The sequence below is a fragment of the Dunckerocampus dactyliophorus genome, chromosome 17 (genome assembly GCF_027744805.1).
Source record: "Dunckerocampus dactyliophorus isolate RoL2022-P2 chromosome 17, RoL_Ddac_1.1, whole genome shotgun sequence".
Taxonomy (NCBI): Eukaryota; Metazoa; Chordata; class Actinopteri; order Syngnathiformes; family Syngnathidae; genus Dunckerocampus; species Dunckerocampus dactyliophorus.
Window position 1 is genome coordinate 13682492 of NC_072835.1, and position 262092 is coordinate 13944583.

At 41.2% G+C, this 262092-nt stretch overlaps 23 protein-coding genes and 1 long non-coding RNA gene across 43 annotated transcripts; 9 read left to right on the forward strand and 15 right to left on the reverse strand.

Annotated features, from left to right (window-relative positions):
- The first annotated feature begins 5294 nt into the window (after positions 1-5294).
- ggt5b (gamma-glutamyltransferase 5b) lies at positions 5295-13125 on the forward strand. Of its 2 annotated transcripts, none has more exons than XM_054756949.1 (12): positions 5295-5556; positions 6891-7018; positions 7081-7176; positions 7242-7437; positions 8422-8582; positions 8665-8823; positions 8899-9029; positions 9631-9815; positions 9880-9971; positions 11116-11225; positions 11307-11417; positions 11493-13125. In XM_054756949.1, exons 1-12 carry the CDS (start codon positions 5384-5386, stop codon positions 11637-11639), a joined length of 1689 nt encoding a protein of 562 aa, XP_054612924.1. In that variant the 5' UTR covers positions 5295-5383; the 3' UTR covers positions 11640-13125. The 2 variants fall into 2 exon arrangements, with proteins under 2 accessions (XP_054612924.1, XP_054612925.1); XM_054756950.1 differs by having other exon boundaries at positions 8677-8823.
- A 1058-nt stretch (positions 13126-14183) lies between these two features.
- ggt1b (gamma-glutamyltransferase 1b) lies at positions 14184-29037 on the reverse strand. The gene is made up of 14 exons (XM_054758267.1): positions 28806-29037; positions 28373-28434; positions 25690-25884; positions 23343-23473; positions 23158-23247; positions 22146-22338; positions 21913-22073; positions 20299-20448; positions 18726-18862; positions 16304-16491; positions 16115-16242; positions 15932-16044; positions 15754-15867; positions 14184-14677 (listed from the first exon to the last, which is right to left on the reverse strand). Exons 3-14 carry the CDS (start codon positions 25854-25856, stop codon positions 14531-14533), a joined length of 1719 nt encoding a protein of 572 aa, XP_054614242.1. The 5' UTR covers positions 25857-25884; positions 28373-28434; positions 28806-29037; the 3' UTR covers positions 14184-14530.
- An 8299-nt stretch (positions 29038-37336) lies between these two features.
- lrrc75bb (leucine rich repeat containing 75Bb) lies at positions 37337-74159 on the forward strand. The gene is made up of 4 exons (XM_054757557.1): positions 37337-37872; positions 44673-44801; positions 48870-48982; positions 69474-74159. The coding sequence occupies exons 1-4, from the start codon at positions 37546-37548 to the stop codon at positions 70075-70077; spliced, it is 1173 nt and encodes a 390-aa protein (XP_054613532.1). The 5' UTR covers positions 37337-37545; the 3' UTR covers positions 70078-74159.
- Positions 74160-78378: 4219 nt separating this feature from the next.
- On the forward strand, positions 78379-95848 carry rnf34b (ring finger protein 34b). 2 transcript variants are annotated; one of them, XM_054757106.1, is made up of 8 exons: positions 78379-78501; positions 82753-82971; positions 84442-84909; positions 91694-91756; positions 91846-92047; positions 92135-92158; positions 93494-93535; positions 93749-95848. In XM_054757106.1, the coding sequence occupies exons 1-8, from the start codon at positions 78496-78498 to the stop codon at positions 93931-93933; spliced, it is 1209 nt and encodes a 402-aa protein (XP_054613081.1). In that variant the 5' UTR covers positions 78379-78495; the 3' UTR covers positions 93934-95848. The 2 variants fall into 2 exon arrangements, with proteins under 2 accessions (XP_054613081.1, XP_054613082.1); XM_054757107.1 differs by lacking the exon at positions 93494-93535.
- A 2-nt stretch (positions 95849-95850) lies between these two features.
- On the reverse strand, positions 95851-118538 carry LOC129170000 (lysine-specific demethylase 2B). 2 transcript variants are annotated; one of them, XM_054757105.1, is made up of 21 exons: positions 118374-118538; positions 117116-117260; positions 116940-117018; positions 116818-116864; positions 115747-115925; positions 115564-115670; positions 113259-113352; positions 112941-113094; positions 112746-112861; positions 111561-111687; positions 111171-111496; positions 111017-111103; positions 104826-105056; positions 103455-103598; positions 103306-103392; positions 102869-103189; positions 101132-102021; positions 100903-101066; positions 100018-100179; positions 99667-99885; positions 95851-98413 (listed from the first exon to the last, which is right to left on the reverse strand). In XM_054757105.1, exons 1-21 carry the CDS (start codon positions 118479-118481, stop codon positions 98217-98219), a joined length of 3984 nt encoding a protein of 1327 aa, XP_054613080.1. In that variant the 5' UTR covers positions 118482-118538; the 3' UTR covers positions 95851-98216. The 2 variants fall into 2 exon arrangements, with proteins under 2 accessions (XP_054613080.1, XP_054613079.1); XM_054757104.1 differs by having other exon boundaries at positions 102869-103197; positions 103305-103392.
- Positions 118539-118990: 452 nt separating this feature from the next.
- Positions 118991-121524, forward strand: orai1b (ORAI calcium release-activated calcium modulator 1b). Its single transcript, XM_054757110.1, has 2 exons — positions 118991-119316; positions 120364-121524. Exons 1-2 carry the CDS (start codon positions 119203-119205, stop codon positions 120916-120918), a joined length of 669 nt encoding a protein of 222 aa, XP_054613085.1. The 5' UTR covers positions 118991-119202; the 3' UTR covers positions 120919-121524.
- On the reverse strand, positions 120109-123812 carry morn3 (MORN repeat containing 3). Its single transcript, XM_054757108.1, has 7 exons — positions 123667-123812; positions 123302-123481; positions 123060-123217; positions 122817-122976; positions 121781-121965; positions 121588-121700; positions 120109-120864 (listed from the first exon to the last, which is right to left on the reverse strand). The coding sequence occupies exons 2-6, from the start codon at positions 123444-123446 to the stop codon at positions 121632-121634; spliced, it is 717 nt and encodes a 238-aa protein (XP_054613083.1). The 5' UTR covers positions 123447-123481; positions 123667-123812; the 3' UTR covers positions 120109-120864; positions 121588-121631.
- A 1458-nt stretch (positions 123813-125270) lies between these two features.
- tmem120b (transmembrane protein 120B) lies at positions 125271-131868 on the forward strand. Its single transcript, XM_054758076.1, has 12 exons — positions 125271-125425; positions 126222-126340; positions 126434-126550; positions 127542-127601; positions 127687-127782; positions 127853-127942; positions 128010-128075; positions 128440-128501; positions 129335-129427; positions 129519-129583; positions 129657-129725; positions 130173-131868. Exons 1-12 carry the CDS (start codon positions 125363-125365, stop codon positions 130287-130289), a joined length of 1017 nt encoding a protein of 338 aa, XP_054614051.1. The 5' UTR covers positions 125271-125362; the 3' UTR covers positions 130290-131868.
- On the reverse strand, positions 127344-140483 carry rhof (ras homolog family member F). 7 transcript variants are annotated; one of them, XM_054758083.1, is made up of 7 exons: positions 139927-140483; positions 139113-139681; positions 135573-135702; positions 135380-135467; positions 133699-133808; positions 132322-132456; positions 127344-132182 (listed from the first exon to the last, which is right to left on the reverse strand). In XM_054758083.1, the coding sequence occupies exons 3-7, from the start codon at positions 135699-135701 to the stop codon at positions 132018-132020; spliced, it is 627 nt and encodes a 208-aa protein (XP_054614058.1). In that variant the 5' UTR covers position 135702; positions 139113-139681; positions 139927-140483; the 3' UTR covers positions 127344-132017. The 7 variants fall into 7 exon arrangements, 6 of the variants coding, with proteins under 6 accessions (XP_054614058.1, XP_054614059.1, XP_054614056.1 ...); XM_054758084.1 differs by lacking the exons at positions 139113-139681; positions 139927-140483 and adding exons at positions 137775-137815; positions 138083-139102; XM_054758081.1 differs by having other exon boundaries at positions 139113-140483.
- Positions 138620-156636, forward strand: setd1ba (SET domain containing 1B, histone lysine methyltransferase a). 7 transcript variants are annotated; one of them, XM_054758067.1, is made up of 22 exons: positions 138620-138968; positions 139202-139272; positions 139350-139462; positions 140059-140138; positions 141133-141220; positions 141433-141584; positions 141723-141821; positions 142601-142871; positions 143373-143494; positions 144612-145700; positions 148431-149174; positions 149508-149681; positions 149763-149856; positions 149939-150150; positions 150234-150300; positions 150585-150905; positions 150983-152259; positions 153147-153314; positions 153388-153513; positions 153608-153727; positions 154885-155022; positions 155101-156636. In XM_054758067.1, exons 2-22 carry the CDS (start codon positions 139250-139252, stop codon positions 155272-155274), a joined length of 5652 nt encoding a protein of 1883 aa, XP_054614042.1. In that variant the 5' UTR covers positions 138620-138968; positions 139202-139249; the 3' UTR covers positions 155275-156636. The 7 variants fall into 7 exon arrangements, with proteins under 7 accessions (XP_054614042.1, XP_054614045.1, XP_054614046.1 ...); XM_054758070.1 differs by lacking the exon at positions 138620-138968 and having other exon boundaries at positions 139231-139272; positions 139350-139470; XM_054758071.1 differs by lacking the exons at positions 138620-138968; positions 141133-141220 and having other exon boundaries at positions 139231-139272; positions 139350-139470.
- A 1704-nt stretch (positions 156637-158340) lies between these two features.
- car15 (carbonic anhydrase 15) lies at positions 158341-164224 on the reverse strand. The gene is made up of 8 exons (XM_054758077.1): positions 162439-164224; positions 162330-162359; positions 161290-161466; positions 161092-161237; positions 160929-161021; positions 160784-160850; positions 159791-159951; positions 158341-159713 (listed from the first exon to the last, which is right to left on the reverse strand). Exons 1-8 carry the CDS (start codon positions 162500-162502, stop codon positions 159498-159500), a joined length of 954 nt encoding a protein of 317 aa, XP_054614052.1. The 5' UTR covers positions 162503-164224; the 3' UTR covers positions 158341-159497.
- A 163-nt stretch (positions 164225-164387) lies between these two features.
- On the reverse strand, positions 164388-175812 carry dgcr2 (DiGeorge syndrome critical region gene 2). The gene is made up of 10 exons (XM_054758074.1): positions 175473-175812; positions 170582-170704; positions 169568-169654; positions 169260-169470; positions 168985-169061; positions 168721-168903; positions 167278-167481; positions 166556-166708; positions 165776-166012; positions 164388-165531 (listed from the first exon to the last, which is right to left on the reverse strand). Exons 1-10 carry the CDS (start codon positions 175552-175554, stop codon positions 165302-165304), a joined length of 1587 nt encoding a protein of 528 aa, XP_054614049.1. The 5' UTR covers positions 175555-175812; the 3' UTR covers positions 164388-165301.
- Positions 175813-176065: 253 nt separating this feature from the next.
- On the reverse strand, positions 176066-180123 carry ess2 (ess-2 splicing factor homolog). The gene is made up of 10 exons (XM_054758075.1): positions 179764-180123; positions 179405-179573; positions 179245-179328; positions 178971-179143; positions 178758-178875; positions 177711-177844; positions 177539-177641; positions 177343-177452; positions 177146-177261; positions 176066-177045 (listed from the first exon to the last, which is right to left on the reverse strand). Exons 1-10 carry the CDS (start codon positions 179908-179910, stop codon positions 176766-176768), a joined length of 1434 nt encoding a protein of 477 aa, XP_054614050.1. The 5' UTR covers positions 179911-180123; the 3' UTR covers positions 176066-176765.
- Positions 180124-180293: 170 nt separating this feature from the next.
- Positions 180294-185539, reverse strand: LOC129170466 (homeobox protein goosecoid-2). 2 transcript variants are annotated; one of them, XM_054758089.1, is made up of 5 exons: positions 185361-185539; positions 185144-185267; positions 181408-181656; positions 180932-181176; positions 180294-180657 (listed from the first exon to the last, which is right to left on the reverse strand). In XM_054758089.1, exons 3-5 carry the CDS (start codon positions 181610-181612, stop codon positions 180580-180582), a joined length of 528 nt encoding a protein of 175 aa, XP_054614064.1. In that variant the 5' UTR covers positions 181613-181656; positions 185144-185267; positions 185361-185539; the 3' UTR covers positions 180294-180579. The 2 variants fall into 2 exon arrangements, with proteins under 2 accessions (XP_054614064.1, XP_054614063.1); XM_054758088.1 differs by lacking the exons at positions 185144-185267; positions 185361-185539 and having other exon boundaries at positions 181408-181828.
- On the forward strand, positions 185223-188282 carry LOC129170463 (transcription factor Adf-1-like). The gene is made up of 2 exons (XM_054758079.1): positions 185223-185454; positions 186588-188282. Exons 1-2 carry the CDS (start codon positions 185325-185327, stop codon positions 187232-187234), a joined length of 777 nt encoding a protein of 258 aa, XP_054614054.1. The 5' UTR covers positions 185223-185324; the 3' UTR covers positions 187235-188282.
- Positions 187769-190795, reverse strand: rnf185 (ring finger protein 185). The gene is made up of 6 exons (XM_054758086.1): positions 190207-190795; positions 189749-189767; positions 189571-189683; positions 189359-189413; positions 188594-188711; positions 187769-188530 (listed from the first exon to the last, which is right to left on the reverse strand). Exons 1-6 carry the CDS (start codon positions 190386-190388, stop codon positions 188433-188435), a joined length of 585 nt encoding a protein of 194 aa, XP_054614061.1. The 5' UTR covers positions 190389-190795; the 3' UTR covers positions 187769-188432.
- Positions 190796-191314: 519 nt separating this feature from the next.
- Positions 191315-192923, reverse strand: LOC129170116 (chemerin-like receptor 1). The gene is made up of 2 exons (XM_054757327.1): positions 192865-192923; positions 191315-192795 (listed from the first exon to the last, which is right to left on the reverse strand). Exon 2 carries the CDS (start codon positions 192780-192782, stop codon positions 191772-191774), a length of 1011 nt encoding a protein of 336 aa, XP_054613302.1. The 5' UTR covers positions 192783-192795; positions 192865-192923; the 3' UTR covers positions 191315-191771.
- A 3540-nt stretch (positions 192924-196463) lies between these two features.
- On the forward strand, positions 196464-198565 carry LOC129169982 (iron-sulfur cluster assembly scaffold protein IscU-like). Its single transcript, XM_054757040.1, has 5 exons — positions 196464-196795; positions 197588-197701; positions 197859-197969; positions 198052-198130; positions 198204-198565. The coding sequence occupies exons 1-5, from the start codon at positions 196691-196693 to the stop codon at positions 198293-198295; spliced, it is 501 nt and encodes a 166-aa protein (XP_054613015.1). The 5' UTR covers positions 196464-196690; the 3' UTR covers positions 198296-198565.
- Positions 198492-202028, reverse strand: tmem119b (transmembrane protein 119b). Its single transcript, XM_054757039.1, has 2 exons — positions 201492-202028; positions 198492-199720 (listed from the first exon to the last, which is right to left on the reverse strand). Exon 2 carries the CDS (start codon positions 199704-199706, stop codon positions 198939-198941), a length of 768 nt encoding a protein of 255 aa, XP_054613014.1. The 5' UTR covers positions 199707-199720; positions 201492-202028; the 3' UTR covers positions 198492-198938.
- A 588-nt stretch (positions 202029-202616) lies between these two features.
- On the reverse strand, positions 202617-205831 carry LOC129170077 (mucin-2-like). The gene is made up of 2 exons (XM_054757261.1): positions 205724-205831; positions 202617-205500 (listed from the first exon to the last, which is right to left on the reverse strand). Exon 2 carries the CDS (start codon positions 205492-205494, stop codon positions 204193-204195), a length of 1302 nt encoding a protein of 433 aa, XP_054613236.1. The 5' UTR covers positions 205495-205500; positions 205724-205831; the 3' UTR covers positions 202617-204192.
- Positions 205832-206301: 470 nt separating this feature from the next.
- LOC129170094 (coronin-1C-A-like) lies at positions 206302-220437 on the reverse strand. Of its 2 annotated transcripts, XM_054757298.1 has the most exons (11): positions 220127-220437; positions 218912-219111; positions 218331-218453; positions 215151-215280; positions 214818-214999; positions 214587-214706; positions 212437-212541; positions 211417-211562; positions 211202-211259; positions 210389-210640; positions 206305-208509 (listed from the first exon to the last, which is right to left on the reverse strand). In XM_054757298.1, the coding sequence occupies exons 2-11, from the start codon at positions 219107-219109 to the stop codon at positions 208387-208389; spliced, it is 1437 nt and encodes a 478-aa protein (XP_054613273.1). In that variant the 5' UTR covers positions 219110-219111; positions 220127-220437; the 3' UTR covers positions 206305-208386. The 2 variants fall into 2 exon arrangements, with proteins under 2 accessions (XP_054613274.1, XP_054613273.1); XM_054757299.1 differs by lacking the exon at positions 214587-214706 and having other exon boundaries at positions 206302-208509.
- A 292-nt stretch (positions 220438-220729) lies between these two features.
- Positions 220730-226388, reverse strand: LOC129170329 (uncharacterized). The gene is made up of 3 exons (XM_054757757.1): positions 226131-226388; positions 221285-223005; positions 220730-220743 (listed from the first exon to the last, which is right to left on the reverse strand). Exons 2-3 carry the CDS (start codon positions 222999-223001, stop codon positions 220730-220732), a joined length of 1731 nt encoding a protein of 576 aa, XP_054613732.1. The 5' UTR covers positions 223002-223005; positions 226131-226388.
- Positions 226389-232928: 6540 nt separating this feature from the next.
- Positions 232929-255208, reverse strand: ssh1b (slingshot protein phosphatase 1b). 3 transcript variants are annotated; one of them, XM_054757551.1, is made up of 15 exons: positions 254856-255208; positions 252351-252388; positions 246602-246702; positions 245519-245583; positions 244972-245093; positions 244568-244636; positions 243479-243544; positions 242389-242583; positions 240931-241024; positions 240239-240367; positions 240112-240158; positions 239883-240029; positions 239273-239473; positions 238598-239201; positions 232929-237907 (listed from the first exon to the last, which is right to left on the reverse strand). In XM_054757551.1, exons 1-15 carry the CDS (start codon positions 254934-254936, stop codon positions 237536-237538), a joined length of 2331 nt encoding a protein of 776 aa, XP_054613526.1. In that variant the 5' UTR covers positions 254937-255208; the 3' UTR covers positions 232929-237535. The 3 variants fall into 3 exon arrangements, with proteins under 3 accessions (XP_054613526.1, XP_054613527.1, XP_054613528.1); XM_054757552.1 differs by lacking the exons at positions 252351-252388; positions 254856-255208 and adding an exon at positions 249047-249307; XM_054757553.1 differs by lacking the exons at positions 252351-252388; positions 254856-255208 and adding an exon at positions 249121-249303.
- LOC129170230 (uncharacterized) lies at positions 242866-254756 on the forward strand. Its single transcript, XR_008566548.1, has 5 exons — positions 242866-242970; positions 243501-243585; positions 244904-245133; positions 253371-253680; positions 254526-254756. It is a non-coding gene; the product is annotated as an uncharacterized LOC129170230 (long non-coding RNA).
- Positions 255209-262092: the final 6884 nt, after the last annotated feature.

The following is a 262092-nucleotide window of genomic DNA, read 5'->3' on the forward strand; positions in this document are numbered from 1 at the left end:
TCTATGCAACTGTTTTATTGTAGATCTCCATTGTGTGTGGACGCAGCAGAGGGACACAGAAGCCTCAGGGAGCAATGTGGCCCATTTACTGTAACACCAGCGCACACACACACACTAACATACACACACACTGTAAGCAACTGCTGTTAATGTACAGCCCATTTACAACAGTAATGTACTGTATTAATGCAATGCAATACGGTTGTGTACTGTTTGCAATGCCTTGTGGGCTGTTCATCGTGAAGCAGAGGTCTTCAATGCTGTGTTAACGTGATAAATTACAGAAAAATACAGCATTTAAAAATACATCATTTAAAACGCGTTGGCAATTTTCTTCCTTAAAAAAAGCTTTCGGGGCCGCACGGTGGCCTAGTGGTCAGCATGTTGACCACACAGTCAGGAGATCGGGCTACCTGGGTTCAAATCTCCGTTGTGCATCTCTGTGTGGAGTTTGCAGTGTTCTCCCCGTGCGTGCGTGAGTTTTCTCTGGGTACTCCGGTTTCCTCCGGCGACTCTAAATGGTATTTGAATTGCCCTGCGATTGACTAGCGACCAGTCCGAGGTGTACCGCGCCCCGCCTCTCGCCCCAAGTCAGCTGGGATAAGCTCCAGCATACCCGTGACGTTTGTGAGGATCAGCAGCATAGAAAATGGATGGATGGAGAAAAGCCTTGGAGAAATCAACTAGTCAGCAGACACATGCAAAGTACAACATCCTGTCTGTACTTGTAAAAATAAACACCATTCCGTGTATTCTCAGCTGCGAGAAAGCAATACGTCATTTATTTGGTAACACTTGCATTTGCAGCTTAGCAACCTTATGTCCTTTTATCACTGCTTTGGTTCATTACTTCTATTCAGGTTTGCACTCGGGCCATCATGTGTGCTATGAAAAAAGTGACAGAAAATGCTGAAAAAATCCACAAAATTACAAAAAAACCCTAAAACAATCTACCTTACATTTGTCATAATTAGCTGAATATGACTGATTTCTTTACGCCGGTTTTTATTGCACGCACATGAAGGCCATGTTGCCAAACGCTGCATCCAGATTAGCAACTGAACAGTTTGCTATGACTGAAAGATTAATTAACATCGTAAATATTTAACCACGTCGCGGCTGGAAGAACGGTGCGTCTCATATGACCCCACCCCTCAAACATGTCGGACTGCCATCAATAATAGACTCATAATGAACTCAGTGCTCCAGTGATCCACATCCAATTATCAAGTATGGATTGATAATGACTTTCATTGTCAGCGCAGTTTAAAAAGGCCTGAAACCTGAAGACGCCGTCTGTGACTACAATAAATTATACATCATACTATACCTTGCAGGGAGGTATTGAACAATATGGTTATTATAGAGACTGGCATGGGTAGGTGATCATGATACAAAAGCTAGAATATTAATAACTACTTATTTACACACAGCATGCAAGAGTACAGTTTCAACTCAAAGTATAAGCACCTGTCACATCTCAGTCATTAAATCAGTCAATTATGCAAACATGCATTTATTACTTGTAGTATTTTAATTAAATATGTGATTAATTGTAACTGAATTATAAAAAAAATGGGATCATGTGTGCCCATGCATTAATTAATTAACATATTTTTTCTGTTGGGGGTGCTATTTACATCTAATAACCTTTATCATACCAGTACTGTAATTTCTTAAAACATAATTGTATATTCATTTATTTTCTACCATTTTATGTTAACATATTGGATGATTGTATTGGAATATGAGGATTCAATTGGAAAATGGACTCAATGTCGCCCTCTTGTGGCAAAGTTTCAGTACAGTATCCATCCATCCATCCTTTTTCTATACCGCTTCATCCTCATTAGGGTCGCGGGGGCATGCTGGAGCCTATCCCAGCTGACTTCGGGCGTTCAGTACAGTATCCGTCCAAAAATCCGTCCATCCATTTTCTAAACTGCTTGTCACCATAAAATCACGGGGGCATCTTGGAGCCTATCCCAGGGGACTTTGGGCGAGAGGCAGGGTACACCCTGGTTTGATCGCCAGCCAATCGCAGCCCAGTAAAATGTTAATGATAATAAATAAATAAATACATATTTAAAATAAAAATATATATATATGAAAATATAAAATAATTAAATTAAAAGTAAGGAAACTTCGCGCTCAATGTCGCCCTCTTGTGGTGAAGTGTCAGAAAGCCCATGTCAACTTGACATCGGAAAAAGTCAAATACAAATGTTAATGATGAATAAATAATTGAAAGTGAAAATAAAGACATAGTACAAATAGAAAAACATAACATCAAAAATAAGAATATATGTTAAAAAGTAAATATTAAAAAATAATATTTGCCACACAGTACAGTCACGCTCGGTTTTCAAACTCAACACCAACTCTCAATTTCCGATTCCGATATCAACTGAAACCGATACCAATATGTGTAACGTCACATATCTCCTGTCATGGAATGAACACATGTGGTGACCCACACGTGATTCCAAGCGGGGTCAGCAATAGAAAATGAATGAATAAATAATTATTTAAATTAAATTTGTAATGACTGCTAATCCTGACCTTCGGATACATTTCACTACATTGCACTACTCTAGTTTTTTATGACAGAAAATGTCACTTTTTATTTCAAGGCTGTCATTTTCCAATTATCATTATACCTCATTACATTTTTTCCATTTTTTTTGGAAGTCTCAACTAGTCAGCGTGGAACCACATGAAGTTGTTGTTGCACGCGGGCACTGTGTTGGCGACCCCCTGCTGTACATACTCTTCTGCAGATAGTACCAGGTACTGCATCTGTTTAAAATGAGATGTTTACAGAAATTAATGGTTGCGTTTGCAGTTTATGGTCCATTTTCTCCTCATAGGCTTGGTCCCGGTCATTACTTTAATGTAAATTTGCACTTTCCTCACGGCCGTGAGACCATACTGAATGTGAATTTCGAAGGACACGGACATGATACCGCCTCTGACCCGACCCTGGGTAGATGAGCCCGCCCCGTGTCAACAAAAAAAACCCCATTAGGCTTCACTACAGATCTTAAAATAAAGCCATGTCAGTTTTCAGTGAATAGGCTAACCGAGCATGATGTTGCTGTTAAAATGTAACATTAGCAATGTCCCACGTTTACACTTGAGACCATGCTAATGCTAATGCTGATGCGTATTTTGTTTGTTGCATATGTTATTAATTACTAATTAGTTATTCCTTTTTAACCCCAGTTCTCGTGGACATTTTTTTCCATTCCACTATCCCCCACAACACTTTCCCAGCTGTGAGTAATGTCCCAGTGGCTGGGGGTGGTGTTGGGTGGGGAAACAAAATTCTACGTCCAAAGAATGTTGATTAGATTAAATCTTCCCATTTAAGGACTGAGCACTTAAGGGAGGGCAGTGGGTGCGCGTTTATTCATCGTGACTAAACTTGTGACTGAAGTTGGGAGGTTTACACAGCCCCATCTGGAAACACAGAAGGATAGAAGGGGGTTCACTTAGGGAGCGTCACGCAAGAGGTGAACTGAAAAATACTTTACAAGGGAGTTCATGTGATTTTATTATTATTATTATTATTATTATTATTATTATTACTATTATTATTATATATGTGGTAGTGTGCTGCCCTGCATTATTTTGTTATTTCTTTCTGATGTTTTGCTCCTCTCATGTAAGGTACAACACTTCCCATTATAATAATCCAAGTTGTTGCTGTAGATCCCCTATTGTCCAAAATGTACGTTTAATGATGTTCCAACAATAACATGTGTCCCTAGAACCTGTTGAGGACCACCAAACATGAGAAAAGTCTTATCATTGCCCTCACTTGTTTGCTCCAATTTTGAGAGAGAGGAGGTCGGCTTTTAAGCTCTGGGTTTTCACCCATCATGATGGATAAAGCTAGCTAGCTGAATGAGACCTCCCCGTGTATACACCCACCACTTCACAGAGAAAAGCTTTGTAAAACAAACAAACAAACAAAAAAAATCACTTTGTTTTCAATTCAGTGAATAGGCTAAACTAGCATGATGCTGCTGTTCAAATGTGAGTGCAATGTTAGCACTGTAGCTCACATAGCTATGCTAGCTAGTGCTACTAACTTAATGTTAGGTTGTTGTATTGATATATATGGCATCTATTACGTTGGACAAGTGAAGAGTTACAATGTATATAAAAAGTGGGTGCTTTGTGAACCCACACGTGTCGGAGAAAGGTGTGCATTTGGTACCATGGGTCTTCAGTGGGGACTTGATCCGCCGGAATCATTCTCATATTCAAACCACAATTCCCTGTGCCAAGTGTCACTCACTATGCCAATCAGCCGCTTAAAAAAACCCTTACATTATACATAAGTGCCAGGTAGAATATGTAAATTCTCTGTTGTCTGAAGAGGAGCATTAGTAATTCCAGCTTGTAGTTGAACAGTGCAGCTCACTGCTATTGTCTGTCTGTCTATTTACATGTTACATGATTTACCTTACATCTATTTTACATTGCTAGTTGCTCTTGCTAATAGTGTGCATGTGACATGGGCCAGCACCCCTGATTCTGAAGGCCCTGGGCAGATTACTTTGACATGGCAATACACAGAAGCTGAAATGTGATTGAATTAAAAAAAAAATCTCTCTGGCGCTGATGCGCTGTGAACGAATGTGTAGTGAAGTTAGCCGCTAGCCGGCTAGTAGCAGGCCGGTGTGGTGTGGCGAGGTGTCACTACGCCAGTAACATAGTTCTTTGGCGTAACAATGTTAATAATGATAACAATGTCGCTGTAGCTTTGCTAATATGCAGGTCACATTATGTAAATGGGGCGTTTTTGGCATTTTTTTTAAATAGTTTTTTCCAGAAGGCTTTACAGGCAGAATAGGTGTGTCCCTTTACATGCCTTCATAGCTGTCTTTTTTAGTCTCTTTTTAGATCTTTAGAACACGCAGAAAAGATAAAGACGTGTGTTGGTGTCTCACACAAGGATTGTGGATGATGGGCAAAAATCCCCAAAAAGTTTTCCTTTAAGTTCCAAATGTTTTTCAGTGCTTGTGGCAGTAATTAGGCTAGCTGAGAAGGCCTACTCACGCTGACTGCACACCACTCTTAAAAGCATCAAGGCTCGATTTTGGACAACACACTTCCAATATACTATGGTGAACCCTATGAGACTTATTTAAAATTGATGAAATATACGATAATATGGGACCTTTAAATTAAATCCATCAAAATTGACGTGTACTTTATTGACGGTCCCTAAGTTGCTGAGCCAGTGCGTGTAGGAGTGGGTGTAACTCCAGAGTGAAGTCTTATGGGGCAGTAGGATCTGTGCGAGGTTTAACCCACATGTGGTTGTGTCAGCATCCCTAGTTGTAGATTTGAGTGTCTTGGCATTGAATTGATGGCCACAAACAATCCGTGGGTGGCGCGATGCTGCATCCTCAGCGCGTTAGTGTGCACTGTAGGTCTATTGTGTGTATGCGTGACCTTTCTCGTGTCTGTCACGTGTATGAACGGCACTTTCAAGCATGCTGCTGTGTCTGCAGACTCACCGCTTTGCTCCCAGGTTGGCAGGTAAGACTTAAACGAATCGTTTTTATTTGCAGTTGTAATAGAAATTCCCTGACATTTCTTTTGATGAGACGGCAGATTGTGGTGAAATGTGCAAGGAGATAAGGAGTTTAAGATAAGCTCGTGTCAGGAGTAAAGAGATAATAGCCTCAGGTTACTTTTATCACGGCCTGTCCACGTACAGTATGAAAACATATTGATATTTAAAGATTAACATCCTATCTGGAAATGTTGTGCCCTTCATTTTTATAACATTTGTAATTATTTTGGCTGTTTTGAACGACTCTAGGGGGAATTCATTTTTCAAACATGTTAGAACTGGAAAAACAATGGATGACAGTTGAGTTTGTGTACAGTATGTGCATTTTAGGATGAAGCCGTTTTAAGGATTGACTCGTTTTTAGGAGGGAATCAGTTCAGTTCAGTTCTTAAATCAGTTTTTGGGAGGGAAACATTATTTAGGCATTACAGGAACATACGTGGTGCATTCAGCATTAAAGATACTAAAGCCGATCCAATGTAGGTCAATATACTGTACGGTATGCCAAGCTTTCCGAACATTAGCATCTTAGCTTTGTGTTATAAGTGACAAAGCAAATTAGCGTAATCTCTAATCATATATTTAATTAATAATGAATCCATTTTATTCTTAGAATATGCAAAGGGCCATTAAAAACAAGGTGCAGACCAAAAATGCCCCCCCAACTTTATACCATTTTTTTTTAAATAAATGAGATATCAGTTAAATCTTGCCTGTATATTACATCATTTATTTATTTACATTTTTAATTCAAAGTCAGTTTAAATTCAATTCCCTGGACAGACCTTGTTTGACATCAGAAGTATTGTCATACAGTAATTCTATTTTGTTTGAATTGTTTTTGTTTTTATTGAATTGCTGTTGACTTTTACATATTTTCAGCACCTTAAACAAGCTTTGCAGTGTCAGCAGCATTCTACAGGGGGGGCCATAAGCTTCCATACTTAGGAAAAAGAACCATTCATGCTTTTATTCATATTACGGGCTCTATATGATTTCCATTGTTTCGACTCCACTGCTGATGAATTTGCATTAGCACAGTTGAAGTTACGCTTGTAATGGTGTTGGTGAGGGTTCCTTGGGATGATTGATGTGTTGCATCTTCACCTGATACACCATGGCCTTCAAATGCTCCCAAAGACAGAAATCAAGAGGGGAGAGATCTGATCTAAAACATAAAAATGTATATTATACATTTCCTACATATGGAAACGTATGGCCCATCCTGTATCACCTCGTTTTGGGGCAGTGTGCATGTAATTTCCCCGTACTTGGTAACTCTCGTTCTTTTCTCCAGGAATGTTCTCCAGCAGGGTGGCTCGGCAGTAGATGGCGCCATTGCAGCTCTTCTGTGCACCTCTGTGGTCTATCCCCAAAGCATGGGCCTGGGCGGAGGCGCTGTGGTCACAGTTAGAAACAGAACAGGTTAGTCCTCTGTTGCTCATTAGGACGTCTTCAAGCTGAGTCTTAATAATGTGTCGTCCCAGGCAAGGTCACGGTCTTCAACTTCAGAGAGACCGTCCCTCGGAAATTTAAACACAACCTCTTAGACGACTGTCCTGCCACAAGCAACCATGTGACAGGTAATTTGTCAGTTAATCCACTGTATTGATATATAGAGCCTGTTTCCAATCTTCTTACCTCCCAGGTAGTCAGTGGATCGGCGTTCCAGGAGAGCTGCGAGGCTACGAAGTCCTTCACAAGCAGTTTGGCCGGCTGCCATGGTCCAAACTGTTTGAGGAGCCCATCAGACTTGCCAAGGAGGGCATCCCCGTGTCTCCTTTTCTTGGGAAGCTGCTTCAGTTCCCTTCCATCAAAGGCAAAGTGGAAAGTTCAGCACTGTGGTATAAAAAAAACCCAGAACATTTGAGTACAGTACAAATGGAATAGAGCTGCAACATTAACTACACTTCTAGCAAAAATAACATAATATGCACCAAAATAACGTGTAAAGGCATCACTTTGTGAACACATTATGAACTGCAAATGTCAGACTACATGTGAAACACAATTTCTTAGTTTGACACATTATTAAATAAAAGGAATGCAAAATATAGAGTATAATACATAAAAAAATACATTAGAAATGATTAAAAGTACATTAGGCTGCCTGCAGGGGCGCTGCTTACCACCAGGCAAGGCAGGCAAATGCTTGGGGCCCCGACGGCTGATAAACTTCGAACCTCTACAGCAGTGGCGCTATGCAAACAGGCCCACTGTGAATTTTTTGCCTTATGCCTCAGCAGACTCCAGAATGGCTTTGGCTACCTGTAAAACACTATTTCTCATTCTGACATATTATCCACAAACAATAATCACAATAAATACAGAAAATGTCCTTTCTGTTAATCGAGTGTAACATGTTAATACAGTTTAAATGAAATTAAACTGCAATGTAAAACAAAAATACAGAAAGTATCAAAGAAATACATTTAAAATATTACGAAACAAACTACAAATGTTACCGGCTAGCTGTTAAACACACTCCTTCACCCCTGCATGTTTCTTTAAATATGTTTAAAAACATAAAAATACAGAAATTGCCAGTAGTTAAAGTATAATAAATGTAAATCTTTTTAATATTTAGTGATGTTTTAAATAGAGAATTTCCTCTGTGGGAGGTCATTATAATACATTAAAAACACAGCTGCAAAACATCATTTCATATTCTGATATATCATTATTCACATAAAATAAAATGGCTAGAACGATAGAGAATGTCCTCTGCAAATTAATCAAGTACAGAAAATTTCCTCTTTGGAAATTATCCAAGTAAAATACTTCCCATAAAAATTAATTTCAAATATTTTGCTCCCCCACCCACCCAGTGAAGTTTTCTGCAACGAGAACAGCAGCACTCTGACGACAGGAGACGTGATTAAGTTTCCTCAACTGGCTGAAAGCATGGAAGTGATTGCCAAGCAAGGAGCGGACGCCTTCTACGGTGGCGAGATTGGACGGCATTTAATTCAAGACGTTAAAGCCGCAGGTGGGTAGAGAAAATACTGTGTACTGTACATACCTGACGCAAAATAAATAGGTAGTAGGAAAGTATATTAAAAAAAAAAAAGTCACATTTTCAGGTGGGACGTTAGAAATGGAGGATCTGAGGTCCTATCGGGTGAGGGTGGTTGATGCCTGGACTGTTCCGTTGGGGGACACGATGATGCACGTCCCTCCGCCGCCTGCCGGGGGCGCCCTGCTTGCATTCATCCTCAAGATCATGCAAGGTTGCACCCTACAGTCACACAGCTTATACAGAAACTGAATACATTTAATGATTTAGATTTACTTTCCTTCCACAGGGTTCTCCTTGACATCACATTCCCTGGTTGGTGACCACAAAGTCCTGTTTTACCATCGTTACCTGGAGGCAGCCAAATTCGCTAATGGCCAGCGAGGGAACATTCGTGACCCTTTCTTCAACAGCAGGACGGTCAGGATCTGAAATACATTTATGCTAATATGGCGAAAAATGTATAGTTCAAGAAAAACAAGAAGAAGCTACTGTTACTGTGCTGGTACGGGTGACAGAAGAATGCTCAGCAAACCTTATAGAATAGCAGTTGACAGCAAGGGCAAAAGGTAACTGATCATCACGAGCAGATATGACACGAAGGAACGGCGCATGCACGATGCTGGTGAAGGTTTGGCAACAATCTGGCAATGGTATGACGAGGCAGCACTGCTTAAGAAGGGGCTGATTGCTAATGGCCTGCAGCTGCGCTAGCCAAGGAGCTGGTGAGAGAGTTCCTCTGCAGAGCCGAAATGAGACAGCAGAGGGCAGCATACCAAGCAGTGAGTAAGTCCTGACAGCTACAACAGCAGCTCAACAGCACCTCCCCAGGAGCCAAGTGGTATTGCAAGATAGGCGCTGTAGCTTAATTACGCAAAAGTTGTGTTTTCTGTGGCACGATAACCTCAAAAACCAATGATGGTGATTGTAGCTAATCAGAGGTCCGAAAAAAAGTCCTTTCCGGAAAAGGAACAACGGTGTTGAATCTCGGATAGGAGGATTTTTGAATGTGTTCTTCCAGAGTGCAGACCACTTGATCGACGACGCCTTCGTCCAGCACATCAGGGCGATGATTTCCTCCAACGGCACCCATCACGACTCCTACTACGACGTCAAGCCGTTTCCGGACCACACGGGAACGTCGCACGTGTCCATCCTGGACGAAGACGGACTGGCTGTGTCTGCTACCAGCACCATAAACCACCTGTGAGCAAGAAAACGTTGCCAAATAGTAGAAGAGGTTCTGATCGGTTTCTGTCTTGTGGCTTAGATTCGGAGGAACGGTTTACTCTCCGCAGACAGGCATCATCCTTAATAACGAGCTGTCTGACTTCTGTGGGAGAGCAGACACATTAAAGCCAGGTAAGGCGTTAAGATCTCCACCCATGTTGTGCCAGCAGAGACACGCTAATTTCCCAATACAGGCGTCCCTCATTTATCCTAATTGGTTCGAGACTCCACGGCGATGTGTGAATTTCCGCGAAATAGGATTCAATATTAATAACTGGAATATTTTCATAGTTATGGCGTAGAAAACCTGTTTACTATCTTCTAAATACCTTTTTTGACATTATTGCAGCCCTCAAGACATGAAATACCACCCATGTCCATTTGTATTACCCGATATAGTCAACAAAATAAGAGAAAATAAGACATATTAGACATAAATAAGATAACAGACTCACTAATTAGCAGTTGCTTGTTTTTTTTCTGGACAACGTACTTGTCAATGAATTGTAATGGTGGCTTTAAATGACTTTATGCTTGTATTACCCAATATATTAAACATAATAAGAGTAAATAAGCCATTAAATAGTAAATTAAATTCCTGTGTGTGTGTGTGTGTCACAGTAAATGTGTTCCTAGCGTCACGTCTGGCCCTTGTCTCACCGAACACCGACACCTAGTGGCCAATGTAGAATACAGCATGCTTCTTCTCCCTTGTATTTGTATTTTCGTTAGATTTTTCATGCTTGAAATGCTTAATTTAGGCCCTACAATTTGCTTAAAGATGCATATTTTTTCTACTAATAATAGGCAGTATTCAACCACTAAATCATTTATTAATACATTTCTGAGCGATGTTCGAGCGAGGGACGACTGGATGGAAAAAAGAGGCAGACGCACGACATGACAAACAAACGTGTTGTGGTGGTTCTGGTCGAAACAAAATATCACTCATCAGCGGTATTAATGCTGGCTGCGCTTTACTGCTACTACACCATTGGTTCTGTTACAGCTGTGGTGTGCAATATAACCGTTAATAAATTACCATGTGGTGAAAAAGAGCATATTTTCTTTTCCGCTTTCTCATGCACTACCTATTATCACAAGCCCCTGAGGTTGTAGAATTTGGAATTTTGTGCAAAAACAGGGAAAATAGGGAAGCAAATAATGCGACCCAACCAAGTCACACGTTTAGTCTCTGTTCAGGCTGTTCAGTACAACATGACTACGTCTATAATAAGCCAACAATAGTCTCTATATGCTTTGCATGTGGTTTCAGGTGAGCAGCCTCCCTCCTCCATGACACCAGCTATACTCGAGTCCAAGTCTGGAGGACTTCTTGTGATTGGAGGAGCAGGAGGAAGCATGATCACCCCTGCGGTGGCCTTGGTAGGACTTATAAAAAAAAAAGTCTCCACTATTTGTTTGCTTATTTACGGTTTCTTTGTTTCCTGGTTATGGCCCGCGCAGTCTCTCATAAATCACCTGTGGCTGGGCATGAGCCTCAAGGAGGCCATTGCTGCTCCAATACTGTTTGTCGATTCCAAAAACAAGGTGAATTTTGAGCAAGATTTCGACAAGGTGAGGTATTGCAGTCCACGATGAGATAATATTGTTAAATGATATTAAAGTGGTGTTTCCTCTGTGGTGCTTCAGTCTGTCATAGATGGCCTCAGAGCACTCGGACACCAGGTTGGAGAAATGGAATATTTTTTCAACGTCGTGAATGCTGTGGAAAAGGAGAATGGGTGCATTGTCGGAGAATCAGACAAGAGGAAGATGGGAATGTCGGATGGATACTGACGCTATGGACACGTTCCATGTGTGCCTTCAGAGCCTCGTTGATAAACTGAGCATCATCGGGATGCTTCTTAATGGAAGCGAAGGGCTTGAATACATGGACCCTTTATAGCGCACTGTCAATTTTAACCCTTGACATAAAGTCAAGTACAAGACTTTACTATAAGAAAGGACATTTTGAACCTGAATTCTTATTATTATTTTTCATTATACATTTTTTATTATCACCATTTGTCTTTATTGATCCATTATTATTAATTGAGATCATTTTGCTACAAATATGATTATTTGATATCATATTCTACAATGCTCAGACATCATTGACAAATTAGAAGTCTGTTCTGAAAGTTTGGCCTTCATTTCCTAAAACGTTCTACGCAAACAAGAAAAAGTTTTAAAACAATTACAAAAATGTTCTAGTATTTTTGGGGATTTTTTTTTATTACCTCTAAGCACAGAAAAACACAAATAAGATTAAAAAAATAACAGAATTGATTTGAAGTGCCTTTTTTTAGTGATGGTGTTTAAAAATAAACTTTGATGTTTTTTAAAAGAGTAAAATTAATCTGTTTTCTGTGCTGAAGTAACGTACCAAATTTGAGAGGCTGTTTGTGGATTTTTCTTAATTTGATCATTTTTTTCCCCACAATTTGAAATTTTACAATCACCTTGCCTTATTTCCACTTCCCAAAATTAAGGACAGCATTTGGAATTTCACATTTTAACCGCCCCAAAAAATGCATACTAAATATGTTACAGTATTTTTTTACTTAATTCAAAATATTAGCATATTAAAATGCTATTATACTGGAATATATTTCCCCTTCATTATATTCAACTATTTTTAGCATAACCTACAGTATATTAAGGTGAAAAATGACATGGTTTATAGTGGATTATAAATGACCAATGGTTCCTTGTCCTATAAAAGGTGTTCACCTGTAAAACGGTCTCATTTGTAATAAACTGGAACACACCTTACACGTATATATCACCTGCAGCCAGTCAGCAAACCCAAACCATTTTTACGACTGCATTGTATTTGTTGTTACTTTCAAAACAAAACACAAAGTGTATCAAAGGTATTGATCCCATTTCTCTTCTTCTACTGTACATACTGTGTGATCTGCACTAATCTCCTCCATGCCCTGTCTTGCTTCGGGCGCTCAAAAGACTGAAGGAAGCACAGCAATACATTCCAGTGGAGACTCATTATAAATAAGTAATGCTTTAAGTGGATTCTGCTGCCTTTCTCCTGTGACACGCTGGCTGTGACTTATAAGATATACATTTTATCCTGTGTATGGCATAGGAAGATAACTTGTCAGTGTCAATAGCAGCCATTGGAATAAATGTAAGTGGTGGGACCGAGGCAATGAACAAATACTAATTGCTGTCTGAATTTGGAGACTAATTTGTCAAATTAAAACCATCGCAAATGTTTCATATTTCAGGTTGTACTTTATGTCTGTGTTGCATAAGTAAAAACTAAGGCATAACTCCAATTGTCTGCTTGCACACCTTTTTGTCTTCTTAATAGCTAATTGCTGAGATACTCGACAAGTGAAGATTTGATTCAGTCTGGGGGCTTTGTGGCGGCCTCCAGGGGGCTTTGGAAAATGTAGCCTGGAAATATTCACATGGCCAATTTGGTTCCTTTCATCAAGTGCAAACAAGTATCGTTTTGATTGCTGGCAACTACACAACCCATTTATACCAAACGCAGACTTGAGGGGCACATTTGATGAGAAAGAAGGAATACAATTTTGGTGAGGATCTGGATAAGGGTGAAGATTAGGATGGGCCTTTGACAACTACTATTTATTTGATGGGGAAAATCTAAACAAGTATAACATAGAAAATCATTCTAAAAGTTTTTTGGAATTACTTTTTTCACAATTCGGTAATTAAAAAAAAAAAGAATTGATGCACACTTTGATGTGGTTAGCTAAGCATCCACACTGCTATTTTTGTCATGAGAGCGAAGGCTGCGCAGTAAAGAACATGTACATAAAATGAGGTCCTGATTGGGTTCCTTTTTGGTGACGTTTTACATGACGTAACTCAAATAGTCCAAACCCAAATTCCATCTGCTCGGGTGAATATGTGGGTTATTTTTAAATTCTGCTAAATTTAACAGCTTAGATTTCAGAAAGCAAACAAATATACTTTTCCAGAGGCATACATACAGGTAGACAAACAGCACACTCACATTCACACCCATGTACAATTTAGAGTCCCAATTTACCTAGCATGTATATTTTTGGAATGCGGGTGGAAACCGGAGTGTAACCAAAGAAAACCCACAGCACACAGGGAGAACATGCACTCCACTCCACACTCAGATGCCCAACGGAGGTTTGAACTCCTGACCGTGTGGCCAACATGCTAACCACTCGGCCACCGTGCGGCCCCCTGCCTTGGACGTCATGGTTGTTAAATATTTTTAAATGTGCAAGTGTTGGGGATTTCCCTTTCTCTGTCCAAACTTGGAGTGCTTTTTAAATGTATCCGATCCAAGCCATGGTCCGAGCAAACGTCCTTCCAGCAAAGAGCAGCTGTGTTCACTGGACATGACAAGGTCACGTTTTAATGGACAGCAATGACGTTTGACAGTGGTAATGATTTACAAAAAGGGCTTCATAAATAGCGAGTGTACACTTTTATGATTGGACAAAAGCTTACAGGGCGGCTGTGCTTTGAACATTCATAGTCTGATTATAATCAAGATACAGCAGGTAAGAGTAGCAACTTTTTGTTTTGGTCCTGAGGGTTCGTTTGTTCGACGTTTGTTAGAAACATAATTCTGCAAATGAAATTATTGACAGAACAAATGAGTGTTGAGTCTCTAGTGTGAATCTCCGATCTACTGCTCGAGAGTAGCGGTGGTGACCTCAGTAGCCCGCGGCGTACGACCACTTGCGAGGGTCCGACTCAGCCTGGAGACCGTCGTCGTAACGAACCACCGCCTGCACCACGGCTCCGGTCGACTTGAGGTATGACGTCTCGTGGTTCTTCTTCGTCAAGCCGGCCATGATGTTCTGCAAAGAAAGAAAACAGAATCACTGGCCAGAATACCACATAAACCTTTTGTCTTTCAATATTTTTTGAACGATAATACGTCATAGCAGTCTGGAGATCGGGAAGACGTGGGTTCGATTCGCCCTTGGGCATTTCTGTGTGGAGTTTGCATGTTCTCCCCAGGCGTGCGTGGGTTTTCTCCGGTTTCTTCCCACATCCAAAAGCATGCATGGTAGGTTAATTGGCGATTCTAAATTGTCCATAGGTATGAATGTGAGTGTGAATGGTTGTTTGTCTATATGTGCCCTGCGATTGGCTGGCGACCAGTCCAGGGTGTACCCCACCTCACGCCCGAAGTCAGCTGGGATAGACTCCAGCATCCCCCCGCGACCCTAGTGAGGAGAAGCGGTATAGAAAATGGATGGATGGATAATACGCCATAGTCAACCACGAAACAGCAATCATTTATTCATTAATTAATTTTGGAAAACCCACAATAGAGCGAGGGTTCCATAATCAGAGCTCAATATTGCGAGGGACGGCTGCTGATGTAAAAAGTGGATGAACACAACAACGCTTGCTGAAGATGCATACATGGACAAACACAGCTCATTAGCATTAAAGCAACAGACACACAAAACCCCTTGGTCCCAGTAGGCCTTACTAAAAACACTTTTAAACCGTCTAAGGATTTTGGACAACACACTATTGTGGTGGGCCGCACGGTGGTGTAGTGTTCTCCCCCATGCATGCGTGGGTTTTCTCCGGGTACTCTGGTTTCCTTCCACATTCCAAAAACATGCATGTTAGGTTAATTGGCAAATCTAAATTGTCCATAGGTATGAATGTGAGTGTGAATGGTTGTTTGTCTATATGTGCCCTGCGATTGGCTGGCGACCAGTCCAGGGTGTACCCCGCCTGTTGCCCGAAGTCAGCTGAGATAGGCTCCAGCATGCCCCGCGACCCTAATTAGGAGAAGCGGCATAGAAGATGGATGGATGGATGGACACTATTGTGGTACATCTGAGACATTTAAAATGGGTGAAAATACTACAATATGGGACCATTAACATGACTTCCTGTTTGTTCCGCTCACTTTGTCGAAGTCGTGCTCTGCGACAGTGTAGTTGGGACTCAGCTGGTTGTGCAGCCTCGGGTCGGACACGGCTTTCTTCAAATCGTAGTCAAAGAAGAGCGCCTTCAGAATCACCTATGATACACGGTGGGTAATGTGAATAGCATCAGTGTGGCTTAACAGGTTAATGAAGGCTTACCTGAGCGATGGAGGTGGTGATCTTTGTGCCACCGGATCCTCCCACCACCATCTTAACTTGGTGATTTTTGTCAAAGAGGATGGTTGGACACATGGAGGACATGGGCCTTTTCCCTTTGAACAGCATTTAAGTATACCGTTACCTTTAAATATCACCTACTGGATTGTTTTCTTTTACACTTACCTGGCCTGATGAAGTTGCTGGGTGAAGGAGGCACTCCAAAGCCATTCGTGATGTGCGGAGAGCTGAAGTCGTCCATTTCGTTGTTGAGGAGTATCCCCGTTGATCTCGACATGACTTTGGAGCCCAAACTGCAGCGGAAACAACAACTGATAAGAGCTTAAAATTCAATCATGCTGAAAGAGGACGTACAATTGGTTGATGGTGCTGGTGGCCGCCACGGCGCTGCCGTCCTCAGCTACCACGGACAGGTGCGAGGTCCCATGGTTGTCAGGAAGGTAGAATTCTGGCTCGTAGTAATTCATGTGGTGAGTTGTTTCATCTGTGATTTTTGCTCGGATGTCATCGGCGTAGGCCTGCGAGGTGATGTTCTCGATGAGCTTTGAAGAGAGAGAGCGGGGTTATGCTTACCTCCACCATGCAATACAGTATATCAACTGGTATTTAAAGGTGATCGCTGAAGAACATCTAGGGAACTTCGAGGGAAGCCTGACCCTCACCCTAATCTTAAACCCAAGAGAAGCCCAACACTAAATTGCAAAGCTAATTCAGCTATGTAACTCTGACTGAACTCCGACTGTATCATTTTTAGCTGCATTGCTCACGTATGTTCTCAACTCCTGTTTCCATGTGTGTCTTATTCAGTGGAGTGATGCTGCCCGGGAGGATGTATTTTATCAGCAAAACGACTTCACTGACTTCCAAACCGTGGTATTCAAGTACTAGCAATAGTGGTTTAAAATAACATAACACAATAAGATAACATAATAAGATAACATAATAAGATAACATAATAAGATAACATAATAAGCATTGCTGCTACCTTGAGTTGAAAAATCCCGGCAATCTTCTTAATTTTGGAAACTGTCCTTGGGGTTTAACAGGAATTTACGGGACTACAAGTATGATGATAATTTTTAAAAATGTAATTAATTTCGATGTCAGACTTACCAAAACATATAGAAAGTTTGGGGAAATTTACTGGAAATTCTTTGGCAGTTATTCACCATTCATGCTTTTTTAAATCAAATTCTCATTAATCCTCAAGACACATGTCCAGCTTTAGATATCTGCAAATTTTCCAGGCTAAACATCTTACAGAAAATTTCTGGAAATTGACCTGAAACTGTCTGACAGCTTGTACCTGCACTGCCCCCTATAAGATTGGAGTGGAACATCCACAAATGCAACATAATCATCACAACCAGGCATCATGAAAACAAGATGACACCTAACAGCTGATCAACAGCACCTCACCATTGCAAGGCTTCAAACAGGATGTTCTCAGAGGGAAGTGGCCACTGAGCTTAGTGCAGCGCAGCGGGCCAGGGGCCATTTGCGGCCTGCGGCTGTTTTTTCATTGGCCCACAGCACATTCTAAAAATGTTGCGCGAAAACTATAAAAAAAAAATCAGCAGTAATTTTACAAGAAAAAAGTCAATAGTGTTAAAGAAAAAAAAGTTGTAATCTAATGAGAAAGAGTAATATTTTTACAGGAATAACGTAATATTATGAGGAAAAATATCATTTTAGTAGCATAAAGTTGAAATACTACAGAAAAAATACCTTTAAAAAAAAAGAAAAGTCATAACTGTATTATAAAAAAACAAAATAAGTTGTAATTGCTGGAAAATTAGGTTGTGAAAAAATGTATAATGTTATGGGAATAAAGTAAAAAATATTATGGGAATAAAGTCATAATTACCAGAAAAAAAATTACAAGAAGAAAGTTGGAACAGTTGAAAAATTGAAAATAAACTCATAAAATTATGAAACAAGTGAACAATAATACAGGAAAAATTATGTCATTTTTTTTTAGCATAGAGTAGAAATTTTAAAGAAAAAATTATGAAACTATGAAAAACAAACAAAATAAAACTAAAGTTGTCATTTTTGGAAAATTAGGTTGGGTAAAAAGTCAAAATATTGCAAGAAGAACATTCGCAAAAGATTATTGAAGCAGGAAGTTGTAATACAGTATTTGGAAAATAAACAAAAACAGCAAAAATGGGAAAAAAGAGCAAAGACTGAAGTTGATACTAATAATAGGCGTTTTCACCGATATCACAAAGCTGAAATACAGTTTTTTTCTTGAAATATACATACACTTGTTAGAATAGCTTTACAATATATCAAAGTGGCTCTCGCTTCCTTTCAGTTTTGACTCTGTGGTCCTCCCTGGAAAAGGTTTGGCCACCCACGGCTTAGTGTGTCACAGTATTCCATTGGCAGGTTGCAACAGAGATAAAAAAAACGTCATGGAAGAGTCACAGTATGTCTCTTTGTGAAAATGTCCCAGTAGATTCATGGTTCACACACCTATTTTCATATTTGCCGTTTGCCTTCCTGTTAGAGAACAAGAACTTCGGGAGTACTGAAACACTGAGCAGATGGACATATGCATTCAAACATTTGGGGAAGGTCAAATTAAGTTGGCCTATAACGATTAAACTACATTTTAGGTGCATTCTGAAATTTCACCTGAAATGTGAATCTTTTTTGTGAGTAATGTACACCTCTGCTACTCCTTCATATACCGTTTAGCACCTCCTGGTAAAGCTTGTGAAGGACGTACAGCAAAAGAGGACCTTAAAATGATTGACAGGGACCTTACATCGGTGATGTTGAGGAACGCAGGGTCTCCCAGCAAGGTCCTCTTTGCGTAGGCGAAGCGAAAAGCCTCCATGACGCGGTGGTATGTTAGGATCTTTTTCTCAGTGCTGGCCACGCTGTCCGACGTCAAGTGATACCCTGTTGAGAGGAAAACTATTCAAATCCAAGCTTTACTCTCATCATCAAACTCAGGTGAGGGGAAGCGCCGGGTTGAACGGGCTTGACTCGAACTTGCCCTTGTGTGTTTATTTCGGCTGGAAGCTGACAGCCGCGGAGGGAGCAGAGCGGAGGTTGACCGGACTTCATTTTGACGGTTTTCGGCTGTCAAAACCAAGCCGGGGGAAGTTGGAGCTCATCAGTGGGAATAAAGTTTTTGGTGGGCCAACTACTGTGTCAAGCCACCGCAGCTGTGACCGTGTCCAATTAGAGCTAAATTGGCCAGATTAGAGCTGGTGTGTGTGTGAGCACATGAGCAAGTGGGCCACAGTGAGTGGGTGGCCGGTCAGAGCGGAGGAAGCTTCAAAGAAATTAATTACACTGGAAAGTCATCTAGTCCTCAGATACAGTCACTGTACTGGAAAGGAGCTGAGGCTGAGATAGTCACTGTTGAATGTGGTCTCTCTCTGTGGCATTGCAAAAAAAAACATATGGCTTTTATTGTGCTTGTACCTACTGTATTTATCTATTCAATGTTTCTGTCACTTTCTACTCCTATACTGGATGTATTCTATATTATTTAAGCAAAGTGCGGCACAGGGGCACCATTTGCAGCCCGCGCTTTGTTTTTTATCGGCCTGTGGCACACAGTAGAAATAAAATTGAACCAAAAAAAAGCAGCAAAAATGGGAAAAATAGAGCAAAAAGGCTAAATGTAAGGAGAAGAAGCTGAAATGTTAATGCTGACAACTAATAATAAAGCACAGCTTTGTCTTTAAATATATACATAAAGATTTTTTTAGCCTTTTTACAAAATAAAATAATACAAAAATATATCAAAGTTATTAGTTCATACCCTGCATTTATTTATACATTATTTATTTATTCATTCATTTATGGCTCATGTCTTTATGTTCATTTATTTATCTATTACTTGCAATTGCTGAGACACAGAAAAAGAATAGGATTAAATACTGTGAGCTCTGCTTCTTCCTACTCTTTTTTGAACATGTTGAATTGTGCAAGCGTAAACACGTGCTGTACTTCAAGGTAACTTGTTAAATATGTTGATAATAAACTAAACATTACCATTACACTGAGAGCATCTACAACCACAATAATACATGTTAAATGAATTAAGCATTTTTGCACTTGTTTTGATGGCTAACCCTAAAAGAGTAAAAAGCATTATATTATTGAGAGAGTGACACAGATCTAGTTCAAACTGCTCTTAGGTAACTTCAGTGCAACAAAGCTTGTTATTTTCAGAGTCCATTTTGCACCGTGAGTCTGTGGACTCTTTACTTTGAGCGAGTGACTGACAAAGGGAAGGCAGCAGCTCAACATGAAAGCACATCCTCTCCCACTCAAGGTGTTTTTTTTCTCAGATTTTTTTGGACAGTGCATCAAGGCTTTACCATTCAAGATGTTTAATATCAGCGAGAGCACAGGGCCGCTAGCGGGGGCATTGGGAACAGCCATGGTGTACTCCCCCACATTCACGCTCAAAGGCTTCTCATCCAAGACGGGCACATAATCCCTCAGATCCTCCATTGTGATGATGCCGCCTATGCACGGAGAGAGACAAACGCTGTCAATGCGCTTGGACTGGAATTGCAAATACAAATCCGTCACGCTGTTAAAATTAGACGTCACAGAGAGACTGGGAGCCATTTTGTTTTCTATCTGCACGTCTTCCAGTCGACAAAAAAAATACATTTTTTAAAGACACAGATTTGACTTAAACAGTGAAGACTAAACATACTAATGTAAACAGATGTAGAGTGGAAATAGGAAGTCAACACACCGTTGTTTTGAATGCAACCACTAACTAAAAAGAAATATCTGTATGGGGAAATGATAGCAAATAGAAATGCACATACAATGCACAATGTTTTTGCAATGGCCAAGTCAGATCCCAAACCTAAAACATAGAAAAATGTAATTTTATGTAAAGGGATATCAATTTTGGAAATATGGGCCATTATTTTATTTCAAAAATAAAATCCCACAGTTTTTGCACGTTTAACACAAGCGGCGACTTGTCCCGCTTTGTTCAACGGTTCTTGAACGCACCGTCTAACTTTCTCCCACGCTGCACAGATAGACTACTACTGTATTTTTTCTTTTTTCTGTTAATGCATAAAGGTAAGATTTGATGACCTTATTGAGTGCTAATGTGCACATTTGTGCCGTGCACCTCTCTAAAAAACAAACTCTCGGCTCGTACTGGCGGATGGTGGGTCTGTATTCATTTAGGCTTTTAATTTGATGTTGTTCCTGTCATACTAGTTTCACACAATACATAATAAATAAGATAAATAACATTGCTATAATGTACGTATGTTTTGTTGAGCTTTCCCAGTGACTGGCTAATGTGCTACTAATGCTAGCGCTGCTAATGCTATTTACAGCCATTCTCGTCTTCAGTTATGGTCACATTGACACAAGCCCCCAAATAGCTGTCCTCGGCTATGCCTGCCGGTAACCAGTTGTCCACTCGGACAACACCTTTGTGTTTTGCTGAGTTTGAGATATTTCTTAAATTCAATGGTGGTTCTCACCTTCTTTATCAAAATGCTGGCGCTTGCAACTTTCTTTGGGTCCATTGTGGGTTATTTTGCAGCCGCGATCACAAGAAAAGCAGAGACTTGTGGCTTAACTGTGTTCGTTAGCAAAGAACTACAGAATCACCCTCTGATGACATCATAGGTAGGCGACAAAACTGACTTGTAGTTTCTGTTTCCATGTAGTAGCAAGCTAAGGGGCTGCTAACAAGGACGTTGGACTCACGCAGTGTATTAATAACACGACAAGACGCATGCCAAATTGTATGTTACATTTTTTACGTTAACCGAAAAACACGCTAAGCGGGGCGTACGCTAACCAAGGTTCCACGGTATCATTATTATATGGTCAAATTTATTCACATAAAAAACAAATGTACTTTATTTTACTCTATAAGCACTGCACATAGGAGCTGTGGTTTACATGTACAAACAAATGGGTGTCGTAAGCTCTAGAAATACAACCTGCAGCTTGAATATCCGCCACCAGGTTCTCCGCTAGTTCTCCGTGGTAGAACGCCTCAGGCCCCTCCTGCGCTATCTTCCTGTAGGTGTTTGCAAGCTTTGGGAACCTAATGGTGTCATTTTCTTTCAGGATGTCGCTGCCATTCCTGCAGAAGACCTCACTGCAAGACAGGGAATTTTAAATGAACAACAAATGCTGCTTCAAAATGACAAAGCTTGTCGGCGACCCTCACCACAAGGCTGAGTCTTTGATGATGGTGTTGTTATGTTTCGACAAAGCAGAGGCAAGAGCCCTGCCTAAAGGAAAGCCATTTTCTGCCAGATCTATGCTGGGCTGGAACAAATCCTTCCAAGGCAGTTTGCCGTGTCGCTTGTGGGCCAGCTCGTAACCCCGGATCTCCCCCGGTACGGCCACAGACAAACCACCTAGTATCAAGCAACAAAAGCATCCAAATGTATCATTGTATTGTCTAAACATGTGTGAGCATTCACACTAAAGCTTTTAACACTAAAAGCGCTTGTAATAGCATCCACATTTCTTAACAGTGACAAAATATGTGTCTTATTCTGGACATTACTTCTCAGAAATAAACATGACATTTTTTTCATTTTTTCAATTCCTGGCTGCACCCCTGCTACTGGCTATATGATATGAAAAAAGGAGCCATAAAATCACCTTAATTTAGACAAAAACATACTTTGCTTACTTTGTCAAGCGAACATACTGTAAATCACTGGTGAAATTCCCAGAGGATGACACGCATTTTTTAAGGAGACTTTGGATGTGAGTGTACATGTGTGGAACTTCCAGGTAAGTGATCAAGCTCGGTGTCTTCCACCACTGAGAAAGTCTGGTCATTCCGTCCAATTTTTAGGGTTATTAGCTTAGCCTTCTGACTATCACACACATCTCTAAAACTCACCACACGCCGTCAAATGTTTGTTCTTTAAATGCCGTATTAAAGCTTTTAACGTGCTAACTTTCCGTGGCATGTGTTGGTAGTTCTTATGTACACAACTATTGAGGAATTATGTGTAATCATCTTTATCGCCCTATTGAATTGAGTTGTGACTTATTGGTGACTGATATAAACTTCTTTCATTACTTTATTGAACGCAAAATATTAATCAATACTATTTCGTACCGTGGTTTAAAAGTTTACCGGTTAAATTTTATATATATGTTATATGTTTTTTAGTGAGAGATAGATCATGTCGACTTATAACTTGCACATAAATACGTACCTCTCTGAGACAAATCAGTGCTGTTGCCAAACATGTTCTTTGTCGCATTACGAGGCGCCGTCTCCCTGGCGTCGATGGTCTCCACTCTCCCTGCGTTGCAAGTCAAATGTCACAAAGTTGGCGAGTGAAGGTTTTTGTTCACGAGTTAGTCATAAAGTAACAGCAAAGTTCATTGACAGCGTTACCAGTTGACGCATTGTAGATGGTGATGAAAAGCCCTCCCCCGATGCCCATACTGTGAGCGTTCATCAGTCCCACACACAGCAAGGCGGCTATAGCAGCATCGACGGCGGAGCCTCCTTTCTTCAGCGTGTCACTGTCAAAAAAAAAAGCACAAATGGATTATTATTAGTTCTGCGAGCTATATGAGATTGAATGACGCGGCTTTGAAAGAATACATGTAAATATATGCGTGTGTGTGCGGCTACAGATGACTGCACTGTTCATGCATCTGTGCTTATTTTGCAGCTTTGCATGCAAGTCAATTGCATCTTCCCCGAGCTTGGGCAGCCTTGGACAGTATGTTTCCATACTAGTCATAGAACCGTGACAAAAGGGTCCATCCTCCTAGGGGAAGTGTTGATGGATATATTTAGATCTTCTACTACAACCGTCAGAAGTCTGCCTTTACAATGATAATGTTTAGTTTTGATTGGTCATTATTGTGGTTGCAGTTCTCAGTGGTATCTCTTTGTGCTTCTTTGCCGTACCTGTCAACGTTTGCTTTTGAAAATAAGATACATTTTCCAGAAAATATGGGGAATTCTGGTCTTCCACCAGATTTTCCACCAGCACCACGCCCCACCCCGGAAGTTGTGCTGCTCTGGCAGAAGTGGAAGGGAAAGTACAGTTAAAATACAGGAAAAATATGGGAAACAATTAAAAGGCAAGGGCGCCGGGGAAGAAGTGTAAAATATGGTACTTTCCCAGTAAAAACTGAAGGGTTGACAGGTACCCGTATGTTCTTTGCCCTTTTTGAGGGACCGATGAACGGGGCCATGTACAGTACAATCTTGGATGAGAAAGCAACAGCCTCGAATCTGGACAGAGGAGTGGACCAAAGTTCCTCCTGAGATATGTGCAACCTTGGCAACCAGCAAGAAAAGTCTGACCTCTGTGCTTGCCAACAACCCGCAATAAGTGAAATCTGTGAAGTAGCCAACTTCATTTTTGTACAATTATTATATCCTGTATGTTTTAAGGCTGTAAAACCCACTAAACACACAAAAAAAAAAAGTTCAAACCTTCATTTGACGCACCTTCATTTCAACGCAAGAAATTATTCCGCTGTACTCTAGTGTTTTTGTATCCTCGTTAAAACATATTGCTGCAGACGAACCGAAGATTCATTTACAAGCTAGCGATGACACAGGGAACATGGCAGGACGGCAGGAAGGAGATTGGTTGACATTGGTCTACAGCCAATCAGGACGCAGAAAACAATGGGCGGTGCAGACAGACGAGAGAGGGAAGAGATAGACACTCAACTTCCCACAATACAATTCTTCTTAAAGGGCCAGGCTAGGCCTGTAACTAAAAAGAACATGATAGAGCGAGGGAACTCTGTACTGTACAAATTAATATATCAGTTTCTCTGTTACAATAAACCTACCATAAAATACAAGCATCCTGGACTGTTCATATCTTTGTAAGGGTGTAAACTTACCAAATATTTATTTTCAACACTTTTGATCTTCTCCTAAAACCGTCAGAATTATGTCCTTACAAAGATAATAATGCTGGGTTTTAACGGGTCATTTTTGAGGTTGTAGTTCGCAGTAGTGTCTCTTTTTAGCTCTTCACCTCTTTTTGAGGGGTCAATGAAAAGGACGTTCGGTTCTTCGATGAGAACCTCCTGGCCTCAGCCAGAGCACAAAAGATGGTCGTTGTCCAGCCTGACAATGACCCAAAACATACTCCCACGGCAAAAAAGGAGTAGCTCAAAAAGAAGCACATTACAACCGCTAGAAATACCAAAATTGTGGAGTTGAAGCTTCCGAGTTGCAAAGCAACAGCCTCACAACCTTAAGGATTTTGGAGAGAGTCTGTAAAGACGATGGGACCAAAATTCTTGTACCACACTGATGACTAACAAAAAATGTCTGACCTCTGTGCTTGCCAACCACGGTTTCTAAGCCATGTTTTGCTGGGGGATTCATTATTTAATTCTCCCAATCAAATACAAATTCATTCATGATGTTGCTTCACAGTTTTAATTATTTATTCTGTCTCTTTCTGTTACAATAAACAGACCATTTAAATTCTGGACTTTTAATATCTCTGTAACGGAGTAAACTCACAAATACTTATTTCCCCCCATGCACAGTTAAGCTTGAAATAGCTCACATTAGTTAAAGTGTGTGAACACAATAGACAGGAACATTGAAGCCTGGTGACATGGATGTGCCCTCCCCATGCACGCATGTGTCCCTTGACAGTATCTTCACATGTGTGTCTGTCACAAAGAATTTAGTTTAGCATGTGTGTGTGTGTGTGTGTGTGTGTGTTTGTGTGGCGTGTGTGCGCTCTCGCCTGCCGATCACAGAACATGGCCCAGCGTCCGCCGCCACAGCTGCTCTCAAGTACACTTGCTCACTTGGGCGCTTCCTTGCCCCCACGCCGAAGAAGACGCCCACAAACGTGGCCGCCGCTGCCACTAGCAGCAGCGCCAGGGCCACCACGATCGTCTTCTTCACCATCGTGAGGGCTCGGCTGCAATGTTGCTGTCTGTAGCGAGAAAGGGCTGCATGAGTACTCCTTGACTGAACTTTGTGTTGCATTAAAATGATTAAGAAGTTGCACAAGAACTCTTGATTGCTATTTAGGAGAGTGGCAATTCTGTATCGGGGCAGATTGTGCAGTGCGATTCGCAGTAGCGATTCAATTAAAAAATTGATGTGTTCCTTACAGGGCTGTTTGTTTTTTTAAAGAATTTCCTCAGTGTGCGCGTGTGTGTGTGTGTGTGTGTGTGTGTTTGACGTTCAGTTGTCTGTTCCTGACACTAGTTTGTGGTTCATATATTGTTGAACTCTATGAACTCTGCCAAGCAACAAGCAGGCAAGCATAATGATAGATTGATATGCACTGGTGTGCACCAAACAAGTGCACTTGCATGATAAACGGGCAAAGGATACGCACTAGCGTTAAAATGACAGCAAAAAGCATGTGGAAATGCGAAAATGTACTGTGTTTTCTCTACTCTCTCCCTCTGTGTGTGTGACAACGGCACTATTTAAAAGTGTATTTAAAAATAAGAAGAACTACCGTGTTGAACGCAGCAGATGACATTTTGGTTTAGAATATTGAAGTTACATCATGTACTATGTCGCAAAACTGTCCAATCAAACCCTTATGTTCTTAAATGTGCAGTCTTTGGTCCCATGACAAAAATATCAGCGTGAACGCCAAGCAAACTGCACCAAAGTGGACACCAAGTATGCTTTTTGTTAAACTTTTGTTCCAGACCAGTGCACTGAATCACAAGTGTGAACACAGCCTAAAACATGATGTAATTTTCCATTGTCAGGTTAGCTTACTCGGAAGGGTAGCTGTAAACTCGTACAAATACTGTATAGTAGTGCATGGTGTACTATATTGCCCAAAAAGATTTCTGCAAATACTTTATTACACTTTTTCAAGGGCAACACACTAAAGAAACAACACTTGAATACAATGTCAAGTAGTCCGTGCACAGCTTGGATAACAGTATTCATTTATTGTCACCTCAAAATAATTCAACACACCAACATTATTGTCTAAACCCATGGCAACAAAAGTGAGTACACTCTTATGTTAAACTGTATCAAGTGGGCCCAATTAGGCGTTGTCATGTGACTCATTAGTGTTCCAGGTGTGTGTCAGGTGTGAATGGGGAGCAGGCGTGTTAAATTTGGTGTTATCGCTCTTACATTCTGTCACACTGATCAGTGGAAGTTCAGCATGGCACCTCATGGCAAAGAACTCTCTGAGGATGTTAAAAAAAAAGAATTGTTGCTCTAGATAAAGATGTTCCGGGCAATGAGAAGATTGCAAACACCCTGAATGTGAGCTGCAGCACAGCGGCAAAGACCATACAGCGCTTTAATACAACAGTTTCCGCTCAGAACAGGCCGCGTCGTGGTCCACATGATCAGCGTCATAACCAGAGGTTGTGTTTGTAAAATAGACGTACGAGTGCTGCCAGCATTGCTGCAGAGATTGAAAGGGTGGGCGGGTCAGCCAGTAACCACATACTGCATCAAATTGGTCTGCATGGCTGTCATCTCAGAAGGACGCCTCCTCTAAAGATGATGCACAAGAAAGCCTGCAAACAGTTTGCTCAAGACAATCAGACTAAGCACATGGATTACTGGAGCCATGTCATGTGGTCTGATGAGACCAAAATAAACATCTTTGGTTCAGATAGTGTCAAGCATGCGTGGCGGTGGCAACCAAATGAGGAGCACAATAACAAGTGTGCCTTGCCTACAGTCAAGCATGGTGGTGGGAGTGTGAGGACTATGTTCACTGAGGGAAACATGAATGCCAACATGTATTGCGACATACTGGGACACCTGAGCCGCAGGGCAGTATTACAGCATGATAACAACCCCAAACACACCTCCATGATGACCACCGCCTTGCTGAAGAAGCTGAGGGTAAAAATGATGAACCTATACTTTATACTCTATTGACTATATCCTGAAACGGAAGGTGTGGGAGAGCAAGATGTATAACTTGGTAGGATATCCATTTTTTTTCCATTAAGGATGTACTCACTTTTATTGCCAGCAGTTTGGATGTAAATTGCTGTGTGTTGGATTATTTTGAAGGACAGCAAAGTTACACTGTTATACAAGCTGCACAGTGACTACTTCACATTGTATCAAAGTGTTGCGTTAGTGTTGTCCAATGAAAACAAATAATAAAACACTTGCAGAAATGTGAGGGGTGTACTCACTTTTGTGAGATACTGTAAGTTGATAAGGACTTTCTAGCGGAGCTTATCAGCTGGCATTGCATCAGGTTGTTCTGTTCCAGTACATGCTAATGCATCAAGAATACTGTGCACTTTGAAAGTGCGGCAAAACACGGCGCTTGAGTTCAAATGAAAAGAAAATGCAAGATCAGCCTGCAATATTAACAGAAAAACACACGTACACCTGCAAAAAGTATTGCTGGACCACAATGTGGTGTTGAATCGTAAACTGAAAAAGATGCACCGTATTTGTCTTACCTTTTTTAACTTGAGTCAGGGGCCTCGGCAAGTAGCTCTCTAGTAGTTATGTTGGCCACAATCTGCAAACAGGTGATAGGTTACACACTCACTGTGCATCTTCAATATGTAACTACCTAGCATTGCACTTTAACCCATCACACCATAAAACACTTCTACAACTTCTACAACCATGGAAACATGCAGCTCAACAAAATAATACACAACATTATATTATCAAATGATGACTAAAATAAATCCCGGTTTAAAATGACAACTAAATAAATAACGCTCCGTTGGGTGAATTGGGCTTTATCTGCAAGAGATAGCTTATCTGCCACGAAGAATAACCTGCAGGAGTCTCTAACTACTAATCTATGAGGCATGACAGAGTGGGCCCCTTGTACTACATCTGTTTTCCTTTCATGCACAAAGATATTTAAGTGTTTCTCACCAGGAAAGAAGATCACCATGAGGGGAGGAGAAAGAAGACTGAGCTGCAAGGGGGGAGCGCGGCGTGGTGGAGCAGGTCAAAGCGAGCCAGGCAAAACAAAGGTGGAAGTCAGCGGGGATGGCCCAGTGGATTCTTCTCAACTGGGAGGCGAGGGCAAGCAAGCTACGGGCCAGGTGTTGGAACGCCCTTGTGTGGCTCCACCAATCAGGCTTGGCAGAGAAGTGCTCAAGGATGGCTTCAGGAGGCTGTCGGCGAGGGGCGCCTCACGACTGGCCTTGAACTCCATTCCTGTCAACTGGTGGTGTTAATTTATGACAGTGCAACATTTCTTCAAGGTGGACCTTGCATGGATGCAACAGAATTAACACTTCAGCTATCATAGTGCGTGAAAAGAAGCCTGGTAACACTTTACTAGTATTACAGTATATTCTCCGTGGTGCATTTAGTATTAGCTGCTCCCTGCTTCCTTCCAGCTGTGGTTATGTTGACTCTTTGTGTTTTGCCAGCTGTGGCCTGTTAGCTGTAATAAATGTGCCCAATTTGTTTCATCGCCCCTAATATAAACAGCAACATTACACTGCGCCAGGCTAGCGGATTCACTTTTACAACAAAACATAGTTCATCATAATGGAGTATTATGTCATTAAATATTGATTAGGCTCAGTATTAACCATCACATTGTGCTACCTACCTGTATATTTGTTGTATGACTGTAAAGAACAGTGATTGGAAATGCCCGTATTAAAGTTATCAGTTATTAGTTATTAGTGCTCATGCTGTACTATTGTGTACGAAACTGTACTACGACACAGAGCAGTTTGTCCGGTTGCGGTATAACATTTGTAACTCTGGCCACACTCCATCATGGTGGGTGCGGTAATGCGCCTCAAAGCTGGTTGCCACTCGACTCCCGCCTCCCGCAAGAAGAAAAAAACGCAACACCACCATGCAGATATTCGGCTCCATAGCTACAGCGGTAGGCCCCCCTCACTGTGCTTGTACTGCTGTGTCATTGTGCGGGGAGCTCACACGGGAAGTGCCGCTGTAACCGCTGACTGTTTATACTAGGGACCCTCAAGAAGTAGAAAGTTTGTTAAAAAAATGTCATACTGTATATTCTAAATCACACCACAAATTGATCCATAACATGTCAAATGATGAGTTTTACCCTAAAAGTAGGTTGCACTCCCATTGCACTCCAGTTTTATCTTTTATTGGAAATACAGTCAAACCTGTCTTAGCGGCCACCTTTATAGAAGGGCCACCTGCCTATAGCAACCACTGAAAAATCCCCCCCAGCAAATTTACATGTTATAGACCCTGTGTATAGCAGTCACCTGTCCAACGCAGCCAGCAGCCACCCATTTTGTCTCCCTTGGTCAATATCTGACCTGCATATAGCAGCCAAATTACCAACTCAAGTAGAAGCTTCATGCACGAAAAAGTTTTGTTTTTAAATCAATGAAGGCGTTGTGTGTAGACTTTAATTACTGAGTCCTAGCTCAGTCACAATCATTCACAAGATCCACACAAACTGTCAGTTGTTCCACATAAAAAAGCCGTCTTTTTTTGAGCTTTCTATTTCCTGGTCAAACATGTAACTTTAAGAGCATTTGCACCAAAACATTACCGCAAAGTAGGCTGGGAACAGGACGTGCTCCCAGTGATGCTACAATAAAAAAAACAAACATATGCTAGCATGCATGCGGCAGCGGGAGCAAAACTGAGTTCGGTTGTACTTAACTGAAGTATTTTATCAGTTATCAGTTATTATTAAGCCTCTAGCTTCCTTTTAGTAAGTAAAAACCTTGACTATGATTGCACTACATTGTCATGTAGACCTACAAAGTACACTTGGAAGAACAAGAGGTGAATAAATGTATTGCAACTGATGTGAAACTGATGAGGGGTAGGATTAAATAAGCTTTGCTTCTTCCTACTCCTTTTTGGACATGCAAAATTGCGAATTGTACTATGTGATGTGCTACTGTTTGACTCATGCATGTTCAGGATTAAAACCATGAACCATGATAATAACAAGCCTGGTAGTGCCGTACAACTTTTATCAGCAGTCCGCAGTGCCCTCTACTGGTCAACATTATTATTATTATTATTTTTTTCCCTTTTTTTCCTTTTTTTCCTCTACTGGTCAACATTCAAACTGGACGCCAACCTGTCTATAGAGGCCACCTGTCTATAGCAGCCACTTTTGCAGACTCCCTCTAGTGGCCGCTATAGACAAGTTTGACTGTATTTTTATTGGATCTTTTATTGGATTAGGGACCTAACTCACAGAGGTTTGTTACAAAAGCCAAACAATATTGTTGGTCAAAGTAAAAGTAAAACTAAATTCAGAAATACTTCGGTTGAATTATTTTTAATGCTTTGAAGAGCTATTTTCATAATCAAATTCATGTTTGTAACAAAAGCTTATTATTTAAAAAAAAAAAAGGATCAGTTCCCAGATCGGAAGCCAAAAAATGTGGATGGGGACATCCCTTCTAACCACCTGGGATTGCAGGCAGCACGGCAGCACAGTAATTCCATCACATTCATAGCTTTGACATTTATAGCTGCACAACACAGCATAACACAGCAACTAATTCAGTAAAGGAGGAGGGAGGGGCAACAGTAAACAAACAACAGTGGCAGATTAACGATGAATCACATTGTGAAGCAATTCAAATCATACAAGAGTTGTATCAAAAATTATGCACATAAAAACAAAAGTGGGGAGTTTTGAGTGACACTGTCAAAAAGATATAGATTTAATAATATATTTATTATCGTGGTTGTGGACTGAATACGGGTTGCCTTATTTAGTTACATGAGCATCTCTGATTCAAGGAGCAGTGCTCAGCATGATGCAGTGGGCAAACTACAACCACAATAATACACATGTAACAATACCTTCGTAAAATGTATTTAGAGAGCTGTTATATTGTTATATTCAGTGGTGCAGGTCATGACCATGCTCACGGTATCAAAGATAAGAAAGTAAGATTAAGGAACATCGCACGATTACACTAGTGCAATTTTAGATGTCCAAAAGGGAGTGGGAAGAAGCAGATCTTATTTAATCCTACCAATTATCCGTGTCTTCGCAATTTGTTCACTTCCTGTGTTAAAATGTCACCATTTTCAAATAATAATAAATAAGAATGTGTAACAATAGCTAGATAGCTTATTCAAATGAACTTTACATTTTTGTTTCTTAAACATACAAAAATCCATCCAAAGCAGTTCAAGACATGCTAAAAGATTAAATAGCATAAATAATACACATGTCTGCTTTGCATTATTTTTATTAGTATGATTACATATGATTGATATTGAAATTTTTTTGCGTGGCCCTAATGTGTAATCCTTTGTAATGTTCTGACGCAGTCCTTGTTTCATTTTATTTATATATTGGAATAAACTGCAGGTCAATAAAAACAAGCAGCGCAGCACATTGCCGGACTTTGGACATCGCTGGTTTACACAGTTATGAAAGGCAAGGAAAAAAAGCAGACAAAGAAAGTAGAAGTGTTCAAAATAAATAAACAAGTGAAACGTCTACATAATACAGGTATATACATATACACACACACACACAATGAATAGAAACTAAAATATACTAAAAGAAAGCTAAATTAATAAATACACTCACAAATGTAAACAGAAACCTGGTTTTTGCTCCTATCTGTCATGAGCTCAAAGATCTAAAACTGTTCCTATGTACACAAAAAGCCCATTTCTCTAAAATGTTGTTCACAAATCTTTCTAAATCTGTGTAAGTAAGCACAACCACTGGCGTAGCATATCAAGCATGATTAGGATTGTTTAGGCACAGCTACCCACGATAAAAAGCCACTTCAAAACATGCAGTTTTACCACACAACACAATCCCACAGATGTTACAAGCGTTGAGGGAGTACGTATGTGATAGGCACGCGGACAGCAGGGATGTTCACCGCAGCTGTTGCCCGTGAATCGATTTCTCATTTCTCTACCATAAGTCGTCTCCAAAGGTGTTTCAGAGAATTTGGCAGTACATCCAACCAGCGTCACAACCACAGACCATGTAATCACACCAGTCCAGGACCTCCATATTCAGCCTCTTCGCCACCGAGATCATCTGAGATCAGCTGCTACAACAATCGCATGATCGAATGATCAAAAAACGTCTGCACAAACTGTCAAAAGCCGCATCAGTGAAGCTCATCTGCATATTGGGCTCTCGACCTGACTGCAATTCATCATCATAACCGACTTGAGCGGGCTCACATTCAATGACGCCTGGCAATATTTGATTGATTACTGTCCAAAACAGTGCTCATCTGTCATGGTCTGGTTTGAAACGTTTGGAAATTAAAAAAAATACATATAAAATTATATAAACTGTAAATAAAGAAATAATGAACCTAATTGTGAAAATAAGCCTTGTGAACATAAAATAACTATCAACTTAAATTGCCCTCTTTCGGGAGGGGAGATGTCTTCTTAAATACAAATGCAATAAACTTTATTTAATGTTTTTTCTGGATTTTTTATTACATGCTGTGTCTCTCATTTACAATAAACATACCCTAAAAATTCTGTACTGTTCACATCTCTTCACAAGAGGGTAAACTTACAAAATCAGCAGGGGATCAAACAATAAATCTGAATCTTAAAAGTGGATTAATTTCATTCAATTCAATTCAAAAAGTTCAACTCTTATCCTGTGTATTTACTACACACGGAGTGAAATATTTCAAGAATGTATTTCTTAATCATGTTGATGACAGCTAATACAAGCCACAAATTCACCTCTGCTCAACTGCACTTCATGCAGTTTACAGCAATGTGTTCATACAGATTTACAAGCCCCGACTTCATTGCAACACATTGTTATATTGCTTTATCATTTGCTCATGTTATTTCAGAACTGGCAAATGCAACATGTTGAATAGGAAATGAACAAATGTATTAGCAATTGATGTGAAATGAAGCGGAAGGATTGAATCAGCTCTGCTTCTTCCTACTCCTTTCGGACATGTGGAATTGTGATTTGTGGTATGTGATGTATACCAAAGCAAAACGTATGAATGTTCAAATAACATGAAACCATTACCATTACTATTACCATTACCTCATGAACCTCATAAAATTAGAAAAAATGTTAAAAAGTTCAATATTGTGAACTACTGGTTTGCGCTCCGGCCAGCAAATGAACTGCAAAAACTTCCTGAACCTTTTATTGGTCTTTTTGTCTGAATTGAACAAAAAGACCAATGCTCTCCAGAGGTTACCCTCTGGAGTGCATTGAAGTACCTCGAGGGTACAAGTACCCACATTTGAGAACCAATGGTGTAATGTAAAGGTGAGCGGATGCAGTGGATGCATCCGTGTGTGTTTTTGTTCAATTACGAATAAGTCCTTGGACACAGGAGGGTATTGGGTGCAAAACAACAAAAGGTTCTGACTGAGTGCCAAAGTTATTTTTTGCTTTTCGTTACTTGGTCTATCTTGCTCAAAAAATTGTATATAATATAAGTAGGACTGTCAAATGATTACAAATTTTAATCAGATTAATCACAGTTTTTAATTAATTATTCATGATTAATCACCATGAGCAACTATGTCTAAAATATAACAATTTTTACTGTATTTAATGAACAGAAATATAAATGACAGGACAGGATTATACTGTATATATTTGTATGTATTGACAGCTCCAAATGAACTGAATACGTCAATCAAGCTAAAAGAGAAGTCTAAAAATCAATTTGTCTACCACTAGTCTCTTTAATAGAATCAGAACATATGAATCACACTTTAAACCGTGTTATTATGAGTAATGAGGGGTTGCGTTCAAAGACACCATGTAATTTAAGGTAAATTTGCTTGTTTCCAGTGTATTTTCCAGCATACTTAAATTGTACATCCGAATTAAGAGTTCCAAAGTGAGTGATAAGAATATCCACTTCATGTTTTTCTTTATCTTCCTGTTTATTTACACACACACACACGCACACAATGAATCATATCTTCACACAAACTGCACAGGTGTTTGTAAACCCATCTCTTTCCCGTACTTTTGTGCCTACTCGCCCCTCACCCAGGTGAACCATACCTTCCAGACCAATCATATCTTCACACAGACCACCAAGATATGGCTTGATGTTTGCCTCGCACTCCTTTTACTCTGAGCACAATGAGTAGGCGACTGGCCATGGGGATAGCTGTCAGAGAGGCTCTGGACCAGTTTTTTAGAAGAAGATGAAGAGGGCACTGAATCAGAGATGGATAACGATGTCTCGGACGTGGAAGATAACACCGCTTTTGAGCCAGACTGACCGGTCAACAGATGGAGAGGAAGCAGCACCTGAAAAACAGGCACCTGAAGAGACATTTTGGTAAAAGAGTGGCGACTTGCTCTGGTCTTTATCCCCCTAGGACAGAGGAGGTAGAGCGAGAGTGCAAAACATCATAAAGATGACGCCAAAATGGTATGCAACATCTCGTGTGGATCTTCCAACTATTTTTACTAGAGTCCATTGAGGGAATTATACTGGAGATGAAAAACGTGTAAGGGAGGTGTGTGTTTGGGGACACCTGGAGGGAATTAGACCTGGTCGACCTCCAAGCCTACATGGGTCTGTTGATTCTTTCAGGAGTATATCGCTCAAACAATGGGGCCACATACGTGCAGGTCTACGGGATGCAGAGTCTGGCAGGTCTATATTTCGGGCAACTATGTCCTTAGAAGAGTTTCATATTATTTCAATAATTATTTGATTCGATAACAGACACAGGCAGACCCACACACATGTTCATGTTGAGGAGTTTGGTGTCTGGTTTTCCATGTCATATTTACATTACATGTTCACTTTGGAATACATTTTGACTGCCTGTATGTATTTCACTGTGGTAATTCATGTTAACCTCTACTCTGAGACATTGTTCACAGCTAAAAAGAGTGGAAAATAATACATTGGTGGTGATTCATGGTTTGTGTGTTCATTTAAGAGCAGTTCAATTTGACCGGGAACACTAAAGTAAGGGTAGGAAGATGAACACAACACAACAGGAGGGTTAAATATTGTTAAAGGACTGTATGCAGTGGGTTCCTCCGGCTGCCTAGGGGGCACCAACTTTCAAACGTACTACTAGCATTTCAAACGTAACAAATGCACACGCACGAATTATGTTTGTTGTTAGCCAATGATAGCGATTTGGCGAAGTTTAACCACTAAAATTAGCTATTCTTGAATGCAGAACCTATCATAACAACATGAATGTAAATTGTTGTTCGCCCTCTCTGAGACTGCATGTAATAAATACCAACAGCCATGAGCGACAGAAATTAAGGGCAGTTATTTTATTTGGGCCTGACAAAACTTTCAGACAATTTTTAAGGATTTGGTTTTTGAAGGAATTCATAATTATGAAAAATCTAGACCTTTTTTTGGTACAGCCTCTTCCTTTAAAGCACTATTAGTAACATATGCTAGCAGGTGGTGCTGTTCTAATATCATCCAATATATGTTTTAGTTTCATAAAAATTTTATCTGGAGAGAGTTGCATTTCAATTTAGTCCCTTTTTAAATTGTTAAATTGTTAAAATATTTGCTTAAAGTCTTTGTCATGTGTGTTTTATTCTGCTTATAATAAAGATCAAGAAATTTAAAGCAAAAAAATCTTAAAATCATTCAATGATCTTGAAAAACATCCAAGTAAAAAGTTGCGGAATCAGTATTGGTATCGGTAAATGGTGGTAATCGGTGTTATACCTACACGGCCCTGTATTTACTTGGTGTTGGGCTCAATACCTAAATTTCTAGTATAGCCCACCTCGAGTATAATGCATATATATATAAAGGCACAGGCATGTAAAAAAGTATTGGACCGCCTTGTTCCTTCAATTTCTTGTTCATTTTAATGCCTGGTACAACTAAAGGTACATTTGTTTGGACAAATATCATCATGACAATAAAAATAGCTCGTAAGAGTTTAATTTAAGAGCTGATATCTAGCCATTTCAATGGTTTTCTTGATAATAACCAAAATCACAAATGTTTTTACATCAAGATCTATGGCATTGTACTGCCAAAAAATAAAATCCCATGACTTATTTTTGTTGTCATCATCATATTTCAAACGGATGGCGCTAGGATTAAATAAGTTTTGCTTTCCTCCTACTACTTTTTGGACAAGTGGAATTGTGAATCGAAATATGTGATGCATTCCACTGTATTGTGCATTCATGTTCAAAATAAATCAAACCATCACCATAACCATATTTCTCCAAACAATAAACCTTTAATTATACCAGACATTAAAATTAACAAGAAACTGAAGAAACAAGGGTGGTCTAATCATTTTTTCCATGACTGTAGATTAAGCAATAACTTATTTACCGAATGTTGTGATGCTCGGCTTCCACACTCTGAGAGATCATGCCAGCATCTGTTTAAGAAAGCTCTCCTCTGATTGGCTGATAGTATCCAGTCTAAAGAGGTGTACTCCGGCGTTGCTCGGATGCGAGCGAATGGTGGGGTGCTCTTTTGGTTGGAGGGGGGGCTATAGAAAGGCTAGTGGTCGCACATCTTTTCTAGTGGCGTGCAGCATGTTAAACTTTAGCCAGCATGGATGGATCTGTGCGCACTTCGCTGCAAGTTAACTGTGATGTTTCGTCTCATACTCCCACCGTATTTACTACTACTTGTACTACTGCTGCTGTTATAAACAGCGACGAGTCCTCTCGGGAGTGATGGGCTCCAAGTTGAGCAGGCAGCGAAGTCTCGATTTGGAAAGTAAATGGTCCAAAAGACGGCGACAGAGGAATGACACCCCCCCGGTGAAAAGCGATAGAGGCGGTAAAGGAGGAATTGGTGGCGGTGGTAGTGTGGGTGTTGGTGGTGGAGGAGACCTGCTGTTTACCTCGTTGATGCTCAAGTCCGACAAGCTGCCAGGGATGCTGCGGAAAAGCAACCACAGCCCATACGTTAGACGGGTGGCTTGGATCCGTGAGATCCAGAAGCATCTCCGGGAGCAGAGGACGGAACAGGCGGCAGAAGTGCTCAAACTGCTGAGGAAGGTAAGACATGCATTGATGTTTACTTTTCGTCAGACTTTCCTCTGCAACTTTGCTCCACAACACTAGGCACCTCTTCACGATGTCTTAAGGCTTTTATTTGTTTTAGTAGTTTGCACTTCAACGCATCATATTGAGGTGTTCCTACAAGCAACTGTCAGTATGACTAAGTGCAAACCTCAATAATACCAATACTACCAATAATAAACATATTGTTACACTAATACCTCTCTGACAATGACAACGCAAATATTATTGTGTTGCCATATTTCGTCATCATAACTTCCTTTCAAGACAAAACTCCATTGGACTGCTTGGGTCTAAATAATATATTATGCCGGATTCGCTCCATGTTTATTCATTTCCAAAGCACAGAAAGAACACATGACAAAAGCCCTTTTAGAATAGAACATCAGATTGTAAAAAGACAAAAAGACTTAAAAAAAAAATCCATCTTTTTTTAAAATCATTTTTAAATGTCAAAGTCAGCAAATGTAAAAACATATGTCATGCTATTGTAGAGCCTATACCCTGTACTTTATTACTATACAATGTTTCTGTCAATTTGCACTAGTTTATGTATTCATTCATTTTATGACTGAAAAAGCCATCTATGAATCTCATGTACTAATGTTACTATTACACATTCCTTATTCTTTCTTCCCCATTATAAAATGGCAATATCTATCTAAATGACATTGAATACACGCTAAATTCCGATTTTTTTTCATAAATATCCATATCCTATACAGTATATACAATATATGTGTGTGTGTGTGTGTATAGGCTATACAGTACAGTGTATATACAGCGTTATTCAAAAAGAATGAACCGATTTCATTCCGCAATATTTTATGAAGGAAAAGCAATAGAAAACTCGAGGCAAGTCACAAATATTCAACTCACAATCCAGTTTTATTTCCTGTCTTACAAGTGTTCAATGTGGCCACTACCTGCAGCATAGGCAATACCAATGTAATAAGAGAATTCCTCCCAGACGTGTATCATCATAGTGCGATCAACTGAACGTTGCCAGAGTAATGACGCGACTACAACTCCGCTTTGGCAGCCATTCAAAATTCGGAAAATTCCTCTTTCAAATGGTCACTGATTCATTCCACGATGCTTTGGAAGTGAAGCAATGCGTCATGAAATGGGTTTGTCCTTTTTCAGCCCTGTATATTAGTGGTGGAATGGTAAGTATTCATGATGGAGTTTTGGTACAGAACATTTGGTATGATACAAAGGTGTACCGAGTTCCCAAATGGTACACATTGAATGAGGGACAGGAAGAGGGAATTCTGCAAAAATGTCTCAACCAACCCATGCTTTGTGCTCAAGATGCAAATCAACAAAACCTAAATTGTCCAAACAAAGCTAAATGGTATTGCAATGGTGGTTCTCAACTAACTTCTGAAAATCTATATTCTTTAAAGATGGATATCATCATCAGGGAATGCTGGTGGCAAGACCTTTTTTTTCAATGTTTTTTTCTTCATGTCCCCTCGGGAGCTCCGTGGGTTCACAATTAATGATGAAGCCATCGCTGTATGTGTTAAACAGTGAAACAGTGGCACTTTCACAGCCGATTTTAAGATGGAAGCCTGGACATAACACTGTCCCAACCAAGTTATCAGTTTAGCCTAAGTTAGCATGGTGATGTAGCTGATTTAAGAGAGAGCTACCTTCGCTGAACACGCAAGTCCAGATGTGCTAACCCACTAAACTCGCTTTGCAGAATACCCCCGAAGTGTAACTGCCACGTGCTTCACATATGTAATACGTAAACTAATACAGTACAGCCCAGCGTTTGGCAAGCGCAGTACTTCTCAAACAGTGGGGGGTGGCCCCCAGAGGAGGGGGGGGGGGGCACGGTGAACTGTCAGGGGGGGCGTGAGAGGCAGGAATGACTTTCAGCATTAGTGCAGACCTGCCAACGTGTACTGTATGAATTTGTTGCACTCAGCATGCAGTTTGACTCTTTAATACTCTTGTATGCTTCACTGCTCTCCATTTTGTTGCATTTTACTTGTTTCAGTTATGAATTCAGTCTATACAGTACAGATAAATAAACAGATATTATCAGTTTCTCAGTAGTATTTCAAATCGGGGGGGGCGAAAACATTTTTTGACAAAATAATTGAGAACCACTGGGCTAGCGGGGGGTCATGGAGAGCAATAGTGCCAAAGAGAAGCCAGAGCTTGAAAACCCCCCTCCATTCTTAAAGTTTCCAGTTTCGGAACACTTGACCCTCTCTACGGATGAGTGGGTAAGATGAAAGCAGTGTGCCACCATTAAGGAACTTTGGTTTCCTAAAAATAAAATAATAATTTAGACTGCTCAAATTGTCATTGTTGAACTTGTCTGAATTGTTGCATTATTTGCAGCTTATGTTTTATTTTAAAAATCATGTTTACACAAAAGCTAAGCAGCTTTATGTTTTGCATTTTGTTCCTTTTCTTTACCAAAAACTAAATGACCTACCTTAAACCGAAACATATTACCGAGAAAGAACAATCCGTGAGGAGGAAAACAACAGCGAGTGAGTGGTTGCTTTAGGATACGAAGGGGTTAAATTAAAACTGCATGTTATTATCCCTCCTTTTGTTCACAGTATTTCCGGTGTGGATTTAAAATATTTGAATAAAAAAGCTTCATCTTACTGCTCCATGTCTTTGTTACACATGCAGCTCTTATCTGCCTAAACTAACTGGAGGTACTACAGGTTTTCCGGCTCTTATCTGATATCCACGATTGTGTAACACTTTTTCACAGTTTAATCCGCACTTTCTGGATGGGGGATTTACCCTGACTAGAGAGAGGCAAGAGTGAGCGCCGTTTTTAGAGCTCAGCTTGAGCTTTCCACTTCCTCTTGGTAGCTTAGCACTGATCAAAGCTGGGGGGGGCAGACAGTCAGCATGCTCTGACGGGAGCACTTCTGATCAAGACAACTCCCTGGCATAGAAAAAAACACTAACTTCCGTCCCATCTGTAGGTGCTGCAGAATGCATTCTGCAGACGTGTGTTGTAACAGGAAACAATGAGTGTTAAGTGTGGGATGAATCTTAGTGGGGCTTTGTGTTGATTATTTGCATGAAGCTGAAAGAATGTGAATCATGGAAAAACTTCCTCCAAGACTTGCTGACCGGTGCCCTTATGTATTGCATTACTTCATGCAGTGACTCACATGAGAGAGGAATATATTCTTTTTTTTTTATGCTGGGACAATTTTTGTAAATTCCCTCAAGATAAAACAAGAAAAAAGCTTTGGAATCTGAACAAAATTGACCAGCATCCCGGAAGCCTCCCTTCACAGCCACAGTTCATCATCCATTACGTGACATTACAGCAGGGAGTCAAGTATCTAATTATCTTTTAAGACTGAAAAGAAGCAATGGGTGCCGTGTTGCTGTTCATCTTCAGCAGTGTTTTCCTCTCTGGAGAGGTGGAAGGATTTGGAGATAATCACCTTGAGATGATGGAACATATTTTTTTCACATTATGCAACCAATAAAGTCTCTCAAATGCAGCATGCGCCCTCAATGTTATTAACGTAACTTAGTGTGGAATCTTCAAGATGTTCATTAGCAAGATAACAATCGGTATAGGTCTCAGTTTAGTTGGAACGTGCACACTGAGTAACCAAGGCGCAGTGATGCAGAACAGTATGAGAGGTTGGCTGCCATAACGCACACAGCGGACATTGTTCTACATCGGATTGATAGAACTCCAAATTTGACTATTAATGAGTCATTCTTGACAATCATCCTTGGAGTTGGGTGGGGGTTAAATAACACATGTAACAATTTATAGGTCCCGTATTGTAGTATTTTTCAACAATTTTAAACATCAGAACCTTTATTGTCATCCTGCAGAAGGACAACAAAATTGTATGCAAATGAGCTTTATTTTAAGATGTGCAGCGAAGCCTCTATTTTTTCCTCTATGAAGTGGTGTCACGAGAAGCCGCAACTTCAAAGACGACCACTTCCCTCAAAAGCAGAGCACAAAAGTGAGGGAGACTATACATTTTTCCTCACACGTTACTGTTTGGACGTCATTAATCGTGCAACATAGGGGACCTTTAATGGTCGTTTCTCCAAGCCTGAATTAGCGAATGATTCATTGCAAAGTCACCTGATATGAACTTAGTAGGAAATCATACAAAAAAGGACTGTAATTGTAGCAATTAAAAGTATCAAAAGGTAAATAAATGATACCGACATGCATGCATGCCAGAACAAACATGTCTGCCGTGCTGTGCTGAAAAAAAATCCACACTTTAAAAGCAGTCTGGATTAGTAGATATTGTTATTATTCACATCCTAAATACAGCCTTTCTGGCCTAGATACTGTGCACTGATTGCGTTCTTGCTAAATTAATGTGAGGCTGCAAGTTTTAATCTTTGCAGTATAAAACATGGCGTAACAACAAAATGTTCCATTTTATTACATCTCAGATGCAATTAAAACCCAGCGAACAACGTTTACTGCTGCAACAACTTCAACAGTGGTCTGGATTGGTCACACTCGGCAATGTTACTAATTGGATTCAAGTGAAGCGCATGTGTGGGGAGAGGTTGTGTGATTCAGAGCCAGACACTTTTGATATCAAATTACATTCACAGGGACTTTTCCCAATCAGATCTGAGCCCATGACGGAAACAGAGATGTGGACAAACGGGAAATGTTTGATGCATTTATGTTTAGAAATCAGTCTAATTAATCCTTACAATTTGATTTGTTTGTGTGCTGTAGCCGCATAGATCATATCATCATAACACAACAGTCTTAACTCTGTGCAGTCTGCCTCCACATGAGGATTACTGGAGGGGGAGCTGGCCTGAAAGGATAGCCCAGCATCAGGGACTCCCACTGAGGTCCAGTGTAATAAATCAAGTCAGAAGCCGGAGGAGGAGAAAACGCTGATGGGAGTTTTCCCCTCGACGTGCCTCTAGGCGTTCAGTCTGTCAGAGCACACGAAGCATAAATTACATAACCTCGACCTCCAGCCTGTATGATAGTCTGCATTATTAGACTCTATTTGCGCAGACGCTGTTAAATCTTCAGCTCCACAACTTAGAGTTGTATAGTTTTAGCATAAATTAGCCGGCGTTACAGATAAAGTGCTGATGCAAATGCCTTCAGCACCCTGGAGATGTGTCCTGCTTCTGGGTTTGAATTACATGTTCTTGCTTGACATTACTGATATTATTATTAATTGTTTAAGAGTATCAATGACAAAGAATCTTTTAACATCTTACCACGTTGATTGTACAGTACATCACCACTTTAAGGGTTACATTCAGGGACCACAGGTCTATTTATAACACACAGCTCGCTCCTTCATCCCCTCCAAACACCACTGCTAACTTGACATTGACGTTCTCCTCCGATTTAGGATCAAAATTTGCAATAAGAGTAACTGTTATAATATATTAGATTAAACTCCAGTACCCTCCCTCGTCTCTCTTCAATATGCCTCACACACTTACTAAACACATTTTCAATTATAAAATGTATAGGTACTCGACACTAATAGATGATAATATAAGCTGATTGATGAACAGATGCAATTGGAGTTACGGTGTAGAACATACTGTATATTTAAGTTTCACATTTGAGTCTCACAGTAACTATGGTGCATTCAAACAAAATGCAGAATCTCAACAAAAAGAAAAAACATTATAAGTGAACATAAAGACAAACAGTTTTAACAGTGGTATGTGTATGCTGTACATTTTACCTGTGTTATCACTCGGGGTGTCCCAAGACACCCAACTCAAGAGACGAGACGATGCATGAGTTTGGTCCACAAGAACAAGACGAGACAAGATTTTAACACTAATTTTAAAAAACTACAATGAAAAAATATGACCGGACAAAAAACTTTTTTCCGAGTCACAAAACAGTGCAGGTGCGTTTTGAAATGTTTATTGTCCCACAAACTGACGCTAAACAATATTGTCAACGTTTTCTGAGAACAAATAAACCACTAATGCTATGATAATATTGTAATCATAATAATAATGTAGGGCGGCACGTTGTTGTTAGCACGTTGGCCAACACAGTAACAGCCTGGAGATCGGGAAGATCTGGGTTCGATTCTCCCCTGGGCATTTCTGTGTGGAGTTTGCATGTTCTCCCCGTGTGTGCGTGGGTTTTCTCCGGGTACTCCACTGCCACCGCGACCCTAGTGAGGATAAGCGGTATAGAAAATGGATGGATGGATGGAATAATAATGTATAATAATATAAAAATGCATTATTTACTTTAATATGGATAGATAGACACTTTATCTATCTCCTACAGAAATTCACGATAAAATGTCATCTTTCACTCTGTAAAGTTGTGGAATTTCCGTTTTGTGGCATGTATTTTCTCACAGGCAGGTCATACTGTCTGTCAAATGTTTGCAGCGTTTCTGGAAATGCTGTATTGTCAACTGTATTAAAGAGCAACAAGAGAAAACTAATTATCCAGTTTTATAAATTATTACCGTCTTAGGGTGAATACGATTTTCTGTAGAAAAAAAACTGCCTATTTTCGGAGGAAAAAATAAGAATAAAAAAATTTGAGGGGGACCAAAAAGCAGCAAATTTGCAGGTCCGTGAATGTTGAGTCACTGTAAATGATCAAACAGGGAAAAGGCCGACTAGTCCAACCAGTTACATATACAGCAGGCCTGCAATCCTCTCATCAATACATCATGTCAGCTTTTAAAAGGAGTTGCCTCTCATGTCACTTAAATGTAAGATAAACCTTTTCAATTTTTTTTTTTTTATCCCCTCTCTCTTCCCAGGACTTGGGGCTCCAGGGGACGTCGCTCAATGACATTTTGTACAAGAACGCAGCTTTTCTCAACCTGGTGGACCCAATTTCACACGAGCTGCTGCTGGGTCTGGCCCGAGACCTGCAGTGTCCAAAAAGGGTGAGAATCCTTAAAATACACGCCTAAAATATGCCTAAATGCTTAAAATGTCTAAAATAGGGGAAAGGTTGGTAACCTATCAGCTTTGACTGCAAACATGTAATGGATGTTTTTCAAATTAATTGAAGATAAAGCTGATAAGAAGGGCTTTAATTAGGCTGTTGTTGTATAAACACAGCCCCTGTGTATTTTTTCTTCTTTCAAAGAGGAATTGCCGCATTCTGATAAAACGGCAGCAATGGCAACAATGTCGATAATCTCTTCTGGGTTTACCGCAAATGACAAGCTTGTAAAATGTTATTTATTAGTTAAGTCATACATTCGAACATTGTTAAAAGGTCCCCTATTATACTAAATTGACTTTTTAATGATGCTGTAACACTAATATGTGTCTCTAGAGCCTGTTTATGAGCACCAAACGTGAGAAAAACCAATCATCTCCCTCACATGTTTGCTCCAGTTTTGACAGAAGAGGCACTCAAATGGTCCCTTTTGAAGTGTTGGGTTTTCATGACATCATGAAGGGAAGACCCTCCTTCTTCATGGACATGATACCGCCTCTGACCCACCTCTTGATAGATGAGCACACTCGTCACAGGCTTCACTACACATCTTAAAATAAAGCTCTGCCAGCTACCCATCAGTCAGCTACAGAAGTAGAAGAAGACATGCAGTCCAAATGTGAAGAATTATCCCAATGGGAAAGTGACTGGTCAAAGAGACAAGCTAGTTCACAGTTTACTTGCTTTCTTTCAGTTCAATGGTAACAAGGTCACAGGGCACCGGGGGGGCTGGCAGGAGTATGCAAATGCCTTCCAACTGGTCAGTGTGGGCGGGCAGTGCACAATTTTAAGAAGATAACATTGAACACTGTAATGTCACACAAAGGAAACAAGCCAGAACCATTTGGAAGGACTTCCTCTATTAAGACAAATAATAAATACAAGAGTTCACTTGTCATCATTAAAAGGCTCCATGCTGCATGAATCCATGTCCACAGTATGTAAATTATGCCTGGCATACAAAAACAAAGCATTCATATTCAAAATACATACTCCGACAAAGGGGAAGACACCAAATAAACCAAGTGACTGTAAATCACACATTCGGAAGCCATCGCTGTTATCTACAATTATCTGTTTTAGGAAAAGATGGGCTGGCTTAAGATAAACTAGCCACAGGTCTAAGATAATCACCTGTGAGCAATTCTAATCTTATTGCTGTTTACTTTGACAAGGGAAAAGTCCAATGAGGAAAAGGGGTGGAGTGTGCTGGTAGTGGCACTCTCCTGACTGGCTGGTGGCTCGTGGCACGACAGTGGAGCAGACGTGACTGGCTTTAAGACACACTGTGTGTTGGTTTCAGACGTGCTGCTGCTGCCATGGAAGGCATTTTTGTAGATCAGAATTGGTGTAGTGCTTTATTTTTGTTTTATTGTAGACACTTTGCATTTACAGTCATGTGAAAAAATTAAGACGCACCACATGCTTGCCAATTTGTGGCGCTCCCAAAGGGTTGTGCTCAAAACTATTTGGAAGACAAGCTAGTAGAGCCGTCCCTCGTTTCTCGTGGTTAATTGGTTCCAGACCCGAGCGCAAAGTAGGATTCAATATTGATAAATGGAATATTTTTGTAGTTAAAAGATTGGATTTTTACGTTTATTAGAGCCCTGTAGACATGAAACACCCCTGTAGTCACCTTCACATTCCTATTATTCTTTGTCTACAACACATTGCTCAACAGTAATGCACAGGTGCAAAAGAGACCGTCGCCGCTAGCATAGCAAGCTACCGAGCTAACTAGTTAGTTAGTCCCAAATTTACTTCTTCTAAACTTAAGAAATTGTTTCAAACGGAGTGGGGAAGACAGACAAAGTAAAAAGCCAAAACCTTACCACTTCCACATGGAATGGGAGGAGAACTGGGAAGAGAAGTATGTCATGTCCGACATGCTATGGCTGACTTGTGTGAAGTGTGAAGGCAATCTAATTTAATGTCATGTCTCATCAGTGTAACATTACTGACACCTAGTGGCCAGAATATTACATATCACTTGTCTTTTAATACATTTTGACTAATAATAGTCCATAGTCAACCGTGTAACAGCTGTCATTTATTAATTAATTTTCAAAAAACCATGATAGCGTATACACTGTATACAGTATTTGTAATACAGATATTTTCAAAGTTGTATAATCATCAGATCAGTGATCAATGACTCATGGCTTAGTTACTACGGCTATGTTCACACTGCAGGTTGTTTGTACTTATATATGATCTGTATCCATGAGCGCTGTATAGGGGGAAAGGTTAGGACAAATCCAAGGGCTACTGACTGACAGGGGCCCCAAAAAATGGGTACCGTAATTTAAGGAGTGTTTTGCCGTGCAAGACTTGGGGAAAGGTACTCACGGATCTAGGAAAAACTTATTTTGTCATCTGAAAATTATTTTTTAAATCTGTGTCGGTGATGGTCAATGTCTCACCACTCCTGGCACAGACTACTCACCCACACGCTACTCAGAACAGACGTCGCAGCAAGTTCCCCACAAACTGCCATAGCCAAAAGTCTTGCCCTTTTCCTTCTTAATCTCCTGCATGAAATAATTTGGTTGAGAAAAATGTTGACTCCGGTTCACCAAATCCTTGAAATTACCACAAATGCCACAAGACTGAGACCACAAATTAGGGGCATGTTTACTTTCCTGTATATACACAGTATCGTGTGTGACCTTTTGCTTTTCGCACATACACGTCACTTCCCGGATGCCTTGCGTTCAAATTTACAAGTCGCATTTTTGGGTAACATGAGCCACGACATAAAAGATTAAAAAAAAAGGAACTGGGCATTATACCCTGCAGTGTGAAAGTAGTGTAAGTTGCAAAGACATTTTGCTTGATGGCGGCCATGTTTCTGAATCAATCTTGCTCAAATTTGACAGACATTACCATGTCTGTCCCCTAAAGGTGTGTACTAAATTTCATGATGAGACGCGCATTCAGTCATCCAAGTGGCTGAAAATGCCACCTCTGACTGCTTTGAAGCATGTTTGTTTGTCACCCAAGAAAGGAAGTGGCAGTTGGAACGGTTAATCGCCTTAAGGTAAATTGCCTTGTCTTGCCTCTCTCTTGTTGTCTCTGTTTGCCACATTGCCTCTTTCTTGTTGTTGTGTTGTAGCATTAATTAGATCTGCCCAGCTCAGCGTAACCCGTTCCATTTATAGTGACAGAGCAAGGGAAAGAAGATGAAGAAAAGAGACATTGAGGACGAAGAAGGGGGTGGCAGAAGGACCATAAGGTTGCCATGAGGGAAATGTTGCTTTTAAAGGAACAGAGTGATGCTTTGTGTGTTTTTTTTCATTTTCCATCAGAGCGGCACAAATCAATCTCCATTCAATGCTGATGTCGATCCGATATCAGCGCGAATCCTACATACTTTTTGTACTTATTTTGTAATTAATCATTTTAGAAAAGGCTTGATCAAGTGATATTACTCTAACAGCGAACAATAGCAGGTATGACAAAAAACGACCGATTTACTTCTTTATGCACATGGGAAATAGTTTTATCCACAATGTAGTGGCAGCTAGGCATAATATGGCCAGGTTCGAGGTGCTCAATTATGGGCGGCGCACACGGGAGGCGACATCGCCTCAACTCCATTCATTTTCAATGACCTGATATCCGATATCAATATCTGATTGAGATACCCCTACCAAAGGTGGCACCAACGCTACTACAGTGTAATATTACGACATTACTGATTAACTGTGATGTACTACGTGAACACAACACAAATATGCATTTGTTTTTTACATTATATTTAACGTTTACATGGGAAACTTAGGTTGTCCTTTCAAACATTTCGGTCGTACAAAATACCATTGTCTTGCAAAAAAAGATCAAACCGACAGTGTTGATCCTGTACAAATGTTTCTCAGGTAGTTGTAAATGTATCAGAAAAGAGCATCGACAATCCCTCCTTCAAGCAGGTTTAGTCATTCACCACCACACCGTTTTATTGAGATGTCTTACTTGCTATTCAACCCCTGTCCCTCTTTTGCTGCAGGAGACGGACTCCCTCAAGTCGACCAACAAGATCTGCCGCCAGCTAATTTACCACCTGACGCCTCACTCCAAGTGGACAAGACAGAGTGTTCCCAGGAGGAAGACTCAAGCCTGGTGAGTGTGCGTCCTCACTGTGCCATCACTCTTCAGATGGATGCTTCCCCGCCACGCCGGGCACATCCTCGTCATAAACATCAGCGCAACTCATAAATCCTGCTTAAAGTCTTTCTGCAATACTAATCTGTCTTCTGTACTCTACGTACAGGGAAGTATGCAGGACAGCTCCTTACTATCCTGTTTCATAAGTGAATTGCTTTTTAAAGGAAAACACACGTCTTTCCCTTTTGTGTCCGTTCTACAGAGTGAAAAACGGTAATGGGACTCAACTATTTCGACTATAAAGCCCTGAAAAAAACTTGTACTGCATGTTTTTATATGCATGCTGTGACCATGCAGTAAAAGGGTACATTCATGACAACATGTAATACTAAAGTATTTTGCCGTATTTTGGTCTTTTAAGCATTACCGAAACTTCTTTCCTGGGCGCATTGATTTCATAGAGCCCATAGCAACTAACGCTACTTCCGTCAACAACAGCAGCATAGAAAGCGCATGTCTGTGTTTGCTACTACTAATCATGACAGACTTTGTAAGAGCCACCCCCGCCGACAACTACTTTTGGACAAATGAGGAACCTTTTTTTGAGCCTGAATATGCAGAGGATGAGCTACAGGTTATAGAAGCTGAGCGGGCAAGAAGAGAGGGTGAAATGTCGGAGCAGACGGGGGCAGAGAAAGTCGGGAATGGTGTAAATGTGGAGCTTACCAAGCCATGGCGACAGAAATTGAGTGTTTCTGCTGCACCGAGTGGCATGCGGTGTAACCATCAATGGAAAGGGTTTGTGTATATGGCGAGGAGGACATCGCTCCAAGAGATTGCGTCACAATCACAAGCGTGCCTCAATACTGCAATGGTGCTGTTGTAGGCTGCCAGTAATGACTAACTCCTTAGAGCGTTGAAGACATTTTTCCCTTTTTTTTGTAAACTTCTGCTAATTATTCGTGGAAGAAAATGGAGGCGAGAGCATTTGAAAGCCCCACGTTGAAAGTGTTTGAAGGCAGCATAAACAGCGGTTCTGTCATTCGTTGGCCTTCAGGTTGCAATGTTTGCAAACAACAATGAGCTCATTAGCGAGGTCTGCTCCTCTCACATCACAGCTGCAACGGCCCATAGAGGAAGACTCATTAAAACAGGCAAAAAATGAACCTGTTTACATGATTTAAACATGCTTAATTAACATTACAACTTTTTTCTGAAGCACAATTTTTAGCGATGAAGCACATTCACTGCCCATTGTATTTCACTTCTACCGTTTCCTGGTTCCATTCTTCCCATATTGTATTGATCGTCTTCCTCTCTTTACTAGGGGGCTTTCTCATCCACTACTGTAAGAGTCCATTTTGTTGGGTTGTTGCCACACAGAGCAGCTCTGCAGTTGGAGCCAAGGCTCTGGGGAAACACGCTGTCAAAGTTGGAGATAGAGGAGGGGGCGGAATCACTGCAAGGTTGCTGATTAGAGTTCTTGTGTTCTCTCCCCCACCAACCCATTTTTTCTTGACGCCGTTGAATCACGAGAGAATTGCCTCCATGTTTGGAAAAACAAAAATGCACTGGGTAAAATAAACTTGTATTTCGGCATGATGTCAAACTGAAATTACTACAGTATTTAAGAATGCAAAAACAGTGTTGCAAACTGCTATCCAATTGCAGTCATGAAAAAAATTGGGTACCTTATTGTAGGAGTGTCCTGATCTGAATTGATATCGGGTATTGGTCCGTTATCAGCAAAAAATGAGCATCGGATCTTATCGGTCTGCATCTAAAATCTTCTATATTCGCACTCCGATGTAAGCAGTCCATTCCAGACTCCTCTCCAGCACTTCTTTCCATTAGCGGGTGCCAACGCATTGACAAAGTAGCAAGAAGCAAGAGCGACGTCCAAGTCCAAAAAAGACGTCACAGCAAAACCCACCATTCGCAAGTCCCTCTGGGTTAGCCTTTTCTAACATTCCACACTACAACATAAGTAATAAAAGTATGATTTGTGCTGATATGGATCGGATTGATATCAGTATTGGCCGATACGCAAGCCTGAAATAGCGGTATCATTGCGAAAGTGAAAAAGTTGTATCGGGATCACCCCTACCTTATTTGTTTGTGAAAGCTAACTTCTACTCCTGCACACAAAGGGGTAAAAATTGGTCAAAACATGCACTTCTACTGTGTTGCCTGTGCTATTATTCTTCTGACAAAAACATCACATGGTGGCGCTATTATTAAATCCCAAGTCGGATTGACTTGAAATTTCTTACACAGCTTAATACAAAACACCCACTGTAACTTTAAGGTGTTTAGCCGAATCACCACTAAATTTAGTACACACCTTTAGGGGACTTGCAAGCACATGTCTGTAAAATTTGAGCAAGATTGGTTGAAAAACATGGCCGCCATCAAGCAAAACTTCTTTGCGGGACTGAGCAACAAATTGTCCGTAAGTCATTGACAATTTGTCTTAAGGTTAAAAAACATTGAGGAGGCAGTGATTCTCAAGTGGTGGGTCAACCCCAAAAGGAGGTTGCGGAGCCGTTTTCAGTGGGTCACGGGTCTTTGCCTGGGCAAAAAAATAGTAATAATGTAATGACCCAATGTCCGTGAATGTACCACACATTCTGTGCAGTCTGCGCTATTTGCTTGCTACACCGTCACAAGGTGCGTGCCATGTTTATGGGAGTCTTTTGTCAAGCTTGAGCTTGACTTAACATGCCTTCCATGCAACACACAGCTGCAGATATCTGCTGAAGAAGAGTGCGCCATAAAGAGAGAGACAGCGTCTCACCATTGCACTCGCATTGTGCTTCAAACAGTCCCTTTAAATAGAAGATATTTGAGAAGTTTGAGTTGAAATATTTCCACAATTTGGGTCAGCGCTTGTCATTGAGGGGTGATGGTGGGTCCTGCAGCCAAACCAGTTGAGAACCATTGTCCTAAAGCATTTTGACCACAACCTATAAGGGGCGACTAGCAGACTCACAAATCACAATTCTGGCTCTATTACTCAAGCTGCTTTTGCTTTCAGAACGGTCTTAATTGCATAGCAGATGTGACATGCTTAATGTATTATCAAGGCAGTTTCATTTTTGTCTGCCACTGCATGTTTTTTTTTGTACTGCTGCACCCTAGAGGTGCTTTTAATGTCATTGTAATATGTATCAAATCCCCCATTAATCACGCTCATATTCCTATAATTCTAAATGATTATTGCACTTACAGCACATTTTGATATTAGACTGGGATTGCAGCAGCTACTTCATGACTTGTTCTTTACTAGGGGTCTGTAACTGATGTAGCGGCCATGCGGCAGCTATTACCAGCATCTCTGATTTCAGTGCCGACGTAACCCTGTGTGTCTTTAATCAGCAGAACGATGAAGGAAAAGTGTGGTTTATTTATGTCGCCTTTGTTACAGAGCAGAAGGCATCACTCAGCTGGTGGGCTTGGGCACAGTTTAGTGCTCCCAGCTTGTGCTGTCTGATAAGCGCGAGATGAGTCGCGGATGTGACAGCTGTTTGGGCGGGTGTCAGCAGCTGTGGGTGACCGTTGACTGGTCGGAATTTTGACACAGTTGCATCATCTCGAGGCCCACTCTTCAAAGATCATGTCATTACCTTCAACAAGCTTATATTTTGCGTTCCGTTATACTGATTAGTTTGTTTGGATCGTTAGCAATCAGGATTAGGGCAATGCTACTTAATTAGCGGCACACGGATGCGAGAATAAGTTCAACTTTGGTACAGGTTGTGATGAAGGTGGAAATTGAGAGTTTTGTATTCACCTTTAGCTGTTGCAGTCCACTTGCAATGGGGACAAGCTTAAATAAGGTTGGGAAGGGGTGGGAAATAGACAAGGGAAGACCCTGTTTATTAGAGCTGTAACAGTACACCATGCCGGTCCTTTAAATCCTTTCCTAAAAAGTGGCGAGCTGTACCTATGCAACATCGCTTTAGGAAAAAAAAATTCAGTTCAGCAATTGGTATCATCGTATTTGGAATCATGTAGTTCGAGGTTGTGATTCTCCATTGTCTACTTTCAGCTTTGCTCGTAAGGCTTACAAAACGGATACTTCAAGCCCTCTGCTTGGTGGGTCAACCCCGAAAGGAGGTTGCGGAGCCGTTTTCAGTGGGTTGCAGGTCTTTGCCTGGGCAAAAAAATAGTAATAATGTAATGACCCAATGTCATCTCTGCTTGGCGCTGAAGGAGGACATCATGAGACAAGAACATAGCGTCACAGCTTTAACCACATCGGGTGAACGAGTTCTGGAAAAGCTTCTCCAGGATCTTGTTGCCTTCAAAAGCCACATCAATATGATCAATCCCTCCGACATCCTGCTCTCTACTGTTGACATATAAACTTATACACTAGAAATCTTGTTTACACTGCAAAAACAACCATTCTTGAAACAAGACCAAATGATTTTAAAATGAGACTTTTACTTCAAGCAAAAAATTCTGCCAACGAGGTAATCGAAATTTGCTGGGCTAGAATTCTTATAACGAGAATATTTTCTTGTGACTTTTAAGAATATGAGCACTACAATAAGAAATCAGGTCAAAGCTGAAGCAAGTTGTTCTAAATCACATAGCTAGATTTAAGTAAAATGTTGTTATTACAAGGTAAGAATTAAGCCAAATGCTCTTATAAGATTGATAACATGTTCTTACATATTCTAGATATAGAAATATTATTTTCCAGAGGTTTTCCCATAGACACACAACCATTCACACACATGCACAATTTTTACAGTCTTCAATTAAACTAAATTGCATATTTTTGGAATGTGGGAGGAAGCCAGCGTACAAAGAGAACATCCACAGGGAGAACATGCTAACTCCACACAGAGATGTTCCAACAGAGATTTGAGTCCAACATGCTAACCAATAGGTCACCGTACATCCAACTTTTTTTGTTGTCGGCATGTTAGCATATTTGGTTACTTGAACACGTGCACACGTATCACCAGACTTATTGTTTCTTGACATCTGAGCTTTTAACCAAGCATGAAACAAATTCAAATTACATGGATGGAACTTTCTTAGTTAAAAAAAAAATTAAGAAAAAACTTATCTGAAATCTTTTTTGGGTTGATTTTCTCCCTGACTGTATCTGGGTGCACACACCCTCTATCTTTTTAAAAGTCATTCAAAACCCATCTTTTTGCTAAAGCACATAGTTATCCAAACCTCTGATACAACTAAGACTTTCCTGTTTTCTGGCTTGATCTCCCATCAATGCCTCCACTCTAGTCGAGACAGACTGGTTGGGTTGGTTGGTTGGAACCCACAGAGCCTGGGTTCTGTTCAAGGTCTGTTCCCCAGAGGGAGTTTTTCCTGGATTCCGTCACCAAGTGCTTGCTCATGTGGGCTTTCGGTTTGTAAAGTGCCAAGATAACTGTTGTTGTGATTTGGCGCTATATAAATACATTGAAATTCACAAATTTTATGATTTATTAACGAGATAAAAAGAAAGTAATATTTTATTGAATCAAGTTTAATAATGTTAAAGTTAGCTTGTATTTATCTAAAAATCTTAAACACTTAATAATAATAATATTTTCTGACTAGATTTCATGTAAATCTTGGTATGCTCGAGGAAATTTGCGGTGCAGCCTTCACTTTGGTCTGAAATCTGCAAACCTATGAGTATTTTCTAAATATGCAATATTCTCATCTGTTGCAAAATTATTTTTTAAATTTTTACCTTCGTTATTATTTTAGTTGTTAGACAATAACACATTTCTGGCAAAAGTATCTTCACAAGAAAAGGCTAGATATAATTGCTTAATATAAGATTATTTTCTCCCCTGTGAAAATTTGATCTTTTTCCTTTTTAGGAAAAAATGTGGAAACCATGACTTAATATGGGACTTGCTTACTTTCTTGAAATGTAGTTTTTGCAGTGTGTTCTTGGAAAAGAAATGCAATGTTTCCTCTGGCCTTCTGGCACACTGTATGCCTGTGACATCTACCATGTGAGTGACCTATTTGTGGAGCCAAGTCACACACCGCCTCCTGACTCAACACTCTGACCTCTTATGAGTAAATCAAGGTCGAGCCCTAAGGTGGTTTAAACTCTTGTCAAAGTGGCAAACAGGATATGTTCAAAGTCACATGTTTACCTTTCTCCGGGCGTATTTACTGTAGTACTCTGGAGTATATGCTTTGACCTTCCCTCATAGGAAAACTGCACGCTTCTTGGAATTTTGCCCATCATCCACAATCCTTATGTGACACATGAACACACGTCTTTCTCTTTTCTGTGCATTCTAAAGATAGAAAAAGAGATAAAAAGAGCAGCTCATAACTGCACATAATGGGACATACCTATGCTGCCTACAAAGACCGCTCTTAAGACACCTCCAAAAACCTCCAACAAGGTTTTATGGTTTTATATACATGCTGTGACCATGTAGTAACACGTACATCCATGATAACATGTAACGCTTACTTTAGTTAGCATATTTTGGCCATTTTTAAGCATTACCGGAACTTCTTCCTCGGCGCATTGATTTCACATAGCAGTATAGGAACGAACACCTACACCTAGCATTAACTTTTCCAAATTCAGAAATAAAAACGGAACAGCACTGGCGGCATCTCAAATATGTAGCCTTATCCTTTTTTGTAGCGGTCTGAGGCATTGTGATCGCGACACTGGCGAATCTGTGGTGATGCTAGTCGCTAGCCGGCTACTTGTAGTAGCTAGCCGGTGTGTTCTGGTTAAGTGTCAATAATAATAGTAATAATAATAATAATAGCAATGTTGCTGTAACTTGCTTCTATGCACTTCACATTATATGTAAATGGAGCATTGTTGCCGCTTTTTAGAGGCTTTTTTCAGAAGGCTTTATAGGCAGAATAAGTGGTTCCCTTACATGCAGTAATGAGCTGTTTGCTTTTATCTTTTTTAATATCTTTACAACACACAGAAAAGACAAAGACATATGTGTTCATGTCTCACATAAGGATTGTGGATGATGGGCAAAATTCCAAAAAAAAGTGCAGTTTTCCTTTAGAGATCTCGTCAGCAGCCATGGACATAAATAGCTGTGGGAGACGAGTCACGTAATCAGTACAGTAATCACGGTTTGGTACATTACTCAGTTTTATTGTCACGGTTATTAGGAAATGAAAGTTCCTTATTGCTTAAATTGCAACATTGAGAGTTAGCTTGCAACTCCATTCCCCATGGCGGCACACTGCTTTCGTCTTATGCACTTATTTTTGTCCGTTTCCGTATTTCACCGGTAAGATAAAGTCTTCCCAAACAGGAGCCTTTCATGATGGGTTTCAAGAAGAGCAGTTTCAGTGGCAGATTACTATCACTGCCCTGCTCAACAGAAAGACTTAGCAGATCATTCCTCCCCCACGCCATGTGGCTTTTCAACACAACAGAGGGGGAGCAATAAAAACACACCAGGGACTGGCCTTAGTACCATATGACCAATAATTATTATTACTGTATGTATTATGATCATTTATTATTATGTGTATTATTACACTAAAAATTGGTAGTCAACCATTCCGTATGATTTATTTATGTTTTTATTCTTAATCTATGTTCTTATTTTTTATTATTATTTATTATTATTGATTATTTATCTTACCTGTCTTCCATTGATTGTTTATTATGATTTTTGCTCGAAATGTGAATTTCTCTTGGAGATTAATCAAAATAATTTTAAAAAATGATCTATCTATCTATCTATCTACAGTATCTCAGTAAGCCTCTGTACTGTACCAAATGCTCTGTACCGAAAACTGTGATGTACTGTTACACCCCTAGTAGTCAGGCCCGTTAAATGTTAAATTAAAAAACATAAAACATTTTGAGCTGTTTTCCACGAAAGGGATATTCTAAAACAAAAAACATGTTGCATGAAAGAACAGCAGTTCCAGACCTGATGGCTTTTATCCTGGGTTTGAACTGCTCTTAACCTCCGATTGATTGGGATATCAATCCTGCGTCTGAAACAAAGAGTGGCCCCTAATGATGATGACGGCATCCCCGCAGGGCTGATAGAGATCACTCCAGCGTATTTGTACTGTATTTGGAGGCGCGCCTTTTAATGCTGGTTTCATAACTGTTCCTTGACATAGTAAGGCAAGACTAGGGCGCTCCCCTCCATGATATACCGTTATGTAAGGCAAACTGTTTTCTGTGTGTTCTGTCGCAGTCTTCCTTTTGCTCACAAGCATCCAGTTTGCCACTGAGCATCAAATCATTGGTGGAGCACATACAAATACATTGTAGCACCCTGAGGTTTAATAACCACTGTAAACTGTCCAACATACTACTGGACCACGTCTTACAAGTCACATCAATCTTTTTTTTGTCTTTTTGTTGCATAGAATTACGTGCTCTTTATGTAACGTGTGTTTTGCATGAAGAGCAAATGTCTCCAATTTGTGCTGCTTTGTTGCGTTCACGCCCCAGCACCCCATGAGAGCTGTGTGATGGAGTAGCTCATCGCTAGCAAAGGTTTGCTGCACAAGTGTTCCCAACACATTCATTTGGTGGCCCGCCACAATTAAATTTGGACTGGGACAGATACATTTGGCGCTACTTGTTTTGTTGCTCCCTGTTCGCCCTCGCTTATAAACACATGGAAATGTCTGTGTAGCGGGTGTTACAACTCCGTACAGTAGATGGCAGTATCATTGGCGCCTGGTCTGCCAGAGAATAATCGACTTCACACACCAAAGGCGACAAACGACCACAATTGGTGAAATTCGTCACCAAAGCGTAGCAAAGCCTGCACACGGGAGAAGATGAGCGGCTGTAGTCAGTGACATCAGTCAGCGACACGCTCACATCCAGAGCAAATTAGGGGCCTTCGCGGCTGTCAGATTTTTAGGTAATTTTGGGAGATCGAAGTAATTCAGAGGAGAAAAAGCAGCCCGTGTTAATAGAGTACACTTGCTAGTACCGGATCTTGCTAGTATCAAAGATAAACTTGCATAAATGTCCGTGTAAATTAATGTAAACTTAACTGATATGTTTACGCCCATGCCGCTGCTTTGTTGTTCTAGATTCTTTTTTAGAAATGTCAAATACCTCCAGGAAATCTGACATGGCAGGTATTCCTGAATAGCATCTTGTCCGCTCATTTGGTTGGTTAATGAAACCCCAGCTGATTGGTCCTCGTCTGGGCGATGAAAGCTTGAAAAAATGAAAAATGCCATTTGCAAATTTGTGTCGATTTGTTTATGTGTATATACATACAGTGGTGTGAAAGTGTTTGCTCCCCTACCTGACTTATTATTTTTTGCTTATTTTTTGTTTGTCACACTTAAATATTTCAGATCATCAAACAAATTTAAATATTAGTCGTTGACAACACAACTGAACAACTGAACACAAAATACAGTTTTTAAATGAAACTTTTTCTTATTAAAGTCCTGACCTGAATCCTACTGAGATGCTGTGGCTCCAATGTGGCTGAATTACAACAATTCTGCAAAGATGAGTGGGCCGAAATTCCTCCACAGCGCTGTAAGAGACTCACTGCAAGTTATCGCAAACGCTTGATTGCAGTTGTTGCTGCTGAGGGCGGCCCAACCAGGTATTGGGTTTAGGGGGCACATTTTCACACAGGGCCATGTAGGTTTGGATTTTTTTTTCTCCCTTAATAATAAAAAGTTTCATTTAAAAACTGCATTTTGTGTTCAGTTGTGTTGTCACTGGCTAATATTTAAATGTGCCTTTTTCACACGTATATATATATATACTGTATGTCCAAACATTTGACTGGTACTGTAAATGTAATATAGAAATTATGGTCGTTACTGTAGTAGGTTTACAAACAACATAACAACATTAGTTCACTATTGTGGTTAAATTTACTTATTAAGTACTAGTACTTATTCACTAAATGAGGTGTGCCCAAACTTTTGACTGGTAGTGTGTGTGTGTATTTATATATACACACACACTATATAAGGGGATTCATTTCCATCTTGCTGTCCATGTCGTTGCCAGCAGTTCCCTCCGGTGCGACATTAACATTGCTAATTTTATTTATTCCTTTTCCACGAACCGAGTGACTCATCGGAGATGTCAAACACCACACACAGCCCCGGAGCTGCTCGACTGAAGACGTACAATTACGGAACCTTTATTAATCAACTCATCTGCTGAAAGCTTTGTTTCCTATCCCAGAAAATGTGGCGTTATTCTAACAAAAAAACGTAGGAAGCCAGAAAGAATATGCAATCACTGCTTTCAGGCACCCTGAAGAAATACAGTATCAAGCTTAGTTACATAAAGTTTATACAAGTATTTTTAGAAGCAGAATTTACTGTTTTTCTATGTTTTAGGTCACTAAAAACAAACTTTCGGAAGAATGATAAGACTTTCCATGATCACCATCATTAATATTTTACGCAATTCCAAAAACATACCAGTGCAATAAATGTGTCAAAATGCGTACTATACTGCTGACTGCCTTACTACTACTGTTTTTTGAAAAGTAGCGCAAAATTAGTCAAATATTACAATGACACCTTTCAATGGAAAAAAAATGTGTACCATAAAGAACCTATTATGGACTATCCTAATTGATCTTTTCTGCAGTATCTTTAGCAAGTGGAGTGTACTTATTTCCCCATAACCTCCACAATAAGTTAGATATGGTAATACCAGGGAGCAATACAGAGTGATTTTTGACCGAGGACGAATTTTGCTTTATTCAATATTGATGTATTTCTCGCCATTATATGTTGTATATTTTGGATGTGAGGTTTCCAGCTCATCTTTTCATCTATAATGACCCCCAGAAATTTGTTTTTGTTCACCCTTTCAACGTCCGCTCCATCAATTTGTATTTGTGTATAAGTATCCTTTCTGCTATTACCAAATAGCATCTTAGTTTTACTTAGGTTCAGGGATAATCTGTTTTTATCAAACCATCTTTTTAGTACTGTATAGTCATTTCATGAGTGACTTTTTATTAGCTCTTTTGTACTTTCTCCAGTACAGACGGCAGTAGTATCGTCTGTAAATAATACTAGCTTTAGGTGTTTTGTGGCTTTATAGATGTCATTTATATATAGGTTGAACAATTTTGGTCCCAGTATTGACCCCTGGGGTACGCCGCACGATATATTTAAGCATGCTGAAGTATATTCTCCTAGCTTCCTGTTGGCTAGATAGCTTTGAATCCAATTCAGCACTAACACTCTTATTCCATACCTTTCTAATTTTGTAATTAGGATGTTGTGATTAATTGGTCTATGGTCTCAGTAGGATTCTGTGGTGATTTCTTCGGTAATTTCAATCAGTGCTGATGAATCCCTTCACAAACACTTTTCAAGGATTAAATTCTTCCGGGTTCTTTATGTATTAAACAGGTGCCGTCTGCGCCAATCGATCCAAAAAAAATAATCAAGTCAAGACCAAACCGTTGATGAAAGACATTGATCCAAACAGTCCCAAACGGTCTGTAGAGTAGCATCCATATCCCGTGATTCTCCTGCACTCAGTGATCCACTTGTGCAAGAAATTTATGTATGTTGTAGATAATACTTTCAACAGACAGAACTGACTTAATACTAAAGGGTTTTAGTACAGTTGTTTACGTGCAATCTTTGAAATAAATACGCACTGCTACCAGCTGACATGTTAATGTTTTGGGGTGTCACCCCATTTATAGCAGTGAGTAAGTACAGCCAAATATTTGACTGGTACTGTAAATGTAATCACAATTTTTAATACAGAACATCCTTTGCTGTCAGTGTTGTTTGTAAATTTAGCGACTGACACTCTTGCTGAACTTTATTGCTGACCGTAACGCAGCAAAATCTTTACATTTTTTCGCACATTCTCTGTGTTTCTATATTGCTCCTGATTTTGTTGTGATAATTATGATGATTTGTTGTGGATTTTATTTCAAATTGGTGAATATATTACTTAGTTATCATTTTATTTATATTACTGAGGCATTTAATTACAAGTCTGTTCAACCTGACTAACCTAACCTGTTCAACCAAAGATAAAAAGCCATTGCTTTTGAAAAAAATGTGTGTGGCCTTCTTTTATAAGTACTGGTTTGAGCACCGTTTAAGCACATTTCAAAAGTACCGATTAGGCACCGGTATCGGATAATATGTATAACGAAAGCCAATCCTACTGGTAATGTACATGGCGCTAGAGTGAAATCACCCATAACCTCCTCAGTCAGTGAGGCAAAAAAGAACCTCAAAGATTCACTCTTGTTGCTCATTATATTACTGATTCATGAGAGTAAATGAAGGGGAAGGTACTGTATGGCCTGCGTGGGAGGACAGATTACAAGTTCCTTCCGCTGCATGCTTTTAACCGTCACCCTGGAGGCACAATATTGAGGGATTTCCTTCAATCTCTCTAGTAATAAACTAAGTGTTCCAAATCGGGAAAAATGTGCTCAAAGGCTCGAACAACCCATTCTTGCATTGTCATAATGTTCTTGTGTGTTTGGTGGTGATAAGAACCAAACTATGTGGACCGACATTTGTGGCGCCTCCTATGGGTTATCGTCAAAAATTAAAAAAAATACAAAAATACAGATATCCTAAAAGTTTTATAATCAAACGGTCAATGACTTATGGACAATTAGTTTCTAAGTTGCTAAGACATTTTTGTCACAAGGCAGCTCTGTGGTATATTAGAACGCAAAGCAGACGGACACAAAAGGTACAAAAATAAAAAAGCTTAATAACAAAAAGTGCACTTAAAGTAGGTATAAGTAGGGAAAAACTAGCAACAACAAAAAACACTAGGGTACCTTTCACATATGAACCGTACCCTTGAATTGGGACTAGTACTCAACGATACCAATTTTCTCTATTTTTCTGTGTGTTTATGTGGCGATAAATGTTAATTTACTATTTTTATTAAATTGTTTTCAATTTAAGATATTTACAGTAGCTCTCATTATATTAGCTTTAATATATCAAAGCAACAGCAAACTATATTTTAATGTTGCAGTTGTTTGACAAATTTCTTCAACATGAAAACTTTAAGTACAATTAAGTACAATTAAAGCCCTGCTCTACTAACGTGTTGTTGTTGTTTTACTTATCACTGCCTAATTAAATAAACATGTATGATTTTCAGTCTATTTTCATTTATTTGTGAATACAAAAATTGCATTTTGGTGTTAAAATACAGCTGTTTGATACATTTATACACACTAGGATGCATTCAGGCATCATGTCTTCTTCCAGAACATTCCGACGCTTATTAAACAGGTTTTATTGTACCCATATACTTAAAAAATATGACTTATTTCAGCTTCTTGAGCTTTAATTTGTCTCCTTCTTGGTGTAAACATTGACTCTCTCCCTCTGGCTGATTTTGTGAATTGAATGTTGTTAGGAGCGCCGCCATGACACTCCACAGAGACTGCCGTTTAGGTACCGGAACATGGTATCATTTGATGTCTTGTGAATCGGTGCTCAGTAGTACTGACAAAATTCGGTCTGTGCCTATAAAAGTACCAAATTAGTACCAAAACAGAAAACGGATTCAGGACTTCGCCAAGTCGTGTGACGCAAACCACCTGCACCTCAACACCACCAAGAGCAGGGAAATGGTGGTGGACTTCATGAGAAACAGGACACACCCAGTTCATGTTCTCATTAAAGGTGACCGTGTGGAAGTGGTTCACACCTACAAATACCTGGGAGTGCATCTGGATGATAAACTGGACGGGACTGCCAACATGGATGCTCTGTGCAGGAAAGGGCAAAGCCGTCTTTACCTTCTACTGTACGCCGAGTGTGCTGGGGGAGCAGCCTCAAGAAGAAGGACGCCACACGCCTGGACAAACTAGTGCGGAAGGCAGGCTCTGTCATCGGCACTGAGCTGGACAGCCTGACATCTGTGGCAGAGCAAAGGACACTACATCATCCAATGCACAGCATCATCTCCCGACAGAAGAGCAGTTTCAGTGTCAGATTACTATCACTGCCCTGCTCAACAGAAAGACTGAGCAGATCATTCCTCCCTCACGCCATGCGTCTTTTCAACACAACAGAGGGGGAGCAATAAAAACACACACAGGACTGGACTTATTACCTTAAGGGCCGCACAGTGGTCTAGTGGTTAGCATGTTGGCCACGCAGTCACAGTGGAGTTTGCATGTTCTCTCCGTGCGGGCGTGGGTTTTCTCCGGGTACTCTGGTTTCCTCCCACATTCCAAAAACATGCATGTTAGGTTAATTGGTGACTCTAAATTGTCCATAGGTATGAATGTGAGTGTGAATGGTTGTTTGTCTACATGTGCCCTGCGATTTGCTGGCGACCAGTCCAGGGTGTACCTCGCCTGTCGCCTGAAGTCAGCTGGGATAGGCTCCAGCATACCCCCGCGACCCTAATGAGGAGAAGCAGCATAGAAAATGGATGGAGGGATGTATTATTATTATTATTATTTATTATTGCACTACAAATTTGACATGACCTGTTTGGTATTTATTTTATTTATTCTATTTTGTTATTTTTCTTATCTCTCCAGTCTTGCCTTGGTTGTTTTATTTTGTGATTAAGTTCATTATGATATTTTTGCAGAGCTGCTGGAAATGTGAATTTCTCTTGGAGGTTAATAAAGTATCTATCTATCTATCTGTCTATCTATCTATCTATCTAGCTAAATTCAGGATCTAACTGTGGCATAAGGCCGCAGAGAAAAGCAAAAACAAAGTACAAACAAAACACTGAACATAGCCAAAAAACAAACTAAAGCACACAGTAGCAAGGCACAATCTTAGTCAGAAAACACTGACAAGGAGCATGGAAGACAGTCTGATGACTGAGTGCAGTCAGGAGTGTGTTTAAGTAGGACTAATTGGAAATGGCGGACAGGTGTGCAGCAGGCTGCAGCAGTGGCTCCGCCCAGGAACTCCAAAAAAGGCCCTGTGCAGAGCAGAGTAAAGAGAGCAGCTGCACAGGAAGCAAAACAGAATCAATGTTTTTTTTTCACCCAACCTTGCTCGCATTTTACATACATGTGCTTGTGAGTTTCCGTAAAGGTGTACAGTGTTCCCTCCCTACATCGCGGTTCACCTTTCGCGGATTCGCTCTTTTGCTGATTTTTTTGAAGTGCAATTTTGCACATTTTTTTTTAACAACGTAAGAATGCGCATTGTGTTCTGTGTCCTTGTGCTGTATTAGATGCTAACGGTGCTCTGTTGCATGTGTCTGTTATTGTATTTACTACTGCTACCAGTAGAGGGTGTTGTATGCTCATGTGAGAGTTGAAGACGTGTCCGGATGTGTCCAGTTAGTCTTAGTAAATATAGAGCCACAACAGTCCTGATCGGCTAAGGGAGAACCGGCCCATTGTGTTCTGCGTTCTGATTGGCTGTAGACCATTGTCAATCAATCTCCTTCGTGCAGGACTGCCTGTTTCCTGCTGTATGATCGCAAGCTGCTAGCGAACGAAGTCAGAAGTTACACGGCTGTAGGGAATCTTCGGTTCATGGAGGACAAGGAGGAGGATATATGTGTAGGATACAAAAACGCTACAGCCTAACGGCGCCAGGACAAGCCACCGTGAGTCACTTAATTTCTTGTGTTCAATCTCGTGAGTCGATCATTAAAATTCTAACGAAATTTCAACTTTGAGAGTGTTTAACAGGAGAGAAATGTAATAAAATGTTAATGCCTGTCTGAGAAAAGTGTATAAAGTGTATGGTGAGGTGTTTTACAGCCTTAAAACATATATAATAATTGTACAAAAACATAGTTGGCTATTTCACGGATTTCATTTATTGCGGGCTACTTTGGGAAACTATCCCCCGCGATACGAGAGAACACTGTATACAAATTTTGTGGTGATTCGGCTTAACACCCTGAAGTTCCAGTCGGTGTTTTTGTAAAGTGCATTGAGATGTTTGAGAAATTTCAAGTCAACCCAGACTTATGGGGGTCAAACTATGGAGTTTAATAACAGCAACGTGTGAAAAAAATAATAGCACAGGCGACACAGTGGGAGTGCATGTTTTGACAAATGTTCAGGAGTAGAAATTGGCATCATTGGCTCAGCACAACCGAAGTGTGCTGCTGACGAGCACATAACCTTTAGCATCGGGAGAATCGTGAGCTATGGATGTAAACAAGAGGGAAAGGTATTGTGCCGACAAAATAATCAATTGCTGTGTCGTGACCTTCTAAAAAGAGAAGCTTTTACCTTGTTATGAGATGCAGCAGGCTCCAAATCTATCAAGGCAAATGCACAAGGGAAAGGATGGCGGTTTACGTCGCAGTTTTTCGCTTGGTATGACTTTAAAAAGTTCTACAGTGTTGTCCTACTAGCTGTTGTCTACCAACTAGTCTAGTTTTGTCCACTATAATGACCATACGATTTCGTCAGATTCTCCAGAGCGCAGCTTCATTAAAGAACACATTCTCTGGCTTGCACTGACCTTTGCAGCACACAGGTTCCCTCTCTGCCTGCATTCTATTTCAATATCACAGACCCCCAGATGCTTACTTTGCCCACTTCTGGGCTTTACATAACTACGGAACAGCGAGCACCCTTGTTTCCCTGTGTGTGAAAGTTAACAACATCCCCGAGGAGAATCGAGCTATGAAAAGCAATTAGACCGTCTGCCCTGCCTCAATATGTAAGCAGCCAATAGTGTGACACATGAGAGTCGGGCTCTTATTAGATTCCTGCACTGTTGTGTCAGTGAGCTTCCCGCGATGTCAATAAACTGATTTCCCTCTCTGGTTTTGAATCATGTTGACTCGTTTGATGTCGTTTGTGCTGTGGTGGAAGAAAGCTACAATGCAGCCATTGTTACGTAGCGTACAAAGTGGCTTTAGAAATGCAAACGGACCCCAACTAGCTGCTTGTGGGCGGAAAAAGTTGGCCGTGAGGCCCAGAGGCAGCGTGTTCGAAAGTCTGAAGTCGTCTTTTCTCCGTCTCATTATAACAACGCAGAAAATCTCCCCCACCACCACCCTGCATCTCCCACTCAGCCAGTGCACAAACCGTTGCACAAGATATTGTTTTCACAGACGAACAGGTGGGAGGGGAAAGTTATCACTGGGGAGACGCCTGCTATAATGCATTGCCAATACTTGACTGTACCCACCAATATAAACCTGTACTAAAGTGAAATCAATCCATACGTGGATGAAATAAGAAATCCATAAAATTTAAATCAACATTTTTTTAACTCATGCAAAAATATAATTAATAATAAATCAATACATAAATGACTTTTTTTTTTAAGTAAAAACACAAATAATAAAAATACACATAACTAATAATATAATGAAAACCAAATAATAACAATTCCAATAATAATACATTAAAAAATACATGATAGAAATTTTACTTCCTAAATCAGGACAGTAACTCCATTAACCCGACTATCACACTTCTCACGCTATTCTTTTCTTTCCCTTTGAGAAAATTGTCGTTTGTGAACAAATTAAATACACGACGTGAAAAGAAATCAGAAATTGCTGAGACCCCCAGAAGGTATAGGATTAAGTAAGCAATGCTTCCTGCTGCTTTTCGGAACATGCTGGCAGTTATTTTTGCTCATTCGAATTTGGCTTTTTGAGAATGTTGTTAAAAATAAGCATTGCATGATTGTACAAGTACATGACTGTATGTGTATTCATCAGAGGGTATGAAAATTCTTATGACAGTTATGACTTGACTTGACTGATACCTATGTGAGTAAATCATTGGTCAATTTTGGACAACAAAGAGACACCACTACTTAATCGAATGCAACGAGAACCGGAGGACGACTGGAGAGGCTTCTGGTGTAACAACTATTTTCCTAAGTTACAACTGTGTCTTGTTTGGAGTAGTAATTTGATGCTATTTCCTCATTGATTCAAGGTTATCAACCTAACCTGACAAGCTCCTGTAAATAGCTGAAATAAAACTCAAGAAAATCTACTGGAGTTGAGTTGATAAAGCGTCCTTGACAATCTTCTCAACTTTTTCAAGTGCAGGCTGGCTTAAGTCCAAAACAACTTGACAATTTTAGTTGTGTATACTTGAATAGTTTTATATATTACATGGTTAGAATCCCAAAAATAAATGTAGATTTTAACTACATGATTTTAAAAAATGCAAGGTTCCTAGACACTGCATATCTACTTGCTACAAATATACCAAATAATACAATTTACTGCACTACTACACCAAACCAGACTCATTTAGCACACACGCGCCATTAATCGTACCGCGACAATGTTTGATGAATAGCTAAATGAAACAGGCAGGGTAATAATGACATTATCATAATATTCTGTTAGAAAATACTTGGCAAATGGAAAATGGGATTTTTTTCAGATGATGATAAACAGCAAATGTATAAAGTACGAGATGAACTATGCTAATTTTTGTCAATATGGAAATAAGCCCAAAACCTGGACAGTAACCTTCGGCCAGGTTAGGTAATGTTATTCCCCATGATTCATGTGTTGAGGTTGTTTTTTTGCCATATTCTTCCAGTAAAAACTACAACTGCAACTCAACACTTGACTTCATCCCAAGCATCTCATATCACATCTTTTTAACTATTTTTACACCAGATGAAAAGAGACAATCTCACCAGAATGTCATCTTCAAAAGGCCACCTAACACTTTGTCTCCTTGAGTGCTAGTTTTATAAAAAGCGACACTGGTCCTGGGGGTAAAACTAAAGTATCAACAAACCAAGATGACATATTTGTTACTAACATGCCCTGAAAGCAGCAAAGGAGGACAATTTCTTCCCTTGTTTATTCTCTGTCTTTCATTTGCCATGTTTTGAGCGACAAGAGGTGTTTTCACAGAAATGAAGAGACCCCGCAAAGCGACAAGTCATCAGATGACGTCCCTACCCTGGGGACAGAGATCATTACTGAAGATTGAGGAACATTCAAATGCTAATTCTCTCACTACATTATTGATCACAGTGCTCGCTATACTCTAATGGAGCTTGCGGTTTGTTTTTGTTTTTGCATACTTTGCAAAACTGTGGCAAAGCAAAGATGGTTAGGTACTTTTAGATGTAACAAAATATTGATTCTCACAAATAAATCTGTATAATAATATTAGTGTGGCCCTCTATGGGTGGTGCTCAAAATGCTTTGGAAGATAGATGCAATACAGAAATCGTTTTTTTAATCATGTTTACGTAAACATATGGTCAATGTCTTATGGACTTTTAGATAATAAGCTGTTAAGACGTTTTGCTTGCTTGCAAATTTTACAGACATGTGCTTGTCAGACTCCTAAAGATAGATACCACATTTGGTGGTGATTTGAGCTGTGTGAACCAATCGGATGGACAGTCGTCCCTTGTTTATCGCGGTTAATTGGTTCCAGACCTGACCACTATAAGTGAATTTCCACAAAGTAGGATTCAATATTAATAATTGGAATATTTTTGTAGTTAGAGCATAGAAAACATGTTTACGACTTTCTAAATAATCACGTTTTTACCATTATTAGAGCCCTGTAGTCATGAAATAACACTATAGTCACCTTTACACTCATATTATTTTTTGTTTACAGGACATTGCTCATCTGTAACGCGGAGGCTACAAAATCACTGCAGGGACACAAGAGGCAGCCGCCGCTTTAAACATAGTATGCTACCAAGCTAACTAGTTAGCCTCCAATTTGTTTATTCTAAACTCAAGAAAGGGGTTTCAGTCGACGTGGGGGAGAAGGACAAAGAATCCAAAAACGTACCACTTCCACACGGAATGGGAGGAGAACATTTTTGTCCCTATGTCATGTCGGACATGTCATGGCTGACTCCCTGCAGTGTGAAAGTAATCTGTGTTATATTTCATCAATGTAACATTCCTGACGCCTTGTGACCGGAATACTACATATAATTTGTCTTCCAATATGTTTTACTAATAATAGAACATAGTCAACCAGAAAAAAGCGATCATTTATTAATTCATTCATTTTAGAAAAAAAATGCGATGGAGTGAGGGACGATTTGTGTGGGGATTCGTAACATCGCCACCATGTGGTGTATTTGTCAGATAAGTAATAGTAGAGGCAACACAGCGCAGGAGCAAGTTTTGACAAAATGTCACTTTTGTATGTGTCAGGAGTAGATGAGTTAGCTCACAGAAATACATTTATTTCAAGAATAGAAAAACAATCATGTAAAATATGAATATAGTACATCACTACATAAAGTTAAACACGAAACACCTTGTTTAAACAGACAAAAAATAGAAAAGCAGTAGAACAAACCTTATAGACTGCATGTAACTAACATGAGGCCTAGGTTTGTGCTGATGCTAAGCCTCTTAAAACGCACAAGCCAAACAAAAAGAAATACCTGAAGCTTCTGTGTCCTTGTTGAGGAATATGAGCAATCCGGTCCAGCTGGCTGAAAAATTGGCTGTTACTATTGGGCTTAGTTTTGATCTTCTTTCTTTGTTAGCCAGCAAACTACAGTATGTGAGACTTGAATCAACAGCACACATAAATTCTGCACTGACATTCATTGGCTTTGATTTTCCAAACAGTTTGAAGACCACCCTGAAAAAGAAGCTGTCCGGCGACGTGGTCAACCTCTCCGGCATCCCGCTCTCGGGCAGAGACGTCCACCGCGTGGCCTTCTACCTGCAGGGAGGCAGTGACGCGGTGTCGGCTGTGGACCTGAGTTTCACTGAGCTGCAGGACGAGAGCCTTCGCCTGCTCCTGCCGCCCCTAAGCGGCCTCCCTAAGCTGACCACACTCGCCGTCAACGGCAATCGCCTCACCACAGCCATCCTCAAAGACCTGACAGAGGTGGTAAAAGACCCCAATAAGTTCCCGAAGCTGGCATGGATTGACATGGGCAACAACGCCGACATCTTCACCGTTCCGCAGCCGCTGCTCGTGGCCCTGCGGCGACGCTTCGGTTTACGCAGCAGCCTGCCCACCATCTACGAATATAGCGAGGCAAAGACCTTCGGCAGGTACAACCCAAACATGGAGACCTCTGTGGAGGAGCCCAGTGTGTATGATGAGGGTGACGAAGGTGAGGAGGAACGAGACGAAGACGATGACAGGCTGGAGCTTCAAGCTTGGGGCTTTAGAGAAGACACAACACCCAGAAGTGTTCAGGTGTCATTCTGTGGGAGGTGATCTCACAGGTTTCCATCCTCTCTTCTCAATGCTACTCTGACACGTCTTTCTGAAAATAAAGATACTGTCTTGTCTGACCTCAGCCTCAGCGATGTAGCTCCATGCTAGTTCAGACACTTTATTTATGGATTTATCTTCTTCTGTCTAGACAGATTTGGACCGCTTTTTTTGCCCCCAGGTGTCTCGTATCGGTTACAGAAGGCTGGGCAGTTAAGTGCCTTGCACAAGGGCACCTTTGCAGTCACCCATTAGGGATTATGTTTACAATTTACAGGAATATCCCAATTTATTATATTTCCAAGTTGAAAGTGGACTTTTTCTCTGTGTTCTCCATGACAGCGTTTTGTGTGAAGCGGGCCAGCCAACTTTAGTCATGTCAAAAAACGATTTGCAGTTACTACACAGAGTAAACTGAATCTAAGGTGAGCAGAAAACACAAAGTACGCTCCACAAAATATATATTTTGCCGTGTAGTGGAAACACATCAACTATATTGTCAGAGGGGAGGCTCACTGTACTACACTTTGAAACCCCCCTCGGTATACAAAATAAGATTCTGAGGTCATGAGATCACTAAACGTTTTAGAGTGTCTCCTCATCAGGAATTATTGCATTGGCGGTTTTGAAAGTGTGAGATGGGCCTCGGGGGCCTCAGGGAGGCGCAACAGCTTGAGAAAAGCAAAGGAAACAAACTGCTAAGCCACCTGGAGTTATGTCAAAGGCAAAATTTATATATTTTTTTAGTTCCTACAATGAGACTAAACTGTGGTGAGCAGAAAACACCACGAAAGATGGTCCAGGAAATCCTTTGGGGGGGATGTAGAGGAAGTCCCAGCTGCGGTGTATTCTCTTAGGGGAGACGCACGCTGCCATACTTTGAAAACCACTGAATTACATATTTTAAACGTGTTTGGCTCACTTTAAATCAAGCTTTACATAGCCAATTGCGCTCTGATGTGTATAGATTGCTCTAAGGCCACCTCAGGTACAGTTACAGCACAGGATACACTGGAATTATTTTTAAATATAAAGAAAATAAAACAGTATATTTGTCACAGCAGCAATTACTGAATATAATTCATGGAACTCACCAGAGGCCCAAATCTAGCTAATAAAATTTCTGCGTCTCACCAAAGCTCATCTCAAAGAAGACAACCTCTTCCATGGTGGTGAAATCTTCCTCACTTTCCTGTTCCATTAATCCAGAAAATAAATGAACTTGCGAGCATTTAGCTCACTGAAGCTTAATTCTCGTTTGCTAAACTGGCTAAGTGTCCATCCATGTCAATGGCTAACGCTAACTTGGTACAGTAGGTGGGCTATTCAAGGATGAGCTGTTAGCAGTGTTGCCAACTCGCTGACTACTGGTAATGGTATTGCTAATGGGAATGGTTTCATTTTATTTGAACATGCACACTAGCTACAATGGAATACATCACATCATTCCATTCACAGTTCCACGTGTCCAAAAGGAGTACGAAGAAGCAAAACTTGCTTAATCCTAACCCCTGTCCGTTCCACATTTATTCATTTCCTGTATTCCATGTGTGATTTTTTTTTAATACTTAGAAGAGTAAGAAAGTAATGTAACAATATGGTGATGTAATTAAGATTTTTTTCATAATAAATAGAAATCATATATAATAATCAGTGTAATAATAAATGAATAATGAATAGAGACAAACATAACAAGTTCAAGACTCTTCTTCCTTATATGTTGCATTGTATTGTTTCTTGAATTTGCTCATCTCGGTGCTTTGTTTGACTTCCTTACTCAATCTGTTCCATAATTTGATTCCACATACTGAGATGCTGGAGGTTTTTAGTGTTGTTCTCGCGTAAAAGTGTTTTAAGTTTAGTTTTTCTCTAAGGTCATATTTCTCCCCTCTTGTAGAGAAGTATTGTATGACATTTTGGGTAATAGGTTATTGTTAGCTTTATGCATTATTTTAACTGTTTGAAAATGTACTAAATCGGTGAATTTTAATATTTGTGATTTTAGCGATAAGGGATTTGTATGTTCTCTATACGCGGCATTGTGGATTATCCTCACTGATCTTTTTTGCAGTACATTTAGCGAGTGAAGATTGCTTTTATAGTTATTACCCCGTATCTCCACACAATAAGTTAGACATGGTAGTACCAGACAGCAGTAAAGAGTATGTAGTGATGTTTGATCAAGAACAAATTTAGCTTTTTTCAATATTGAAGTATTTCTCGCCACCTTATGTTTTATATTTTTGATATCAGATTTCCAGATTTGTCACTAAATCTGGCGACATTACAAACCCTCTTGGTGACATTTTCTCAAAAGCGACTAGCGACAAATCTAGTGACTTTCTGACGTCGTTGGAGAGTTTTCTGGTATTTGGGGACTCAAAAGTGAAAGCACATATTGTCCTGCAGTTTCTGTTCTCACTGAGCCGCAGGGGGTGCTGCTGAGAGGTCCGCCCCGCCCCAAAGCGGTCACAAGCCGTCAGTGCACAATCATCTTCCGCGGCACGCTGAGAGCATTGTGAAGCTCTACGCAAACATGAATCTTGCAGTGCCGCTGGGGTGGATCGCTCCCTGTTTCACAGAGCAAGATCTAAAATGTAAATATTACTACTCATTACACTCAAGCCTCATTCGAACTCAGTCACTTACCTGTCAGTGTGTCAGAACGTGTGATGGAAGAACGTTGCGTGATAAATGAAACAAGTAGTCCTAATGCAAGATCAAATGTGGTAGGCGCTGGCTGAGATAAAATATTAAAATTATATTTTGATGAGTTGATGGCCAATGAAGAAACCAAGAGTCAAGTTTATTTGTAGTTCTAAACGTACCGTAATTAAGGTGTTTTTACTCACTTTTTTGTCTCTCCTACAAGGTCGTGCTTTTTTCCTACAGCATCTGTTACAACGTAATACGCAAAGTAGCCGATGTCGCCACCTAGCGACTTCTAGCACAGCCATTTTTGTACTGAGGAGTTGGCAACAGTAGTTGTTTAAACCTTAGTTAAACTGTTGTACATTTCAACGTCAAAGCTTCAAAACGAAGCTGTCAAAACGAGTTAGGACTCCATGTATCCAGGAGTCCTTCATTATTACGTTTCTGTTCTTGAACTCGACTCAATTTGGTCACGGGTTTAAAAAACAGCACTTCCGCTTTGAATTATGACCTTTTAAAATAAAGTCCACATTATTAAGGTGCAGTATTTCAACACATTTTCACATTACTGTAAACTGTTTTTGTAAAGGGACATTTTGTCAAATTCATAATGGGGTAAAATATTAGTAACATTTCCAAGCTATACGGTGGCTTCACATTTGACTTCAAATGGCACAAAAACAGTGTTTCTGACTGCATACACTATATAGCTGTACAGAACACACACTCGCTGCAGATGAACTGATTACTGCCTGGTTTGTCCCCTCAGTAGCAGGTCTATTTTTTTCCCAGTAAATAGGACTAGCCCCAGACCATTTTAATGATGGGGTTTTATTTATTCTGATCAGTGAGCAATGGGAACAAGAAGGATGCCAGCTCTTTTTAAAGGCAACACGGAGCACATTCAGTACAGTACGTCGTTGTAGTGACACGAATGCTGCAACTCTTCTTCCGTTTTAGTTAGTGTTCATTTAATATTGATGTATTTGAACTAACTGTAGCACATCCATAGAGACAGAAGCATGTTTTTTTTAAGGATAATTGATCAAATGACACTCCTGTTGTTGATGTGTTGTTTTCTCCTACAACGGTATTGTTTGTTTTTTTGTGCTTACTGGATTATTAATGATCAGGATGCCTTGCTATGCGAGTGCATAATTACAATGTGTGCACGTAAAGGACATGCAGAGTAAATGACAACCTTTGATCGCACAAATGAAATGTTTTTCATTTGCACTTTAAGGACAACTCAGCCACTCCTGAATAAGCAAACATTGTTTTAATGAGTCTGTGTTATAAATAGGTTCTTTCTGAATTAACTTTTAGCATTTTCTACACAAATGTTGATGGTGAATTCATTAGGTCATTTCAAAATCATGACTTGCTCTTAAGACTGAAAGTGATGTTTGCCTGCTGCTGTTGCTTCCAGAAATAAACACAGTTTGAATATTTGATTTTATGGACTGTCTGTTGGCTTAATATGACATCACTGTATTTCTATTAAGGTGTGAAAGTGCTATTAATGACATGGATGATGAGTTAAAAACAGTATGCGGGTGTCCTCATTTTTTACACGTGTTTGTTTGTCTAAGCCGGGGGGGGGGGGGGGGGGGGGGGGGGGGGGGGCCTGACAGGCAGCAGGGAGGACTTTCAATATTAGTGCAGACCTGCCAACATGTATGAATTTGTCGTACTCGGCATGCAATTTGACACTTGAATACGCTTGCATGCTTCACTGCTCAATTTTCTTGCATTTCGCTGGTTTCAGTTTTGAGTTCAGACAGATAAATAAATAGATATCAGTTTCACAATAGTATTTCAAACCCGGAGTGGGGTGCAAAAATATTTCTGTCCCCTAGTGGGGGCATGACAGAAAATAATTGGCAACCACTGGCTAAGCTAACTCTTCTACTCTTGAACCGCTTCACACAAAAGAGTGAAAATTTGTCAAAACATGCATTCCCGCTGTGTTGCCTGTGCTTTTTCTGACAGATACACCACTTGGCAGCGCTGGTATTACACCCCATAAGTTGGATTGACTTTAAATTTCTCACAGCTCAATAAAAACACCCGGTGTAACTTATAACTTATGTAATCGCCCTGCATTTTCAGGGAACTGACTCGAACTTTGGACTTAGCAACTAATGTCCATAAATCACTGATAATTTGTCTTTTAGGATATATGTATTACTGTACAGTACATGTATGCTAGCATGTCTTGCAAAAAAAAACTGACCACAGCCTATAGGGTGCGCCACAAATGTCATTTACCATCATCAGTGTATGAGGCTAAATCCTAGGAAAAAGCCATTGTGTTGCTCTGAATTTGATATTCTACTGGCATATTGTTTTACCATTGGTGTGTGCCGCCATCACAGAGCGCTGGCAAAATGCTGACAAAATGCTTTTTATATTTATTTCTTTTCAGTGGCGCGTTTCCGTGTCAGCGCTTCGTCTTATGTGTGAAGGAGTGTTGCCCTGAGGCGACCTGTCACAGGAAGAATAATACCAACATCCTGCTGACTTGTAGCCTCTCTGCCAGCGAGGCATTTTCACTTTCACTGGAGGGGCAGGAGGTGAGTCTGCGGCCATCCATCTTCATTTCGAATCACACTTGCCGCTCTAAATGAAGAAGAGGAGCGTCAGATGGAAAACATTTAGAGGTTGGAGGCCTTGGGGGCTTCTTGTGTGTCACACAGACACACAGTAGTAAACACATAAGCAAATACATTATGTACAGTGTGTAATGTGAATTAAAAGTGCGTTTTTTAATTCATATTACACATTGTGATTCACAATTAAGACTGCAAAGGAATCACATAGAATGGATCATTTTTTTACCTCTGCTGTGTTGAACGGCATTGTTCTGCATGTTCTGACATAGAACAAAAATTTGTGTGCAATGTTTTCATTAATTTGATCTCAATACAAAGTGAATGGACAGCAAAATACATTAATTAAGAATCATGTAAGCGCTAGTGTGTCAAACTTCCCCTTACATCTTGTAAAGCCTATTTTGTCCAGATGTTAACTGATGAGCAGTGTTGTCTGTTTTCTTAAAGTGTAGCTACGCCATCTACTGACAGAAATTGGCTTTACAGTGCAGCCCCAATGGAACCTTTCAGGGGAGCCTGTTCATTTCCATCATTCGTCTTTTTCGATCTAAACATGTAAAAAAAAAAAAAAAAGTGTTCCACCATTGGAAAATTTTATAACAATAAAGCCCAAACGTGTGGTTCTCGTGCAGAGTTATTATATGAACAATAGCCGAGAGAAATGAAGGGAAAGAAAAATCAGTAATTGCTGAAAAGGGTGTAAACTGAAGTCAGCTTGATGTTTGGTGTGATTTAATATGCATGTAGAAAATGGATTAGATTAATGTTGTGAAGGGCATGTTATGTGAAGAAAGGGAATATCTGTGCTCATTCATGATGACAATGACTTATGATTCATGGATATTTACTAAAATGAAATCCTTATCTAGGGTGTTAACAATAGTGCTCCATCCAGCTAATATCCTTTTTGAGGTCAGGTAACATAAGATGGTAATCAGCACCTATAGGGTCAGAGCATAATATAACGCGGGAAAATGTATTTATTATAGCCTAATATGCATGTATTATTATTATTTTGTAATAACCAGACTTATGTTTTTGTGGCATAAGAAATTACAAAGCTTTATTGCGAATAAGCATTGTCATGTTGGCTTGCTAGAACATTTAGGTGAAAAGTATATCAAGTTTTGACATCAACCTTACATCCAAAAACTTTATTGTTATCAAAACCAGTGTAGCTCCGTGTTGTGTTTGTTTTTTTATCCTGTCGTTTATTAGAGAGCAAGGTACTTCCGTGTTCACTGCAATGACGGACGACGTTACGCATGGACGGTGCCATTTTCAACCTAGGGGTAGACTTTTCCATTCATGTTAGAGCGAAACCGAAAACGAAAACATTGCAAAGTGGGAATACATTTCGAAACTAACAGAGAGCGGCGGAAATACAACAAAGTTATCTAAAGTTTAAAAAGAAGTCACAAAACGTCGTAATTGTGGTCGTGTGTTCTACAGTTTGTTACTTACCGAGCAAGCTACTTCCGGTTTCCGGTGACGAAATTCTTCCCTTCGCTAAGTATAGTGACTCAACTCACAATGCCACACATCAGTGATGGAAATTTCGGCTCTTTTGAGAGAGTCGGTTCTTTTGGCTCACTAAAAAGAGGCGTATCTTTCGGCTCCCAAGTGGCTCCTCAGATTTTGTTGTGTTAAATTCATTTCTAACTAAATTATTACTAACTTATGTGTATTGTGTAAAGTGAAATACTAATGTGACAAATACATGATATCAAATGTTTTTATTTAAATTGATTTAACACCTCGATTAACAGCTGTAAAAGTATATTGTAATATAATGTTATATTATGAAATACAAAAACAAAGACTCATCTCAGTAAAGGTCAAAATAGGTCAGATTTCTTCATGCAAATTTCTCACGAACAAGTCGTCTCTAAGAGCACAGTGTGGACACAGAGACGCCGCCACACATCTTGACCGATAACAATTCCTTTAACAGAAAAAAATACAAGGAAAAAACTAACCGGCTCGCACCGACGTGAACCGGCTCCAGTCGTTCATTTCAAAGAGCCAGTTCTTAAAGCCGTTTCGTTCGCGATCGATACATCACTACCACACTTTTCATTGTCATAGCACAGTTTTAATTGGTTCATCGTTGCCCACTTTTCCTTGAAGTTTCACTGGAGACTTGTAAATATTTTTTATCTAATCCTGCTAATTTAACTCACCAACAACAAAACCTATGGTTTTCATGCTTTGTTTGGAGGTAATAACACAATAATAATAATAATACGTGCAATCTGTTCATCCCCGAAGTGCTGAAGACTAAAGTATTATAAATGTTACGATGTCAATAGCCGGGAAACAGAATCAACACTTCAAAGACTCCAGTCAAGTAAGTGAATTCATCTGCATTTCTTCCATCTTTGATGTTTTATCTGTGTGGAGGACGATTCAAGCTAAAAGTGTGGCACTGCAAGCCTTAGGGCCTCACTTGGAACATCTTTCAACGCCAAATTGCGTGAAATAAAACCAACAGTGGGTCACTGAGATCGTATAAAAGAGGCATTTGCATCGCTTGTGTGCTTGCCTGTAGTAATGCTGCTGCTGCAAAAGATGGCCCCAAAAATGTGAACAGTATTAAACTCATCATCATCATGAGCTGCAAGAATAATCTTTTCTCTCCTGGGGCACAGTTTGGCCCTGGATGATGATGATAATAATAATACATATGGAGAAGCTATCTGCTGCCCCCAAGGGTTCACAGCGGGTATGCACTGGAAGAAAAGCCCTCTAATCGCATGTAGACACAACTTGCTATGAAAACATGTATATATTACAACAGATGACAATCCGCGTTGCTATTTAAGTCGTGAGAGATATAATTAAAACATCACCTGAGTGGAATAAGGCGAGAATAGCATGCAGAGGCTCACACATGGTTCTTTACGCACGGGACGCCCACTGTGCTGATACGTCCAAGCTGATTGGCTGATAAACACGGTGCTTCCTGTGCGCACACTTTGATTGGCTTCCCGCTCCTGTCGTTGGTTATGACGTTATGCCTAGTCCACACACATACACACAGACAAGCAGAGGCGGCTGTAACAGAGGGAAGACGTAATGGTTTGACTCTCTGTGCACTTGCGATGATTGTGACTCCTGCATTACTCTGCACATTCCTCAAACGGGAGGCGCAATGAAGGTAGGTGACCCTCCCCTATTGTCTAAAGACATGTGCAAGTTTTTTTTAGCTTTACACACCGTGCTGCAGCTTAACACCGGTATTAATACCTCAGTAATAATGGTTGATTATTGTGTTTACACGGGGTTATATAAGGAGACTTGCTGTTGGCTATTTTTGCTACTTGTCATCTCATCTACGATGGTTTATTTCGGGTCAATTAGTGTTTTTTAAGCCCATGGTGCATGCATGGCTCGTTGCAAGAGCAAACAAGAGGGTACAGTGTATTGTGCAGCCTTGCAACGACCCCCCCACCACCACCCCGCACCCCCCACTTGCAGAGTTCAGTGGACTAATAAAGCCGCTGCGGCCACCTTCCATTCATTGCCATGCTGTAATCCGCTCTAAAGAGATAGCTGAGGCGCGCACCGAATGGGGGGAGGGAGTGTGCATGATATTTGGGGAGACGCGAGGATCACCCTTCAGGTACAGACAGAGTGTGTTTGTGTAGTGTAGTGTAGTGTAGTGGAGAAGATGCAGGCTCCAGCTCACGATGAGGCAATGACGTCATAGTCTCACCATCAGCAATACATGCAAGGACATATTTATTACTTTGCGCCTATCTTACATGCATATGGAAATACAGTATATATCTCGATTCAGGTATCGAAATGTGCATTAAATTCCAAATTTATGGGAATTAAATCACATTAGATGCACCCGCAACATCAACACAAGAGCGAGCTGCAAAAGTATGCCTTTTCCAAGATAATAAAGCTCAGATTGGATGAGGAAAATGGTTATCTTTAATGAAATTATTACATTTTAATTCCTGCCGTATGAGTTTTGTGGTCAATTTAAACATCTAATAAGCAAATAATCCACAATTTTTATACATTATTGCAAATTAATTGTTTTATATTGTATCTAAACAATTATATGTGAAACTATCTTCAATCATCAAAAAGTCTGCTTTTACAAAGAATATAATTGTCAATTTAGGTTGATACTGTCAGAAAAGGATTGATTTAACCACACTGCCTGTTGATTTTTGTTAGTGGTTTTGTGGTTTGCAGTGGCGTAGCACCGCACTGCATCATACTCAGAGGCATTTCTAACATTTTGAAAGACATGAGTAGGATAACCCGGAAGTAAATTGGCAGAATTTAAGAATTATGAAGAAGAATTATGTCTTTGTCAAACACCTGGACGTAAAAATTGGTTGCTGTATAACACTGTAAAGTATTAAATCTTGAGTCTTTAAAGACAGATATCCCTCCGGTCTGGCGCCCCTGGTAGGCTGGCTAACTTCCGTTGTCTACCCTGAACTTGCAGCATTTTCTCTCACGTAGTTGTTTTTGGCATTTGCAGCATTTTCATTTGTTTTTGATCCTGCAGCGTTAGTGTGATGTCAGTCTTTTTAATTTGTAGTAATTTTCTGTTGCAAGTGTATTACAGTGTTTGTGTGTTTTTGGTTTTGGAACATTTCTATGTTCGGAGTTTTTGCTCTGTCACTGTAAATAACAGCTCTCAGTAATGTCAGACATGAAACACATAATAAACACAGCATGGTAACAGTGATAAGGATGTTTGCATGCACTTGCGACATGGCTGTCAGACCATGCAAATGTGCGTCGTCTGTTGTCTGTTTTATTAAGTAGGGGATTTGTTTGCTTCAATTGAATCCATGTGTGTAGACAAGGATTTGTGCGACAGCGTGCTGCTATAAGTCAAATGTGCAGTGCACAAGTTAGTAATGTGTGTCAAATCTCAAGTGTGAAGTCTGGAATAAATGCAGATAAGAAAGATTTGTTCCCGCATAATAAAGAGATTTAGGCGACCTGGGGCGGATTGAGCCTGGAGATTTTTTTGTGTGCGGAGAATAAAATAGACTGCTGCGAGGATTGCCCCATGCTACACACCAAAAACTATATGACAAGCATCAGCAGGATTCTCCCCTTATGGCTTGTCTTTGTCCTTTTCATAAGCGATCCAATATTCAGCTTTAATTTGACATTTGATTGAAGCGCAGCAGAAAAGCTGCTTTTCATTTTTTGCAGCCAGATTAATCACGTCCATTGTTGTGCTGACAGACATAATGTGCTCCTTTTGGGAAATGAAAGTTATAAGCGTCAAACCCTCACACCTGACAGTGGTAATCAACACAGTGTCACTGAATGCACCATGTATACACCTGTATGTACTATATACAACATTCATGTTATGAGGGAAGGACATTATCCATTGTATCCATTGACACTAGTGCAGCATTGAATTTGACCATTGTGTTTTTAACGTTAGAATTACGTTGTCATTTTAAAGCGTATAGCACACTTTTTGTATTATTAGAAATAGCTTTATACAAAATTAAGTGAACTTGAAACTGTTTAATAATTGTAATTTACAAAATAATTTAGTTATTTTCTTATTTTGTCTTGTAAATTTTTTTGTATTTGCTACAAAACTCAACCAAAGTCACATATAGCAGTACTTTAAATTGGATAATCTGATGAAAGAAAAAAAATCCATCCATCCATTTTCTATGCTGCTTCTCCTCACTAGGGTCCTAGCTGACTTTGGGCAACAGGCTTGGTACACCCTGGACTGGTCGCTAGCCAATGAAAGATTAAAAAAATAAGTCAAATCAAATAATAAAACCTGTTTAAAACAAGTATACAGTATGCCAAATAAACCGCTATAATAAAAAATCAACATTATTTTATATATTTAACAACATTTTAAAATCTTTTATCTTTTTTGTCTCAGTTATTCATATTTTTAATGCAAAATTAGGGTTGTTTGATTTTAGTTGGATACTAAATTATGTGAATTGAAATACTACTTAGTATGAAATTATGTGTGTGTACAACTGTGTGTCCAAAGTGTGGCCCAGGGGCCGTTTGCGGCACGCAGACAGTTTTTTATTCGCCCCTGTTACTAGAGGAAAAAAAGAACAAAAAGGTGTAGTGTAACACAAAAAAGTGGAAACACTAATAATGCGCTTTGGCACCTACAGTATAAGATGACCAGGCTTTTTGAAAAAAATAATTCATTAAAGACATAAAAGTGTCCCCTGCATCCTTTGATTTTTTTGGCCCTTGAGTAAGATTATGTACATAATGAAGTGATTATTTATGGGCCTTCAACTCCAATATGTAATAATGCAAAGGCTTTTAAACTTAAAATTGGCTTAGAAACATCCTTATGGCTGTCATTTCTATCACAGGGTGACACAGTGTTCCAAGAGCTGGAGTCAGGACTCAGTGTCTACCATATATTCATTTATTTGTGGCGGCCCGCCACAAATAAATAAAGGGTAGAGAGGGCGTCATGGTCAATTTAGCAAATTTGATGATGACATCTTCCGTCATCTACACAGTTAGAATGCAGCACTGTGAGAAACACTGGGCCTGCAGGGTGAGACCTTCCCGTGGGCCTGTTGCCACATATACAACCTTGTTCCTAAGATTACATAAGACGTCCCTAAGCAGGCAACTGAGGTCACGTCACATCACAGGGTGTTTGTGACCAGTCGGAGCTGCCCGGGAAGATGAGACGTTTGCAGGAGCGTGTGAATTCCATTGTCTAGTACAAAGAGAACTCATTGCATTGTTACCCGTGTACTTCTTCTATATGTCTGCTATTGAGTCACACCGGTAGACATTTTCTCTCTCCCCTGCGCCCGTCCCCCACCATCCTCCCCTCATCTATATGCTCCGTATCCTGCCATCTTTGCTTCAAACTTAACTACCCAATACACCGCAGGAATGCTTACATAAATCAAATCAAGCCGTAAAAATACGTACAAGATATATATGGTTCAGTGATGTACCCGTTTAAATGACAACCACAATAATAAAGACTATTAAATAATGCCGTAATAATCCATCCATCCATCTTCTATGCCGCTGATCCTAATTAGGGTCGCGGGTATGCTGGAGCCTATCCCAGCTGACTTCGGGCAAGAGGCGGGGTACACCCTGGACTGGTCGGCAGCCAATCACATATAGACAAACAACCATTAACACTCACATTCATACCTATGGACAACCCAAGCATGCACGGGCGGGACATGCAAACTCCACACAGAGATGCCCAACGGAGATTCAAACCCAGATCTTCCCGATCTCCTGACTGTGTGGCCAACATGCTAACCACAAGGCCACCGTGCGCCCCGCAAAAACAATCAATTATATTTAAAATTATTGTTTCATTTTTCTATAATTTTTTTCCCAGCCATTATCGTAATAAAGTTATGTTTGCGTTCCACAGGCGGGGGCCTCGTCCATGTGGGCATCATGCTGCGGGCTGTTGAACGAGGTGATGGGCACGGGCACGGTGCGGGCACAGCAGCCCGGCTTCGGGGCAGGGGCGGGGCCTTTCCGCTTCGCCCCCAGCGCGGGGTACTCCACGTACCCCCCCACCAGCTCAGGGAGCGCCGGACAGCTGTGCAAGGCCTGCGGGCTGGCCTTCTCCGTCTTCAGACGCAAGGTAAACCACGACATTCATTCTAGTAAGTTCCCATGCAAATGCGGAGTACACAGGAGTGATGTCAGGGATGACTAATATCAACACACTCACCCGCTAATCCATCTCGGTCAACATTTTGTCAGCTTTTATCAGAATTATGTAATCATTGCGTGCACCGAGCGGGTCGGGGGGGACTCTTTCACATGCTGCATTTAAGAAAACACTTACTGGGCCCCTAAATGCCCAAACAACAACATTAACCTGAATTATTATGCATTCAAATCTTTAAGTCTCCATTTTTAGGGTCACATTTTGGCCTTTACAAGGATAATCATGCTCACTTATGACTGATGTTTCATTGAACCAGTAGGAAGCAGATGTGGTATTTAGTACAGAGCAATTGTGGCATTAATGTGCATAAATGAGCCTTGTTAAGAGGTGTGCCTAATATTTGGACCATCCCATGTAGTTAAATACTGTAAGGCAAGAACTGCATCAATCAGTATGTTTGCTACTTATATGAACATGTATACTGCTGATAATGTTAAGTTCCCTCAATTCACACAACTTGCCTCCTGAATACTGTTTCATTATGTGTGTGTGTGTGTGTGTGTGTGTGTGTGTGTGTGTGTGTGTGTGTGTGTCAATTGCACAATGCAAGTACTATATTGAGTTTGAAAGTGGTGCTGTTGTTTTCTTTGTCTTACACCCTTTATACTTAATACAGAGCAGCAAAATTCATGTTGAAATGAAGATTTATTAAGGCCAGTTTCGCCCTGTTTTTGAACTTGTTCTTGCTGATCTATAGCACCGACTTTACCCTTTTTATCATCTCCTGTGCCGTCTGTCTTCCGTTGTAACTATGCCCACCTCCTTTAAAATGTCTCTACTGAGTTGAGTTCTTGACAGGCCGATGCATGCTTACCACATAGTTACATTTTTATGTTTAGATTTATACTAACTTATGTTTGAATGTATTGTTGTTCTATAAGAGAATACTGTATGTAGCGTACATATTGTAAGAGGTTGGTGCCCCATATTTTCCATATACCGCTGCCAGCAAACGTTTGACAGTTTTGCGCTTTTTTTAACCAATAAACCAGGCTGCAGGAGGAAATATGAATATTACTGTTAAAATATACTAGATTTCATGTTTTGCGATAAAAATGCTTGCAGTATCAGACAAGACGCGGTTCTTCTGCAGGTGGACTCCATGGTGATTGATAGTTCTGGGTCAAGTCACATTAGCATTTCTGTTTATCAGTACAAACAGCAGCTGCAATGAGCCCAGCACCACCATGGGGGCCGTTTTTAGGGATCAAAGTTTTCATGGATTCTATGTTATTCATGTGGAGACAGTTAAATATGCCAACACAAGTCAGACATGCAGACATCTAGTATTTAAAGACACTTGATTAATTATGATACTGGAACGCTTCGAGTGGTATTAAAAGGAATGAGTGATGACACGTCTCCGTCCTTCCTCGACAGCACATCTGCTGCGACTGCAAGAAGAGTTTCTGCGCCCTGTGCTCCGTCCTGCAGGAGGACCTGCGCTGCTGCGCCACCTGCCACCTCCTGCGCGGCACCGCCTTCCAGAGGCCGCGCCTCATGCAGCTGAGGGTCAAAGACCTGCGGCAGTACCTGCTGCTACGCAACATCCCTACGGACACGTGCAGGGAGAAGGAGGACCTGGTGGACCTGGTGCTCTGCCATCAGGGGACGAGGGAAACTCCCAGACCTGTAGTGGAAGAGGAAGAAGAGGAGGAGGATGAGGAGGAAGACGAAGAGGGGGATGGAGACACGCACGAGGGGGAGGAGGAAGATGACACAGACAGTCTCCACTCACATGGCGCCTCGCCCCCCTCCCCCACTCGCTCCGCCTCGGAACAGTCGGTCGTCTCCGCCTCTCAGGGAGTCGTGCTCAGCCCAAGTGACAGCTCAGGGACCCCCAGCCAGGTTGGTGCACACACACACCCTTACACCTTACAGGACTGTGCAAAAGTCTCGCACAATCATTAGATGTGTTGTTTTTGCTATGACATAAGTCAGTCTATAGCGCGTGCTCTAGGTCTATAATTACTGCAGTGCCAAAAAAAACCTCCTGATGTAGTTTTTTTAAGATGGCAGTAGGTGTGTTTGAAGTATCACGACTGCTCAGGAGCACTCCAGCAGTTTTATCTACGTCTACCTCTGCATGCGCTTTAAAATGGATGTTACCACTCAGCTGTAACTCCTGCGTGTTGTTGTTTACAAAGCACTCAGCAGCGGTACTCGTGCTGGCTGAACAGTTTACTCCTTACCACTGTTACAACACTGGTTCTGTTGCTGCTGTGTTGTGCAACACGCTTGTTAATACATGATTGTGTAGCGAAAGAGAGATACATTTTTCTTTGCACGTTCTCATGCACTCCAACTGATTGTTAAAGGAAAACTGCACTTTTTAGGGGGCATGTTACCCATCATCCACAATCCTTACGTGAAACATAACCACGCGTGTCTTTCTCTTTTCTGTGCGTTCTAAAGAGAGAAAAACAGATAGCATGAAGTCATGGGACACACCTACTTCAACTATAAAGCTCTCTAAAAAACCTCAACATTTTATGGTTTTATATACATGCTGCGACCATACAGTCACAGGTACATTCATTCTTACAGTATTTTGATCATTTTAAACATTACCGGAACTTCTTTCTTGGGCGCATTGATTTCACATAGCCCATAGATAGGAACTAGTGCTACTACTCAACAACAGCAGCGTGTCGTGTCGTGAGAGCCGCCGCCGACAACTACTTTTGGACAAATGAGGAGGAGAAATGGAGTGATTCTGCTGCACTGAGTGGCATACGTTGTGTCCATCGATGGAAAGGCTTCGTGTGTATGGCGAGGAGGACATTGCTCCAACAGATGGCATCACAACAAACAAAGAACTGTTTTTTTTTCCACCTACCCAAAATCAACTGGAAAAGACACCCCGGACCAGCTGGACCAGATGGACAACTGTCCATCGAATAAGTCAGCACGATATTGATTGTGACACATGGAGCCCATAGCACATGATATCACAGCACAGTCCATCTCGCCGTGTATAAACAAAACATGGAATGCTTTCCTAGTCAGTACAGATTGGTGTCCTGTCGCATCGCCAGATAAAATAGCTCTTCGTGTTAGCTGCTACAACAACAATGTTGCTGTAGTTTGGTTTATAAACAGGTGAGCTATGTGAATAGAATATTGTTTGCATTTTTTGGAGGGTTTTTAGGGTTTTATAGACCAAATAGGTGTGTCCCGTTATGCTAGCTGTTTTTAGCTGTGTTCCGCTCTTTAGAACGCGGAGAAAAGAGAGACACGTGGTGGTCATTTTTCACATAAGGATTGTGGATGATGGGCCAAATTCCCCCAAAAATGTGCAGTTTTCCTTTAAAGTTAAAAAAAGAAACTACTATATAGAATGAGCTCAAACAACATCTCTCCAATTACGCCCCAGGTATGATAAGAGAATTTACACTAGTTAGAATTGAATAAGTTACAAAATAAAATACATACTATTAAGAATGGGCATTTCTCTACATTTTCTTGATCGTCTGAGGGAAAATGAACAATTCGATTCATCGACTCCATGTTCCATTTTTGTAGTATTTGAAATTGGGTGTGAGAATCTCTCTCTGAATGTCCTTAACCCCTATTTTAAAGCCAGAAACATGAATTTTAGGAAATAGGCTGATTGTTAAGGATTGTTAAGCCCGCCCCTGTGCAAGATTTGGCCAAAAACAATGTAAAGTAGCAGAAATCTGCCTTTTCAAACTAATTATTTGCATTGCTGAAGCCTGGATATTGTCCTTCAGTTTGCTATTTTTGGCTTTTGCACAATCAGTATCATTACAATTTGGGAGATTTACCACATGGCGGTCCTCTTTTGGTCTCTTTGCTTATACAAACAATGATGTGAATGTTTCCCTCTTATTCTCTATTGACTATGACAAGGCTGAGCTCAACAACACTGCTGCGGTAGTCATGTGACAGCTGCAAGCAGCACCATTTACTCTCTGACTCTGTGTGTGTCTGTGTGTGTGTGTGTGTGTGTATGCGCCTGTGTGTGTGCGTGCAGACCAGCCAGCCATGCAGCTTAAGCCCTTTGCCTTTTTTAGGTCGCTTACATAGGCTGAGTCAGTTACGTAAGGCAGGTTGAGAACTCCCCACAGCAATGCAGCTGACAGCAAAGGCTACTTCCTGTGTGCTTGCTATCATGCTTCTTCTTCTCTTGTTTAGAGACTGTAGAGTGTAGCATTGCCCAAATGTAGGTCGTCGTAGAGGCCAGAATATGCAGCATTATAGGAAAATAATACCATGCTAAATCCAATTAGTTGGATGAATTAATTCAATTATCCAAGTGTATGCATTAGAATGTACTCCCCGGACACATTATTGGATACGTTTGCACGGCCCAATACAACAGCAGAAATTCTGCCCGTGGTGCTGACACAAATAGTAATGCAATGTTTATCAGTAATACTGTAAATAATAATATTATTGTGTGATAACGTGACCCCCTCATGTAGCTAAATAATAGATAAAGTAATATTACTAATGATAATTTAATCATCCAAAAAATAAATGGTAACGCTTTGGTTTATGTTGCACACGCAAAACAATTTACATGGCAGTACATCACTTGCACAATACAAAATGTCGGAAAAGGAGTAGGATTTAACCCTACCCCTTCTCTGTTTATTACTGGTAGTTGGTCACCTCCTGTGTTTAACACGTACCTGTTTACCAATGTCTTTTAATGGTAAATGAATACAGAATACATTCAATATAAAAAAATATATATTTAAAAAATAAAAACTTATTTCTATAAAAAAAAAATTGTGGAAAAAATAACAATACAGCAATACTTTTTACTGGTCAACGTAATACATGTGGTGTAGAACCACACTCCTACATCCTACACTTGTTGCTAGGCAGACTTTGTGGAGCACAATCATTCCAGTGATAAAGTTCATGGCTTTACTTTTTTTTTTTTTTTTTTTTTACATTCAATTCTTGTGTTCTAATTGTGTTTTTAATTCTTATTCACGTACCCCCTACGGCAACCTGCGTACCCCACGTTGGGAAACTAGGTCTTAGCATATCTACATGTGTTGCTTTACAAAATATCTAAATGGCCTGAGAGCCATTTGTGCTCTTACATTTATTCCTGTATGAATTCCATGGGCATATCCTTCTTCAGGAAAAGTCTTCTTGCTTTCTTTTTAGTTTTAAAAGTCACTTAGCTGTGACTCTCACTCTCTGTAGAAGGACAGCAGCAACAATGCATGACGCCACCCAACCAGGTCTATGAAGGATTGTGCACTTAAAGCAGTGGTCCCCAACTATTTTGACTCACGGACGGGCTTGTGTTACCACAAGGTTCGTACATTGTAGCGATCTAATTTATCTTACGTCTGGAGTTTTTCCAGAGAGATTATTACATCGCTGTTTGACGTGTGTGGCAGTGTGCTAGCATGAATTCACTTGAGACAAATGTGCACATTAGCACTCAATAAGTCATCAAAACTTACCTTTATGCTGTTTGACATGTGTGGCAGTGTGCTAGCATGAATTCACTTGAGACAAATGTGCACTTTAGCACTCAATAAGTCATCAAAACTTACCTTTATGCATTCCCACATAGTATCAGCATTTGAGACCGAATATGAGGTGAAAGAAAAATGGTAAAAATACAGTAGTAGTCTATCTGTGTGGCGAGAGAAAGTTAGCACACTCACAATGGACATGCGTCAAGTGAGACAGATGTAACAGAAAGAATCCGGCCACTTTTCAAAATAAAACACCATGGAAATTATTTTTTCTTTCTGTGCGGCCCGGGGGTTGGGGATCACTGACTTGGAGGGTACATCCGGCTCACGCAGCCTCATCTCAGGTTTCTGCCATGTATTTGATCAGGAAATGTGTGTGATTTGTACTGAAGAAAATGCTTAAAATGATTGCAATCATCCAGAGAATACATTCATAACAGTTCAAAGGACAAATGTAAACATTTATTGCATGTTATCATTATTCATTTCTTATTTTCCATGAGAGCCTCGCTTACCTCCCGTGACCTGAATCATCCGCTGAATCATACATGTGCATTCTGCCACTTGTTGCTAAGCAGAATTTGTGGAGCACAGTCATACGTGCCCTGTGGTGCAAATGGAAAACATGTAAAGACTGAAGAAAAGTGGATGTCATTTGGTTGTGCAGATACTGTATACCAGGGGTCTCAAACTCGCGGCCCGCGGGCCATTTGTGGCCCGCCAAGTCACATTTTGCAGCCCGCGATTTGACAGGAAAGACTACTGTAAATGCGGCCCGCAAGGTCTAAGTTAAGCCAATGATGCTCACAGGGTGAAAGCACAACCTACCACGGAACTAAGAGTGTGTCACATGGAGACATGGGGGTCACTAAACAGAACACTGCCTACAAGAAATGTAACGTTCACTGCCGATAACAATAACGATAAAATCTATAATATAGATATTATCGTTATCGTTATCATGAGCCTTACGCCGCATACTTGATGAGGCCCAGCTTCACTCAGACTCTTCCTCCGGTGGCCCCCGGGTAAACTGAGTTTGAGACCCCTGCTGTATACCTAATGTGTCAGTCAGGAAATCTAGAAGATGCGGGTTCGAATCTCCGTTGGGCGTCTCTGTGTGGAGTTTGCGTGTTAATTAGCGACTCTAAATTGTCCATAGGTATGAATGTGAGTGTGAATGGTTGTTTGTCTACATGTGCCCTGCGATTGGCAAGCGGCGTAAAAAATAGATGGATGGATAACCGCGTGATGTCTGGGCGAGGACCCATGTCTGGCACCACGACGCCAATGAATGCATTATTAACACACTGGAGGAAGATGGAGGAGGAATGTGCTGAGAGACCAAGATAGACTGCACACACACACACACACACATACACACACTCACACTTAAACATCATTTTTAATCAAGCATTTCAACAATAAACTTCCACTTTACTATTCACTCATTTAGTCTCCTTTCATCCGGCGAATTCCTGACCTCCACCTTGAAAGAGACTCATTATCAAGCACGAGTGAAGTGTTTCAATCTTTTTTTTTTGTACGACATATCTGAGCCAATGTGAAATCAGTTTTGCGACACTGAATGTCATGTTGAGCTGGAAGGAAATGGTAATAATTGTTTGATAGAGTCAAGGAAATACACTGAAAGGGTTTTGTAGTCAAGCCATGCTGTTGACGGGTTCTTTGTCTTGGTTTTACTTCCTTCAGAGTGCTTTTGTTGATCAGCAGTTGGTCTTTTCAGCCGTCGCTCTTTCCCCACTTTGTGTTCCTCGGGCATGAGGTTGTTCTTTCGTTTTTTTCGTTCGTCCTTGAGGATGGGGTTGAATTTGGCAACCCTGTCAGGCCCAGCAGTCGTCCAGTTTCTTGGCCTGTTTATGGCTTTAGCTGTTTCTTCTGGTGTAGCATCTCGCCATTCTTCTTCCATTACCTCTGCATTGGTGTTTTCTTGTTCTTGTATCCAGTCTGGCATCATCATGGTGGGACTTGTTCTTCTTTCATTTTTTTTTTACTCCAGAAAGTTTCTGTCTTCTTAATCGGGGGAGGTTCTAGGACAGTGGTATTGTCTTTCCTGGCCCCCTGTACAGTTTTTTTTTGCATTTTGTTTAGCTTAAAGAAGTTGGCTCATTTATTGTACCTCCTTAGATCGCTGAGATTTGGCCTGGATTTGCTGTTTCAGAGATTCTTTAGCTTTGGGCATGTCTGATTTTTCTTGGATTTCATTGTCATTTGCTTCCATTGATGTTCCTTGTTATGAGGGAGATGGCTTGATTGGCCTGTTTGATTGTCATGTTGGCTTTAGCAGTTGTTCTTGACCCTGGGGGCTGCATGCCTATCTTTTAGCGACCACGTCCCACTTTTGATTAATGGCCTCCTTCATTTGCATCACTATATTCTATTACGGATGTGTCCAAAGTGCGGCCCGGGGGCTGTTTGCGGCCGGCGGCTGATTTTTTATTGGCCCACGGCGCATTCTAAAAATAACATTTAACATGAAAATTTTTTTAAAAATCCCAATAATAAAAAATGTGCAGTAATTTTACAATAAAATATAAAGAGAAAATATTTTTTACAGGAATAACGGTGTAAAAAAAAAGAATCTTAGTGGCATGAAGGTGAAATATTAAAGAAAACAGGTTTTATTTTAAGGTCGTAATGTTATGAGAAACAAAACAAATTAAAGTTGTCATTAGGTTGGGGAAAAAATGTCCCATTATGGGAATAAAGTGAAAGTATTATCGGAATGAACTATTACGAGAAGTAAATATGCAAAGATTATTTGAAAAGAAGTTGACATATTTGTAAAATTTAAAAAAAAACAGCAGAAATTTAAAAAAAAAGTTCATACTAATAATACGCGTTTTCACTTATAGCACAAAGCTGAGATGCATTTTTTTCTTGAAATATGTATAACTTCATAGCATATCTACAGTAGATGTGTTGCTTTGCAAAATAGCAAATCGTCCCTTGCATCCTTTCGTTTTTAAGCATTTGGCCCTCGGTGCAAAAAGTTTGGACACCCCTGTTCTATTATATCCAAGTATTCAAAACAGATAAAACATTTTGTCAGTTCTTAGCTTTTATGATCCTTGCAGTTATTGCATCAGTAAATAGCGGCCAATTGTTCCTTAATGCAGCTTTAATGTTGTCTGTTGCAGGAGCACGAAGACACGCCCACAGCCTCCCTCCTCAATCTTGACCACACTGAAAATATCATCGAGGTATCAAGTTTTTTTTTTTCATTTATATCATTTCCACATATTTACACCCCAAGCAGACCATAATTCCATTTCCTGTACCACCCTGGCAGGTCAGCCCGGCGACGCAGAGGAGAATCCGGGCCTCGCTGTCCGACCTGGACAACGAGGACGCCATTGAGAACCTGTCGGTGCGTCAGCTCAAGGAGATTCTCGCCAGGAACTTTGTCAACTACTCTGGCTGCTGCGAGAAGTGGGAGCTGCTCGAGCGAGTCCATCGACTCTACAGAGAGAACGAGCAGAACAGGAAGTCCAGTAGGCAGCCATTTTCGATTTTAATATTATAATATTATGTTGACATTTAATATGATGTGACAAATTTTGTTTTTCCCCTTTCCCTAGTGGAAAATGTGAGCATTACTGCAGGTAAATACTTTTTTATCACAATTCCCAAACATCACTATACTGTAGTACAGTACAGTACAGTACTATGCACCCTGTATATCGAATACAAAGCACTGATTCAAGTAAACATGAATATTACTAATAATGGCACACACGTTATTGTGCCTCATATTCTGCCTAGCAACAAGCGGCCACGCTGATTTGTACTTTTGTTTTAGTTGTGAAATTTTACAATGAATCATAAATTATTTTATTTCTGTGCTATTTACATGTTTTCCATAAGAGGTGTGAATTTAGTGTACACCATTGAATATGCAGCACAGTGCATCCCCCGCATATCAGCAATTCAGCATTTGTGATAAAAAAAAATGTTTTTTAAATTATTATTGAAATGTTTTCCTTCAAAAATCCGTTTATCCGTAGAAAAAAAACGCTGCCGCCTTGTTGACCCACCCTGTTCTGCCTCGGATTGGCTCTAACCTGAAGACAGTCGGCGTTTACAGTGACCAATCAGAAAGGAAGGGTTGGTGCGAGGCTGTCTACCCAAGAGTGCCAATCCCCAGAGTGCCAAAGCTCAGCAACTCCGCACGCGTAGAAAGCACAGGGAGTGAGCGCTCACGTGGGGAGTGACCACACGCGAGAAGGGAGTGGCAACAAGAGGTTATTTAAATACTGCGAGCGTGAGGAGAGTGGTCTTTATGCGCGCTGATTATGTTTTTTATGAATTTTGGCATTAGTTTGACACCGTAGAAATACCAAAGCATCTGACGCGGCGAATGGCATCTTTTGGAAATGTGAACAAGCTTACTCCGTCTCCTTGAGTGTTCGAGCAAAAGCCTTCCATACAATGAATGGGCATGATGTAAAAATATAGAACAGAAATTCAACCAAAACTGGACTACAGCAATAAAGGAAGCATTGTAGTGTTTGGGGACTTCCATGTGAGAGGGTTCTCAAAGTGAGGGTTCTCACTTCCTCCTTCTTCTCCAGGCCTCTTCTGCTACTTCCACTGCAAAAACGGTAAAAATTCAACAGTTCAACAATTACAGCGGTCACTTTTATCGCAAATGTTGATCCGATATTGGAGGAGAACGTCAATATCAATCTAGCAGGAGGGTTTGGAGGGGGAGGAGCGAGCCGGCATAGCGTAGGGTGCGGCCGGTTTATTGATATGGGTTTACAGCAGGTCATAACTCGCTAAAAGGTATTAAATCAATCACATTTTGACAGACGTGGAAGCGTTCATCTCTCTAATATGAAGTCAAAATGCTCCTGCTTGTTCAGACTTACAAATGTGATCTTGTTTGCTGCTTCCCTCGATTTTTAAACCCCGCCCTTTCTCGTTTATCTACCAAGTGGTCGCATATCCTCCACCTGTGTGCAACAGTGGAGATGGAGGTAAGATGTTGTTTGGTTCTTTTATCATTTCCACCTCCATCTCATACTGTCTTATTCAGCATATCTGGTGTCTCTCATCATGTCGCTTCACTGGAGAATGCCTCTTAGCCTCTTACGTGTCCATTACGAGCGTTTGTGTCCTGATAGCGGCATCGTGTGTCCATCGTTGCTCCTGTTAAAGGGCCGGTTTGCTTATCATGTGCGTCTTTGCAGACGGCGTGAAAGCTCAGCTGTCCTCCGACGACAACCTGTGTCGCATCTGCATGGACGCCATCATCGACTGCGTGCTGCTGGAGTGCGGTCACATGGTGACGTGCACCAAATGCGGCAAGAGGATGAACGAGTGCCCCATCTGCAGGCAGTATGTGGTGCGGGCCGTGCACGTCTTCAAGTCCTAAAACTGTGAGTCAGGTGACGCCCACGTGGGACTGTAGCGGGACGCTCTTTCTCTCTGGTCTCCACACCTTCTACTCTGTCGTGTTCCAGCTTTTCGAGATTTTACGCCCACTTGAAGTGGATCAAGTGGACAAGCAGTGTGATGGCAGGGTTTAGAGTCAACACGGTTTACACACTCATGACTCCTACTGTCAGTCGACTATAATATGTGCAATATCATCAAAAAGAAGACTTATATTGTTTTTTTAAGTATAGAAAATGTCCATTCATTCTCATTTTAGCAGAAGGGTGTAAAGATGCCAAATAACACGCCTACACACAGCCCATTTTTTTGCTTTAGCATCTCATAACCAGCAAGCTTTGGTGCGTTTATGTTGTCATTGAGGACCATAGGAAACAGTTTATAATAAGGGTGCAAAAATGGCTCATTTCTAAAGGAAGTCTGGCACACATCATCACTGGAATGAAATCTACGGAAGCCCGTTTCCGCCACTGAAAGAAAAAAAATCTCCCAATTTAAGTCATAATTATGAGATAAAAAGCCAAAATTATGAGATAATGGATTTATAATTATGAGACTAAAAAGTCGAAAATTACAAGATAAAGTCAGAATTATGAGATAGGCAAGTCGACATAATGAGCTACAAACTGCACCTGTGCCGAGTGCCATGTGACGAAAGCTTCAGTGAAGAAGGTGGCACATGCGCAGTTTGTGTCTCATAATTACGACTTTTTATCTCATCATTTAGAGAGAAGAGAATAAAGCTGGATTTTTTTCCACAAAAAATAAATATATATAATATATATAATATCATATTACAATTAAATCATACACATTTTTCATTTTAACGCAAATAGGCTTGTAATATTATGCATATATTCTCCCAAAAAATTATATATTTCTTTCTTGTAATATGTTTTCTTTTTGCCAAAAAAAACACTACTTTGTCTTGTTGTTTTGGTAAAGTCCAACATTATTCTCTTGGTCGTGTTATTTTATTTTCAGTGTGTTCCTAGTAACAATAAGAAGACACCACAGAAAACCATCTACTTTTTCTGCAAATTCGTTTTTTTAATCCACAAAAAAAAAAACAACCTAAAAAGCTCAGGTTAAAAATGCTAAAACATTGCCTGTTTCGTTAATAAAGGTGAACACTTTGACCCTGGAACGGACTAATCCTATTCCTATGATTTTCCAATGGTAAAATATTGGATTGCATTTTGTAGCATCAGATTGTGTTTGACCTGAAAAGGTTCCACTGAAGTAATGTACTAAAAAAGGTTAGTGACAATAGACAAGCTTTATGGTTGTTGGTAAAAATCACTTCTTTTTTTTTTTTATACAAACTGTGGTCATAAATACCTTTTGTATGAGTGGTACCCTTATTTGAGAAGGTCATAGCAATCAATGGATGTTTCCTCTTTCATTTAGGATGAATAAAATACCAACCAAGCACCAAGCAATAGCGTCAATTTACGTGAGACAGTGAGAGTTATGCAAAGGAAGCAACCTCATCCACTGTAATCATTCGTGTGGATCACATGTAAGTGTAATGCATAGATAGCTTCTATTGTTGATGAAATATATGTCTATTTTTCCATGCACTACAGCAGGGAGGCTGAAAGGTTTACGAACAGAATGTATCGCTGCTGGGTTTTTTCCTCATTTAAACATTAAATATCTTCATGGTCTCGGTTGGTTTATGTCTGTTTTTTTGTTTTTTTATTTGAATGCTGCAGTCATTTCCTAATGAAAGATGTCATTCATGGGCAGCTACAGTCTTAGCAGAACAACAGAGGAGGTTCATCGTGAGCACTCATTATCCTGGATCTTTATATTTTGGAATGTTGGACCTTTTTATTTTGGTAAACAAACAAAAAGATTTATTAGAGTCAATAAAATTCAGTACAACAAAAGCTGTGGAATCCTCTTTTTTTGTATTTCAAACGTCTCAAAAGGTGGACAGAACTCTTGCTAAATGTCTTTGAATGTGTACATTATGCACAACATGTACAGTAAACACACCAACGTGGGAGGTTTAACAATACAAAATAAGGGTAACGTTAGTTTTCAGTCTGATTCAGTTTTGTAAAAAATACAAACAAAAAACTAAATATATATACAGTACATTTTTTGTCATTATGGAATTATATAAATAATATTTTTAGATGATATATATGTTTTGATATATAGATAACTTGATAAATCAAATTATTTAGAATGTGTACAACTTCCAACAGCCAATGCTGTATTTTCTCACATAGTGGCTTTGATTTACTCAACTACAGAGAGGACCAGGCATCTATTAGGGGTAACGTGTTAACACTGAACAATTAACACTCAAATTGGAATTTTTCAAAATCAAATAAATATTTTAAAAAAATGCAAAAGTGGAAAAAAAAGACATTTATAAAAAAAAAAGTACAAAAAAATAAACATACATAAAAAAAACATGGCAAAAAAAAGTGCATCAAACTATTTTTAGTTTGTAGTTTTCCAGTAAATAATAATTTTTCGCTCATTGTTTTTAGGGGTTATTTCCAATTTTTTGCTCGTTCTTCCAACAGCCCAAGCACAAAAATATCAGCCACTTTTCTAAAGAAGACATTTACATTTTCTCCAATCAGTTGCATTTTAGTCAGGCTAGCTTCCCTTTTATGCAAAAACTTGATGTTCTTTCTTTCTTTTCCATTCATGAGAATGACAGCTCGGAGTGTTCAAGTGCTGCATGCTGAGCTAATACACTTCACATACTTTAACAAAGAACAAGCATGACGGACGAATGACGGACACTTTTCATTGCGGGAAGAAAAGAAAAACATCTACTTATACACTTGACAGCAGGGCTATTCAACTGGCGGCCCATGGGCCAAATATGGCCCATGAATGACATCAAACCGGCCCGTGAGTTCATTTCAAAATCAGAGAGCGACTAACATTTTTGCAGCAGATTCCTAAAAACGCCGGTCTCCTATGGAAGCTCTTTGACTAGTGCTTTTGCAGTAGGTCCTTAAAAACAGCGCTCCGGTCATATAGAGGATTTTGACCAGCCTTTGTGGAGTAGGACCTTAAAAACAGTACAACACTCACATCATATAAAGGATCTTTGACTCGCGTGTTTGTTTTTGTCCTTAAAAAGAACAGCGCAATCCTGTCATCTATTGTCAAATATCTCTAATTAGCACTTTTGCAGAAGGTTCTTAAAAATAGCAAAGCACTCCTGTCATATAGAGAGGATCTTTGACTAGCGTTTATGGAGTAGGACCTGAAAGACAGCACAACACTCACGTCATATAAAGGATCTTTGACTAGCGTTTTTGCAGTAGCTCCTTAAAAAGAGCAGAACACTCCTGTCATCTACTGTTGGAGATCTTCGATTAGTGATTTTGCAGTAGGTTCTTAAAAACAGCAAAGCACTCCTGTCATATGGAGAGGATCTTTGACTTGCGTTTTTGCAGTAGCTTCAGTAGCTAACGGCAGGGCACTCCTCTCATATAAAGAATCTCTGATCAGTGTTGGGGGTTTTTTTGTAGTAGGTCTTAAAAACCGCAGAGTGCTCATGGCATATAGAGGATCTTTGACTGGTCTTTCTTTTTCGCATTAGGTTCTTAAAAACAGTAGAGCACTCTTGTCTTTGACTAGCATTTTTTCCCCAGTATGTCCAAATTGCAGCGCGCTCATTATATAGAGGATCTTTGACAAGCATTTCTGCAGTAGGTTCATCGAGCATATCTTTTTTTTTTTTTTTTTTGGAGCATTTCTGTCACACCAAGGTCCTTTAACTAAGCACTTTTGCTGTAGATTCCTATCTTTGACGTGCGTTTTTAAAGTTTCTGTTGAATAGCCCTCGTCTCCAGTGTATGCATGAATACACTATTCGTCATTAAAGGTGCAAATAAAATACACAACGTCACATATCTCAAATGAAATAAGCTACAAAAAAATAACAAAATGACCTCTCAAAAATGAAGAGCATACTGATTGATTACCAATATCAATATTAGAATATTATAGAAAGGCTTTCTGATACAAAAATAGCACTCTTGCAATGCAATACGTTTTGCATTAGAACAGAACAGACTAACACAGTCATGGTAGAAAATAGTCAATAAATAACTTTGAACACTTAGGTGCAAAAAGAACAAACAATAAAGGCTTCACAGGAACATAAATGGGTTTTTTTTTATACATTCTGGCTCAGTAGTTATCAGGAGGAAACAACACACAGTGCGGTCCTCCATCATACAGTGTACAGTCGTGTGCTGCCCCCGTGTGGACAGCCGTCTAATCGCCTGTTAAAAGCTTGATCTTCTGCAGCAGTTTGTCCTCGATGAGCTCAAACTGCACGCTGACCGACATCTCGGCCACAAAGCGCTCGCATCCCTCCTTGCTCACCTGTTTGCAGTAGCGCAGGTCGATGTGGCGAATGCTCCCGCAGCGCTTGAAGTAAGTCAGCGCCTGGTCCGTCACCCTGTTGCACACTGAAAACACACAGTCGAGCTTTTAACAAATGGTACAGTCCGCTGTCCCCTTATGATACAAGCTGTACATTCAGAATCAACCCCTTCCGGTTCATAAAATCCAAAATCCTCATTAGGATGAGCATTTTTTTTAAACTTTACCCTTCAGCTGTTCATGTAACATTACCTTTAATTATTAAAGGCGCTCCAGATATAGAAGATGATTATTTTTAGAACCTGGACTCTTTCATGTTTTAAGCAAATACTCTGTCTCATATAGTGACCCGCCTGTGTTTATTTACTCAACTGCAGAAAGGACCAGGCATCCATTAGGGGTAAGACATTTACAATCGCTAATTCTGTACATTTTGTGCAACTTATTGTTGATTCGTGGTGTCTTGAAGTAACTGAGGCAAAATGGTTCATGCACTACTTTGATGCCACCAGCAGAGGCGCTGTTGTGTCAGTCTCAGTCTAGGTCAGTCCTGCTGGAAAAGAGAAAGGGTGGTATCCACTATTTGTTATATCGTACGACGGAGTGTTAGGGCCACATTGAAGAAAAAATAAACAAATCTGAGATTTTGAGAATAAAGTCATGCATTTATGGGAAAATATTTGTACAATTACGAGAATAACGTCGTAAATTTACGAGGAAAAACGTCTTAATATTATGACAAAGTCGTAATATTACGCGTCATCGTGTCAGAGGGAAAATAGAGCATAGCTCTTCAGGAAAGAAGTAAAATTTCCGCTTGCTTCAGGCAAGCTTTTATTTACAGGACATAACGTGCCAGCAAAACAGAGTACTTGAGCACAAACAGATTAGCGTGGCTAGCTAGCTAGCCCTGTCACTTTCGCCTTCCTTACCCCGCCCCCTCCACATGCCCAAGGCATAAGTCACCCCTTTTCAAAGCTGTCTCAGGTAGTGCCTGTTACAACGGAGTATTAAAATCATCTGAGATTTCCAGAATAAATCGTAAATTTCCTAGAAGAAAGTCGTAAATGTACCAGAAAATTAAATATATTTTATTCTATGAATACTTTTATGGACCTTGCTTTGTGCTTTGCTTTGGGCCACAAAATATCAAACTACAATGCTTCCCCAAAGTGTCTGTACAAAGTTGCAAGTATTCAATACTCCAAGAGGTCTCGTGAAGATAAATGATTATGGTTGCTGGGGAACTAAGAGGTCTCCAACTCCTGATTGATGTGTGTCCCAATACTTTTGGCCATGCAATTCAAGCCCAATGCACTAAGACTAAGCACCAACATACCTGATAGGTTGATGTCCGTCAAAGAGTCCCGGGTGGTGGTCCCGGCAGCGGTCAGGATGTTGACCGACTGGTCGGTGACGTGGTTGCAGTAGCTGAGGTCCAGCTTGGACAGCGAGGGCATGTGGCGGATGATGAGGCGCAACGTGGCGTCCGTGATGTCCAAACCGGCCAGCCGGATGTCTTCCACATTGCGCAGCTTGCTCCTGTTGTCTAACTGGCCTTTTGGAGGATGACACAGATTAGACGACCACAATGTATTCCAGTGGACAGCCTTTAAATGGATATGTGATCAAAATATGAACAGCTCTTTGTGATGATGCCTTAATAAATCCGTTGGAAGCTGGCTGCTACCTGGCCTGTTATCAGTAGGAGGTGAAAGTAGGTCCCGCATCTGGGCATCTTTCAGCCCTTCCACCCACTGGACATCCAGAATTCTCAGGAGAGGACAACTGGACGTGCAAAGAGCAGAGACGGCCACCCACGAGCACCCAGACAACTGGAGCACCCGCAAACCTGCAGCAGAGACATCATCAGAATACTGTACATCTCAATTATTCATTCATTCACGAGGACGGGACGTTATTAACAAGTGTAATGTTGTAATAGTGAGTAGCAACATTTCAAAGCGCATGCAGAGGTAGCCAAAGTTGCTGGATGCTGACCACTCATGATGCGGAAAATGCAGCGACTGCCATCTTGTGACGTTAATTTAAAAAATACATCAGGAGGTTGCCTACAGCTGTTAACATTTGTTTCACCCTGACTTTTGTAGACCATGCACCTGGTGACTATAGGATGAGTTCCACTATATGTAAATGATTGCGGACGTTTTAGACTCTCGCTTTAAGCGCTCTCAGCAACTTTGCCATTAAATGAACAGTTCTGCAATGTTCTGCTGGTTGTTGAAATAAGTAAATAAATAAGTAATTAAAAAATTGTTATTTGTCATAATAATAAAAAAAGAAATTGCAGCTGCAGCAGCGGCAGTCCGTCCGCCCATGCAGCCCACCACCACAGTTTCAAAAGAATCTTAGGGGAAACCCTGTTTACAGTACATTAGTTTATCTTATGTTGGACAAGATATGTCAACTTTCTGGGACCTACGAACGTCATTAGCTCATCAGCTCCAATCAGTGGCAGGTCTGCTTGTCAATCATTATCCATGGCACCAATGACTGGCCCTGATGTCCTGTGCACTGCTCTACATTGCTGATGAAGACAGAGAAGAGTGTGTACCAGGCAGTCTGTTGATGAGCCAGCTGAGTTGCTTCTTGGAGATGTTGGTCCAGCTCAGGTCCAGCGCCACCGGCTGCCTTCGAATGATCCCGCTCAGCATGAGGGGTGTGATGGACTTGCAGCGGTTCAGATTGATGCGCTTCCACAGCCTCTTGTCGCAGCACCTGGACAGAAAACCAAAAACATGTTCAGAAGGCGGACCGGTGTGTTGTCCCATAATGCAACTCACCATCTGTTCCACGTCCTGCACACGCGCATGCACACGCAGAGATCTCTGTGCATAAGGTGGCCAAACACAAACATCCAGGTCTCCCGCCGCATCACATGCTCCTCGCCGTCGCCCAGGGGCAGCCTGTCAGGAGGGGGGCTGATTGGAGGCGGGCGGATGACGTGGCGCTCCATTTGGACGCATTTGGGTGGGGAGCGGCAAGGAAGCGGACGTGGGGCTATCGGCGTGTTCCGGTTGGAGCTGAGAGGCGAGTGCCGGCGTGGCGTCCTGTTCTGCTCCTGCCCGCTGTGTCTCAGCCAGCCCCCGAGATCGCTGCTACCGTTACTGAGCGGCCATTTTGGATTGGACACCACTATGTCGTTCTCAGGCTCCACCTTAACCGGCCTGTGGTTCTGATTGGACAGGAACTCCTCCGTCTTCTGTTTGGGCCTTCTGTTTTGAATGGGTCCGCCTTCCTCCGCTTTGTGCGCCCTCCTGTTGGTCGACTCGTGATCGTCTGTCCTCTGATTGTTGACCGCCTCTTCTGTTTTGTCTTTGTTCGTCTCTCTGTTGGCAGGACGTCTGCAGTGATGGCGAGCTTTTAACTGAGCACCGACGTCCCCTGGCTCGCCACTGGGACCAGCTCTGTGGTCGCCCTCTCTGCCTGCTAACGTTCTCCTTAGCGGACTTAGCAGGCCTTTGGGTTTGTCCTCTGTCCTGTCCAAATCATAGTCTTCCTCCTCACCTTCCTCTTGGTCCTCGTATTCCCTTTTCCCCTTGAAATGGATCCTGTGCAAAGAGAACCTGTCTTCCTGGCGCGACTCCTGGATGTCTTCATACTCGCCGAGGTCGTTCTCCGTCTTGATGTGTCTCAGCAGCTTTGCAGTCAAAGGATCGTCCAATTTTGAGAGCTTTTTCAAAGACAAAACAACAGTCGTTAGCCCCTTTTACACCGCCTGTTACTTTGGGGTTTCTGTATCATTTTTCTGTCTAAAAGGCACAGGTGCACGTCAACATTACACTTTAATAGCCAATATCAGAGCCGTAGAAGACACAGGCATCAAATTGCCTTATGACGGGATGCCAGTTATGGTAACATTCCGCCTTTGCTGTGTTAAAGGCCAACAGGGATATATTTCAGGGTTTCAGTGTAAAAGAGGCTCCTAGTGAAAGTGATAAAGGTCTTAATGTACTTACCTTTATGTAACAAAAAAATTCCAAAATTTGAGAAAATAAACTTGAGTTGAATTGAAAACGTGACTCTTGACGTGACTGAAAACAGGAAGGTGGTGATCTCGCTGCCACATCATGTCTTTGGGAACAGTACGTCTTCAATGAAGGTAATAGTAACCTTAAATGTTCTTTTATCCCATAAAATTCCTCATTTAGATGCATTTAGAAATGTTTTGTGTAAACATTTTTGAGAGTCAACTGCTGATTACGTTATAAACGGTTGACACAACTTGCGGTTGCCATTTTGTTTAGCTAGCTAATAGGATACTAACAAGGCCGGACGTTTTGTGATTTAAAAAAATACATTAACAACACAGTTGGACTCATGCAGTGTATTAACAATACGATAAGACACTCACCATATTGTACGTTAACTGGAGAATGCACGCAAACAGAGACAAAATTGTGGCGTAAATTTTCAACATCTTCAACAATCCATCTTTGCTAATTTTTATATACAGCTCATTTGATGCGCAGGTGTATCTAATGTTGTGGCTCATGAGTTTGCCCAGTTGCTGCCCTTACCTTTCTTTTGACGTTGCCTGGTTCATCACTCGTGTCAAACAGTTTCTTCTTCTTCCTCAGCGGGTTGTCCTCCTGTCTCGGAGGCCGGGGAGAACCATCCAGGGACAGCAGAGGGTGCCGCTTCTTCGTATTCTCATCCTCTCTCCTTCTTGGAATTTCGTCTCTTTCGGCTTTCCTCTTGGCGGTGGTCAGAGCGTTAACAGTCGCAGATGACAGCAAGAGAGAATCGGCCTCCTCTTTGGCATCCCGGCTTTGACGTGGTTCTTTCAGGAGCGAGCCCGGGAGGTTTGATGCGTACTTAAACCCCGGGCCCCTTTTTTGCTTCGAGGCCAGAAGATGAGAAAAAAACAGAAGGGTACTTTATTTCTCTTGTATTTAGATGACCGGACACATATTTAACCATATCATGATGCATGCAAGTCCATACAGATGCTTACTTTTCCAGTTTTGCCAGCATGGTTACACTTTGGACATTCCCAGCAGTTCGGCAACTCATCATTGATAACCCCGCTTGAATCTTTCACCTGCATAAAAGAAACATGTCAGGGACCAATCAAACAGGATGTGTCCATTTAAAGAACTGTACCTGTAAACAGTGAGGGTGGACTATCTCATTGCAGATGGAGCACTCCATTAGCATGAGGTTGAACTTCTCCTCTTCCTCCTCAACAGTGTCCTCCTTACCCGCTTCTCCACAGACAACACACACTGCTGTGTGTGGCAGGACGGGCTGGAGATTGACATTTCCCATTAGCAGCGAGATACAGTATTTAGACCAGGGATGGGCATTTGACTGCATTTCTTTAATCACTTGTCATTTTATGTATGGATCTGAATTGAGCTGACATCATGTTGTCCTTCTCTACACAGCAAACTGGTTGAGACTGAATGAACAGCGCCTCTGCTGGTTGTAGGCAACAATGCCCTCCATCTTTGCCTCAATTGCATGAAGATGCCATTGATCAGCAATCAATTTCACCCAACTGATTAACCAAGTATGTGCATCCCTAATTTATGGGTGTATCCTGTACCAAAATATCGCAAATGCTCCTATTATCACCCGGGTGTGTGGTCTCTAAACGCAAATAACTCTCTCATTACGGGGTCTCTAATTAAAACCAGATCAAAAACATTGGCATTAACAGCGGTGGCTGTAGGCAACCTCCTGATGCAGTTCTTTATTAACTAACAAGATGGAAGCAGCTGCATCTGAAGTATCATGAGCTGTCTGCATCCAGCAGCTTTATCTACTGTACCTCTGCATGTGCTCTATCATGTTGGCAACTTGCACTACTCATGCATGCTACACTTGTTGTAGTGTTGTTTACAATGAATTCCATCCATCCATTTTCTATACCGCTTGTCCTCACTAGGGTCACGGGTAAGCTGGAGCCTATCCCACCTGACTGCGGACGAGACGCAGAGTACATTCTGGACTGGTCGTCAGCCAATCGCATCCTGTGGTATTAATGCTGCATGGGTACTTTGCTCTTTACTGCTATTACAACATTGGTTCTGTTGCTGCTATGTTAATAACAAATGACGCTTTCCTTTACACTTTCTCATGAACTCTTAATCGTTATTAAAGATTTTAAAAAATTAACTGGTCAGATTACAGAAATAACAGCCTTTCCCTAATTATCGCCTGCTTCTAATTAACACTCCGTCCTCTTAGTGGTTTAGATAAACGCCCCGGGATTTAATTAGAGCATTCACTATAGTCATGAAATGTTCTTAATTGCAGACATCCATATTTAGTTACTGTATGGCACGCAGTGTAGATTTGTGAACTGTATTGCCATCATTTCAATAGCAAGAAACCAAGCAGTACTTCTTGGAATCACCATAGCAACCATCCGGATCAGTCTTTAATGAACGACTCCCACATGGCCAAACTAAAAATAGCCACTAAAGAGGCAGGAACAATAACAGCAAAACAGGAGCAGAGACAACTTACGGCGATGCACTGCCTCATGATGCACGACTGCTTCATTCTTCCCGGCCCGCCAAACTTCTTCATGTCTTTGCAGAAGTGGCAGTCGCCGCACTCCGTTCGCAGGCACGCTTCACACTTGCGGCAACGCGTCCGTCTCCTCCTAGCGCCGGAGGTTCCCCGACTCGCCGACAGCTTGATCGCAGACGCCGGGGACGCCGACATTTTGGGTTTGGGTCGATTTGGAGGGCGGGCCTGAAAGGGAAAAGATGGTAGCATCAAACAATATCAACATAAGACTGCTTCACTGATCATCATTATCTTAATAGAGGTGCAATTTAGCGCCACCTGTTGGTTTCCATGTATAATTCTCTAGAATCCCGAATATAAAATTATGCAATTTTTTTTAATGCATTTAAAAAATGGCGTCCTATACTCGAGTCTATACAGTAGCTATTTGACACTAGACAAAACATCCATTTAAAAAATGGCGTCCTATACTCGAGTCTATACAGTAGCTATTTGACACTAGACAAAACATCTCCAGATAATGTGGCAGATTCCTAACAGTTTAACTCATTCAACAGCAAAGACGTATTTATACATTTTTATAAACCCCAACGCCTGAACCCCCCAACAATGTATTTATACATCTTTTATGTTTTTTTTGCACAAGAGGCGAAAAGTGCTGATGACGCAACTCTCCAGTAATGCATTTCACTTTCAGAGCAATTTCAAGCCAAAAAAAAAAAAAAAAAAATCACACATGACAGGAGGAAGTGAGAGAGCGTGGAGGAGCATAGCGTGCAAAAGGTTATGCATTGTAGGGAAATTTTAACGCACGCACACGCACGTGTGCACACATGTATGCACGCACATGCACAGACACACAGTTCAGTTCCAAATGTGAAAATTGTAGATAGTCCATGGTGTTATATTTGTGAATAAACTGTTACTTCGATGTAAAACAACCCCTTTTTTGTGTTGTTTGTTATAGTTATAGTTGTTAAGATATTTGAGCTGTCACAAAAGCAAAAAATATTTGTGTCAAAGTGAAAGTTATGCTTGAAATGTATCTTTTCACAAAAAGTTGGTTTTCTCCCTGTTCTACTCGGGAAGTGATATTTTCCCGAAACTTACCTATGTTTTACTGCTGATTACTAAAGAATGGAAAGAGGTAGAAACAAACTTTTTTCTGATGAAAGATGGGAGTCTAATCTTTCCTTTGGTGGGTTTCATGTTTATACAGCCATAGAACACAATATTCTGTGTGCCTTGAAAGTCCAGTCAAAATCGTCTAAAATGGTCGGTACTGACGGGGTTGTCTTTTGAAAAATGTCTGGAGTTAATGATGACTACCACCGTGAACAATATAAATTAATGCAAGGGAGCCGGGCCTGCTCAGGAGAAGTTAAAACAATGCCAAAAACAATTCAGACGTTTTTCTAGGGAAAAAATATCGTCTTATAGAAATGAAACAAAACATCCCCACATAAACCACAAAGACAAAGCACACAGGTGTGTAAAGTGCATGTGTAATATAATTGATCAACGTCAACGGCTGTTATTGATAACCGCAACCTTCAATAATATCCAGCAAATGAACAAAATCTGAAATAATCCAGGAGGAAGCATATTTGTCTTCCTTCCTGTTTTATATTAACGCGGTTCAACGCGGTAATGCAATAACCACAACTTCACAAGTAAGTGTTTGCTGGACTCATCTTCTTCTCATACAAATTCAAAGCAATGCTTACAAGGACTGATCAATTAATTGATCGTTAGTTGAGGATTTGGTCGATGGTGTGCACTTGACTGTTGCTAAAACAATGCATTACTTGGCTGCAGCCAGCAGAGGCAGTGTTGATTCAGTGTTAAGTGGAACAGTTTAGATTATTTTGAACATGCTGTACAAATTTACATCAAAGTACACGTAATAAAAATATCAACATAACATTTTTGTTTGGTGTGGCATATCAGGATGCTGATTAGACAGCGTGCTCATTGCACAGGTGGGCCTTAGGCTGGCCACAATAAAAGGACACAAAGTGTTGCGTTTATATTTTTGTTTGTTTGTTGAGTGAACATCCCATGTTTGCACAATACAACATGTCCGAGCTTATTTGATCCTATTCGATCTCCGTGTCTCAGGAATTACTGAGTTTGTTTCCTGTGTTTCACATGCAGCAGCTTCCTGTCTGAAGAAGCACAATATGACATTAGTTATGGAAATACAGTACCTCCTGGCTGCAATATGCTTCTCAATACAACAGCTGCATAGAAACAGGAGTTCAGAACATCTAGAAATTCCATCAAATTAGAAGTAACCTGTTTTTAATTAAGGGATTAACTGTTCATTTCCAATGAAATGTGGTCAAATGACACTACTGCTGAGGTAGAGGATGAAGAGGAGAACGCATCCGTCAAGAAGGTCCCCGGAGGCGTCTTCCACATTTAGCTCCATGTTTCTACTTCAAAGAGAAACGTCGCTCATTGCTACGTTTCACACACTCGCACTTGCAGTCATTATTGTGCGTTAAAGGAGGGATGGAGTGGAATGGGGGCTCGCTTACAGTACATTTCCAACAGCGTGCACTTACAATGTGCTCTATTTTGTACAACTGGCTAATGGAGGTGCCTTTGATCTCAGTCATCATTGCTGCTAATGTATTCTACTCTCTTTCTCTCTCACACAGACACACACACATTTTAACACACAGTGTGTGGACATACAAAAATGGGGAAAACAGATGAAGCGTTCGCAACAAAAACAAATGCTGCAGATCTTGGAAATCAAGATCAGATGTCTCTCAGTGCAGAATTTTCAGCATAGCAACAGCCCAATTCCTTTCCTCAAACAACAGAGCCTGTGACACTCACACACTTGTAACCAATAAGATGTGTATTGACAGAGAGGGGGCATACATAGCACAGTGTATTCTTCTAAAAATGGCAGGAAATGGAGTGACACAGGCAGTCAGATGTGAGGTTACCAGACGGGATTAAGAGGGAGGTACTATTGGGGGGGTGGGAGTGTAATCTGCCCTGGTCTATTTGTTCTGGGGGGTTTCAAAAGGGGATTACAGGCAGGAAGTCTGTTCCACAAGGGAGTAAAGTAATGGGAATATTGTATGCAAGTGGCACATCAATCAGAACAAGTTAACAGGTTGCAATTTTTTTTATGAAATATAGGAGGAAAAGCATGAATATCTACAGATGTATCCTAATCTCAATTTGATGCTCAGATTAAAATTGATCTTTTGTGTCTGTATGCAATAAAAATGCATGTCCAAACAATTATACGTTATAGTTACAAACAAAAAAAAAATCAGGAAATACATTTTTTTTAAACCAATCAACATATGTTTGCATAAAAATGTAATTATAATATATATATAAAATAAATATAATATAAATAAAAAATAACATAAAACAAAATGTAATATAATATAATGAGGAGAAGTGGCATAGAAAATGGATGGATGGATAATAATTATTATTACATACATTGTATTCTTTTATTTATTTTTAGAGTACAGAAAAATAGGTACTTATAGTAATTAGATAAACTTTTAGTAAAATCAAATGGGATCCACTTCAAAAAATGCATTCTAAAAATTCTACTTTTATGGTACTGTCTCAAAATATGTACCTACTAATTTAATTGTATATCATTGTGATTATAGTTTGCAGTGGGGTACAATTACTTTGCATCATACTGAGAGCTGTTTGTGGTATTTTGCTATTATTATTATTATATTTAATATTATTATTGCTATTACAATATTATTGTTTCGCTACAAGAGAATGGATCAAGTGGTTAATACCTGTGTAGTTATTTTAGCAACTGTGAAACTAAACAAAAATCAATAAACAAGCAAGGGAGATACAACTCACGGAAATGCTAAACGAGCCTAAATATACTATGATTTATCTACCTGAGGGTGCCAGAGGACAGTATCTTGCAGTACTGTAAATAACTAAAAAGTAGAGTTGGGGGTTTTATCAACATGCAAACATAATACGCTATTATATCAATGATGCACAGCTGTTTCATTCCTAAAGGTGTTTGCATAGTTTGCGTCATGCTTCCGAGTATTTTGCAAGCCAATTTAACATTCAAATAGTTGCCTAATCGATAAAAAGTTAAGGACAAACATGTAAGAACAAGGAGGCAGAATTAATGTCAAATGTCCACAGTCAAGTGGAACAAGCACCATTTTCATGCTAATCCTTCAGCAATTCCTCAGAGATAGAACAGTGTCCCCTATGTGTTATGTCACACGTAATCGGAAGAAATGCAATAAATACATTAGAAAATGAAAAAGGTCCACAAAATTGAATTCACTGTTTGTATGGGAATTTTCTTCCATCGGCTTCTCACCCACAAAATCAGCCCTGCCTGAGACTCATTAGTGAATAAACACCCTTCTCCAAGGATTTACCACGCTAAAACGCACATGCACACACAGTAAATGTGTCAGAAGGGCACAAAAAGCAGCAGCTATTGTATGTTTTTATGGAGCTCAGCTTGCCTTGCAGGGCTGCTGCATGCATTCCTCTAGTGGACTCACTATGTATGACAAGGGAGGGGGTGTTGGGGTGCTAACCTGCTCAGCATCTGAGTCGTAGTCCTCATCATCAGCGCTCAGCGACATGGCCATGGCTTGTTTTTAATCACACACTAGTGTCCAGCACGCAGCGATCTGACATGGCTGCAGTCTCCTCCTCCTCTTAGTCCTGATAGCCTGCAGCCCTCCCTCCTTCTTTCCCTCCTTCCCTGCCTGCCGTTAGCTCCCCAGTTCCACAATACCACAAGCAGATGTAGGCAACACATGACAAGCCTGCCTCATTAATACAAATGCACAAAAGAGAGGCGGTGCTTTAAGGGGGCACAGCCAATGGAAGGCCGGCGTGCATCCACATTTGCAGCAGGGGGGTGTCTGCCTTCCTCCAATGAGGAAGATGAAGTGAGGATATATTCACTGTCTCAATGCAGAGCCAATAGAGACAGATGGCACCTCATTGCAAAAGGCAAACACAAGGCAGCAGCAGGTGGAGATGAATTAGGACAGGATTGTTCAACTGGCGGCCCGTGGGCCAAATCTGGCACATAGATGACAGACTAGCCAGCAAGTGACGTTAAAAGCATCTTTTGCAGCAGAATCTGAATCTGTATCGACCCGTTCAAAACACATGCGCAGTTTCATATTTATTTTATCAACTTCTGACACCACTCTGTGCTGAAAGATCAGTGTATCTGTGATCAACTACTCTGGCTTAGGTTGCATTGTCAAGCACAAAGCCACTGAGCTCCGCCTCTCACATTCATACCATGCTGAAAACATTGAAAAATTTGAAAAATGTTGGCAATTTCAATAAAATTGAAATTGAAAATGGAAAGGTAATTTATTTTTTGTATCGAAAAAATATTGAACTGTAACACGAACTATGAATCGTTGCACCCCTACTCCTAACAGTAGTGTACTCATGTCAAATAAAAAATTTTGACAAGCGTTTTTGCAGCAGGTCCTTAAAAACAACAGTGTGAATGTCATATATAGGAACTATGACTAGTCTGCTTTTTTTGTTGTTGTTTTTTGCAGTAGCTCCTTACAAATAGTTTTATTGTTATTGTATTATTTTATTCTATTGTTATTGATAACATTAACAGCGTTTAACTTATTTTTAGACTTGTAAGACGACAAAAAAATGTCAAAATGCTATTTAATTAGTTTTTTGTTTTTTTTTACCCAATTACTGCTTTAAAAATACCTGCACAGTTTTTGTAATGGTGACGGGGGTGGGGATAATAATCAATTAACACAATTTTCAGAATGAACCGATTGTGTGGAATTGATTCCAGATTTTTGCACCTTGAAGCAATTCACGCAAAATGGATTGCAGTACCCAAGAGCCACCAGCAGAGGCAATGTTGCTACGTCATACAGTCATTCCTCACCAATTAGCACTTTGAATTGTGTTAAAACCCTTATTTAGAAGGCTGCAAACATGTTGTCTATGCTCTAACTATGAAAATATTCCATTTATAAATAATGAATTCTACTTCACGGATATTCACTTATCACAGTCGGGTCTGGAACCAAATCACCGTGATAAACAAGGGATTGCTGTATATCATTACTTTATAAGAGACAAATATGTTATTCATCAGCAATGCAGGACACCTAATTCAATATATATTTAAAACATACCTTCATGATTTTCTTTGGCCAGAACACAACAGGAAGTCCAGTGATGGCTAATTTTGGGTCATCATCAGCGTGTTCTTTTAAGACAACCTACAGATGAGCACAAAAATGTGATTATATTGAATTATACTTTGTGTTCCTTCGGGCTCTGTCTAACCTTCATGTCCTCCAGCAGGCTTTGCGGATTCTCCAGACCTTCTGGAACACATTTCTTATGTTCAGGGAGCGACTCCAGCTTCTCAACCAGCCTCCTAAGTCCGTTTAGTTCAAATTCCGTCAGATGAGTCCATTTATTGTGCCACTCTGAGGCCGGGGACGCCGAGGGGGTTTTGGAGAAGACAGGATTGCAGCTGTCCTCAGAGTCAGCAGATAAGACGTATTTCAGGTGCTGGGTCTCCAAGCAGGGATCCTCCTCATCCCTGAGCTGCATCTCGCAGGAGTAGTCATTCGTATCCTGGCTTCTTGAGTCAGAGGAGGGGCTTCCTACATACAGAAACCATAATCAAAGCCTGCTCAGCTTCTTAGGTTAAGTGATAATTCCACTCACCCATTAAGAAAGGCTCTTTGCAGATCTCCTGAGAAAGGTAGGAGCGTTTGGTCAGGCAGTGCATGTATCTCTCTAGGACGTACCAACACATCTCATAGTAAAAGGGGAAGCGGAACTTGGAATGAACCTAAAACAAAAACATCAAATCAGCCTTGACCTCCATGTTCTTAACCTGTTTTTGTTCTGTTTTTCTTTAACCAGTGTATATTTTAGCACAAAATGAACATACGAATGAGTGTGACTTGGACTGCAGGAAAATAATGGCCTCCACCCAAATAGACACCATGCTTCAGTACAAATAAATACCTCACCTCAACTATCACAATTAACCAGTTTCCTAATTTAGTGATGATACCGTAATATAGTCACTATTTTATCTGTAAAAACTATTTAGTATTATTCTAACAACCCATTTATACAAATATATGCCTTTAACAAACCTTACCTCTATTAAACACACATATACATATATACACACACATATACATATATACACACATATATATATATATACACACACACACACATATATATACATACATATATATATATACACACACACACACATATATATATATATATATATACATATATATATACACACACACACACACACACACATATATATATATATACACACACACACACACACACACACACATATATATACACATACATATATATATATATATATACATTACATACATACACATACAGTACATATATACATATATATATACACATACATATACACATATACATACATACATATATATATATATATATATATATACATTGTGTATGGTTTTTTGGCAGTACTTTGTGCTCTATAGCTGATGTAATGTGAATTATCATACTGTGTTGGATCAATAAAGTTTTTTAATTACTGTCACTTTTTTGTGTTTGTTGGTAATATTTTTAATGTATTATTTTTTAATGTATTGTTTTTAATACATTTTAATAATTAATACAAATTAATAATGGATACATTTTCTCATGTGTTTAACATGTTTCTGCGTTGTTTAATGGTATGATTTTTGTTTGGAACTTGGTTGGTAAACGCTCTTTGTCATCTTGTCACTTCCAACTACGTAACTCTTTCCATCCCATTCTCTACCTCAGACGGACTGAGTGATTGATTGATTAACCCCAGGTGGCATCTTCTCAAAGATCAGCAGCCCTTACCTTGGTTCGGTTCTCTATCTCATGAATGGTAAGCTGCATTGGAATGTTAAAGCTGTGCAGAATGTTGCCTCCGAAGACCAGCGAGTCCTCGGGAGTGTAGACGGCATGGATCCACCCTTAATTCACAAGAATGTGAATTGACAAACGTAATAAAACACATCAGGGGCTGCTAATCTCTACAAGCATACAACACACCAGATGGGATGAAGAAGGTGTATCCCTGCTTGAGCTCCACTCTCTGGCACCCGTCCGCTCTGTCTCCCAGGAATACATCGCTCTGCTTGCCCGACAGCACCCAGTCCTCATACAGCGCCAGGTTGTTAAGTGTGGGAGGCACTAGCCAGAACACCTAAGGGGGACACAATTGACATATTTATACGCTATAGCGCACTGGTGTCCAATGTACAGCCCGCAGCTCTTTTTTATTGGCCCTTGGCATATTCTGAAAATGTAATTAAGTCATTATTAAGACATATTAATAGAAATAATACTAATAAATATTTGCTTACATACTTTTTGTCCCTTGAAGACGTGATACCAAACAGATGTCCCCCCAAAATCAATGTGGAAGTCTGTATAGCAGCCCTTCACGCTCATCAAGCAATACCTAGGAGAAAAAAAAGAACATAATCACTGTAGGATATTCACAAACACTCACAGAGAGGTAAAATGAAGAGTGATGAATTCTCCAAGGGTAATAAATTATTCAATCATCTATCCAAATGGGAGTTAGGCAAGAGGAACTTTTATTTTATCTGAGAGACTCTCATGAGGACAGTGAAAAGAACATAACCGAGGGGACTGTTTGAACAGTGTTTAGTGGAGCATCCCTCTTGAGAGAAGACCGCCGTGTGCACAGTTATTAAGCAAATGCGTATTTTGAGCATATTGTCATTTTTATGCACTTTTTAGATTCCTAAAGAATCAACACTCTATTTAAAAAAAGGTGCGCACAATTCGGCAGCTTCTTTTCCTTGGGCAACATGGCTTGGAAAAAAAAGCAGTTAAAGGTCCCCTATTGTACAAAATGGACATTTTAATGAGTAATTTGTGCTCCAAGAGCCTCCATCCATCCATCCATCCATCCACCTATCCATTTTCTATCCTCACTTGGGTCATGGTGGTATGCTGGAGTCTATCCCATCTGACTTTGGGCGAGAGGCGGGGTACACCCTCGACTGGTCGCCAGCCAATCACAGGACACATATAGACACTCAATTTCATACCGATGGACAATTTAGAGTCGCCAATTAACTTAACATGCATGTTTTCGGAATGTGAAACCGGAGTAATCGGAGAAAACCCACACACGCACGGGGGAGAACATGCAAACTCCACACAGAGATGCCCAAACAGAGATTCAAACCCAGATCTTCCTGATCTCCTAACTGTGTGTCCAACATGCTAACCACTAGGCCACTGTACAAAAAAAATAATAATTTGCTTCGCTACACATCTTAAAATAAAGCTTTGACAACTATCCATCAGTCAGCTACAAATGTGGGCGCTGTCAGTTTTCATCATTTTGTTTGTTTTTTTTCCAGAAAGTAGTCTAACCTAGCGTGATGTTTAGGGATGAGGTATCGAAACACTGTACCATAATGACAACGGTGCCGACGTAAACGGTACAACCAGAATGAAAAAGTAGATATCGGTGCCTCATTTGGGTGCTAAATTAATAGTTACAATTAATTAAAGCAATTAAATGAGGCACTGAAATGAGGCAAAACTGAGATATTGTTACCGTCGCCTAATCCCGGAGTCAACTGTCATGATGTTACGGTTGACGTTGTTCACCTGCACAGACGACGGTGGGCATCTAGCCAAAACGCTCAGACCGAAAAACACTCAAAGGTTTGGTTGTACCTCACCTCAAAAGATGAAGACCCATCCACCATCATCAACTGTTTGAAGGTGATATGGTGCAAGTAACTTTGAGGTAGTAACTTTATTTTGCTCAATTAATGCACAACTCTTGCCAGCCAGTCAGCCTTTTTTTATGCCGCTTATCCTCACAAGGGTCGCGGGTATGCTGGAGCCTATCTCAGCTGACTTTGGGCAGGGTACACCCTGGACTGGTACACGACTCTTGCATGTAGGATTAACTAGCAAACACCGGTCTAATATCGTGTATCAAACAATTATTTATCAATTATCATTTTCTGCCGGAATTGTGCAAAATGTCTGCACTTTAAGTCCTGTAAGATCTTGCGATATTTTTGCACATTCTCTTTGTTTTTTATTGCTGAGTTTGCCGTGATATCTATGACAATTTGATGTGGATTTTATTTCATATTGGTGAATTTATTACTTACTTGTCATCGTATTTATATTACTGATGTATTTACATTACTATTCTGTTCAACTTGCATGTCACAAAATTCCTTAAAAATAAAAATGCATTGCCACTGGACAAAATTTGTATATTTTCCTTTTTTCATATTACCCACCATTTAAGCACCGGGTGTGTTTCAAAGTACTGATTTGACACCGGTATTCGATGAAATGCAAACAATACCCAACGTAATATTAGAAATTTTGGCAACACATTTTCTATACTATCTGAGACGTATTTAAAATGGTTGAAAAATACTATAATATGGGATCTCAGAAGTCAGAAATTGTAAAAAGTCTTCCACATTCTCTGTGTACCAGTAGGACAAATGAACTGTACAACTAATGGAGGTAAAAGAGTCCAGCAGCAAGTGGTACTATAATGAAAAAAAGATCCCCCATGGGTGAGAGTCGTTGCCTAGCAACAATCAGCTCTTACAGATGGTGGAGGGTACCACAAGTGTGCAGCTCTCCACAGTCCTACCTTTGCACTTTAGGGTATTTCATCTCTGAGATCACATTGGTGGCTTCTGTTTGGCTCTTTTTCAGATAGGAAGGCCACATGTTGTCCACCCAGTCGACCTGATCCACCTGGAAGTGTTTAAAATGTCACATTTGTGCTTTTTTTCTTGTTATAACCTAAAGACAGAGTGTTTTGTTATATTACCACAGTGGGCCTCTTGATGAGGTTCTCCAGCTTGGTGTGGCTGAACTCTAAGCTGATCACATTGAACAGTTTGTCCCGCTCCTCTTCCGGTGTCTCATAGTAACGCACAAACTGGGACATGGTCATTTCGGAGCCTTTTTGAGTGCTCACGTCCATAACATCCACAGAGCGACGGCTGCCTGCAATACGGGTCAGAAGTCATCATTTCTATATTACAAGACCCAACACCACCTATCCTGCTTCTATGATATTCATACTATACTGAGATACTGCAGAGGGGAAACTATAATTTACCATTTTGTCCTCTAGATGGCGCAAGTACACCCTATCCATGCCTTTATCCACTTGTGTATAGAAATGCATGAAGAATATGATTACAGAGCTGAATTAAGTTGGTCGGGGCCCCAACAGTGTACTTTGTAACGTACTTTTCAATCAAAGTATTGTTTATTTTTCTTCCGATGAGCATTTGAGGGCCCTGAAGCATACATGGGCCCCTTGGGGTTTCAGTGTGTGCAAAGTCTGTACATTCAGCCCTCACTGTATCCTTTTTTTAATATAATAATAATAATAATAATAATAATAATAATAATAATCATCATCATTATTATTATTATTATTATTATTATTATTATTATTATTATTATTATTATTATTATTATTATTATTATTATTATTATTAGGTAAGCACATTGTCTGCTGACAGAACAATGAAAGTGAATGGATACAAATAGTAATTGCGGCCCACTTTCCCTAAGAAGGAAGGTCACACTCTCCTTTACAACTTTGTCACATTACATGTTGGGGTTCATGTCTCCCGTCTACGAACCACAACTCCGCCAGTGCCAGCAGCACTCGTGCAGTCCCAAATGCTGCTACTGATTTGTGATGCCAGCTATTTACACAATAACGGCTGTGTGTTGAGTCATTTTCAGTGGATAGTAAAGCTATACTGCGATACAAGCTGTACACTGGCTACTCTAAAGTGTAACCAAGATTCATTTCTATAGTATTGTCTCTTGAGAAGATTTGGGAGATACTGTATTTGAGTATGTATGACACACTACTTACCAACTAAGCCTTTAATTTCAGAGACTGTGAATTCCGGATCAGGCATTCTAAAACAATTAAAAAAGAGCTTCAATCCGGAGTCAAAATACTCCAACAACCATCACAGGTATTGGATGTCTTACCTGATCCCGAGTCCTTGCTTCTCTTTGAAAATAAGAGGCACCCTTAAGGCCTCCCTTTGCACATATTCATATGTGAAGTCTGCAAAAAAACAAAAACACATGAAGACGAGAGAGAATACTTTATTAGGAATGTCTTGAGAGTGTTTATAGACCAAGCAGATACTGTATATGTTTACCTTTACCCTCCATTACGCAGACAAAGTCCGCACCATAGCGGTCGCTGGCCAGCTTCTCCTCCACGCTGAAACCCCTGATGTTTACTATTTCCTCCACATCAGACAAGTCCTCGTTCTCGTCATACATTCGCCGGCAGATGGAGCGCTTTTAAAAGGAGAAGAGGAGCTTTTTCAAGTTCCAGGTTCTCATAAGGTCATGAAGTAAAAAAACATCTTCCTTATGGACATGATTAGGGCTGTAACTGACAATTATTTTCTTAGCCGATTAATCTGAAGCTTGTTGTTTCGAGTAATCAAGTAATCGGTTAGACCGCAGACAGACCAAGTGAACATGAACCAAACATTAAAGGGATAGTTCAGGTTTTTTGACATGAAGTTGTATGACATCCCCATCAGCAGTGTACTACATCATTTTTTTTATATTATGTAAAAAGGGTTAAAGAAATATTTTGTACCACCGCACGGTGGCCGAGTGGTTAGCATGTTGGTCACACAGTCAGGAAATCGGCCTGGGTTTGAATCTCCGCTTGGGCATCTCTGTATGGAGTTTGCATGTTCACCCCGTGTGTGGGTTTTCTCCGGGTACTCCGGTTTCCTCCCACATTGCAAAAACATGCATGTTAGGTTAAATTGTCCATAGGTATGAATGTCCATAGGTATGAATGTGAGTGTGAATGATTGTTTGTCTATATTTGCGATTGGCTGGCAACCAGTCCAGGGTGTACCCCGCCTCTTGATCAAAGTCAGCTGGGATAGAAAATGGATGGATGGATATATACTGTATAGTATATATTTAAAGACAAAGCTGTGTTATTTGTTAAAAGTATCTCTGTATTGTGCCATTAGTTGTATTTTCCCCATTTTGCTGTTTTTTAAAATTTTATTTTATTTCTACTATGTGTCCAATAAAAACGAGCCACAAGGAAGCAATGGCCCCCAGACTGCACTTTAGTCACCCCTGGTCTAAATGAAGAATGAAGAAACGTGTTCTACTAAAAAGTGTTTGTGCATTGGTTTGTAACTGTTGAGCATCCATGCATTGACTTCTTATTAAAGTATGCGTTATTGAATGATTTGGATTTTGCATTAAAAAATTGTACATGTGTTGCTTTATTTCCTCAAAGGATGCAACTTGTCAGTGTTATGCGCTTCCAGTATCGCTGCTGCTCCTACTACTACTATGGTGCAAAGCGTTAGCTCAGCTAATTAGCTCCAAGCCAAGCCCCTCTGTTCGGGCGAACCATGTTGAGGTACCTACCAGCCTGCGCCCGGACTCGGCACACCTTCCCCCGGCTTGAGCCATCGCCTGGTGGAAGGGGAGTAATGTCGTCCACTGATTCAGCCTCAAAGGAGCATCTCCACTCATAGCACGTAGCACGCTGCACAAGTCCAAAACAAGGGAACCATGTTGTTGTGTGTTACGTCACCGCCAGGAACCAAAACATTGTAGAACAGCGTTCCTCTCCCCGCCCCCATTAAAAAAACGTAGCTATGTGTTTGTTGTAATATTAATTAAGACGCTCTTTTCTCCAAATAACGTATTATTAATGAAATACGGGTTCAAATAAACAATATTACACCATTTCAGATTTGATGAATCAATTTGAAAGTAAACGACAATTTTAAAAGAGCAGTTTTAGCTTATGAGCATAGTGATAGCGAGTTGAGTTAATTTATGGCTAACTACAAAAAAAAAAAATCCTGCCAAATTATATATTCTGTACACACCTGCAACCGGGTTTTTTGTTACTTACTCACATTTATTCTGTAATAGTTCAGTTTATTCGTTGTCTTTGTTATTGTTGTTTGTTTCAATAAAGTTTTTTACAAAATTAAACCGGATGTTGTGCTGTACCCTGTTACGGGCGCAAATGCTTCTGGGTAATGAAAGGCGCAGGCACTAGAGTTTGATAGCGTGTAGTTTGTAACGCTAGCATTAGCATTAACGTGGACATGTAACAAGTTTATGTTGTATTACATACTGTATATACTTAGTTGTTAGCATGCTTACCGTTTGGTACTCTCGTGTTTTGGAATAGCAACGACGAGGGCTAACGTGAGCGACTTGTGCTGTGTAAATTAGCAACATGAGCCTCAATGAGCATTCATTGCAAGCACTGTCCTGGAGGAAGCTCTATTTGAGCCGGGCTAAACTCAAGGCTTCCAGCCGAACCTCTGCTCTGCTCTCGGGGTTCGCTATGGTGATGTATTTAAATATGTTTTTCCCCACTAAGGTGTTGTCAAGTTCAGTCAGTGGCGTTTTTATATGAAAAATGTATTATTCTGCAGTACAGTACTCTCTTTTCATGATGTGCTTCTTTAATAACGTTATCAATCAAAAAATGTTATGAATCACAAACACACGAATAAGTCAGTAATTCAAGTGTAAAACAGCTCACTAGCTATCGACCATACACTGCAACCCAGATAAACAGAATTGCTAGGATTCTTTTTCCTGCTCATGTTACTGTACATGCTTCCATGGCCACTTGTTGCTAGGCAGACTTCATAGGGCTCGCTCATTTATGCTCCTCAAAACAGCCAGTTATGCCCATTAAACTGCTTGAATTGCAGATGCAAGCGGTGATGTGCCCATAACCAGATGCTGCATTTCCGACAATTAGAAAGTCAGAAATGTCCAACCTCTGTCTCAGAAAAGTGCATCGGAATGCCGAAAATTCACAGAGAGGTAGTAATCTGACAGCATACTACAATGACCGCACCCGTAGCAACAGTCGACCACCGATTTGTATGTATTCCCGATTGGAAATAATGTGTTATGTCCTGAACTTGTATTAAAATGACATTATTCAAGTGTAAAAAGAAGCAAACCACTGATAATAGTACAGTAAAAATAACACATCTAGCCATATCTTTAACGACACGGACATAATGAGAGGCGAGTCTTGTCCCCACTATCTCACTTCAACATGATTAATTGTGGCGCAAGTGTAAAAGCAAGCTAAAACTGTTAAATACTATAAAAGTCACAAACAAGTGTCAACTTTCGAGGCACATTTATTGTAAGGTTTTAGTTCTGGTCAGGCTTGACTTCTGATTTGTTCAGAGTTCCCGAGTCAGACTATTTCTGTCATAGATTTAGTAAATGTAATAAGTAGCTAACCACCAAATTATATTACGAATTTAGAGGAAAAAACAGCACCCTCTGCTGGATGTAGTGGGGCAGCGCTTTCCTGCCACTATTGCTAGATCACTAATGGTCATGTTGTCATCTGCTGTCTTTGAAGGTAGCAATGGTGGAGGTGCAGCTAGACAACAGCTACCCATACCCGCCCGCACTTCTCATCGCCTTCAGCGCCTGCACCACCGTGCTGGTGGCCGTGCATCTGTTCGCCCTCATGGTCAGCACCTGCATTCTGCCCAACATCGAGGCCGTCAGCAACGTCCACAACCTCAACTCGGTCAACGAGTCCCCTCACGAGCGTATGCACCGGCACATAGAGCTGGCGTGGGGCTTCTCCACGGTCATCGGCACGTTGCTGTTCCTGGCCGAGGTGGTTCTTCTCTGCTGGGTCAAGTTCTTGCCCATCAAGCCCAGCAAGTCCAGCAACAACAGCATGTCCGCCGGCGTGGCTGCCGCCATCACCTCCACGTCCATCATGGTGCCTTTCGGCTTGGTGTTCATCATGTTCGCCGTTCATTTCTACCGCTCCTTGGTCAGCCACAAGACAGACAGACAGTTCCAGGAGCTGGAGGAGCTGTCCAACCTCACCAGGCTGCAGAATGAGCTGGACAATAGAGGAGACTCCATTTTGCATTCTCCAAGCTCACATTTCCCATAGACCACAGCTATTTTTAGATTTTTGGTTTTCCAGGGCCTCACCTCTGTATTGTAATATTTATATACACATTTTATTTTAGAGATGTTTGCTCCATCTCAATAATGGCATAAATGCATGAAACTTGAAATCACAAAGTCTTAAATGTGAATGCTCTTTATCCATGCACTTGAACTTTGACCCCTGTCTCTTGCCTGCTGCATTTATTTACCTGTTTTTTTGTTTCCCTGTAACGTGATCCACGAGTAATTCAACTTTTATTTATGCCGCACACAAGTAATTCAGCATGTAAAGTACATTTAATGACATTTGTACCCGGGTTAATTCATGTTTTGCTGCTTTACACGTGAAGTTTGCTTAGTTTTATCGTTGATCTGACTTTTTTACTGTATGTTTTTGCAGAATGCATTGACTGGAGAAGAAAACTGCATTGTTTTTGTAAATTAACGCTGTCACGAGGCATGCAGTGAGACTAGAGTATGTATAAAGCCGGAAGCAAGTGGTCTGCATATTTTAATATAATATGCAAAAGTATATGTTATACAAAAGTATAACTTGTACTGTTGTGTGACCAATGAAATGTCTTTAACACCTGGAAAAATAAAAGTTCCTGCCTCTATTGTGAGTGTATACTTTCTCAAGGACCAACACTAGAAATAACATTGGATATACCTTGGAGTAGTCAGTGTACAGCTTGTATGGTGAGCTTATTCTGTCTAACATGGAGGATCAAGGTGTGCGGACTGTGCTTCTTGTAAAACCATCTTCATATCTTTCAGTTTTACCTAAGGACATCAAAATATGATTAATTCATCATATCACATTGGAAAATCTCCTTATTTATGACATTGTGATATTGTTGTACCTCCGGGATGGGACACTTAGTGGGTCTTGGTGCATCGTCTCTCCCAAAATCTGACAATGTTCCACATTTAGCTTCGCCTTTGACCCAAAGGCCTTCATAAAGCTGACCTTTGTCGGAATAGTAGAACTTCCCATGTCCACTTTTCCTGCCTTCTTTCCAGGACCCATCATACCAGTTTCCATTTGCTAGTTTGAGTAGGCGAGGGGGAAAATAAACATTTTATCCATTCAGTCATACCTTAAAGGTCCCGTATCATACAATTTTATACATACAGTAATAGTGTATTGCCTAAAATGTAGCCTTGATGTTGGAATTCAGACAGCTTAAGAGTAATTTTAGTAAGCCCAACTGTGTATGTCTGTAGCTTTAATGCTAATGAGCTATATTTGTCCACGCCTATCTCCAACAGCATGCATGTCCACGTTCCTTTCGGATCTGATACTGAGTGAAATTCAGGCTCGTATCAGTGATTTACCTATGTTCTGTAACTGCACATGCCCAACATAAGAGATGCCATATATCACATACAACAACGTAACATTTAGGACAGGAGGACACAAATACACTAGCATAGCTATGTGAGCTACAGTGCTAACATGACAGGTGCACTTACAGGTGCACTTTAACGGCAATATCATGCTAGTTTAGCCTATTTAATGAAGACGAGAAAAATAACAACAGTTTCCACATCTGTAGATGACTCACAGTTAATTGGCAGAGGTTTATTTTAAGATGTGTAGAGAAGCCTGCTTAAAAAAAAATGTCCAAAGCTGTCCTTTGTGACATGGTGGGCATATACACGGTGTGGGCGGATCAGAGGCAGTATGAGAGGTTTTGCCTTCATGACGTTATGAAAACACGCAACTTAAAAATGGACTTTTCTCTCAAAAGTGGAGCAAACAGGAGAGAGGTGATATATTTTTGTCACGTTTGATGCTTATAAACAGGCTTGAAGGACACATAGTACTACTAGAACATAATTAAAATGTCACTTTTGGATAATAGGAGACCTTGAGGTGAAGAAAAACAACATTACCATATCGAATGACACCCAGGCCGTGCTCTTTATCCTTCATCCACTCTCCTTCGTAGACGTCTCCATGGTTGAAGAGCATTCTTCCCCATCCACAACGCTGGTCCCTGCTCCACTCGCCTTCATACACTGCAGAGTTATCATAAAAGTATGTACCATGCCCCTATAACATAATAGCATATACTATATTGAAGGTTACTTGATACACTCAACAGCTAATGCGTTTTTTTGTTGTCTTTTACATACGTGCTTCATCCCACTTCTCCATTCACCACAGTACTTTTTTGCATACATCTTTGTGTCGGCTACAAGTACACTACAGATGCCATATCCGTCACGCTTTCCACACTTCCACTCTCCGTTATAAATGGCGCCGGACGTCTTCCACACCTGAGTGCCCCTTCCTTGGACATATGCAACAGCAAATAGCATCCAATTCACGTTAATTGACATTTTAAGTGGTTTTAAGTGACGGAGGCAACACCCACCATGCTTGTTGTTGTTCAGCCACTCCCCAGTGTATTCATCTCCATTGACGGAGTATACGGTAACACGCAGGCCGCATTTTTTGGACTTATTCTCCAGCAGGGTTGAACGTGGGGGAGCATTTGGAGGTGTTTTGATGAACGGCATAGTGGGGAGATCATGAAGCAAAAAAGCTTCATGAGCTATGAATTAGTATAAAAAAAATCACTTATATTGCATGAAGATAATCCTGACAAAAAAAACAGCAAACAGCTGCATGGCAAATCCTATATTTACAATATTTGTTTAGTTTACATGTTTAAATTAGCTAAATGTGACCATCTATGACATCACCATAGAAGTTACTTGTAAATAAAACAATTCTTACCTTCAAGCTGTATCTTTTCTGGGTAAAATCTCTGCAAGCGTAGGACTCAGGAGAACCCAGCATTTTTTGTATCCTAGCAACAGGCTAGCAGTACCAGGAAGTGTGTTTAACCCTTGAGAGGTTCTTTAAAAAAACTCACATGTTTGACCTGAATGACAAGAAAATGTTAATCTTTTAAAAGTACTACAACCTGAAATGTGCATATCATTATTAATTCATGTTAACTATATTTTTCAGGTTTTAAACCCTGTAAAAAAACAGTAATGGTATGGTGCAGTTTTAACACGATACACTTTTTAAAAAATGACACACACACCTTTCCAAACATCAATGGAGACCTATCATTTCAGTAACAAAATAAAAAAGAAGTAGTAAAAATGTTGATGCATGCTTTGAATCGGGAAAAAACAGTACCATACGGTGGAAAAAATATTACAAAAATAAAATTTAACGCCATTCACCTTCTACTTATCTGAGGTTGGGTCTCCCTGGCGACTTCGTCCAGCTCCTCCCAGCAGATCCTGAGGCATTCCCAGGCCAGTTGAGAGACATAGTCTCACCAAAGTGTCCTGGGTCTTCCCCGAAGCCTCCTGCCGGTCAGACGTACCCTGAACACCTCCACATGAAGGCGTCTGGGACGAATCCTGACCAGATGCCCGAGCCACCTCATCTGGCTCCTCTCAATGTGGAGGAGCAGCGGTTCTTCTCCAAGTTTCTCCCGGATGACGGTGCTTCTCACCTTATTTCTAAGGTGAGATAAGTCATCTCGGCCAGCAATCTTATCTTTTCGGTCACTACCCAAAGCTCTTGATCATACGTGATGGTAGGAATGTAGATCGGCTCAGCTCCCTCTTTACCACAACGGACAAATGCAGAATACGCATCACGGCAGATACTGGACCAATCAGCCAGTCGATCTCGCGTTCCATCCATCCCTACCTGGAGAACAAGACCCCGAGGTACTTAAACTCCTCCACTTGGGGCAGGATCTCATCCCCGACCCGAAGATGACACTCGACCCTTTTCCAGACGACAACCATGGACTAGGTCTTGGGGGTGCTGATTCAACCCAGTGAGAGTTGAAGATCACGGCCCGATGAAGCGAGCAGGACCACACCATCCGCAAAAAGCAGAGACCCAATCCTGCAGCCACCAAACGGTTCCCCTCAACGAAAATTGAAAGCTAACAGTCCAAATTGAAATGCTAACATATAGGATTGCATTAGATTACGTTAAAATGTAGGATTACATTTTTTTTTCATTTTTAATGGTTTTCAATGGGGCATTTTTGGTCGGGAAGAACAAATGTACCGCTTTTGGTGTAGTGTTGCCATCTTTGGCTAAATTAAGGAATGAACGAGTTGTGAAAATGTTAAAATGTTTTTAAAAATGAATACCTTCTTGTAAATTGCACCTGTTCATTCAGCACAAAGTGGCTTGAAAATAAACAGAATTTGTCCCAATGATCTTTTAAGGGTTGATATGATGTTGATGGGGGTGTCAGCGCATAAATGTTATTTCCAGGTGGTTTTGAAGTTATTACTGCGACACTTGCGTGGCTGTAGCTTTATTAGTTGATGTTGTGCGCATGCGCAGTGCAGCCCAATTAAAGCGCGCCTGAGTGGACCGTCATCCTGTGCGAGCTTTTGCAGGACCCTCCGTCCTTCCTCGCTTGCACCATCTGAACTGCACTATAATGTCCATAGCCAAGTTCCAGGCGGAGTGGGAAGAACTCGATGAGGAATATCAGCAATTGCAAGTAAGAGCAATAACGTGAAATGATTCTTCGGTCGGGTTTTAAAGTCGCTTCGTCGTCGCGGTTAATGACACTGACAGTGGAATCACCGTAGCCTCCTGCTTACCCGGCATTCTCATTCTTATCATCACAATCAACCTAAGCGCAATGATTAGCAACTTTTAGGGAAGTTTGAACCAAAATCATATCAGAAATTGGCTTCATGTATCACCGGATGTTTATCCACTTCACGATGTATTTGCCTGGCTGACGTTAGCGGCAGGTTCCCCGTACAGCTAGTGTGTTTTGCGGTTGCACCGGCTAACCACGCCGTGCAGTATTTCTTGCATTCTGTTACAGTATTTATTCTTATTTGGATGTCACATTTTATACGAATTTTGTCGCCACTGTTGAACACAGAAGGAAATTATTCCATGGTCTTTGTATGCATCATAGCAGCTCACGTTAGCTAGCGAGTTGAAAACACTTTCTAAGCTAACCACACAAAAACAATGCTCATCGTTCTTAAAGGCGCTTTTGTTGCACTGTGGCACCGTTGTTCCTCTTGCTCGTATTAGATGTGACAATACGGTCAACATCTTAAATCTAGAGCTGACCCGTGGGGAAATGTGATGGCTTAACTGTCCAGGGATAGCTCATTTATAGGGAGCCACAGTAGGTACGCCTACAAGAACTATATCCAGTGTAAACGATAACGCTCCCTCTCCATGGACACTATCACATTTGTATCAAATTAAGACAAAGAACGTGGATTCATCTTTTTTTATGGTTGTCATGTCTTCTGTGTTCACATCTATAGGAAACTCACAAACTATACAGGCAGAAACTGGAAGAGCTGACCAACCTTCAGACGACATGCAGCAACGCCATCAGCAAACAGAGGAAATGTCTCAAAGACCTTCGCGGCAGCTTGACCAAGTATGAATACTTTTGTTTACACCCCATGTTGTGTTCTAGTCAGCATTCACATTTGGATAGCTGGAAGCTCATTAGTTTATTCTTGTGTCAAAGATGTGCACGAGTCTGCGATGAGAACCTGATGCACGTCATAACAGACATCCAAACTCAAATCAAAGAGAAAGAGAATGTGTTCTTCGACATGGAAGCCTATTTACCAAAGAAAAATGGGTCAGTACCTTTTAACTCGGACCTCTTAAACTGCTGTCACATGCAAAATCAATCATGCTACTGGCCAGCTTCTGCATCTAAATGGGACATAATGTATTAAAATCCCAAAACAACAAATTCTAACCTGATGTCATGAGAGTGTGACCCAGATTCAGTTCACACAGGGTATTGAAACTGGATCAGATCCGCAAGAAACTTGGTTTGATGTTACATAGTGGCATCTTTTGTCTGAGTAAACACATTGTAAATTTAGTTGTAATTTTATGTGATTTGACAATATGACTTTAGTGTGTTTTGCCCATAGTATATAAAAAAATACAGAATTGTTTGGATTATTTTGTATTATGGTTTTGATTATTTTTAGTATTCAAATTGGAAAAAGTTTGGACCAAAGAGATGTACAATATAGTCCATGCAAATCTAAATGATGAAATCCTTTGCAGAATCCCTTTAATGAATATACATATTTTTTCAAATAAAAAATGGGTGTTTTTTATTATTTTTTTATGAATTAAAATCATATGCATTCATGTAAAAATTCGCACATTAAATAAAAAAAAATCTTTATGCTATATAATTCTTTATACTTCACCATTGTAAGAATAAATTATAAGAACAATTTTTAATAGAATTACCTTTTTTTTGGACTTTTTAAAATTTTTTTGGAGATGGTGTATTTTTTTAATTTAATAGATTTAATACATTATTATTACGGATTATTTTTCAGATTTTTTTTTGTTTTTCTTTTCATATAACAAATTATGTTCATATTGAATTATATTTAAAAAAATATTTTATATATTTGACATTTCTTGTGCCTGGAATAATTTTATATTTTTTTAAATGAATCAAAAGTGTGTATTCTTACTAAAAATAATGAGATCATCCTCTGAAGACAGCCTAACCATTGTTTAAAAATTAAGGGTGGTATATCACAACAGCAGTAAACAGGAAATTGCACTTGCAAAAAAAGTTTTATTCTATCTTCCAGGCTGTACCTGAACCTAGTACTGGGCAACGTGAACGTGACCCTTCTCAGCAACCAGGCCAAGTATGAACTTCCTTCATCTCCTTGACTTTCTGTCCTCATCATCATCCTCCTCTTCTTCTTGTCGTGTTTATTATGATCCACACAGGTTCGCCTACAAGGACGAGTATGAGAAGTTCAAGCTGTACATGACCATCATCCTCATGTTTGGCGCCATCACCTGCCTCTTCTTCCTCAACTGTCGGTGAGGCAACATCACCACCACCTCCGCTGTCTCAGATGTGTACAACATTCTTATTCATGTTGTTATTTAGCGTGACGGATGAAATCTTCAACTTCTTGCTGGTGTGGTATTATTGCACATTAACCATAAGGGAAAGCATCCTCATGACCAATGGCTCCAGGTGAGTAGAACGTTATACACTGGATCCACATGTAACCCACTTGTAACTTGTCCTGTGTTTGTTTCAGGATTAAAGGGTGGTGGGTCTCTCACCATTATGTGTCCACCTTCCTGTCCGGTGTGATGCTCACCTGGTGAGTGTGTTATCAATACAGTGGAATCGCCAGAGCTAAAAAAAGTCACAAATTCTGAATTCAAGATAAATTTTTGCCACACCTATCTCTAAATAAAATATATATTTCAAATATAATATAATATAATAAATTTTTTTTTAATTGAAAAAATGCGATATAATGAGGGAGCGATATTCAAACCGCGATATAGCGAGGAACGACTGTAATTCTGTTTGCATTATTTCCTGTAGGGAAAATAAATCCAAATGTCTGTCCTGGATGTTTTCCATCGTAAGAGATTCCACTGCAGTATTATTAGAACCGACTGCAAATTTTAAGATCTTCTATGCTCCTTGCATGATTTTTAATTGAATCATTCTTGCAGGCCAGAGGGACCCATGTATCAGATGTTCCGAAGTCAGTTTCTTGCCTTCTCCATCTATCAGAGTAAGTCACAAGTTGATTTTTTTTGTTATATCCTCTCACGGGACAATACTATTAAAAGTAAACTTGATATACGTTAGAGTAGCAGTAGAAATCACAACACAACCATTATTGTCTAAACAGCTGACAACACAAGTGAGTACACCTCACTTTACACCTGTATTTAGTGTGACCGCCATTGCCTGTTGCCATGTTGGAATTCATGTTCTGCAGCACTCATGCAGTCCCTGACTATGATGTTACCACCACGCTTACCTGTAGTCAAGACACAATTATGTTGGTATTCACTTGTGTTGGAATTCCCGTTTCCCCTCAATGACCTGCAGCTCTCCCAGTGCCGGCAGCAGACAGTGACGCTACCACCGGCGTGCCTGACTGTAGGCAATACACAATGATCTTGCTACTCGCTTGTGTTGCCAGGTATTTAGGCAAAAATGGTCATGTGTTGAGTCATTTTCCGTAGAAAGTACATTTATACTTTTATACAAGCTGTACACTGACTATTCTAAAGTATATCCGCGTTTCAGTTCAAAAGTATTGTCCCTTGAGAAGATATCCTGTAGTACAAATGGTTGCTGAAGTGTGAGCGTTGTACTTTCGTGTGATACTGTACTTCAGTCAGCTCTTAGTGTGACAAGTTAACACACCAAGCAGGGGTTAGAGCAGGTCATGTCCTCCATCACTCGAGGCAAGAACTTGCTTTACATAACAGCAAAACTTTGTGTTGAAAATCAAGCATGCCAGCACACAAAGTGCCTTGCTCATATTTGATGCATGGAGGCGTACGGAGTCGTTAAGTGGGGTTTGTTCAGATGTGGACTTTCTAATGTCTCCAGGTTTTGTCCAGTTCCTCCAGTATTACTATCAAAGTGGCTGCCTGTACAGGCTGCGAGCTTTAGGGGAGAGAAATCAGCTGGACCTCACAGTGGGTGAGTGGTCAAAGTTGGGAAGGAAAACAACAACAAAAAAAGTAGTGTAAAAGGTTCCAGACACTACATCAACACTAATGATTCCTTGCAGAGGGATTCCAGTCCTGGATGTGGAGAGGCCTTACGTTTCTTTTGCCATTCCTCTTTTTTGGCCATGTAAGTCAACACTGTATCTACTTACGGAAAATAAACCACCAACCTAATTCAAAGTGACACCTTTTTCTTTCAGTTTTGGCAGCTGTATAATTCGGTAACCCTGTTTCGCTTGGCGGGACATGAGGACTGCAAGGAGTGGCAGGTAAGTATCGATTTACATACAATGCTTGTCAGATCCTTTATACAGTGAAGCCCTCTGCTGTTTTGAAGGACCTATTGCAAAAATACCAGTTAAAGAGCTTTTATGATGAGTGTGATGCTATTTTTAGGAACCTGCTGTAAAAACATTAAGCAATGTTCCTCAATATACTGTAACAGGAGCAATCTGCCTATTTTAAGGATCTACTGCAAAAATGTTAAAGATCCTCCATACAACAGTAGCAGCACTCTGCTGTTTTTACGAACCTGCTGCAAAAGGAGCTTGGAAAAAAATTGCAAAAAAGGAACCAACTGCAAAAATGCTAATCAGTGATCCTCTGGCAGATGTGATACTCAATATGACTGGATTTATATTTTAGTAATCTGATACAAAAATGTTAGTCCAAGACCCTCTATATCACAGGAACGCTCTGCTGTTCTTGTCTTGCAGGTATTTATGCTGGCACTGACCTTTCTCGTCCTGTTCCTGGGAAACTTCCTCACAACGTTAAAGGTGGTCCACCAAAAAGTACAGAAGAACCAGGAAAATGTGACAAAAAGTGACTGAAAGACTTGATCAGATTTGGGGTTTTTTTGGAGGACAAGGACCAATCTTGCACATCCATCGATGACTCTGGAGAAAGTGCAGTTCTCTTCTCTCAGGTGTTGGTAGCAGCATCCGGCCGACTGTGCAATGGTTTTTGTCCATGCTGTTGCTGTCGTCCCTCAGATGTCCACTTTGCTGCTGGATCCTGTATGAAAACAAAATGGAAGGACTTTTAGTGCGTCAATGTGCTATTACAATTATATGCAACGCAAAGAGGGTGTCAAGTCAACTGTACATCAGCAGGTCTTTGCCTTTGACCACCTGAAAGTCTTGTCATGCAGCTTCATACTTCTGTGAAGTAGTTCCCATGTCATGTGTCTGTTTCACAAGTGTCTAGGTCTGACTCTATTAGAAGTACTCCTCCGTAGAATGCACAGGGCTCAGGCAGGGACCGTCCTCAAATGTTCACCATTAGTCACATGCACATGTAGTTTTATCATGGTAAGAGATGAGCATCATGTCTAGTTGTATTTTATACAGTAGTCCTAAAAGGCAGAAACACTTGAATTTGTTGAAAGGGACATGTCCTATCATGTAATGTCATGTTGCACAAATGTTTTAGGATCGAAATGCTACTTGTTGGCGTCAGTACTGTACTTCAACACTGTCATGTAGAACGAACGGAGGGGAAAAATGGGATGATTCCAAGCCACAAATTAAATATTTGTATTAACTTAAAAGGCAAACGTTTAATTTCTGAAATTTAACTGTCTTGCTGATGAGGGAATTCATCCATCCATCCATTTTCTATATCGCTTCTCCTCATTAGGGTCGTGGGGGTATGCTGGAGCCTATCCCAGCTGACTTTGGGCAACAGGCAGGGTACACCCTGGACTGGTCGTGAGGGAATTCAGATATTTATAATTAAAAATAAAAATTAATCATGTAAATATTAAAAAAAAAAACGTAAATATACATACATAAAAAATGTAAAGTATACTACTAAATGCAACAGAATTCCCAATGGCTGTAAATAGAATTTAAATGCCTCTGCACACCATAGCGCTAAATCAGGTTTATAACACTAGTGGGCGCTGCTGCCCAAGATTACTACTGTACTGCACTCCTCTTCGCTGGAAAACTATAGGAAGTAGCACAAATAGTTTCACCCAAAATCGATTCATACACTGGCCAAATTTTGAATCAGTGAATTTTTATTTGTTAAATTATCTTTTATCTTAAAGGGTCACAATCTATTTTAATTATTTTTGAAAAACTGAAAAAAATTGCCATACCGTTTCTTAATACAAGCATATTTAATGTACAAATTTTATAATTCAATAGAATGCTCTTTGCTGCAAAATAGTTTTTCCCCTCAAAATTGTGTGATAAATTAAGGGATCTTAATCAGGTCTTAAAATGAAGTAGCAAATATTCATTACAACTTTTTTTCTCTCAAACTTCTATTTGGCCACTTTTTTGTAATTTTTAGGAGTTAAAAAAAATAGACATCCACCAAATAAAAATTAACTCAATATTTGGCCTTGTTTGTATAATATAAATCTGCTCATAGCAAAAAAAAAAATCCACTTTGTTTTTTTTTTTAAAAAAAATAGAAAAGGCAATGAATGAAAAATGACTAAATATTTACGTTTTTTCGCAAAGTGCATATGAAAACCCTTCATGTATCTTGAGTCAACAGGAGGTGTGCTGCCACTTTGACTGACAGGCAGCGAGGCCCTCTTAACGTCATAAAATGGCACATTTCCTCTTCCTCTTAAAGTTCATGTGTTTGCGCTGGAACGCCAAAGCCTTTTTGGCGGCCTCCCTGAAGACGTCTTCCACGTTCTCCTGATATTTGGCCGAGCACTCGAGGTAGAGTTCGGCTTTCATCCCCTGCTGGGTGGCCAGGCCCTGCAATCCCAAAGACACTGATGAGATTAATCAAGGGGAGGTGGAGATAAGCTTGTTGGAGTGAAAGCGGCTTGAATGTCCTAGTGGGTCAGCCTACTTCTTCCTCCTCTTCCTGCTTATCAAAATAACGATGTCTTACCTGTGTGTAAGTGATTGGAGATTGATTTATGGCCTTCAGCCTCCTGATGGACTCTTTGTCCTTCCTGAGGTCAGTCTTGCAGCCTATTAGGATGACTGGAATGTTGGGACAGAAGTGCTTCACCTCTGGGTTCCACTGGATAAAAAAAAAAAAAGAAAAGACAATGCATCATAACACACAGAATCCTGAGGAATTGAGCAGTGGAATAAAGTCAGTGAATATTAAAGTCATATAATCTGCTATAAGGGAATTTGTAAAGGAACAGGTATATACTGTATTAGTATACCACATTATTGACTTAGTTAAACCCAATGATAGGGCTAAATTCCTTTAAAATAAATTTTTCGGCTTCTAAAATGTGAGGTCACCATTTTTATAATGCCTTTTTTGTCATTTCTTGAAATGTTTCTTTGTGCTAATTGAACTTCGGACATTTTGTGAAGATAAATCACAGGCAAACATCCAAGGTTGTGGTGTTCGGATTTAAAATCTCCCCACAGAAAATAGTGGAAAAAGAACTCATCTTTTCCTGGGTCAAGCAATCACCATGATAAAAACCTTTATTTAGCTGTACAGGCAATGTTTTCAATATTTCAGCAATCACACAAGTGTAAAAATAGGTTAATATCGAGACAAAAACCAGTTATGCACCCGGTCTTACCTTTAACGAGGCATGACAAAGGCAAGGTGCGCTGCAAATGCACCTTACACATGCTCATTTTTCATTCTTACTTGTCACACAAGTGTAAAAAAGTAGTCACCTGTAAATTGTAAAAACTGTTTTGTGGGACTTTTTGTGACTAGAGTTGTTGCAGTGTGTCCTTAAACAAAACACGCCTGTCACATAGAAGAGCTTTGAGTGCTTCTGTTTTAATGTATGACTATATTACCGATTTGGTCAGATAAAGGCGTGTTTGAAGGTGTGACAGGAGTGAAGGGAGCAATGCCCCTGTGTGACCCCCCCCCAAAGAACATTTTAGTAGAATAGCCCTGGTATAGAATGTACAGTATAGATATAAGTCAATCAAGTGGTCTTGATAAACATAATACGGACATAAATAGTAGCAGTACTGTATTTCTGACAGGAATAAATACAGTAGAACAAAATCTCTCACAACAAAAACGGACATTTCTCACACTAAGCAGGTCTGAAAGGAGGAAGTGGCTGACCAATACTGTTCTCCTGTTCTCTCTGCACGAGGTCAGAGTCCGCACAAAAAGCAAAGAACCATGAGTTAATCATAACTGAAAGAACGCAAGGCGCTCTCCATTTGAAGACCTGAAATTCCAATGTTTTGAGAAAAAAAAAAAAAAGTACACTTCTTTGTTGAGGCATTCCTAAGAGGGCACGTTTTGCGATTGCCATCTATTTTGTACCTTTATGGTGACATTATCAAAACTGGTGGGGTTGGTCACGTCGAAGCAGACCAAAATCAGGTGGGCTTCCTGGTAGGAGAGTGGCCGCAGCCTGTCGTAATCCTCCTGTCCTGAAAGACAAAACAGGAGATCTGATTAAAAAGTATGCGTGGATTGTAAACAGCAGTAGATAGCTTTGAAAGCAGCAAATGGAGATAGAATGTGTTGTGTTGTATGTGTGTAAAGTTAGGGCATATTCACATAAAACCACATCCTGGCTTCCTAACTTCCTTTTTTAGGCTGATGTAAGGCACAAAGCTGCAATTTATACCGACTGACAACTTTTAGGTAAAGGATTAGGAGGCGTATTGGCGATTCACATAGTTATGCATCAAAAATGTCTGTGCGTGATGACAATAACACTAATTCATATTAATAATAATGTCTACTTTTACAAAAGTGCAAAAAAAATCACCATGAAATGACTATAAAGTACACTGTACTCCTATTTATTGTACTGTACAAAATGGATGCAGCCTGTGTTTTTTGTACAAAAAACTGTATTTTCTATTGGTCTCTTTAAGAGTTTCACATAGAACAGCAAGTACTTATGGAAACAGAATGCCCTGTGTGTGTGTGTGTGTGTGTGTGTGTGTGTGTGGGAGGGGGGGGGGGGTGTAAAAATACAGCATAATTAGTTAAAGGTGAGTTTAATGTTTAAAATGAGGACATGACTGTTGAAAAGTTGGATTAACAATGGCAACTTTTCCAATATATGTTGTATTAATGTAGTGCGATGGAATTTCTGTACCAATTTCTGACAACTGCAAAAGTCTTACTTCCAAGGTTGGGTTCCATAGGAAATAATGGACGTTGAAATAATCTGTTCCAGGGTCATAGTGTGGCCATGATAAATCATTTGACTGGAATTTTTAAGTAACATTTTGGCATTGTTAACTGTCATACAAGTGTAAAAAGAAGCTGACCACCTGTAAAAGGTAAAAACAACAAAATACACAACGTAAAAAGCAAATGGCATTAACAAAAGCTGGGGCACTGCATTGCTTTTATTTTATTTTTTTTAAGTGAGTCAGTTCCCTTCCGGTGTATATTCTTCTCGTACCTTTATTCGCATAATAGCCCTTGCTGTGTTGGTAAAATAAGGTAAGAAAAAGCAAGAAAAAGCCCGTTAACAGAGCTTTTCTTATGTCATTTCTACGTCTTTCTCACGTCACAGTGGTTGTCTTAGGTTTTGTGCATCTTCAGTTGGGCTTTTCCTGAAGACTTTGGTCAGAGTGCATTTAGAGATTCAAATATAAACCATCCTCTTTATGTCTGTATGCGCAACTGACGATCTTGCGTTACACAGCCATGGATTTCATACACATTTCTGACAACTGCAACACTCTTATTGTAAAAGATGTGTAAAGAACCGAATATAAACTGATATTTGCACAAATACAGCTTAAAGTGGCAGTACTCTGCACATATACTGGACAAGCTATTTTTGTTAAATATAAGGATACATGGATTCTCCACAAGTATTGGGATAATTCAGCTTAGCAATAAATGCAATTATCATATTTTGCAAGTGTTTCCCATGACGCCAACACTGACGTTTCATTTCCTGTAAGACACACACAGCAGCTTGACTGCTTCTATTTTGTAGGAATACACTAAAATGTCCAACATGAGGGCTTACCTGCTGTGTCGTACAGGTTGAGCTTTACTTCTTTCCCTCTAAGAACCACAGAGGTGGAGTATTTTTCAAACACTGTCGGGGCATATTTCTGTTTCAAACACAGGAGAGATATGTTATCACTCAGTTTTGTCCTGAATAATGACACTTGGGCCTAATGATTAAGTGATGATGTTATTAATGATCTTGACCTTACCTCTGGAAAATAATCTTTAGCATACACCATCAGGAGAGACGTTTTCCCGCAGCCTCCATCGCCCACAATGACAATTTTTAGTTCCTCTCCTTGCTTGGAGGTATGACTACCTGATTCTTTCTGTGTCATCCTGCTTCCAAACAAGCAAAACTTTACTCCCTCCACAGTTCAATGAGGTGCATGGTATAGGAAGCCTGATCAGTTTGGGAGGTCCATGATTATTTACATACTACCCACATCTTTTTACCTCTCTCTGTGTTCACCACTTCCTGTTCCTGTCACACTGAAAGCCTGACACCCTTCACATTTCTTCTTGCCCCGTATGCTCGCGTTTAGCATCTCTGGTTATGAATAGCACCAACGGCTGCACCCACTTCCTTTATTTTGTGTGTCATTTAATGGGTGGGACCTTAAATGTGCAGTACTGCCTCCGTTTGTCCTGGTAATCACACTTTAAGGCTGAATGCCAGCTCCCGAATGTGGACAATATAGCAGGGTATCCAAAACTTGCTGTTATCAATGTTAAAATTTTTAGAAACTTGTTTTATAAACACACACATATATATATATATATATATATATATACACACACACATATACACATACATATACAGTCATGGAAAAAAACATTAAAGACCACCCTTGTTTCTTCGGTTTATTGATCCATTTTAATGCCTGGTACAACTAAAGGCACATTTAAACAAATATGGCTCCTAAGAGTTAAATTTAAGGGCTGATATCTAGCAACTTCCATGGTTTTCTTGATAATAACCAAAATCACTTCAGTTCTTACATGAATGGTTATAGCATTGTACTGCCAAAAAAATTGCACTCTTATGACCTATTTTTGTTGTCATTGTTATTTGTCCATTAAAATTAACAAGAAACTGAAGAAACATGGGTGGTCTCATCATTTTTTCCATGACTGTGTGTGTGTGTGTGTATCATTAGACTTCAAAGGACATTAATTTGATTTGACTGTTTAGTATAAATACAACCAACTTTGTAGATCATAAATTGGCTCATTAGTATTTGTGATTACATTGAAGTCTAGCATTGTATGCAAACCTGCGATGATTAGTGGTGTATTATATATATATATATATATATATATATATATATATACATACACACATATACACATGTAGATAAACATGCTTACCCCCATCACTGATCTCTACTTGACAGAGAAGATAATGAGGCTTAAATAACGTGTCTGCATCTGGACATTGTGATTTTACAAATGGAGTCCTTTTAGGCTTACACAAGCACAGGGGTGTCCAAAATGTACCCTGGGGGCCATTTGCGGCCTGGCCTCAGCTCATATAAAAAAATACAATCAAACAAAAAAATTAACAAAACCAAGAAAAATGGAAAAAGACCAGCAATTTTACAAGAATAAAGTAAAAATATTAGAATAAAGTCGTAATATAAAAAAGGTTTAACATTACGACAAAAATAATTATGAGCATAATGTCATAATAGTATTAGGGGGAAAATGCAATTTTCATAATTTTTTCAATATTAGTAACAAAAAGAATTAAGTTGCAATTTTGGGGGGAAAAAGCTGTGACATTACAGGAATAAATTCAAAATAGTATGGGAATAAAATGCAAAACGGCAAAAATGGCCAGTGGAGAAAAAGTAATAATACACTGTCACCTAGAAGACAAAGCTGAGATGCAGGCTGTTTTTTATAGCATCGCTACATGGGTTGGTTTACAAAATGTAAAATATCAAAGTGGCCCAGGATACGTTGGTTTTACTGTATGTGGCCCTGGCTGGGAAAAGTTTGGAAACCCCTGCACTCGTAATGATTTTAAAGTAAATAAAGGATTTTTGAGAGGTTTTTTTTGGTAGTTGTGCTCAGTTATTTTGGCAAGCTGTCGCTTTAAGGGAACACAAAAGACCAGCAATGTTTTTATCATATTTTTTTGGGGGGGGGGAGACAGGATTCAGAGTCAAGTAATGGCGTTTATGCTGAGGCACTAATTAAATTCATGTGCAGATAAGTGGCAACATAAATGAATTCTCATCAAAGTCTATTTACAGTAAGTAGGCTGTTAGGTAAAAGTGACATTTGATATTCAGCAACAGTTTCCACACATGAAGCCGCATGAAGCCGTTACAACTAGTATGTTTAATAAAAAATATATACATGCACAAAGAGAACGAAATAGATGAAAAAAATGAATACAGTACCATCAGTCTGTACAGGGTTCTTCAATAGCGGCGACTGTAGGCTATAATAAAGATTAATTATAACCTTTAAGGCAAACAGCATATGTAAAATTCCTTATCGATTGGTATTTTGACAGTAGTAGTCGATATACAAAGAATAGAAAACATTTTTGTCAAATCGTCTACAAAGCAGCTTTTGTTCACCATGCAGTACAATCCACTATGGAACATTCCAGAATGGCAGCAACACTAACGGGCGGGTTTTTAAGGCCTGTGCATACACTAACTACTCAATTTACACCACTTTTTGTGTGTAATAAAATGTTCACCTTGGTTACACACGCTTCTTCGTAGTTGTGTGTCCATGACAGATGAAGCTGTGGGGGAAGGGTGTTCCAAGCTAAGTGGAATGACAGCATCGTGACTTTCTAATCGAGGAATGCTCGCCCCGGGCGGCCGAAAATAAACACGACTAGCAAGAAAAACAGGCCTTGACACTCGCTTATAAAAGTGAGCTCAGTGTGCCACACAACAAGACACACCTAAACAGCAAAACATTTGTCTTTTACTAAAAAAAAAAAAAAAAAAAGACTGTTACTATGGCCTCTAGCAACATTTGGCACGCAGTGTAATTTTCCAGTCAACAGCCAGGTTATTGTGCGTGCACTTCCCATGACCTTATATGGCAATGTGAAGGGGGTGCTGCCATGGCAACCCCCGCCAGATCTCGGATTACCGCCTTTGCCTTTGGGAGAGTGAACCCCAGCCGCCGCCATCTTTGTTTCTTTCATCCACACGTTGAGGCGTCAGTTCTTCGTCAATTCAACTCTTAAATGTACATCCATTCCGGATATAGTTACACCTCTCTCGACAGGGTGTAAAAACGCCTCGCATTGACTGTGGAAACGTCGAGAATATCCCCCTCCCCCTCGTTGTCGCCGAAGTGGTCTCGAATGAGCGAAAGAGAGAGAGAGAGAGAGAGAGACCTCACCCAGTTTGTTATGGCGCAGCAACACTTATTTGAAGCTCTGTCCTTTGTGTGTGTGACGAGAAGCCATTTTGAGAGCCTGCTGAACTCTTTTAAAAACCTACACGCCACCCCATGGCTTTTGGACCAAAAAGGGGTGGAAAACAGAATAGTCCCAAGATTTCTCCCCCTCACCCCCATAAGACTCAGGTTTAAAGGCTTGGATTACATATTTTTGAATACCAGCTGTAAGTTATCAATACAATATTGATTAAAATGTTTTTAACATAAATGTAAACACAATTGACAAGTGTCCTCTATTAGAATGCCTACATGTACAATAGATAAAGACAAGTGAGTGGTAAAGTGTAAAAAAAAAAAAAAAGATTTACCTTTGCAAATAACATTTCCTTGTAGTTGTAACTGTGGTGAATCTTAGTGAGATTGGTCGATGTTAGTTGACTGTTATCCTGTCTTCAAGGGAGAGAGATGCTTTGCATATTGCCCCAAAAACAGATGATGGTTGAAGATGCATTACTCGCTGACTGGGAGGTAATGGAACGCACTCATTATTGTTTATGCAGGAGCTTCATCTTTTGTGCTATTAATGGATTCCTTTCTTTTTGCAGGATGACCTTTCCCCATCCCTCATTAATGACATTATTAGAGGATCCCAAAGATGGAAGCTGGAATCCTGTCGCCTCTGCATTTCAAGGCCTGTTTTTACTGCATTTCACCAAAGGTGCTGAGGTAAATATTTAGTTGTTGTCCCTTCTTGTGTCCTCTTTGGCTTTGGACGGTTTCTACTTCTGCAGGTAGCTGCCCCCCACACCGAGTTAGACCTGTTTGGGAAATTAAAGATGACCTTGATCCAAGGTCACGTCGACTGCAATTTGGTTCTTTAAATGGCAAACCAAATTCTCCACCCACAGCTGTTCTCTCTCAAAAATCCATCACCTTTCTGTTATGGGAGAAAATGTTTAAAGCCATTAATCAAAGCATCAAATGCAAGGAATATAAGGAGGGTATTTTTAAATTTAAAAATAGGCCACCAATGTATATTGTATTCATAAGAACATGGAATAAAGTTGGATGCTACAATAAAAAAAGACATTTGGGATAGCTCAGTTGATACATTGACAAAAAAATAGTTTAATAATCAACAACTGCATGCTGCAAAGATTATTATAGAAGAGTTGGACTTACTCATTGCTACTCATACAAGGCCCATTGGTGCAAAACTGACTTAAACATTTACAAACTGTGTTTTTACCCCTCTCTTCCCAAAAGAGCTGTTTATTCACAATATTTTCACTTCTTTTTTCTCTTTTCAAATAGTATTATATGGGTGTGCCCGTGACCAAGTTAAGACAAAGATGGATTCCAGGCAGAGGAAAAAAGGCTCAAAATGTCACAGGGTAATTACATCCAGCACATTCCCTCTCTCTCTCTCTCTTCCTTCTTCTCAAATCCTTTCAAAGGAGCAATCATAAGGTTTATCATAGTCCGTGAGAGGTTGAGGAAATCAAGTGTAAGATCCCTTTTTTTGAGACAAAGGAAACCCAGCTAGGCCCATTAAGTCCCCCTGTTTTTAAGCAGGAAAATGGCTGCCGAGAGCTTTCAAGGCCCCCCTCTCTCTCTGCTCTGTTGAAGGACTCCTGAGCCGTGCCTCTAATAGCAAACCGCTCATCTGGTGCTGCACTCTGATTGGCTACGCCAGGCTGCCGCTGTTAACCAGCCAATTGCCCGAGCACTGCAAAAAACAGCAAGCAATGTCAAAGAAAGGGGGAAAAAACATCGTCTGTTCAAAAACCAACAACAAAAAACAGCATTTAAAGAAAACAGTATCAACACGGCGTCAGATGACGATTTAATCCCCTTTGAAGCTACGATCTGTGGAAAAAATGCACAGTTATGTTTGTTTATCTGCTTTAAGTTGATTTTAATGGTGCCGGCTCAAAAATATTAAAAGACATACCCGCGTTGCCATTGTTTGGAAATAGTTTAGTAGCACAAGTAGTGTTGCCAAATGCGGCATTAATGCATTGGTTCGTCAGTTACCTAAACGCCAGTGGCAGATTCGACACGCTACATCGTCGAGCAGTTAAACGAGAAGTATAATTTCCTTAAGTCAGTTACATGTATTTAACCGGGTCATTGTAGGGGTGAGAATAGTTTAACACGGGATGGTGTTGTATTAAATAAGAAGGCGACAAGGAAGTTTGTGGCGAAAGTGCGGCTGAGCGTTCGACATGGGCAAAGCCTAGCGGTGTATTGTGGGAGAGACAGAAGCTACACACATACACACACAATATGTGCTGGCTCTCGCCGAAAAAGCAAGCATTATTCCTCAAGATAAATCATGTAATCTAAGCGGCGGAAAGGTGAAGGTGATTTCTTTATCAATTCAAGACAAAAATCCCCTCGATCGGACCAGCCATGTCCAAGCCGGGGGAGCGAAACAAATTGCACGAAGACCATGGCAGAAAGCAGAGTTCAAGTAAGCTTTTTCCCCCTCTTCCCTCTCTCGTCAATTGTCCGTCGTGATGGTGTTACATTGTCGCTTAAAGTCTTGCACGTTTGTGTGGAAGTGTCGAGGAAGGGGGTCACTGGTGTCGGTGGTGGTAACGGGACCGTGTTGAGTTAGCGCTGCCTCACGTTAGCTTGCTTCCCCCCCACCGTTTTGCTTGATCGCTCGCCTGTCCTTTCCAGCGCTGGCCAACGGCACCGACAGTCACCCGGTGTGCGGCTCGGCGGAGAAGCGGAGTCACCACTGGAGAAGTTACAAGTTGATAATCGACCCGGCGCTCAAGAAGGGCTCGCACAAGGTCTACCGCTACGATGGACACACGTTCAGCATGCCCGTAAGTGCAACCCGAGTCGGCGACCTCCATGATGGGGCCACGGTGTGTCTGTATAGTGTTGTGGGTTCACGCAATGTTCTTCCTGCTTTGTTTACGTGTGTAACAGCAAAGTGTGTGCATGCCTTGCCTCCTCCACAGAACCCGGGGATACCACCGGTGGACGTCGTACGAGACCCAAGAATCGGACGTCTTTGGACCAAGTATAAAGAAACTGACTTGCCTGTGCCCAAATTTAAGGTATATTGACAGTGTGTGACAAGTGTGTGTGTGAGCTGGGGTGTCATAAGTTTCAAAGTTCTGGACACATTCTGCTTTGCTCATCTTCAGGATTTCTTGGAAAGCTTTTTCTCAAAATGCATGCTGTAAACCAAGTTTTAAGTGTGGCTTCCCCACAGAGAATATAACGCCCAGTAAATCTGATATTTTGTGGAGTCTTCTGCTCACCCCAGTAATGATAGCTACAGATCCTCTAAATGACAGGAGTGTTATGCTGTTTTTCAGGACCTCTGCAAAAAAACAACAACCCAAAAACACTTGTCAAAGAACCTCTATATGACATGAGCACCCTGCTGCTTAAAAGGACCTACTGCAGAAAAATTAGTCAAAGATCTTAATGACAAGAGCACTGTGCTGTTTTTAAGGAACTGCTGAAGAGATGCTACTCAAAAGATTCTCACAAAGCCAGTAATGTTCTGTTGTTACTGATGACCTACATTAAAAGACATCTTTATGACAGGAGTGTCCTGCTTTTTTAAGTGACCTACTGTAAAAACACTAGTCAAAGATCCTCTATGTGAAAAACAGATTTTCTGTTTTGTTGATTTTTTAGCTCGCCCCCTGTTTACTCTATTTCGGTAGGAACTATGAATCAATTCTTTTTGCTTTTGACATAACTGATGTGAGCTGAGGAGGTTTGAAAATTAATTTTTCCGAAGTCCCGCACTTTAGCCTACTGGTTTTGCCACGACTCCCACACCCTTAAGCACTCTTCTTTCTTTTTAAACTCTTCCCCCAAGATCGACGAGTGCTACATCGGCCCCGTGCCTCCAAAGGAGGTGACGTTTGCCCGTCTGAACGACAACATCAGGGAGGGCTTCCTCACCGACATGTGCAAGAAGTTCGGGGACATCGAGGAGGTGGAGATCCTCTACAACCCCAAGAACAAGAAGCACCTGGGCATTGCTAAAGTGGTCTTTGAGAGCGTCAAAGCCGCTAAGGTGGCCGTGCAGTCGCTGCACAACACGTCCGTGATGGGGAATATCATTCATGTGGAGCTTGACCCCAAAGGTAAACACCTGAGTGATGCCCTCCATACTTTTATTTTGCAGCGTATGAAAAGCTGTTTTATTTCAGGCAACATCTGTCAGGTCGTTATCTCCATTGCTTGGGAACCTAATTGAATTTCATTGAATTGTAATCCCTGCTCCCATAAGCCCACTGCTGAGGGTGCCCTCTACTCCCAGTGTGCCTAATTTCAGCCATATAAACAAACACTTAAAACGACCTGTCAGAATCCTCCCCCCTGTAGATCCACTCACTTTAACGTAGGTGCTACAATTGTTGTCAGTTAATATTTGCAAAACAAACATTGGTAAGCAACACCATTGTACTACAAAAATCAATGTGAGCACTGTCCCATTACTAAAAGTTCTTTCTTCCATAGATTTTTGGGTTTGTGTTGAGCTACAAATGAGCATTCCCTGTTGTTTGAACAATGCCAGATTATCTCCCAACAATGGCCTCTTTATAAATTTGCAGTCAAATCCCTTTCTGTTTGCTATTCCTCAGGTGAGAATCGCCTTAGGTACTTCCAGCTCCTGATGAATGGCAGCTACACTCCGCGGACTCTGCCTGTCGGCACGGAGGAAGCACGGGAAGTCTCTCCTCGTAGCCTGGCTGAAGCCTTACTGGTAAATGGGGTAAAAAAAAATGTCCAATAGGATGAATTGCTGAGCTCAGCAGACTTACTTATCCCGAGATGTCTTTCTTTTTTATCAGTGAACACAGGTGGTGGAGGGAGAAGGGTTCTCATTTGCCTCTCCCTTAAGGAATTGCATCTCAAAAGGGCTTTGAAATATGCACTTTGGCCTTGTAGGGTGACCCCCCCCCCTCCCCCATTCGCACCCCCCGTGCCCAGATACTTCCATCCACTAGTTAATTTTTTACCACTGCCAAGGCATGTTTGCTTTTTGTGCAACTTTTTGTTGCATCAAAATAGGTATTTTAAAAATATTCCTCTTACATCTAATTGACAGTCTACACATTGATGATCTTTCTTCTAATGGTCCTCATAGAACACCTGATGCACAGATGCCTTGTCAAATCTGGTAATTTGTTATGTATGTATCCACAAAAAATCTGTTCTTCATTGATTCTGCATTTTTATTGATGTTTGAATATTAACTGAGAAGGCATGAGGTTAAAATCGATTGTGTATTACTGCCAGCAATAACTGTACGCCATAATCGCGGTTGGGTTTATTTTCAGTACAGTAAGGGAACAAAGCGCAAAACATAGGACTGGACTGGACTGCTATTTATTCAATGCCCCGAGAATGCCATGACCTGTGACCTGGATGAATACGAATATTCACAGGCAACATACAACTGCTTAGATTTTGTGTACACAGCTTTAATGGTTTTAAAAAGAAAAACATAAAAAAACTGCAACCTTTCTAGCAGCTGCTTTCATCTTATCCACTTGTCTTTGTCCGATTTACATATTTAACCGGTGCACCCAAACAGGAGACTTTTAACGGCAGAAGAGGGTTTTCGAGGTCTGGTTTCTCCTTGGCAAGGCCTGGCTGCATTGTATTTGTTTACGGTGTAGACACGGGACTATATTGTAAGGCAGTAACACTTCCTATTCCTTACTTAATGTAGCCATGGGAACTCGGAACACAATGCTCCGTCATGAAAAATCTGATGACAAATACATGTACTCTTACGCCCATATTTGACCCGTTCCTGCTTTTTTATTGGTCCAAATATCTCCTCTAATCCTGGCTTTTTTTTGTCCACCCTTGAGGCATACGAGCCAATCCGCAGGTTATCTGAAAGCGGCTTGTCTGCAGTGTCAGGACCGGTGCCGCCCAGCAGTAGCAGTTCCACCACACCGCTGTCCCTGGAGACAGGCTACTCTAGCCTAAGGCAGGACACGCCCCAGTCCCAGGGGACCCCACGCCAGGCAGGCACGCCCTTCTCTCAAGACTCCAGCTACTCCAGTCGTCAGTCCACGCCCGCGTACCAGTCCAGCCGGGCAGAGAGTTCCGGAGGCTACAAGTCCCGGAGACACGAGAGCAAGTTCCAGGATGCGTACAACCGCAGACCCGAGAGGCCTCAGTATCGTAGCAACATGTATCGGAGTACGTCATCTGAACAAGCGCCCTTTAAACAGCAGCATCTCACTCCTCCGGAACCACCGCCAACGACCCCCTCTTTCACCTACACAGCACCTCCCCCTGCTACCCCAAACTTTAAGTCAGCTTTCTCGCCCTACCAGGCTCCCTTGCCACCAGCTTTCCCAGCATCGGAACCTACGTTTCATCACCCAGCCCAAAGGGAGGGTGAGTACCACCGACCCCCACAGCCGCCCCTGGTAGCTCCTACTGACTTTCTGCCCGTTAAGGATAGACCGGAAACGCCTCCCATCCCAGAGCCCCCGCCCGAACCTGGACCCCAACCAACCACGCCACCTCCTCAAACACCCGAGCACTGCCCCTCTCCCGGTTCCCCGGCCCCGGATCCAGAGCGCAATAGCCTGGACTCCCGTATTGAGATGCTCCTCAAGGAGAAAAGGACTAAACTGCTGCCCTTCCTGGCGGAGCAAGTCTCGGACACTGAGGTGCGAATGGAGGGAAGTCCCATTTCTTCCTCGTCCTCACAGCTCTCCCCCATTCCCCCATACACCGGTGGGACGCAAAACTCCCGTCCCTGTAGCACAGGCTTGGAGGATATCAGTCCGACCCCGCTGCCGGATTCGGACGAGGACGAGCCGATCCTTGGGACTGCCTCGCTGGTCAAGAGAATCGTCTCTCCTGTCCGCGAGAAGATTAGCAACAGTGAGGTGAAAGACGAAAATCCTCGGAGCCACTCGGAAACTGACAAAATGGACACGGTAAGACATCTTTACACAACATTCACCAAACACTTCACAGACATGGTAATGCTCTGTTTTGACTGATGCAGACAGAGAGACATTGATGAACACTATGTTTGGTACTGTGGTTTGCAGTGCAGTGGATGCAGAGGGTCTCTTTCATCTATTTTGTCCATTGAAGATGCTAAAAGCAATCAATATGAATGCTAAGCTGTCTGAACAAAATATATTAGCCTTGAGTTGCAGGTGACAAAGCAACTTAGAGTAATAGCTAATAATATACCTAATTAATAATGAATTAATTGCCCTGGGCCACACTTTAGACACCCCTGATGTAGTACAAGCCTAACCACACTAATGCACCTCATGTGGCAAATGAGTATATTCCCATGAAATATTGTTAACATCGGAAGATACCTGGCAGTTTAAAGCCCGTAAAGTCCAAAAAAACACCTCTTCAGGAGATATTAACAGGTTTGCAATGTTTCACTACCAGGACATAGGAAGTAAGGTGTGGTTTCAAGTGCTTGTAGTAAACTTTCCCTTTTCATTTCACTCCTTTCTTCAATCTTGTAAAGGAATCTTGGGTATCACAGGAAGAAAAAAAACAAGATGTTTAGCGTCTTAAATGTGGCGTGTCAGTTTAAATGTGTTTGAGTAAATGTCACAAAGGAGTTTTGTCCTCCTGGGTTTCTGCACGCTTCACTTATGTGCAACTGAGGAATGAAATACTATTTTTGTTTCCTGTTTCGCTTGCAGAGGAAAGCACAAATTTGGCTGTTGGCCCCATTCAGTGCCATACTTCCTGTCCCTGCCTGAGCCTGACAGTCAGGATTGGCCGCCGCGTGTGTTCTCACATTTCAGTTATTACAAGGCAAACATAATTTGTGTAACGACGCCACCCCTGCGTCAAGACAACTCCTGCTTCTAATGCGGCGGTTCTAACTGTGGAACCTTTTTTAAGGTTACAGCTCTTGCATCAGTGGCTTGTCTGCTTCAGTTCATAGTTTGTCTAAGCAAACAGTTTGCTTGACCGAAGACACGGGTCACTCGTGTTGGACAATGCCAGCATAGGACGCGTGCCCATTTTGGTGGTGTTTTGAATGAGCAACAGGTGCTTCACTTTCATTGACATCTCACATTCAAGATTGTGAACGGAACAGAAAATGGTGACATACCTCTTCCCCTTTGCATACTCTTCATCTCGTGCCCTCTCCAACTCTCAAAATAGCACATTTAGCCCTGAGAGCATTAAAGTTTTTTTTTCTATGTGACACCCTCTTGCAAGTCTTTGACCTGACATCTTTGCAGAGGTCTTGTATCAGTGACCATACCATCAAAGAGTGCTTGGCGTTGCCTCAGTGAGAATAATGTTGAAGCACATGACATTTTTTTCTGCAACACATAAAAACGCTCAATGTTTCATAATGTTTTCCACAAAGGAAACAAAGTCCTAGAGTCCTAGTGGAGAGCAGCAACAAAGTCATGGCAGTGCCAGAAGATCATAGCACTTATTATTAAATGCAGAGTCAGCTCTAATGGCAACATTGATGCCGCTTCCAGGCACTTGGGGCATATCTGCATGCCTTCAGGTTTAAACCAGGTGTGTCCAAGCAGTTTTTACTGAGAGCCACATAGTGAAAAATCAAAGGACACAGGGGCCTTTTTGTTTTTAATTTTGTAAAGAGGCTAAAATCGTAGATACACTAAGACGGGGGTTGGCAACCTTGAGCATCAAATTGAAACCCACAAAACATGTGAGGAGCCACACCTGTTGCCATTTGTCAATTAGTCATGTTTCTTAAGCCCAATAAAAGTGTTGTAACACATCGATTTGTGCCAGTTCCAGTACCACTCTAAATGGCGCTTTAGTTGCCATTGTTCATTTGTGTGACCAAGAAAGCTAACAAAAAATAATGGACCAGCATCATGGTTTCACACCAAGGTGACTTGCCAGAAAACACTGCCCCAAGCACTTTGGCGGAGACTTGCATGGCACATGCTCATCTCCGATGCATGACAGCATCAGAAGAGATGTCGTAGTGACTAGACAGACTCATTAACCAGGTGGAACCACAGCAGAAGGATAAAAGAGCCTCGGATTGCAGACTCCGTGCTATGAAGTTATGTTTAAAGATAGCGTGCAAGTGATATTACATTACGTTACATTGTGCCTTTGTGCTTTTTTCTTGTTTAATTGTAGTTTAAAAAAAAAAAAAGCTTCTGGCCACACTTTGTACACCCCTGTTTTAAAGGGAACTCTGGTGCATTTGCTCTGCTGGTACGATTTGTTTGGTGACGTGTGAACATGATCATCCAAACCCCGGTTTACTTGATCTCAAATTTGAATGCCAAGCAGATCAAAGACGCAGACCAGGTTTAAAATGACAGCAAAAAGTATTGTAGAAATGACAAATACGTAAGAAAAAATGCACTGCTGTGTCTCTGGGCCTCTGGCGCTCTTTAAAAGTATATTTTAGAAGCTTTAGGTGAAAATTTAAAAAAGGCAACACACCGGTGTGCACCACTCAACATTTTATTTTATATTATTTAAAATCCGGACCAAAGTATGGAACCACATGTGTGAACTAGGCCTTAAACAAATAATTGACAGATGTTTCTTACAAGTATATACTGTACATGCATCTGAGCACCACCTAGTGGACAGCATAATGTTCTGCCTGCAGCAAGACACCTTGTAAAAATGTCTCGCTCAAGAGAGATAACTGCTCTACCCTTGTCGCACAGAGTCATCAGTCGTCGGGAGAAGACATGGAGATCTCAGACGACGAGATGCCCGGCACTCCAATCACCAGTGGCGATTGTAGCAAAGGCATTGTCGTAAACTCCGCCGTGTCCCCCCTCCAGACCCTAGCCCTCCATCCCCCCGGGTTTCCCCACCTCGCCCACCAGGCCGGCTTCGCCATCCCACATCACCACCTTGCTCCCCACTCGGCTGTGCCGGGGCACCACCTCGCCGCTCATCCTGGCGTACACCCGCACATGCTGCCACATATGGCTCACTACCCGCCAAGCATGATTCCGCTGGTGCAAATGGAATTAATGAGCTGTTTGCGGTGGGAACAGTGGAGTACAGTCCCCATGTCCTTTCAGATGCAGCAGCAGATGTTGAGTCGCATGGCTCAGACGCGTGGCCCTTATCCCTATCCACATTTTCTGGATAGCGCTGTGTCCGGGCCATTTGCGGGACCCTATCCGCATTTGTCCATGGGGACTGCGCATGGTGCAGCAGGGGCTCCCGGACAGCAGTGGCAGCATCACAGTATGCCTAAGTTCAACCCAACTGTCCCTCCTCCTGGGTATGAAACTAAAAAGGAGGATCCCCACAAGGCCACTATCGACGGTGTCCTTCAGGTCATTGTCAAAGAACTGAAGGCTATCATGAAGAGGGACCTCAACCGTAAAATGGTGGAGGTGGTCGCTTTCAGAGCCTTTGATGAATGGTGGGAGAAGAAGGAACGCTCAGCAAAGGTAAGGACTTCTTGTTACGTTACACTAACCTTGATTTGGGAATGTACAAAATGCTTTTAGTAACATGCCGATTTGTGTGTCTGTAGCTTTAATTCTAATGATCTGTGTTTGTCAACACCTGTCTGTGACTGTATGTGGCTCCAAGAAGCGTGATTGTGCTCTTTATTCACTTTTTACATGTACAGTCTAACTCTGCACTTGTCCAACGTAATCCCACATCACATTTTGCATAATAAGGGACTGTTAATTAACATTCATTCCTGTGATACAAGTGTAAAAATAAATAAACCACTGTTAATGTTAAAAGCAATAAAACATGACGTGTTTTCCCAGGCGTCCTTGACTCCAATCAAAGGTGCTGAGGGGAAAGAAGAAGAAAGACCTAAGCCTAAAGAGACGATAGGTTCAAGCCTGCTCGAGAACTGGAACAAGGGCGAGGGGCTTGGCTACGAGGGAATGGGCCTGGGAATTGGTTTGCGAGGAGCCATCCGGTTGCCGTCCTTCAAGGTCAGTCCTCAGTCGAAGGAGTTTTGTTATTCCGACCATGGCCACGGTTTTTGGTGTTCACCATTCACATGCTGCGTGCAGGTCAAAAGGAAGGACCCACCTGAGGCCATCACTGCGGGGGAAAACAAACGGGCGCGACCCTCCACTCCAGTGGAAGACGAGCTGGAGGATGAAGGTAAAAGCCCCCACTTCTCGTCAGTGTTGATACTCGCTGCTCGTCCACTGCTGGTCGTATTTTCACTGTTCATCTCCGTTAGACCGGGAGCGAGACCCGGCGGAGCTCCCCTTAGACGACACCAAAATGGGCGGCGATAGTATCTCGGCCAAACGGAGACACTCGCGCCCACTGGAGCTGGACAGCGAGGGCGAGGAGGAAGTGGACACCTCTGGGAAAGAGGAGGAGTCACTTGGCGACAGAGAAGAGGAGCCCGATGAAAGAGAGCCCGCTGACCGGCTGTCGCCAAGCAAAGTAAGCCCCCTTCTAATGACGGCAGCTGCTGGTATGCCCGACATGTTTGTGAAATTTTCTTGCCTAATGTTTTGTTTTTGCAGAGCGGCGAGGAGGGGGGCGGTAGAGAATCATCCAGTGGGAGTGCATCGTCAGACTCCTCAGATGATGGTACTTTATTAACCAAATGCCAAACCTGTCCAGACATCTTCTAGAATTGCCGTCTGTAATTTCTCGTCTTTTTACTTTGTCTCTCAGAGTCCGCAAATTTAGCGTCCTCCATACTAGCATAGCTGTGTGAGCTATAGTGCTAACATTAGTCTCAACATCATGCTAGGTTAGCCTAATGCTCAAACTTACAGCTCCCACGGTTTTTATTTTTAAGATGTGTAGCGAAGCCTCTTTTTAATGTGTGTATTTTTTATAAAGCTGTGGCATCTTTTAATCTCACACAGAGTCCACAAGTTCATCCTCCAAAAGCAGCTCAGACTCCTCGTCGGAGAGCTCAGAGTCTTCGGAGTATGAGTTGAGTTCAGAAGAAGAGGACTCTGAGGTGGAAGTCGAAGATGAGGATGATGGCAAAGTGTCCAAGAGCTCCTCGTCTTCGTCGTCTTCTTCGTCCTCGTCCTCTGATCAAGAAGAAGGGGAGGCAGACTCCAAGCCGCCTAGTCCTCCTGCGGAGGCAACCACAAACTCTATGGAGGAGCTAAGACCTCCAAGACATGAGGAAGAGGTACCAGAGAACGTGAAGCCACCTTCACCTAAAGGTGTTCCAGGTAGGTGTCTCCTCCTAAATTGGAAATTATTTTGATAGAGGTTTTGATGTTATTCAATAAAACCGTTTTGTTTTTAGTCCTAAAGGAAGCCATCAGTGGAGTTTGTCCAGTGAAGTCAGAACCTCAGGAGAACTTACGGCCACTCACGCCAACAGGTGGCCTGCTTGACATCAACCAGGAGAGCAAACCCAAAGGTAAAGCAGAGCCTCAGGAAATTGCCCCCCAGCTGGGCCGTTTAGCCCCCTCCCACCTTGATTCCAAAACAGCCACACCTAGATCCACCTCTGCCTCTTTAATGCACCTCCCTCTCCCGCCTCACCCGACAGTAGAAGGTCGCTCCCTCCTCCACCCGCCTTCCGCTCCTCTGCCAGACTTCCCTCAGCGAGCTCGGCTCCCCACGGACGAGGACATTCCCCGAACGCCTGGCAGGGACCTGATGGACAGGGCCAGGAGTCTGGGCAAGTCTCAGAGCACGGACACAGTGCCCAACACCCCAGGTAGTGACGCCCCGCTGACGGGGAGCAGCCTGATGCTCAGCTCCCCTCACATTCCTGGTAGTCCCTTTTCCTACCCTGCACAGTCTCCTGTCCTTAGCGCTGGAGTCCCTCGCACTCCTGGTAGAGACTTAACCTTCACCCCTGTCTTCCCCGACCCCTCAGCACTTCCCCTTAATCGGAAGATTTCCTCTGACAGCCTGGACGATAGGCCTCCGTTTAAGGAGCCGCCCATCAGCCTGTTACCTAACCAAGCCTCATCAACAGGTACCGAGCCTGAAGGCAGCCTATCAGAAGAGCTTCCCGTCGGCTTCACAGGGGAGGATTCCGATGTTTTCGACTGCATCTCCTCTAAGCGTAAACCTGGACGACCCAAAGGCAAAAAGATCCCTGCCGTCTCGGTCTCAGCAGCTGATGAGTCTTTGGAGCTGTCGCCTGAATTGACATCTTTAGCCGACAACGCGCACATCCGAGACCTTGCCATGCAGAAGATGTCCTCCAAGTCTCCAGATCGCCCCAGTCCAGACTTGAGGGCAGGGGAACGTAAGACAGTGCTGCCTGAGGCTGAAGACGGATTCCTCTCCTACGAAGACGACACTCCCGTGCCCATAAAGCCCGCTCGGAGGGCACGGCGCAACTGGGAGGAGCTGTTGCTCGACAGCCTGTCACCCGTCACCACGCCACCGCGGTCGTATTTCTCGCGACGCAGCGACTTTGAGGAGATGACCATCTTGTACGACATCTGGAACGAAGGCATTGACGAGGAGGACGTACGGCTGCTGCAGGTCACTTACGACAAGATGCTGCAACAGGATAACGGCAACGACTGGCTCAACGACACGCTCTGGGTCAACCATCCTCATATCCTTTCACACATAACATCATCAGTCCACTGAACTGAAGTCTAACATAATGACAGTTTGACCTCCACTTTCTTAACTCATAATGTATAATCAGGTACACACCTCTTTGGACATTATGTGGACCAACTGGTCAAGTCCTGGTCCTCCGTGTTGTTCTTATTACTAAAAAGTGCCCGCTTATACATGGTCAACCTCTTTTGTCGACATAATATTTGAGACCAAAGGGGTCATTTCTATGAAAAAGGCAGTCCCATTTGTCCACGTGTTGTAGTATTATCCTTGTTATCTCTAAGCAGCGTCAAACGACATCAGCGACACAACTAGTTACAAGCATTAAAATGTGCACAATGACTTCCTCTTCAGGGAACAGTAAACCTCAAAATAAAAGCATGTCAGTTTAAAACCTGAATAAGCTCCATTGGACAAGAGCATGAAATATATAAAAATAGAAGAATCAACAATATAAATATTCATCTTTTATTATCGTGCATTTTCAGGTCTCAGGCGAAAGGCACAAATAAATGTGCAGTTAGTTTGGATTTTTGCTTTCGCTTGTGTCAACAACCAATTATGTTGATGTCAGCCAACCATTCTGGGGGCATGGAGATAAACGGGTTCCGCTGTACAGTCGTGGCCAAAGGTTTTGGGAGTGTGTGTGAATAACTCTGCAGCCTCTGTATTTTTAAGTAAATGCGGCTGTCATATACTGAAATAACAAGCGTTTTTTTTGGCAGTCAGAAAAATGAAGCAGCAGTCACAAAATGTTTTGTTTCCTGAGTTGACATCATTTAGTAGCCCCCCCTGGTGGGGGCTTTGATGAACTGTTCGCCTTGTTCACTCTTGTAGCATCCATGCACTGTAGTTCCTTCCTTGACCTCTCTGCACCCACCAACATCCCCCGCGTTAAGAAGAAGAGGCGGGACGACGGTATGAGGGATCACATGACCGGCTGTGCCAGAAGCGAGGGATACTACAAGATCGACAAGAAGGACAAGATCAAGTACCTTCAGAGCACCCGGCTGCAGTCGGAGGAGCCGCCCATAGACACACAGGTGGGGGTGTAGTGGAGGAAATGTTCCAGACTCGTAGAAATGTTGAGATACTTTACAGACGGCTTGTGTGCAGGGTATGAGCATTCCCGCACAAGTGCATGCCTCCACCAGGGCGGGATCAGAGCGGCGGTCCGAGCAGCGGCGCCTGCTGTCGTCATTTGCATGCGACAGCGACCTGTTGAAATTCAACCAGCTGAAGGTGAGCAAACACACACACACACACACACACACACACACACAGACTTCATAAAAAAATAGAATGCTGACAAATCTGCTGTTTTCCCTTCTTTCAGTTCCGTAAGAAGAAGATCCGATTTTGCAAGTCTCACATCCATGACTGGGGTTTGTTTGCCTTGGAACCCATCGCCGCAGATGAGATGGTCATAGAATACGTGGGACAAAACATCAGACAGGTGAGGACGCATCAAGCGTTTGTCTATCCTAAAAAGGATTTTATTATGTGTCTTAGATCCTCGACAGTAGTTTGATGCTTCATTAATCAGCATTATCTTCAACTTAGCATCATAACTCACCTGCATCTCCAGTTTACTGGTGTATGTGAGTGAGTGACGTTGGAAAAGCTCTGACATACTGGGGGAGAAGTCATTTGGTGCCACCTGTTGGCTCGCATTCATAAATGCCTCCACCCCCGAATATAAGACGATTTTTTCTAGGGAGAAATACAGTCGTCCCTCACCACTTTGCAGTTCAAATTTCGCGGCTTCGCTCTATCAGGGTTTTTCTAAATTAATCAGAAATGATTGCTGTTTGGTGGTGGCCTATTATTAGTACAAATTGTACGTATTTGTGGCCTAAATGAAGCATTTTCAAGACTAAAAAAGGCCTACATGAACAAAAATACAAATATAAGGCACTCAGAAGATGCGATATGTAGTGTTACATCTGTGACTTGTTGTGTGGGCCTTTAAGAGGCGGGCCCTGGGAAGTGAAGTGTGTGTCGTCAGCTAGAGTTGACTGTGTTTAAGCAGTGTGGAGAATGCCAGTGACTGACGTGAGTTGTGGCCGACAGCAGCTCCTGTCTGAATTTTCACTGCATACGTGTTCTTCGCTTGTTAATAAAGCGGGTGAAGTGCATCAGCGACGTGAGTCTCCCCTTAACCGTAAACGGCGGCATTAAAGTAGTATTCTGCACTGGTCACTAGGGGTCAGTAACGGTAAATTGATGAGACAATAACCACCGCAGGAAGTACGATGTCAGTGCTACTGTCTGAGTCTGTTTTGTCTTATTTATGTCTAATATGTCTTATTTTCTATAATTATGTCTACTGCATTGGGTAATACAAGTGTGAAGGTGGTTATAGGGGTGTTATTTCATCTCTAATAATGCTTAAAAAATGTATTTAGGTCATAAACAGGTGTTCTATGCTCATATGAAGATGTTCTCTTCAAATACTGTAATGATTGACATGTGGAGCACCCGGTGATTGCATGAACGGCCATCCAATTGCGGTGCAGTCAGACAGCGACGCACAAGCCGCAAGGAAGTGGAAGAATACATGCTGACTGACAAGCGAGGTGACTCAGCACCGTTTGCGCCGTGTGTTTGCAGGTGATTGCGGACATGCGCGAGAAGCGCTATGAGGACGAGGGCATCGGCAGCAGCTACATGTTCCGTGTGGACCACGACACCATCATCGACGCCACCAAATGCGGCAACTTTGCGCGCTTCATCAACCACAGCTGCAACGTAAGACGGCGATGACGACTAAATGCATTCGTACGAAACATTTTGTCCGAGACTCATGTTTTGGCCCCCTTTTCCCAGCCTAACTGTTACGCGAAGGTCATCACCGTGGAGGCGCAAAAGAAGATTGTGATCTACTCGAGACAGCCCATCAATGTCAACGAGGAGATCACGTACGACTACAAGTTCCCCATCGAGGACGAGAAGATCCCCTGCCTTTGCGGCGCAGAGAACTGCCGGGGGACGCTCAATTAAGGCCGGAGGCTGTGGCGAGAGCGTCTTTTTACTGCACTCATCACACGTTGATTGTTTACGATTTATGGTGCTGTTCAGTCGACATGTTTTTTTTTTTATTTTTATTTTTTTACTTTTAACATCGCCTACTCACCCCGGTATTCCAGCTCTGCAACTTTTGCCACATGTGCAGCTGCTTCCTTGACACAAAAAGGATGGAAGAAAAGGCAAAACACGCCTCTCTTGCTTCTGCCTCTGGAATAATTCATCACACGAATCAACTAGAATGACCTCTCAAGGGCAACGCCCCCCCAATATGGATCATTATCAACTTTGTTCCCAGATTTTACAGAAGCTCCACAACAAATTTCACAAGTGAGAGGACAAAAACACACAAATCCTTCAATGTTAAAACCAACAACTATCACTTCATGTATTGATATTGATGCAGAAGTAATGCATTTTATCCAGTTATAGTGTTCTCTTCCAGAGTATTTATGGGCACATAAGTGTTCCAGAATGTGCAATGCAGCGCCCCCTGTAGGCTGCAGTTCACAGGCAATCGTAGTAATCCAGAAAAAGAAATTAAGCTTGAAGTGCTTGTGAGCTGACTTCATCTTGTATTATTACTACTCAGTGTTTAGTGACAAAACAAATCATCAAGGCACTTACGCTTTATCGCCCCCTCCACTTTACTTTTCATCTGGTTGCTTTAACAATAATTTAGTTTTTTTTCTTATCCAGTGATGTGAATATTGTATACTTGTACAAAAGATCTACAAGCTTTTTTTTCTTTCTTTTTTTTTTTTACACTGTCATGGGGTCACACTTTTAAGATTTCTTTTCTAGTAAAAGACTGAATATAAAAAAAAATCAGGGAATTTAAAAGGAATGAATTTATTTAAGGTAAAAGAAAAGAACAAAAAAGAGGAAAGAACGAAAGTCCACAGTGTGCAGGAAGTCAACATCTCCCCCTTTTGGAAAGATTGTTTCTTGTAGAAACGTCTTCTCTTAATTGTCCATCTTGCTTTGTAATTCTCTTTAATGTGTGTACATAAGCTAACTGTGAATATTATATAAATATATATATTTTTGTTCCCCAGGGATTTGCTACACACATCAAGAGCTCCGAGAGCTGTGTAACAATATGATTGCGAGCAGTGAGCTTGTAGCAGGACTATTTTCAGCTTGTGTCAAGCTTTTGTTTTGTTAGGTTTATTTGTATTGTAAATTCTATGAAAAGTTGTTTTGTGGTGTGGAGAGAAAGAAAAAGTGCATAATCGGCAAAGGAAGAGGAGTGAACAATCAGCCTGCTCCTCTTTGTCTATTTATTACATAACAAATGTATGAAAATGTTCAACATGGAAATAAAGCAGTTTTGCATACATCCAAACATTAAGTGATTATTACAGATTATTATTAACATTTAGCAGCTCTGCATTCTGAGTGGCATCTCTGAGAACAAATGTTTTCTTTTCTTCATGCCCATAATTAACCAGTTGTGTCAGTGTTTGAATATGTTTTTAAGGTAGAAGTAGGTTCACTGTCTCTCCCCGATGCCAATGTTTTAACACTTGATTTTATATGATGTTAGTTGGATCCACTTTCAAAACCCTCTTCAAAACACTTCAAATTGCTTTATTTCTCTAAATGTGGTATTTGGTGACTTTTACATGATACTTATTGTATTTTTGTCCTATGCAAATTCCCTTTAATACTCCAAAATGCGCACAAAAAAAATCACCATTACAATTACTTATTGCATTTTACGTGTATTTTTAACCTATGGAAATTTACCCTCTACCCTGGAAAATGCTGACAAAAAAGTGTTATCATTGTACGCTTTTATTATTTATAATAACTCCATCTCTGTGCTTCCTCTCACATTCCAAAAACATGCATGTTAGGTTAATTGGCGACTCTAAATTGTCCATAGGTATGAAGGTGAGTGTGAATGGTTGTTTTTCTATATGTGCCCTGTGATTGGCTGGCGACCAGTCCAGGGTGTACGCCACCTCTCGCCCAAAGTCAGATGGGATAGACGCCAGCATACCCCCCGCGACCCTGTTGAGGATTAAGCGGCATTGAAAATGAATTATTAATAATGTGCTTTTTTTCCATTTCAAGCCATTTATATTTAAATTTACCACGTTATAACTTGTGTGACCACTTGTTGCTAGGCAGGACATAAAACAAAATGGCTATGAAGAAATAGCACCATCTTCTGGTTGTGTTGAGGCAGTAGCACGACGTCAAAATGACCACTGCTGACGTCTGTTCATATATTAATTTAGCTGAAATAATGTTTATTTTAAGTTATTTTTAAATGTTTATAACTTGATTTTGCAAAGATTTTTTGTAATTTATTAGTCAATGACGTTGACTGTTTATGGTTGACGTCACCCTTGCACGAGCCAGGACAAAAAGGCTTATTGTGTGTGTGGTCGGTCATGGCCGTGCCAGGAGACGGGTGGTGTTTTAACACAAAGATAGTAAGACACACATGACACACACTCACACTTGTCACTATTTAGTCATTAACACCAGAGAATAACGCCAGTATGCTAACATGTTTGCATATCGCGAAAGTGCGGAACAGAAATGATTGGGCATTGTGCTGGGTGTCGTGTTAGTAGGCTTTAGCTACAGAACAAAAATGCCTTTAACGCTGGACGGCATTGACATTATTCAATGTTTAAATTTTAAGTCATGTAGGCAATGTAGGAACGTTAGCATGCAAACACGCTGAATAGAGAGAACCCGGCTAGGGTGATAGTGCGTTAGCGCGTAGCGAAGTGCTGAATAGAAAGGAATGGGCACAGTGCCTGTAGTTAGCATCAAGGACTCTGAATGAATGTGAGATCCTGAGACCACAAACAAGTACAACAGAGTGGCGCAGAAAGTCCGCCATGATGGTAAGCAAGAGAGGTGGGCCGGGCTAGGTGCACAACAGTGTTCAACGTATTCACTAGCTCTGAGTGTAAAATAATGGGCAGCGCGTACACTTTGATGAAATGAATGAATGTCATTTATTGAACAGAATGACACTATATATACTTACATACACATAAATGTGCAAAATCCATTATACCGCAGAAATATAATCTACATTTAGATGTCAATAAAAACCTGAGCAGCAGTATGAAAGAAACGTTTTCCTTCTTTACAGTGTTAACAATCAACTTACAAAATAATACTTATATTATGTGGATAATTAATTGGAAGTATTTACACAATGCTACACTTATTTCAGTAATGGCATTAATACATTTGATAGACTACTATCTAAATCATCATCAATACAGCTAATCACCCAGAGAAACAAAGTACCATTAAGCTATACTGTGTAGTAGTCCCACACAATAGACACCTTGTGAGTCTTCTCCACTGTCCTGTTTATTTACAACAACGTTCTTGGGGAAACATGCCAAATCTGGTCTTTTGAACCCGTCTATTAGCGCAATTAATGGCGTAACAGTGTGCAGAGTACATGTTCACGATGCAGTTGCTAGATTTTGCTCACCATCATGGTGGGCAAACCTGCGCAGGGCGTACTACGGAAATGGTTGCCGTGTTGTTTGAGCTTTTCATTTAAAGTCCTTGGTTAACATGCCAGTATGTCTGTCGTTCTCAATAGAACTAAAATGCCTCTGTTTGAAGGTAATGGAAATATTTAGACAGTTTAGGCAGTTTAGACACATGAAAAGGCATAGTTAATAAGCTGTACTGCTAAGTGAATGCCCTCTGAGTATGACGTGTAATAACTCAACATAGGAGAGAACTTTACTGCAATACATTATTGGTGCTAGAATACGAAGCACAGTTTCACTACTTTTTCAAATCATTGTGGACTTGTTGACCCATACAGAGTGGATTCCCACATATTCACAGATTAATTTTTAAAAATGTCGTTTTTTAAGAAAAAACATCTCGTCAATAATTTATAAATACTTGACAATACAGATGTACAGCATACATGTACAGCCCCACCAGGGACGTGACATCAATCCAAGATGGCGGCGCCCTGTACAATTGACTGCGGAAGCACTCGCTTCCACAGTCAATCTGGCCTCAAAATTTGCAGCGAGGTGAACACGAGTTAATAATAAATTGTTACCGGAATCACAATAGACAAGCAGTGTGGATTATGTTGGAACGCCATGTGTGGGAATTTACTGTAAAAAAAAAAACATATTGAGGTCATACATTAAGATTGGAGGATCATAGATTTGTGTTGCTGCTGACTATATTAGAGATGTCTCATTTAAGACCATTAGGAGCAGTACGACCGCAGCCGACCCGAGGGTTCGCCCCGCCGCCCCTGTGAGCGCTTTGGCATCTTTGGATGCCCAGACCCCACGGCTGAAGGTGGGATGGATGTGTCTGAAGTTGTTCCTCAGCGGTGTCTCCTGCTCTGCGTCCTTCTCTGTGGAGAACATCCGGGAGGTAAACTCACCCAGCTAAAACAAAAAAAGCAAACATGTATTTACTCTGCTAAGTCATAAAGATAACAATGATAGCTTTAGTAGAGACCTACTTGAGCCCATGAGATGTAGATGGGGACCTCGTAAAGGGTCCAGACCACGGATTGAGAGCAAGGAGGTGTGGTGAGGCTACCGTAATACCTGTAATACTGGCTCATGTTGTTCTCAGGCAACAGGCTCATCAGTGGAAAAGGCTTCACTTTGATGATTTGACCTTGGTGAAAGTTACAAAAAAAAACGTAGTACCAACTGTTAACAAGGACAAAACAATGTTGAGACACGCGGAGCAATGTTTCTTAACACATCACAGCAGATCATAGCAATGCCCAGATGACATGCAAGTATGTTCCCGATATCAGCGCAACCTGAATGGATACTTTTGTAGGTGCTGTGATCTTGCAGCTATGCCATGACATCATTGCAAAATATTCATTCATTCATTCATTTTCTATGCTGCTATGGATATAAGATATAAATTTAAAAAATATATTTATGTTTTAAACATATTTGTCTTTTTTTATCTGTTAAGTAAAAAAATAGACATAAACATGAGTGGAAGAACTTCATTGTATCAGTTTAAATCTTATGAGAAAATGTAAAGTTGCGGTTTAAATCGTATGAGCAACATATATACAGTATATATAACACTAACATATATAATATCTGTATATCATTACATAGAATATAATAGTTTTAATAAATCTTATTTACTTAATTTGTCACGTATTTAAGTGTTCATGTGAAGAAAGCCATATCTCACTGTAAAAAAAAAAAAAGTATTTTAACATTTTTGTCATAATTTTGTCAAGCAAGAACATCAAAAATAGTGGAAAAAATATTATTGTAAAATAAATCAGATAGATAGAAATAAATGCACAAGAGATTTATTTTTTTGTAGGAATCCACTGAGAAAAACTATCAAAAACTTTTAAAAAGTGGAAGAAAAATCTTTTTTTTTTGTGCATGTTGAGCAAAAAAAAAACATTTTTTTAAGTGTGTGGAAGCTTGTCTCTCAGAATTCAAGAAAAAAGTAGATTTTGTCGAACCTTTGTAAGCAATAGATGACAGTTTTTGTGATATGAGTCCAAAGGGAGTATTCTCTCCAAAAACAACCTGCAACAGGAAGGAAAACTAATGACATTTGTCTGTAAAATGCTCATGAAAACAGTCTGATGAATAAAGCAGACTGACATCAATAAAGAATGCCAGCACAGCGAGCCCAGTGGGATCCTCCAAGGCGGCTGACATGTTGGGATGGATGGCCTTCACGTTGACGACGTGCATCTGAGTGAAAAGCAATACAAACACGTTCACACTGACGACCGTATGGACGTCAGCGTGACACAAAGTCTACCTCCATCGGATATCTGCGTCCATCCACAGTGTGTTCTGAGCCGTTACTGGCGGGCCCCCCCCAGTGGAAGTGAAGCTGGAGAGTGTGGTACACATCCGGAAGGCCGCCTCCACTCACCGCCATGCCGCCACCCACCTGCAAAACCACTGCAAGCGCCGGCAAATGTCGCTTTAATGCTCAATTATGCAAGGTACTCACCTGAGTGACCGTCGTTCGCGAGCGTCCATGAGCCCGTTTGGGTCACGTCGAAGCCCACCAGGTGTAGAGGTCCCAGAGAGTCGTCGGTGGCCACCGCCAGGTCTAAATTGATGGGGGAGTGGTGCTCTTCGAGTAAAGGGTGACACGAGGGAAACGCTTCCCCCCATGCATAAGGATCTGAGCACCAACCAAAACACAGGGAGGGAAATTTAACCAATTGTACTCTTTGTTTACAAAAACAACTTTACAGAGGTGGTGCACGGATCTAGATGGAAACCATTTGGTGCAGATCTGGACATAAGTGAATATCATACAGCAGGATTTGTTCTAGCTTTTGCTGGCGGTTGACATCATCCAGCCATATGCTACTATTGCTGTGCTATTAAAATCACGTACCTGTATCTCCTCCTTTGTTAGTCTTTATACCAAAATTAAAAATGGAGATACGTGCTTTTCATTTGCAAGTCGATGATCGTCTATATGATACGAGCGCTGTGCTCTTTTTAAGGATATACTGCAAAAACACTTGTGAAAGATCCAGTATATTCGCAGCAGTGTTCTGCTGTTTTTGAATACCCACTACAAAAATCCAATCCAAAGATTGTCGACACATCAGGACTGTTCTGTTGTTTTTAAGGATGTACTGCAAAAACACTTCCAAAGAGCCTTCATGCGGCAGGAGCACGCTGCTGTTTTTAAGTTCACCCTGCAGAAACACAAGGATCCTCTATGTGACAGGAGTACTCTGCTGTTTTTAAGGATGCACTGCTTAAAATGATAGTCAAAGAGCTCCTATGTGACAAAAGTTTCCGGCTGTTTTTAGGAATCTTCTGCAAAAGTGACTGTCTCTCCAAACTGAACATTCAAGCAATATGATGTCATTTATGGTCTGGATTTGGCCCCCGAGCCACCAGTTGAACAACCCTGCTTTACTATAAGGCAGTATAAGCATGTGATTTGTAGCAGCCACTCAAGGACGGTATTGATAATAATGAAAAAAGTAGAAATATATCAAATAAGGTATAAATAATGTTACTTACCACAATGTGGCTTATTGTAGCAATAGTCGTCTGGAATAAAACAACAAAAGGCAAATATTGATCATCATTTTTGTGACAGATTCAATCCAATATCTTGCAGGAGGCTCACCCAAATCATCACCACAGGAAGCATGGATGGTTATCAGGAAAGCAGCAGCAGCAGCCACAATCATGGTAGGAGAACCTGGTCCTGCTCCAAACAGGTGATGGGGCGACCTCAGTGTAGGCCGACCCGCTTAAATAGGCCCGCGGGTGAAAGCTAACTTTCTCTGCTGCTGATCGCTGAAGCGCATCCTGTCCAGTCTGGTGGTCTTTTTTTTTTTTTTTTCCTGAACCAACAATCTCATTGATGCCCAACATCACCACACCACCACCGCCGCCCCCAGTTACAGACTAGTAACAGGAGCCATTCATGTGGAGGCGGAGGATGTATAGCGCTGTGAATCAGACGGTAACACAATATACTCGAAGGAAGCTTTAAAAAATGCATCACCTCTGTAAAAACTTTCCAAAATAAAGAGGGAAAACATTTGAATTCAAATTAAAATACCAATTAAAAAAAATAATGCATGAGAAAAATATCTGGAAAATATTTTAAATTTAAAATACTGCGCATTACAGTTCAGCAATTTGTTGTAAGCAAAGAATAATAGAGTGTAAAGGTGACTGTAGGGGTGTTATTTCATGTCTGCAGGGCTCTAATAATGGTAAGAATTGTATTTAGAAAGTCATAAACAGGTTTTCTATGCTCCAACTACACAAATATTCCATTTATTCATAATGAATTCTACTTTGCGGAAATTCACTTACCGCGGTCGTGTTTGGAACCAATTAACCGCGATAAACAAAAGACGACTGTATAAATCTCTAGAAAGTGCCTAAAATGCCACTTTTGCATAGGTTCCATTTTCACCCTTTGTAAAGGCCAGTTTATTTTTTGTCAGGTTGCCGCCATGGGCCCTTTTCTGTCCAGGAGGTCTGGGAAACCTTCCAAACATTTTTTGCTGGGACCCAAAAATTACTGTGGGGTCCATTTTTGTCTGCTTAATAAGGGCAACCTAAAAAAAATGGCATCGTAAGATGACTCCACAATTGCTGCCATTTTCAGATTCCGCCAGGCCCCCGATGAAGGACTGGGAGCTTTCCTTAACCTTCTGGACCAGAAAGGGGCCGTGGAAGCAAACAAAAAACCAAAAAGAAAATGAGATTTCGTGACAAAAAGGGCAGCCACCTGGCCAAACCTCAAGGAAACCCTGAGTCACTTTTGTGAAGGATCAGTTTTCGTCCGTTTTGTATGGTGCAAACAGCAGCGACCGTGACAAAATGACCAGAAAAGTGCCATTTTTGTTGGCTTTCCTGGTCTCATATTTTATCAAGATGTACAACTATACATTTTTGTGTGAAAAACAAGAAAAAAAATAAGTCCTATACTGTATGTTCAGCACATATTAAGGGTACAAATGTTTACATTTATTGTGTGCTAATTTACATGAACTTCAGGAAAAAGCTGCTGTATTTTAGCAGGCGTGTGTTCACTGTCTATATCGGTCAAAGAGGTGTCACATTACTCAACTCAATCATCACGAGCGGCTTAGCGTTACGTCCCCTCTCGTCCCGAAATAGATCATGTGGTTCCGTCCCTACAGGGCCCGTGTGAACAAAGCCACTTTTTCTTCCCAGTGAAGGATCAGCATCAATGCTGTGAGTCACTGTGCTAGATCCACTTTCTTTTCATTTACATCTTAAATTATATGGATGTGTAGATGGGGGGCCTTTCCCCATTAACCTGTAACATTTAGTGGCCGTAAGGTGGAAGAACTGACCTGAATGTCACCATTCATGAGTCATCCTGCAAGGTGTCGTTTATTTGGCATTTGATTAAATGTACATCTACCTCAGAAAACTCAACTCCCCCCCCCCATACAAACAGAGCATTGTCTAATTTATAGGCTGCCAAATAAAAGACAAAAAGCCAGTCAAATCAGTCCAGTCGTCATCATCGCACAAACTACAGTGGAGAATGTAGCGCTGCTCGCATCCAGAGAGATTAGGATGTCGTTAGAAAAAAAAACAAACAAAAAAAGACACTGTACAGAAAACACTGTATCCACCAAAAAGAAAGAAAAATGTCTCAGCATGCATGCAAAATATTTTTAAAAAATACATGCACTGCAGACAACCAAACAAACAATGAAAAAAAACCACCATCTCAACCACATGCACTATTCTCTGGAGGGTCTGACTAGGGATTGTCAAAGCCAAAACAATGAGGAGAAATAAGCATTAATCATTAAAATAAGGGGGAGATGATTGGCAGGTGGAACGATTGTCGTCATGAAGGGGTGGGGGTGGGAGTTCGGGGGTCTAACTCGTTATGCTTTTCTAACCAGGATGAAGATAATGTTAGTTTTCCCACCAAGAAGAAAAGAGGATCAGTGTGCACTAAACATGGTTCAGCAAACCATCCACAGGGGGGCGCTAAAGTAACATCATGATTGAAAATGATGGAAATCATTCAACAAAAAGGATCTTGCTCATTCATCACTGCAACACGTAATTCATGCCGAGTTCAGGCTTCTAACCAAAGAAAACAAAATCAGTACCATAAACATCACCATCTGTGTGTGTGTGAAAAGGAAAAATAAAAACGTTGCATTATCAAACCCTTTCATGTGGGGACAGAGCCACATACTTAGCAGTCAATTACCTTGTAAGAAAGAGAGACGTTAGCGATGCTGCTCTCACTCAAAAGCAGAGCATGATGGGAAAAGAGAGCGCGGGCTGTCATTACTGTGCATCCTTTCACGGGATAAGACACGCCGCCCCTGGCTTATTTACATGTGGGCCTCCTGACCAATCAGTATAAAAGCAGGCTGCCCAGCCTTCCATTAGTGTTCTTTTCTGTACACCAACAGTCCTCTTTGCTCTAGTATGTCTGTACAACTCCTTTATTTGCCTCTTCTCGTGTAGTCTTATACTACCGTGCTGAGGGACGAAACGGAGTCGGGCGGTGCGGAGCCATCCGTCGGGGTGTCAGGCCCCACCAGGAGGGTGCTGCTGTCAATGGAGTCCTCCCTCTCCTGGGTGGAGGGTGGCAGGGAGTCCGGCATAGGGACAACCGGGGCACCGGGTGCATCGGCGACCTGGAGTCCGTCCACCATTACACTCATGTGGCTTGGCATCATAGCGATGCCGCCGTGTCCTGTGGTGACAAGACAAATTCTCAACATCTTTGACCACACTGAGCGGTTAGTGGAGGAATCCACTAACTAACCTCAGCGCCCCCATGCGGTTGAAAAAGCATGCTTTCTTAACATGGTTCAGATTATTTGAATACTTGAATGAATGTAGGCATGTGAAAATGACAGGAGGGTAACTTCTGCCAACACACCTCCACCGCCCAGTAATGGTCTACAGCTACCCCGAGATAAAGAATTGAGCCATACCGAGGTCCACGTAAAGGAGGCTGTCTGGGTTGATGGAGGCCTCGTATGGAGGAGGTGGGTCGTCCGGGTGCTGGATGTCTGGATACTTGTAGGCCACGTAGGGCGGAGGAGGCTCCTGGAAGTGGAAAGCGCCACCCTCGCCATCGTCAGACAGATGCAGGGGAGTGAGGCCTGTCCCGAACGCGTCATGGCCGTAGTCGAAGCCTGGGACACGTCTTCCCAGGTTGAAGTGGTGCACTGGGGATGTAAAGAGAGAAGAAACTGTATTTTAAGAGCTGTCCAGTTTCTGACTGGTTAAAAGGTCCCCTAAGATGGAAAATATGGTTTTTCAATGATGTATCAAGGTGTGTCCCTACAGCCCACCACGCCACAGAAAATGCAGGCTTCGCTATACATCTTAAAATAAAACCTGAAGCCCTGCCAACTATCCGTCAGGTACCTACAGACGTGGGAGCTGTAGGTTCATTTTGTTTTTATTCAGCAGATAAGCTAACCTAAATTGATGTTGCTATTAAAATGTTAACATATAGTGATGCTAGTTGTTGCTAACTTTTGTGTCCTCCTGTCCCACTCCTTAATGTTCCATTGCTTTGGTGGTCACTTTTGTTGTTTCATGATGTCATGAAGAAAAAACCTCATGGACATGATACGCCCCTGACCCGCCCCTAGCTTGATGAGCCCACCCTGACTATATACATCCACCAGAGGACGGCCTTGTGGAAAAGAAGGTTTTGCTACACATCTTGAAAATAATAATAAAACACAAGGCTTGATACTCACAGTTTCCTCCAATGAGCGTCTCGATACGTTCCCGCCGCCGCTGTCTCAGCCTGTGTACCATGAAGAGAAGCAGTGAGAGGATGAGGAAGGACGAGATGCAGCTGACGATCAGTCTCATCCCACTGGCCATGGAGTCAAACAGACTGTTTCCATCTGAAGGGAAGAAATAAAATAAAAGTTTAATAGTTGTGGCAGTAGTTCTCAATAGGCAGCCCGCGGGCCACATTTGGCCCGCCAAACATCACCCAAATAATGTCAACCATTCAGTCTAAGTACAACAGTGCTTGTTCATGCAGTACTTCCTCTGCTCTGCAGGGGGCAACATCCAGGCCTATGTGTCACAATGAAGCCGCAGTAGAAGAAGACTGCTAGTATTTAAACAAATATGGCGTGATGTTATAGAAAATAAAAAAAAAAAACAGCAACCGGACGACAAAATCTGCATTTACCAGAAATGCAGCGGGGAAGCCATGTGTTTACTTTATAAGTAAGTAAACACTGTTTCCAAGGCATATAATCTGCGGAGGCACTATGATGCAGTCCATCCCCATGCTGACGGGTGGGGGCCCTGGAGGTATAAATTTGGACTCATGCAAGACTAGACTTTAGTGTCTTGTTGCAGTACAAGTAATATGAGGCTGTTAATACTGTCAAAGGCTAAAACAAACACACACACACACACACACGTACATATATATACACACACACGGAGTAAGGCATACCTGGATCCAGGCAGGTGAACTTGCAGCACTCCTTCGGATCCTTGCGGAAGTGCTGGCACCCCTGCGGCCGCTCACACAGTGCAGCCACGCACATCTCAGGCTCGCCGTCGTGACACGTGCAGCTCAGGCACGGGTCGTCGCCCTTTGGTGTGAAGTAGTAGCCCTCGTTCACCACGTTGTCTTTGATGTCCACACAGGTTTGCCCTGCAGAGAATGATCAAGCCAGGCATCACGTTTATGTTTTGTTTAACAGCATGACAGCTGACGATTAACTGGGGAACGGCGTCTATCAGAGCAGTGATTCTCAACTGGTCGGTTCTCGGCCTGAGCAAAATAAGGTGTTATCTATTAATACTCCTTCAGGTGGCGACAACGTTCTGCAGTGCTATTTGAAACTGGCTTTTATAGAAGATTACACACATATACATATACATATACCTGCACAGGAAATGGTCAGAAACATCTTCAGCTTGCTTTGAAGAAGTGCTCTTTGTTTGCAAGTGTTCAGCCAACAAACACTCTCTGTCAACACCGCACAAATAGGTGGTCATCAACACAGACGGCTACCTACCGCACGGTGCGAACCTAACCAACACAAGTCAACACAACGCAATTGCACCAAACAGACCATGCGGGTATCAAAATAACACTTAAACACTAACATACATGCAAAACTATACCCGCATCTACAACCCGCAAGGCATGCTGGGTAACCTCCTGGTAGCTACTCTTAAACACTAGACCGCCCCGCACACTACAATATGCTAATCGAGCATGACAAAACGCAGCTATAACACAACCTACATAAAATATGGATTTTCCTACAATGAGGACAAACGAGAACAAGAACAGGAACGTGTTGTGTGCTGCAAGGTATTGGCAAAGGAGAACTTGAAGCCGTCAAGACTTAAAGCTGTCGTGTGACCACATGATGAAAATAAATTCACAGAGTTAAGCCTCTCTCAATTCTGAGTTTGTGATTAAAAAGCTACTACCAAAGGCTGTTACCAAGATATTATTAAACTCGTGTTGGTCTACTGAATATATAAATATCAGGTAAAAAAAGTTTACATTTGTATCCATTCAAATCAATTTGAATTGCACTTTTTGTTTATCTAAGAGTTGATGTTGATGTTTCACCTCTCATCCAGGTCCAAGTCCAGGTGCTCTGATTCATCTCCTCAGGTATACCGTGTACTCGAAACCTTTACAGACACTTTTTGTTTAAATTATTTGAAGTTTATACATAGAAACATACTGTTCCTGAAATAAGCATTAAACGTCTTCGGTGCTGGCACACACTGTTATTGTGCACTACGTCAAATTCAAGCCGCACTGTTTTTTAAAGAAAATGATGATGGTGGGTCCTGCAACCAAATCAGTTGAGAACCACTGTATTAGAGGATAGCAACAGCATGACAAAATGCTCCGGTGTGCACATACTGCGCTTGCAGAGAAAGGGGAACTTCTTGTAGCAGTTTTCAGCATGCCAACTGTGCAGGCCTCGCTCGTTCATGCCCTTGAGCTGGAACCGCTGCAGCTGGGCGCAGAAGACGTTGTCCTGGCTGAGCGACGCTTCGCCCAAATTGGCGAGACCCTCAGGTGGCAGAAACACCTGCATAGGTCCTGCGCAGAAAGATACCGTATTTTACAAACACACTGCCTTGTTGGCTTTGTCTTTATTATGAACAAGGACAGATTTATTACCTTTATAAGCAACCTCCCAGCGGCCCTTCAGGGAGTGGTTCTGATTGGTTATCACATACTGGTATCCTACCCAGAACCTGAAATGTACAAGACACTTACTGTATCATTGTATCATACAATTCCTATTCAACTTTGTTCCAACCAGAATGAAATGTGCTGAAAAATAGCAAATTTGAAGACCCCTGGGGACATTGTGTGTTACAGTGACCACTAGAGGTCCTCCTACACAGTTGCTGCCAAAAAACGTTTGCAGCCAAATGCTCCAAGAAACTCACTTGCACTGGTCTCTGCGTTCACATTCTTGGTCCTCAAAGTCCACTTCGATCTTCAGGATGAACTGAAGCTCCTCGTCTGTGACAAAGGTAGCCAGCGAGCCGTTGACTTTCTGACACGTGTCCACAGCCTGCCAGTAGTTTTCGCTGTGCTGGTACACTTTGTAGCAGCTGGCTGTCTTCTCGTAGTGGTGCCACCCGCTGGGGCATTTCTCTGGAGGAAGCAAATGAAGTATAGATTGTAGACTGGTCTAGTTTTGTAATTCAATCGACTAATAATGAAAAAAATACACAGAAAGAGGAACACTTACTGTTGAAGCGCACAGGCTGAGCCACGCCCATGACATCATCCACCTGGTCGTACCCTTGGCCGAAACGAAACCGTTCTTCCTTTATTGCTGAAAAACATCACAGTCAAAAAGCACACAGTTATATGTTTAAGGCCCTGTCCACATGGTTACACTCCAGTGGGGGGGGTTTTGGCGGGTAGGGAGGAAAAAAATCTCATCCACACAGCTTTTTTTTTTTTTTTAATTTACATGTAACTATAGTTTGTGCACACCTGGAGGTACGAACGACTCAACAATGTTGGATTTGACAAACTAACTGTAGATTTTTCCTCACCAAATATCACTTCTATTAACAAAACATTTTAAAAAATTACGGTGGCTCAGAATTACAAACCATACACTACAATAGACTACAACTGATGAGAGCAGAATGTAATGATTCATAACAACACACACAAGAAAGAGCTTCCTGTGAAGCTACTCCTCAGTGCCTGGGTCATGGATGACCTTTGGCTGACGTTTGGTCTAGTTCGCCCAGATGAAGGCATAACCGGTTTACATTAATAAGCAAGGGAAGGAAAAACATCCAGTTCAGTCAGCAGATCTGCTTCTGACTACACAGCACACACTGTTTGTTCATGCAGCCAGCGAATGAACAGCGTGTGCTGATCTTGCGTACGTTGTTGTGACCTACTGGAGAATGAATGGTGTTCCTTACAGCGTGCATTGAAAACATGCACAACCATTGCTGTACAGAGGTCACATGCTGATCTCAATCCTGTCGGTAATTCCCATTATGTGGACAGAGATCTGGGGATAAGGACTCTGGATTACAGAGGGGCAAAACAATAGGATTTCAGTCAAAGGTTTTGCACTGATTCATCTCTCCGTGTCCAAGAGATCAAGAAAAAGAGATGGACACGTGTGCGGCCACTTAAACCCCGCCTCCAGATGCCATCTGATGCCGGCTGGTGAAAGCATATCAGCTACCGGACAACTTCTCTTCCTGATGTCAAGAGAAGAGGAAATACTCACGAGGGCAGTCCATCTCATCGCTCTGGTCCTCACACGCCGTCCAGCCATCGCACTGCCAGGACATGGGGATACATTGCATCTTCCCGCTGCGGCAGGCGAACTGCCCGGGACTGCAGCGTTGCTCTGAAATGTCGAAGACTCACATTAGGCTGCACATCTGATGACATACTGTAACTATGAAAGGATGGAAATACGGCACTGGCAATCCTTGCAATTTCTCGTATACAGTATCTGTAATTTTGTATAGCAAATGCTAACTTGGCGTAATACATGATGAACGCTACGTAGCTATTTTCACTGACATATTACTATATGACTTGACATATGACTTTATGTACACAACTATTGAGGAATTATCTTTACTGTCATATTGATTTGAGTTATCAACTATTATCAACTATTTTGATGACCTGTAAACTTTGAAACTGAATGTGAAATACTAATCATTTGTATTTCGTATAGTAGTTGCAAAGTTTACTGGTTAGATTTTCTATATGCTATATGTTTTATAGTAAGAGGTAGATCATTTTGATTGTGTGCACCCCTGATATACATGTACATTGTACATAAATACTCATATTTATTAATACAACAAATAAATATATATATTCTCTACGTTTATAGCAGGAGGTAGATCTTTGGGACAAAGTAGCCCACAGGCTGAAAAAGTGTGAGCACCCCTATGCTATATAGATACATGTATAGTCTATTATTTACATATTGACCACAATTTATTTGAAATCAAATATCAGAATACACTACACTTACACAATATCACTACACTTTATTTTTAAAAACATGCACCAGCATGACCTGTCTGCCCTGTTGGCACTTGACAGATAAGGAGTGGAAGAGAAGGCATTTAAAGTTATATAATGCATTTATGGTTCAAGCCAGTGAAAACGACCCTAATGTTGACATTATTATGGACAGTAAATTTAAATATTAAAATATATTAAATATTTTAAAAATTCCTGCCACAGCGACGCAGCAGCAGCACGACACAGCGGCGGCAGTCCGCCCCCCATGCAGCCCACCACCACAGCTTCATGCCACAAAATGGCGATGCACAAACGGGCTAAAATTGACATCAGATCGTGTTTTATACACAACACGCGTGACCAAAGTATTTGACACCGTTTCCTCTATTCAATAAATATGTTTGCAGTATATTTCCACATAGCTATGGCTTCAAATCACTGTAGTCTGTGCATCATGACCCTCGAAGTAACTGCACTGTCATCGGTACACCTGTGAGTACTCCTATTCACTGGAGAATCACCCATTTGCATTTGAAGCTCTGAGCTAAACCTCTTAGAGACTAAGGACAACCAATTTGAAGGTTTGCCAGCCTAGGGAACCTCAGTCCATTTACTTTCCACCTCAGTTAAAAAAAAAAACCCTCCCAAAAGAACCCCATGCTTCATTTTGCACCACCAGTTGGCCAAAACACACAGGTGGTTCACCTAGAATGAAGCGGGACCACCCACTAGCCTGATAAATAAGGCGGTGCTATTTTAACTGGGAACTATTTCTGAACTGCCCCTCCCCTTCTCTTTCAAAAACCACCTTGCTTGACCAACTGATCTGATTGTGTGCACAAATATTACACCTCAGGTTCTGCTGAAAAAAACAAAACATAATATGCTTCTTTTCCTTGGCTTGGTCATATTGTGTATTCACATCCACAGCGCCCAACTTGCTCGCCGAAGAAATCGGGTCACCAAAACATGATTCTAGAAGCTCTCACTTTGTATGACACACGCCAACGCACTGGCTGGTCCTGTTACATTCTCAGTTTCCTGTTTGGAAACATGTCACACCCACAAATCATGTTTTTCATCATCTTTTTTAGAACAGTTAGATGGAACACTTACTGCAAGAACACCTCTGTGGTGCCAAAAAGCGCTTGAAGGGTGCGGTAAGACAGTGCGAGCGTCACCACGTCTCAGCTAACGCTAAGTGGATTGAGGCGCATTAAAGCCACGCCTTCAGGCTGCCAGGGGACTGAGCCCATTACTTTTGACAGACTATGAGTCACAATGTAATGGAGAACATTTAGGACCATCAAGCGAGTGATGTTAGCACTTGACAGCTTTTTCAGATGTTAAGTTAATCTTGTTAAAGCTACCTGCATTACTCCATTTTAAGCCTGTGAAATGATAGTGCCGCCATCATCTTTAACGCACTTGAGTTTGCTAATTTATTGGATGCACTCATTTAAGAACATGCCAGAGGATGACAACCTCTGTCCACATTTTGGCAACAAGCTACAAATATTGCTCGCTGAGCTACATTAATCTCTCACAGAGGCAATTTTTTTCTACAAGCTTTGGATTTTGTGGCGTCAGGTGTTCAGATGAGTGAACACTGGGCGCCACAGGATGGGAGAAGTGAGTCTCTGCATCTCTTACATAACACAGGAAAAAACAACAAGGGAGTGACAATAGCAGTGCTTTGGCATGCTTTTTTTTTAAACGAAGATCCTACAGCAGCAGCAACTTGGATTTAGTGGATTATTGTATCGAATGTGGTCAAAGATAGAGACATGAGGATGAATGCATCATGTCATCATTGCATGTTTAGCTAAGGCTGTATTCACATGTACTGTGTACTATGCTACAATCTGAGCACAGGAGAAACAAGGCATTCTTTCTCTCAAACTTCTGCTGCCCAAAAAATTGCAGAAGTCCTCCAACGTTGATCTTCTTCTTTGCAGGTTAGGAGGCCTTGATTGCACCATTGTCAAATTTGCATAATTGGTCCCGACATATGTCCATGTAATTGTAATTGACGCTGTGAAAGGCAAAAAGTGAGCAAAAAAAAACCCAACTATGTTTAGAGTTACAAATGAACTTTCTTCTGTTGCGTCGTTTTGTGTTTTTTTTTGTACACTCCTGATCAAACTTTTAAGACCAGTTGAAAAATTCCAAGAATTGACGTTTTGCACTGTTGGATCTCAAAGAGGCTCTAAGCACAGCTTCAAAATGCAAAAAGGAGAAGTGAGGAGTGAAAGAAAAAATATTTTGAGTAAGCAATTTATTGCAAACAAGCATTAAAGTGAAACAGGCTGTTCATCAGCTGATCAAACGTTTAAGACCACAGCCTTTGTGTTCGACTGAACCATACTTGTTATGGTGAAAAACCCTGGGCACCAAGAAACCACATTAGCACGGAAACCTCTTACCAAAGAAATACCTGTACTCAAGTGGAGCTAATGCGGTAATCTATCTGGAGGGGGGTTTGTGTCTTAGCCTTCCAAATGTTCTCTGTAAAGTCTTACAAGGATATATCTGCCCTCTGGCATTATTCTAGCTTCACCTTTCTTGCTCAACGTGCACTTCCATCTCTTCAACAAATACTGTGGATATACGACTCTTTAACAATCAAACATCTGAGGTTTGCAGAAAACAGTCACCAGTCCATCAGGGTCTTTTTTGTTTAATATTTGCAAACCACGGTCCAATTGACCTGCATTGTTTGTATCATAGGAAGAAGCCAAGGCAGGCACAGGACAGAACTAGTCACTCTCATACTGTGTCATGAGCAATCAGATGTCACCTTGGTTGATAGCCCTCATGTTGGTGCAGAAAAGGGCATTCACCACATTGTCCACACAAAGTTGAAAGGGTAGAATTGCCCAAAATGCCATTCTATTAACGACTGGGTGGGGAAATAAGGCTAGATCGAATTAGATCGAAACTGGTTTAATGATGCACTAAAAGGTTGTAAAATAGAGTAGTACAAAGTGCTCTGTAAAATTCACAGCGGACATTGTCCAGGTTGAATCTCACCTTGAAAGGAGTAGAACAAATGTAATCCAAACCACAAAAAAATTATTAGCCATCGTTATATTTGTCCAAACAAATGTACCAGGCATTAAAATGAACAAGAAACTGAAGAAACAAAGATGATCTAATCATTTTCCATGACTGTAGATACAGTCCAAATGTCTTTTTGCTTGTGTTCATTTCCTCTGGTCAGGAGGTCACACATTTGAGGACAAGCAAGCATGTGTTTAACCGTAATCTGATCATATCCACTCACTGTGAATATCACAAGACCGGTTTAAAGAAAACAAACCACACACACACAATAGTTCATATTTGATGTGTCCTACAAGCACTGTGTGTTTGAGTTGTAACCACACTGGTATACAGTAGCAAACATTACCTACACAAGTACATTAAACATTAAGCAGTGTAGAATTGCAATGTATCTCACTGTGGCGTGCTTCTAATGTTGTGCTCCTCTTTTGCAGCTAAGCAAGTTATTAGAAACAGCTCTCAGTATGAGTTCTACACCCGCAAATTCTTCTCATTAGGTTGTGCAAATCATGATGATGTATGTATAATCAGGCATTGTCTATTTGCATAGTATATATAATTTATAACGTTTTGTGGGTTGAATATTGAGGCTGAATGATAAGCCTAATAAGATGCGGGAGAATTAATCTTAAATGTAAATTTGAGTTAGGTATAAAAAAAAAAAAAAAAAAAAAAAAAAAAAAACGGCCAAAGCTCCAAAATAAGTGGATACCTGGCCTGTTGAATATACTTTACATTGTCATAATGTAATAATTAGCTTTCCCACATATTCATAGTAATTAGGGGTATTTAAGGTTGAAAAAAGTGGTGAAATTTCCAGAAAATACGTTAGCTGACCGCTTATGAGATGCACACTGGAAGTTTTGAATCTACTAACTGCTCCAGAGGCAACACAGCAACGCCGCCCGCGGACGAACAGCAGTGGATAAAAAAAAAAAAACACTCGAGCCCCGGGCCTGTGTAGGCCATACGCCTGAAACTACCGCGTTTATGCTTCTTCTGCCAACTAAGTAAAGCAAAGCAAAGCAAAAAGGGTAATAAAAACTCAATAGTAATGCGTTTACCTGGCCGTGGTGGGTCCGCTAATGTGAGGCCAAAGAGCAGAGAGAAGAGGACGAAACTGCTGCTGTCAGCCTTTGGCAACATTTATCCTCCATTCATAGTCACTCCTTTATCCAGAAATGTAAACCATATACACAGTGGAGCTGCGCGTCCGTCGACCTCACGATTTATCCGGTTAAACGCCGTTTTTTTCCCATTTCACCCACTCAAATAAAGACCAGCGATGGAACACAGTGTTTAAAGGACATAGTATTAAGAGGGGGCGAGATTACGGCGCTCAGTCGGAGGAAGCTAACGTTAGCTCGACTGTTACAAATCGCCGTCCTCCAGTCCTCATCCAAGATGGCCGCCTCCTCCCATCACAACAATCCCAAACACGCAACACATCAAGCGTCAGTCGGTCCGGGCGGAGTTCAGACGATTTGACTCACTTTGACACATACTCAGATCAGCATGCCGGAAATCTATCCAATAATATTATTACTGCTCGCAGGCGGAGAAACTATGGAACAAAATATAATCCCAGTGGCTGCCTCAGATTGCGTGCAACTCTGTCGTGACATGTCAAAATTCAACTTTATTAACAGTAAGACTGATTTATTGTATAAACGATAGGAAATGTGATTTGCGTAGTTAACCAAAAAAACAATGCAATATTCAATTTGAGTAAATCAATTTGAGTAAATCTTTGGTGAATAAATGTGTATTATTATTTAATGTAATCTTTGGTGTTCCCAGTACCACCAGTGGGTCCTGTACCACTGGTCGAGAATCCCGTATTAGTAGTCCGTTTTGTGAAAATTATAGCTTTTCTATCACCTTTATAAAGCAGATCTGAATATTTTTTTCTGAGCAACAAAACATGCACTTTGAGGAAAATTGTGGATTTTAGTCAACCATTCAGGAAAGCTATTAAAATGAAATTTACATTTACATTTTTTTGATAGAATGTATATTGTGTTATATTTTGTTAAAAAGAGAACATTTGGCACAAATAAACATTTACATGAAAGAAACGTGTTTCTCCTATGAGTAAATATCGCCATGTAATGTTGTATGGGTGAGTCTCAGATCTAATAACATTGCTGGTAAAAAAAAAATAATAATAAAAAATAAAAATCTAGTAACAAACAAATAAATAGATTATTTCCACACTTGCTTCAAAGTAATGAACTTCCCTATACAAAAATGCATCCCCAAAAATGTTCGACACATTTACCACTGCCTTTACTGGCATCAAATGTCCATTTATACCTTATTCAATGTAATAGTCCAAGCATAGAAAACGTCTCCTTTTAGAAAAAGTCTGACGCTTTCCGTCTCTTTGGAAGCTGCAACAGATTGTCCGTGAGTGACGAAATGTCCTGTGTGCTCGGTGTCTTGGCTTTGTCTGGTGTGGGTGTCCCAGAGGGAGTGGCCGGACCGCCGAAGGGGGATTTGCAGCCAACAATTCTGTGCGAGGGTGACGGCGTGTAGCTGGCTCTTAGCGCTTTGTCTGTGTACTTGCTGGATGTCCGGTTGACCAGCCTCTGCAGGGCAGGGGTGAGTGCCGGGCTCAGACCTTTCGGTGTTAAACTGTAATATAAGAGGTCAAAATGTTGTTAAAATGTGTTCACTACTTACGCCCTACCATTTATATACTGTATCATGAGTTCAGAAGAGCCAATGTGGTTACCTGGCCAGGTTCTCTGTGACCTTTCGCAACGCCTCCTGCTTTTTGGCGCGATTTTTGGCCGCCGCTTCGTTGGCCATCTTTAAACCCAGTCGCTCTCTTCTACCTGGTTCTGGAATCTTTAAAAAAACAATAACATAACAATAAAAATCACGATTTTCAATGCTTACTAATTCAGAAAACATTCCAGAAGTTTATACCTTAAATGATGGACCGTGGTTCCTTTCTGCGTACGGGGTGTCGGAGCCGTCCAGGCGAAACGGTGTGCTCTCAATTTCACCCCAAGTCATCAGAGGCGACTCGGTTACACCTAAAAGGACAAAGTGTTGACAGCGTCATGAAATAAATAGTCTTTGTTTAATTGTCGCAAAGACTGTAGTAGATTTGGAGACTCACCAGGTGCAGGGGAGGGTGTTCTTTCAAAGCCATAACCATTCACTGTCGGAGAGTCATGTGGGATGAGCTCTTTCCCATCTGGACCAACTTTACCCTGCTTGAACTGTCCACACACACTAACATCAGCCTAGTAACGTTCTTAAAGCGACATTGAGCATTTTTTCTAGCTTACCTGAGCATTGAGTGCTGCCGCTTGCTGAATCTGGCTTTTATTCAGAGCTTTGCTGAACGGATCTCCGTTAAAACGTGTGTTCTTGTGAACCACCTCCCGTGGTTTCTTAAAGAGGGCGTCGTCATCTTTGACACCTAATTTGGGAGAGAAAGACATTTGAATAAAAGGTCATCATCACAAATAAATATTAGCAGTCCAGTGGAACCTCAATGTTACCCAAAAGGAATAAAACAAATCTGTTCCAGGGTCAAGCTGTGGCCAGCATACACTTTTTATCAACTGATGACTGCCATACAAGTATAAAAAGAAGTTAACCACTGTAATATGTAAAAACAACATAACATCCAAATATCCATTTTCTATACTGCTTGTCCTCTTCAAGGTCACTGGTGAGCTGGAGTCTATCCCAGCTGACTTGAGGCAAAAGGCAGACAAAACCTTGACTCTGAGTCACAGTTTTTTTGAAACATTTTTGGAATCGCATAACTTCACTGGCATTCAACACTTTAGAGGTACAGTCAAACCTCGTTTTTTGTATGATCCAGTTTTCAGCAAAAACGTTCGTCAAATTTTGCCTCAGTTGTCATCCACACACTAAATTTTCATACAGGAATGCACATAATAACCTAGTTTCTTTGCCTTGTACTGCATCGTTCTGGAAAATCGAGCGCCCAGACAAAGCACCCATTAAGTTGCCGACTCACTGTCCGTGCATTTTTTATTGAGTGTGACTGCTAAATAACCTGCCATGGGACCAACAAAAGTTACAAGTGCCAGCAATTTAATAAAGAAGGTGAAAACACTATTGAATTCAATCTTGCAAGGGTGACAGAGCAGTCGGCATCAACAATAAGTTCCATTCAGTCATCATTTATAATTATTTCACATAATTTTCTACATGTAAAACTCTAATTATCCTCTATAAAATGTATTTTTTGTTATATTTACTATGGGAAAAAATGCCTCAGTTTTCGTTGAACCTTCTGGAACAAATGAATAACGATGTACCACTATAATGTTTTATCAATCTCATTGTGATCCTCCTACCCTCTGGATAATACATCAATGTGTTCTTTGCTTTATATTCCCACGTCTCCAGCCCGGCTTTGACACATTCAAGAGCGGCCTTTTCTGTCGGCGGTAAGGCCAGGTTCTGCTCATGACGCTGGAACAGAAAAACACCAGGAGAGTCGTTTTATTCCTTAAACAAGAATGACGATAAACACGGTTAAATTAATGCCTTCATGGCTCTTATTTTACCTCCTGAAATTCTGCTTCGGCGTCATACAACCATGAATGCTTCATCTTCTCCTTATCTTCCGCCAGGTCCATTATCTGTTCAAATGACGCATTATCCTCGCTGGTATTTTTGGCAAGGAAGCGATCGAGAGAGGGCAGCTCTTTTTCTTCTCTCTTGTCGTCTGTAGAGCTTTCTAATCACAACACAGACAGGACATAGAAGTATTTGGAATACGACTAAACAGCAAAACTTGTATTCTCTTCTAAAGAGGCAGCTGAAAAACGAGTGACTCACCACTGTCTACACCTCTACTGGTCTGAGAGATGGATGGAGATCCTGTGTGGCCCACTGGTGTCTCAAAGCTAGCTGGGGTCACGTCTAACACCAAAACCAAAGATCAGTATGGGATAAGATGTAGTATTACAGACAGCACTTATAATGTAACATTACACACAGGGTGCAGTGGAGCGTGGTGTGTTTTTTGACAAAGAATTCCCATATCGGATGGATATCTCTCTCATCCTCTCCAGGTCTCCAATTTCCTCAGCATCAAGATAGTCTTTCTGGGCCTGCAGTTTTGTTACATCTGGGAAGAAATCCCTCTGGATGATCTTCTCCAAGCTCTGTTAAAAAAATGGCAAGTAAGTAAGCATCGAAAACTATTTACAATATCCAATATAACCCAAAACAAGCAAGTTTCACCCTAAGCTAGTGCTACGGAAGTAAACAATTATTACAACGTCGATAGCTTCCGGGTATTAGCACAGCCCCGTTGGATCGCCTTTAAATAACATAATTCTGATGTTACGATACCTCGATGTAATCCTCTTCGATAAGAACTTTTCTCTGGGGCTTCCCAGCGTCCGTCTCTTGAGGCTCTTGTCTCAGGGCGACGGTGGTGACGGCTTTGGGGACGAGGGTCCCAGACAGCGCTTTCCTCACACTGGCGCTGCCGTCCATGGTGGCCCAAAGCTGCTTGGCTAACGGCTAACGTCGAACTGTCTGAGTTTGACTCAGTGGAAACCCAAATGTAATCTTAAAGAAGTATACTAAAAATGTCCTTTGAGTGTTGTTATCCGTTTTTGGCTAAATGTAGAAAGCGTACGTCACAATTTGGAGTCTACAACGAGCAGCTCAGATTAGAACAGTAAACACAATGTAAGGGAGCGATTACGTCACGTCTTCTTATTCTTCTTCTTCTTGAGAAATACATGCTAATGACACAAGACTTCCCTCTACAGGCCAATATGGTAACTGCTTGAAATTATGCTTAGTGGCCTTTGTGGCCTACAGTGAAATTTGCAAATTAAATCATTTGACTTGTTACTTTCTGTAGGCTGATATTAATGCAGGGTTTGGGTTTAGTCACAGTAGTGAAATATTGGTATTACGGCATTGATGCTTTTGCATGCTTTAACAGCACAGGGCTTTTACACACTAACGCTAACGATTTTACAATAAGCATGACTGAAAACATGACATCTTCTTAGTAGTTCACACAAGAACACATTTTCCTTACAGGTAGTACAAAACATTTTATGATTTGACATGTAACAATCAAACTCACCCAAACAGTTTGAATGGCACAAAACATTTTAAATGATTTCACGACACAGGATGCAGACAAATTTAATTTTCTATGTTTCCCACGTTAAATGAGAGTCTTCTCTGGCGCCTCCACTTGGCTCTTCGGTTTTTAAACCAAACCTGCATACAGAAAAATATAATAATTTGCTGTAGGTTTCTTTACTCATAGAACAAAATACAGTTACTGAGTACGGAACACTACTAGCACATATGCACACAAAATAAAATGATCTAACACTATGTGTTTTCACAACAATGTCATACATTTCGCCACTTTTCAAGCAACACCACAAATATACGTGTAGTAAAAAATGTAAACCAAATACGGTACGTCACTTTTTATATGAAATACTGCAAAATTTATTGAGTTAATTAAGGGATTTATTTACTTTACCTCGACCCTTTCCTCTCTCAAGTGAGTGCGCTGTGCTAGTTTCTCCCGCGTGTTGACATCAGGGTACTGATTCTGCAGAAAGAGGTCCTCCAGCGCGTCCAACTGCTCCTCTGTGAAGATGGTGCGGTGTCGCCTGGTTCTTCTCTGGGCCTGATTGGACGATGTGTCTTCTACGTGCGCCTCTCCGAGCTTGCTTGGGTCAGAGGGAGCTGCTGCGCCGGTCCATTCATAGCGACAAGATGCTGCTGCTCGGAAGGGAAGAGGTGCAGGGATACCAATGATCTGTAACAGAACTAAAGATCCTCTATATGACAGAAAAACTCTGCTGTTTTTAAGGACCGACTGCAAAAACACGAGTCAAAGATCCTCTATATGCCAGGAGTGCTCTGATGTTTTCAGGAACTGCTGCAAAAATGGCAGTCAAAGATTCTTTTTAAGCATCTCCTGTACAATTGCTAGATATGACCGGGTCTCACCTTCATGGTGCACTACGTCTCCACAGTGTGAGCAGCAGCAGCAGCAGCAACAACACAAACACGTCTGGTGGACACACGAAGAGCCCCTTGTCTCATCTTTGAGTCCAGCACCTCCAAAGTCTTCGTAAGTGTCAGGATATTTTCTCAGGATGTCTTCAATGCTGAAAGGAAACCTTTGTCTCTCCAGCCTCATCAGAGCGTCCATGTCCTCAGCCTATCTCATCACCGTGTCTCCTCCTCATAGAGAACCTGCAAGGTGTGTGAGGAGGGTAAATAAATAGTCGGAGTATAATCCCCTCTCGGACACATAAAATGCTGGAAACTTAATTCTCGGCTAATCTGGCCAGTTTTGTGAGGAGGTTAAGGCCGTGCGGCAGATTGGGTTAATCTCGCCTCTTTCCTTTTCTCCCAGAGAAATCAGATGTTGGGCTGCATAAAATGAGATGTGGATCCTTATTGTTAGTGTGGGGGTTTAGAGAGAGAGAGAGAAAAGGAGATTGCTTGGTATTAGGAGGCCGGATTTAAAGAGAGACTAATAATGTCACTCATCTGTTGTAACGAGTCATGTGTAGAATATGTAAGATGGACAATGAAGCCATCCTGCATACAGCCCTCCATTACAAGCTATTACAGTAACTGTGCTGTTTTTTATCGGCCTGTGACACATTCTACCGACAAAATGCAATGAACACAGAAAACAAAAACTTGAAATGACCTAAATGGCTCTCGCTGTGGTGTGCTGGAGTCCCAAAGCTATAGAAATGACTTTATAACTTTTTCCAGACTGATAGATCAGGGGCAATCAGTTTTTCCACACAGAGCCTTGTAGGTTTGGATTTTTTTTCTCCCTTAATAACAAAAAGTTTCATTTAGAAACTGAATTTTGTGTTCAGTTGTGTTGTCATTGACTAATATATTTGTGTTTAATGATCTTAAACATTTAAGTGTGACAAACAATAATAATAATAAATAAGAAGCCAGGAAGGGAGCAAACACTTTTTCACACCACTGCATTAGCATCAACATTTTAGGTTTTCGTAGTTACATTATGCCTTTTTGCTCTATTTTTGTTTGTGTTTATTGTATTTCTGCAATGAGCCACATGCACAGATGGCTCCTGCGCCACACTTTGGACACCCGTGTGTGTGTGTGGCGCGCTAGACTGTCTTGGTTTTGCCAGGAAAGCGAGGTGTTGCCAGGCAATGAAGGAGCCTGTCCAAGCTCTGCATCCTCGCATTTGTTGCTGCAGGGATTGGTGACCGGCGTTGCACGGCGATACTTCTGTACAACGGGAGGTGCGCGTAGCAGATACTTCAAGCAAGACAACACTTTTAATGCGCACTCCTACGCACTAACTACAGAGACCAAGTGACTAAATGGTCAACACAGATCTCTTCTACGTATGCGGTGTGTTATGAAGCTGAACCGGTGATCACTGGTTCTTGGAAAGTGCTCTCAGCCAAATGTAACAAGCGTAAATACATAGAACCGCTTGGTGATTAAGGATGCGGACATGTGTGAACATCCATGTGCTTTGATCTGACAAATCTTAAGTAACTTTGATCAAATGTAGAATTGCGTCTGCTTGGCGACAGCTGTTCAACCCCGACAGAAAAAACAGCCACACGTCGATGCTGGGAACACCAAGGTAGGTTGGATTGCAAGGGCTATAGTGTGTGTTTAGCACTTGATGTGCGGTTCCAATAATGCCTTGTACACTGGCACTTTCATATTATACTGTATAGTATTCATAGTAGCGATACCATAGTGCACATGTGTCAAACTCGTGCCCTGGAGGGCCGAGATGCAGCAGGTTTTCCAGCCAGTCACTAAAGCAGGTGATTTTAATATATCAGTGGTTCTCAATAATTTTCTGTCATGCCCCCACTGGGGGACAGCAATGTTTTCGCCCCCCACCCCCGATTTGAAATACTATTGAGAAACTGATGTCTTTTTATTTATCCCTACTGTAGACTGTACTCAACACTGAAACCAGCAAAATTCTACAAAATGGAGAGCAGTGAAGCATACAAGCGTATTTAAGAGTCAAACTGCATGCAAATTCATAAATGTAAAATCTAATATTGAAAGTCCCTGGCAGTTCACATCCCCCCCCCCCCCCCCCCCCCCCCCCCCCACACACACACACACACTATTTGAGAAGGACTGGTTTATATACAGGTCAGTTATTGTTTGTATGCAAACATGCGTTCTTGAGACTGTTTCGTGTGTCCTGTCGTGCCAGTCGTCTTTAACAAAATTGGTGACGATCCGAGAAACTCTTAATTTCTAAAAAATGTATTGAGTGAGTTGGGGACCCCTGAGCTAAAAACGTTTTCACTGTACCTGACATGTAGGAGCTTTTATTTCATACATGAGCATATCTTGACCCACACTGGATTGATATTAGTGTGTTTAATGAATTATTTAATGTGAAGAATAACAAAGTGTCCCCCTCCGCCCCCCACATTCTTAAATTTTTCTATACGTGGCCCTCAGCGGAAAACGTCTGGACACCACTGCATTATAGGATCAATTCCAAATCCTGTCATTTCATACAAGGCTATACCTTTTCTTTTTTCTTCTTCAAACCAGAGAATTAATGGATTTCCACAATCTGTCCTAAGCTCCTCTTATAAGGGCTTTTTGGGAAGAGATAACAATAAACACCATCTCATCCTTTTTCAGTGCAGGGCTTTAGCGGCGTTAGTATAGTTTGTATGGAGCATGCCAGATAGCTATCTGCAGTCATTGTGCCACTCAATAGCGAGCCATTGTTGCACCTTCACGTGAGCTCAAACTGTTCACATTTCATTACAGGGGATCAGGATGGTAAAAGACACTTTTCAAAAAAATGTTGTTTAAAGACATTTTTTGGATTAAGCAAAAGACGGAGGGACAACTGTCTTTTGTCTAGTGTGATTTTTCCTTTAAAATGTTACATCTGAACATGAAAAAAGAAAAAGCAAAGTACTTTGAGGGATGTTCTGGGCTCCCATTTTCATGCAAGTGTGTGTATACAGCAGAATAATGCTGCCTGGAGATGAGGTAGGGTGTCCAAAGTGTAGGCCCAGGATCCTTTCTTTAAAAAATTGGACTGTGGATTAACCAAGAAAACAAGAGAGAAAAAAAAGAAGTGGAAACATTGGGAGATTAAGGCCATAATAGTAAGATTAAAAAAGGCGTAATTTTACAAGAATATAGTCAAAGTACTATGAGGAAAAAGATTTTCAAAAATATAATTTTGGAAGCATAAATTTGAAATGCGTAACTATATGGGTTGGTTTTAAAAATAAGTGCCCCCCTCCCCGCATCCTGAAAAGGTTTGGACACCCCTCTACCCTAATATTTTGTACTTGACTGTATGTATTTGTTGCATTGACTTGAAATTTTAGTGTGTTAACCGAGTCGCCGAGAAATTTGGTAAATGCCAATAGGCTGAAAAACAAACCAATTTATCAACTGAGCAACTAATTGTTCTTATGTCAATGACCATTTCTCTAATGATTATAAAACTTTGAAGAGCATTTCACCACAACCCATAGAGGGCGTCATTTACAGATTTACAGTCGTGTGTAAAAATGAAGAATATTCATTTTTCATATGACTGTACAGTTTGCGAGCTGTTGGGGCCACACTAAAAGAGTATAAATTGAGCACGATGCAACACAATTATACTTATCAAGAGTGTCAATAGACTGATTAAACATAATAGTAGATGGTGCACCATAATCACCGTGGCGAGCAGTGCCCTGCGTCCTCTGGTGGCTGTAGTCGGTCATTGCAAATATCAGGAACGCGACATCGCGCACAGGCGGCAGCAGTGACGTGCGGGCGGAAAAGGCGGGAGAAGTCTGCCGCTTCCACGTCCGCGCACATGTTAAGAAGAACGGTAGGGCGACAACATAACGACAAAAATGGACGACAAGTTAATATTGGGTGTGTTTACTTACCCGGAGCTGTACAACGTCACTTTAAACAACTACCGCCACACGGAAAGTCGAACGAACGCCTGGAGGAACATCAGCACCTCAGTGGGACTCCCGGGTAAGTATTTTGAGATTTTCACAACTTTTACTGACAAGTTATAGTTGGCTCGGTGGCTACGACTAAATGGCATACACCTGTAAATGTCTACTGGTATGTGGATATTAAACGTATTTAACAAATATTTGGATGAAAAGTTGTTATAGCCGACTGTCGCCTGCTGTGAAGCGGCGCGGCGACGTGCTAGCGGTATCAGCCGCCGCTCGCCCTCCGCAGGCCGCTCCGCTGCTAGCTAGCCGCGAATGCGTGGAGACGACGACGATTGTCGGCGTAGCGGTGGGAGTTGAGCCGCCTCGTTTAGCCTCGAAGGAGTCCTCTAGTAAAACATTGCCTGAGTCCCTAAAAGAGAATAACCAGGACACAAGCGTACAGCATTGTGGTGCGTTCAAATGCTTGAGTGACGTTGAATACACTCGGCCATGTGCTCCAGGTGAGGACAAAATGGAAGAAGTTAACGTCAATCAAATCAAAGAGTCTCGCACTTGATATTCTTAAACTATGCATTATACGGGAAACTTGGATAAATATAACCTAACGTCAAATGCACTCAGTGCACAATTATTTATAGATATTAAAATTATCCAAATTAGTTAATTGCTTCCTTTTGACTTTTCAATATGCGACCATTGGTGGGGGAAAATGTTTGGATAACCCTGATCTAATTGGATATTCTAAACTTTGGGAGTTGTAGTAATGTGTGAGGAAACCGTTAACTGGAGGTGCAGAACCAATAGATATCAAGTTTGAATGCAGCCGAACAAGCAGCACATACAGTATGAGATAGTGGAACCTTAAAATAAAAGGTTTCTGTGTACAGTGCACTCGCTGTCCGCAGTTTCAGCATCAGCTTGCTTCTAAATTGACAGAAAATTGAAGTCAGTACCTCAAAATTGTCTGTCAGAATGTTATGAACTTGTATTCCTTTGTTGTATTGAGCAGAATAATGTCTGAGAAGTTGTGGTTGTAGCAGACACGTTACACTTCTTCAGACAGCAAACTAGTTTAGAGGGAATCAACACCTCTGCTGGTTGCAGTGAAGTACTGCACTCCATTTAGCCTCAATTGCTTCAAGATGTGCTCCTTTTGTCTTGTGCCTTCTTGCATGTGACCTTCTACAACTGTTCCCTTTCTAGTGGACGAGTGCAAAAAGAAATGGAAGAACTTGAGAGACCGCTACTTAAAGGAAGTTCGCCTGGAGATGCGCAACAAGAAGCAAGGAGAGCTGGGCCAAAGCAAATGGAAGTACAGACAACTCATGAACTTCATTGCTCCGTTTACTGGATCGAGGAGCAGCGTGGCAGACATGTGCACTGACGACGACAATGGCGAGCATGAATCTGGTAGCATGGAAGATCAAACAACGCCCTCAGAGAAGGCCAAGACGCCACCCATCAGCAAGACCGCCGGAGGTCAAGCTGACACGAAGCCACTGGCGGGGTTCGTCACGCAGCTCCTCTCTCCTGACACCCAAACGGCCAACATGCCCCAGGCTCCTCAAACAGGCAAAATTGGACGCAAACGACGGCCGGTAAAAGACCATCCCCCAAGCGCGGCATCCCCGACTAAATGGGTGGTGACAGAAAGCAGCCATTCGTTTCCCAGCAGGCCTCGGGACGAGGACGAACTGTTCCTTTTGAGCTTTGTCCCGGCGCTTAAGAGACTGGCTCCTCAGAAGAGATGCGAGACCAAAATGAAGATCCAGCAGATCATGTACGAGGCAGAGTTCAACGTGGAACAGATGGAATGTCATGAGAAACACCATCTGGAAGCACAGGACTGAGCCAGGCTCTTTGGACTTTTATTTTAAGCAATTGTCAGAGGTCCCACAGTAGTGGATTGAAAGTTCGTCTTGTCTTGATGTTGGATTTGAGACAGACTGTTTAAAAGTGCTTTTAGTAAGCCCTACTGGGAACATGCTGTTTTGGGTGTCTGTAGCTTTAATGCTAATGAGGTGTGTTTGTCCAGCCTGTCTCCAACAATCGCTATTGTCCACTTTATCCAGATTTTTAAATTATATAACTCTGCACTTGTCCAAGGTAATAGATGTCATATCACAACAACCTAACATTTGCCTAATGGGGTCCTTTTAAAGCACATACAGTTGTGATTTAAGCCAAACGTTTGAGTTAAAGCATCACTGCTCAACAAAAAGCATGTATCTCCACATTTAGGTAAACTTTTTTTGCACTTTAAATTAAAGTGACTTAAAAGCAACAGGTTCCATTTTAAATGGGATCTGAAATAACATTTCGTTAAATGTTTTTTTTTTTTAATTAATGCATGCATTCTAAATGTTAATGGATCTAACAAAAAGTCATGATTCTTCTTTCATTACAACAGTGATGTGTGGCTTATGGCTGAATTCCATTTGTTCTCTGCATAAAACAGGCTTTGGTTTAAAGGTTCTGGTACATTTCACACATTCACCAAGCAGAAACCGTATTGTCTAGATCAGGGGTCACCAACGTGGTGCCCGCGGGCACCAGGTAGCCCCCCACGACCACAAGGTGCCCGCAAGCCTGCTTTTCATTCAGGTTTTCAGTTAATAATGAAAGAATAATGTGAGTTGTGGACACCAGCATTTTGTTAATGTTCTGGGAAAACAAGCATAGTCGCTTTGTTTGGGTTTAAAATAAGCTCTGAAAATAACTGTTACAAAAATGAGTAGCTCTTGGCCATTTTCATTTTGTAGAAGTAGCTCTCACAAGGAAAAACGTTGGTGACCCCTGCTCTAGATGGAACACTCCACCATTATTCTTATTATAATACAACTTTGTCAAATCATAATGCATCCATCAACCCGCATAAAGAAGAGTTTTTTTTCTGTTTATCGCTTGTGTGTGTTTTCATTTTGATTGCTGAGATGAATATAGAGCTATTTCACTTAGAATCAATCTCAGGTGGCTTTCTATGAAGAGAAGAGGGAGAGAAAAACAGTATTGTCTATGAAATCCTTTTGAGGGGATCCTTGCAGGTATTCACGCTATGAGGAGCCAAAACATGATGACCACAGCGACTAAGAGGAAGAGTCGAGACAGGAACTGTTCGTCCATGTGCTGCGGTGTCCCCGGGGCAGCTGTATTGGGCAAAGTCTGGATTATACGACGCTCACTGAGCAAAAATAGTCAAGTGTGAATACCTGGAGGAGGTCTGCCGTCATTTATGTTAAAGGCTGTGGCAAAAATACCAAAGGGAAAAGCACCGATTCCAAAGGACATCTGAAAACCTCCATCTCCAAAGCCGAATCCTTGGAAACCCTGTGGAAATCATCAAAATGTGTCATAAGACTCTGACAATGTCCGCCATGATTAGTGATCGCAAAAACAACGTGCTCCTTATGCTGTTGTTGATGGGAGTAGTGTTCATTGCTATGAGTTCTGTGAAATCAGTGCCCCCAGGAAGAAAGATCTGGTAATGCTTAAAATGTCCAAAATACTTTATTACATTACATTAAATTACATGTCATCATGAATGTGCATGTTACTACATGGTCACAGCATGTATATAAAACGATAAAACATTGCCAGAGGTGTTTTAATAGAGGGCAGACTAGGTGAATCCCAATGCATGCATTGTTATCTGACTCGTGCAAGCAGTTTTTCTCTATTCAGAATACACAGAAAAGAGAAAGACGTGTGTTCATGTCTCACATAAGGATTGTGGATTGGGTTTCCCCCCAAAAAATGCAGCTTTCCTTTAAGGGTTAGGCGCACTTGTGTGACTTGTGTCCACTCTCAGTGCAGCTCGACTAATAGGTCCCAATGGGAGGCCATCTTGGCAGTAATGAATAAAGCAATGTTTGCTGCGGTGGCACCTGCATCATTCCATGTAATGCTTTCATCATGTTGCTCTGTCGTGTGGAAACGTGGATAGACAGATGGTGCGTGTAAGGGGTGGTACTTACACCACGGTTTTCTGGCTCAGGCCTTTGCCCTTGTGGTCGTGGGGGTGTTTTTTCTCTATAAGAAAAAGACAAGATTTAGGTTTTGTAAAATTTACACAGCTTTCGAACACGTTTTTTTCCCTCCCCACATATTTTAGTTGAAGACAAAACTGATTTAACAACACATGCAATTGTGAAACACTCGACTGTTTTCTACTAAAAAGTTTCCCCACCTGGGGTCCTGCTGACCCGTACTTCCTCGCCCATATAAGGGGATGACCTTGTCTCTGCTTATGCCGGCTTTGCACACTGGACACACTTGTCTGCTGGGTCGCGTCTCTAACCACTAAGACACATAAGGATGTATTATAGACAATATTACTGATTAGTAATATAATATGTTGAGCTTACCTGGTGCAAACAGGGCCAGCTGATGAGGGCGGGCAAATGAAGATGGTAAGGAAAAGACATCTTATCAGTGACACATTTTCCACAATTTAGGCTCATTATGATGTACATTATCCTGTGCATTATGTCATGCAAAAAAAGGTACTTTTATTTCAGTGGTGTCTCAGGATGCTGTATATAAGTTAACATCATAGCAATATATTTTATTAAGTTTGGACATTCTTTATGTAAGGTATACAGAAAAGCAATATAACTGGTGGACTTTAAATACAGTATATTTAGGAAATTCGTAAGTTAAACAGTGAGTTGCATGAAGTATCACCCATAATGTGACAAGCTTTTATTTTGGAAATTATCTAATTTAAGGCTCATCTTTGTAGCGTTTTTTAAATAAAGTTCGGTTCAAAGCTGTGTATTTCAATGGGAAGACAGTTCACAACACAAATAAACACACTTCCTACCAGAAGAGGTGTCCACACAGGCTGATCACAGCATCCTTGGCGGTGTCCAGACAAATGTTACACTCAAAAGTGCTGTCCTGGTTGCCTCCGTCGGCCGCGTTAGAGCTGCCAGACCCGGGACTAGCGTTCTCGGTGGCTCCGGTGGAGGCAGAGGCCGGAGGAGGGGGTGCCGCGGTGGCCATTTAAATATAGCTCCAGTCGACAAAAACAAACGGTAGATACAGCAGGCAACATCCAACGCTTCAAAACGCACACATGCGGCCACCCGCAGAATTGAGTTTATGGAAACCAAAAAAAGATGACTTTGTCATAAGTTGGGTTGGGGAAAAAAGCTAAAAGCAAATAAAGAATGAACAGCTGTTAGATAGCTTCCCGTTGTGAAGCTAATGCTAACAAGGCGACTGAGCCACAACCGCTGATGTTTTAATAATGTTGAAACGCGGAGAGCAATTAAGACGTTTTTTAGATTATCGAGTTGTTGTCGTCCTTTATCGAAAGTCAGAGCTTGTTGTGGCAAGTTAAGGAAGTATCGCTGGTGGAGGAGCAGGTTTCGTCACACAGCTGGAGAGTTGGCTTTAATCTTCTTCTTCGGTTCATTGCAGTGGATAAATGGCAAATAACACACACTTTATACTGCCATCCAGTGGTAGGATGACACTTTAAATAACAGGGGTCAAACTCCATCACGTCCGCATGCTGGCCTAGTGGTTAGCGTGTTGGCCACAAACAGGAGATCGGGAAGATCTGGGTTCTCCGTTGTGTGGAGTTTGTCTGGAGTTGTTTGTCTATATGTACCCTGCGATTGGCTGGCGACCAGTCCAGGGTGTACCCCGCCTCTCGCCCAAAGTCAGCTGGGATAGGCTCCAGCATACTCGCGACCCTAGTGAGGATAAGCGGTATCGAAAATGGATGGATGGATGGTATTAATTCTTTCATTTTGACAGAAAAATTGTACTGCATGCAGTTCTTCTAAACTTCAATATTATCTGATCGTTACGGTGGCCGAGAAGTGCAAAAACACGGCAACAAAAATCAAACCAAATTACAATTACACCAGCCGGAAAGGGAATGTACCAAATCCCAGAATTATGGGAAGTGATAATGTTTGGACCAATCAGCTCCAGGGATTTGGTACATTCCTTTTCTGGTACATCTTTGTAGTCGGGAAGTGCAAAACACAAAACAAAAATAAAAATAAATTACAGTTGCACCACCCTGAAGGGGATTGTACCCCTGTTACACCCTCATTACAATATTTGACAGACTCCTGTAGTACATCTGTTCCTTCCATCTGGTATTTGCATGCACACCGATATCTGCGTGCACGTTGTGGGAGCGTGAACGCTCTACTAAAACCTAAACTATGAGACGTCGTTCTATTTTCTATGACGCAGTACTTCATGATAATGAAGTGACACTTTTTGTTGGCTACAGTGTAAGATGTATGCATGTTCAAAATAAATTAAACCAAAACCATACCATAGCAAGGACGTTTAATAATGCTAACATACATAGACTGACCATGAATCATGAAATCATCCAATGAATGTGTTTTATGTACCCAATCAAACAGCTTGGTCCGACTGAGACCGCGAGTAACTGAGGCCTCCAGTACGAAAATCTTCCGCCATCACCGACTCCAACCTCTGTGTCAGCGAGCGCCTCAGGATTTGACTGAAGTCATTCCCAATCAAGACGTAGAGAATTGGGGATATGAAGCTGTTTGCCGCCGCCAGAGTCACCCCTACCTTCATCCCAGTGTGAAGACTCTCCAAGCTGAGGGTCTTCAAGTGTACCTCCAGTAGGACAAATGTGTGGTAGGGAACCCAGCAGACAAAAAAACACAAGATGAGCGCTGCCATGATCTTGTAGGGCTTGGTCGACTTGATGCTCACGCCTCTCAACTTTACGCAGAGCACCGAGCTGCACAGCACAATTGCAATGAAAGGGATGAGGAATCCGCAGGTGAAGCGAGTCAGCACCACCGCCTTGTGTTCGGGTGCATCTGCGTAACGCGTGAAGCACAGCGTGACATCCCCATGCGAGGTGGTACACCTGTAGATCAGCGAGGGCAAGGTCAGGAGCGCCGAGAGAAACCACGTGAGGACGACGAGCGCGGTGGCCCTCCGTACCGTGCGGTGATTGCGCGACCACACGGGAAAGGATGCCACTATGCATCGATCAGTGCTGATCAGAACCAAGAGAAACACGCTGCTGTACATGTTGAGGAACAGAGCAGCCGACATGAGCTTACACAGCACCAGTCCAAAGGGCCAATGCGAAGTCATCATGTAGATCATCTCCAGGGGCAGAAAGACGCAAAACAGCAGGTTGGAGATGGCCAGGCTGATGTACCAAGTGGTGATGACAGTTCTTTTCATTTTCCATCCACAGATCCAGATCACCAGTGAGTTTTCCGCCAGGCCGACGACGCATATGATGATGTTAAAAGCCACCAGAAGAGAAGTCAAAGAGGACTGAGGACTGCTGACATTCAGCGGTCCAAAAGCGGTGAAGTTTGTCTCTGTCTCGTTGTTGGCAGTGTAATCATCATATGGTACATAATCCACACTCATCTTGGACAGTTTCCTGGAATATTCACACACAGTGTTTGTGGATATTACACACAAGACCAAACAATCAAACAAAAGTACTCACTTTTTGCATTTGAGTGGAATAAGAAGCAATCCCGACTTAAAAATGCATTTTTTGCTGACTCCCATGTAACTGTGCAACTTCCCACTTTTTGCTTCCGGAGCAGTTCTTGACAAAGTGAAGTGACAATCTGATTTTTTGACTATGCTGTGGAGTTAAAAGCAAAACAAAACTTTAAACAGTAAAACACTTGACAAAAGTAAAAGAGGACAAACCTTTTTTTTAATATAGAATAGAGAAGTTTACTATGACATGTGACAATCAGTTTGATTTCAAATCCAAATTGGCACAGATTTGTGGTTTTTTTTTGTGTGTTTTGGATTTTACACTTGAACCACAAGTATAATACCACCATTTTTAGGTTTTATTGATGCTTCAAAAGCTTTTGATCTTGTAATTCATGATCATTCATGAAGTTATTTTATAAACTGCACAATGGCGGAGTTCGAAATTATTTTCGTGAGAATTTTAGTGTTTTGGTATGCGCACCGGTCTATGTAAAATGAGTAAACTCTGTATAATTTCCCATTTATAAATTTAAATTAAAATTTAAAAAACAGCATAAGCAGTTGATGTTTACTAAATACAAGGCAGAAGAGTCTTGATCATCACAACGATTGTTCTGTCAGGTTCGGTTTTTTTTTTCTTCTTTTTTTAAGTTTTGTTTTTTATTTATATATATATATATATATAAATATATATATATAAGAAACTTATATATATACTCATATATATAAGAAACATGACATGGAATGCAGGAAGTGAATAATATGTACTGTACAAGAAATGGAATAGATGTGGGTAGGATTAAATAAGCTTTGCTTCTTCCTACTCCTTTTGGACATGTGGAACTGTGAAAGAATGATTCATGAGATGTATTCCATTGTAACCTTCATGTTCAAATAAACTAAACTAAACCAAACCAAACCAAACCAAACCAAACCAAACCATTTGTGTTTGCAACTTACTGTGTGTGACAAGGCAGAATTTAGTCTCTCTGTCTTTTAATGTATACATGGGTGATTTATCCCATCTGCTGAATGAGTGTAGAATTTATTGCCGGTTTGGCAATACTACTATAAACCACCTGTTGAATGCTGGTGATTTAGTTATTTTCATACAGTTTCATACAGTGCTGGTGTGCAGCACTGGATTTGACATTAAATACAATGGAAAAAAGAGCAACATCATGATTCTCATGAGTAAAGAGGACACTAAACTATCTTTCCCTAACTTTTCCCTGTTGGACAACATCCTCAAAGTCTGAGATGAGTTGAAATATGTGGGACACTTCATATTCACTGATAGACAGATAGGTGATAGACATTTACAGGCAGTGTTGTATGCAATATGTACAAGTTAACATGCTTGTTGGTAAGTTTTTTATGTGTGTTCGGTATTGACGGTGTTTCTTAAGGTGGATGAGTGCCAGTCATATGCTTGTTCATGCTGCTGTACAAACCTGTGCTGCTGTGCCCCGCAAACCTCATGTACATTTACTCTGTAAATAGCGTCATCTGTCCTCTAACCGACCCCGTGCAAAGCTCAGTCAGGGTCTTTCTAGTTTGTGGAAACACCGGTGCCGTACCTTATGTGGCAATGGATTTTACTGCATCTTTTTGGTGATGTTTGTTTTGTTTTTAATGTTCTATGAACCATGCATGTGTCTGAAGTAAAGTTGATGATAATTACTTCCATCCATGCATTTTCTACACCGCTCCTCCTCACTAGGGTCGCGGGGTCATGCTGGAGCCATCCCAGCTGACCTCGGGCGACAGGCGGGGTACACCCTGGACTGGTCGCCAGCCAATCGCAGGGCACATATAGACAAACAACCATTCACACTCACATTCATACTTATGGACACGAACGCACGGGGAGAACATGCAAATTCCACACAGAACCCAGGTCTTCCCAATCTCCTGACTGTGACTGTGTGGCCATCATGCTAACCACTAGACCACCGTGCGGCCATGATGATTACTTGAGACGTGTAAAAAGTTAACCATTGTAAAACAAAAATAACTGCATAGCGAAATGATGCGTATGCTGTCAAAAAAGGGTTTCAAGGGTCCTGTTTTCAATTTAGTTCAACAAATATGTCACCATGATAACACAAAACGCTACCTATGATCAAGACCTTTCCGGTGATATAACATGTGGGGGTTCTTCACACTGTTTGTCCCGCATTAATTGTGGCAGAATAAGATATAATCATGATAATAAATAAGTACAAGGTATAATAGGATGGACTGCTGTGCTTTGCATTTTTGCACCACACAGGAGTTTCCCTTTAAAAAGCATTAGTGTGCAGTCTGGGCCAACAAGGCCTTTCTGTTGACCTAAACACTACCAGAAACACTGACCTACATATACAGCTTAAATTCTAGTATTTTTTCCATTAAATTGTATTCATTTGTTCCAGCTGTATTCTCAACATAGGCCCAACGTCTATCTTCGTTTTGTAGTTTGTCTCTTAGCTGTGCTGCTTCCACTACTTGTACATGTGAGATTTTTTTTTTTGTCCAATCAGATTTCAACTTCTCTGTGTTACCATGTCAATGTAATATGTCCAGGACCTTCAGAATCAGGAGTGCTGGTTCATGTCACACTATTGGAATTATTTTAACCAATCAGAGTTCTGATTCACCTCACAAGGGCATCTTGCTGACCCACAATGATGTCAGCTTTTTTCCGTCCTCTGATTGATGTCTGAAAGCCTATTCCCTAACACTCAATTAACTGATCCTGTTCCGACATGAAGAAAAAAGACAAGCTTGGAGTTGTTCATCGTTGTGAGTGTGTTCTGAACAAATAAGTGAGTTTATATATATATTTTATATATGTCAGCCTAGGAAAGAAAGGGTTTGTTCGCCTCTTCCACTGTAAGTCTTTTAGATCAGTGCGTACGAGTGAGTGGTGAGTGTGATGTGTTTTATTAAATTTTTGTTTTTGTCATGATATTAGATAAATATTGATTATGAACAGCTTCAGATGATGTTAAGATAGATAGACATTTGAGAAATACCAACATAATCAGTCTTTTTATATATCATATCAGTGGTGCGAGCCTTCTTTTCTTTGTTCCATAAATTATTTTGCCACTGAAAAAATAACACACAAAAGCATTTGCTAGGAAGATATGTTTGGATGGATGGTATTTCCCCGTTTAGAAACACACTCTGAAAAAGCTGAATCCTCCAAATTAATCCATCATTGCACTCTACTTATGGTTGTTTACATTGAAATATAACTGCATTTTAGGTGTTGTATTCTATTTATTTATGTTAAACGTAGCCGTATATGACGTTTACGTCTGCGCTTCGTGCATTGCGTAAGTTTTTACGTAGCTCAGTCTTGGTGGATGGCAGACGATAGAAACATCCCCATGCTGACGAAGTATTTTAACAAGAATCGCTTATAAAATAACCTCCCAACATATCATATATATGAAGTATGGTTATTGACCATATATGTTCATACATTTAAAAAATAATAACTACCACAGCACGTGACGTCGCAGAAGCGCTGTCGTAAAAATCAGCTAAAGGCGGACTAAAGGAGAACGTAGTCATTGCGCATGCGCGGGACCGATTGCGTTCCGGGTGCGTATTGCGCAGTGACAATGCGGAGTCTGTCTATGGTTATGAGATCTACCTAACATCGTGAAGTGTATACAAACCGTGATATAAACTGCTGACATGCGTAGTAAACTGTAGCAACGCCCCCTTTGCTGTGACGTAGTCCCTCAAGCTTGTCTGGAGCCGCTCTCCTCTTTATAAGTGCGTCACTCGACTTTACTCTTGTTATTATTCCGTAGAACATCACGATGGCGGCTGCTGTGACCAACAAATGCCTAATAAGTCCTCTAAGTTTGCTGACAAGGAGGCTGTCTGTTCCGGAGTTCTTCTCCCAGTGCTGCTACCATAAGAAGGTAAACCAGCCTTTTACCTTTATTTTTTTCAAGTAACTCCACTTATGTCGACGCTGTTGAAGTTAGCTAGTCTGCTAGGTAACGGTAACAAGTGTCACATTAGCTGACCTTGTCTTGTACATAAAGTTGCTATCTTTGTATTTTAGTTAAAACATCTATTTGCATCATTTACATCTGCTTTCTTGTAGGTCACATCTAGAAACCGAAAGTAAAACCAGTAAACTTGAAAAGCTTAACAATAACATACATGTCATTATTATTTATTCAGGATGCTGCTTGAACTCGTCAGTGGTCTTTAGGCTGACGTAACATGCGCACATAAGTTTGTAGATGCTTGTAACTAAAGTTTTACTTTTTGTTTAAAATATACATGTTTTAATGACATAAAGGTACTTTTTTTTTTACAACATGATCACAAGTATCTACACTCATCTCAAACACAATATATGTTGCAAATTTGTAATGGATGCTAAACTAACTAAAAGGCAAAACACATCCAATAAAAAAGATTATATATATTTATATAAACACAGTGATATAATATTGCATTGGTCGGAGTGACTCGGCAGAAAGGAGAGGAAGGTGACCGGAAGCAGCAGTTGCTATGACAAACAATGAAATCCTGTCCTAATCTGTTTAATTCATTGTCTCTTACGCAAGGCTGAAAACACGCATTTGTATAATGATGGCTGGCAAGGCCCTGTGTAGCTGAACACAGAAAGCAACTAAACATATGGATTCAACAAATAGCAACAGTTTCCACTGTGTGATTTATTTACACCTGTATTTAAGGTGGTGGACCACTATGAGAACCCGAGGAACGTGGGCTCTTTGGACAAACACTCCAAGAAGGTCGGCACCGGTTTGGTGGGGGCTCCCGCCTGTGGAGATGTAATGAAGCTGCAGGTTTGTCACACTATATTTGACACACAGTATATTATTATATTGTATACTGTATATTTTTATTGGGCCTTTCCTCAAAATAGCTTTCCTCACAAGGGGATGTATGGGAAAGTACATTTTAGCAAGTAAATTACAGTCTATTAATGATTATGTCAACTAGATTGAGGTGGATGACGAGGGGAAGATCGTGGATGCGAGGTTCAAAACATTCGGCTGTGGTTCCGCCATCGCCTCCAGCTCTTTGGCCACTGAGTGGGTTAAGGGCAAATCTGTGAGTCAAACACATTCTGACTTTTTTTGCAGTAGACTGGAATGTTGTCGTGGTCACTGTACTTATCTTTGTTTGTTTTCAGGTGGATGAGGCCCTGATGATAAAGAACGTCGACATCGCCAAAGAGCTCAGTCTCCCACCTGTGAAGCTTCACTGCTCCAGTGAGTTTACTGTTATTTATCTGCAACATTATATATGTTTGTTATCAGGGTTTACAAATCTTTTGTCCCCCAGTGCTCGCCGAGGACGCCATCAAGGCCGCCCTGGCTGACTACCGCCTCAAGCAGCATGACGACCAGCAGGGGGCAGTCAGGGCCACCAATTAAATGGCTTCCCTTTTGCTGAGAAGTAATAGCAGTGCTGCATCACTTCCCGCAGTATTTATGATGCACACACTATGCTAAGTCACACTATTAATACTACTGTATGTTTAGCCTGTCACGCAAACGCACAATGTAAGCTTCTAAAGTGGAATTGCAATTATGCTACATTGGTTCTTGAAAAGGATTGACGTTAAGGGCCAATGAGTGCTGACTGTTAAGAATACAAAGCACTTATAACTTTGAAAGTCTTCAATAAAACTACCCTGAAACATATTCTTAAGAAAAAGATTCATGATTTATTAAATGTCTCCTGTTATGAACAATGGACTATAGAATAGATGTTGGCCAACAATACAGTTAAAGGTGCTCACTGCATGAGCCGCTTATAGAATGCCATGTTTGAAAATCACCATTCTAAGCACATTTTGCACACAAGTATTGGGACATTTCACCTACAGGAAGTGATAAGAGACAAAAACATGGAGTACGCCCCCTTTGCGGCTACTTCCAATCCTGTGGGGAATTGTAGTTCATTTGTGAGCATCTGCTGGTTTGCTGCTGCTGTTCTTCTCCAAGCTGTCCGAAATATCTTCATAAAGTGAAGAGGGGGTAAAGTCTAGATGTAGAAAAGTTTGTTTACCAGTCCTTAGAACGCTGTTTTCTCTCCTGCAATGAGTTGCAATGTTGCTGAGTCATTGTGAAGATGCAAAGACGCAGGCCGCAGACTTCTCACCGCAACCTGGGACTCGTCTTCCTGTCCCACAGGGGAAGTCAAGTCTGCTGCTGCAGCTGCTTCACATGTCTCCTTTCCCTTAGCAGGACTTGCTAGCTCCTCCTCATCCAGGATCATGTCTCTGTATGGTTTGTCCTCAGGAATGCTGGCTCCCTCCCCAGTTTTTGTTGGCGATCTCAGATTCTTGGCCACCCTCATAATGTCTGCTTGAAGCTGCCTATGAGAGTCTACTGGCTTGATCTCCTGCCGGGCCGCTTCCTTCTCTGGCAGCTCATGAAAGACACGAGCGCCTCCGGTCTTGTCCCTTTCATCCACATACATTTTGGACGGGAATGAGGATGGGTAGTAGGCATTGACCTTACGCCTCCGACTCAGGACGATCGCCCCGCACACAGCGAGGAAGACAAGAACAAGGAGCGAGGCTAAGACGAGGATGAGGAGCATGTTGTCCTCGAGGAAGTCCACCACCTTGCTCAGGTAGTCCGCTTCCTGGTGGGTGGGGCCAACAGATGTTGTCTGGTAATACTCCAATGAGACACTTTGAGTGGGAAGAGAGGAGGTGACGACGTAGAGGTCCTCCACGTCTGCGCTGCCCTCAGCCGAGCTGTATGAGGTTAGCGGTGATGCCAGACTGCTGCTGATGTAGGCGGCAGAGATGGCGATCACATGAAGGAGCTTCATTTCACCTCGACGGTCTGAAAACAATCATTTCACCTTATTCATTTTATTGCAAATATTTAACTTTCATTACATGAATCTCAAAGGTGACATCATGGGCAAGAAAAGCAATGATGCCTCATGATGTCATGACATCGCCTCAGTGGTTCTCAACCAGCATCTAGTCACATTGCACTCATACTACTCAACTTTCACCCCAATGGGCAAGGAACCACATTTGGTAACCTGTTAAATCAGAATAGATGCCACATGGCTCACTATCAGGAAGCATGTGATTTCTCCCAGCCAATCAGTGAAGTAAATAATGAAAACATATTTTTTGCAAATCATTACCGGTGGTGTGCAGTCAGGGCCAGCAGGGCCTTCTCTGCTGGCCTAACCATGACCAACAGTTTTATTATCTTCATTTCGTAGCGTGTTTCATGGCTGCAGTGCTTCCAGTAGTGTATGTGTATGTTATATTTTGTTTTGTCCAATCAGATTTCAGCTTCTATGTGTTGCCATATCAATGTAATCTGCCCAGGGCCTTCAGAACCAGGAGTGTTTCTCCCTGTTACATCGACACTATTAGCAAAGGGGCTGTGTTGCCTCACAGGGCCACCTTGCAGGCCCCCAATCCTGATTGGTTGATCAGAGCAAAGCGGCAGTCCCCCCCCCCAGTCCTGATTGGTTGATCACAGCAAAACTGTAATAAGATAAGTTACATCCACAATGGTTGACTGAGAAGGAGGAAATTGACATCTCTGGTAAGCAAATGTATTTTACTTATGAAGGTTTATATTGTTGTCATGTTTTTAGATACATGTTGATTGTGAACTGCTTCGGACGATGCTGTAGCGCAGATGTATGGAGCTGTCTCAACCTTTAATAGTTTAACCGTTCTATTTATGCTTGTCACATTTGGCTGAACGCCAACTTTACTTTACAAGCACCAGTTTACCGCCAATCACCTGTAGAAATTAGTCATCGACTCAAAATGACTGATGACTGATGTAAGTCCAGCATATTGTTGACTATGTAGCCGAAAAGGAAAGGGACTTATATTATTTTTGATAGAGTGTTGGTATTGCGGCAATCTTACGGAGGTCACCGCTATCTTACTTAATGCATTGGAGTTCCCCTCACTTTAAACGCCTGTATGGCCGCTGATGACTCTGTCGCTCGACATGGGCGACCCGGATTTGAAACCTTGCCACGGCACATATTTAAAACCCGCATTGTCCGTAACACGGTTTAATGTGTGATTCACATGTTCTGCCACGATTAAAGAGACTAGCGTTAGACAAATACATTTTTAGACTTGTGTGATTAATCTAATAAATTTTTTAATCATTTGACAGCCCTAATAATTATATAAACCTGTAGAAAAATCACTGAAAAATACACACACACCTATATACATTTATATGTGTGTATATATATATATATATATATATATCACAAAATTATTTTAACAATAACAATTGAAGTAAAAGAGCGATATGATGAATAAATGTGTCACTATTGTTGTTATTTCTACTCCATCTGTGTGCAAGCTATTCACATGTAACATAATATGGAAAAGGGGGTGGAGTTTTTTTGTTGTTGTTTTTTTTACCCAAAATCAGTCACTCTTCACAGTCACACACATGTGGCCTGAGCAATGTGACACAGACTAATGCAAACCATCACTTTTAAACACAACCAACACACCGGATGCTCCTCTGAAGGCATCGTGATGCGTTCACAGGTGCATCTTTTCCATCAACATTTTTTGTGATAGGCTATGTGACATATCAAAACACTCACCATCCAGCGGTTAAGGAGGAGAAGTCCCGATGAAGTGTCTGTGTGGGAATTGCACGTCTGAAACGCCAGTTGTCCGTATGCTGCTCCACATCTGCACTTTACCAGCAAGAGCCTGGTTTGGAATGGTGCAGACAGACGGTGTTTAAAAACCATGAGGAGAGAAATCCCTCCTTCTTCATCTCCACTGTACTCCTCCCCCTCCGGTTTCCCCCTTCCTCTATGGCCTGCACACAGATTGTTCTTATTAGCGAGGAGTTTACAATGTGCTGAGAGAGGCCAGGGATATCTCCGTCCTGCTCTTGTGTGTCCACCAAAGTAACAGAAGACTTCACAACAAATTAGCCTTCCACCATTAACCGCATGCGAATGCTTGAAAAGCCAACAAATTCAACTATACTGTAATGCTGATTTATATATCACAGCATATCATATCAATATATCACTCCACTTACCTGGGCCATGAGCAACATTATCCATAGGGTACCATCTTCTCGCAGGCAAACCGTTCATTTCCGAATCAAATAAAAGCAACAGCGCAGCATTTCCAACAGAATGGAGTACACAAAAAATAATACCGATAATTATATGTAATATAACATATAAAAGTGGACAAAAAAACAGAAAACTACATTCCTGTCTCTCAGCATTTAAGAAATGGGTGTGTTCAGTACTAGACAAAGGTTTGGGCGCAATTTCTCATGTTATATTTATATATATATATAACTTTCATACAGTATAATAGAAATTACATATACTATGCTAAATTTGTCATGAATCATAAATACAAAGAATTTTTTAATTTACAATTAAAAAAAAAAGAAAAACACAAGTTTTGTCAATTATTATACTATAAACTAATGAATTAGACAAATTAAGATATTTTTAAATTATTTTATTTAGGAAAAATGTCTTATAGCTGGGATAGGCTCCAGCATACTCACGCGAATCTATTGAGGCTAAGCGGCAAAGAGAATCTATATATACTTACATATACATGCATACACACATTTTATATATATATAATATATACACATATACAAATATATATAACTTTTTACTAAAATTAACATGAATGCTACAACATTTTGATTTATAAAAATAGACAGCCACGTGTGGTCTTTTGTGAGTAAAATCCAAAAACCAACCTTCCCTGCGACCTCTGAGTCCCTTCCTCCCCCCACCAATCCCCTCAATGACTTAGTGCAGGTCAGGTCAAACAGCGGTGGCGTGTGTTAGCGGCCAACTAATGCAGGAAGAGGTTAATGTTTCCTGTGTGGACAGCCTGCAGAATGGGGGTGGAAAAAAAAAGAGCAAGGGGGGAGTTGTGCCTGTTGGAAACAATGATGGCTTATTTTCTCCAGCAGCTAAACTCACACGGCGTATGTGTCCACTTTAGGGAGACAGAGTGTTGTGTTTGTAATCAGTGGAGACAAGTGGTGCTTTATATGGTCATCATCAGGGATCTCCTCCTCCTCATGTGGCCCAGGTCTTACTTCTGTCTGTCTGGACTCTATGAAAAAAAACATGGCTGCATGCGGCCATTAAGTATTCAGGTCTGTTTTCTTTAGAAGGAAGTGAATATGAGAAGGCTTCTGTGCAGCACAAATAAGGGAACTGACTGCCTGCACATAGAGAACACTTTTATTGGGACAACTCTGTTCAAATAGTCACCTTCATATTGTTTGTTTAGCACAAGTACAACATCAAATGCTGCCTGAATTAAAATAATGCACATAGTTTCACTCTATTTTTAGACTTTTCAGGGGGAAAAAATCTGAGAAATTATGATCCTGGAAATGTAAATTATCGTAAAATGACTAAAAACTAGTCAAAGATCCTCTTTTAGACAGGAGCACAGTTGTTTTCAAGAACCTACTGCAAAACTGAGTCAAAGATCCTCTCTGTAACAGGAGCACTGATTTTAAGGACCTACTGCAAAAACACAAGTCAGAGATCCTCTATAAAACAGCAGCGCCTTGCTGTTTTATGAACATGCTGCAAAAACACTTGTCAAAGATCCTCTACATAACAACAGCGCTCTGCTGTATTTAAAAGGATCTACTACAAAAACACCAAAGATCCTTTACATGACAGCAGCGCTCTGCTGTTATGAGGGACCTACTACAAAAACGTGAGTCAAAGATCCTTTATACTGTATAAAAAGAGTGCTCTGCTGTTTTTAAGCACCTACTGCAAAAACGCCAATCAAAGAGCCTCCATGTGACAGGAACGCCCTTTGTTTTGAAGGACCTACTGAAAAATAAAGGTAATCAAAGATCCTCTATATAACAGCAGGAGCGCTCTGCTGTTTTTAAGGATCAACTTCAAAAACGCTACCCAAAGATCCTCTATATACCAGCAGTGCTCTGCTGTTATTATGGGCCTACTATAAAAACGCTAATCAAAGATCCTCCATGTGACACGAACACCTTTTGTTTGAAGGACCTACTGAAAAAAAAAAAATGCATCATCAAAGATCCTCTATATGTAACAGGAGCGCTCTGCTGTTTTTAAGGACCTACTGCAAAACTGCTAGTCAAAGATCCTCTCTGTGTGATGAGATTGCTGGAAATATTCCACCAAGCGGTGGAGATTGCATGAATAGAGCGCTGTGTGATGAAGTGATGGTGCATGTAGAGCAGTGTGAGTGCAGGCCAGTGAAGTTTCACCTCCATCAAAGAGGTCTCTGTCTGAGGTCCTGCTACACAAAGCGGTCACTTTCTGGCAGGAAGCTGCTGAGTGTGAGATTATCGCTAACGTCCTCATCGCTGTCCCCCAAACTGTGGATGACGAGGACCCCGTTAGTCACCGCCGGGCTGCGCTGCCGCACGCTCGCGTAGTTCCTTTCGGGCAGAAGCGCAGACATGAACATCATCTCCGTCTCTTCTTCTTTGGCTCTTTTCACCTGGTACGTCCTGGTGGACAGCTTGGTGCAGAGGACGATGGTGGACACCATGAAGATGGTGGCTAGCGCTGCTAGAAAGCCGATGGAGATGAGGCAGGGTTTGACCACACTGCGAGTTGAGCAGGGCTGGTCCTCCACACTGGGTTTGAGGGGGACGCAAGGTGCTGGGGTAGATGGTGGAGATCTTGTGGTTGCTGGGATTCTGGTGGAAGACGAGTAACTGAGGGACCTAGGTGGTTCTGGAGGCTGAGGTCCGGAGGTCAGTCCACTATTTGATGGGCTTGAAGCAGATGACTCTGTGATGGAGCTGGATGTTGATGGTTCAGGAGGATCCGGTGTGGAGATCAGGCTTCTTGTGGAAATCGATGTCCTTGCAGTTGTTCTGCTGAGGTTTTCAGATGAGCCTGAAGAGTGGGAGCTGAAGACTGATGGATCAGGAGAGGTTATTCCAGTTGTTCCAAAACTTGCAGGACTACTGAGGTTTTGGGATGGACCTGACGTGATGGAGACGGACGTTGACGGTTCAGGAGGATCTGGCGTGGCGATGAGGCTTCCTGTGGCAGTCAATGTTCTTCCAGTTGTCTCAAAAACTGAAGGACTGCTTAGGTTTTGTGGTGAGCGTGAAGAGATGGAGATTGACATTAATGGTTCAGGAGGCTGTGGCGTGGAGATCAGATCAGTAGGTGTTCTTCCAGTTGTTCCAGGACCGCTGTGGTTTTGGATGAAGACTGGACTAGAATTTCTTTCCAACTCACTGATGGGCAATGTTGCTGGAGAAGATCTAAATGTTTGCTGACCTTCTGTAGGTTTTGTCCCTTCGGTAGTCCCATCATGGGATGTTCTACCAGCGGGTTCTGGAGAGTCGCTGAAAGTAGGAGGCATCCTGGCCACCATTTTGAGTGTAGGCATAACCACCAAACCATCAGCTCTCGTCGTGGAGTGCTCATCGTCTGCAGAGAGGTCTCCGGGTAGCGTTGAAGCTTCCTGGTTAGGAACATGTAGTTTTTCCATGTCCGAGGTTGTCAATGCACTCTGAGACTGCACTGAGACAAGTCCCCACAGCAAAAACCAGAAGGTCTTCAAGCTGAGGAGCATCATTATTGGCTGGAAAATGTGAAAGAACAAGATAAGCAACTCGTTCCAAAGCCAAAGGTCATGTTTAAAAGACGTGCATGAGGAACATCCTTTCGTGTGTGATGAAACACTCTTTCCGCCGCACCCATTTTCAACAAGACTATGCGACACATCTGTCCACCGCGTCCTCCAACATGACATGACGGCTGACGGTGTCTTTCGATGTGGGGACAAAAGAACGAGCTCCTCTTACCTTGTCTGCTGGAGAAGCTCGAAGAAATGCTGCATTCAAGTCATGTCAGTCTCGAGGACGAGGATGTACCGCCACACGCTGACGGTGACACATGCCGATAAAGGGACAGGAAACTTTGCAAAAAGGAAGTCAAGTGTGTTTCGCGTGTGTTGCCGAGAAACAACAAAGCTTCCGAAAGTTGACTTGTGCAAAGACGGAAGCAGCCAGTTCTGCAAATGAGATGCATATCATTGTCCAACCATGCCTCTCACGCTAAACTAGTACACCACCACAACTTTTATTGTTTACACCTTTGCAGATACACTTGTATCGTAATCCTTACTTGACATTTAATAGAAATAACAGCCATAAACCAACGTCACAGTGCCACCCTCTACACACAATTAGACAGACATTTATAATTGCACGTATGCTTATATTATCACATATCGGGTCAGCTTCACTAAGAAATTAATACATTATCATGATTTATTAATGATTTAAATTCCAATATAATTAAATAAAAACTTTTTTTTGTTGTAATTATAAAAACTATTTTAAAAATATATATATTTATTACAAATATATATTTGAAAATACATTTTATACAACTATATATTTGGCTAAAAAGGCAACACAGTTACAATGAAATGGAAAAAAATCACAAATTGAGTATTAGGCACATCGTTAGGTACACTATAGTATAAATATTGTGTATTACAGTGTTCCCTCGCTATGTCGCGGGTCAAATTTTGCGGATTCGCAGTTTTTCCGGTTTTTTTAAGTGTAATTTTGAATGGCATATGAACGTGCATTGAGTTCTGTGTCCTTGTGGCGTATTAGAGCAATCTATCGGTGCTGTGTTGTGTGTCTGTTATTGTATTTACTACTGCTACCAGTAGAGGGTGTTGTATACTCTTGTTGAAGACGTGTGCAGCTCCACCTAGTCTATGTGTTTACGTGCCTGTACAAGCAATTAGGAACCCACAACAGCAGACAATAGCCGGCCAAAATATAGAGCCACAACCGTCCTTATTGGCTAAGAAGAACCCGCTCATTGTGTGCTGCGTTCTGATTGGCTGTAGATCATTGTCAATCAATCACCTTTGTGCCTAGCAAACGGCAAACTGCAAGAAGCAGCAGCTAAACAGACTAAATGAATCTTTGGACAAGGAGGAGGAGGACGGCAGGAGCCATATGTTTTAACAAGGATACAAAAACGCTAAGCACGGTCAGAGCAGTGAATATGGTGAGTCACTTAATATCTTACTGTGTCCAATCTAGTAGGTTGACCATTAAAATCCAGTGTTTAAAATGTGAGAAAATGTTATTGGCTGTCTGAGAAAAGTGTATTGTGAGGGGTTTTAACAGCCTTAAAACAAATGATAATTGTAAACAAATAAAACTGGCTACTTCGTGGATTTCACTTATTGTGGGCTATTTTGGGAACCTATCCCCCGCGATAAACGAGGGAACACTGTATACTGGGTCCAAAGTGCAGCCAGGGGGCTATTTGTGGCCCGCAGCTTGTTTTTTATTGGCCTGCGGTACATTGTAAAAATAAAATCAAACCAAAAAACCCAGCAAAAATTAAACAATTTGGAAAAAAGGCAAACTCTATAAGAAACTGAAATAAAAAATATTTTTGTATGTCGAATAAAACACACACACATATATATATATATATATATATAATATCAAATTCTGGATAAAACCAAAATAAATATTACTATAACATTTTTATAATATGATACACACTTACCAGCAATATAATTAGGTACATCTGCAGTATCATCAGAGCCAATACAAAAGCTGTATGTATGTATGTTTATTATTACGGATGTAGAAGGTGCTGAGTGAGTGAAAAGGGGAGGATTAATGTTTGGTTTTGAGTGTAAAATCTTTATTATGTGCACAGAACTTTCTGTCGGCGGTCGAGTGAAACACAAACTGTGTGCGTGGTGGTCCCTTCCCAACACCAGGTACGCACTGGACAGGGCAAAGGCTTTTATAGTTTGACCCTTAACAGTGACAAGAGGCACCACTATATTTGCACAACATTTACAACTGGATATGCAACCCCAGCTACTGCCAACACCGCCCTCCCCACCCCCAAAATGTTACATTTGAAGCCTACAAGATCACAGGATCCACATTCATAAATCTGATCTTTAGCAATGAACAGACTGGGAGGCAGGAGGTGGGGGGGGGGAGTTCAAGAGATTTCGTTTAAAAAAAAAATGAAAATGAAAAATCAGCTTGACTATGTCATTCTACCTGGAATGTACAACAGGACAGAAAAGTCAAAAGCAGTGCATGAAACTGCACACAATTGATATTTGGCAACACAGAGAAGATGACAGGAAATACTGATGCTACATACAAGTTGGAGGAGTCAACTTCACATGACAACCTTTCAGCACAACTTGAAACAAAACAAAACAAAACAAAAAACCTCCGCAAAAAACACAAGACTGCTTCTTTGAACAAAAAGAGTTCTTTTTCTGTTTGTGACCAAGTGTCATGGCGGCGGGTGGGGGACAACGTGTGGGGAAAGGGAGGGAACTGATGAAGAAAAGTTCATCTTGGAATGTAGACCTGGTCTCACTGCAGTGATGGCCGCGGAAATCCCGGTCTAGTAGGGGACGGGGGCGCGAAGGGAAAGGGGCAGGGCGGTTTGCGATTTACATGGCAACCTTGGCGACCTGCTCTTCCAGTCTGGCGATACGACGGTCCTGAAGGATGACCCGGTCCCGCAGAGACTTGAACTCTCTGAGCACCTCCTCCAGTTTATCCTCCATCTTTTGCTGAAAAAAATGACACAAAGAAACTTAAACTTTGGTATGTGTATACACTATATACACACACACCGTAAATACTCCGATTAACTCGAGTCGGCAGGTCTACAAAAGCAAATATGCGGGCAAAATTCCAAATTGAATCCCAGATTCTAACCCAATTCCACAAATTTCAATTGGAATGAATTGAGGTTGCAAACAGGAAGTAGAATTGCAATTCCAATTTGAATTGAAAGTAGTAGAATTTAAATTTTATGAAAATTGTATGATAATTTTGATGTAATCTAGACTGTTTTACATATTTCATAAACATGTTATTACTATCAGCCTCATGTATTTTAACATTATATTTTAATTTGACAATTAAGAATAAAAGCATCTTCTATAAAAATAAATTTGGTGTGTTATAACTTTCAAATTATGGAAAATGGTGGAAAAGTACTTCATTTCCTGAATGCTTTACATTATCCAAGTATTCAAAATGAGTTAAAGTTCAAGTGTTTTTTTTTATTGTCATATTCACAATAAAACAGGTAGTTCTGCTATGCAATGAAATTAAATAAATAGAGTTATGAGTGTGTGCGTGTGTTGCGTGCAGCGTGTGTGAGTGCTTCGTTGAGAAGCCTGATGGCCTGTGGGTAAAAGCTGTTTGCCAGCCTTGTGGTCCTGGACTTCAAACTCCTGTAGCGTCTGCCTGACGGTAGGAGTTTGAACTTGGGATGAGGGAGTTTATGTTTAATTTTAGTTTTCGTAAATATTTTCAGTAATTCAGCCAAAACCTTTGTTAAACGTGGCAAATACTTCTTGTGCTACTTGTATAAGAAATTTCTCTCCATTGCAATGAATTGAAATCTACTTCTGTAATCCCCGTTCAAATTCTACTTACTTTAACATCCGACTGTGGGGGTGGGAAAAATGCAATTTAAATTATTCAAATAATCTGAATTGAGATTCCAAATTTGTACTTGTACAATGTTCTTTAACTAAAAAGCATCGTTTACATCTGTGGCGGTAAGCAACCTCCCAATGTATTTTTTGGTCTAAAAAACTGAATTTGAAGTGTCATGCATGAGTGGTCAGCATCCAGCAGCTTTATCTACCTCTACATGCGCTTTGAAATGTTGTTACTACATGATCATGTGGTCAAGAGAGGTAAAAAAATGACTAAAAATACTGCAACGGTTAATTATTTTTTGTAAGGTTTGTACTTTAATCTTGTAATATTACCGTATTTTTTCCTTGAAATACCACAACTTACGACTGAATTTTTTTAAATTAATTTTTCTTATCCTATATTTGAGAATGGGCCAAAAGTAGCTTCTTGTTCAATTTTGACACAAGTTACTTACCGCTATTACAACATTAGTTGTGCTCCTGCTGTGTTGCGCAATGTACTTGTTAATAAATTACCATGTGGTCAAACAGCTGTTTTCCTTTACACTTTCCCATGCACTCTAAATAATTGTTAAAACGGACAAAAAAAAGAACGAACAATGTTACATAAAGTGATAATAATCATTAACGCCTGCTTCCAATTAGCACCCCGTCCACTTTGCGGTTTAGTTAAATACCGCGTGGTTATCCCGGCTATAATTAGAGCATTTACGATACATAGACACGACAGCGGTTATCATTCTAGCTGACAGTACCAAAGTCACATTGGATTGTGACCTAAGTTGTGAAATATGTGCTGATCCATAACTCCAGTGAATTGTTCCAACCACACTAATCAGTGACAGTCCAAAAGTCAGCAAAAGATGGCAGACAGAGGAAACGCATCAAAAAATGACCCTATGTTATTATATTTAGTGTTCATATGCACAAGTTAGACATGAACCAAAAGAAAAATGCAGTTCATATGAGGATGTGCTTTTAGCAGATCACTCACTGTTGATTGCTGCGCAGGCACGTGAGAGACGTGCTTCTGGACGTTTGAAACGTTTTCCGCCTTTGTGGCTGGCTTGTTCTCCAGGACGTTCGACTTGACCACTTTCAGGTCGCGGCCCTTGGTCGGGACGTAGCCGTCCTTGAGCGAGATCAGGATAGGGCCCCCGTTTTTCCCGGCGAACCACTCCTCTGCCTCCAAGGCGGGGTCCGGGCCTGCCGTATCCGGGTACAGGTCGTCCTGGAAGAGGTCCGACTGGGGAAGAACCAGGGCAGGAAGCAGAAGATGTAGCTGTGATTTAAGTACCAGGTACCACACCGCTCCCTCACATAATCATATACCATATTTACTCCAACAGTACTGTACCATGCCTCAATTAATTGCCTGGTGTGTCGTACACTTCAATAAATACACACCTAAAAATAGACGCCACCTTCTTCCCTTCAAATTAAAGTTTCCTTTACTATAACTGATAGTAGCATGTGTCTTGAAAAACAATATTTCCACAGTAGCTGGACAGTGGACATGGCATCTGTAAAGCTGTCCTCAATGGAATTTAGTATCATGGAGCAAAAGTTGCTCAACTTTTAACATTCATCCCCCAAAATAATAATATATATATGACCTATAATACATATGATACCGTAATATATACTGTGATAGGATATAATCAAATAATAACTAATATTAATATAATTTTAAAATTTAATGATGGTTAAAAAGTTGTGGAAATTTAGATACACATATGATATTTAACATGGTTGCCAGTTGAGTTAATCAACCCCCTGACACTATATAAAGAAAATTACGAATTACCTTCCGGGGAACTGTCATGATGATTGGTTCGCATTTTCTCTCTTGTAATTTATAGAACCTGTAAAAAAAAAAAAGAAAAAGGTGTGGCTTTCTAAAATGTTATAAAAACATCTACAATTTAAACAATATATGAATAACAGCAGAGCTAATTTGTTCATCAGGTTTCTAACTGAACCTTTATTAGAAGTAAGGAAACAACACTAATGCAGCCATACCTGGCAATTTCACATTTGTTGACATCTAGTCCACGTTTGGGCATGTACCCCATTCCCCTTTGTGGCTCCTTGGTGGAGAAGGTGTTGAGGTAGTGGACGTACGGTGCTTCGTCTGTGATCTCAAAGTACCGAATGCTGCTGTCACCCTGAGGAGGAGGAGACTATCATGAGCGGAAGGAACAATTATAGCTAACTGGGGATGTGTACTGACACTTGGTACCATAACCGCACAGGTGCCGACATAAATGGTAGTAACCAAGCCAAAAAACAAAGTAAATATCAGTGCCTCGTTTTGATGTCAAATTAATAGTTACCATGAATTTAATGGCACCAAAATTAGGTATGTACTGTAGTTATTGCTGAGTCAACTGCCGTGACGATGGTACGCTTGACTTTAGTGTTTCAACTGCACAGATGACGGTGCTCGAATGCAACAAGTGCTTGAATGTGATATTGTGCCAGTCACGTCTTATAAGTAACTTAATTTTAATACACCGCCCTTGCATGTAGGATCAACTAGCAAACACCAATTTAATGCCAGTCTAACATTGCCACAATGGTCTATCAATCAGTTATCAATTGAATTACGCTAAAATGATGCACTTGAAGTACTGGAAAACCTTGGGATTTTTTTTGCACATTCCCTGTATTCTGTGTTGCTGCTGGTTTTGCTGTGATAATTATGGCTATTTGTGGTCAATTTTTAATTCATATTGGTGACTTTATTACTTAGTTACCATTTCATTGAAGTATTTAAAAGACTATTCTGATCAACTTGCATGTCACAAAATTCTTTAAAAATAAAATGTTTTTGGACAAAATGTTTATATTTTATCTTTATCTAAGTATCAGCTCAGGCACCGTTTAAAAAGTACTGATTTGACACCGGTATCGGATAATATGTAAACGATACTCTATTGCAGGGGTGTCAAACTCGTGCCATGGAGGGCCGAGACACTGCAGGTTTTCTTTCCAGCCAGTCACTAAAGCAGGTGATTTTAACGAGGAATCAACACTGACCTTTCCGCACAGGTATACTATATTGGTGTCTGGGTCAAAGAAGGGGAGCAGGACGCCGTTGCTGGAGTCCATTTCTTGGACGCAAATGGGCTCTTCCATGTTGTCCTGATAAGAAAAAAACATGTTGATTTACTTGTAGTTAAAACTCAGTTGTAGAATCCTGAACTTTTCAGTGCGAGAACCACAGACTCGGACTTGGAGGCGCTTATTCACATCCGAGGCTGCTTCACACTTGGCTGCAAACCGATCCCGCAAGAATTGCCAATCACGGCCCGGTGAAGCCAGGAGGACCACATAATCTGCAAAAAGCAGAGACCCAATCCTCCAAAGGGGATCCTCTCAATGCCCTGGCTGCTCCTACAAATTCTGTCCACAAAGCAATGAACAGAATTGGTGACAAAGGGCAGCCCTGGCGGAGTCCAACCCTCACTGGAAACGAGTGCGACTTATTGTCGGCAATGCAGACCAAGCTCTGACACCGGTCATGCAGGAACCAAACTGTCTGAATTAGGTGGTCCAGTACCCCATACTCAAAGAGTACTCCCCAGGATTCCTCAAGGAACACAGCCCATGCCTTCTCCAAGTCCACAAAACACATGTGGACTGGTTGGGCAAACTCTCATGCACCCTCAAGGATCCTGCTGAGAGTGTAGAGCTGGTCCACAGTTCCACAACCAGGAGAAAAACCACACTGCTCCTCCAGAATCCGAGATTCAACTATCCCGTGGATTTCACATATTTTCATTTATTAATCCCTTGGTGAATGAATCTAATTAAAAAATAAATGCAACACCTCACGTAAACCCTTACTAACAATCATAATATGTTGATGTCAAACAGCTTTGCATACTGTTATTGAACTACATTGGATTTGTTTTTGCATCTAATGCACAAAATGTATCACAGCGCCTTTCAACTTTACTGTGTTTGGCCCTTGCTGGAAAAAATCTGGACTCCCCGGCCCTAAATGAACACCCCAGGCCACTCACTATAGAGGAAATGTACAGTATATAGCAGGGGTGCTCACACTTTCAGCCATCGAGCTGCTTCTAAAATGTCCCAAAGATGTACCTCCTACTATATAGTAAATATTTATTTACTTTAATATGAGTATACAGTACATTGTACCTGTATATCTGGGTGCATGCACTTTTTCAGCATGTAAGCTATAAGTCAACATGATCTATCTCTTACGATAAAACGTATTTATAAAAAACACATTACATAATATAGAAAATATTACATCTAAAAATATATAAAATAATAATATATATATATAAAATCTAACCAGTAAACTATACTGAATACTAATGATTAGTATTTCACATTCACAGTTCCAACTTTACAAGTAATCAAAGTAGCTGATATCATTCACAAATAATTCACAATTCAATTCAATATGGCAATAAAGATAATGTCATGTAGCATTCATTAGACACACAGTTCATGTGTTGCGTCTAGTTAGCATTTGCTATCAAACATTACCAATGTACAAGAAATGAAAATGATTATGCAAAAGACAATGGAGCCGAAGTCAAGGCAACATATTAAAAAGGTTTCAGCACATGGCATTTTTCCAATTCAACGGAAGTGTAGAAAAACATTTCTATAGTGGAGTTCACGACGCGAAGCAAAGCCCTCAAACAATTCAGTTTTTCCTACATAGTAGCCGCTACAAGTAAACGGATAACTTATGTTATAGACATAGGCATCTTACCGCTGAGTTAGTTTATCCGTAATCGGAATAATAAAGACGAAAGTTGCATCTCTGTGTGTGGTTTGAGGCGTGACGTTCACCATTGCCGCGGGGAAGGAAAAGCGAATCAGGAGGGAAGCTTAGTGACAGCTGACTGATGTCATGACGTTTATACGCTCGACCTAAACTACCTCCACCATCCACCGGTAGCTCACAATTGATGTAATGGGCACCCCTGGTATACTGTGAATTTGTCACAACAGGCTACATGTTGCACTACAGCACACCCCAGTGGAGACTGGCAAACACTGACTGCAGTGTGTCTTACTTTACTGGTGGATTATTTTATCCGTCTGCATGCTGCTGTGGAAATGACATTAACTGTCCTGGCCAGGACACTCTTTTCCAAGACTTTTTATCATGATGAAATAAAAGTTCTTCAAACATGACATACAGCTTTCCATAGCGCTAGCTGGCGCTCGCTCATGCGGCTGAATCCAGTGGTGAAAATCTTTCCGTCTGCTAAAAAGATTGCTCTCATTGGCCGGGCTCCCTCATGGGCTTTGTCCTTCTCCTAAAAACAGAAAGGCACTCATCAGACTGGGCGTACATGTCTGCAGCCTCAGTGCCACCACGGCTTAGTGGCAAACATTTTTCCACAGAGACCCCCCTCCGCCCCACTCACTGCAACGATCTTCTTTTTACGAGGGTCGACGACGCGGACCTTTTTGTCCTTGCAAGCGGTGCAGAGGAGGCTGCCGTTGCGGCTCCAACTGACACTAAAGATAACGTCAGGATGCATGTCGTCCAGGTTGATCATGGCCTCACCCGTGCCCACATTCCAGATGATGATCTGGTTGTCACACCCTAAAGTGGACACATGAAACATGGTGTTGAGAGGACATGTCGTGTTTATTCTGGGCTCACAAAAGGAGCGAATGACACAAGTGGACAGATTTAGAGCTCAGCTCTGCGAAAGCTAACAGACACTAGGCGCACCGAAGCAGTTTGAGAGTACCTGCACTGAGGAGAACGTTGCGAGCCGTGGGATGCCAAGACACGATGCCCACCCTCTTGGAGTGGCCCTCCAACACCACCACCGCGTCTGAGAGGGCAGACTCCAGACCATTCTCGGGGATCTGCCAAACCTGGGACCAAAGAAACAGGAGATTTGGATCAATTAATTTGACCCAATCCACCTCAAACATCTTGGGGCATTGCATCACTAATTACAACAGTATACCTTTAGTTAGTATTTAAAACATATATAAACCGCCGAGTCTCCTGTAGTGGCTGGGTGTATGGTCTACAAAAGCGCTGGGGTGACCAATTAGCTCAGAGTAAAAAAAAAAACAAAAAACAATGGCATGAACAGTCAAACTCCTGAAGTAGTTTTTGCATTAACGCCACAAGATGGCAGTAGCCACATTCAAAGTATCATCAGTGGTCAGCATCCATCAGCTGTATCTACCTCTGTGTGCAATTTAAAATGTTGGTACTCAACTGTCGGTTGTTGGGACTGTTGTTTATAATGAACTCATCAGTGGCATTAATACTAGCTGAGCAGTTTGGTTCTGTTGCTGCTGTGATGTGCAATATAAAGTAGAGGTGGGAATCTCTGGCCACCTCACGATTCGATGCGATTACGATTCAGAGGCCTGCGTTGCGATGATAAAACTATTATCGATCTCGATGCATCTTTTTTTGTGATCAATAGTTTGTAGATTTTTTCATGCATAATTGTTTCCTATATATAATGTCTTTTTACTCACTGTGTCCTACTAAAACAAAGCATATTTGTAATGATCCACAATTAAAATAAACATGAAACAGATTAATTTACTTCCATTATCTTTTAATAATTGGAAGGTTACATCTACCAACATATTTCCCATTGCACAGAACCAGCAGGAAAAGTAAAGTGCACCAGTAGCTGCATGTATAAAATTAACAAACTTCAGCATATTCTGAGTAACCAACATAAAAAAACCTGCCATTACTGTATTCACAAATAAATAATGAATGAATGCAAACTAAAATCCGGAGCATACAATCTCTGATAAAATAATATTTTTGCTGGATAGCAAAGTCGAAAACAGTTTTCATATAAAATATAGTTTTCTTTACCAGCGGCTCTTATACAATAATAATGCTTGCAGGCATTAGTATGTCATGATTAACCAAAAAACACTGGCCTGCTCTTATTCACAATTGCAGTGTCAGTGAAATAACGTTGCGATTGGACGTTGTATCTGGGTTCCGAAGTGCACAACAAAGCACGAAAACCCTGCTTCTCAACAACCGAATACGGCCACAAATCCTTCGCAATAATAGTGTTTCAAGCAGAAATACTTTTCCGAGCTGGGTGGAAAATGAGTTATCACCTGCTCGATGGTTCTCTGTTTGGCAGCAACTTAAGCTGGCTGTTTTTCCTCCTGGTTTGCGTGGAAACGTGCATATTTATAAGAAAATATTTTAAGCTTGTATGACAAAGCTTGCATATTGTCTGCCTCTTGTCCAGCTCAATTTTTACCATCAACTACGTGAAAGTCAAAGTGCTTTCAGACGCTCTCTTTAAATCCAGCGGGTGCGGGTCGGAGTTTACGCTCAGCCATTCTGGTAGCGTCTTAGGTGCACCACCATAAACTATCCGGGCGGCACTTCCGCATTCCGTTTTTTTTTTTTTTTTGTTCCGTCAACATCGATCATTGACATTTCTGAATTGATTAATAATCGTCAATATCCACATCGCGATCCATTTAAGAATCAATTATTTCCCCCACCCCTAATATAGAGCCGTCCCTCCCTCACCACTTAGCAGTTTGAACATCGCCCCCTCAGTATATCTCGTTTTTTCAAACTATGGCCTATTATTTGTCAAAAAATATTGAAAGAGATAGTAGTATTATGTAGTCATATGTAGTATTCTGGTCAGTAACGTTACATTGTTTAGATTACCTTCACATTGCATGGAGTCAGCCATTGCATGTCCAACATGACAGTGAAAACAAGTTTTCCTCCCAGTCTGTGTGAAAGTGGTACGTTTTTGGCTTCTTACTTTGTCCTTCTCCACTCTGTTTGAAAACATTTCTTAAGTGTAGAATAAATAAACTGGAGGCTCACTTGTCAGCTCATTATCTTGCTATGTTTAAAGCAGCAGCCGTCTTTTGAGTCCCTGCAGTTATTCTATAGCCTGTGCATGACAGTTGCACAATATGGTGTAAACAAGGAACAGGAGTCTAAAGGTGACTATAGGGGTGTTATTTCATGTCAACAAGGCTCTACTAATGGTAGAAAAAAACATTTAGAAGGTCATAAACAGCTTTTCTATCCTCAAACTACAAAAATATTCTATTTATTAATATTAAAACCTAGTTTGAGGAAATTCATTTATCGTGGTGGGTTTGGGAACCAATTAAGCGAGATAAATGACGGAATACTGTACTTGTTAAGAAATGTGCCATGGGGTCAAAAAGAGCACACCTGCCAACCTTGAAGAAATTTTATGGGTATTCCCCATTTTCTCATTACATTTTGCTTTTTGCTAAATTTTCCCCATTTTTGCTGTTTTCTTGGTCCTATTTTATTTCTACAATGTGCCGAGGGCCAATAAAAAACAGGCAATGGGCCTCACTTTGGACACTCCTTGTCAGAGTTGAGCGAGTGATGTGACATCAACTCTGTGAGCAACCATAAGTCTTGTTGACTACTTAGCTTCCCACGTAGTGAGTGAATGATGGTTATTAAAGAGAGAAGGGAAGTGTTATTGCAGCTGGAACTGTCCCTCGACAAAGGAGCAGAAAACAGGTTTCAGAGAGAGGACTCAAAACTGAAAGTGGCAATATGCAACAAAAGGCGTACCTGGAGGTGTACAAGTTTATTCAAGGGTCAAAATGCATGCCGTGTACCAACAATGTGTACATGTTGGCAGGTCTGAAGGAGCTACCTTTCCCTTTCCACATCCTCATGCATTATCAACGTTAAATATTGACTTGTTATATATATTGGGTTCTTAAATGTGGGAAATGACAGCCTCTCCAACTCTTAGCTGCTTCCAACCTTGTTATGGTTTTGACAAATATTGTCAAAATATTGTTATTTTTACAAACTACAATATCAATATTTGGCTATAGTGTATTAATAATCCATACCTATAATACAACACACCTTCACAAAAATATGTGAACAGTGTCCTTACCATAACGGTGCAGTCCTCTGAACCGCTGGCGATAACAAGGTCATTGTGAGGACACCAGTCAATGTCTAGCACCGGACCCGTGTGACCACATACTGTAGGGAAGACCTTGTCTATGCGTCCGGTCTGTAACACACAGGAGGACAGACAGGAACAGTTGTATTACAAAAAAAAACAACAAGCCAGTAGCCTAAAACGACGGTACCCTCTCGCTGACAGTATCGTGTTCAACTGGAGCACAACTGATACATTGATTGTCCGCATGCTTGTGGCAAATTTGCTCTGGTATTGATTGAGCATGTGTTCCGAAAGCTATCAATGTATCGGATAACAGCAACCTGATATTTAAGGCCACTTCGTATTGGATTTCTCACATATCTATCATGTAAAGACAGTACGTTGGTTTCCTCAGAGCAGACATGGCATCTGTAAAGCTGGTGTTCACGGTGGAGTTTAAAGAGAAAAGTGCTGCTGCACTGGAGCAGAAAGACAAGAGTGGATTTATTCCTGATACCCTCTGCAGTTGAGTAAACACACAGCGCCGGGAACTATGTGAGGAAATAAGTCAACTTTCTATGACTCACTTTGTGTAAAGGAAGGACAAGGAAGGCTCCGCCCCCGCTGGCCTCGATGATGATGGCGACAAACTTTGGGTTGACGGCGCAGAAGGAGCTGTCCCATGTCACCCTGGAGACGCGGATGTCATCATAGCACTGGTCGTTCCTCACGGCCTGGCCGAAGACGTGGCGGAATTTGCTCTGACGCACAACTCGCCGCAACATGTCTGCGGTAGAGTCAGTGACAGTGTTAGTGTCAGTGAATGCAACACAATGAAAACATGATAAAAGCCACAGAAGACAATAGCAGGGCTGCACTGGAATGCCTAAGTGGATGACCAGAACAGTATGTTCTCCCAACTAGTATGGGCCTACATGCTTTTGTTATTGACATGAAAAATACAGTAAATACAGTAGGATTCTGCTGTTGTTTTAACTTATGAAGTGCAAGTTTTGCAAGATAATTTGACATCTGGGCTCAATTTGGGGATCATTACCATGAACCCTGTCGTCAGTCCAACTATGCATGGCAATTGAGTCCTCTCCTTTGACTTAAAACAGCCGCCACTTTTCGTTTTTTCAGACAATGTCCACCCAACAGATGTGAAGGCAACAGCTGCACCGGGCTAAAACAATGGTGGCTAGCTAGCGTTAACATAAATTAGCCATAATGCCAGGAGCGTTAGTTAACTCGTATCATAACCGGTTGATTGGAGACAGGATGGGAGGTGGTGTGTTTTTCGAAAAAGGCTAAGATACATTCAGTCATCTCTCATCACAATGATTATACGCATAAAAATTATGACATATAATGGTCAACATGTGATAAAAACGGTGCGCCAGCGGTGAGCCTCCCCGCACGCCCGGCTGGAACAGTCCACGGGTGGATAGAGTGCAGCAGAAAACACCCAAATTCGCTCATCCCACGGCAAATGCAAACAGGTTTGAGCACTTTCTTTATCATTATGCGACAGGTATGAATTGTTTCGCTGTGTTATATATCAACTCGAATTACAAAAAAGTACTATGTATGTTTTTCCTTGTGTGCCGTAAACCTCCAGTCAGTAGTTGGCATCTGGCAAGCTAGCCGCTTAGCCTAGCTGCTAGCTGCTAGCCGCTAGCTGCAGTGGACCTCTGCCAGCTGACGCAAGTGCAGATATTTCCACCCATCCTTGCAAGCCAAACGGATGCTGCATAGTCACCCGCCAACACAAAATATATGCACATTCACAAGGCTCTTACCTCCCAAATCGATGCGATTTCCCCGAGAACAATCAATCACAACACATGAATCTGTGAGTTTTTTAGGCGCGCCCTTATCCTGCAGGACGTTCCTCCAGTATCCCCTTTCTTCTTGTCTCCACACACACTCAAAAAGAAGACCACTCGCTATGTTTTCTCCTTTCCTAACTACAAATAAATGCTCCAAAAGGTTTGCGTTTTATGGTTGTGGATGTGTCAGAATTCAGCTTTCAGCAAATCCCCCTTGTGCTCCCTCCCTCATCACCTGCGGTAACAATCGTTTTCCCCCACTGTTATTACATTCAATGAAATACGTTGGCGATGGGCTACTGCACATGCGCAGACGGAGGCAGTCAATGTGTGAATGGTGAGAGGGAGGGGAGCTGAGGGATAGATAGATAGATAGATAGATAGATAGATAGATCTGATTTAAATGTAAAATATGCTAACTTCAACCAGAGCAGTGACTAAATAGTCACATTTTCAACATATATTGGCAATACTGTATTACGTTCAACCTTCAGAATATTCTGGAAAAATGTTGCTGCAGTCATAAAACCCCCAAAACAAAGTGAAAATGTTTTTTACTTTGTTTTGTTGATTCTACAGGTATATACCTACACCACAAAGAGGATGGGACGTTAATTGGAAGCAGGCGATAGTTGGACAGAATTCATTATATGAAGCAACCTAATTTTCTAACTCTAATAATGGTTGTCACATGGTCATTTTTAAAACAAGTATATGGGATAAGACATAACGGAACCAATGTACGAATAGTGCTAAGGAGCAACCTGCTTAGCCAGCATTAATACCACTGATGGGTGTATGAGTGTAACGCACATGAGTTTCACAGCAATAGCTGAGTCGCAACACTTTAAAGCGCATGCAGAGGTAAATAAAGGTGGATGCTCACCGCTCATGCTATGCAAATGCAGCTTCCTGTGGAGTTATTAAAAACAACATCAGAAGGTTGCCTGCAGCCACAGCAGTTAATGTTTTATGACCCGGTGCTAATTAGAGACCCTGTCGGTGTTTTTGCTTTTGTAGACCATGCCTGGTGCAACTATAGGAGACGCGGTGGTTAACTGAATAGAGGCATAAATCACTTTGATTTTGTGATATTTGACATTTAAGCAAGTGAACATTGCAACCTACCTTTCTTTGGAGATTGTTGATGCTCTTGTGGTCTCTCTTTGGACTTCTTTGGTACATCAAAAGTGTTCTTCATTTGGGATACTTTGACGCTTGGACTCTGATGCTCTGCCACCTGGACTTGTGTTTTAGTTCCTTCAGGTTTAAGTCTGTTTGCCTGACTTCTCTTCATTGTCTCCCTGACGAGCTCGGCCACAGGCTTGTAGGACGCAATCTCTGTGGGATCATCTGTATCTGTACCAGTTCTGGGACCAGCTCGCAGTCTGTTGTTGTCCTGTGTGAAGGGCTCTCTTCTCAAAGCAGGTTTTGGTTGCTGGGTGTCATTATCTGATGCGACCTCTGGTGCGTCGACAGACTCTGCAGGGATGAAAGGATTTGTCTGCTTTTTCACAACAGGCAGCGGTGCCCTCTTCAACTTATTTTGTTTTTCCAGGAACACGCGTCTGTGCAACATGTCCAACTCTACAAGCTCCTCATCTGAGGACAGTTTGGCCACACGAGTGCAGTACTCAAAGTCAATCAAGTCCCCGTACTCGTCGTCCATGTGTTCCAGTGACAAGTGTTCCCAAGGGCTGAGGTCCATGGACAAGCGATGCATGTTGGCGTAGGTGCCCCTTTCGTCCCACAATGCACACATGTCCTGGTTGAACATCGGAGCATCTCTGAGATTGCATCTGTTAAATTCAACAGTGTGTCTCCTTCTGACTTTGTCTTCAGAACGCAGGTTTCCCCGTCTTTGCACATCGCTGGACATCTCCTGAGTCGCCTTCAGCTTAATGAATGGATTTTTAGGTTTCTTCGGAACTGGTGGAGGTGGACCTTTGACTTTAGGCCTCTCTGTCGGTGGAGGCTTGTCCATCTGTCCACTCGATGTGTCTCTTTCAGGTAAAAGATGAGCTAAAGGTGAAGGGGTGATGACGGCGGAAAAGCAAACAAGATTGTTCTCCTTTGTCAAGTGTGCAAAATGTGACTTTCCATCACAGTCTTCACTGCAATCAACACAATCGTCCTGCTCAAGTTGTGGTTTTGGACAAGATCTCTGGTCTTTCAAGGTTATTGTTGTTCCCAAACTGCGCGCAACTGCTTTTGCCCTCTTCGAGACAGCACTGGCAAACCTGTTCTCTTGGGTTTCTGGTGCATAAACCTCTGAATCTGGAGGTGCTGTTACCCTAGTTTCCGAGTGAATCAATGAAGTGGGGTGTCCACAGTTCGATTCCTTTCTCGTCCCCATCAAGGGGTCCGCCTCCTCTAATGCATTTTGCAAGTCACCATTGGCATGTGGACACCTGCTGTCTGTCAATTCAACCCTCTCTTGTAAGCAATTCCTGAATGGTTGAGTCATGGCTTCCTCAGCTCTATTTTTGACAGAAGATTCTATTTTGTCCCCATCAGGTGTCTCCAGAACTACAAAGCCCTCCTCATTAGAAGGCTCGCATGAGACTCCCCAATCAACCGTATGTCCACAAGCTTGCTCCTCCTCCATAGTCTGACTACAGGCCTTGCTATCAGAGGATCTCTCGAAAGTCTGTCTGTCCACTGTAGCTCCAGTGACAGGCTGTCTCTCCTTGTCTCCACCCCCTGTGGCTCTCAGAGGTCGCTCCCTTTGACCAAGACCCCTGATTGGCTGCTCAATTTGGTTGTCCATACGTCCTGAAGCGACCGTACCGTCCCATGGCACTTCTTCGTCCTTCTCTTGCATCTTCTCCACCTTCTGGCCCATAGTGCTGCCATACAATAACAAAGACACAGCAGAAGATATTAACAGAAGGATGACTTGTCCCCAATGTTCCACATGAGCAGGCTGTTGCTATCTTTAAACCATCTTGAATCCCAACTCTATTTTGGTATATTCCTCACACCCTTTCTATCTATCTTCTCCCATTCTGTATGGCAGGAATGTTCTATAATTAGTTGGACCGCCAGTGAGTCAGGAGGCCGTAAAAGAAAGCAGACACGTGAGATAAGAGGTCAGCCAGTTGACAAAGTCAGTGGACTGGACTAGACTTCAGCACATACTGTGTGACTAGACTTGTTTGTCCTCATGATGGTTTTGCTTACAGTGTCCCAAAAGGTCAACAGGAATTCAAGTGCCTTGTCGGCCGAACTGAGGTTCGATGAGAGCACAGACGTGATGGATGGTGGATGCGGGATTAGGACAAAAGCTCAGATGACTTTAAAGTCCTGATGGGTATTTTTAGGTGTGGGACAAAAGAGTACAGATGCACAACAACAGGTAGGTGATGCATGCTTGTTGTTATGCAAATTGTAATTTTTAATGATGCATCCCTAGAGTCTGTCTGTAGCACCAAACATGAGAAGCTTTTCCCAGGCTTCACTACACATCTTAAAACACAGCCTGGAGCACTGCCAACCAGAGGTCTGGACTTGAGTCACAATTTTTGATGGACTCGACTTGACAATATCATCAAAGACTTGTACTTTGACATCAATGACTCGGGACTTGACTCGGACTTTAGTCAGATGACTTGAAAATAGATGAGATTTTCAGTGTGTTGAGTAAAATGTGTCCAATCAGGTTTAAGAACAAACAACAAGGGTGTGGGTTACATTTCTGTGCACTGACTAAATACCGAATGCTATGTCAGCAGTCTTTCTGTCACTAAGCCTTGTCACACTAGTCTTATTTAAAAAATCAAATACAGTCAAACCTGTCTTAGCGGCCACCTTTATAGAAGGGCCACCTGCCTATAGCAGCCACTGAAAAATCCCCCCCAGCAAATTTACATGTTATAGACCCTGTGTATAGCAGTCGCCTGTCCAACGCAGCCAGCAACCACCCATTTTGTCTCCCTTGGTCAATATCTGACTGCGTATAGCAGCCAAATTACCAACTCAAGTAGAAGCTTCATGCACGAAAAAGTTTTGTTTTTCAATCAATGAAGGCGTTGTGTGTAGACTTTAATTACTGAGTCCTAGCTCAGTCACAATCATTCACAAGATCCACACAAACTGTCAGTTGTTCCATATAAAAAAGCCGTCTTCTTTTGAGCTTGCTATTTCCTAGTCAAACATGTAACTTTAAGAGCATTTGCACCAAAACATTATTGCAAAGTAGGCTGGGAACAGGACGTGCTCCCAGCGACGCTACAATAAAAAAAACATATGCTAGCATGCATGCGGCAGTGGGAGCAAAACTGAGTTTGGTTGTACTTAACTGAAGTATTTTATCAGTTATCAGTTATTATTAAGCCTCTAGCTTCCTTTTAGTAAGTAAAAACCTTGACTATGATTGCACTACATTGTCATGTAGACCTACAAAGTACACTTGGAAGAACAAGAGGTGAATAAATGTATTGCAACTGATGTGAAACTGATGAGGGGTAGGATTAAATAAGCTTTGCTTCTTCCTACTCCTTTTTGGACATGCAAAATTGTGAATTGTACTATGTGATGTGCTACTGTTTGACTCATGCATGTTCAGGATTAAAACCATGAACCATGATGATAATAACAAGCCTAGTAGTGCTGTACAACTTTTATCAGCAGTCCGCAGTGCCATCTACTGGTCAACATTATCATTATTATTTTTTTCCCTTTTTTTTTTTTTTTTTTCCTCTACTGGTCAACATTCAAACTGTACGCCAACCTGTCTATAGAGGCCACCTGTCTATAGCGGCCACTTTTGCAGACTCCCTCTAGTGGCCGCTATAGACAAGTTTGACTGTAATTCAAAATGCATTCATTGTATTTGTCAAATTTAACTGATAGTTATATTGTTAAAAATGGCATTTTATTTGGTAAACACTAAACAGTGCTTATGACTTGTCAGTTTTTGACATGATTTGAGAATTGACTTGCACGTCTTCACTCGAGACTTGAGATTAAAGACTTACTTGAGACTTACAAAACACTGACTTTCTCCCACCTCTGCTGCCAACTATCAGTCAGTCAGCCACAGACGTGGGAGCCGTAAGTTTGATCATTTAGTTTTTATCATTTACATTGGCAGAGATACATTATGTAAGAGTGGATCAAGTGCACAATAGCGCTTCTTGGAGCCACACACACAGTTGGACACAGGACCTGACAAACACAGCTCATTAGCATTAAAGCTACAGACACACAAAACGCAGTTTTCCCAGTAGGGCTTACTAAAAGCACATAAAAAAAAAAAAACGGTAGTGTGTTTTTGTTACATTCTCCTGTTGCACGCCTGCTGTTCCTATTATTTTGTCCCTGCCTTTTCCTCCTCCTTTTTTTCCACAGAACTCATGTAATTGATTGCAGCAGCTACTTAGGCTCACTGCGGTACTGTGGTCAGGCTGATCACTCCATCTCCCGATGCTCCCTGCGCCCTGCCAGCCGTCGCTCTCAAACTCCACACACTCCACGATCCAGCTCCCCTGTGGCCATGCCGACTCAGTAACTGTCCTGTGCAGGTCAGGAACTATCTGAACTATCTGATAAAGACTTAGAAATATGTGCACTTATTGACTCCGGTGCTGGGTATAATTTCATTAACAAGACTTTTATGAAGCGTTTTACCATACCTGTCGCCAAACTGCCTCGACCAAGAGTTGTCAGATCTCTTGACGTAGGTCACCTGGCGAGCGTAACCTACCAGACCAATCCTCTCGCCGTGTGTCTGGTAATCATTTCTAACCCATACATTTTCTTGTCATCCCCTCTCATTCCGCTCCCATTGTGCTCGGGAAATCGAATGTCATTAATTGGAGGATTTTTTGTCACACTCATTACCTCAGGTCCGTGTACCTCCGCTCAACCCCCTCTCACAGTGCCATCCCAGAAGCGATAGATTTGTCCACAGTTCCTTCTGACTACCACAACCTCCGGGAGGTGGATAGTAAGGGCTGTGCTTTGTCTTTACCTCCACACCGTCCTTATGATTGTAGCATAAATCTTCTCCCCGGCGCCGCTCTTCTATCTTCACACCTATACAGTATTTCCAAGCCTGAAAGAGAAGCATTACAAAATGACATCTCAACCTCCCTCTCATTCGGTCTTCTTTGTCCCTCTGTCTTCTCCGTTAGTTGCCATTTTTTTCTTTGTGGAGAAAAAGAAAAATCTATGTGGCCATGCATTGATTAACGCGCTCTAATGACATCACTATAAAGAATAAATACCCTCTTCCACTTCTTGATTCTGTCTTAAATTCATCTATATACAGTATCTATATATCTAATATCATCTAGTAAGAATACGGGAGGGGGATGAATTGGGAGACTGCATTTAACACACCTCTAGGACACTTAGAGTATCTTATGATGCCATTTGGACTTACCAATGCCTCCGCTGTCTTCCAAAGCTTCATCAAAGATGTCCTTCGGGATATGCTCGGCTGCTTAGTTTTTGTTTACCTGGACGATATTCTTTTTCTCACACTCTTGAGTTACACATCCAACAAGTCTGTTTAGTCCACCAGCGCCTTCTCGAAAACAGGGTTTTTGTAAAGGCAGAGAAATGTGCTTTCCACGCTGCTTCTGTCCCTTTCCTGGGGTTCATTGTGGAGGAGGGTCAACGTAGAGCCAATCCAGCTGGCTGGCTGTGGTCGATTGGCCCACTCCTACATCAAGAAAGCTCTGTCAAAGGTTCCTGGGCTTTGCTAATTTCAATTGCCGCTTCATTCGCAACTTCAGTTGAGTTGTGGAGCCTTTGACAAAGCTTACATGGACCTGGACCCCAAAAACCAAGACTCGAGCATTTGTTTACTTCTGCTCCTGTTCTTGTCCGTCCTTCTCAATTTTTTGTTGAGGTCGACGCATCTGACCCCGCCGTGGGGGCCGTCCTTTCCTCCTCTGACCAGAAACTGCACTCCTGCACATTCTTCTCCTGCCGCCTATCATTGGAGGACGGCAATTACGATATTGGCAATAGAGAATTGCTCGCTGTAGTTATGGCCCTTCCAGAAGTGGAGGCACTGGTTGGAGGGCTCGGAGGTGCCTTTCGTCGTGTACACTGACCATAAGAACTTGGCCTACATTTGCACAGCCCAACATCTCAACCCCAGACAGGCACGATGGGCCCTCTTCTTCACACGATTCAACTTTACCCAGACCTTCCGCCCGGACTCTCAGAATGGCAAGTCGGATGCCTTGTCCAGACTTTTTTTCTCCTCCCTCAGAGGATGTGAAGGAGGAGACCATTATCCCTCAGTCCCAGATGTTCGGGGCGTTAAAGTGGGACATCGAGAGCCAGGTGATGGAGGCCCTCAAGAACGTCTCTCCCCTTGAGGGTTACCCGTCAAGGCTCCTTTTTGTCATTCCGGAGCTGGGTCTCGAGGTCCTGTGCTGGATCCACAACTCCAAATTCGCCTGCCATCCAGGTGTCACTCGCACTACCTTCCTCCTGTCCCAACGCTTCTGGTGGCCCATCCTCAGAGCGGATGTCAAGGAGTTTGTGGTTGCATGCACCGTTTGTTCCCGGAATAAGGCCTCCTATCAGGCGCCAGCGGGTTTTCTTTGCCCGCTTTCCATCCCATGCCGCCCATGGTCCCATGTGGCCATGTGGGCTTTGTCACAGCACTCCCCCCGTCTAATGGCAACACGGTCATCCTGATCCTTCACCCTCAATCGCTTCTCTAAGATGGCCCACTTCTTCACCCTCCCTAAATTGCCCTTGGTGCTCGAAACAGCTGAGCTTTTGGTGCATCATGTGTTCCGGCTGCATGGGATTCCCGTGGATGTGGTCTCGGATAGGGGCCCACAATTCTCATAGGCAGTGTGGAAGACCTTTTGAAGGTCCTTGGGGGTTGCCCAGCCTGTCCTCGGCCTACCATCCACAGAACAATGGTCAGACCCAAAGTGCCAACCAGGACCAACACGCCTGCTGTTCCTATTATTCTGTCCCTGCCTTTTCCTCCTCCTTTTTTCCACAGAACTCTCTTCTCTGGCAGGAGGCAGTTCCACTGGGCACACCTATAATTGATTGCAGCAGCTACTTAGGCTCACTGCTGTCAGCTCAGTATTGCTGGATTATTCCTTTGTCTTCCATGGCATTCAGTCAGCTGCTCTTCCTCGATATGTAAACCTTTTCCGCCATTTAATTCCACTGCCTTTTTTCTTGTAGTTGGAGCACTACACTATTTTGGACTTCTGACTACTGCCCAGTGGACCTCGGCCTACTCCAGCCGTGTTTGGAGTTTTTGTTTTTGGACTGCTCCATGGTGTGCCTTCTGCACCATCACCTTGTGTTAAAATGTTTTGGACTGCATTAAAGAATATATATATATATATTTTTGTTGCAACTCTGTCTCTCGTCTCTGCATCTGGGGTCCACCGTACAACAGGACCTAACAGTTTTTGATGTGTCAAGATTGACAGTAGTTTTTTTCAGCTTATGTCATGTAAGAATGTTAAATGTTACTTAAAAATATTATGGGGACAGTTTGACCCTAGAACAGATTATTTCTATTTGATTTGTTATATTTGTCCCGATGCCGTCTCTGACATTCTCCCACACTCTGCCTCTCTCTTTCTTTAGATGCCTAATAGCTTTATAGGAGACTTGTGACTTCGAGTGCACAATCTATTAGTCTGGCTGTAATGAAGACTTTGGTGTTTTATCTTTTTTAACAAACAATACGACGTTCAGCACACACAATGTTGAACTATATTGTATGTACAATTTTCCGCTGTGTTTATGACGTACTACATATGAAAATGAATCTACAAGAATAACACGCAGCATAGTCAAAAGTGACATTTAACACTGAGCTAACTAATAAACATAGATTGTGCATACAACAATAATACTTACAGTTACGTCGAAATGTACATACGGTATTTGAAAATATGCTGTGAGATGTTGAACACCAGAACAGCACTGATAGTTTTCAAAGCGGATGATGTTGTTTCTGCTTATGATGATACTACTAAGACCCATCTTTCATATCTTTAATAGTAATGACATGTTTGATACCAATATGACATGTTTGATATTAATATGACATGAAGAGGATAGTTGTTTTACAGCTGAAAAAGAACTGAAGGTGTGACCAATATTTCTTCCCTTTCAATTTGTCCCATGAGCTGAGTTCTGGTTGGATGATGGTGATGAAGAACGTACTTCCAGCTAGTTGGTGGGGCTAATTAAAGTAAAGAATTTGGCTTCTCAAAACTGTGCATTCAAAAGAGTACCGTAACACATTTGCATCATAAAAATGCCTCCTCGGAAGAAATCAGACCTCACAACTGGTTGGTGTTACTTTCCGTCCCATCGTATCACTGTGCGCTGTCGCCTGTCCATTGTTGTGTATGTGTTCCACAGTGGATAAAGAGGTGGTTTAAGACATCGCGATGCGAGACCCGTGCATCGCAGCGGTCTTCATCTACGCATATATAACCAGAACTACGTTCCTCATCACCGAAATCCGACCAGAACTCTGGTCATGGGACGAAGTGGGGGGTAAGTCACTGTTCATGCACTACACTGTTGATGGGGATATCATACAACTTCATGTCACAGAATTCGAAGTTTCTAACTACTAAATAAAATCAAAGGATTTTGGGCCATTTTGATATTTATAAAACCAACCCATGTAGATGTGCTCATTCTTAAAATGTAAAGATGACAAAGTGGTGACAAAGCGTATTATTGTTATTAGTGTTAACAATTAAACTTTTGCTATTACATTCCTTCCTTTTTCTTTCACAGTTCTTTTTAGTTTTCTTGTTTAGTTGTATTGTTCAAATATGCTGCGGCCAAATAAAGGACAAACTGTTAGCCGCATAATGGCCCCTGGTCCACACATTGAACACCCCTGACTGAGCTGATGATATCTAAAGTCGTATGTTTCGACCACGGGTGTCCAAACGTTTTCCACCATGAGCCACGTACATAAACATAAGGATACAGAGGACACTCAGACCAATCCAATGTACGCGTTCAGTGCTTACCATATTTTACCCATATTTCTAAAAATCTTTCAAAAACATGTATTCATTATATCATTTATGAAATAATACTGTACTTTTTAAACTGCTATTACATTTTGTTTTGTTTCATCTTATTAATGTCTCCTTGAAATGACAAAAAAAGTTATTTATCTTACTTATTTTGCAAATAAAGTGAATCATCAAATTCTAAATAGCACTTATTGACAAATAATAACCAAAAGCATAATATTTAAATGACTTGCTAGGCTTTTTCTGTTTAGGAATTCAAATAAAGTCTTTTATCAAGACATAAAGTTGATTATTTGGCAAGTAACAAATTGAAACAGCTAAATAGTCCTTATTCACAAATAATAACCAAACACAGAACATTTTAACAGCTCGTGAAGCTTTTCCGCTTCAGGAATTCAAATAGATAGCTATAATTTGACATCTTAATCAAGAAATAACAATGTGCTTTACTATTTTTTCTGTTTGTTTCTTGTAAAATAATAAATTGGAAAATTTGTGGATAATTGGCAGGTGGTCTAATACATATGAATGCTATGCTATACTGTTTTTTTACCCCAATGTTTTCTTGTGGCGCTTCTTTGCGATGTTCTTATATGGGCTTAACGTTTTTTATTGCATTCTTTGAATCCGCCACGGGTCAATTATAAAACTAGCCACACTTTTGGACACAGCTGGTTGTGACTGACTGGTAATTCAAGACTATAAATAACTCTTTGGTTCAAAGTTAGCAACTTAACCTCACAAGCTACTGTAAATAGTTGGAAACAAAAAAAAAATTTAAGAAAACTTACTGGAGTTGAGTTGATAAGGCGTCCTCTGTGATCTTCTCAGTTTCAGGTTCAGGCAGGCTGAATCACGAAAGAACTTGAAAACACAGAGGATGATGTTTCCCTGCTTCTGGGAGATTTGCTTCAGATGTCACTGGCCTCATGATTCCAGAGTGGCTTAATGGGACTAACTCAATAAGATGCTGCCGCCTTTCTTTCTCGCTGTTTAACCAAGGAGTGTCCAAAGTCCTGCCCGGGGCTATTTGTGGCATGCAGCTCATCACTATACAGGATGATTAGGGCCACACTGAAAAGGTTACAAAGAAAAATGGATTTTACTATACAGTTGTCGCTCAATTAATTAATTAATACATTGATTGCAGTTCCGTGGTTGACTATGGCCTATATAGTCCCTGTCGACTGTTTTTGGCTGCTTATTTTGTCCCTCTTCCTCACTCAGTTTCAAACCTATTCTTACATTTAGAATAAATAAATGGGGGGCTAACTAGTTAGTTTGGTATAAAGCGGCGCGTCTCGTGTCACTTCAGAGATCCCGTAGCCTGTGATCAGCGGTGCTCAATGTGATGTAAACGGAGCTAGCAGTAGTGTCGGGGTGTACGTTCATGTATGGCAGACTGGCATGAATATATCGATGATCAACAAACGTCATGGTGAGGATGGATGATAGGCTGACGTCAATTTTTTTTTTTTTTTAATGCTACGCAAAATCAACCCACTTTAAATTCGAGATACTACAACAAGGAATTTTCCCAATGCTAACGGTGAGTTATTATGTCCTATTATTGCTTATCATGTCCACTATATTAGGTAATGTAAAGTTGACTATACGGGTGTTATTTCATGTGTACAATAATGTTAAAAAATATTTTTAGAAGGTCACAAACAATTTGTTTATGCTCTAACTACGAAAATATATAAATCATCTACTTTTGTGGACTTGGAGAAGGCATTTGACCGGTTCCCTCGAGGAATTCTGTGGGGAGTCGTCCGGGAATAGGGGGTATCGGACCACTTCATTAAGGCAGTTAATTTCCGGTGTGACCGGTGTCAGAGTTTGGTTTGCATTGCTGGCAATAAGTCGGACCCGTTTCCAGGGAGGGTTAGACTCTGCCAGGGATGCCCTGTGTCACTGATTCTGTTCATTACTTTTATGGACAGAATTCCTCGGCACAGCCAGGGCGTTGAGGCGTTCCGGTTTGGTGGCTGCAGGATTGGGTCTCTGTTTTTTGCAGATGATGTGGTCCTGTTGGTTTCATCGAGCCGTGACCCTTAACTCTAACTGGATCGGCTGGGAGGACAATCAGCACCTCCAAGTCCGAGTCTATGGTTCTCGCCTGGAAAAGGTTGGAGTGCTCAGTGGCTCAGGCATCTGGTCAGGATGCCTCCCAGACGCCTCGGACGGAGGTGTTCAGGGCACGTTCGACCGGTAGAAGGCCTCGGAGAAGACCCAGGACATGTTGGAAAGACTATGTCTCTCAACTGGCCTGTGAACGCTTTGGGATCCGCCGGGAGGAGCTGGACGAAGTAGCTAGCGGAGAGGGAAGTGTGGCCTTCCCTGCTGAGGCTGCTGCCCCTGCGACCCGAACTCAGATAAGCGGAAAAAGATGGATGGATGGACTACGAAAATATTCCATTCATTAATATTGAATCCTACTTATCGGAAATTCACTTATTGCGGTCCGGTCTGGAACCAATTCACCACGATAAACAACATGACTGTATTGGTCATGATACGCATATTCAAGAATAAGTTATATAAAATTACTAATAACGAACTTTAGCAGTCTGTCATTTACCATTTTAATTGACTGTAATTTAATCTGAACTATAGTGGAACCTTTTCGTACCCCTCGGGTTTTGAGGAAAATTGCCATAAATTGCCATTGCCACAAATACTGTACGTCTCGGTTTTAATAATAATTTTGGACACATCTGATTTAACCAAGAGAGCACGCTTGCAAGCTTTTGCAGACTTTTAAAAAATGTTTGATTCCAATGGTTTATTTACAGAATAAACAGACTGGACAGCGTTTGAACACAAAATGTAAACAATGAACATTGTGAAAAGTGATCAAAAACAATACCAGAGCATCCAGGTAGGTGCGTTTGATAAATGCCACTCGTTCGGTTATCCTTTGCAGCAGACTTGTGCTTTGTAAATTCCCATTTTTGACTTTGAATATGCCTTCTAAGTAGGATTGTCAGTGGCTGTTAAAGAGCCTTAACTTAATAAGAAGTACTTTTCAGTGTCTTTCATAATATCCACCAGAAAAATCAGTACACACTGATATACACAGTGCAATCATTTGAAATCATCCCAGCTTTAAATAAAAAAAAAGGTTCTTCAGCCAGCTTGAACCCCATACAAGTGGAGCACACACTTCATCGACAACATCAAACACATACAATATTCATAAAATGGAAGTCCATGAAGAACGGTATATATCCTTTATATATTTGTATCGACCAACAAAAGTGTTTGCATACATTATGTGTCCCAAGTTATGATTTATACTGAGGTGTGTTCAGACGTAAGGGTGTAAATAATGCTTGCTAAGCCTATGATGACGCTAATAGCTAAAGGCTGAGATTAAGGCACTTAAATACAAAAGAAAAGTATTAAAAACATGATGTGAACAGTGTTGTGGACAGGGAACACAAATAGAAGGATTTTTCTTAGATTTTGAATAGTATTGTCAACCGATTGTAGTTTTTGTAGTTTCGCTTCAATGAAAATAGACTAGCTAGTTAGCTTAGTCAAAGCTAGCCTATTTATTCTGTTTATGTTCATTTATTGATGTAAAGATGTGACCGTTTGACATTGGGCTGGATATTCCCATATATGGACCTTTTTATCGTAATAGTGAACCTCTTTACTCGCCAATGTAAGCTGTAAACAAATGACAAGCTAAAGTGAGATTGACAATGTTCTATTACTATATTTAGACAAGCATAGTATGTGAAAAACACTCTTCTACTCCAGAATTGCTGCACACAAAAGGGTGAAAATGTGTCAAAACACGCACTCCTATTGTGTTGCCTGTGTTATTATTTTTCTGACAAATACACCACACGGTGGTGCCGTTATTAATCTATGAAACACCCGCTGCAACTTTAGCGTGTTGAGCCAAATCAACACAAAATGTACACACACAACGTACACATCTTTAGGGGACGGACAAGCACATATCTGTAAAATTTGAGCAAGATTGGTTGAAAACATGGCCGCCATCAAACCAAACACCTTGGCAAAAGCGAAGTGTGGGTCGATACTGAAATATCAATACTTCAAAAACCTGCTCTTTGTGCTCTAAAATCAATTCTCAAATCAAAATATCGATACTTTTGATGCGTCAGTCATTTAAGGTAATGTTTGTCTGCAACATTTGTTGAAACGTTGACCGATGGTAAATGGAGCCATGTGTGAATAAAGTTTCCATTCTTATAGTAGTTCTTCATAATTCATCATTTATTTTAATGGTTTTATTATTTTATTTTACTTATTTTCTTTTTTTAATGTTTAAAATACAATTTTCACATATCTTACATGATTTTGTCCTCTGTTGTTTGTGTTGTTGTATATTAGCTATATTGTAAATCACCCCGCTACCTCAATATACAGTCGTCCCTCGCATTATCGCAGTTCGAATTATCGCTCCTTCTTTTTTTCATAAATTAATTACACTAATTAATAAATAATCGCTGTTTCGTGATGGACTACGGTCTATTATTAGTAAAAACATATTGAAAAACAAGTGATATGTAGTATTCTGGTCACTAGGTGGCAGTAATGACACAAAACCTTACATTACATTACCTTGAAACTGCATGAACACATAATTCTCCTCCCATTCCGTGTGGAAGCAGTAAGTTTTTGTCTTCTTAAAAGTTCAGAAGAAATCAATTCCAGGCTAAATGGTTAGCTCGCTAGCTCACTAGCTTGTTAGCTTGCTAGCTAGTGCCCGTCTCGAGACCTTGCAGCATTAGAGTTACCTAATGTTGTGTAAACAATGAATAATAGAAGTGTAAAGGTGACTTGGGGTTGTTATTTTCATGTCAACAGGGCTCGAATAATGTTAAAAACCGTAACCGTAATGAGGGTTTCAAATAAATAACTTCAATTAATAATTTATTTCATTGATAAATTAATCGAATGTCTTGTATTCTTGATGCTATGATATGAAATACGTCCATCCATTTTCTATGCCGCTTCTCATTAGGGTACCGGTGGTATGCTGGAGCCTATCCCAGCTGACTTCGGGCGACAGGCGGGGTACACCCTGGACTGAAATACACTACTTTTTCAAATTTGCCAGACACAGGTGAGTTTGCACAAAGTATCGGTATGGGATCGGTTTCGCCGACACAAGCCTGAATTTGACTCAGTATCAGTGGTATTGGACATCACTACTTAGCAACTTTGCAACTAATTACTCACTAGTCACTGACCCATTTGTCTAATGAATCAAAACTTTGAGGATATCTGTATTACATGTTTGCAAGCGTGTCTTCTAAAGCATTCTGACCACGACCCATAGGGGGCAACCCAACCCAAATGTCACATCCAGTCATGTAAATGGGAATCACAATATTAATCTCACGGTACCTATTGTTATTCATTTGTTTACATTCTTACATTAGCAAGGCAGATTGTTTTCCCAAATTTTGTATGAGTCGCCTCAAAATGAACTTAGCTGAATGCAGTTACATCATGTTCAGTCGGTATTAAAAGGTTAAAAAGAGGGTAAAGGCAAAAAAAAACAACAACTAATGATTGAAATCTAACTTGCGGAGCAACCCGGCAGCTCCACGCAAGGATCCAGTTAGGATGGAGAACAAGAGGAAGTATTGTTGAGCTACTGATCTAATTAAAGAAAAACAACATCCACAAAAAAAAAATATACAGTATCCTCATGGTGGTTGAATAACGCGCATTCGCTCTTTTTCTGCATGCCCTGTGAAGATGTCCAGCACACCCAGCGTGCCAAAACAGCAAGATCAACCAAACAGTAAACATGTGCACGGCATCTTTGGATTGGTGGCACAAATTATATATCTATTTAAAAAAAAGAGTGTTCATTATGTAAAAGACTGGAGTGGCACAAGAGTGTTTCTATATGAATAAAATAAGTGGCAGATTTAATGCTGCAATACTGTGAAGCCATGCATGGGTGTTCAAAGCCAAAGTCCACTGAACAACACATTAACTGCCAAAAGCATGGGAACTCCTGACTCTTTTAGAAAAAAAAAATCTAATAATTCTATTTTTGGTCTAATGATAAAAACGCCAGTGAACCAGGACCAAATTTGTGATGCAAAACGCACCATGTACACTGCAAAAAACACAATTGTCAGCGAAATCAAGGTCAAAAGTGCTCATTTTTGACTGAACTGGTATTTTTCTTACTATGGGAGAACAATTACTTAAGAAATGCAAACTCATATCTGAGATACATATATCGTATAGATACATATCTATATTATTTTGTTTATTAACCGCAAAGTCTCCTATCGTCGCCGGGTGCGTCTACAAAGCGCTCTAATTAGCTCTGGGTGATGACACACCAACGAACCCTCGTGATGTAGGTTTTTTTTTAATTAACTCCTCAAGATGGCAGTAGTTGCATTCGAAATATCATAAGTGGTCAGCATCCAGCAGCTTTATGTACCTCTGCGTTTACTTTAAAATGTTGCTACCCAGCTGATGGAGTGAAACTCATGTTGCTGTATTGTTGTTTACAATGAACTCATCAGCGGTATTAATGCTGGCTGCGCAGTTTGCTCCTTACCACTATTACAACATTGGTTCTGTTGCTGCTGTGTTGTATTGCTGCATACTTGATAATAAATGACACGTGACCAAAGAGTTTTCAACTTTCCAGCTTCTCATACGCTCCTTGACGCTATTACAACATTGGTTCTGTTGCCGTTGTGTTGTGCTAATAAGGGCATGGTAAGAAAAAAAATATTTGTAGTGAAAAATAAGTATTTTTGACTTTCATTTCATATATTTCATCTTGCTTGGACTTGAGTTTTTGCAGTGTACAATATCTGTCAATACCAGAGTATCAAATAAGTGTGGTCACAGCCTCAAATCCTGTAAACAATGCAATGCTTTTAATTTGAAATATTCTCTTTTCGGGACATAGTCTTGGCGCTCTGACTGAAAACGATCATCAAGCTTCTTCAGTAGTAAGTACTGTTTATGAGTTGAATTGTGGAATACTGTATACAGCACAGAACACCAATTTTAGGTATTTTCCTTCGCATGGCCATCATTTCTTTGCAGTTCAAAGGACCACAAACCTGGGATCTCACCATCCATCCTACTTTGTAAAAATCCTCAAAGGTCCTCAGTCAGGTTCCAGAAGGGTCTTTAGTCCAAGTCTGATTGGATGCTAACCAGCTTCATTGGTCCTTCAAGCAGCTTGATTGCAGCTTTGCAGCTTTGGGCGGCCAACACTTCAAAGCCAGGACAGTCAACTCTGTCGCCCAAGCTCAGGCTACTCAGTCAAGGCACCAGCTGATTCTTCCGGGTCCAATTTGGCAGATTCTCCAATTCCACATGGCATTTGGTCCCCTCACTGGATTTCTGCTGGATTTCCAGTCTGACCGTCCACCTCAGCTTCATCCATAGTCTCTACTGAGTTAGACACGTGTGTTGGGTCTTCACAGCTCATGGGCGACACCACTTTCTGACGGTTGTCTAACGGGACTGTGGTGGGGGAACAACGGTAAAGGTGGCTACTGGAGACAAGTGGACTGGAAGTAAAAATGGTTCCAGGAGGGTCTATGCAGATGGTGGGGAGAGTGCAGTGGCGAGATGGGTTAAGGCGGTGGGAACGTCCCCCTGCTGGACGGTCGCAGCGCCGCCCTTGTGGTAGGCGAAGGCAGTCTTTACAAGACTGGTAGGAGGGTTTGACTTTTAAAGGGTTGCCAGTGCTGGCACTGTCCTGAATGGATGAAAAACACAGCAACAGTCAGTGACAGCAGCTACACATTATTTTACACATTTAATAATTATAATCAAACTTACTTATATATTATGACTTATGTCAAACATATATATCGAGAAAACTTTAAATATGTTCTTGTACACTAAATACACGCTATACACTGTATACTGTAACATATAACATAAATATTTATACAAACTTACAGCAAAATTAAATGTGTACACAATTTGAGAAAAAAACTCAAATTTTGATTAAATTTGAGCAAAAATATTTATATTAAACTCGGGTTAAAAAATACGACTACATAAAATTTGAGGGGAAAAATATACAAAATTTGACAAACAATAAATCTATACTTAATTTAAACAAAAAATATTTAGACAAGTTTTGAGCAAAATATTTATATTACACTGAAGTTAAAAAAATATATATTTTAGAAAATTATGTATAGTAAATTTGAGAAATGTAATTGGCACCCCTTTATATTTTATTGGTTGTGACAAAAGTAGTTCAAAAGTATTTATATGAAAAATTATACCACATTTGACACCCTCTGAAGTGTAAGGTGTACTATATGGACGTTTTTTTTGAGATAGCAGCAAAAAATGTTGGTAAATTACATTTGAACCAATTAATATAGATTGATGTAATAAAATATGCACATTAAATTAAAAAAATTCAACTTACATCAAAGGCGGCCGGGCAGCTGCGTTTGGCAGCAAGCCGGTTGCTGTTGTTGGTGTTCAAGTTGGCGAGGCCTAACCGGCTCTCTTCCCCGGATCGCTTCCCCTCGGAATGAGCGGGGGTTTGAGCCAGGGCGGCCATCTCGGCCTCCTCCTTCTTGGCTTCTTCTTCGTCCTCTTCCTCAAGCGTGCTGAACTCCAGCCTCAGCCTCATGTCCTCCAAGGGGTCGAGTCGCCCGCATGTCTGAGCGGCCGTGCCCTCGCCCGGCAACGTTAGATGAGCCATGGGGAAGCCCTCGTCCTCCAGGAGGGCGTCTCTCTCCACGTCTTCGATCTCAATGAAGACTCTCTCCATTCCGAGGAGAGGGGGGCCCCGCACTGGGGTCGAGGGCTCGCTGTCTAACGCAGAGTCCGACAGGCGTCTGAAGTAGTAGTTGTAGTTGAGGGAGTCGAGGGGTTCCATCTCCAGACCTCTACACGGCGACGCCCCACAACCTCCCCAGGCTTCCTCTTCTCCCTCTTGGCCTGAACCCTGGCTGGATGCTTGTAGCTCATCTGAGCCTTCCTCATCACTTCCTGGTCTCCACAGCTTGTTGTGCCGCTGCTTACTGGAAAGTCAAAAAAAGGGTCGATAGCTGCGTGTTTGCAGTAATCAAGTCATAAGCAAAAAAAAACCTACCTTGCGTCCAGTATTCCCTCATATTCTGCCAGCTGTCTCATGAAACCCGCGTTCGGCTGAGCGATGCTTCGTTTCTGCTTGACAAAGTTATACGCTTTCTCCAGAGGCCAGCCATACTCCTTCATAGCATAGGCGATAACAGTCGAAGCGGAGCGGCTTACACCCATCTTACAGTGCACCAGGCACTTGGAACTGTTCTTCCTGGAGGACAAAACACATTATTATGTGTATTAGGGGTGTACGGACTTCCCACAGGCACACACTGAGTGAGGGGCAGGAAGTAAAACTATCTTGCAACATTGTATAATATCAGCAGAACATTGAACACAATTGCTTTATATTTACTAGTATCCTGGACTTCCTAAATACAAAATCTCTCCTGTGAACTCTTTATCAATTCTGTGACGGGAACTAGTATGCATAATTATTAGAATTAAAATTTCATAAGTTATGGGTTAGGCCTCGCCTCGCCTTATGTTTTTTACTGTTGTAGAACCACAATAACAGCCACATTATTTAATTAATATTAATTAAACAATAATTAAAACAAAACTACTACCCGCTATTACTAGTACTACTACTACAAAGTGTCTCTGTGTGTGTGTGTCACCTGGCTTTGACAATAAAGTTGTACGTGTCGTTCCAGTGGGCTAGCAGGTCCGTGCCGTCCTCATCGTACACGCGGACATTATGATAGGAGAACATCCCCGGGAAGAAGTTGTCTATCTCCCTGGTCACATTTAGAATGTAGCCCACTCTGGAAAAAAAAACAAACAAAAAAACCTTCTGTTGGTTTGTGCTATATGTAGCAATGAAAACCCAGAGTTGCTGATCCTCACCCACAATCACGCAGTTCTTCTAGGTTGGAAGCGTTCCATTCTGAGCCCTATACAATCAAAAGCACTGTGTCAGAATCAATACCATGTACTGTACTTAAAGCCTATGATAGATAGTGATACTTCTCACCAAATAGACATGGTCAAAGATGACTGTGGCCTTGTCCATCTGTCCCAGTATCAACAACATCTCATTATCGATGAACTCCTTGTATTCTGTCAGGTTACAACTCATGTGCTGCTCCAGCTCCGTACGGATCTGAGGAGAACACGGAAAACATGAGGTCATATCTACGTTTTTTAACATACTTCTACCAAGGATTACTTCTTCATTGGTATATTTGTTTGTTTAGATTCAACTTTGTCATTGCACATGTCACAAAATTCATATTGCATCTATTCCAGAAGTGCATGAGCGGTATGATATAAATATGAATATGCATAAGCACAGGTTATGGAATGATGGATTTACAGGTTACGATAGGACTTTTACACTGTAGTGGAAATATAAGAGTATCAATATTTACGGTATATATAGATGTGCATGAATATTTACAGTATATATGCTACAGATGTGCAACAGGAATCTTAAAGTGAATACTTTTACTACTTTGTGATCAACTTCCTGTTTACAGTTTTGAAATAGGCACATGGATTATCTGAAAAGAATTTTCCCCATTTCATTTTTTGTAAAACTACGCATCTTAACATCTCTTAATATCACATTGTTCTTGTAGGATATTAACAGGTCCTCCAAGTCATACAGATCCAAAATAAAACAAACCCCAAAGTAGAACGCTCACTGGAATGAGGGTCTCATACCTCCTTGGAAGTGATGTTCTCCAAGTCTTGAAACATCATGATGCTGCGTAGCTTTGCTTTAATGAGGCACTCAGTCCGCTCCCTTTCGGTCGGCCTGCACCAAATTACACAAAATCAGAGCTGCCCTCTCAAGAATAAGCAGCCTAAGTCCATTTATCATGCAAAGAGACTAAGGCCAACATTCTTAACCTCGATAATGTTGCATACTGTAGTTAGTATGTGCTAGGAGTATCTCGCGAGATTAAAACGTGACGAGATTTCTCATTTGAAGAAAATCTGTTTAGCGAGGACAGTGCAGCCGAAAGCCAATGATACTGTGAGCTATAGCATTGCTACTATGAATGATGATGCAGTAATATGGAAGTGGCAGAGTGCAAGTCATTATTGGAACCGCACGTTAAGTGCTTAACGCACACTCAAGAGCTTGCAATCCAAACTACCTCGGAGTTCCCAGCGTCAGTGTCAGCGAGTGACGTGTGGCTGTTTTTTCCTTCGTCGAACATTCCGGGAAACAAAAATGGCTAGTAGGGACAGCAGTCGCCAAGCAGAAGCTGTAGTAATTCTACATTTGATCAAAATTACTTAGATTTGTCAGATCAAAAGACGAACATTGTCGGACTTTTCTGCACCCTCAATCGGCGAGCAGTTCTATTTACGCCCGTTATATATGGCTGAGCGCACTTTAAAAGCGCCAGCGATCACTGGGCCATAACACACCTCATACGTACAAGAGATCCATGTTGACAATTTTGCGACATGGTCGTTATATTGAGCAAGTAGGGATGCGCATGAAGTGAAAGTCAGGAAGTGTTGCGTGAAGAATCCGCCGCGTTCACCTCTAATATACTTCACCTACAATTGTACAAAAGTATCGTTGTGCAATGTCGGCCTGATGCCGGCCTGAAAGCTGCATAAACCTCTCTACAATGCAAACACACACGGGTGTCCAACGTGTGGCTCAGGGTACATCTGTGGAACATAGCTCAATACAGAAATAAAATAAACAAAACCCAGCAAAAGTGGAAAAATAGAGTGAAAAGGCATGGTGTAACTAGAAAAAGGTAAAATGTTGATATTAATAACTACCGATAATATGACACAGTACAAATTGCCTGTGAGAAAATACATGTCAAACGCCAATTCTGCAACTTTGCAGAGTGAAAGATGACACACTAAAGGAAATATTGCACTATTATGACATATTATTTTTATTATTACTATATAATATCATAACAGTGGTTTATTTGGTCTCAAAAATGCTGACAATAATATCGTTTAGTATCAATTTGTGGGATAATAAACATTTAAAAACACACCTGCATTGTTTTGTGACTTGGTTAAATTGTCCAGTCATATATTTTTTTCATTGTATTTTTCTTAAAATTAACATTCTTGTGAACCCAATCGTGAGTTGGGTGTCTTGTGACACCCCTAGCGTGTACAGTATGTGTGTCTTACCGGTCTACAAACATGGTAGGGGAATCGGGCCGGGTGGTCTCCAAGTCGGTCATAGCATTCCACTCGTTGATGCAGCTCTGCTCTGATGTGATGCAGCTCTCGTAGAAGGCCATCCACGTGAGAGCGATGCCTCCCGGGAAGTAGTTGAAGCGGCGTGACACCTCGCATGCCTTGTGGAGGACCTGCAGGGCAGACCTACAGGAAAAATACCCATACATTGTGAGAAGGGTTGCAAAATTCTGGAAATAACATTGTGACACAAGTAGACTTTAATGTTGTTGAAAAAACATTTTGCAAGCTAATTCGTTGCTAAGTAAGTTGAATTTTCCAATGCACACTTAATACTCTAGTGCAGTGATCCCCAACCCCCGGGCCGCACAGAAAGAAAAAAATAATTTCCATGATGTTTTATTTTGAAAAGTGACCGGATTCTCTCTGTTACTTCCGTCTCACTTTACGCATGTCCATTGTGCGTGTGCTAACTTTAGCTCACCGCACAGATAGACTACTACTATATTTTTAGCTTTATCTTTCACCTCATATTTGGTCTCAAATGCTGATACTATGTGGGAATGCATAAAGGTAAGTTTTGATGACTTATTTAGTGCTAATGTGCACATTTGTCTCAAGTCAATTCATGCTAGCACACTGCCTTTTACAACACACGTCAAACAGCGAGCTCTAAATTAAAAAAAATATATTTTACTAGTTTGAATGCATGTGTGCTGATGAAATTTAACAAATACACAGTGAACATATGAAATATCACAATCTTTCACCCCACTGCAACTATAATTGTGACAAGCTTCAAGGGAAGCGACAAGGAGGGACTCTTGTTTTATTATTTGTAATGCAGGGAACTGACCAGCAGATGGCAATGTGATTGCATCAGCATAAAAAAAACTAATGGTCGAGCAGCGAATTTGCTCAGGGCCACCATGGATTGGATGTACTGTATATGTTTACATATTGGAAAAGGGATGGATGGATATCCAGTACTGAAAACGGCCATGGGCATAATGGAACATTGAAATATTACCAACTGTACATTTGCATACATGGTTAAAACACAAATCCATAAAATACTCACCACATGGCCTGCACTGATACAGGCTTGAAGACATGAGAGCGACCCGCTGTGTTCACACTGAAGCCTCTGAAGGTGAAAAAGAAGAAAATGAGGAGGACAAGAAGGAGGTAAATAGTGCCGCATGTACGGGTTGTAAACACAGCAGCAGTGAGGAGGCTGCTATTCAACCTGTGGAACATTCCTCCAGCTCACACAGACAATGTTACCAGGTCAGCAAGAACTGTTCCCACAGTACAAAAAAAGCATGCAATTCGCTTCTGGGCCACTGGAGGTCAGTAAAACGCACACATGATCGGACAGTGGTTCTCAACTGGTTTGGCTGTGGGACCCACCATCACCCTTGAGTGACAAATGGTTTCCTAAATATATTATTTATTTAATATATAACAGTTTTTTTATTTTAATTTTAAATTTAAAGGAACTGTTTGCAGCAGTTTAGCAGCTGCCTGGAGGGAGCTTACTTTTGAACGTGCCGCAAGCATTGCATCCAGCCCTCTTCCTGCTCTGCACAGAAGCTGCCCCCCAGGTAACACACGTGTAGGAGCCTTTGCTAGTCACTAGCGGTGTAACAGTCCCTTGTGTGCCAGCACAAAACAAGTTTCATGATCAGTTCAGCAACAATACGTTTTTATCCACAAATTCAAAAATAATTTTACCAAAAAGTGTGTGTAAAGGTTTTCAGTACATGGTATATCTTCTGGGGAGTTGAATCAGAGCATTTGCACATGGACCCGAATGAGAATTGAAACAGGAAGTGAAAAATCGAGCAAGTCCAGTTGCTCTGATTCAATATTCATTAGATAAGTTTAATAATAACAGACCACCCCAGTGCCTGGGTCAATAGATCGAATTGGGCATGAAACGCCTCCCAGTACCATCATACTGTACCTGGTAGTCTTCATTTTGGGCGGAATTCCACCATCCAACACAACACAAGCTTAATGCCGCGCTCTTCTCCAGCAGATATGTAGCTATGCTCTGGTGTGTTGGACGGACGGCACGTTAAGTCCACACTCCACAACCTTTCCCTGCCTCCCCCGCGACCCACCAGTTGAGAATCACTGTGATAGGATATGGTGTGTGGCTTACCCGTCTCCATCTAAGTGGATGTTGGTGTCACTCCACAAGGGCAGCACCATCCCAATGGAGCAGCTTTTTCTGGAAGGAGGGTGGGTTAGACAGATTTTAATGACAAATTCTTAATACAGGTGGTCTTCGGGTTACGAACAAGTTCTGCTCCTAAAACGGGTTGTAAGTCAAGTAAGTCAGAACATATTTAAATTAACACCTAAGTCACTCATTTTACACAGAACACATTAAGGACGTAAAATACTGTCATAAAAACACAAAATACAAAAATTTGATGAAACCGTGATTAAAAAAAAAGAAAAACAACTCCTTTCTTTTAATCTTTTGTAATTCCAGCCAAGGAATCAAGAGACTCACTTTCACCTTGAACCTTATGCAAATCAGCAAAAAAGGGGATAAAGAACCTGTCTTTGTCAGTGAAGTCCATTCCCAGGACGATGTTCTCCTCCGTATCCTGATGGCCGTTTGTGTAGATGACCACCATGTATCGAACCCGCTCCGACCAGCCGCTCTCCAGCCGCACAGCCTGGAAACAAGTTGATTGGACACCGATGGAAACATACAGAGTGTGTATTTCCACTTATTTTAACTACCAGGAGTACCAAGCCTAATTTTTTCACCAATTACATTTGTGGTGCCCTTTATGGGTTTTATGCATGCTAGCGTACATGTAATACAGATATCCTCAAAGTTTTGTTGATGATTTGATTTTCAACAAATGATGCTGAAATTTTACAGACATGTGCTTGTCAGTTGCCTTAATTGTACATTTCAAACCGATTTTGCAAGTTACAGCATTTTTTTAATAGAGTGCATTGAGCTGTGTGAGAAATGTCAAGTCTACCTTGTATAACAACAGCACCACAAGACAAAAAAATATTAGGGGTGCATATTTTGACATATTCTGTGCAGCGGAATGAGGAGGCGGAATGAAAGTACGATCCAAATTACCAGCTTAATGCGATCTTCAGAGCGCAGGATCTTAAACATGACCTGCAGGTGTTGAGGTAAGTCACCTGGAAGACAAAAAACAACGTTTTAGGTAGTCCAAGTGAACATTAAAAAAAAGTAACTTTTAACACAAATTTTTTTTTGCTGTACACCATACTGCCCACTTGCGGCAAGCTAGTGAATGATGCCTTGATAGGCCTGTCAGGAAAACAAATTTTGCTGGTCGGTAATTGTGCAAAAATTTATCGACGATAATCGATAATTTTGACCTTTTCTTTAAACCATATTATCATTTGGTTTGTTATTATTCAATGATCATTTTGCCGTGTCACATTTGCGCCACAAGATGGCAATGAAAGCATCGTGTACCTGAGGCACAGAAGCCGCCTACTTGAACACTCATGAAACGCGGGATGTCACCACTCAAGGTGTCAAAAGAACGACGCACAGCAACGCAATAGTTGGATAAAAACAGCCAAAACAGTGAGCTAAAATGCAATTTTGCCGATATCTCCCAGGCAATTGTTACTGTTGGCTTTTCAATCGTATTGAAAGGTTGCATTTCTTTTGCAATGTAGCGAGCGACACCGCGCACCATTTTGCGATGTGTTTCGATTAATATTTACTCCGATCAAATGCCTCAGTAAGCGCTGACTATCGGGAAGAAGGCTTTGCTTTCACATCCACGCTGGAACTGTGGCATCCGGCTTAGAACCGATTACTCTTGTGCCTTCATTCATAATCGTGTCTGCTAGCTAACTGCTTGCGCTCCATGTACGTAACCCCCGCCTAGACTACTGGGACAAAGAGGCTTAATAGGCGAGCTGAGAAGATGCTCGCCCTCTTCTGTGTTTATTTCTAATGGAGCCAATGAACACAGACACATGCACAGTGAACCCTCGTCATCCAGCCTGTGTACCACAGAGAGACTAACAGATGGAGCAGAGGTGCATACACGCAAATGTCAATTAATCGAGGGCTCATAATTATCAACCTGTTCGATAAATCGATATATCCATTATCGTGATAGGCCTATGCCTTGACATTACCATGAATGGCAAAAGTTTGTTCATTTTTTTCTACCTGCATGTTTGTGATGGGTGGGAGTCCTGGGTCCCTCTGTGCTGCCGCCCTGCTGGAGGAATAGGGCTGCGCCTTTGACCATGAAGAAGCTCTCGCTGAGGCTGAGAAGAGCAACACAGAAGAAACGTATTAAAAAACTAAAAACGAACTAAAGGTTAGCAGGATTATGCAAAAAGACAACAATTTCTAATGAAAGCTAGTGGGAGATAACAATTTGGCGCAAACCTGGATAAAAATGTAGCCAATAGTAGAGTCTTGTCTATTTCTAGCATCATTCTCCATGAACTAGGAAGTAGCATGCTAACATACAGATTGAGAAACGCATTTTACTCGTTGATGGAAGCATCCTCCCCGTCCAACAATCAAAAACGGTCATCATCCGTGTACCACAGGTTAGAATTTGTGTTACTTATTGTTGTTTAAGTTGAGCTTAGCTTTTAATGACAACATTTTAGCATAAAAGGGCCATTCGCGATCATCTACTGCCTCATTCTTGTAAGAGCGCACACTGCCGATTGCAGAAACGCAGCCTTTCCACATACATTGATAATACATTACACAAACACCATGGCTTCTTCCTCCATCCTACGGTCATGACGAAGCTGTGAGGGCTACAATAACCAGTAGAGAGTGTTTGCGTCCATGCTGACATGGAACACACAGCCTCATTGTTTCACCTCCAGCACAGCACACAAAAAACTCCAAGTGACACAAGGCCTCGTCTATCTGCTTCCTTTTAGTGACATGGTGCAATTGTTTGCTAGAAAATAATGCTGAGATGGGAATAAGCAACATTAGCATATTCATGTCACAGCTCCACAACTGCGTTTTGCCTTTTTTCATATTGTATTTATTGTGTTTTCATGTTGTGAAATGCCTTAGAGGAGGGTACCACTAGTGTCAACCAATCAGCAGACAGCACTTTTGGTACCACACTACTCTAGCTGGTCCACCAAGTTGTAACATTACATTTTTTCGCTACTCTTCCTAACTATGATTTTCATACAATTTTTTTTTATTTTTACTGTACCGAACTAAACTGCACAGCTGGATGGAAACTAGTGACAGACATACTAATTGATTAATTGATCGTTACCTAGGACCATCATGTGGAATTGATTGTAGATTAATCACGTTTTGAATCAAACTGAGGCGAAATGCGAAAAGTGCACTACTTTTACTTTACATTTGAAGTATCACGAGTGGTCATCACCCAGCAGCTTTATCAGCCTCTGCTTTCTGCTTTCCACTTTCTTATGCACGCCAAGTCATTAAAGTAAAAAAACGACCTTTTAACATAATTAGAGCCCTCTAGACATCCCTAAAGTCATCTTTACACTCTTCTTACCCAATATAGTAGACATAATAAGAATAAATAAGCCATTTAAGACTCGTGTGCCTGTGTGTCGCTGTAAATGGGGAGCTGAGTGGCGGGCGGACAGGAAGCGACATCAGGGGTTCAGAGTTGAGTTTTGGCTTGGCGTGGGTTACGGCGGCAAAAGTAGCCCGTGTTTTCATTAAGGATTTTTGTTAGGGATTATTGTGCCTGTTGTGAGATCATTCAAACCTGCGATAAAAGCCTGTTGTTCCGGCGATCACGTCTGGTGATTGTGTGTCTCACCGAACATTACAGTAACATTACTGACACCCAGTAGAATACTACTTATCATTCACATCGTTTTTGAATGCATCTCCCGAATGCCTTATATACAGTCATGATTAGGCCGCCCTTGTTTCTTCAGTTTCTTCTTCATTTTAATGCCTGATGCAACTAAAGGTACCTTTGTTTGGACAAATATAACAATGACAACAAAAATAGCTCATAAGAGTTCATTTTTTTTGCAGTACAATGCTATAGCTATTCATGTAAGTGATTTTGGTTATTATCAAGAAAACCATGGAAGTTGGTAGACATCAGCTCTTAAATTCAACTCTTATGAGCTATATTTGTCCAAACAAATGCACCTTTAGTGCTATGAGGCATTACAAAGGATCAATAAACTGAAGAAACAAGAGTGGTCTAACCATTTTTTCCATGAATGTATGTATTTGAGTGTATTTAGCCATTTTTATGCTTGAAAATGCAGGCAAAACATAAATAAAATTTGCTTCAATATGCATATTTTTCAATGATAATATTCATATATAATATTCAACATTCGAACCGCAGTAATAGCGAAGGATGGCTGTAACACCTCGTCCTCATTGCGGTTTGGGTAAATAAACACCAAGCTATATTTAGAGCATTTACGGTAGTTTTCTATCGAAACAACAATACATGGAAACAGGAGTTCAGAACATTCAAAGAGAGATTGTGTCATCTCGTTAAAAAAACAAAAACAAATTGATTAATTAAGGATTAATTTTGCCCACTCTCAAGGAAATGAAATCGTTTGTACTGCTAAACAAACGATTGTGGTCAAGTGAACACTGCTGTTATCTTACATGATCTCCCGCTGAGTCCAAACAGTTTTCTCTAGCAAGTGAGGCAGCCGGCTGGCCTTTTGAGAAGCTCTCACCATCAGACGCATCCTGGTCCTCCAGATGCCACAAAAACAAACAGCCGCCACTTTTAAAAGCTACCTTCTCTAACCGTCCCAGGACATTCGATTAAAGGCTCCCTTCATCTGCCCACATCTCCTTCCTTCCTGTGTCTGCTCAGATTCCTCGCATCAGCTGACCCTGCTCGGTGCCACAATGCTGTCATTCATTGGAGAGTGGAGAAACAGAAACTCCGCGATGATGAATGAGTGAGCGGGTGGGTCCAGACAAAGCATGACGCGACTGTTTCAGCTGAGCACACTACAGGCTTAGTCTTGGCCATAAATCACATCTTTGGTGACGTTGGCTGGATTAGAGGGGTAGCATTGTAATGGGTAGATTTACTGCTTGATTATGTAACCCAGTGGAGGCATTCTTTATTATTATTATTATTATTATTAAGCAAAGAGGGTCTCCTTGTATTGTTACATCACTGGGCCTCAGAGATACAGCTACCCTCTTAAGCATAAAAGTGGCTAAATGAACTACCTAAATGAAGTAAAGCACAAATACAAGGCGGAAGAAGCATTGTAATTGTGAATGTAGTATTATAATTGGCCGCTAGGTGTCAGTGTTCGGTGAGACAAGGGCCATTTATTGCAAGTTGTAATGATCTCACAACAGGCACAATAATGATAACATAATAATCATAATAATAACACGGGCTTCTGTTGGGGCCATAACCTACGACAAGTTAAAACTCAACTCTGAACTGCCCATGTCACTTCCTGTCCTCTACACATCTGTCCGGCTGCCACCAAGGTCTGCTAGGGAACACTGTTACGGTGACACACATGAAGAGGAGATTTATTTACGTCTTAAATTGCTTATTCTTAAATGACTTATTCACTCTTTTTATGTCTACTACTTGTATATTGGCTAATACGACTGTAAAGGTGACTAAAGGGGTGTTATTTTATGTCTAGAGCAGGGGTCACCAACGCCTTACCAGGCACCAGGTAGCCCCCCACGACCACTTGAGGTGCCCGCAAGCCTGCTTTTCATTCAGGTTTTCAGTTAATAATGTGAGAACACTAGAAAGAAAAGTATTCTGAAACATAAAATGTGAGTTGTGGATACCAGCATTTTGTGAATGTTTTGGTAAAACAAGCATATTTGATCTGTTTGGGTTGAAATAAGGTATGAAAATCATTTCTACAAAAATGAGTAGCTCCTGGCCATTTTCATTTTCTAAAAGTAGCTCTCGCAAGAAAAAAACGTTGGTGACCCCTGGTCTAGAGGGCTCTAATAAATGTTAAAAAACGTATTCAGAAGATCATAAACAGGTTTTGTATGCCATTTCTACAAAAATATTTCATTTCTTAACATTTAATCCTACTAACATTGAGTCCTTTATTCATAAAAGAGGAACGTCTGTAATGGGACTGTCTGTAGCATGTCGTTACAACTGTCTACAACAGATGGCATCGTAACTCGCACCTGGTCTGCCAGAGAATAAGAAGACGTAGGGAATTTAGTGTTGCTGGCTTAGCGACTCAAGTCTAAAGTCTAAAAAAAAAAAATCAAATGACTATTTCTGGTCTTATGGACACTTTTGAAGACTCTAACATTAAAGAAGTATCGCTTGTGGGGTCTCCTATGGGCAGTCCCCCCGCCTGACACAAACACAGATATTGTAAAAACATAAAAACATATTGATAAAATATAAATAAAGAAATGTTTCCCCACATTGTTGTTAAAAAAATCTCCATTCACACCAGTGGAATTTTAAAATAATCTCTGTCCACATAAAAATACATTCACTGGATGTCATGCGCATTTTGCCTAATCAAAAGCCTGAAAAATCTACCAAAACGGACTTGTTCTCTCATTATAACTCATCTGTTCATCACTATAGTGAGACATTAACTACAAGATGACATCATTTTTAAAAACAGCGCACACATACATGGCGCCCAGGAAGCATCATGAATGTTGTGTGCATGCCATAAATGAAACAGACATCTGTAAGTCAGTAACATCATCTTCTGTTGTTCAGTGAGGTTTGAAAACACGAGAAAATACCGCATGGCCATTTACGCAAATGAGACAATGACGGCGCTCTGCGCTACCCAACACCACAGATAGATCGCAGTCCTGCGGGAAACACTGACATACAGTATACAGTAAAAGTCACACATTCAAGAATAATATAGTTGGGTTTTTTTCTTGTGGAAACTCCACACAGGAACATTTCTAATGTGCATTACTGCCACCTGCAGTATGGCATCAAAGAGAAGAATAGATTGAAGGAATGACCAAAAATTAAAAGATCTTTGGTAAAAAAATTGAAGGAGAAGATGCCATTTTTGGCCCATTCTGATATATCTATTGGTAAAAAAAAAAGCTAAAAGCTCCTTCTCCTCCAAAGCCTCCCGCGGAGCTTTGATTGGTCAGATTTTGTAGTACATCGTTTCCGGTGTGTAGCCTTTCCTGTTTCTCCCTCCTGCGAAAGCACAATTTTAAAATTGAACGCCTTCTTCTCCTCCGACATGTACAATGAAAGTGACGGCTCTTCATATCTCTTCAGTCGCCTTTGCTCACTGCTACTACACAGGAAGCTAAATAGCTAGTCAGTGGAGAGTTGTGATCGCTCACTCGCAGGAAAAGACTGCCCCTAGCGTTTTGGCAGAGAATTGAAAAGTCACATGCTCTGCCCTGAGGAGCTATAACAGGATGAAGACGCCCTCAGAATGACAATGACGAAGCATAAGAAGCCTTAAGACGAGTTTCACACCGACAGCTGCGTAGCAACACTTTAAAAGCGCATGCAGAGGTAGCTGAAGCCACTCATGACACTTCAAATGCAGCTACTGCCATCTTGTGGTGGTAATTTTAAAAAAACACAGCAGGAGGATGCCGCAGATGTTAATGCCACTGGAAACCTGGCTCTTATTTGCTTTTGTCTGTTTTATGAGAATAAAGCTTTTTAGTTTAAGAGAATAAAGTCAAAATGTTACATGTGTTTTAAAATAATGAAGGAAGGATATCAGAGGAGTAGAAAAAATGAGGATGGTATAGGACGCTAGTTAGTTAGATTTTAGTGTAAGTTTGAAAAATAATTAAATAGTCAATAGTTTGGTAACGTTTTATATTTTTTTCTAACAAAAATTTATTGGTTTTTTTTGGTCAAATTAAAACTCAAATACTATGGTACATGAACAAATGTGAACATAAACCGTGAGGTAATAAAATCAGAGAAACTCACCATTGGTTATTTTTTCGGTCATCATCACTTCCAAAATCCTGAAAGGTACAAAAATAAGGCAGATAATGAAAGAAAAAAAGACCTTCCAATGATGTTCTTCAAAAGCATGCACACACATAGAGCTGCACATTTGTGTGACTGCCTGTTTTTGTGCTGCGGATCAGACCGCCTACTTACAAGCACATAATCCCCTCGCTTTTTCAAAATAGTTAAACCATTAAAGTGGCCAAGCTTTATCCATAATATCCACCACCCGCTTACAAAAACTGGATAGATGCATAATTTGTGCCTGAAATAGATGAATTCTATATAGATTCATAGATTATTACAATTCCTAACCCCTAATCTATTATTTATTAATTAAAAGGTGTGTCCTTAGACTTTAAAAAGCTGCTACTCGTGCTAAGGAAGTTAGCAGAATCCACACAGGTACTATGTGGTACCGCCTATTAGTCGGAGGTGTCAAATACGCGCGCCAGCTCATTGAAACTGAGCTTTTAATGGACCATTTTGCTGATTTTGCTTCAGATAGGTGGTAACAATGAAACTCCGTGATTATTATTATACTCAGTGATGTATGTGATATAGTTGGGAAGTTGAAAAATACTACCGGAAGACAGCAACACTTGATACAAAACATTAGGTACACTTGCACGATGTAATGATCAATTAATGCAAGAAAATGTCTTCACAAAGATCATAAAGCTAAATTATCACTGAGGAGAATATGTTTTATTATTGTGACTGCAGTTTGCAGTGATGCACAATTGCAACGCATCATAGTGGGATAGGGATGTGAGAGTCATGAACAAATTGTTCAAAACATGCAAGTTTTTTACTAAATCAGGACTCATGGGTACTCGTCTCCGTTAACTCGTTCACTTAGTCACCCCTGCTACCTCGCTGAATTACTTGTAATAAATGACTCATTACTTGTGCAACTGTTACTCTCACTGCATTTGTATAGTCAGATCTGGTCATTGTCTCACACCAACTCTCACTTTCCCCTTCCTGCCCCAGCTGCATCATGGATGCTTGCCGAAGACTTGAATTTCACTGCCTCACGGGTACTCGATGAAAGCTCGAGTTTCAGTGACTCACGGGTGCTCTACGAAGACTCGACTCTCACTGACTCACAGGTGCTCGCTGAGCATCGGCAGCTCGGCTGCCAAACCTGCGAGTTTTGGCACATCGAGTTTCAGTGACTCACGGGTGCTCTACGAAGACTCGACTCTCACTGACTCACAGGTGCTCGCTGAGCATCGGCAGCTCGGCTGCCAAACCTGCGAGTTTCGGCACATGTATACCCGATTCACTGGGGGAAGACGTGGTGAGTAAGTGCAAGATTTTGCATATGCGCTTTATGACAAGTGACTCGAGTGAATCAAGTAACCAATCACTTAGTGAGTCACCCATAAGAAGTCGAGTCAGCAAAAGGAATCCAGATTCCCATCACTATACACTAGGTCCCCAACTAACGAACACAATTGGTTCCAGATGACCGTTCGCTAGTCGAATCGTTCTTAAGTAGGGGAAAAGGTAATATTACCAATGATATATGTACTACATGTCCGTGTATACATATACAGTATATGTGTATGTATGTAAATATGAGTTTGGATGCAGTAGTAATATTAAATGAGGATAATTAATGAAAAAAACAATAATAAAAATGATATAATAATATGTAATGATAAATGTTATTTAGCTTTGAAGAGGCGTGATCCAGCACACGTCATTGGTGGTGGAGGAGGAGGAGGAGATATTGAAAAAAGGACAAATCGTCATCGGTAGACTCTTCCAAAAGAGGTAGTGTTCCGTGGGTCGTGTAGAATTATAAGCAGGCCTATTAACTCTTCATAAACTTTAATCACAAGCTGTGCAGTGTTGCATGTACAGCTAAAATTTAGCTTCACGCGAGGCTAAATCAGTCTCCTCCCACTGGTCTCAATAGCCTGTTGGTCCCATTAGCAGTGTCACAGTGCCCTCTACTGGTCAAGCATTTGAAATATGGACTTAAATAAAAATAATTATGGGCATTATAAGGCAAAACACATGAAAATATAGACCAGTCGGCTTGTGTTCCTATCGATGAGTGTTCGCACGTCGGATGTTCGTTAGTAGGGGACTTAGTGTACTAGGAGCTGTTTGTAATATTTTGGTTTTCTTATATAGGTGCATAATACTACAAAGAGTGCTCAGTATGACAGTGTACTTCTTCACCACTCCCATCTGGAAGATGGACGATGGGAGTCAATCAAATCAGTATTATCTGTGCAAATGCAGGTGTACCTAATAAAGTGAGGGATGCACTGCAGTAAGAAAATGCACACTTTGTTGTGAACGATATAATCCACCCCACCCCCTTTACAAAGACACAGCATAACAAGTCCATGATACAGATAGTAGTGTAATAGTGTAAGAAAACCCTATACTGTAGCTGCCTAGCATGCTCGATTCCTGCCTCCGGTACACGTAGAGAACTAGCCCGGCATTCCCACCTACCTCCCCCGCACTGCTGTTGGTGGTGCTGGCCGAGGATGCTGCACTGGGGGTGGGAGAACGCTGCAGAGTCACCAGGGCCATGATCGGCGTCCTGCAAAGGAGGAGGAGGAAAAGGATGTGGGAAGATGCGCCGCTGACCGCCTCTGCTGTCACCGGGGAGAAGAAAAAAAATAAAACGCCGAGTCAGACTCGCATCCAGCAGCCTGCACGCCGCTCCCCTGGACGGTCCACCAGGCGAGTCCTAGCAGAGCTCCAGCGCTTTGGACGGAGCATGGAGACCCATGGCGATGTCATTGCTGGCTTGCATGTAAGGAGACAAACAAAACAGTGTGCGGGTGCATGCAAGCGGGGCACGGATGACATGCAGCTTTGGAGGACGCCTCTGATTGGCTGGCCTAGTTTGCGTGCGCGCTGTCATTGGGCCAATGTTGTCAAGGTGACTGGCCAGACTAGATACTACATTGTAATGGTGATGGAATTATTTTATGTACGTGTTATGACACACTAGAGATGTTGCACAATAACAGAAATAATAATATTAAAACATAACACAAAAAATGTTTTAGCAATTGAGTAGGCATGGATTCGCAGGAAAGGGTTTAGCATTAAACTTGTGACTGCCTTTCAATGTCTAAATGAAAACAAACTAAACTAAAAACGATTATGGAGCAAATCTATGTTTCCATCTCTAACTGTCTTACCTTAGTGAAAAAAAAATCACTCATTACTTTATAATGGATGATTAGCGTTACACTAATCTAGCAGGTATAGCCCCTGCACATAAAAACATTGTTATAATGTATAGAAAATTACTATTACATTCTTCCTCAGGAATAAAAATGTGCACACAATAAAATATAAAAACATTTCTACAGCAGGCAGTTCCTATGGATTAGCATTAGCTTTGTGTGACTGACTGCTGATTAAGGTTGATTTTCTGTCTAAATGAAAACAAAACAAACTAGAAATGATTATTTTTGTTTGAGTGACCAACTTTAACTTAGTTACCGTAGTACAAGACGTATTTTACTCATTATCGCATGATGGTTGAGTAGGATACTCAATCTGTGAGTACCTATGGTTAGAGTCACCCTATATAGAGAGACTCTACCTATGGTGGTTCGCCGGCTCCATCTAGTGGTATCTTTGAAGGATTTTTTGTTTAAATGAAAATAAAATCCTCCTCTGTCCTCTGATTGGTTGATCATAGCAAAACAAAGCCATGTTTGAAAAGCTAAATAGTCTGTAGCGGTTTGCACACAATAATACCCACGATGGCTGACGGAGGAGGAGGAGAAATGGAGGTCTTGGTGTTGGACATTCTTAAAAATGCATTTTGAAGGCGGATCCGGCTTATGGAAGATTTTCCACTCTGTTTTAGTCAATAAGTCAGGCATGAGACACGATCACCACTAGGTCTGTCACAATAACAAATCATGCTGGCTGATGACAGTGCTGCAAATTATCGTCGCTAAGCAATTTTATCGACAACATTTTTTCATGATTTGTCATGGGAGGTGCCATTGACATTTGAACCACTAGATGGTGCTCAAGCATAGTGTAGCTGTGCGGGACATTAACTCGACACAGAAGCTGCCTTGTGTAGCCAGCGACACCGTCTGTGGGCGTGCACCATTTTGCAATCTTTGTCTATATTTGCCAACCAAACGCCTCAGTCAGTGTTGGCTGCCGGGACAAAGGCTCCGATGCCCGAAAGATTGCAAACATCCGTCTGGCAAAAGGGGGCGTTTCCGGAAGTGCCAAAGGCGTTACTCACACGTAAACAGACATGGCGGCGTACCAGACAGAGGATGTTTACAGTGATTATAGAGATGAAATACATAGAGAAGCAGAGCAGGGAATGAAGGGTGTTGATTGGAACCACAGATGATGAAAGGAGCTCCAATGAGGCGAGATGACCTGTACTGTGTAGGTGAGCCAATCGACGGCCTGTCGTAGGAGGGGAAACAAACCCATAAAATCACACAAAAAACCTGATCAGCCACCTGAAACGCCAGCGCCGTGGCATGTGAAAGATGCAAAAGGTTTGCCAGAGATCTCCGTGGTGTCACACCAGCCGCTCGGAGCGTGTGGTAGTAGCGATATGGTAGTATCCATCCATTCATTCATTTTCTTCCGCCTAACCGGGTCGCGGGGGCAGCAGTCTCAATAGCGGAGCCCAGACTTCCCAGTCCCCATTGCTAGGGTAGCATGCTAACACCTAGCATAATAGTGGTGTTTATATAAGTTTCTAGCTATGAAAATGGCTAAAACGGCTAGTATGCTCATCTTGACAAGCTAGCAATGCTAAGATGCTAACATATGCATGCTAACACCTAGCATGATAGTGCTACGTGTTTGAAAATAGCGAGCATTTTTAGCTATGAAAATAGCTAAAAATGCTAGTATGCTAATGTTAGCATGCTAACACCTAGCATGATAGTGCAAGGTACCGGGAAAACTAAATGTCCCAAATGAGTTAAGAATTTTGACTTTGGAATGGTCTGAATGGGTTGAGAAATGTGGAATTATTTGCAGGTAATAATGACCAGCTTGTCGAAGGGGCTGCGTTTCAATAGCAAGTAAAACCCGCCCTCGGGGATATCATTGGCGTCGTTCCGTTTGTTCGGTCCGCCCTTGGAGGGCTGAGGTACCGAGTCCATAGATATTGGTAGACGCCGCATTGAGTGGGTTTGTCCACTGCTGCGGTACGTCAATGTCGCCGCCATATTGGATGTGTCAAGGCTGCGCTGTGAATCACCGACACATCACTAATATTTGTAGGCGACCGAGATGGCGGCGCTGAGAGGCTTTCCGGAGCTCCCGGCGCAAGTTTCAAATTGACGATGAAACAAACTCGCGGGAAACGAAGACCGCCGAAGATTGGTCTTTTCTTACGCCCGCGAAGCGGAAGTTGAGTGTGGCGCATTGGAGTGAAGATAGAAGACAGAGGAGGGGGCGCTGTTGTGCTAAAATGGCGACGTCCAGTCGAAGACAGTCAGCGCCACCAACCGAGAAACAGCCCGAAAGTGCAGATAACGGTGAGCGAACTCAACTTTCCAACAACGTCCTTATTTTGGAGCTTTATCTTAAACCCTAATGGGAGAATTTATGAGAATTTCAAGATAAACAAAGAGCCGCCATAGTTGTTAGCTTGACGAAGGCGGCAAGAGTCGAACAAAGAATGTAAAAGACAAGCGAAGAAAGTGGAAGAGCAACTCCCCAGCAACGTTTTATGGGTTAATATATATTCTGTGAGCACGTAGTAAGTACTTATAGTATTTCAGTCATTTTATGCGTTACCGGAACTAGCATTGTCTTCCCGTAGCCCATAGCAAAGAACGCTACCTCTGTCAACAACAGTAGCAAAACAGAGAGCGCGTTTGCTCTCACTAATCGTGGCAGAATTTTGAGGTTTGCAACCCCCTCCAAGCTGTTTATCTGTCTTTAGATCGCACATGAGGATTGTGGATGATGGTTTTTTAATCCTGCAACTCGAGCCACAATACCATGAATACTTTCTTTGAAAAACACAAAGCTCCATGCAGTCACTACGTGGCTCAAGAAGGTCACAACATCAATAAGAATAATCAGGGTTTACGTGTCATTGATTGTGTTGGTGCGCCACTCCAAAACAAAAGCCGCCACACCTTAAAATTGCGTTGTTTAAAAAAATCGAAGCAATATGTTGTATGAATGGATTACAGTTGTCCTCCAAATGAGTCATAGCCTTGTTAATATCTGATAGGGCTGGGCGATATATCGAATATTTTTTAAGCACGATATCAAAAACGAGCATATGGTTCAAATCGGCATAGACTGTATTTGATGCGGAGGTCTCATGCTTCAAGATGGCACCGCCTGAGTGGCAGCTGCATTTTCCGCAGCGTTTGTAGTGTTTGCTGGCGCTTTATTCGTACTTTCCACCACCAGAAGTCAGTCGCAGGGCACATCTATTAAGAACGTGTGAGCTCATTTTCACTTAAAAACGTGTTCATATTTCGTATTTTAGGAACATTTCACTTTTTATCGGTTGTATTAAGGTTAAAAAAGTATTTTATTGTAAAAATAAGTATTTCCAGCTGCTTCTTTCTTTAGAGATCTCTGTGTATTTTTTTAGAAATGTCAAATAACTCGTACAACTTATTTTAATTGTGAATCATTACAAATATGCGTTGTTTTAGTAGCACACAGTGAGTAAAAAGAAATGATACAGGAAAAAAATAATGCTGAAAAACTTGATTGATCTGATAGGCCTGTCACGATAACAAATGTTGCTGGTCAATAATCGTGCTGCAAACTATCGTCAATAATTGATAATATCGGCATTTTTAGAACAGTTTTTCATTAATTACATGGCATAATATAAGCTGGTGTGTCACTGCTTCCTTCAACTCACAGAGATCAGTTTTATCTTTGTCTTATCTAGCGATGTCTCGATTCACTTGTCTTGTCTTCCGATCCGATAACAATCGTTTTTTGTTTGTTTTTTCTAGCTTTTGTTCCAAACATGAATTTGTGGAACATACAGTATATTATCTGACCTTGGCAAATACAGCGGATCAGCCGGGCATCCCTTGTTTTATGGTTTGTTATGAGAACCATGGACTCTGCTGGTGTATGATTGTCAGGAAGTACTTAAAATCCAGGGCATTTGTGGCCGCCTGTGCGAAACCACAGTACGGGGGGGCCAAAGAGGCCACACCCGTCCTTACCTGGCTGATGTGCAGCTGAGTTCCTGCTCCATCGGAGCCATTGCTTCCCAGGAAAACATTGACACAGGGCAACACGGGGTGGCAGACTTGTGAAGCTCAAAGCCTGGCGGGCACTTTATCCCGAAGTGGTGCGGTTCCCACATAGCGTTCAGCGGAACTACGAGGATTGTTTTTGCCGCTTCATCTCTCTGCCTTTTTCCTCGCCACTACTTTCCAACATATGTGACATATCGGTTGGTCATGCGCTCACCTTGTTCATTCTGTTTAAAAGCCACACATTCCCACCCTGGGGATGTGGCATTTGCCTGAAAAATCATCGCTTCTGTGCCTTAATTCATGCCAGCATATGCTGGCTAACTGCTAACACTTTGGCTGTTGCTGTCACTGTTGCTAATATAATCCAAAATGGTTGTTTATTTATTTATTTATTTATTTATTGCTGATATTGGCCCGATATTCAATATGCATATCGGATCACGACATCCATAAGACACATATGCAGTACAGAGAAGAAAGTGTATAGAGACTTCCAGGAGAAACAACTCAACTATCAGTTCAAGTGTGCTTTTGTCCTGCAGATGTCCAGCAGCTGATTGGTCATCCAGAAGAACGTCCCCCTTACCCGCAGGAGGACCCCCAGCCTCAAACACGAAGATGAGGAACTGTGGACCACTCAGGAGGGAGACTGAAAACCTTGATGACAAGCCATCTGAGTGAGTCCCTACGATGCTTGTGTCTTTCAGACGTCCAGCAGGTGGTTGGTCTTCAACTGCAGGGGGTCAACTCCACTTCGAAGCAGGAGGACCCCCAGACCCCCCACGTCAAAGACAAAGAGGAGGAACTGTGGACCACTCAGGACGGAGAGTGTCTTCCAGGGCGGGAGGAGGGTGATCTCACGGAGGTGCCACTGACCGGTGTCTCTGTGAAGACTGAAGACCCTGATGACAAGCCATCTGAGTCCCTACGATGCTTGTGTCCTTCAGACGTCCAGCAGGTGGTTGGTCCTCAACTGCAGGGGGTCAGCTCCACTTGGAAGCAGGAGGACCCCCAGCTCCCCCACATCAAAGACGAAGAGGAGGAACTCTGGAGAAAGAAGCTTCGAGCAGCGTTACAGACGGTGAAGGTGATAGGAGGACTCACTCTGACCACAAACACTCTGGATGCTCTAAAAAGAAGACGGGTAAAAAACGTTTCACTTGTTCAGTTTGTGTGAAAAGATTTGCTACTTGACCCAACACATGCCGACACACACAGGAGAAAAACCTTTTGGTTGTTACGTTTGTGGTCAAAGATTCACTCAAAAGTCAAATATGGAGTCACACGTGACATTACACACAGGAAAAAAAACCTTCAGTTGCTCAGTTTGTGGTAAAAGCTATTCTCACAAAAACAGTTTTGCTTATCACATGCTAAAACACTCAGAAAAACCTTTTGGTTGTTCTGTTTGTAGTCAAAGGTTCCCCCTAAAATCACAAATGGTATCACATATGGCAAAGCACACAGGAGAACACCCCTTTGGTTGCTCAGTCTGTGGTAAGAACATGTGTTCCAAACAGTATTTGACGTTTCACATGATGAAACACACAGGAGAAATGCCTTTTGGTTGTTCCGTGTGTGTTCAACGATTCCCCCAAAAGTCAGTAATGGTAGCACACAGGAGAAAAACACTTTGGTTGCTCAGTTTGTGGTAAAAACTTTCCTTACAAATCCAGTTTGATTTCTCACATGCGGACACACAGCAGAAAAACCTTTTGGTTGTTACGTTTGTGGTCAAAGATTCACTCAAAAGTCATATATGGAGTCACACGTGACATTGCACACAGGAAAAAAAACCTTCAGTTGCTCAGTTTGTGGTAAAAGCTATTCTCACAAAAACAGTTTTGCTTATTACATGCTAAAACACTCAGAAAAAACCTTTTGGGTGTTCAGTTTGTGGGCAAAGGTTCCTTCTAAACTCACAACTGGTTTCACACATGAGGAAGCATACAGGAGAAAGCCGCTTTGGTTGCTCAGTTTGTGGTAAAAACTTTGGCTCCAAACAGTATTTGACTTTTCACATGCTGAAACACACAGGAGAAAAACCTTTTGGCTGTTCTGTTTGTGGTCAAAGATTCACTCGAAAGTCATGTCTGGTGTCACACGTGAGGACGCACACTGGAGAAAAACCCTTTGGTTGCTCAGTTTGTGGTAAAAACTATTCTTCCAAACCCAGTTTGACTTATCACATGCAGAAGTATGCAGGAGAGCAAAGTTTCACTGGGAGGCAAGCAGGTATATAGCTCTCTGCCGCAGATAGTGGGCCGAAACATTATTGGAACCAGAAAGGCTTTGAATGGTCTTTCTGACAATCATAGCTAACCAATGCAGTCAATATCAATTACGTATCATTTATGTGATAGGAGATGTGAGTAGAAATAGAGAGTGTCAGAGTACAGTGTATCTACAGTAATAGGCTGGGGGCTGTGTGTACAATAATATGTGACACAAAAACAGAAACCTTCTTAGCAAATCAATATCGAGGC

Bases quoted from the DNA above. Each gene is read 5' to 3' on its own strand.
- lrrc75bb (XM_054757557.1), top strand. From the start codon at position 37,546: ATGGGCTCCAAGTTGAGCAGGCAGCGAAGTCTCGATTTGGAAAGTAAA. The intron at 37,873-44,672 runs GTAAGACATGCA...CTCTCTTCCCAG, and splicing joins TGCTCAAACTGCTGAGGAAG to GACTTGGGGCTCCAGGGGAC. The intron at 48,983-69,473 runs GTGAGTGTGCGT...TTTTCCAAACAG, and splicing joins AGGAGGAAGACTCAAGCCTG to TTTGAAGACCACCCTGAAAA.
- LOC129170116 (XM_054757327.1), bottom strand. From the start codon at position 192,782: ATGAGTGTGGATTATGTACCATATGATGATTACACTGCCAACAACGAG.
- rnf34b (XM_054757106.1), top strand. The intron at 92,159-93,493 runs GTAAATACTTTT...TTATCTACCAAG, and splicing joins AAATGTGAGCATTACTGCAG to TGGTCGCATATCCTCCACCT. The intron at 93,536-93,748 runs GTAAGATGTTGT...GCGTCTTTGCAG, and splicing joins GTGCAACAGTGGAGATGGAG to ACGGCGTGAAAGCTCAGCTG.
- LOC129170000 (XM_054757104.1), bottom strand. From the start codon at position 118,481: ATGAGTGGAGATGCTCCTTTGAGGCTGAATCAGTGGACGACATTACTC. The intron at 117,019-117,115 runs GTAAACATATAC...GTTTTTTTGCAG, and splicing joins CTGCGTAATGGAGGGTAAAG to ACTTCACATATGAATATGTG. The intron at 98,414-99,666 runs GTATGTTGGTGC...GTGTGTTTTCAG, and splicing joins GACGGACATCAACCTATCAG to TGTGCAACAGGGTGACGGAC.
- LOC129170077 (XM_054757261.1), bottom strand. From the start codon at position 205,494: ATGATGCTCCTCAGCTTGAAGACCTTCTGGTTTTTGCTGTGGGGACTT.
- LOC129170463 (XM_054758079.1), top strand. From the start codon at position 185,325: ATGGACGACAAGTTAATATTGGGTGTGTTTACTTACCCGGAGCTGTAC. The intron at 185,455-186,587 runs GTAAGTATTTTG...TTCCCTTTCTAG, and splicing joins CACCTCAGTGGGACTCCCGG to TGGACGAGTGCAAAAAGAAA.
- setd1ba (XM_054758067.1), top strand. From the start codon at position 139,250: ATGCATTACTCGCTGACTGGGAG. The intron at 139,273-139,349 runs GTAATGGAACGC...TTCTTTTTGCAG, and splicing joins CATTACTCGCTGACTGGGAG to GATGACCTTTCCCCATCCCT. The intron at 152,260-153,146 runs CATATCCTTTCA...GACCTCTCTGCA, and splicing joins CGCTCTGGGTCAACCATCCT to CCCACCAACATCCCCCGCGT.
- LOC129170094 (XM_054757298.1), bottom strand. From the start codon at position 219,109: ATGTTGCGGCGAGTTGTGCGTCAGAGCAAATTCCGCCACGTCTTCGGC. The intron at 212,542-214,586 runs GTATGTCATGTT...TTTTCTTATCAG, and splicing joins AGCTAGCGCTATGGAAAGCT to GACAACATGGAAGAGCCCAT. The intron at 211,260-211,416 runs GTATGGCTGCAT...TTTTTTTTACAG, and splicing joins AACAAATGTGAAATTGCCAG to GTTCTATAAATTACAAGAGA.
- car15 (XM_054758077.1), bottom strand. From the start codon at position 162,502: ATGATTGTGGCTGCTGCTGCTGCTTTCCTGATAACCATCCATGCTTCC. The intron at 162,360-162,438 runs GTGAGCCTCCTG...GTTTTATTCCAG, and splicing joins TTCCTGTGGTGATGATTTGG to ACGACTATTGCTACAATAAG. The intron at 160,851-160,928 runs GTCAGTCTGCTT...TTCCTGTTGCAG, and splicing joins TGCTGGCATTCTTTATTGAT to GTTGTTTTTGGAGAGAATAC.
- LOC129170329 (XM_054757757.1), bottom strand. From the start codon at position 223,001: ATGGGCCAGAAGGTGGAGAAGATGCAAGAGAAGGACGAAGAAGTGCCA.
- ess2 (XM_054758075.1), bottom strand. From the start codon at position 179,910: ATGGACGGCAGCGCCAGTGTGAGGAAAGCGCTGTCTGGGACCCTCGTC. The intron at 179,574-179,763 runs GTATCGTAACAT...TTTTTTTAACAG, and splicing joins TCGAAGAGGATTACATCGAG to AGCTTGGAGAAGATCATCCA. The intron at 178,876-178,970 runs GTAAAATAAGAG...TTTCTGTTCCAG, and splicing joins CCGAAGCAGAATTTCAGGAG to CGTCATGAGCAGAACCTGGC.
- dgcr2 (XM_054758074.1), bottom strand. From the start codon at position 175,554: ATGTTGCCAAAGGCTGACAGCAGCAGTTTCGTCCTCTTCTCTCTGCTC. The intron at 167,482-168,720 runs GTATGTGCACAC...CATTCTCTGCAG, and splicing joins CCCCTTTCTCTGCAAGCGCA to GGCAAACCTGTGTGGACATC. The intron at 166,013-166,555 runs GTGAGTATCAAG...TTACATCCCCAG, and splicing joins GACGCTCATTGGAGGAAACT to TGCACCACTTCAACCTGGGA.
- ggt5b (XM_054756949.1), top strand. From the start codon at position 5,384: ATGGCCACAAACAATCCGTGGGTGGCGCGATGCTGCATCCTCAGCGCG. The intron at 9,972-11,115 runs GTAAGGCGTTAA...ATGTGGTTTCAG, and splicing joins AGCAGACACATTAAAGCCAG to GTGAGCAGCCTCCCTCCTCC. The intron at 11,418-11,492 runs GTGAGGTATTGC...GTGGTGCTTCAG, and splicing joins TTGAGCAAGATTTCGACAAG to TCTGTCATAGATGGCCTCAG.
- LOC129170466 (XM_054758089.1), bottom strand. From the start codon at position 181,612: ATGGACGCTCTGATGAGGCTGGAGAGACAAAGGTTTCCTTTCAGCATT. The intron at 181,177-181,407 runs GTGAGACCCGGT...CCTTCCGAGCAG, and splicing joins AGACGTAGTGCACCATGAAG to CAGCATCTTGTCGCTATGAA. The intron at 180,658-180,931 runs GTAAAGTAAATA...TTCTGTATGCAG, and splicing joins TGAGAGAGGAAAGGGTCGAG to GTTTGGTTTAAAAACCGAAG.
- ssh1b (XM_054757551.1), bottom strand. From the start codon at position 254,936: ATGGCCCTGGTGACTCTGCAGCGTTCTCCCACCCCCAGTGCAGCATCC. The intron at 240,159-240,238 runs GTGAGAAGTATC...TTGATTGTATAG, and splicing joins TCTTTGACCATGTCTATTTG to GGCTCAGAATGGAACGCTTC. The intron at 239,202-239,272 runs GTAGGTTTTTTT...TTGACTTTCCAG, and splicing joins GAGGGAATACTGGACGCAAG to TAAGCAGCGGCACAACAAGC.
- orai1b (XM_054757110.1), top strand. From the start codon at position 119,203: ATGAGCCTCAATGAGCATTCATTGCAAGCACTGTCCTGGAGGAAGCTC. The intron at 119,317-120,363 runs GTGATGTATTTA...CTGTCTTTGAAG, and splicing joins TGCTCTCGGGGTTCGCTATG to GTAGCAATGGTGGAGGTGCA.
- rhof (XM_054758083.1), bottom strand. From the start codon at position 135,701: ATGACACAGAAAGAATCAGGTAGTCATACCTCCAAGCAAGGAGAGGAA. The intron at 132,457-133,698 runs GTACAAAATAGA...TTTTTTATCCAG, and splicing joins TTGATAATGTCACCATAAAG to TGGAACCCAGAGGTGAAGCA. The intron at 132,183-132,321 runs GTAAGACATCGT...TTGGGATTGCAG, and splicing joins CTCCAATCACTTACACACAG to GGCCTGGCCACCCAGCAGGG.
- morn3 (XM_054757108.1), bottom strand. From the start codon at position 123,446: ATGCCGTTCATCAAAACACCTCCAAATGCTCCCCCACGTTCAACCCTG. The intron at 123,218-123,301 runs GTGGGTGTTGCC...CATATGTCCAAG, and splicing joins GCTGAACAACAACAAGCATG to GAAGGGGCACTCAGGTGTGG. The intron at 122,977-123,059 runs GTATGTAAAAGA...ATTATGTTATAG, and splicing joins GGAGAAGTGGGATGAAGCAC to GGGCATGGTACATACTTTTA.
- rnf185 (XM_054758086.1), bottom strand. From the start codon at position 190,388: ATGGCCACCGCGGCACCCCCTCCTCCGGCCTCTGCCTCCACCGGAGCC. The intron at 188,712-189,358 runs GTAAGTACCACC...TGATTTCCACAG, and splicing joins CTGAGCCAGAAAACCGTGGT to GGTTTCCAAGGATTCGGCTT. The intron at 188,531-188,593 runs GTATTCACACTT...TGCCCAATACAG, and splicing joins TGACGGCAGACCTCCTCCAG to CTGCCCCGGGGACACCGCAG.
- tmem120b (XM_054758076.1), top strand. From the start codon at position 125,363: ATGTCCATAGCCAAGTTCCAGGCGGAGTGGGAAGAACTCGATGAGGAA. The intron at 128,502-129,334 runs GTAAGTCACAAG...TAATGTCTCCAG, and splicing joins TGCCTTCTCCATCTATCAGA to GTTTTGTCCAGTTCCTCCAG. The intron at 129,428-129,518 runs GTGAGTGGTCAA...GATTCCTTGCAG, and splicing joins TCAGCTGGACCTCACAGTGG to AGGGATTCCAGTCCTGGATG.
- LOC129169982 (XM_054757040.1), top strand. From the start codon at position 196,691: ATGGCGGCTGCTGTGACCAACAAATGCCTAATAAGTCCTCTAAGTTTG. The intron at 197,702-197,858 runs GTTTGTCACACT...TATGTCAACTAG, and splicing joins GAGATGTAATGAAGCTGCAG to ATTGAGGTGGATGACGAGGG. The intron at 198,131-198,203 runs GTGAGTTTACTG...TTTGTCCCCCAG, and splicing joins TGTGAAGCTTCACTGCTCCA to TGCTCGCCGAGGACGCCATC.
- tmem119b (XM_054757039.1), bottom strand. From the start codon at position 199,706: ATGAAGCTCCTTCATGTGATCGCCATCTCTGCCGCCTACATCAGCAGC.
- ggt1b (XM_054758267.1), bottom strand. From the start codon at position 25,856: ATGGTGAAGAAGACGATCGTGGTGGCCCTGGCGCTGCTGCTAGTGGCA. The intron at 22,339-23,157 runs GTACGTATTTAT...GCTTGATACTAG, and splicing joins CACTGATTTGTCTCAGAGAG to GTGGTTTGTCTGTGGCCGTA. The intron at 22,074-22,145 runs GTGAGGGTCGCC...CCTGTCTTGCAG, and splicing joins ATCAAAGACTCAGCCTTGTG to TGAGGTCTTCTGCAGGAATG.